The 288,358-nt window shown below is 44.0% G+C and overlaps 2 protein-coding genes across 3 annotated transcripts; one reads left to right on the forward strand and one right to left on the reverse strand.

Moving 5' to 3' along the window:
- Positions 1-44,318: 44,318 nt before the first annotated feature.
- CRHR2 (corticotropin releasing hormone receptor 2) lies at positions 44,319-193,598 on the forward strand. 2 transcript variants are annotated; one of them, XM_063175490.1, is made up of 13 exons: positions 44,319-44,414; positions 60,139-60,232; positions 89,755-89,874; positions 126,635-126,720; positions 133,953-134,059; positions 150,865-150,982; positions 153,341-153,494; positions 156,123-156,183; positions 160,888-160,960; positions 173,699-173,784; positions 176,366-176,501; positions 178,940-178,981; positions 191,850-193,598. In XM_063175490.1, the coding sequence occupies exons 1-13, from the start codon at positions 44,349-44,351 to the stop codon at positions 191,988-191,990; spliced, it is 1,284 nt and encodes a 427-aa protein (XP_063031560.1). In that variant the 5' UTR covers positions 44,319-44,348; the 3' UTR covers positions 191,991-193,598. The 2 variants fall into 2 exon arrangements, with proteins under 2 accessions (XP_063031560.1, XP_063031643.1); XM_063175573.1 differs by lacking the exons at positions 44,319-44,414; positions 60,139-60,232 and adding an exon at positions 89,146-89,614.
- A 59,072-nt stretch (positions 193,599-252,670) lies between these two features.
- On the reverse strand, positions 252,671-279,774 carry GARS1 (glycyl-tRNA synthetase 1). The gene is made up of 17 exons (XM_063175692.1): positions 279,669-279,774; positions 276,240-276,341; positions 273,067-273,169; positions 271,912-272,053; positions 271,199-271,287; positions 269,809-269,885; positions 268,330-268,475; positions 267,685-267,834; positions 265,382-265,544; positions 264,255-264,419; positions 261,916-262,023; positions 261,455-261,600; positions 259,614-259,699; positions 259,044-259,153; positions 257,281-257,374; positions 255,810-256,000; positions 252,671-253,017 (listed from the first exon to the last, which is right to left on the reverse strand). The coding sequence occupies exons 1-17, from the start codon at positions 279,726-279,728 to the stop codon at positions 252,892-252,894; spliced, it is 2,058 nt and encodes a 685-aa protein (XP_063031762.1). The 5' UTR covers positions 279,729-279,774; the 3' UTR covers positions 252,671-252,891.
- Positions 279,775-288,358: the final 8,584 nt, after the last annotated feature.

A 288,358-nucleotide genomic window follows, 5' to 3' on the forward strand; every position in this document is an offset into this window, starting at 1 on the left:
AAAGACAGAGATAAGGCAAACTGCCCACTTGACAAAGGTGATCTGCCATACAGATGGTAATGGAAAACATCTTGCATTGCAATCTTCAACAGACTGACAGCTGGATTTTGAACCTCAAGGAGCCATTTCAGGCTCCTGTGACCTCAGTGAGTCTGCTCAGCATCCCAGTGGCTCCTCTGGGTTCTGTGAGACTACACAGCAGCCCTGCCAGAGGAGCCCCAGAATTGCAGGGAGTCCCAAGAGCTCCTTGGATTTCTGGAGGAACTTTTGCTTTTGCCCAGCTCTTGGCACCACAAATGTGAGTATGGAAAGGATGGGGCAAGCTCTGCCTTGGGTAGCCCAGGGTCACAGGCAAGGGAATTTGGGGAATTGAGTAGTCTGGGCTGTGAGATGGGATCCCAGGGACAGAATCCTCTTCCAAGCATCATCACCACTTGTCTTGCGAGCAGGGTCCAGAGCTTGTCCCGGGATGTCAGATAATGCCCACATCCTCATTACCCCAACATCTAAATTGCTGTATCAGCTTAAAAAAAGATGCAATAGTTGTCATACTCCAGGGTGTGCCTCCCTAAATCTTCCTTTATTCCTGCCCTGTGTCTCCTGTTGCAACTGATTTCCTGCACCCACATGTTCACCAAATGGAAAATAGGTCCTTTCTGGCACCTTCAAATGTGTCATCTTGGTTATGATGAATTCAACCCCTCCCCTCTTGTAAACCCCAAAACTGGAGGAGGATCCTGTGGCCCTGCCTGGATGGGACCATGCTGATCCTGGAAAGCAGCTCTGTTTCTTGTGTGGGGATTTTTGTTCTGCCAAAGTGGATCACACAGCTGTTACTGTCATATTTTCTGGAAAAATCTCTTTGCCCAGGATTTCTCTCCTGGGAAGCTGAGAAGCTTCAGAGAAAAAGGAAAACAATATTCTCTCATTTGCTTTTCCTGTGTTTTGCTGCTTTGGAATGTGTTTGGAGATTGTTTATCCAGCAGGTGGTTGTTTGATTGGTTTCATGTGAATTGTTTTGACTTAATGACCAATCAGGTCCAAGCTGTGTTGGGACTCTAAAAGAAGTCATGAGTTTTTCATTATCATCTTTGTAGCCTTCTGTAAGTATCCTTTCTGTAGTCTTTAATATAGTTTAGTATGGTATTCTTTAATACAATAAAATAATAAATTAGCCTTCTAAAAACATGGAGTCAGATTCATCATTCCTTTCTTCATCTGGGAACCCTGCAAATACAACACAGAGCCCTCCTGTGAGGGCAGCAGTGGGTGGGTGGAAGTTTGTAGGTCAGGAACAGAGAACGGACCCATCCATGTGGGAGATGCTGCTTAGGAAGCTCCCCAGAAACTCCCCCACTGTCCCATTACATCCTGTATATTTTCTTTGTTATATGCTGAACCCAAATAACAAAATTCTTCAGCTCCATCTACACAAGAAACCCTGGGGGAAAGACTGGGCTATTCCTCTGAGGAGTAATTAAGGTGGGATCCAGTCTAGGACAACAAGCAAACCATCCTGGCTGACCTTTTGAAGTTTTTCCAAGGTCATTGTGGAGTTTTCAAATTGGTATAATTAATTTCTCTTTTTTTTTTTCTCCCTCCATAATTACTGGGAAACGATTTGTAGTGTGGCCTCAGAGACAGGGAGCACTGGGAGAGCTTTGCAACTTATTATTCAGTGTGAGAGGCTTTCAAAGGAATTTTGAATGTATAATGAACTGTGAACATGGAGAGGGATTTCTCCCCCTCTCACCTTTTTCTCTGAATTTCCAGCACGATGTGGATGAAATGTGAAATATCAGGTCAAGACAAATGTGGCTGCTAAACTGTGCAGGGAATAACTGTGTTCCCTTATTATAAAGGCCTCATTTCCCAACTGCATCTGTTTAGCAAAAATGACTCCTGCAGCAGGGTGTTCTTTCATGCAAGCTTTGGAATTCGGTATTTTCTTAAATTTCTTTCTTTTCTTCCTTGTATTGGCTCCTTAGGTTAACATGTGTCCTGAAACTAAAAGGCAGGAGAACAGGCCTTTTAAAAAACAAAAACAAAAAACCCCCACAAAAACCAAACACAAAATAACCAAAAATGACAAAAACAAAACCAAACAAACAAAACAAAACCAAAACAAAACAACAACAACAAAAAAGAAAACCACAAAAAAAAAAAAAAAAAAAAAAAAAAAAAAAAAAAGAGAAGAAAACGAAAAAACCCCCAAACATCCAAAACACCCCAGACCAAAACAAAAGAAAACAGGAGTAAGAGAAAGTCTAAAAAGTCTAAACATGAGGGAATTTGAGGGAAGTGGTCTGAGTGGTAACTCCTGCACCAAGAGTGTGAGGCATATGCTGGCCTCACTCCACATCAGAGGAGGTTTTGTTTCAAAAATTAAAATTAATCTTTTTAGCCCCCTAATCTTAAGCCTCCATCCATAGTGAAAGAAGATTATTGGCTGTTGGAGGAGAAGGAAGGGAAGATTTACAATAAACTCTTGAAGCCCAGCAGCTCTCTGCAGGAGGGAATTTACAGATCTCTGGAAAAATGCTTTCTGTGAGATCTGAACAGCTCACCTGTGTGAAGGGGAAAGGGTTTGGTAATCTCAGTTCCAGCCCTAAAAAACAACCACTGGACTAAAAATGCTCAGCTCAGCTCAACCCTCATTTTCTCAAGTTCAAACTTAAAACTCCACCATTCACAGAATCAAAGCATTGGAGAAGCCTCTAGGATCACCAGTTCCAACCATTGACCCAGCACTGCCAAGTCTGAATCATGTCCCCAGGTGCTAAACTTACACAATTTTTAAACATTTCCAGGGTTGCTGATTCCATCATTTCCCTGTTGCAATCCCTGACCACCCTTTCAGTAAAGAAGATTTTTCCTAATATCCAATCTGGACCTCCCCTGGCACAATTTGAGGCCATTTCCTCTTGTCTTCCACCCCATTCCTTTTAAAAAACACTGGAATGCAGCTAATTAGACAAACTTCAACATTGAGGCTAAAATCTGCTTTAAAAAAAACCACATCTCCACTTAGAGGTTGAGATGATTTATTAAGTACAAACAGCTTGGTGATTAGCCAACGTTCTGTGATCTGGAAGTAAATTTCAATAAAAAAGATGTTAGACTGCAAGTAAACATGCAAATTAAGGAAGGAGGAATGCACAGCTGATTTTAGCGCTTGCAAAGTGAAGCTGAAAAACAGGAATCTCCCATAATAAAATATATCTGTATGCACAGACATCTACTTAATGCACAGCTATCCCATATATTTTAAACTTCAAGTGGTGAATGTAACTCAGAATAGTAAAGGAGATGTTAATTTGACTGTGTTACAGACACAGAAAGGCAAAATAGAGGAGTGTAAAGTACAGGCTTTGTGTTTCAATGGAGAAAAGCAACTCACCTTAGGCTGGTGTCCATCTGCAGCTCAATGAAGCTGTAAGAATGTGCACACTTTGCCAACATCTGCAATATATCTGCAGATATATTATGATTTATCTCTGGTTTTATTGCATCTACAGCAGAAAAAGCCCTGCTGTTTCCTAGATTGTTCCTTTCCCTGCTTCATGACTTCTCCCAGGCTTCATCCTCAGGTTTCGTGTGTCAGCAATGCAAGGAGACAAACCTCATAAATTATGGAGCTTTAAGACAGGTTTTAATTAAACTCAGTGGTCCAACAAAAATGAAAGGGTGCAGTGTAGTGGTGGGGGAGGTTGATGTGCTCCCCTGTGAGTGGTGTCAGCTCTCACTGTCAGGCCAAGGTCTTTCAAACCTGGCTGAGACACTTCCCTAGAACCCACACATTGAATAATTTAATGAGTGCACAGCTCATGCAGACTCTCTTGGCAATCCCAAACTCAGAGCATCTGTGGTCCCATGGAAAACGAGCAGCACTCACATTTCCCTCTGAAGAAGCAGCAGCACAAATATCCCATCCAAACCCTCCTCTGTTGCAAGGAAAAACCCAAAATTACTTTTTCTTCCTGACCTGTGTGATGTCATCCCCAAAGGAGATAAATGACCCGAGGAAAATGGTGAGGAGAATATCTGCATCCTTAGGCCACCAGTCATGGTGTAGAAAACATATTTTGTGCCCTACAAAAGCTCCTTATCAGGATGATGGTCCCATGTGGGGCTTAAATGCAGTGAGAGATGTGTCCCATCTCACAGGGCTGTGATCAGCCCTGATAAGGGGAAGCTGATAAAGGAAAGCTGAGAGATCTGCCAAGCCCTCACAGAAAGTCTTATCCAAGTATTACAGGACTGATCAAGCACAGCAGGAAACAGAAAAAAATCTAAGATTGAGTACAAAGAATCCATAAACAGCAAACTAATAATATTGTGGCATTATTTAAGCAAAGCAGTGGAGGCACAGGCTGAGCCCAGGTGGGTTTCAGTGCTGGTCTGGTGTTACTGCTGTATTTCCCCAAAAAATACCACAGTCTGGTACTTTTTAGAAGGAATAAATTCCAACCACGTTTGCATTAGTCTGACATGGGGTCAACACCAGAGTGGAGAGGGAGAGAAGTGCAGAGAGGAGGCAAATCAATGGCAATGGGGATCTGTATACTGAAAATTCCTGGCTATTAAATATACTACTAAATCCTGGCCATTTGCATCCTCTGGAATTAGAGACATTTGGGGTTTGGTTGCATTTGATGGGCAATAAGTAGGAATCAGGTGAAAAAAGGTTCAAAAGTTTAAGCAGATTCACTAAAAGTCCTACCAGTCAGTTCATTTTTATTTATTACTCCCCTTGATATAAAGACAACCCAGGATTTACACCCAGGTTCATCTCTTTGGTACCTGGGGGGGGACTGTGGAGCTGTGGGTAACCAGCAGGAGGAAAGGTTTTACATCAAATCCTCTCAAAACACTCCAAACCACCTGAGATGCCTCGTTTCAATTATCAATTTAAAAATAGAATTGGTTTTTGTTCCCTGATCCACTGATTCCTGCTTGGGTGATGTTAGAATTTCATTGAGGCCCAGGGGCAGCAAGCATTTAATGAGGATTTAGCTAAATGGGTGATTATTTGGCTGTGTCTCTTTTCTTCTTGAAAGGCTACATGTTATCCTACACTGGTTGAACTTTTAAAATACATCACCGGATTCCAGTCTGCAGGTTAAACTTTTTAAAAATTAAAAAACCCCAAATTTATAACAGATAAAAGTACTTAAAACTTGGTTAGGTTACTCTGCCCAAAGGTAATACTCAGTCGTAAATCCTGCTGGAGATTTTTTCAAGTTTTGGGGGTTTTTTTTTGGTTTTGGGCTTGGGGGTTTTTTGGTTGGTTGGTTGGTTTGGTTTGGTTTTTTTGTTTGCTTGTTGGTTTTTTGGTTTGGTTTGATTTTGGTTTGATTTTTGGTTTGTTTTTGATTTTGGGGTTTTTGGGTTTTTTTTTTTTGTTCGTTTGTTTGCCTTGGGGTTTTTTTTGTGTGTGTTTGGGGGTTTTTTTGTGGTTTTTGTGGTTTTTTTGTTGGTTTTTTTTTGTTTGTTTGTTTCATTATTTTCAAAAAAAAAAAAAATATTTTATTAGAACAGCTACAGCATTTCAGGAGGAAAGATCCAAGGATTTCCTTGGACATTTGACCTCAGTTGTGCCTTAGGCCCCCTGTCCATGACCATCCCCAGCCACTCTTCTGCACGTGGTCTCAGTCCCCCACTTTATTTGCTTGTGCCACAGTCTGACTCCACCAGAGAGGACTGTGGGCAGCAACAACACCATCTTGGTTTCTGTGTGAGATGTGGGATGTGAGATTAATCATACATTCCCCAGCTCCTTCCCACTGGCAGCAGCATGTGCAAGAACAAGTGGGCATTTAGGGCCAAGGGGGATGCGAGTTTTGGGCTGATGAAATCTAAAAAGGTTTCCTAAAAAGGAATCACTATGATGGCAAGCAGGAGATGTCTGTTTCTCCAGGGAGAGACTGGGGTGGGGGGGGATTTCTGATGCATGAGAAAGGCAAGTCAATAAATAAGCATTTGCTGGAGGATAAAATAATTTATAGCCTCATCAGGAAAGCAGCTTTCTCTAAACACGGATGGCAACGTGAAGGGATTGAACATCTGTGTGGTGCTTGTCTGCAGAGCAGGGAGAATATTTTAAAAATAATAATGTTTGTGAGAGCAGGAGGTCTGGGGTATTGGGTTTTTTAGGGGGTGGTTTCGGTTTCTGAAGCAGCTTTCAGGCAATTTGCCCAGAGAAGTCTGCAATACAGATATCTCAAAGATCCAAGCCCTCGTGTGAAATTGAACTGGGCTTAATGTGTGTTTCTCTGGCAGTCAATAAAATGGGAGGGAGAGACACAGAGAAATTTCATTGTTGGAAAAACCCCCACAGATCTGAAGAGCCAGGAGTGTCCTTTGAAGTAACTGAGGGCACACAGGGACACAATTGATTTTAGGGAGACTTTTTAGGTCCTGTGGTTAAAGGCTTTTACCCTGCACACAGAGGAGCACAGAGAAACATTGTGGGAGGTGACAGACCCCAAAACCTACAGAGCAGCAATCCCAGGGTTGGGATTGAAAGCACTTGAGATGGTATTTCTTGTTGGGACTCAGATGTTTATTAGTTCTTATCAATGTCACACTCTCACAAACCCTGAGTTCTGCAACACTTCACTCTAAAATACTACAGAATGGCCCCATCTCTCTCTCTGGTCCTTTAAGGATAAACTGTCCAATTAAGAAATGACACTTTAATTATTTTTACTTTTAACCCAGTAACCAACCACCCATGGCCCACAATGTGGACTTTTTTATCCAATTACACAAAACCACCCAAACCCATGCAGAAGAAGGTGAAGAAGGACCAGCCTCCACTCCAAAACCTCCACCTTGCTTTATATCCATTACTATATTCTAAACCCTTAAACTCTGAGTTTCCCACCCTGTGATATCACACACTTCTATCCAAACTCCACACCCACAATCCCAGTTCTGTCATTCCATTTTGGAAGCTTCTCCACGGCCTCAGGTCGGTGCAGTGTTCTCTTGGGGGTCAGTGCCTGGCAGCACAGAAATCTGAAATTCTCAGCAAACAGGGTTCCAACACTGATGTGTCTGTGCATGAGGCAACTGGAGAGAGGAGAGGATCCAAGATCAGCTTCTGGGTGGGCAGGGTCCAAGGCCACTTCCTGGAGGGATCTATATTTTATTTATTGCTGAAGGAATCATCTTGCCCTTGGAATTCCATTTCACACACCAGAGTGATTGCTCTTTGTAGGAAATAGTAAAGGTAAGAAGATTTGTAGAAAGATTTTTAGATTTTCTTCCTGCTTTGCTTTTCTGCTGTCACATTCTCCAATTGTCATCACCCAACGTTGTACTTTTGGATTAAAATCAATTTTCAGTTCCCTAAAACCATTTCAACAACATTTCCTTGTCTCCAGCTGCTGATCCCCACCCTGCAGGGAGAATCCACTCAGAAATGTCACACAAGTGATCCAGGTATCACTGGGTTATTTCCTCATCCTCCAAAAACTGTTTGCCACAGCTTGTTTGATCCAGAGGAAGGTCTAAACAATAATGTGACATAACTCCCCACCACCTGAGACAAAAATTGCTTTTTCTGAACCCTGAAAATGCATCTGCAATTTTTAAGGGTCATTTTGAGATCTGGAGTCAGACATGGCTCAGGAAGGAACTATACAGGCAGATATTTATCTGGCTGTCTCTGCCTAATTTCATTCCTGAAAACTACTGCTCTTTGCTGGGAATGGATCTTTTAAATGAAGAATTTATTATCACTATGGTTTGCTTTCTTTTCCACTATTTTTTATGAAGCAAAACCATTTATAATTTCACATCACATCACTGAGATTTTCTGTCATATCTTTCAAATTCTTATCATAAAATAAGCTTAACTGACTGGTGGGTAAGTCCAAACTCCACACAATGAGCCAGGATCCATTTCTTTATTCCACAAGTGTGGGCAGACTATTTTATCTATTATTTCAGGTTTCTGTTTCTGATTAAACACAGGTTTAAGCTCTTCTTTAAGTGCCTTAATATGTTGGATTTGGCATTTTTATAGGGGAAATCTTTCTATAGCATCTTTTATATGGGAAATGCTGTCTGGAGATTGGGACAGCAACCCGAGAGTCAAAAATACTAAATGGGATTTCTGAGGCTATGGGCAGCTTCTGGTAGATTAATTTTGTCTTTTGGTTCCTGTTGTGGAAACAGGGAAGGAAATGGAAATTCTTTCCAAGGAGAGCCATGGCTGGTTAGACAGCAATCTAACAGTGGGTCCAAATTTTCCTTGAAAACTGAATGATAATTATATTGCAGTGAATTCACAAAATTCCCAGAATGACCAGGTTGGAAGAGACCTTCAAGGCCATCGAGTCCAACCCAGCCCCAACTCCTCAACCAAACCCTGGCACCCAGTGCCACATCCAGGCCTTGTTAAACACACCCAGGGATGGGGACTGCACCGCCTCCCCGGGCAGCCATTCCAGAACTTTATCACCCTTTCTGTGAAAAACTTTTCCCTGCTATCCAACCTGTATTTCCCTTGGTGCAGCTCGAGGCTGTGTGCTCTGGGTGTGTCAGTGCTGCTGCAGACAGAGCCCAGCCCCAGCTGAGCACAGGCACCTTTCAGGAGCTGCACAGAGTGATGGGGGCAGCCCTGAGTCTCCTTTTCTCCAGGCTAAACTACCTGGAGAAATCTGTGTTTACAGCCTGCGTATCAGTGGAGGGTTTGGAGACCTTTAGAGAAGAAAATGTAAGAGAAGCTCAATAACCTTCAGGGGCATGAACTGTTCCAGCTCTGAGACCAAGGCTTGTCCACACCTGAGTGCCCAAAGTTTCTGCTGCCTGGGTCAAACGTGGCATTGGTAAATCCCTGCCCTGGAAATCAGGAGTATCAGGCACCTGCTGGGAGGAAGAGGAGCCAGCTGGAAATGAAACAGGAAAATCACCATCCTTGGAGGTACTCAAAACTCAGCTATGTGACAGTGGTCACAGGGGTCTTAGGATGAGGGAAGAGACGAGAATGTTGACTCCATGTTCAGAAGGCTGATTTATTATTTTATGATATATATTACATTAAAACTATGCTAAAAAGAATAGAAGGAAAAGTTTCATCTCAGAAGGCTAGCTAAGAATAGAATAAGAAGGAATGATAACAAAGGCAGTTGCCTCAGACTCTCTGTCCGAGCCAGCTGACTGTGATTGGCCATTAATTAGAAACAACCACATGAGACCAATCCCAGATGCACCTGTTGCATTCCACAGCAGCAGATAATCAATGTTTACATTTTGTTCCTGAGGCCTCCCAGCTTCTCGGGAAGAAAAAATCTTAAGGAAAGATTTTTAATGAAAAGATGTCTGCGACACAGCTAGGAAATGTTTTGGGCAATCTCCTCTAACTTTGAACCCAACCTGCTTTCAGTGAGAGGTTGCACTGGAGACATCGGAGGTTCATTTTCAATCTAAATTATTATAAATCATTATGAGTCCCTGGTCAATTTATATTCTATGTTTTATTACATTTTATGACATTTCTGATCTTTTTATGAAGGCTTATAATGAAATCTGGGAAATTTTGTAGCTTTATTAGTCCATTAAACTGAAATACACACAATATTGATCTGTGTATGTGATGGCTAACTCCATCCCAGTCTGACCCAATACATTTGGAAATGGGGGATACATTTCCCTTAATTTATTTTATCTTCTCCTCCTCATTTTCTTGTCTTCCTTCATAAAGAACTGTTTTCCAAAGCTATTTAATTCATTGATTTAATGCACAAGGAAGTGTCAGTCCCTGAGGAATATCCTGTCACTTCATACAGTTTTTCCCAGGTTTTTTAATGGAAATGTGGATGGGTGCTTTAAAATTATCCCTATAACTAGAAGTTGGCAAAAAAAGTCCTATACATATAAATACACATATATATATGTATAGATGTATATATGTATATACATATATACGTATACACGTATACACGTATATATGTATATATGTATATATGTGTGTGTGTATATATGTATACATATATATATATATATATATATATATATATATATATATATATATATATATGGAAATGTAAATAATCACAAACCAAAAATAGCAAAACATTTAATTAAAAGAAAAATGCTACAACAGGAAGCAACAGGAAGTTTCCACAGTGTTAAAGCACCTTTTCTTCCCTGTATTCTTCTGGGAAAAAAAAAAAAAAAAAAAAAAAAAAAAAAAAAAAAAGAAGAAAATTTTGGTAAATCATTCTAGCATTCTCGGGATGTTTCAGATTTTTTCTAATGATGTATTTTCATAGAACACTCATTAATTAAAGCAATATTTGCTCTACTGATGGTGCCTTTCTGAGTGTGACAGGCCCAGCTGTCTTCCAACAGCAAACAGGGCAGATTCAGTTGTTCCTATGCCACAAACTTTGGTGATCTTGGCACCAGGAGAAAATGAAGCTGTTCCTGCCCTCAGGGAGATGTAACCTGTGGCTGCTGCTGGAGATCCCCAGCTGAAAGCACAGCCTGTGCTGGTAAAATCCTATCAAAATGGGTGAGCAAGCACACACCTCTGCAGGGATGATTGCTTTTCCCTTCCCTCTACAAATATCTGCCTTTGCCTGAAGATAAACATGAAAACACTAAAAATGAGAAGAGGGCCAAGGGGCCATTGTCGCAGACATCTTTTATGGAAAATCCTTTCCTTAGGATTTTTCCTCCTGAGAAGCTGTGAGGCCTCAGGAACAAAATTTAAACATTGATTATCTGCTGCTGTGGAATGCAACAGGTGGATCTGGGATTGGCCCATGTTGGATGTTTGTAATTAATGGCCAATCACAGCCCAGCTGGCTCGGACAGAGAGCCAAGCCACAAACCTTTGTTATCATTCTTTGCTATTCTATTCTTAGCCAGCCTTCTGATGAAATCCTTTCTTCTATTCTTTTAGTATAGTTTTAATGTAATATATATCATAAAATAATAAATCAAGCCTTCTGAAACATGGAGTCAGATCCTCGCCTCTTCCCTCAACATAATACCCCTCTGAACACTGTCACAGGTCCATGTCAAGTGGTGGTGCTAGAGGAAAACTGCAGGTATTCAAGAGGCTCATATTCAAGTAGAGGAGCAGAATATAATATTTTACTCACTTAGGAATATTTCCTTACCCCTTCCATGCCTGTTTTGGCTGTCAGAGCTGCCAGCACATGCTGGCCCTCTACACAATCCATGCAGCACTCTTGAGAAGGCTCCAGTGCCTCCTTGGAGCCCTTCAGCCCTCCTGAAGGAGGAATGGCAATGAGGGAAGGAATGCCAGACTCCAGGAAGAAAGTCTTGACTGTAATGCCCCTCTTTATCCTCGGGTTTTGTTTGTAATGCTGTGGATTTAAAGGTTTGAGGGGATTTTGTTTAAAGAATACAGAGAGGTATTTAAGGGCTTGGGCCAGGTAATATTTAAGCAAACTTGTAACTGGTGAGCTCTGGCGTGGGCTCCACCTTGTGACAGTGGTAGGGATGCATGTGGTGTGTGCTGGTGATGCTTTTTTGAGAGTTAAAAATGGACCAGGTTTCCTGCCTCTTTGTTTTACCTGCTCAAAGAAAATATCCATGAAGCCTCTGAATCCCAGATGCAAAAAAGCAACAGATTTGTATTTTTTCTCCTTTCCTACTATTCCTTTAAATGATACTAGTGCGTTTTTCAGTCACAAGCAAAGATGTGAGATTTTAAAGGGCTATTCTTCCTTCACTGAACTTCAGTGCTGAGTTTATTTTGCAGATGGTCTCATTAGGCAGTAAATCCAAGAGTAAAAGATTCTGCCTTCCTAATTTTTCCAGCCAGCGCTTCAAATAGGTGCCAAGGGAGCTCTGCCCATCACCATCAAACTGCACATGAGACTGGAGGTGTTCAGCACTCAGACCCCTCCTGTTCTCATGTGGGCAGTGGCAGGAAAGGCTTTTGCCCAGAGATCTGTTCTTAGAGAGGAGATTTCCCACCCAGCAGCATTTGTGTGACACAGACACCAGGATTCCCCAGCTGACTCTCCTGTCTTCACCAGCATCTGTTCACTGCCCAGCTCCAGAGAACATCTGGCTGCTCTTGGTTATTCCTGGAGCATCTGCTGAGGGCAGGGGCTTCCTCTCCAGCCCTTCATCCCACCAGGGTGTTGTGTCATCAGTCTGCCCTGATTTGGGGGATTCGGTGGATCTGAAATTCTCTGGAGTGCATCGAAGGTGACTGGCCAGCTGGTTTTAACAAGGTGTGGGAGTCAGAACAGCAGGGATGGGACTTGGCAAAGTTCTTCTTTGAGAGACTGCATGGTGCTCATGGAGAGCAAAGCTGAGTGACCTGGGAAAGACTGGTGGAACAATCTACAGAGGAGGAAAATTCCTTTGGGACAGCAACCTTAAGGAGCAATAAACAGATGTTTCATTTTGCTTGCAGAGAGCGAGTGCTTGATTTTCTCTCCCAGCTCCCAAGCAGCACTCCTGCCCCTGGAGAAGGCTAATCAGGACCAAACATCAATTTCTTGTTCACCCACACCCACTCCAGGCCCTCAGGTGGACAGGGAAGCTGGAGCCACAAAGGCTGGTGTTGGCTGCAGGGCTCAGGTGAGTGCAATGAGAACAACTCCAAGGAAACCCTGTCAAAGCCAACAGCTGTCTCTGGTCATCTTTCTCCACCTATGTGTCTTAGAAAATACATGGATTATTCCTAAGCAGGGACATTGTCATTCTTGGCTTGGTGCAGCCAACTTTGCATGGGAATGTCTTTGTGGAAGCTTGTGGGAGTGGGTTCGGTTTCCCACTGCTGAGAGTGCTGTTGAAAAATTAATAGCTGCTGGGTTGAAAATCTGATTTTTCAGGAAGGTTTCCATGAGATCATATGGGTATAACAGGGTACAAAAGAAAAACAAACCAAAAAACAAAGAACTGACTCCAGAAAAGTCCATTATCGAGTGTCCACATGGTTTTTCATTTTCAGCGAAAATTTCAGTTGGTAATTACTGAGTAACCTGTTATATCAGCAGAGGGCATTTTGTGAATCTAATGGCATCTCACCTCCTTGTTCCTGGCAGGTGTCCCTGTCTTAAAAAGAAATTAGGTGATAAGAAGCAGAGAGGGACATAAATCCTGCAAAGTAGAACAGCAGGGACTCCAGTGAGGTGGATGTGATCAGCACATGAAATCCCATTTTCTTTGGACCCATTAGGCTTTAATAGAGTAAATCTGGAGAGGAGGATGCACAAGTGTAGGGAGGTTCCATCAGGAGACTGAAAAATATTGTGGGAGTGAGCCCAGGGCTTAAAGACAGATCATTTGATGGGATGTAGAGAACACATAGTGCAAGTCAAGGAAATTTAAGTTGTAGTTGGGATATTCCTGCAAGAACAGAGTAGGATGTGGATATTGAGTTACATCAGTTCTCACAATTGGAGGTGACCTTTGGTAAAGGTTACTTGAAATTGCAAGAATAAGGAGAAAAATAGCACTGACAGAGTTTTTTTTAAAGGTCTGGTATTTAAATTAATTAATAGTTTTCTTCTCAAAGTTTAAATTGGGAACTTGACCTGGTCTCTTGCTGAAGGGTTATTCCAGCTCCTGCAAAGCAAGTCCAAGTCATCCTCAAAATGCAGTTTCTTAGACCAACAGGGCTTTGTCCAGCTGACAACTTAAACCTTTTTAATTGCTTATAAATATAAATTTCAATATTTTGTATTTAATATTTGTTAATAATCCACATTAGGTTTTCAGTTGGCACAGGATCACTCCCCTCAGCAGTATCACATCCTCCAGATATCCCTGGTGGAGGAGTGTGGAAGGAACTTGAGATGCTGTGGCTGGCAGCAAAAATGAAATTAGGAGGAGAGCTCTGACACTGAAAATGAGATATGAGAGGCAAATTCTTCCCACCGCTGGCAATGGAGACAACAAAGGGCAATAATCACAAGTTGCAGCTTGGGAAGCTCAGGATGGACACAGAGTGTGAGGTTTCCATCAGCAGGGGAGGGAGCAGAGGAATTGGTTGCTCAGAGGGTTTTGGTTTGAAAAGACAGGTGTCTGCTAAGGAAGGCAGGAGCCTCCCTTGAAATGGAAAATGTGAACCCCCCTCCCTATGAATTATTATAATTTTGAAATTAAGGGGCTCTCAGGCGAAGATATGGGAATAGAAATAACAGGTCTTTAATAGGAAAATTAAAAAATACAATAGTACAATGTACAAAAAATGCAATAGTACAAAAAAACCACTGCCAGAGTCAGAGCAGTCCCTGCCCCCTGTGTGTCAGGGGGTGTCCCAGCCCCATCCCAGGGGGGCTCAGCCCTCCTGCAGTGCCAGCTGTGGCTCTGCTGCAGCAGGGATCCTGCACAAGGGGGGAGTTTTCCTCTGCAGCTCCAGGGCTGCTGCAGATGGGCCTGGGCTCCCTCTGGCCATGCAGGGCAGCAGAAAGCTGCTCCTCTGGCAATGCAGGGGGCAAAGGCTGCTGTGCTGGGCCAGGCTCAGATTGGATCCAGGCAGGAATGCTTGGCTCCTCCCCTGGGCGGAGCATCTCCCCATGGGATGCTGGGATTGGATCAGCCCTGCAGGGACACTCAGTGGCCATGGACAGCAGAGATCTCCTGGAGGGAGGGTTGGCTGGGGGAGAGAGAAAGGAAAAACTGCCCCATGAACAGAGATAACTGCCCCAGCTCTGACAGATGGAAATAGAACACACACCTTTATTTCTAACTTAAGACACAGGGAATCTGTCAGATTTCCATCCCTGGCCCAGCATCCAAGACTCACCACCCCTGAATCAATCCAATGTTTATGGTTTGCTTGCTTCAAGCAGGAGGTCAGGCTGGAGGCATGGAGAGGCTCATTCCAGGCAGGGAGGAGAGAATCAAAGCAGCAGAAGTTCATGACATTTTATAAACCTATCTTCCACTCAACAATCACTGCAAAATTCACTGAATCTTTCCTCTCCTTTGTTTATTGCTTAAATTTTAGTTTGCACACTACACGTGGTGAGATATTCCTAGGAAAACGGTGTTCAGCACCTCAAGATTCGTACAAGAAATTCCTGGGAAACCTCACAATGTATTTTCCTGACAGCCTGGAGGTCAGAACAGAACCATTACCTGGTTGCTCATGCCTCCTGTCCAACAAACACCTTCTGTGAAGGAGCCCAGCTCTCAGCTCACATAGCACCTTTACAGCCCACAGAGCTGTTGCTATAACTGCTTTTTATCTCCAGTACACATTAACATATCTCCTTAGTCAGGAGTTATCAGGAGAGGATGTTGTTATTTTCTGGAGAAAGGCCAAATATGTTTTTCAGTTGGTGTGTGATTTGGGGCAAGGAATAACAGCTGCAAAAGTGTTCTTTTATCTTGCTGGTTGACACTGTACTTTTGTTCCCCACAGCTCAGACAGCCTTGTTGAACAGAACACAGAACACAAGACCTTTCCTCATATTCCTCTCTTATGACTGCCCTGAGGACTTAAAAATGCCATCAAGTTGTTGAGGCTTAATAGGTTATCAGAGTCATCTGAGATGTCTGTGCATTTGTTCTTTTCCTAGGGCAAATGGCAGGGCATACAAATTATTCCAGACTCCCTTCATTGACAGCCACACACCAAAATAAACGAGCTCCTCCAGCCCAGGGGCTGTAAGCACACACTGTAACCACACAGCTAAAATGGGCAAGGCTGTGGATGCCCACAGCTGAGAACATTACCTGGTGCTTCATCTGTCATTGCAGAGAAATGGGAGTTCTTAGGGCACCAGGCACCTGTCAGGTTTGAAAAGTCTATTTAGGGCAAGATGAATAATGCCCAGCAAGCACCCATTCCTTCCCATTATCTCTGCAGAGAAACCAGGCAAAAAGCTCAAATGGCACTCTGGTCATCTGGCCTGATGAATCTCACCCACTGCCACTTTTTAAATCATCTTAATTGAGTGTCTGACATTTAAACTTGCAAACAAAGAGGAGAAAAAGAGGTGTCACACACTGCCTGTGCTAAGAGTTAATACACCAGCAAGGACTGGGTAGACAGTCTTGATGGTTTCTCTATCAGGTTACTGCTCCAAGTTTGGTTTATAAATACAGCCATGTGGTATAATCAACAGATTTCAGGGCCCTAAGTGGATTCTAAGTGACATTCTGATTGGAAAAAGTACCTAAGGGACACATAGAACAAATGAAGAACAAGTTAAATGTCACAGCTTGGAAATGTCTGTCAGTAAAGGATTGCAGTTACATAGGATATTTTTGAACTTTTCAGGAATTGGTGCTGGTCCTGGTGCTATTGAAGATTTCCTGCCACTTTTTGGGTATAGATAAAATGATGTGTGACAATGAGGACAGATGAAGGCAGGACAGCAGTGCCCAGACTTTTGATGCTTGTAACAGAAAATCATCTCCCTTTCCATGCCCAGGCCTGTGGTATATACATTAATCACATTCCACATCTGAGATGAGGACATGGAGAGGATATTTGGCTCATTTCCTTCAGTTTTTCCCAATGCCAGAAATGCAGTCCAAGCGCTTCCCAGAGTGGCACAGAGTGCAGGCTGATTCCCTGATGGGAACAGCCAATATCTGGTTGAGCAGTGCTGGCTTCTTTTGTAAAAAGAGACAATTTTGCATAATGGACAGAAAATATATCTGGGGCCTTCTCCTCCACTGTTCCTCTCAAGGGAAGAATCTGGTCAATTCAGTGTGCCATTAAACTGTTTTGTGGCATTCACATTTTCTGAAAAAATTCCTTCACCCAGGATTTTTCTCCTGGGAAGCTGAGAAGCCTCAGAGAAAAGGAAAACAATTCTTATCTCATTTGCTTCTCCTGTGTTGTGCTCATGTGGAATGTGTTTGGAGATTGTTTACCCACAGTTGATTGTTTCATTGGATTCTGCTGTGAGTTGTTTTCACTCTTTGGCCAATCAGGGCCAAGCTGTGTCAGGGCTCTGAAAAGAGTCAGGAATTTTCATTATTATCTTTTTAGCATTTATTAAGTATCCTTTCTGTATTCTTTAGTATAGTATGGTATAGTATTCTTTAATATAATATAGTATAATAAAGTAATAAATTAGATTTTTGAGAACATGGAGTCAGATTCATCATTTCTGCCTTCATCAGGGCATTCCCTGCAAATACAATGCTGTTTCTTTGGTGATAAATGTTAATTAAATTTTAGTACCCAAACTATATTGTCCTCTGAGGAACCCTCTCACCTTGTCCATCCTATTGCCCGGTGTTCACAAACCTTAGAAAATGATGAGATTTAGGTCAATTCTTCAAAACTTGTCTCTATGCCTGACCTAGAGCCCCCTTGGGAATTTGAAATCTTCCAAAGGATCTTGCTGGTCCCTCTGGCAATGAGTGGAGAAGTCTCCCAATGGCAACTTTTGAAATTCAGTCCAGTTCTATCTATTTTTGCCAGGTGAAGTTGATTTAAATATCCAATTTGCCATAGTGGCAGTGCTGTACAGAGGGCAAGAGAAGCTGTGATTAAATCTGGTTTGAAGCACAGAGTGCCTGGCGAGCAGGAGATCCAACTTGAAGTTTGTGGCAATTTTTCTTTGTGGGATAAATTGCAATTTGATTGATCTGAACAGTCTGAATGACTAACCTGGAATATTTTTATAGCGTTTTCCATGTTCTATAGTGTCTGTCTGTGTCAGATGCCATGTAATGAACCATTTCTTGTTTCTATAGCTGTCTGCTGTGAGGAGGTGGTGAGGTAACATAGAGTAGCTGTGAAAAAGGAGGGGCTAATTGGACAGTCCAATGTCAAAGGGAAAAAATAAAATCATCTGCTGTGCTTGTGGGAACAAAACAATTTGGGTTAGTGCTCAAGTGTGTTTGCAGAGAGCATATTTGAAATGTGTAAACAGAATTATTCCCTGAGGAAAAGACATGCTAAAAGCTCTGTTCCCTGTGCAAGGAACCAAAATGCAGAGCAGCTCCCCAAGACATCCTGAACTCTGCTGCCTGTGTTCAAACCTATGGAAAAAATGCTTGTACAGAAAGTGCAGGCTTAGAATCTCTCACAGATGTGATCTGACAAATATATTCATTCTCTGGACTGTTTGCACAAAGCAAACATGGCAGGAATATCAGGATAAACCAGGGTTTATTTAAAACCAGGAGTAAATATTTGCTGAACATCTCTTGTATTTTTGTAGATAAAAGGATCAAAAATAAAAACCATATGTACTTGATCTGCTCTGCTGTTTAAGGATTCTCCTTATTAATAAGTCTACTTATTTTTAGTATTGCTAAAAACCTGATTTCCATGTTCTCTGTGCACCCTGAATTAAAATGTTCTAACCTTTAGCTTATGCATCATTCCTGCAGGGGAATAAAGGTTTTTCTCAGCATAACAATCTCAACTTTTTCACCATTCCTGAAGCACTTCACAATTTAGGCTTGTCAACTGTTGACACTGAGGCAGCAAAATGCTACTGTTGTGGGTGGGTGAGGAATCTGAGCCAGCTGTCTCCCACATCCACTTTTTAAAGTGAGGAACAGGGAGGAAAACAACCCTTTGAGCAGTGCAGCTCAGTGGCACAAGGTGATGTCCTCTCAGGCCACAGGCCATGGCTGCACGCACAGAAGTTGCAGGAATTCCAGCTTCTCCCTCATTAGGTGTATTTTAGTATTCAGATTTTTTAGAATTTAACATTTTTTAGTATTTAGATTTTATTTTGATTGTTCCGTATGGGCTCTGGTGTATTTTTGTTTGGGTGAGTAAATGCCTTTGGGTTTGTTGGCAGGGATCACCCCTCACGCCAGGATGGTGCTGTCCCATCAGCCTCATGAACTGTGGAGTCATTTGGGTGGAAATGCCTCTAATATCACTGAGTCCAACCTTTAACCATGCTCACCACTAAACCACATCTTCACGTGCCACATCCACACCTCTTTTGAACATTATCATTTGAACATTGCTGATGACTCCATCACTTCTCTGGGCAGCCTCTTCCAGTTCTTGACAACCCTTTTGGTGAAGAAATTTCTCCTTAGATCCTGAACCTCTCATGGTACAATTTGAGGCTGTTTCCTCTCATCCTTTCCTGATTATCTGGGTGAAGAGACCTCCTGTCAGGGAGTTTTAGAGAACTACAATGTCTCTCCTGAGCCTCCTTTTCTCCAGGATGAGCCCTCCCAGTTCCCTCATCTGCTCTTCATCAGATTTGTGCTCCTTTGACCACTTTAAAACTGTTTTATTTCATTCTTTTCTGTCTGGATTCCATGGTGTCCCAGAAGTTTTGTTAACCTGTAAGAAGTTCAATGAGGAGAGAGTGATGAATTGTCCCTTATTACCTCTCAACTGCAGGAAAGAAGCCATTTCAGGTGCATTTACATATCTATTTGCAGGGCTCTGGGTTGTGCTGCAGCTTTGATAATATTTATATACGAGAAATCATATCAGAACCCTTCTTATTTGGTAAACAAGACCAGAAAATAAATTAGATTGAGAAATGGCTGTGGAAGTGATTGCTCTGAAAGAGACTAATGTGATCCTAAGCAGGTTTGATAAAAAAAATCCCTGGCAATTTAATTTTTCCCTTCAGAACTATCAGTGTTTTATGGAAATGAGCACAGTTTTATGGAAATTTCAACAGGGCTGTAATGTCTGGTCAAGTAAGGGTCTGAGTGAAGGAGCAATAGTTCACTGTTCATCCCAGGAGCTTTGGGACTGCAATTCAAATCACTGTCCTGTCAGATTTAGGCCAGGGACTTGTACTCACACTCCTGTGTCACCAAGCCATGCTGGTGCTGATTTATCCTTTAATCAGTAAACACCATCTAAGAACACTTTAGTAAAATAATTCTTTTTTTCTGCCATCCACTCACTGTCCTGCAGGCTCTTCCTGCTTTAGCTTTCTGCTTATTTTCAGCCACAGTTTTCATGTTAGCTGAATAACAATAATAAAACAATTATCACAGCTAAAAGAACAGCTGTACCACTGCCCAGGAGAGAGGATGGTGTGGGGATGTGTGTGTGAGAACAGGCAGCAGAAATAGAGAAATGACAGCTCTTCTCCCAGTCAGTCACAGCTCTTGGAAATACAAAGGCTCAATACCCAGGAAACAACATTGTGGTTTCATAAACACATTCACAACAGGGAAAAGCTCTCTGGGAGGAGGCAAAATGAGGCTGCCACAGGCACTCACACATGGGCTGGCTGCTGTTGTTGGTATTATCACTGCAGGACCCTGCCAGCACCCTGGGGGGAAATTTGTCAGGAGATCTGCTGCAATAATCCTGCACCAGGCTCAGGTTTGATTAGCAGCCACTCTGGCCTGTCCAACGAGGCCAAGAACTGCCAACTCTTTAAACTGTATGACATTCCTGCCTTTCTGAGGGCAGGGAAAGCACAGCAGGGTGGGAGCTGGGAGCTGCCCCTTCTCTGGGACTGCCGTGAGCATTCAGCCTCCACAAAAGTGTGTGGGGCAGGACAAGGAGTGGCTACAGCAGAGCAAAATCTCCTGTCTGGGGTTGGCTTGGGGTCACTGCTGGTCCAAATTCTTCACCCAGTGCTGGTCAGAAACCATGGGGAACTCTGGATGCTGCAGTGTCTTGGTTTGAAAAGACAGGTGTGTGCTAAGGAAGGAGGGAGCCTCCCTTGAAATGGAAAATGTGAAGCCCCTCCCTCTGAATTATTATAATTTTGAAATTAAGGGGCTCTCAGGCAAAGATATGGGAGTAGAAATAACAGGTTTTTAATTGAAAAATTAAAAAATACAAATGCAATAGTACAAAAAAACCACTGCCAGAGTGAGAGCAGTCCCTGCCCCCTGTGTGTCAGGGGGTGTCCCAGCCCCATCCCAGGGGGGCTCAGCCCTCCTGCAGTGCCAGCTGTGGCTCTGCTGCAGCAGGGATCCTGCACAAGGGGGGAGTTTTCCTCTGCAGCTCCAGGGCTGCTGCAGATGGGCCTGGGCTCCCTCTGGCCATGCAGGGCAGCAGAAAGCTGCTCCTCTGGCAGTGCAGGGGGCAAAGGCTGCTGTGCTGGGCCAGGCCCAGATTGGATCCAGGCAGGAATGCTTGGCTCCTCCCCTGGGCGGAGCATCTCCCCATGGGATGCTGGGATTGGATCAGCCCTGCAGGGACACTCAGTGGCCACGGACAGCAGAGATCTCCTGGAGGGAGGGTTGGCTGGGGGAGAGAGAAAGAAAAAACTGCCCCATGGACTGCAGAGAACTGCCGCACCTCTGACAGATGGCAAATAGAATATACAAACGCAGCCACATCTTTTAACCTAAGGCATACAGCAAGTGTGGAGGCCACCACAGACACAACACTGCTTATGGAACCCAGTGCTACAGGGGATTATCTACGGGTGCCTGAGCCGGGCTATATTTTTTCCCCACTGATGCCTGGAGCAGTGTCAATAACTAAAAAAGTGTTGGGCAACTCATTTTTAATGAATATTGCAAAACAACCCTGACCAAAAAAAGGAACTGTCCTGATTTTCCTGCCCATGGCAGAGGGGCTGGAACTGACTGATCTTTTATGTTTAGACATCCTTATACAGGCAGCAAATGTAAGAAGTCAGTCAAACCCTTCCAGCTCAAAGCATTCTGTGATTCTGGGATTATTAAGGGCCAAGCAAACCCAGCACCTCCCACAATAAATGACAGAAAACATCACACACAAGAATACCTCCCTCTCCAGCAGGCTCTGCTGGCTAGGAGCAGAAAACAACTGCTTGTTCCTCAATTAAGCCTGGTTCTTCGGAGCATAAAAGCTCCTTACTTAGAAAAGACTATTTACTGCTAATTGCTCCTTTCAACTTGTAAACATGGCTCTTTGCAATCCAAGGATAACTCATCTGAAGAGTCATTCTCTTCCAAGGGGGACACAGAAACCTGCCACAGCCTCTCAGAGCAGGCTGGTTCCTCCATGTCACACATTACATTCTGGCACAAACTGCTGGGGTGCAGGTAGAAGGCTGGGCATTACTCTCTGAAGTGTTTTGGTAGGAATTTTGGGGAGGTGGAAAGGGGAGAAGAGAAATGAGAAATAACTGGACAGTTTACAAAGAGAATGTGGAGAATAAATCACTCATCTAAAGGTATTTGTTCACTGTTGATGAATGTGTTACAATTCCCTTCATGCTCTCTTTCCCCCTATTGCCCTGATCAAGTTATGCTTGACCTTCTTTGTCTTTTTCAACACGACATTGACTGTTTCTATTTTTATTGATCCACATAATCCCTTCATGGACTTGGTGACATTAATATCCTCAGGGGTCTGTCTGGGTTCCAAGTCACTGAGCTGTTTTGCTTTCCCTTTCCCATCTGTGCAGGGCAATGGCATTGCTCCTGACAATTAATTCAATAATCCACTGGATTGAGGAACGCCTTTCCAAGAATCTTGTGTGAAGTGTCTTGTAAAAACATCAGGCTTGATTAGACTTTCAAACTGAGCATTCTGAGCTGACAGTGAGCTTTGTGGTTTAGCAAGTACAAACAAATATCCTGATTTGATCTGCCTAGTTTAGAGCTGAAGGACTGTTATGAAACTATGAAAGAAACTAGAAAGATATCATACATTTTTTTAATCCACAGGATTGGGAAGGATGTTTAGTTTAAAAGATCAGCCTACTGGTACGGGGCATAGTTTAGTGATAAAGGGACAGATCCAAAGTTGGGATAAGTGTTGGGACATTGAGATTATTCAAACCAGGCACCATTTTCTGACCAATAGGAAATGCTGAGGAGAAGAACATGCCAGAAACGCTTTCTTCTCTTGATTCAAGCACTTTTGGGTAGTAATTAAATACTGCCACAAAAATAGGGTTCAGAACCCAGAGCATCCCTGGGGTGGATGTCTGAATCTCACATGGCAAGGGGAGGCAGAGGAATATTCCCCTTGGGTTGTTTCTAGAATTTGCATTAAATACCCAGGAGGGTAAAAAATTCCCCTGACTTCAAGGTCTATTAAGATTTCCACTTCAAGCTTTGCACAGTGCTTGGCTTGTAAGGTAATTGGAGCAACATCTGGGGCACAGCTGTGTGCTTGAACCATCCTGGCTGTTCTCAGCTTTGCTTCAGCTCCTCAGAGAGCTCACTCCTTGTGTTGGGGCACTCTCCTGAAAACAGCCTGACTTCACTCCTGGTGAAACCAATGCAAAAGGTGTCATTTTTATTTTATCAGTTTTATTTTGTGCTACAGTCGCCACAGTGGCGAGACATCCTCTGCATAAAATCAGCAGGAAAAGCAATATCTGAGCTGGGAAGGAGCTGAGACGCCTGGACCTGCTGCTGCACACCCTGGTTTAGAATCTCCAGCTTCCTTTACTTCGCAGAATTTACCTCGAGCTGCTCCTGGGCAAAGGAGGACAGATTTAGACTGTTCAGAGCTGCCTTTCCAAAAATAACCCGACTGAAGCACTCGCCATGAGGGTCCTGCAGCTGCTGGGATTTCAAGGAAGAATTTGAAAGTTTGGCTCCAGCTTCAGGGTCAAAAAGCCTCGTGCTGACACAATGGGAAACGCAGTGGTGAGGGAGGATCCTGTGGCAGGGACGGGCAGGCAGCGTTCCCAAACGCACACTGCTATTTTTAAAGGAGAGCTGTTCTTATGAAACAGATGACTTGGCGCTGCAGTCTCTAACAGGAAGCGTGAATGTGTGTTCTGCTAGCTGGGCGAGCGGGAAGATTGCATTAATCATTATTTTTGAGAGTGGAGAGACAGTGGGCACAGGGCTCCAGGCTGGAAAGGGTTGTTAGGATAGAAGAGCAGCGTCAAGTCAAGGCATGAATATCCTGGATTAAAAAAAAAAAAAACCACAAAAAACAATCCCTAAATCTCCTCAAATTTTCATGGCTATTATGTTTCCATTACAAACTCTGAAAACCTGATCAAATAAGCTTTCTGCTTCTCCCTGGCTGGCCCACTGTAGGAAACCATCAGTGGCTCATAATTTATTACTGAAATTCTCTGGTTGCTACCCACCCCTGTGGAAGAGGGGTATGAATTTCATGAAGTCAGACATGAATTTCATGCCATACCACAATTCAGTGCTGTCAACTCACACCATGCACTAGCCCAGCTAGTTCACACTTCACTTGTTTCTCCAGATTCTGTAACAAAACCACTGGAAAGCAAATTAGTGAAGAAAACCTTCAGAGGCCTCCAATTTTACTTTTTCTTTTTTTTTCCTTTTTTTTTTTTTAACTCTGATTAATTATGGAAAGAATTCTGAACACTTGGTGCAAGAAAAACAGAAATTCCCTATAAATACATGGAGAAGATTGTAAATAAGCATCTTCAAACCTTGCCATTTGAAAGACTTTTCATGATTTTGAAAACTTTAGCGCTGGCAAGATCAACTTTAAAAATCTCTTCTGATCTTCTGGGTATTTACCAGAAACTGCCAAAGAAAGAGAAAATGTTAAAGCACAGGGCTGGTTTAGCTTGCTGTGCCCAATAACAATAAAAATTATAATAATAATAATTGTTCTTGGATAACTTTTCATCAGATCTTAATAATTAGAGTCAAGATTAGCTTAGCCTAATGAATGAGACTTGACAGTGGAGGGTTTTGAGGTTTTTTGGGTTGGTTTGGTTTTTTATTTGTTTGTTATTTTTAAAGTCTTTTACAAAGCCTTTTAAAGGCTCTCCAGCAATGAATACAAAGCCCGATTTATGATGCACAATGGAAGAAGAAAGAAAAAACAAAATCTACCTTTTCTTTTTCTATTTCTTTCTTTCTTTTTTTTTTTTTTTTTTTTTTTTTTTTGAGTTGTTTCCTTACCTGCTGGGTCCTCAGTAACTCTCATTGTGGTCAGTACTTCAGAGGTGTGACAGTTTCATCTGAGCAGAAGTCCTGGTTCCATATGGCATTTTCTGCAGAAGCAAAGATGCTTTTTTGCTCCCTCACTTTTTCTCTTCCTCATATCAGCTCAGTTGCACCCTCATGGAGCTGTTACAACTCAACAAACCAGATCCCTAAATCAGCTGGGGTGGGAAAAAAACAACCAACGCAGGTAAACATTTTTTCTGCCTGTTTCTGCCACTTTACATGTCCAAAACATCAGCAAAATCTCCTCAGGTGCACTGCTTTCAGGAGGCTGATGTAAATGGATTTTTTGACCATAGACTTGAAATGTTTTGGGATTTAATCTGGAAAACACTACTTGCTGCTGTGGTTCAGGCTGATTTGGCAAATATTCTTTGGCCTTATCATCAGCTTGGCATTTAAAGGAAAAAAAAACAAATTAGAGACCATAATCTCTTCTTCCAGTAAGTGCCAAGAAATTCAAGTTTCATTCATCTTGTTACAGAACTAGACAACTGTTTCTTGGAATAAAGGAATTATGGTCCCCTCTCAAACTGACTTCTTGCATTTGCTGCCTGTTTAAGGATATCCAAATGTGATCAGCCTGAGTTTATTCAGGTAATGTCTCCTGGCTGAAGCAAGAGAGGGGGGAAAATATCTGCTAATAATAGCTATGTGTTTAACTCCTAATTTAACCTACTGGTAGAGTAATGTCTGGCTTAAAGATCAAAAGTTTATCAGTGAGATTTATAAAAGTACTCCAGAGGGGAAGTTCTAATCAGTTATTGAATTTATGCTCCTCTCCAAACTGTTCCACAATTTTGTCATCTCTGCTACCCAGTAGCACAAGATAGGCACTTATCATAAATGAATGGAAATAAAAACTTTCTCTCCCCACAGATGAGGTTTTGGCTGGTGGGATTGCTCACCTCAGGGATTTGGAGCTATGAGATGCTGTTTAAGCCAGATCCCAAGTAATGAAAAATTGCTCCCCATTTTAAGTGGATTTGGCAGTTTTTGTGATTTTCCTTGCCTGGTGCAGTTGCAGGTCGTAGCAGACAGCTCTGAAATACCACAGCAGGAAGCAGCTGCTTCCCAAGGCAGAGGGACCAAGGAGCTGAGGGTGATAAACCAGACAGGAGCCCCTAGCCCTGATCCTGCCCTGCAGCACCCCAAAGAGAAGCTTTAACCACAGCTCTCTCCATAGAGAGCAGGCAGGCACCACTTCCCAAGGACATTTCCTGGAAATCACAGCAAGGAACCTCAGGGAAAGAGAAAACAATTCTTATCTCGATTCTCTACTCCTGTTGTTTGTGCGCATGTGGAATGTGTTAGGAAGATTGTTTACCTGAAGGGAGTTCTTAATTGGATTCTGGTGATGGTTGTTTATATTAATTGGCCTATTAAGTCCAAGCTATGTCAACTGTTGGGGACAGTCACCAGTCACGGGTTTTTCTTTGGTATTTTTTCAATCTCTTTATTGTAGTAGTATTAGAATAGAATATATATAATATAATATATCTTATATATTGTTAAGATATAATATAGTATAAATAATATATTTATAATATTTATTTATATATAAATATATAAATAAATATAAGTATATAAATATATAAATAATATAATATAATATAATATAATATAATATAATATAATATAATATAATATAATATAATATAATATAATATAATATAATATAATATAATATAATATAATATATCATTTTAATAAAGCGATTTTTCAGCATTCTGAATCAATGGAGTCGGATACCAATCATTCCAAGGTGTCAGGAGCGCCCTAAATTCAATAGTAGGTGAGTCCAGGGATGTCACTGAGCTTCAGCCAAAAGTCCCAAATCCTCAGGCAAGCTCACGGTGACGAGGCAAGTGCAAGGTCAAGGCAGGATGAGCTCTGGATAACCCTGTCCCTGCCATGCTGGCCCGTGGTGACAAGGCAGGTCCCAGGTGAAGCTGGGAGCTGTCCAGATCAGAGGTGTCCCTGTCCCTGTCCAAACACAGCTGGCAATGGCAAAAGGCAGATATTGACCCAGCATGACTCAGGCCAAGGCTGGAGGAACAGGACTGGACACAAATGCAGGTGGTGTCCACAGGAGGTGTTGGTAAAGCCCCTCAGTGCCCTCAGGACTCTGTTTCTGTCCCCTTTTCCCATAAAGGGAACAGATGTTAGCGTTCAGGAACACAATCACAGAATGATTATGTGCAGGTGCTTGTATTGAGAGCTCTGGGTGTCGGGGTAGACAAACCCAAATCTGACTCCAACACGGGTTTGGGATGAACATGTTTCTATCTTCTATCGTATATAACTTACATATTAATTATTAAACTTACATTGTTCTATTGTATACATTTGTTTCGTTCAAGCATAGGTCTCTCATGATCCCCCTCAAACTCCTAACATAGTTTCTCATGATTCTTTAAACATTAATTACATATCTAACAATTATATCATTTATCAAATACTGACTTCACAGGTGCAGTTTCTCATGATCTAGCAAATACAAGGTCTAACATTTCCCAGGGCCTACTAAGCCTAACTTTCTTTCTAGCTCCCTGAATTTTGTGATTTTAATTTTGTGATTATCACAGAGACAAGCTCAGACACCTGCAGCTCATCAGATGAATCTCCCATCAAATCTAACACCCATGTTTTCCTGGGTCTGCCTTGGTTCATAGCCTAAAATGAAATTCTGCTTCAAAGAAAACCTTTCACTTCAATTAGAAGCAGGACCCTTTTGGAAACTGGAATACCAGTTATTCATTACTATTTCGTTTCCATAGGAGGGATATAGACTGCTTTCACAGAAAGGAATAACTGAATTAGACAATCCCTCCTCAGGATCTTTCAAGATCTGCCTGCTCTTGTGGTGCAGGGCAGGCAGCAAGTTGAAATCAGTGAAATCCAACCTGATGCTGCCGAAATGCAGTAACCAAATAGGATAACTAGAATTTGTATCCCTAAACCATTATTTAGGAAGGTGGCGTGAAGCCTTCATGAATAGTTTGACTCCTAAATCTTGGAAAATCCAGATTTTCTTATCGTGTAATGCATCTGATGATGCATTTATCTCCTTCAGGCTGTGCTATGGTGACTCTCTCACAGTCACCTGGACAGCAGCTATAAAGAACATGACTGTTTGTGTCCCCAGTATTTCCCAAACCAAGCTATATCAAATCCCAGGATAAATTCCTGTGTGCCACCCATCTCCTTCTGTGGGACAATCTACTCAAGAAGCTCCAGCACCTCCGTTCCCTGGTTTTCTTACTGAAAGATTCCAGCCCCTCAATCTTGGAGGAGATCTCTTCCATTTTGAATTTCTCCCACACTTTCTCTCAGCACCACAAAACAAAACAACTGAGCCAAAAAGCAGCGTAGCCTTAAATACACTCTGAATCTGGGCAGGAGAAATGCCAGAGAATCTGTGGAATACTGCTGTTGCTCCTGATCCTATATGGAAAGCAATAACATATTTTTGTGATAGCTGACAGCAGACAGATTATGGATCTGTCTCCTGGGAAATATCTACGTTCTGCCAAGGCTGAGATATTCAGTCTAGTCTCAACCAAGCTAATTCTGGACATGGAAACAATACAGTTGTGTTAGTAGGATGTTCCACTCAGATTAATTAGCCTTTGCAGCTGACCCATCCCTGCTCCCATTGAGAGGGACGTGGCCTGGGACGCAATGAATTTCCATGACTGTCATCCACAGCTTCCCACAGAAAGGAGGGCTCACACCAGGACACAAGGATGGGCCAAGCAAACCACTCTCAGATGTAAAACAGGCCAAACTGCACAAGGATTAAATCCTGTGTTGTTGCTTCATTGCTAAAATCAACCTGATTTTTTTGCTGGTTATCCCACTGGAGTAGCCCTGGTAGCAGCTCATGTCTGGTACAGTGAAGGTGTTTGTGTCCATGGAGATTTTTGTGCAGTCACCCGGAACCCCAAGGTCAGCTGGTATTTACATGTCTTTGCATCTTAAAACCCTTCACTAATTTTTTATTCTAAGAATTTGCCCTTGCTACTGCAATACTTACTCTGATTTTCCTCATTAAATCTAAATATTTCTGTGTTTTCTACATTTTCCTTTCTCTTTCTGAGAGTGCCTAATTATGGTGAAAAATACACATTTTTTCTGTTCTCCCCAGCTTAACGGTGAAGGAGAATTTGAATCATCTTCCCCTTTTCTTAAATTAGGATATCTTGCCACAGCTACACACTGAGTCCTCAGCACCTCCCACCATGCACTTTAACCATTCCACTTCTGATTTGGGAAATACATGTTTTAATTAAAACCTGAGAGGGAAATAGATTTTCTTTTTCACTTGAAATTCTGAACGGGGGAAAAACAAATTTGATTTTTCAGTGGGTACTGGACAAAAAAAATTCCCCATATAATTAAGTCAATGATTGCAATGGATGTTATTTTTTGGGGGGGGACATTAAAAATGTTTAATTATGATTGTCCCATCCCTGGAAGTGTTCAGGGCCAGGCTGGATGTGGCTCTGGGTAACCTGGAATAGTGAAAGCTATCCCTCCCTATATTTAAGGTCCCTTCCAACCCAAGCCATCCCAAAATTCCATGACCTATATTTCTATGATTTCTGCTCTCTTTTTGTGTTTTTCATGGCAAATAAAGTAAAAATAAAAGCTAGTTTAAAATGGAAATCACACCCTGCTGCCCCTGAAAGACTGACAGGAGAATATTTCTATGGAAGTGTTCTATTCTGATTTTTCAACACAGTGTTTTATCAACTTGACATATTTCCATGATACAATTTTCTTTTGACAGGTTGACATTTCCTCGTGGGAAATTCCATAGGAATGTTTCTGATGGGTTCTTTCAGATGATCTGCAGTTCTAAAAGTGAAGGCACCACTTGTGGGATGCTGAAAAGAGTTATAATAATTCTGGGGGGGGAGTTGGGAGCAGACTGATCAGTGCATTTTGTGTTCTGTCTTAATGAATGCATAAACAAATTACAGGGCTTAAAGGAGCAGCTGACCTGGTGCCTCTCTATCATGAGGGCACAGATGCTGTACAAAATCCTTAATGTGACACTTAATGCCTTGGCCCTTGATGAGCATTCCCTCATTAATTGCTTAAGTCTCCAGATTTAAGCTCAGACATTGAGAAGGCAGAATTTACTATCAGTGTAAAATACTGATAGTAAGTACTGATAGTAAATTCTGATAGAGGCATTTATTCCTTGAAAACAAATGAGCAGGGATGAGACTCAGCTTTAAAGCAGAGCCTCCCCACTGAGGCTGATGAGAATTCCTGCTTTTTTGCAGGCAGTGAGGGCCAGATCTGGCTCAGTATTTGAGCATTTCAAAAGTCTGAAGCCATATTCTCACTGGCTACGAAAGCAGAATAATTCCAGCAAAGCTGGCTTGCTTCAGCAATAGCACATTATCTCTCTTCTGCTCTAGATGATAACACAAAGACCTGCATTTTTGTCATTATTTAAAATTTAAAAAAACTAACTTGTGTGCTTTTATGTCCTCTACAAAATGACTGTTTGTGCTATTGCTGTTACTCACAACCAGTCTTCAGCCATTGAACTTTTAACTCAGATGCATGAACCTGGCAGTCATTATGTCCTCAATTCTGAGACAACCAGAATTATTGATCTTGGACCTTGAACTATGAGAGAAGGACAGGACAGCCTGTTAGCCAGTGGACTAAAAAAGGGCATGGCAAATACAAAACCAAGGGGATATTTGCTAGGTTACCCTGTTTTCATTTCACATTCTGTGAATTTAAAATGGATTAAAGTGGCTTTAAAATGGACTATAGTGCAAACATAGTGGTGTCTGGAAGATTTGGAGCCTGAAGCATTTGGAGAAGGTGGTCAGGGAACATTTGTTTACTGTTTTCTTGCCTTTAAGAAGTAAGAATTGTAAAAGAAAACTACCAAGGGTCACTGCCTTGAGCTGTGAAACTTCTGTGCTCACACAGACCTGTCAGGAATCAGTGACATCTGCATTTTGTGCTCATTGCAGACAATTTGGTTTCATAACCATTTATTTCTTCCAGCTGAGCAGCCAGGTACATAATTTCAGATTTCAGGGAGGATGTTTGCCAGGGGGGTTTGTGCTGCTGAGATGAGCAGAGCAGATCTGCTCAGAGGATGAATTTGAGATACAAACCTTTACTGAACACATCCACCCTGATCGATTTTCCATGGCTGTGTTTCCTCAAGCTCCTGGAAAGTTTATCACCATGTTTGCCATTGAAGTTTCCACTAACTTAAACCACCACTGCCTGTTGCTACATGAAATTAATCCAGGCCTATTCACCTGACTGCAGACCTATTAATAACATTCTTTGCATGCTTCAGTAATCACAGACAAGCCATACACCTAAAAAGTGCTTTGGAACTACTGTCAAGCTCCTTTTTAAACCTCATTAAGATTGGATTACTTGGTTACATTAATCCTGGTATGGATTATGTATGGCCTTATGCCAGTGGTCCTGACTCACAGTGGTTATTGTAACACGTTGGCTGTAAGAATACAGGAAATAGCAAATTCAAAGGTGAGACTGAAAGAAAAAGAATCACAGAATAGTTTGGGTTGGAAGTGACTTTTTAAAGGTCATCTGGTACAACCCCCCTGCAATAAGAAGGAGGATCTTCAACCACATCAAGCTGCTCAGTGTCCAGTCCAACCTGACATTGAATAATGCTGTGGATGGATCATTTGTGCCACTGTTTGCCACTCTCATGAAAGAGTTCTTTCTTATATTTAATTTAAATCAACCCTTCTTCAGTTTAAAGCTGCTACCCCTTGCCCTATCACTCCATACCATTGTAAAAAGTCCTTCTCCAGCCCTCTTGCAGCCTTTTTAGGTACTGGAAAGTGCTGTCACATCTCCCATGAGCTGTCTCTTTTCCACGCTGAAAGAAAAGCAGGAATTGGTCCCCATGGTCCTTTTAGTGTCACAGTGTTGTCCACAGGTCAGATGAAGTGAGGAGCCAGCATCCTGTGCTTTCAGGATTCAGTTATGGTGTAGCTGAGGCACACAGAGCTGCCTTTAGTTCACCTCCAATAAATTCAGTACCTGGTGCTCCCACCGTGCAGTGGAAGGGAGCTTCCTGCCTGACATCCAAGCACAAAAATGTTGTTTATGGGTATAAACACCACACCTTCCATGCTTTGCAAACTGATGCTAAATTTCATGGTAACAACAGAAGCATTTTGGCTCTTTCCATGTTTATAAGTAGGGAAAGAAAAGAAGAAAGACTTAGCTTAAAACACAACGTGTCAGCAGTGGAATGTGTGAGATTTGGATTTCTGGATCTCTTGTGCCCTTGACATTAACCCAAGGTGGTCTTTCCTTCATTTTATGTTTTGGGTTGGTTTTTTATCTGAATCCAAGAACCAAGATACCTGCTCCTTTTTTAGTTTCTGATTATTATGGGAACTGCATGTTCTAGAAAGTCTCATAGTTAAAGAGACCCATTTTATGGAAAGAGAGAGGTGAGGGGAGGATCAATGGGCTTCCTGCACAGAGAGACTGACATAGTGTCAAAATGCAGAGTATTATATCCTAATCTCTGGAAAATTTTATATAATCTAGCACTTGCATTTTGAAAATCACCTATCAGAACCATAGAATCGTTTAAATGAGAAAAGACCTCTAAGAACATGAAGTTCAACCATTAATCCAGCACTGCCAAGTCATAGGCTTAGAAACGAAGGGAGGAGAAATGGGAGGAGAAACATTTCTAAATATTCCTCTGAGTCCCCTTGGATGTCAGTGAGGAGAAATTCTGTACGAAATGAGCCCTTTTTGAAGGCAGCACCACAGGGGTGGAGGCACTGCTGGGAGGGCTCCTCTGCTGCACTCACCACCACAGTGGCCGGTGTCAGGTGTATCTAAATTTGCCTTTTCTTGGCTTTAAGCTTTACTTGTGTATCCTACAGTCTTGTTCTGTAAAGGGTTTCCCCACTGGACTCACAAGGATAAAGCCTGCTGCCTGTTTTAATCCTGATTGCTGCTTGAAGTAGAGAACATGATTCCCCTGGACAGGGGGATCAAGGGATCAGCTGGGGTTTTTTTTGTTAGAATAAGTTAGAAGGCAGGCATGGTTCCATGCCAGAAAAGGGGACGAATCCTCCAAAGCAGGCAGTGTTTTCTGGAGACTCGGCTCTGGGAAAGCCCCTGTGTCATAAATGCCTTTTTCTGTCTTTCAATACAAGTATTTTTGTCTGTGTTTCACTCTGTGACTCTGTGAGCTCTGTCTTCTCCCTAATTTTAATCAGGTAAAATTTTAAAAATCACTCTGCTTTCCCTGGCTCCATTTGATTGACACCATCCTTGGGAGGGAGATGTGTGGAAAGCAAATCCAAGTGTCTGGGGAAGCAGGATATCAAACCCATCTATGCTACACCTGGCTCCTGGTGTAAATCACACAGGTAGAGTTACATTAAATTAGCATGATCTGAAAAAGGACCACAATCTACTGCTGATAATCACACTTAACTTTTTGCCCCATCAGGATTTCTACAAAGACTTTTTCCAAAGGAAAAAATGTAAAATAAATTGCAATGAAATACAAAATCATAGATAAACCTGGGTTGGAAGAAACCTCTGGAGATGTCGACTCTCATTGCTGCTCAAAGCAGGGCTCAGGGATTTTTCCAATGAGGTACAGAAAATCCCCAAACTTAGTTTTGAAACACATTACTTCCCTGTGGCACTGATAGGAACTCTTTGAATGTCTTTTCCTTAAATAATGTAAAATAGATTGGAGCTCTTCCCAATTTGGATCAGAAGAGATGTGCAAGCATGGTAAGAGACAACCTTGGTTTCATTCATTACTGCTGGTTCTTTCTGCCTCCATGCAGGGGAATTTCAAGATTTATACCTTTTATGGAATACTGAAAGACATGGAATTCTTGTGGAGAAGCTGCACAAATTTTAATTTTAAAAATATCCAAATATCCAAATTTTAACTCAAGCCCTATAAGGATGATGTGGTTTTGCAGCCTAGCTGAATTTTGTGCTTACACCTGTCAGAGATTCCCAGGCTGGTGTGCAGAGCCACTGTTCTCAGGGCACAAGTTGTATCTGTACATCTCAGCAGCATCCTGAATTTTTCATGTGGCTGGAAAGAAAGGTCTGTGGGGTCTGTCTGCCATTCACCACTAATTCTGACAGCTGCAGCTATCTGGGGAATATTTTTCTGTCCATGCTCACATGGATTATCCAGCAGTTTTAAAGATTTCAAATGACAGTAAAATAAATCCTTTGTTAAGTCTGTCAAACACCTTCTGTACCTGTTCTTGGGGCCAAAAGTAAGTTGAACCATTTTAGACATAAAATTTCGGTCCTATACAGACTAGAACTTGTTTTGTTGTGGGTTTGGTTTTTTTTCTGGGATGAAACTCAAGATTCAGTCAAGTGCTCCTACCAGTTTATCTGGAAAGAGAGTGTCTGGCTTGCTTTCCACCTAAAAAAAGAACACAAGACAAAAATTACACACCCTGAAGCATTTCAACAGCAGGTGTCTTTAGCTTAATGTCTCTACCTCTGTTTTCATTAGAGGGTAAATTGCCTCAGCACTGACAATAATCTCTTCCTCTCCTTTTCATGCCTCAGGATGTAAAGCAGCATTTATTGACAAACAAGAAATACCCAGAAAACTCCATTTCTGAGCAAAAGGAAATTCTTTATTACCATATCTCTGATAAATAAACATGAAATGATTCATCTCCTTCCTGCTACCATAACTCACAAAAATGCTGCTTGCAAAGGGTGCTGACACAGCAGCTCAGCACAGACTGGACCAGGAAAAAAAAAGGAGAGTAGATGGATGAAAAGATGGTTTAAAAATGCAAAGTGGTGAGCAAGCAGCATAAAAATCTTTTCCTTTAAGGTCTGGAAGGAAATTTCTCTAAGTGCTTTGGTAGCTTCAGCTCTACTAAGATGAATAAGTTGTGGAATTTTAGAGGAGTGTCTTTATATTTTTATGAGATGTTTTCCTGGTTAATCCACAGGCTGAGTCCACCCACTTTGCCACCTTCTCTGCAGTGTCCATGGAAACACTGGGGTAAAGCTAGAAATGAATTTTGTGGGCCCAAACAGCCAAATTGTTTTTATTGGCAGTGGGGGATCCCAACGCTAATTTCATCCGATCCTTCAGGTGAGAGAGGTTCCAATCCTCACACAGAATTCAGGTAAAATTCAGCCTGGAAAAGGCTGAGCCATCCTAATCTAAGGCAGTGTTATTATTTCTACCTAAAAGAAGTTGTGAGCTGAAGAAATCTGATGCAGAGAGCTGCTCTGGAAAGGGATTTTGACTGATGGTCAGCCAGGCCAGAGGAAGTAAGACAAGCAATCCTGGCTGAGGCACAGCAGGCCCACCAGCATGTGTTTTAATTAGGTACTGCCCGAGAGAAGCATTGTTCTGTAAAATCTCAGACCTCTGGAAACTGCTGAGGCTGATAGCTGCGATATTTAGAGGAGTTTTAACACGAGTGACTAGCAGGTCCTCCAGCTCTCCTGCCTGGAAGAGCTCTCGTGTAAAACAAGGCGGCACAAACAGCTTTGATTCACAGATGTTCATCGCAGGCAAGTGTTGCCAAAGGTGGCACTAATTAATTGCTGTGAACAAGACAGGCTTCAGAAATCAAATGCTCTCATGCCTGAAGCTGGTGCCTCTCAGCGAGGATTTAAAGGTGTGGGGCCAGAGGATCAGTCACTGTGAACTCTCCTGATCCTGTGGCAAAAGGAACAGCAAGGTGTATGGCAAGTTGTAACATTGGCAGGGTGGTTTCTTCTGTAGCTAAAGATTGGGTGGATTCGTGGGATTCACCTAATTTCAGTTATCTTCAATTCCCATCTGAGCTCACTGTTTTCAGCTTCTTTCACAGACAAGGGAAGGAGACAAAAGTGGGATGTGAGTGCTGAGATGGGTCACAGACACTGAGTTTGGGGTGTTGTGGAGTGAAGCTGGGCTGCTCTGTGTTGCTGAGACTGCAAACGGGAAATGGAGAACACCCTATAAGACTCCCTATAAATAATGTCTTTTTTCAGCCCAGTCCTACCTATGATGGTAATTTGTTAAGCCATAAGATGTCTTAAGAACTGCCATCTCATTTCCTATGTCCTTGTTAAAAGTTTAGGGTCCCATACTGGACATCTTGTGAACATCTTATGCAGAGACTGAAGTGCTAACAGGAACCTGTGCTTAGTATTCAGTCTGTGTGCTTGCATTTATTTCTATTTATCAACATCATTTCCAGACCCACTGTTTACCACACGGAGCTTTGTGCTGCTGCTGGCTCCAGTGACTCTCAACACTGAGACAGCTGAAGGGCAAGAAGTAAAAAGAAAAAAAAAAAATCATGAGGAGCAAGTCCCTTGTTTCTCCTTTCTGCCAGAAGATAAATAAGTTATTTGTTTATTCATCAGTGTCTTGGCAGCAAGATTTTTGCAAGCAGTTGGTACACCAATGGAAAATTGGAAAAGCAAACTTTATGGTCACATTCAGGATAAGTGTTGTGTCCAACCTGAGAGTCTTAACTCACAGGGATGCCTAATTCTCATCTTTTTAGAAGGTGTTGCACTGCCACAGGTTGCCCAGAGAAGCTGCTCCACCTCTGGAAGTGTCCAAGGCCAGGTTGGATGGTTTGGTTTAGTGGAAGTTGTCCCTGCCCATGGCATGGGATGGGATGAGATGAGCTTTAAGGTCCCTTCAAACTCAAACCATTCTGAGATTCTGTCATATTTAGTTTTAAGTAACACAAACGCATTTGCCTCCATGCTTTGAGTCATTTCAGCCACTCAGAATAGAAAAAAAAACCTGCAATAGAAAAAAACCCAGCAAGCACGATCCAAAATAGAAGGCAGCTATTCCTGGGAAGAGTGATGCTTTTCTTCAGGGATGACACAGCACCATTAGGCTAGAGATAAAGAGACATAAATTATGTTGACAGCTGAATTCTAGACAAGTGGATGGAGAAAATCCCCATTTCATGCATTCCCCCACTTGCTAAGCCTGGTTCTTCTCCTGTGTGTACCTCCAGTGTGGATTCACTGAAACTCACATGGCTACGGAGTGTAAAATTGGATTATTATTGCTGTGACTGACAAGTGGATATTTGTAAAACTGCTTCTGATTCATTCACCTGCCAACTGCTGAGTCAAATTTCCAGTCCTATCCACTAACACTGACAGTGTCAGGAAAGAATGGCAAGAAATATCCCGAACCTTTTTGTTTGTTTTTTGGTTCATTAAAGTTCTTGCTATTCTTGCCTTGTGCTGTGAGCTTCCAGAGAGCCTGAAAACAGTTTTTGGGGGGAAAAAGGAGAAAAAAAAAAAAAGTGATTTTCAAACTTTTCACTAGAAAAAGTAAGTGAGCCGCATTGCCAGATGATGGAAAGAAATAAAACAAACATTAAATTTTTCCAAAGAAATTCCTGACATGCTGAGTGATAACCCCACACAAGGAAATCCTGAAGTGACTTGGCAGATCTGGCTGGGGACAGAAATTGCTGATAGCTCAGCTGCTAAAATAATTGAGAGCTCAAGGAATTCAGAGCAGCCTGTCAAGGGAAGGATCCTCCCAAAACTTTGTCTGGTGAAGCTGCACTTCAGCAGGCAAGTTTCTTAGGCAATGATAAAGCTTGTCAGAAATGAGAGTGAGCCCCAAGAGACATCTTTATCTGGCAGAAAAGCACTTTTTTGGTTTCATTGGGTACCCTAGATCTCCATTGATTACAATATAGGCTCAGCATTAAAATATTGAGGCACCTACAGTTATTGATCTCAGTCCACAAGAGAAATCCTGTCCGTAGTAATATTTAAATTGCAGGACTACATTGGATGTCTGAGCTTCAAGACAGAATGAAAGCTGCTCTAGCATGTAAGGGGACATGGCAAGCTGAAGATTAAAAACTTATTTGAGCCCAAAAATCCAGACATAATATTGAACCAGAGAGATTCAGAGAGGAAGGGAAATGGAAGAGGACAGAAACAAGTTCTATGAATTTCTTTGCAAAGCAGTAAATCTTCCAGTTTTGCTTTATGTTCCCAAAAGTATTGTAATCAAAGTTCTTTTTGTTGAGGCCTCAACACTAAGCTATAAATGATTTTAAGCAAAAAGGACTGGGGGTTTAGCCCTTAAGTTGTGCCATTTAATTTGAGACTGCTGATATAAAAAAATCACCCCTTGAAGAGTGAGCATTGTATGAAGACATTGCCTGTCAAGGGGGAAAACAAATACAAAATTTAGGAAAGAATCCTAAAAAATACATCCTGAAGAAAGAACTTCAGCAGAAAATACATGAGTCAGATTTTAGTGTAATCACAGTGGATTAAAGCTGGAGGCAGGAATTGTCTCAGTCTTCATTTGATTGTTTAGTGCCATATCTCCTTCAGTGTGGTAAAATACAGGTGAGCACTGCAATCTAAATGCAAAATGCAGAAGATATTTCTGATGAAAGAGTGAAAGAGAGAGGCTGAATCACACATTTCTCTCTGCTATTTGGAAATCCAAGATTTATTTCCACAGAAGTAACTTGGAAGTTATTTGGAAATAATCAAGTTGTACCAAGAATCCACCAAAATGTCGTATCTACTTAGAGATGTGTTTCTACTTATTCAGTGTGGCTTGAAATTCTTGAACCCAAATTAGGTGATTCCTCTCATGACACATTTCCCCCCTCTCCCATTTTTAAGGTGAAACATCTCTTAATAACACTTTTCACCATATTTTTTAAATTTTATTTCTGAAACTGCTTTGGCAGGGAGTTTTGAACAGTGTCCATGTTGCCAGTTGTCCTTCCCAGCCTGGATCAAGGCACCTGAAAGCCCCAAGCAGCCAGATCAGCATCCCCAGATGTGGCAGCTTCGCTGTCCCACAGCTGGCTGGGCAAAGGGGAGCACCTGGCAGGGCCTGCAGCCACCAGAAGAATTCTCCCAGCCCATTTTGGGCTCGGTGCTCCCTGAGGTTTGTGGTGCCCTTGGGAAGTGAAGAGCCAATTGCATCTCCTTGGCAATAGGATGTGCCAAACACTGAGCACCAGGAAATGCCCTGGGTTGTTCCATGAGAATGCAGTGGCCACATGAGTTCCACAGTAAAGAAAGCCAGAAAATCTATTTTACGCTGAAGGGGGTGATGCTTTCAGCTAATTTTCCTTCTTTCTCCCCACTCCCAAGGTTTCCATTACACCCCAGAGACTGCACTATTAGGAACCATTTCAGACAATGGAACTTTCTTTAAATATCACAATTTTTTCCTCCATCGTACTTAGATCCCTCCTTCCAGTACCATTGCAAGTACTGACCTACTGAAGAGGAAGAAGCTCTGTGCCTTTGCTTTGTCAGAGCTTTCCTGTTTTCCTGAGCCATGCTCGTTACCAGCTCTGACCCACCATTATTTCAGGAAACCATCACATTCATAATTAATAAGAACCCTCCAGCTAACTTTGCTCCCTTGCAGAAATTATTCTGGTTTCAAATGTCATCATGGCATTCACTCATTCTGCAAGAATGAGGGGGGATCTCCTCCCATTCCTTCTCCCAGCTTGGCCTTTTCCAGGTCTGGCACACCCAGATCAATTCCCCTGCCACTCTGAAACAGAGCTGAGATGCAGTCAGGAGGGAACAGGGCAGCACAACACTTCAGAGAATTGTGGCTGTTCTGAGCTGTCACATCTCTGAAAGGGCTCTAACTTTATTCTTTTAGGGGATGAATAAAACATCTGATACATAGTTAAAATTGGATTTACTCAGATCTTGCACAAGAGGCCTAAACCTATTCAAGTTCCAAAGGGGACCCAATTTGTCCCCAAGTGGGGACACATAGAAGAAGGCTCTGGAAGTCACCTGGAGGGATGTATTTGGTATTATCTGATGTTTCCTTTTAACTGAAAGACATCTCATCACCCTGAGAGGTCCTCCAGTGTTTCAGAGAGATAAAGCAGGCACCTGATTCAGCCCCATTTCACCCTTTTGTTATTGATGTCTTGTGTGATGCTTGTTGTTATTATTAGAACTGCTTTTCAAGTTATTTAATTGTATTGTAGAAATTCCTCAGGGCTATGGACACAGCAAGGACCTTGCTGTGTTAGATGTGACACCAAGAGCTGCCCATGCCCTTCCTCCAGTGAGGATTCTTTCTGTACAGTTTCACCACTGAGAGCAGTGGGGATACTGAGACTTTAAAGGTTCTTTCAGGAGCTTTAAAGAGGAATAAAAATCACCACCAAACAAGCAAAAAGGGGTTATCCTTGTATGGGCATGACTGCAAGCCATGTCTGAAAGTCATCTGGGCAAGGACTGAGCAACTGGATCCTTGCCATGATCCCATGTGGAGACTCACTCCATCTCTGAGTATTGATCTCAGGGGTGCCCTGGAAGAGCAAGGTTTACATTTCTCATGCCATTTCCACACATGGCTGTGAGGGCAGGGAGGGCAGGGAGTGATAACTCTGCTAGACACAGGAACTGGGCTCCAACAGGGTCAGTCATCCAAAGCTGTAAGATTCCAGTTCCCTGATCATCAACATCCACCCCAGAGCAACCAGAGGGCCAGAAGATCCTTGGGCAAGTCAGCAGGAAGATGGGGGGTGACCTTGCTCTGCCTTTCCTTACACAGAGGTCCAGCCTGGCAAATATCTGTAGTTAAGAGCAGAACAAATGCCTTTTGTTTCAGAAACCATGGCTGTGTGGATATCTGTGTCTGTACATCTCTGTTTCCATGTTAACCTTGACCAACCTCCCCCATAAATCCAGCCAGTAGGATTCATGATCCTACAAGTTTTAGAGAAGGACATGACTGGGAGAAAAGTCCCCAGAATGAAGGAAAAGCTACAATATGAGCTCTACCCTAAAAGAATATCCAAAGGGGAGTGACCTTATATGCAACCCAGACAACAAAAACCTTTGGTTGGACTTTGCAACCCAGCTGCAAGGGAAAAAGCCTCGGGCATGAGACTGTGGGAATGATTTGTTTAGTCCTTAGATAGTCACAGTTTTGGGGTTGTTTTGCTCTGTTTCAATACAACTTTAAAGATTACGAGGCTCTGGACAGCACGATAAACACAGATAAATCAAAGGAGAAAGTAATGGAAAACCTTCCTGGTTCCAGGGCACTTGATGTCTGTGCTCAGGCAGCTCCAGGCCTCTCTTGCCCATTCCCATGAGTTCATGGAATCCTGTCACGTGTGAGTTTCCAGTCCCGGAGCTGGATGTTTAAATGCAATAAAAAATTGGGCTGGATTTATTCCTCCCTTTTGCATTTTCATGAACGAACTCATCTTAATCGGAAGCATGCAACTTTGGGATATGGCTTTGTTTTCTTTTAATAATGAAAGGAAACAAATGCTGGTGTGCAACAGGCAGAAAAGGGAAAATTAGGCAAGCTTAAATATTTACATGTATTCAAACTGTTGAATAACCAGGGGAAAAGGGAAAATAATGCTGCTTTTTGAGAACTTTTGCCAGTGTCTTAGGAGGATTCCAAGTTTTCTTGTGTATATGTGTCCATCTCCTTGCTGTGATGTTTGTGCTGTCCTAAATGGGATTCCTGGAGGAAATTAGGAATGTAAGTCTTGTTGTAGGTGTTTTAGAGAAGGTCAGAGGCTGTTTTATGCCTTTCTGAGCAAATGACAAAAAGCAAAAAAATTCAGCAAGGCGTTAAAGGAAGATGCCCAGGTATTTCTGCATCTGAGTAAGGCTTGCTAAGCTTTTGCAAACCCTGAGAATTTGCTGGAATTCTTTCCTCTGTGCCACTATGGCCTTTATGCCAGTTGATTTTGATTTAAAAAACCCCAACAAACAACAAGGAGGGTTGTTTGGGAAAGGCACTTTCTTGGGGGAGAATTTAGAAAAGGCACCATCTGCTTGAAGGAAACAGCTGGCGACAGGTGACTGCCCAGGCAGGGTATGGCACTGCTCCCTGAGGAAATCCAGCTGGGCTGGGAGGGAGCTGCTCCTGTCTGCTCTGCCCCAGAACTGTGACTGGGAGCTGTGTGCCTCAGGACACAGCTGGCCTTTTGGGGACAGTCCCAGCTGCAGCTGGGGGAAGGTTCGGACTGTGATTCACGCACAGCTGGCTGTCCTCTGGGCAGATGGGCTGGAGCAGAGGGGAAAATAATTTTATTAGGCCCATTGCTGGCACTGGGAAGCCCAGGGCTTGGCCTGATGCCCACGCCCAACAATGCCACAGACACATCCATTGTATGGAGAGGCCAACTGGACATGGAGGGCAGGGAGTGATAACTCTGCCAGACCCAGGAACTGGGCTCCAACAGGGCCAGGGTCATCCAAATCTGTAAGATTCCAATTCCCTGATCATCAACATCCACCCCAGAGCAACCAGAGGGCCAGAAGCTCCTTGGGCAAGTCAGCAGGACGATGAGGGGTGACCTGTTCTTGGGATCTCTCGCTGGTCAGAGTAACCCCAAGAAAAGTTAGAAAGTCTCTTTTCCCAGCCCAGTGGTCGAAGAAGGAGTCAGAACTCTTCAATTCTCAGTCTCAAGGTTGTTTATTGTTCCTTATCTATAAAATATTTTCTCCTGTCCATCTGAGGTCCGTCCATCAGGACAGTTCCAGGCACTCTGCCTGCCCCCAGGGTGGTATAACATATTAAGACATAACCTCTTAATACTAAAAATCACGTATACAATGTTTACAATTACTGTCCAATACCCATCACCTGTGTTAGACAGTGAGCTTCTACGCTAAACCAATCTGTAAATGCCAACATCACAGCAGAAGATGGAGGCCAAGAAGAAGAAGGAGAAGGGCTGGACAGGCTCAGATTTCTCCATCTTGCCTCCTGAACCCCCATTCTAAAAACCCCAAAATCTATTTTTCCACCCCGTGATAACTTCACTATCATTCTACTTAAACTGTCGTGGCTTGCAGATCTTCATCTAAGGTTGGTAACTTGCTCAATGGGTCATAGTCAAACCCACAGGTGTTTTGAGCTCTGTGCCAGAGTCTCTGAGCCCCCTGGCAGGAGTCTTGGAAATCCAGGATAGCTGGAGGGATGTCCTGAATTCTGACAATCTTGCTCTGCCTCTCTTTGCACAGGAGTCTAGCCTGGCAAATATGTGTATTTAAGGGCGGGACAAATATCTTTTGTTTCAGAAACCAAGTGCTCAAGAGTCAGCCAAACAGGCAGGTTTGGGGTTCCCTGGATAGAAGAGTGTACATGCATCGGGGAGTCCTAAAAGGCTTGGGGGAAAAGGGGTTTCTCATGGCAGCTGGGAATAGCAGAGGAGGTGCCCCACAGCCTTTAGGAAAGGTGTGCTGATGAATTTGGTCCCCCACACCTTGGGAAAGGTGTGCTGATGAATTTGGTGACCAATAAGCCAGAACCTTTTTGCCCTGGGGTACAGAGGGAAGTGGGAGATTTGCTTCTCAGTATCTTTGAGGTGGATATCCTCATCACACCTGGTAATGTTGCACGGTGGGCTTGAGGGATGTCCTGTTACTCTTGGAGGACAGGCAGGTGGTTCAGTGCACAAGGTCAGAGAGGATTCTTCCTTTCCTTCCCAGGCTCGTAAGGGGCCACAGAATCATAGAAAGACTTGGGTTGGAAGAGACCTTAAAGATCCTCCTGTTTCACCCATCCTGCCAAGGGCAGAGACACCTTCCACTATCCCAGGTTGTTCCAAGCCCTGTCCAACCTGGCCTTGGACACTTCCAGGGATGGGGCAGCCACAGCTTCTCTGGGCAACCTGTGCCAGGGCCTCACCATCCTCACAGGGAAGGATTTCTTCCTAGCATCTAATCTAAACTTCTGGCTGAAAAAGCATCCTATTGCTGTGTGCTCAAGCAAAGAGTTACTCTCCCTCTTTTTATAAAACACCTCTGCACACTGTGCACACAATGCAGTTTGCACCTGGGCACTGGGGGAAGCCTGTTGCTCCTGAAAGTTTTCAGGCAGTGGAGTTAACATTTTACCTAATGCCAAGCAGAATGGGGTGATGGTAAAGGGGTTATTAATGTTCCTGCGGGGCTGTATGGGGTGTATCCAACGCACCTAATTTTGGAAAAGATCCCCACTGCACCCAGAGCCTGGGCAGGGAGAATCCTCTTGCTCCCGGCCACTTTGGAGGCAGTGGAATTTCCAGCGCACGGGAGGGTGGAGGAGGCTCCCCGTTATTCCTGGAAGCTGGTGTGGAAGGCGTCCCCATCGCTGGGGGAAGAGGGATCTCCATCACCCGGCGCTCGGCGAGGGGGCTCCCCACGGCTCCGCCCGAGTGCGGCCCCGCTTCCATCCAGCGCCCCATGGACGGGGGAGCCCCTGTGGCGCTCGGAGCCGGGGCACAGCACGCTCCCCCCGGCTGCTGGAGCCTGTGAGGGTCGCGCTCCCCCGGGGGCCCCCCGCCGCCTCCATCCCCGAGGAATCCTGGGCGGAGGGCGGGCTCGGCTCCCCCTTCTCCTTCCCTCCCTCCCTGCCAGCCGGGGGTTTGCTCTGGGACGCGGCGGCAGCGCCGGGCTCGGCTCCGGGACGGCGGGCAGGGGTCGAGGGCAGCAGGCGGGGGGCGATGCCGGCGCCGGGGCAGCGCCGAGGGTCCGGCTGAGCCCCGGGCACCCCCCGAGCCCTCATGGCGGGGCGAGCGCCTCAGCGCAGCCTCCCCGCGGCAGCGGCCGCCGCGCTCCTGCTCCTGCCCGTAAGTGCCGGGGACGGGAACGGGAAAGGGACGGGGGGTGCGGGACAGGGACCGGGAGCGGGACAGGCACGGGGAGGGAGCGGGGGGACGCCCCAGGGCCGCGGGAAAGCAGCGGGGCAGCCGCGGGCGCTCGGGGCTCCGTGCGGGGACCGTGCCCCGCTGCCCCGCAGGTGCGTCCCCGGCTCTGGGGCACCGCGGGCGGGCACCGCTCCCTGCCAGCTGCCGCCCGGGGATCCGTCCGTGCCCGTGGCCCTTTCCGGCTCCATCACAGGTGCTCTCAGAGACACCCTCTGCCCGCTCACCTCTGCAGCGAGTCCCTGCGCCCTTTTAGTGCCCCCTGCCCTGTGACACCGCCAGCTTTGCTCGCCAGAGGAGGTCCCAGCACAGGGACCCCGCTGGGGTGGCAGCTCCTTGCCCCAGCGGGGTTTTCCCTCGGATTTCCTCGCTCCGTGGCGGTGCCCGGTGCCCCGGCCTGTGTCCCGGTGTCTGTCCTGGCACCATGTGCTCCAGCAGCCATCGGTGGCAGGGGTGGCGATGGGCAGGGCTCAGCCCACGCACCCAGCCAAGCTCTCGCTCCGAGTTTCTCCCGAGTGAAACCCGCACGAAGCTTTTCCGCCTGGTCCTTCTCCATCACCAGCATCCCCCCCCACCCCGGGAGATGCTGGCACGAGGTGGAAATAAGGTTGGCCTCTGTCGGAGCGGGCTTCAAAAGCTTTCCCGACTTGTTTGTTTTGAGCGATGGTTTTAAGTGTGGCTAAGCCAGACTTGGAAAGAAAACGTGAGAGGTTAAGCAGCTTTGAACCTGTGCAGAATTTGTAAAGGCTGTTCCCACAGCTTTAAAAAAGTGGCAGTGACCCTTCTGGACCGCAGTGTAATTGGTCTATCTTTAATGTTTCCTTAGATAAAGAAAGAAAATCTGTTCTGTTTCCCTAAGTTCTGTCTATTTTGGTTTGGTTTGGGTTTTGTTTGTTTGTGGGGTTTTGTTTGTTTATTTTGGGGGTTTGTTTGGTTTTTTTCTCCCCTCTCTAATTTAAAAGGAAAAAGAAAAGCCAGGTCAACAACAGGCTTCAGAGGCAAGCAACAATTTAATTTCATTTTATTTTTCACAGTAGCTTTCTTAGAAGTGAGAGAATACTTTCTCACCTCCGCCAGTGTCGGGTTTTTTTTATCCCCAAAAGAAGGAAGAGATCAGTGCACATGGGCTCACAGTGGCATGGGTTTACACACTTGCTGTTTTCAACCCAAACCACTTCTTTCTGATCTCTGTTTCTTAGTCTTTTTTCTCTCCTAGTCTGTATTTTCTCTTAGTGATTTATTTTGGTGCATAAAAATATCTCAGTTTGCCTTGAGAGTGTGGGACTTGTCAGTGAGGTTAACAAAAGTACTCAGGTGCTGAGTATTTAGCCAGACTAATCCATTCTCAGTCAATCAAGAAATGTTATGTATTTCCTCTGTGGATACAATCTTTGGATTTTCCAGGTTTCCAGTTCTGCAACTTTGCATTTGAATTATTTCTGCTAATTTTGGTAGTTGTGTCACTGCTTTAAAAACAAAACTGTCTCAAAAGAAAGAGAGAAGATAGATTAAGGATCTAAAAGTGAAGTTTCCATAAAATTATTTAGCCCAAGAAATGTGAACTCTGAGTGTATTCTGTGGTTTTATAGAGGAGCTTGTTTGGGTGGAACATGCTGGTGTCTGACAGGGGCTCGTGTATACCTGTGTGGGAAATAGCATTTGGAATCTTCAGCTCTGGTTGCTCCAGCTGTAGCAGAAGGTTTTGCTGCTCCTTTGGGGAGTGTTTTAATCCCTGAATGTTGTCAATAAATCTGGATCTCTGCTTTCCAGCTGCAGGGAACTTTGCACCAAGAAGCTTAAGAGCAGTGTTTTAAAACTGTGGCTCAAAGCCAAAGCTCTTAAATTCTTGTTTAACTTGAAAACACTCGAAAGTGGACTCAAAGTCAGTGCCTTTATCCACATTTGTGGATTTGAGGAAAATAGCTGCTTGTGAGAGCAGGCCCTTACCCAATTAAGGGAGTTTAAGTTTTCACAGCAGCCAAGCAATTGTGTTTTATGGGAGCTGCAGGTTTGCAACGCCCACGAGATGAGGCAACTTTGTGGGACAGAATTAGACCTGCCACATGAAAATGCTGGTGCAAATGACCTGACAGATTTCACAGGGCCGGTCAGCAAAAGGGTGAAGACTTGAACTGAGATTTATGTTCTCTTGAAGGAGTTCTGGACGTAGGATGCACTTGAAAACACATTTAACTGGATGTGGGAAACAAAAAACAAACCATAAAACGAAGGCAAATGAGTCTTATGACATTTTTATATAAAGTCCTTGCTAAGTTCACGTAATTTGGAGAGGGGGGAATTATTCATCAAAACCAAAAGCAAAGCTTGCTGTCATTTATTTGTTCTCCTGGAGCTGTTAAAAGAGCCGGGGCAGTGTGAGTGTATCAGGCAGCGATGACAAGTTAAATAGTATTCCTGGTCTGAGGCTGCCAAAATTCAGCCCCATTGTGAATTAATGCAGCATAAACATCTCATCAGGAGAAGCCTTTCCTGGGGCAGTGCTCTGTCGGGGTTTAGTTTGTAACCATCCCATGGCAATGACTGGGTGTCGGAGGGAGGTGGCTGTGTGCTGGCGTTGGCTGGCTGTAGTTTTGCCGTAAAACATTTCAGTGATGATGCTCATCCCTGCCCTTAGCCAGCAAGAAGGCAGCTTTAGCTTTTGTGCATATAAGGCATCTGCTTACATATTATTATCCTGTCAAGAGCTGAGGAAAAGTCATGATCAAGTCCTCTAAACTCTGTGACCTTCATATTCCAAACCAGAGCGTGATTGTGGAGAAGAGGAGAGCTGGGATCTCTTTGCAGCCTGTGCTTTAGCAGGTGCAGAATTTCAATTTCAGCCTCACAGGTTCTAACTCCACTGCTACATCAATATCTCCAGGAAAGCTCTCCAGCCTTCAGAAAAAAAATGCCAGGGAGTGACTTGTGCTGATGTGATTGAGCTCCTTCAGCATTTAAACCAGGGAGATGCTGCACAGACAGTGCACAGAGCTGGTCCGTGGTGCTCCCAGGTCATTCCCAGGAACTGTGTGAGATCCCAGCAGATTGCTTGGGGCAGCAATGTGGCCAGCAGCCATTCTAAAAATTGAACAAAGTGATTCAGGACTTAGAACAGACCTTTGCCCTGCTTGATTTATTGGCTCAGATGGAGAGTGCTGTGCTGCCATCACTCTGGGCTCGCCCCAGGGAGGGTTTTCCTCCAAGGCCAACTCTTCATTGCTTTGAATTTGGTGACCAGCTCTCTTTGTGTCAGGGATTCCCAAGTTCCTGCTGCTGATGTGCTGAACTGAGAGATTCCCCACGAGAAAAATGGGGTCGTGGATGATACAGACTTGTTAAGGATGCGTTTTCCTGTTTTCTTTTTATTTTCATTTTGCCCTATATATTAGTAAACCAAATATTTTAAAAATATTGTATTAGAACAAACATTTGCACATTTCTAGGTTCTTTTAATAGTTCTGCAGATCTTATTTTTTGGGGAGAGGGGGAGGTGAGGAAATGTGGGTGGCAACAACAAGCTGCACATGCTGCTGAATCTGTTCCTTTGTAGTTTATATCACTTTCAGGTTTTGCAGCACTGCAAACCCAAAAAGGAGATTTAGGGAAAAACTGATTTACTCTAGATTAAAAGTTTATCCAGCAGATGACTTTTTGCAGGAATTTTCTTTTCCACGCCATGTCTATAAATTGCAACAGATCGTGTCCATGTCCTTATTTCTTGGATTTTACACCACTTTTAGTCCCAAATATAGTCTGCTCTTCCTTAAAGTGCAAACAATAATTATTGGATGTAAAGCTGGAGCTGTCCAGCGAGCCCCTCTCACCTCCCTGCCTCATGTGGATACTCAATGGCCTGTGTTAAGGCATTGCATAAACTTTGTCTTTTTCTCCTTATCTTTCTGTTCATGACAGAACTAAACTCTTTGTGATGCTTTGCTCTATCAAAGTATTTCTTTATACAGAATTGCTTTCTTTTACTGCAAATAATTCTTTTAATCTTAACAGCTTTGAAGGTAGCTGTATTTGATTTAAGTGTTGGGTAGAGTATTTTAATTTTCTTCTCTGAGAAGTTGTATAAATTTGGCTGCGGTCCTTGCTACAAGAGAAGACAAATAGAAAGCAGATCAGTCAACAGACAGGGCTGTCCTTCAGGTGACTGTCTGCTTGAATCTCGTCAGTCACATCCAAATACATGAAAATTTCATTTCCAGTTTGTGATGCCACTGTGGGGATGTTTGTGGGATGCTCCCTGCACTGCTCTTTGACAAGGAGCATTTTCTGTGGTAAGCACTGCTCAGCTCCCTGGCCCTGGCCTCATCTGTGTTGGCTCTCACAAGCAGATGTTCTGTGGATCTTCTCAAAGGCTGGTCCATGTGGCTGTGGAAGGGAGAGAGAAAAGCACCTCACAGAGGTGAATTCCAATGTCCTGTCCTGACCTCTGATTCCCAAATCCATCCTTCCTGTGCAGAGAAGGCAGTGTTGAGAGCCAGGTGCTGGGGGTGTGCTGCTCCTTCCCCAGCTCTGGGGTGGAAAACTTGGAATCTGCCTCTCCGCCTCTCCAGACATCCCTTAAGCCTCATGTGCCTGCACAGAAACTCAGCATGTTTTCACTAAATCAGAAAGAAAATCCATTGGATAATTCAAGGGCTGAAAAGTACTTCTTCCACAGAGCTGTAAGAAAATGAAGCTAATTAAATGAAGCCAATTAAAGCTCTATAAACTTTTTCATAATGCTGGCTGAGTTAACTGTCCACTCTGGGCTGGCTATGCCGGGAAAGTAAATAGTGAGTAATGCAGATGGAGATTAAAATACACGAGCTGTCCTCACTGCAATGCTGAACCCTTGCCCTGGTAATAGTAGCTGGAGTGCCAGAGGGCTGCAGAGGAGCTGCTGCTTCCCAGGGCTGGGGTAATCCCTGCTGCTTTCCCCAGGTCCCTCAGAGAACAGCTCAGCGCTGATCTCTCTGCTCCGCCATGCTGTGGGGAGTGCTGTGCCCTGGCAGGGGTGGCTTTTCCGGCTCAAAGGAAGGAGGAAAGGAGGCAAAAGGGGAGGGAAGGAAGTGTGCTGACAGGCCTGGACAGGTTTCCTGTGGGGCTGCCAGCCAGGCTCTGCTCGCTGAGGTATCCATTGCCTTTGAGTGGCAGGAGCAGATCCCAGGCCTGGCCATGGCTTGGGTTTCAGGGGGCTCAGGCCAGCAGAGGCTCCTGAGCCACCCAAGGCTGTGCTGGGCCCTGTGGCCATCACAGCTCTTCCCTTGCTATCCCAGGCCTGGCCATGGCTTGGGTTTCAGGGGGCTCAGGCCAGCAGAGGCTCCTGAGCCACCCAGGGCTGTGTGGGCACTGTGGCCATCACAGCTCTTCCCTTGCTTGCTTTGTGAACAAACATCCCTGCCAGGGGCCAGGCTGCTCCTTCTGCTACCAACTGGCTCTTTCAAAGCTGAGAGGAATCACAGAATCACAAAACTTCTAGGTTGGAAGAGACCTTTAAGATCATCGAGTCCAACCCATGTTCTAACACCTCAACTAGATCATGGCAGCAAGTGCCACATCCAGTCTTTTTTTAAACACATCGAGGGATGGTGACTCCACCACCTCCCTGGGTAGATGATTCCTGTATTTGACCCCTCTTTCTGTGAAAAACTTCCTCTTTAATTCCAGCCTGAAAGCCCAGGGTGTCCCTTGGCTGCTGAGAGTGGTGTCTCAGAGCTCAGGAAAGCCTTTTGACCAGGTGTGCTTCCAGTCAGATGCACTGAGCATCTTTCCTCATCCTGCCTCAAAACTCGCCTGCTGGGACTTCAGCTGCTCAGTCTAGCTTGAACTTGAGACACCTTCCAAAGTGTAAGAATCCCCTACTGTATCAAAAGTATTTTCATGATGATTTTGAAGTCTTGTCAGACTTGCAGTATTTCTTTCCTTCACAAAGGAAAAAAAAAAACTGATTAAAAGAAAATTTTATCTTTAAATACAGTAATATTTAAAAAATGTCTTTTCATAGTATTTGGAATAATTTTTCAATTATAATTATGTGAAAAGAGTAAAAAATCTTAGAAACATGAGTGAGAGAAACCTCAAAGCCTCTGGATTGCTGATTATTGTTCAAGATACAGTCTATAAGCTGTTTACTGCATGGCCCATTGAAAGGTTTGGGGAGTAATTGTTATCTGTGATTCTTTTCACTGTAGGGACTATAAATCATACAGAATCAAGGAATGAAAAAATACTTTGTGCTGGAAGGGATTGCCAGAAGTGCAGTCACCATCTCAAGGCAGGGTTAATTCCAAAACCAAATCATTCTCATCTTCATTTCAGCTGTGAAAATCTGCAAAGATGGAGCTCTCACAACATCTCTGAAATGTCTTTTTACAACATCTCTGTTCTGATGCTGTCGTTGTCATGGTGCATAATTTTTTCTCTATGTTCTGTGAGATTTCCCTTCAGTTTGTGAATGATGCCTGTCTTGATGCTGTGCTGTCAGCTCCTGAGATGAATCTGATTCCCAGAGAAGAGTCTGTGATTCCCCTTCAGGTAGTGAGAGATAATTCCAGACCTGGAGTTAAATTTCGTGTGATACTTGCTTTTCAAATCCAGGAGTGAGCTCCAGCCCAAGAATTAGCATTTCAAGGAAGGATGGAGAGAAAGTTCACTGCTGATACCCAGTGCCACTTTTAAATCCCTGTCAGGAAATCTTGGGTCTGAGGAACATTTTGTGGAGGATGCAGAGGTACCACTGTTGGCATTCCATGGGAAGCTGAGCAGATATCTTCAGCTGATAAAGTCTTGATCCAGATGAGTTTTTTTATCATTTTCAGGTGGCAGAGACCTGAAAAACAAAGATGAGGAGCTCAGATTTGTTGAGCTGAAGCTGGGAGAGCCTGTGAGGGTTGGCTTTGGAAGTGTAGTGGCAGTGGTGACAACGGATGGGTGAATGATCCTTGCAGAGACTCTGCATGTAGGTCAGAGTTAGATGAGGGAGGAATTGGCATTCACTTGGGTAAATATGACTTTTAAACTTGAGCTGCTCTGGATTCCCTGAGTGTTTTGTCTCCAGAGCATGATTATCTCACCCTGGAGTCCATGTTTAAAGTGATGGATTGTTCCTTGACAGTGGTTCCTTCTTCCACTGAGCACTGGGGAGCCTGAAGCAAAGGCTGCTGGAATAGGGGGTGGGTGAGGTGAATCACATTGGAGCTGCTGAGAGGATTCACAGGAATGGGAATTGGGTGGGAAAAAATTACTCACAGACCTAAGGAGAGGGCAGACATGAAGGCAGGAGTGCCCTGAGGGGCGTGCTCCCCTTCCAGGCTCTGAATATGGTACCCACAGGTGTGGGGAATGACCAACAAAACTCTTGAAGGATGTGAAATTGAAAAGTCTTTCCATTAAACAATTTTATTTCAGGAGAGCTGCAGGTTGTGATTCAAATCCAGTTATGCTTATTTTTAACATCTCAGGTTGCTTTGGAAGGGCTTGGAGACCTGGTTGGGCAAGTCCAGCCCGTGGGTGGCCTTAACCAGGTTTGGTTTGTATCTCATGATTCAGAAAATGCCTCAGCACTTCCGTGGCTTCCAGAGGATGAAGAACCTCCCCTCTAAAAGCTGCTTCAGCAGAGCATGTGGGCAGTGCTCACTGAAGGCAAATCTCCAAGTTTCAAAGACAACAATGAAGTTAAGTGGTGGGTTCAGTGTAGCAGGTGCTCGAGGGTTTTTTTTTAATTTATTTTTGTATAAAGACTGATTTCATTTCATGCCTTAAAAGTGAGCATGTGTTTAGTTGCTTTATTAAACTGGGGTCCTAATTCCCATTCCATGCAGACTTTTGGTCTCTTTTTCCAGACTTCCTGGAAGAGCTGCAGAATACATCTGGCCTCTCAGATCATGGAGCAGTGTCTCCTGGAGCATTCAGTGTTCTCTAACAAGTAGCAATGTTTTATGTGGCCACTTGGATTAACTCAGAGGGAGTTTAAAGAGCTGAAGGATGGTTTGAAAAGGAGCCTATTTTTCTTGAGCTGTGCTCAGAGTCTTTCCCTTTACTGTAACCTTAGCTGGCTCAGGTTTCAGGTTGCAGGCTCCTGTGAAAACTTGTATTTAGACTTTCTATCCCAAATGGAAATTATTTTTCTGGTGAAGCCAAGCCAAACAATTGTACACTGCCAAGTGCTGCTGCACAAGCGATTTTAAGTCACTGTGTTGAGAAAGGCCAAAAACATCTTCATGCAGAGGGCTGACCTTTGTGGTTCTCCAAAAAACAAAGTATTTCCAACACAATGTTCCCCTGACTGCTGTTCTTTGATAAGCATCTCTTTCAGATGCATCTTGTGGATGAAGTAACCCCATGGCAGTGGATGTAAATCCATCCTGGCCACTGTGAAGATGACTTTCCCCTGCTCTCCTGTGCTAATCTCTGGTTTTGTCCTGAAGTAACAGCTTTCACTTTTCTGATTGTGCATATTCCTTCACGTGATTAGTGAATTAGCAAATATTCCAGCTCTCCTCATTCTCTCCCATGTGTTGCCCTCTCTTAGAAGGAAAGAGCTGCTCAGACGGACACTGGCATTTTTAATAAGAACATTCCAAGGAATATCTGGTGGTTTTTTTCCCCAAAGCATCTGTTTCCCCACACCAGTGATGTAGAACTTGCCAGATGCCCACCTGCCCTGGAAACTGTTCAAAAAGAGGATGGATTTTGTCAAGGAAGTTTGATTTTGCTGAGTTGAGCTCTTTCGCTAATTACATTTTCATTGCGAAGTTAGATGCCTGTGTTTCCCTAAAATGAGCTTCTGTGCACACAAACTAAATTTTTGCTTTTAATTGAGCCACTGTTCTGAGCATGTCCATCCCAGAAGTTGGGGTGAGAACTCAGTCTCATTGTGCAGATGGAGTGAATTTATTTGCATTGCCTAATTGAATAACTAAAATTTAAGTGCAGGTTTCCCTTTTCTCTCACACTTTTTTTTTTTCCTTTTTTTTCCCTGAGTTCTGGGGCAAAGCTGCTAAGCAGCAGCTTTTCTGTGTGCTGAAGAGAGTTTTGCTGCAATTTTGATGTTGAAACGAGGTAGTATTTGCAGCCTCAGATATTTCAAAGAAACACATGGGAAAAGCTGGAGTCTTGAGAGCAGTGGAGGTTCCCAGAGATGAAGGGCAGGAAGAAGCATCCTCCTGACCTGATCCGTGCCACTGCCAGAGGTTGTTTCTCAGGAGTGGAAAATGCTTTGGCTTTATAGAGAGCACAGTGGATAGTGCAGGGTGAGACTTTGTGTGGCAAAGAGGGCATGAGATGGACCCTTCTCCTGTCAGCTGTGGGCTGAGCACATTTTGTGTTAATAACTCCACAGGAAGGTCACTCCATCTTGGTCAGTAAAAGAAGGAGCACAGATGATTAAATAAGATGATGACGGGCTTGTGTCTTCTGCAGTCGTCATCTCTAGGAATGTTTTGACCTCTCCTTTTGTTTGCAGTGTCTAAAGAAAATTTAGGAAGGATACATCTAAGTGACTCTGTCCCTATAGTGCAGAAGACCCAGTCAGGCAAGGTCATTCCAATTAAAAGATTTAAGATGCTGTAGATGAACTGCATCTGGACAATTCCTGCTTCTCTTCCTGAATTCCAAAGGAATCCCTGTGTGATCAGCTCAGCTGCTGCTCTCTCTGTTTTGAAGTCTAAGCTATTCAATACAAATCCCACTGCTTTTCTGGGAGTGGCTTTCTGCTGAGATGCTGTTGTACTTCCGTGGGATGGATTTCTCTGGGACCTCGGGAGTACTAGAAACTACATTTTTATAAAAAAGAGTTTTTGCTCTGCTGCTTTGAGGCTGTGTCAGATGTCAGCACCGCTCAGCATGTCACCAGCAGATGTTTGACAGGGAGGCCTAAAAACTGGCTTTTATTAGAGCACTGCAGAATGGCATCTGGGAATTCTTGTGTGAGGATGGGAAAAGAAGGGGAGCGTGAGCATCTGTCCATGTGTGGCAGCACCCACTGCTCCAAATTCACCTCCCCCTTGGCAATGGGGGTTCCACTGTTGTGGGTCATCCTTTTCCCCTTCAGCCCTTCCCTTCAGCTTCCATTCCTGCTGACTTCACCCACTCTGCTGCTGTCTACTGTGAGATATTTGAATTTAGCAGATGCTCCATTGTGTCTTGTGGTATTTGTGAGCGTCCCCAGGACGAGGTGAGAGATGAGAATTTGACTCCATGATCTCAGAAGGCTAATATAATATAATGTAATATAATATAATATAATATAATATAATATAATATAATATAATATAATATAATATAATATAATGTAATGTAATGTAATGTAATGTAATGTAATGTAATATAATATAATGTAATGTAATATAATGTAATGTAATGTAATGGTATATAATATAATATAATATAATATAATATAATATAATATAATATAATATAATATAATATAATATAATATAATATAATATAAATGTTATATATTATATAAAACATATTATATTAATATATAACATTTATATTATATTATATTATATTATATTATATTATATTATATTATATTATATTATATTATATTATATTATATTATATTATATTATATTATATTGAAATTATATACTAAAACTATAAAATTATATACTAAACTATAGAGAAAGGAAACATCAGAAGGCTTCTCAAGAATGAATAATAAAAACCCATGACCTGACTCAGAGAGTCTGACACAGCTGGCTGTGATTGGTCATTAATTAAAAACAATTCACATGGAACCAATCAAACATTCACCTGTTGGTAAACAATGTTCAGGCCATATTCCAAAGCAGCAAACACAGTAGCAGCAATCAGATAATTATTGTTTTCATTCCTCTCTGAGGCTTCTCAGCTTCCCAGGAGAAAATCCTGGGCAAAGAGGATTTTTCAGAAAATATCATGGTGACAGTGTCTCTGTGGATTGTGTGGACATTTTTGGATCCTGTCCATAGCTTTGGGGCTGGTTTATCTTCCAAAGCCATTCCTTTATATTCCCGTAGCCATTTCTTCCATGTATGAGAGCAGAAAACAACCTCTCCCCTGCAAGGTGAATTTTAACAGCACTGGTGTTCATTTGGTTTTACATTTCTATATTGCTCCATAGTGGAACTCAGTATTTCAAACCAGGAGTCTTTGTTAATTCTTCTCAAAATTAAGTTACAGATCCTCTCTAAGCTGGATGAAATAACCACAAATGCTGGGGGGAACTGTGAGTAGGCACCTCTTGTGTCTCATAGTTTATGTCCTCTGACAGAGATAAAGGTCTTTCCTGAATTAATGAAGAGCAGTGACCATGTCCAAGGGGAAAGGCCCAATAAAATGCCCATTAGAGAGGCAGACAGTGACACCAGAGCAATTCATCCTTTTCCCAAAGTCCTCTCAGATGTAAATGGGAAGTTGACCAAAGGCTCTGTAATTTTTTATTTTTTTTTTTTGGAAGACTCAGAGCTGGCCTGCTCTTAGTTGGTGTCCCTGCTTTGGAAAGTAAAAGATTGATTTCTACCTCAATCTTTGGCTCAGCACATTAGTTTCATTTGTTCATAAATGCTCACAGTGGCTCAGAGGAATTAAGTTGGACATTTCTGTGCATGATTTAGGTAAATTTTCAGGACAAAAAAGAAACTGCTTTGGCGGGCAGAGGTTATGAAATAGCTGTTTTAAGAGAAATGCAGTTTAAGTAAAGTCGTGCATTAGTGACCCAAAGCCATTATTTCAGTACTTCAAAATATAATTTCTGTGCAGTCATGGGCCCAATTATTTATCTTTAAAATTCTACATTACTGAAATGTTTCTCTTTCTTTGTTTGTTTTGCTGTTTTTTATTATTGTAAGAGTGTTTTATCGACCTAGACCTAGAACAGAGGCTGGGCAGAGCTAAAGAATAAAGCAGGGATTTATTAAAAGGCCTCCATGGCTGCACCTTGGGCAGCACCAGAGCCCAGCCAGGGCTGCACCCAAGATGAACCAAAATGGCCCCAAAATGCACGAGCGCTGCCGGGGTCTCTCCCTGGGATCAGTTCTGCTCCATTTGCACCTTGCAGTTCATTGTCCCATTCCAGCTTTAGCCCAGGCAGTCCCACCCTGCTTGTTTTTCTCTCTCCAGCCCACGGGGTTTGTGCTCTTGGGCTGAGATTTGGATCATTTGTCCTTGGTGCCCAGCTGGAGCAGGAATTGTTTTGTCTCCCTGCTCTGTGCACAGAGCTCACCATGCCCTGATGTGAAGCTCAGAACTACACACTGAAGCAGTACAGAGCCTGAAAAAACATAAAAACTAAAGCCTGAGGCATAATTTGGGTTTGCCTTCTTAAAATACAATGTTTTTTAAAAAAAGTTCCGCACATAGCAAGTCCGTTGACTGTGGTTAGCAGAGAGAAAATGAAACCAAAAGTAACATAATCTGTGGAAGGCACTTTTCCCTACCCAGCCAAATTAACCTGAGCTGACCCTAAGGCAGATGTGACATTTAACCTTTCCTATTCCTGCCCAAGCTGTGCTCAGTTTGACCTCTGTGTGTTCTTCCCCACCGTCCTGGGGAGGGCACAGCTGAACACGCGGCCTGTTTACAGTACACGGGGATGGCTTGAGTTTCTTCTTTGAGGTGAGGCAGTGCTTTTGGCCTGGGAGGTGGCAGAGGGGTGAGGGATGGAGGGGCAGAAATGCCTCTGCTGTGTCAGCTCACGTGCCTGGGTCTGACATGAAGTGCGGCCACTGCAGAGTCTGGGTTTTGGGAGCTGTACCTGCCTTTATCTCCCTTGACCTGACCATGCATGGAGGGTTTGCTGTGGGAGGCAGGAGTTTAGAGCCTCCCTGGATGTTGGAATTTTAGATGCAGGGAGCTGTCAGAACTTTGGGCCTGTAACCCAATGTTTAGAATTAAATCTGTTTTTCCCCACCGTCCTGGGGAGGGCACAGCTGGACACGCGGCCTATTTACAGTACACGGGGATGGCTTGAGTTTCTTCTTTGAAGTGAGGCAGTGCTCTTGGCCTGGGAGGTGGCAGAGGGGTGAGGGATGGAGGGGCAGAAATGCCTCTGCTGTGTCAGCTCACGTGCCTGGGTCTGACATGAAATGCAGAGTCTGGGTTTTGGGAGCTCCGTGCCTCGGGAGGTGGAAGCTGTACCTGGTTTCATCTCCCTTGACCTGACCATGCATGGAGGGTTTGCTATGGGAGGCAGGAGTTTAGAGCCTCCCTGGATGCTGGAATTTGAAATGCAGGGAGCTCTCAGAACTTTGGGCCTGTAAGCCAAAGTTTAGGATTGAACACAAGGTTTGATCTGAGACTTTAGAAAAAGCTTCCAAACTTAGGTGAAAGTGAAAATGTAGATTTGTAGTTTAAAGCAGAGATCTTTTAAGTATGTGAAAAATGCATGCATTTTATGATTGGCTTTTTGCAAATATTAAAGTGGATATTATATGTGTTATATTAGAAAGTAATGCTATATTAATTCTCTTAAGTAGTGTGCTAAATATAGTTTTAGGTTATAACAAAATGTTAAAATAGAAACTATGCTATGTAAGAGACTTTTTAAAGAAAGGACTCGCAGTGAGACAGCAGCCACAGGACACCTGAAGCTTTCAGAGAAAGAGAATTTATTGCTCAATTATCAGGAGAAACCAACTTCTTCCTGCCTCGCTCGAGCAGGATGATGCTCTCAGGATTAAGGGGAAGAAGCTGACACTGACCAGACAGAATCCTGTGTTTGAATGGAATTTATGCATCATGTATGAGATGTATGAATATGCAACAGGTTATTGTTTTTAAGGGTTAATCCTCTGTTAACCTGGGTCCTTTTTCAGGCTTGTGCTGCCCAGAAAAGATACCCAGACGTCCATAACTCTTTGTTTCTGTTGTCTCATATTGTCCTAATTCAAATTGTCCAAAATATTATTATTACTCTAATTGTATTCCTATTTTATAAGCATTTTATTACAATTAAACTTCTAAAATTTTAAAAACAAGTGACCATAGAAGAAAGTTTAAAGTTTTAGAGTACAGTACTGTAAGTTTGTGTTATAACATGATTAATTTGAAAATGCTTACACTGTGGTATGACTCTATAAAACAAAATATTTAAGAATTAGGTCAAAAATACAAATATCCTTTTTAGTAGTGTTTTATTAGTTAATAAATCTTTAAAAGATCATGTAACTAGAAGTCTTGGGACTTTTTGAGTTATGTGGTGAAGATGTGAGCTGAACTCACCTTTCCTACCTATGTAAAAGATAAGAAAAATAAATCACATTATCTGAAACAACTTAGAAGTCCCTTCTCTAGCTCATTCAAAATTCTTCACACATCCTCACACCTGGAGGAGAAAACATCCCCTTTACGGATTTTTTTTTGAGAAGAATGAAGTCTGGGAAAGGCTTTCTGTTTGTACCTCAACACTTCCTATTTTATAAAATAACAGCAAAGTGAGAAATCGGTAGAAAAAGGTGCTGTACAAAGAACAGTTGTTCTTTAAACACCAACATTGCTGATGGATTCTATTGTCATGAGTATTTACCCTCCTTTTTATTAAGCTACAGAGAATTCAGTGACATAAAATGGGTTCCTCAATCACTTCACACACCTTAGAGCATTGAAATAAAATATCAACCTTCAAGGAGTATGGTTGTTTCTCTGAGTAAAAGCTGCCTCAATTTTGTTGGAGACATTCTGTGTAAACAGAAAAGCAAAGGCATTTCATGTGTTACCATGGCTTTATATCCCCCTCAGAAAGATTTTTCAGCCAGTTTCATGGATGGAAAATGGAATTTTCTGTCATTGATTTGCGACTCCTGAATTTTCCTGACACGTTTCGTTCTGCCTTTCTTAGAGGGCTTTCCAAGAGCTTCTTTTGCTCCAAGCAGGATCCCAACTTGGCTCTGTATTTTGGTGTGGGCTTCTCTCCTCTGTCTGCACTGGGAGCTTCATTTTGAGTGTGAAAATTAAGATACCCCCATTCATTTTCAACTCTGTTTCCTAAATTTTACTTGGGATTGTACTGTTACCTTGTACTGAACCTGCAGCTTTCTCAAAGTGCCCATGTTGGCATTACTGCTCTTTCTCACTGTTACTTGCCCTCAGTAGAAGATTCAGCCTTAAATGCTGAGGGTCAGAATCTGGTGTGTCTTCCATTGACTGAAAAGAGCCACAGGATGCCTTACAGTGATGCCCAATTATCCTATGTATTCCATGGGAACACCTTCTTCAAGTCTTCTGAACTGCCCTTTGCCAATTGCTGCATCTCTTGAATGTGCAAGGTATTTTTGGCACACATATACCAATTAAAAGTTCACTGAAAAAACTCAACGCACAGATCGTTAATGGGATGTGATTCAGCTCTGCTATTTCAGGTGTCTCCTTTCAGGTGAGAGAGACACAGTGGATCCTGAGCTTTGTTAAAGGCATTGAGCAGCTCCCACAAGGAGAGATCCAGATTAGGTGGGTGATTTGCAGTTTCCTGCATTAATCAGCTGAATTCCATGTGATTCCCTGGAGCTGAGGAAGTACAACCACAACCCTTCTACGTCAGGAGGTTTCTGCACCTGAGTAAATCCTGAATGGGAACAGCTCTGAGACTGCTGTGGGTTTGTTGTACTCATGAATGAGAAAATCTGTTTGTTCTGGGCTGCTGCTTTACCTGCTTGGTTTCTCTCTGTTTCTCCAGATAGTTCTCCACTGTGAATCCTCTGTGAACCTGCCCTTGTCTGTGCTGCTGGAAAAGTACTGCGAAGCTTTGTCAGCCCGCACCAACGTCACAGGTATTTATTCCTCCATCTCTTGGTGGCTTCTTGTTACTGGAGGATCCATTTTCAAAGTGTCCTTGCTCCAGGGAACATCTTTTCCTGCTGAGATAAACACACTGTCTCCAGCCTTGCTTTTTCCTTGGTGACAATGTGCAGTGTGGTGTGACAAGGAAGGAGAACTTGGAATTTTACACACCTGGAGAATTCTACACACCTGGAGTAATTCCCTTCAGGGGAACTATTGACAGCTCTTTCTCATAGTTTAACCTATTGAATTAACTATACTTACTGACTGATGTTATAGTTGAAAATTAGTATATTTGAACTGTCTACTCCATTTATCCCGACCAGTTTTTAGAAGCAGGGCAAAGCACTTGTCTCTTGGCTAAAATACATGAGCACAGAAATGATGCTGTAAGAGATGTGAAACTGGATCCAGCTTTGTTTCAGAAGTGGGAGAAGCACACTCAGAACCACTCCCCTGCAGCATGACTTGGGGATGTGTGCTGCAAGGATCTGGGGGAAAAACTACATTTGTTCCCTTCCTCTTCACTTTCTTTTTCCCCTTGGTGAATATTTGTGGAGGGAGGAGCTTAAAATATAATGTAGGTATTATGATTCAGCCAGTTCTCCATCCCTGGAGAAATGGCAAAGGAAACAAGGCTCAGGGAATTTACAACCTTTCTGTAAAATATGTTGGATCAGTGGTGTTTTATTCTGACTTAATCTATTCCTTAAGGACAATAGGCTGATCTAGATATCAGACTGAAGTGTGAAAGTTGTGGTGCCTTCACTGCCTCTCAATTTGCATATAAATGGGTGTGTTGACCTGTATTATGAACCTGCCCCAAGCTCTGCCCCTTGCTGCCATTGTGTTCTAGGGAGCAGCTCTGCCTCGTGTAGCAGGTTTGTTTATATCAGTTTAATGACCATCTACTCCATTCCTTACCTGGAAACAAAGGGAAGATAAATGAGGTTCTATATTTGGACCTTTCTTTTAGGTGTTCTTTGCCTTTTGAATGTGTTTGTAAATATTATCATAAAACTTGCCATCTATTCATGAAGTGTTTTTCCTTGTGCAGAGCTTCTATTTTGGAAAAAAAAACCAGAAATTTTCAAGCCAGGCTGTCTTCGAAGTGAGCAAACAATTTATTTTTCAGTTGTTGACAAAATATAATTTTCTGGGCTGTTTATGTGATGCATGAACATACAGCATATTCTCCAGTGGAGTGTGGCTACTGGAACAGAATTTTAATGGGAAAAGAGAAGGGAGAAGCTGCAGAAGCCTTTCTTCAACTATCTTTGTGAGGTATCACTGATCAGAGGTACAGTAATGGAAGTTGATTTTTATAGTTAGTGCAACCTGTGGCTTTTTTTAGAACAAACTTTCTATGATACTTTAAAATCCTGAGAACCTGTACTGTGCTTTGAGAGTGGGTTTATACACATAATAAACCCCAAATACAGTAAACCCCAAATCTGATCCATGGTCAGCCTCAGGTACAAGCATGAGGCTTTGAGACGCCCTAGGGACAAAAATTCACTCTTTTGCTTAGCATGGACCAATGATCTTGTGGAGGGTCATCAACAAGAACATGGTGGTTGCCACGACCTGTTGGTTTTGTGCTCCATGAAAACTGGATCTTCCAAACAGTCTGGGCTGTTCAGCTGTGAGTATTCTCATTAAAAATGGAGGTCTGCGATATGATCACCACCTCTTCATGGTCAGTAGAGCTCTATTGGTACAGTTAAAGACCAAAGCACAATTTAATCCTAAATTAAAACCTAAAATGGAGCAGAAACAAAATGCTTTTTCTTTATTGGGGTCCAAGCACAATGAGCTTCTGGAACTAAGTCTGCTGTAATATTTCAGTGTCCAAAATGAGGTGAGCTGTGTTACAGCCCTTATTCTGAAGTTGATCATGACCAGGATGTGTCACCCAGGAATATTGGTGAGCTCCATTCAGCAGCGTGGATGGAGAGAACCAGACCACAGAGCTTGCAGTGTCTGAGTCTTTTCTCTGGCTCCTGTTCTTTGACATAGTGCAGATATATTCTAGAAGGGAAGAAAAAATCAAGAAAAGAAACCCAGGGAGAGCCATATTGAACAATCTTTATTTAGCTGGGAGAACAGTAAACATTAAGCTTTGTAATTCGTTATCTTCCCTGTTTCTTTTCCAGAAGATGCTGTTAATTAGTCCAATATGTTAATTTCCTCCTCTTATAATTACTAATTTCACCCCCAAATATGTTCACACTAAGTATCCCAAACAGATGGCATAAAATGCTTTTGAGAATGTAATGCATGGGTAATTTCACAGAATGGCTGAGAGAATGACATTGTAAATTCATTCTGAAACAATTTACACCAAGAAATACTTTTTCAGAGTTGGAAAGCAATATAACTCATTTTCTCTTTTGGGCATTTTTTCCTTGAAAAATCCCTAGATGGCACCTTCAGGATTGCTTGGATTCAGCTCCTGAGCGTGATGGTGTTGTCAATGAGGGGTTTAGGTCATTACAGAATCACCATCAAAGCCATTAGCAGAAGTATGTTTAGCATGAATTTGTGAAAGTGTGAGTTAGCAAAGTTCAGTGTCAAGGTCCACTCTATCACTTTTTACATGGATGAATCACAGGGAGGAAAATCAAGTTAGAATTTGATATAGAATGATTTACACAGAGATGAAAAATGCAAAACGGCAAAAGGGACCCTTCTGTTGAGTCATGAGGGTCAGAGTAGACCTCCCTTGATTATTAAACTCATTACAGAGCTTTGGTGAAGCTCAGTCCAATCTTAGTCCCAGATCTGGTCAGTGGTTTATATCTAAAGGATTACACATGTAATTCATTAGCATCACCTAAAGCACCACCATGAAATGTATCCCAGCAAAAGGTGATCTTAATGGGATGTCGTAAAAACAACAATTCACCACGGATGGAATTTTTACACAGCTTCTGAACCAGCAGCAGTCTGGGTTTTGTTCACAGTTTTTAGGTGGATTGTTGGAACCCTGGCTGCTGAGAATTTCAGACTTTCTGTTGTAACAGGCACTGACCCCCAAGAGAACACTGCATGGACCTGAGGCTGTGGAGAAGGCTTCCAAAACTGAATGATAAAACTAAGATTATGAGTGTGTCATTTGACTGGAAGTGTGTAATATCACATAGTGGAAAACTTAGAGTTTAAAGTTTTAGAATACAGTAATATATGTGAAGCAAGATAGAAGTTTTAAGGCAGTAGCTGGTCCTTTTTCACCTTCTTCTTCATGGATTTGGGTGGTATTTTGTAATTAGAAAAGTTGCATTGCGGCACATGAATAAAAAGTAAAAATAATTTAAGTGTTGTTTCTTAATTGGATAGTTTAGCCTAAAAAGACCTTGTAAGGAAAAATAGTTGGCCATTTTGTAACTTGTTAGTGAAATACTGCAAAATTCATGCCTTGTAGGACTGTAATATAGATAAGAAATAATCAACATCTAAGTCTAAACACAAAGTATCGTCTCGAGAGCTTCAATCCCAGCCTTACCAGAGGCAGAAAAAACAGCAAAACCCAACAGTGGATTACAAGATTTTTAGCAGTTCCTAATCACTGACTAATTTAACATTTGCAGAGGCTGTTTCAGAGGAATTTATTACAACTACAACAGTCAGTCTCAGAGCTAAGGTGGCAACATTCATACTACACTTTCTGTAGGTATCTAAATTTCCATCCTGGCCAAAATCTGGGCAAGTAATGACTGGAATTCTTAAAATTCCGGTAGCAGTGGAAGGTCAGGAATGTTCCAAGGCTGTCAGGGAATGACTGAATATTCCCACTGTCACTCCCCACCCAGCATGGTCTTGGTATGGGGTCAGGGACACTTCACCAAACTCATTTCACAAAGACCATGGCCTAGCAGGAATTCCTGGGATCACAGAAAAATCCAGAAGAGATCTGAGTAATGGGGGAAATGCACCACACCAGATGGGAAATGGCTCTGTGTTTGTGTATCTGAAGAAAAAAATTGTATTTAATTATTACTTCACTTTCATATATAAGAGGAATTGGTTGAAATAGCGGATTTTTTTTTTGTTTATAGGACTCAGCTTGGGATGTTTCTAAAGTTGTAATTTCCTGGTCTGGTTTGACTAGAATTACAGTGATATCCAGGATGAGCAGGTGGCTATAATTCTATATTTGTGTGTGATACAGGCACTGAGTTACAGCTTGAATTTTTGTAGGAACTTAGAGAACAGAGGTCCTCAGTTCACACTGATGTTCCATGCATTGTGGAGGGGTTTTGCATTATTCCCCTCACATCCCTTGCCTTTCCCATCTAACATGTTTCCACAGGAGACTGCAAGTCTCAGCTTGCATCTGATCCTACTTGATTTTGATCTTCATGGAAATCTTTTGATCCCCCTATTTGTTCCATTGACACATTTGACCTCACAATCTTTAAGACCTTGTCAAAAGATAATTCATCTGAAAACAGAAATCTTTTGAAAAAATAAAAAATCAACCAGCATGTGGATGGCCAATGCTCCTGTGCCTTATCAGTGTACAAATCATACTCTCTGTTTTTCTTCTCTTTCTTCACTTCCAGTCAGTTTGAAGGTTGCAGTTTGCATTTGTGGTGTTTAGGTGTGTTCAGACAACTCAGTAAAGGAGAGGCAGAAAATCAGATGTCGTGCACTTCATTTCAAGAAGTCCTGGGATGCACTGAAAGGAAAAATGATTTGTTCCTCCTGGTGACTGGATCCTCTTGACCTGGGGGCTGGTTCCTTGCCCTCACTCTGGTCACTTTGTAGTGAAAGGCTGTTGTCTCCCAGAAATGGTGGAAACACCCTGATTCTGAGTGGTGCAGGATTCCACCTGGACAAATCCAGGCTTACACTGCTCCTGTGTTGTTTCCTGTGTTTTCCAAGTCTCTGGGGAAGCTGTGGTTTAATGAAAGTGTTGGTGGATGTGGGAGGAATGTATCCATGGATGGATCCACAGCTCATCAAAGATGCTCATCAAGTCTCCAGCTAACCTGACATCACTTGGAGTTTGCCATCATTTTCCCAGTTGCTGGGACAGTGTTTTATTCTAGAGGCTCCTCACAGAACTGGGAATGTATGAATAGTGTTGTTCTTGGCTGGCTTGTTGGTTTTAAATAATCAATTTCCATCATTCTTGAATCAATGATCCTTTTAGTAGATGAAAGTTTTATGACACACAAGCATGTTCAATAATTTCCTTTCCATCCCCAGCTGCGAAGGTGAGCCCCTCTCTGCTCCAGGGGTAATTTATTTCTGTACATCACACCATCCTGTTTCCTGGAAACAGAAGATTTGCCATCATTACACCCCTAAATATCCCTCCAGAGTAATGGTATGGCAGCAATTCTCTCTGCTTCCCTCCTGATTTTCCCAGCAGGCCACATCAATGAGCAGCCCCATTTGGAACCAGCCTTGGATGGGCGATTTATTTTCACAAATGCTTTCACTCCCTCGGCGTCATCCTGCTGGCTGCAGCTCCCCACGCTGCTCCTGCAGCTGCCTGGGGGCCAGGTCACATCCACAGCGCCCAGCCACTGCTCCCAGGCAGAAAGATAACCTCAGACATCAGTGTTTGCACCATCACCACTCCAGCTGGGCACCAGCAGCCTTCCCAGCGCTTCCTATTTTCAGATGTTGCAACAGCACTATTTAAATCGAGGTGATGATGTTGGTTTACTTTCCCACTGCCCCAAATGACATACCAGGCAGTCCAGCTCTGCTTGCTTGTGCTTCCCAAAATAAAGTTGACAATGCTGGGTGTTGTTGAACAATTTGTATTCCTGCCCTTATAATTTAAAAAAATTTGCATTTTTTTTTTAGTCTGGTGCTGTTCCAAACTGAAGGTATGGAAATCCTTTGTGTATTAGGAAACTGTAGACAGTCTAACAAGTTTTGTGGTCCACTAGAGAGAATTATTTAGAGTAATAGAAAAATTTCATAATGCCAAGGTTGTGGGTTTGATCCGTGTATGACCCATTCACTTAAAAGTTGGATTGATACTCCTTGTGAGTCCCTTCCAAATCAAATTATTCTGTGATTTAGGTTGGAAAAGGCCCTTAGGATCATCCAGTCCAACCACTAATACAACACTACCAGGCCCACCACCAAACTATGTCCCTAAGCACCACATCTAATTTGTACATTTGCTGTAGACACAAAATATTTATATGGTGTGACCGTTTTCACAGAGGTCTCAGGTTGAGGGAAGAGACAAGGATCTGACTCCATGTTTCAGAAGGCTGATTTATTATTTTATGATATATATTATATTAAAAGTATACTGAAAGAATAGAAGAAAGGATTTCATCAGAAGGCTGGTTAAGAATAGAAAAAGGAAGAATGATAACAAAGGCTTGTGTCTCAGACTTTCTGTCCAAGCCAGCTGACTGTGATTGGCCATTAATTACAAACATCCAAAATGGGCCAATCACAGATGCACCTGTTGCATTCCACAGCAGCAGATAATCAACGTTTACATTTTGTTCCTGAGGCCTCTCAGATTTTCAGGAGGAAAAATCCTAAGGAAAGGATTTTTCATAAAAGATGTCTGTGACAATATGGGGATTGGGGTTTTATTTTTTGGGTAAATGATTTATGGATGAGATAGGTAAACACATCTAATGGTTCCCACTTGTATCCCAGGTGTCCAGAGGCTCATGAGTTCTTCCAAATCTACAACAACAAATCTCTGAGCTGTGTAAAGGAGGCTGTAAAATCTCAACATGGAACATGTTTCAGTAAAAAGCTGCCCCAGTGTCTTGTCCCCATGGAAAATGCTTTTGCAGAACTTCAGTAAAGCATCAAAGGAAGTAATCTGCCCCCTGATTTTACATTACACAGAAATGTAAGGACTCTGGGAAGAGACATTGAGGTTTTTTTTCATATTTCAGAAGTTTTTTTCATATTTCACCTCGTTCCTGTTTCTGTCACCTCACTCTGGTGCATTCCCAGCATCCCCTCAGTAGTGACTGTTACAATGTCCCACTCTATCAAATATATAAAATATTTGAATTTATACAGTTGGTACAGTAAACACCATTTGCTGAAAGTGGTTTCTAAATTAGACAGCATTTTTTTCACACCTGATAGATAATAATACACACTGTAGCAATTCTCATTTTGTCGAGTTCCACAGAACAGATCGAGTGCCTTTTCTGTTCACACAGAATCATCTCAGTGTGTCTCCTCCTAAATGAAAACACCCCCAGTCCTTTAAATCAGCATTTCTCTCTGGGTTTGGGGGATGATGAGCCCTTCAGGGGTTAAAATAACACTGTGGCAAATCTAAGAGTGAACCCACCAGAGCGGTACTAGAGGGAACTGTTCTGAAGGATGGGTGGTTCAGAGAGTGTCCAACATCTGCAGAGCTGCAGGATCACTATTATTAGGAAATGGGAGAGATTCGGTGGAACAGGCAATTTTTTTGTTGTTTCTGATTTCAGTTTAGTGCCCAAATGTAGGAAATGGATTTATAGAAAATTCTCCAAGCCTGACAGAATGCTTACACAGCGTGTGCATCTGTATGCAAACCTTGAGATAAGAAATGCTGACTTGGAAATGCCATGGAATAGGACAGATATTGTTAAGAGAGAAATGGAACCAGAAATAAATTTCAAAGGGTGGCCTTGCAAATAAGACTGGATACCTTGGAGAAATAGAACTAGGAAAGATGCATTGTAATAGGATCCATGAGGGGTAATTTTAGATGATTGGCTTTAAAGCATTTACAGCATGATGGGCAAAAGCTCATAGAAACACTTATAGTGTACTGTAATTAGGAAATAGTTGGCTTCTGATGTGATTGTGGTGTTCTGGGTCAGAAAAGAGCTTAGTCCAACACCCATGGACCCGTGACTGAGTTAACTCTCCAGGTTAGCAGTGAGCCTCTAGATGTGCTCTTGCTGACACACAGTTGTGGCCTCACCTTTGTCTCCCTGCTTTGGACAAAGCCAGTATTTCCATGCTTCTTTTGGAGGGGTGTCCTGACCACACTCAGAGCCAGATTCAGCACAAAGCCAGACCAAGGTGAGGCTGAGCTCCATCCATTTCCCTGTGAGGGTAAACTCTGTGTGTATAAAACCATGCCTGCTGGTGCTGCCTTCCTTCACCCTCCGTTCTTGGTGTGTTCAAGACGTGCCCAAAGCTGTTTGAGGATCCAGTGGCTGCTGTGAGGAAGAGGAAAGGAAAGGATACTTCATACTTGCACATGCTGTTCTGGCTTACCCTGGACTAGAATTTGAACACAGAAAATGCATCAGAGATTCAGTTTGAAGAAATCACTTGCTGTAAAGTTGTAGCTGGCAGCTCCTTGTTTAACTCTTGAGTTGTATCACTTGGTTGAACTTTGATGAATAAACTCTGTTAATGCAGGGAATTGGCAGCCTTGGCCAGCCTTGAGAGAAGAACATTTTATTGTATAGTCATAGAACCACAGAACAACAGAATTGTCTGAGACCTTTAAAATCACTGACTCCAGCCCTCAACCCAGCAGTGCCCAGTCCACCATTAAACCCTGTCCCCAAGTGCCAGATCTACACCTTTTAAATACCTCCAGGCTGGTGACTCAGCCACGTCCCTGGGTAGCCCACTGTCCCATGTACATAGAAATAATAGTAAGCACTAAAGCTTGTCAAAGTGCAAAGAAACCTATAAAGCTCCAGCTCTACATTGCTCAGCTTTCTTATTCCATTACCAAATAAGAACTAGAAGGGTTATTTTTTTCCCCTCCAGGCATTCATCTTACTTGTTAAACTGTCAGAGGGTGGACACTGGCTGTATAAGAAAGAGATAATGGAAAATGTTAATATGGTTTATGTAAGCCACTTGGACTTGAACTGTTCAACACTTCATGCCCTGTGCATCTTTTTTTGTAGCAGATTCATTCTCTTTGTCGTGCTACTGCTGTGCATAAATGGTCAGACAAAAAGGTTGTTTATGGATGCAGATATTTCAAGTTGCACATACCAGTAGCTAAGAGGTGACACAAATGAGAAACAGATTGCTAAGGGTGTAAAATGCTGGGTGGTCTCAGCTGCACTGATGTAGAACAGGAGCCTGATTTCAAGGCTCCCTGCTCACCCTCTGGACTCTCCACCTTTTGCAGATATCCCCAAGCATTTAGAAGCTGATCTCTTGCCTGCTGTCACTGTGAAATACACGGGGAGTCATTACCATGCCAGAGAAACCTGGTCCTGTATCAGGAAATCCTCTGGGATGAACATGGGAGCTGGGAGAGTGTTCAATTATCTCCTGTCTCCGTGTCGTTCCCTAAATATCCACTGCTGGAGCCTGGAAGATGTAGTAGGCAGACCCTCAGGCAGAACCAAAAGGGTTGGCCTGGTATTTTTGAACAAGCCTGGGGTTTTTTTTATTTATTGAGTTTAAAGGCAGCCTGAGGCCTGCTCAGCTGCAGATGCCTACTTTGCAATATCCAGAGTTACAGGAAATTAATCATTCCCCTAAGAACCTGCTCTTTCTTTGAAAGTATCCCTGAGGTAATTCCACAGCAGGTGGGAGACTATTACTCACAGCCTCCTGTGTAAATAAAGGGGAAAGAGTTAATATCAGAAGTGAGATGTATTTGCAATTTTGCTGTTAATCTGTTCAGGGAGAGTGCTGCTGAGTTCATCCCTGTGGACGTGGGTGTGAAATCTTTAAATGAATCCTCAGTGTGGAGCCATACCTCAGTGAGCATCAGCTCTTTGAAATTTGTATCAGCTAAAGACAAGATTTCTGACTAAGATGGGGAACTTCTTATCTGAGAAATTCATTGAGAGTTATTAAATATACCTATAAATGTATAAAAATGTACACATATATGTATCAGTATCTGATTATTTTAGAAAACAAAACTCTCATTATGCTGAAACTGTCCTTCCAGTAACCACTGGGTAAACTGAGTGCTAGGATTTAGGAGTGTGATCAGTATTTTTTGCTGTCTTCTCTCCAGAAAAATGTATCTATTCTCTTGTTTGAGTTAATTTAAAACTTTGCACAGATCTCTATTTTCTTCATGGATAAATAAACTCAATTTACACATTTATTTATGCAGGATGCTCACCAATTTTTTTTCCCTTGTTACACCTAGAGGTTTTAAAAGTCTTTATTTTCAGAGGAGGGAAATGCTATTTCAGTGCCACTGTTGCCACCTAAAATGCTTGTCACTTCTGCTTGGGTGAGTGCCCAGTTCACTCAGATGTGGCTGCTGCTCTCTCACATTGTTTTGATGGATTACTGGTCTTCTTTTATTTAATTTCTTATGAAACCTTCTCAGATCCAAATGTAAAAAGCAGAAAAAATACAGGTTTTTTAGGTTGCTGTAAAATAGCTTGTTGTGCTACAAATCTCTGATGTAAATAATACAGAAATTCTACCACTAGATCTACTTTTTAAAAAAGGAATTATTTTTTACATGATGACAGTGAAAATTAATGTAGCCATCCATAATATTAAATTTTGGGCTGTTATTTCCCCTACCTGGAGGATAAAATTTTATGACCATTTTCAACAGGGAGACAGAGAGCTCAGGGGCAGCAGTTGAAACTTGTATAGTAAAAATTATTATGTCTTCTATTTTTCTGTTAAAATCATCAGAATTTTATCAACATCCATAAGACAATGAAATAAACATGTCTGTTTGATTGGGGAAAGCACACAGTAAAGGAAAAAATCTATGCAGCATTATGTGGTAACCTTGTTTTTCTGCAGTCCCATAGTCCACAGATGGAACAAGCAAAGAATACTTGATTTTTGATCTGCATTGCAGATTTCAGAGCACTTTGTCACTTTTTATCTCATTCCAGGAGGCCTGTGGTGCATTATGTGAAGTCCACAATTCTGCAGTTACTTCTTCCTTCCAGTGTTACAATAAACAGAAATACTTTGTTCTGGTTAACTTTGTATAGATTAAAACTTTAAAAACTCATCAAAAGCAGAATCTGTGGAAGATGAGGGGTGGATATTTTTACCTCTGTTCTATGTATGGTGAAAGATGACATGTAATTATTTGCCAAGAATTCAAAGGAATATCAGAACTTGAGGCATTCTCACTCTGCTGGCTGCCTGCAGTACTTGGTTGGGCCTGAACCCAGAGCAATTAAAAGCAAGCAGCTGACATTTTTGCATTGCAAAAGTTTTAAATATTCTGTGGTAGCCTGGCAAGCCCACACACAACCTGAGAGCTTTCTAATTGATTGGTGCAACTGCTCTTGCTTTTAGCTGAGTCTCTCAAGTGTTGATATCTTCATTTGATCTTCCTCAGAGGTGAAGCTCATCGTTACAGTCCATGCTGAGAGAATGGATTCCATTTGAATTTTTGTGGCTGTTGGGAAGTTCCAGGGAACAGAGGTAATTACTCTGGAGAAGGGAGTGAGGTGCTCACAGTGAATAATGCAGTGACTGCTGAAAGCTCAAGGAAGGACAGTGGAGCTAACTTGTCCAGAATTAGCCGGACCTGGGTTTGAAACTCCTCTCCCTGCACCACTCTCTTCCTGTATGAAATATCCCACTTAACATATTTTGATGTGGAGAAAATAGGATATAAATGTTAAGACACTGACAGTGGCGTGTTTTGTGCTGCAGAAACACCTTTATGCCCTAGAAAAGATGGTATTTAAAAGGTTTTATAGAAGGTGATCAGCATTATAAAAACATTTGTCCTCTTCATCTGTGCCACGGATACAGCTGGTTATTGATAGGGAAATGTTAATGGGGGATGCTGTGGGTGTGTTTATAGGGTCAATATATTTGCTTAATTAATTAATAGGCAAAGTGGGCAAGGCTGTCATGGGAGAGGATGAGGATGTGGGCAAGGCAAAATCCTTACCTGATCATGTCCAGCCTTTGTGTGATCTGAGCAGTAGCTAGAAAGTCTCAAACATGGGATCAAACCTGACAAGGAAATTGAAACACAGTCCAAGTGAGTTAAAGCAAGCTCTTGAGTCACTTTGGTCCTGGCAGACCTCACTGAATATTGCAGAATATTCTGGCACAACACCTAGGAGGGGTCAGCTGTGGGATTTACCTCAAAGAGAATTTGCCCAAACACCTCAGCACACACAGTTACAGGGTTTAAGGTGTGACAGAAGTGCTGCTAACCTTGTTACCATGACAGCCTTTGGTCTATCCAGCGCTTCTCTTCCTTCTCTTCTCAGGCTGTCCATGAATAAGCAGCAGAAGTGCTGCATTCCAAAACTCTTTTTTAATTTCTCTTCATGTCAGTGCTGTCTGAGTCAGTGTTTTCCTTCACCTTCTATACTCTGTTCCTGAGACAGTAAAGATTCAGTGCTCATTTGGGAATTTCACTGGATGAGGAGGGGCTGAGACACTGGGGCACAGATGATGCCTTCTGTACTCTCTTCCCTCTTCCTTCCTGCTCCTTCCCAAGTTCCTGAGATGTAAGACATCCATCTCTCACTCCAGCTTCCTCTCTGGACCATCAGATCCTCCTCTACATCTTGCTGCAGATTTCTAGGTGTCCCCACCAATCCTTATTCACCTTACAGAGCCTGATGGGCTGTTGGGAAGATGGAGGTGGTGGAGATGAGGTGGAGCAGGATCTAGAGCTAGACTTTGCTCTGAAAATCAGGGTATCTGGGACTTTGCAGGGTTTTCTTCTCCTGCTGCCATTTCTGCACAAGCTCAGTGGTCCAAGACTTAATGGAGAAGCAGCTGCCACAGGATATTCCAAGAAAAATTTTCTTTCAGTTCCCCTGATGTACTGAGGGATTCCCAAGGAGAAAATACAATTACAGCCAGAGTGTTTGCTGTTCCTTTCTGGTTAGGAATTTCCAACACGATGGCAATGATAATATAAAATTTCCCATAGGTAAAAGCAAACTTTAAAATGTCTGCTTAAAAGCTTAATACTTCTGCTTGCTAGTCATTGCCTAAGTGAGAGTAAACTGAATTTTACCTTTAGGAAACTCCAAATCATGCAGATTTAGGAATGTGTTTCATTTTCAACAATTACTGCTAGAGATTAAAAAAGAAAAATCTTGATTTCCATAACTGTAAATATTTTCCTTTAACAGGGGAAAAAATTTTACAAGCTTGGAAAATCCATTTATTTAAAAATAATATTAAATCCATAAATGAAAAAATGTCCTGAAAATAAATTTCTTTCCATTATGTCTAATCAGAAAATTATTAGAAAGTTAGAGGCTTGTCTGAGTAAATGCAGAGATTTCCACACTTTAAAATAATGAAGATAAAACTCACTCTCCACTGTTGATGCCTAAAATTAGGAGAGAATAATTTCACCCCTCATTTTTTATCCTCCTATTCTCTGCTTACATTCATTTTAGTGCAATTAAGGTATCATCAACATTTTGCAGCCTTGGGCATGCATTTTTGTCTGTTTCTCCAATAAACTGAATAGTAAATATCCAAGGAAATTGCTGTTCTGAACAACAGGGGTTCAATCAGGAAAAGCAGTAAGTTCATTTTGAAGAATGATCCTAGAATTACTGGAATCATTTGTGTGGAAAAGACCTTTAAAACCATCAAGTCTGGCTATAAATCCAGCACTGTCAAGCCCAGCGCCCAACAATGTCCCCAAGTGCCACATCTACAGAGTGACTCCACCCTTCCCTGAGCCTGGCTCAATGCCTCCAGCCCTTTTGATGAGGAATTTTTTCCCTAATATCCAATTTAAACCTCCCCTGGTGCAGCTGGAGGCCATTTCCTCTTGTCCTATCACTTGCTGTTAGCCATATCACATTTGCTTTCCATTGCTGTGGGCTTCTGCTTCCACAATTTGTGTGCCACTGAAGACCAGTTTTGGTGATTCATAATGAAGGAATCTACTTTAATGCTGAAATACCAGCATTTCTTGTGTCATCAGCACACTTTGGTGTAGATAATGTAGTTCAGAAACATAAAAGAAGAGGCTGTTCAGACTTTTAGCTCCTTAGAACTGGAGTGGTTGGTAAAGTGTGTTGTCATTATAGTGCAAGAGTTCTATTGTCCTTACACTGCAAGGGTTCCATATTGCCAGAGTTTTGCACCTCCTTGATGTTTCTTGTAGGCATCTCCTCTAGCACTGACTCTTCCTTGTCCTCACAGCAGCCAACTCCAGTTCCACCAATCCACTCTTTTATAACACTCTTCTGACTGGCTACAGCTGTGGCCTGTTAACATCAGGCCTGCTCCTAATCCTTAATAATTGGCTCAGCTGAAACTCCTTAGGGGGTAAGATTACTTTCTATACTGCCTTTATTTACTTATGTTCTATCCCCCTACAATTCCCCCTTTTTCTTTTAATTACAAAGTTGCAGCATTTCTAGAAGCACATGTTCAAATAAATTAACATTATGACACATTCATATATTTCATTCAGAACCAATAGATATTAAAATGTTCAAACAACATATTATAGTACAAATATATATATTTCTAAATGTTCAGTTTTATAGCTTTTCTCAGTTTACAAAGTACTTATGTTCCAAATCTTTTATACTCACATTTAACAAACATTAACAGCTGCAATTGATATATTTTACCAATAGTTTAGTATTCAAGTCCTTTTTCCTGAATCCACAGGGTGATATAGTTTAGTATTTGAGTCCATTTTCTCCCGAATCACATCAGATCCTTTAACCCAGATCACATCGGGGTCACCATTTGTTGTCATTATATTGCAAGAGCTCTATTGTCAATACATTGCAGGGGTTCCATATTGCCAGAGTTTCATACCTCCTTGATGTTTCTTGTACACAGCTACTCTTGGCACAGATTTCTCTATGTCTTCACAGCACCCAACTGACTCCAGTTCTTCTTAGCCAACCAACCCACTCTTTTATAACACTCTTCTTTATTCACTACAGCTGTGGCCTGTTAAAATCAGGCCTGCTCCTCATCCTTAATAATTGGCTCAGCTTCAACTCTTTAGGGGTGAGATTACTTTTTATACTACCTTTACGTACTTATGGTCTATTCCCCTACATTAGTGCAGGCAGAATGATTTGAAAACTTTTCAAGAAACATTTTGTCAGTAGCAAGAGGGACAATTGGAGTCAGGTGATAAAGGCAAGGCGGGCTGGTTTTGTTGCTGCAGCTGGGAGAGGAGAACATATGTCCAAAGGCAAGGGAACAAGGATAAAAAAGATGCAGAGTCTATTTCTAGCCTGTTCATGCTTCAACCTCAATATTTTGTCCTCCTGGAGGGGACCAGGTCACCCAAGTGTCTGCCTGTCTCTGAACCAGCCATTGGTCTTTGCTGATTTACAGTCAGTGAGCAGAAAGGGGCATTTCCAGAGGGATGGCTCCTGCTAGGAGCAAATCACAGGATAAAACAAATTGATTCATGAAGGCATTTGTATTCCTTGCTGGAAGGTTACCAGCTCTTCTTGGATAACTTCATTTTCTATACCTGGTTCTTTGCAAATCCATGTAAACTCTGCATTCATAGATTCCCAGCTGCTTTCTATTTTAATAGTTTTTCCTTTGTTTTTACTGCTTCAGCCCATTAATGAAAGCTTTTAGGAGACCAATGAGTTCTCATTTTCTGGGGCACTTCTAATCTCAGAGATGGAAACTCCAAATCTGTCTCATGGTTATAAATCATACTTTTATTGTTAGGATTCATTTTCTCATTAGGGTAGGATCTAGAGGCTAAACCAGATCAGCATGTCTCTTGGGATAAACACTGCAGATCTCAACATAATCAGAATGGAGGAGAATTTTATTCTTTAAACAGTAAGAGTTTATAGTTGCTTGTTTGCCTCCGTCCTTCCCTTTTTATTTATTCTGGAAAGGATGTGCTTCAATGAAATTTTTCTTCTCTTAACTGCTGCTCTTAAAATTACATCAGTCCCAAACTGATGGGCTGTATTAAAAGTACAAGTGTAAATGCTGAAAAATTAAAATCTCTTTGTTATGCAAATGGAAGACACTCAGCAGAAAATCCCCCAAATCAGCACTTTGCAGTAGCTGGGTATTTTTTGAGTGCTTTGCAGGAATGTGGCAATGTTGAGTTCTTGGTCCTGAGCAGTTCAACTCCTACTGGGTCCAGAAAATGGGGCAAAATGGGTTGGTTTAGTGCTGTAGCTTAGCTGGTGGTTTGTTACATCCTCCCCCATGCTTCAACACACACCATGGATTTGTGAAGTCAGCAGATGCAGTTACAGGATACAGCTCATTATTTCTAATTATTGCCATTCCCCCTTGTCCTGCCACTCCAGGCCCTTGTAAAGATTCTCTCTCCATCTTTCTTGTTGGCTCCTTCAGGCATTTGAAGGATCACCCCAACAACTGGGTCACCCCAAAGCTTCTCCTCTCCAGGCTGAACAAACACAATTCTCCCAGCAGAGCTGCTCCATCCCTCTGATCACCCTGGTGCCTCCTCTGCTCTCATTCCAGCAGCTCCTTGTCCTTCCTGTGCTGGGGACACCAAGCTGGACACAGGACATCCAGGTTAGGAACAGGATTGCTGCATAGCCAAATTGAAATCATCGCAGGAAATTGTACAAAAGCAAAAGCCAAAGCAAAGCCTCAGTGGAAGTGTTCGACTCTGCACAAAGTGAGGCTGTTTTTACAGGGAAGTTCTTCCAGGCCTGATTTCAGATGGAATTCCTGTCCCTCAGTCTGGACGTTTGTAGCACAGACATGTCCCAGGGAGCAGGTCAGCCCAGGTTGTTTTGTTTTTATTGCTAATTGAGAACGGGACACTTTTAGAGGACAATTTATCTGATCCAATTTAAGTGTCTCCTTTATGGTGACAGAAATCATCGCAGAGAATCCACCACTGACTTCACAGAGTGGATCCCTCTTGACTTTTAAGGGAACCTGGAAACTTCTCTGCCCTGACAGCTCCTCTGCAGACCATAAACTGAGACAAATGATCCCAGCCACATCAGCTGCAGCTCACAGGAGGGCTGCCACGAGCAGTGCCCATCCATCAATTTTTTATGGACGGCTTAGTTTATATTTTCTGCAGGTTTTGCCTCCAGCAAAGACTTTTAGGGAACATAACCCATAAAAAACAGTATAATTCTGCTGAAGAGGGGTGGTGTTTTCTTCTAAAATACATAAATTGCTTATTCATATATAAGAAGTTTCTTATAAGGAGGTGATGCTGTTTGTTTTTTTTATAATCTGAAGAAGGTAAATTGGGCTGTTCTTTTTTCTCCATAAAGCAATTTTAAATCCATGGCTTTCTTAGTGTGGGGAAACATTCAGCTATTGATTTCTGTGGAGAGTGGAATTTTAATGTTAAACTCACAGGACTGTGTTGGACAAATAACTTTTGCTCATAATCATAGAAGGGGTTGCAAGGGACTTTAAAGTTCATTTTGTTCCAATGCCATAATAATCACAATAGTAATAATAACAATAGTAATAGTAATAGTAGTAATAATAATAATAATAATAATGAATATAAATAAATCAAAATATCTAAAAAAATAGAGGTGGAGAAAGATTTAAAAAGTTTAATATACATAATGTAGAAAAAGTTTAATATACATAATGTAGACAACCACAGTTAAGTCAGACACCTCAGACTCCACTTCTAGGAAATTGCAAGTGTTGGAAGAGGTCTCCAACAGGTCCATCCTGGCCTTGAACACTTACCAACATCTAAAATTTAAGGATCCAACCCATTTATTTCATTTGGGAAGCTGCAGATTACAAAAAAATCTAGGAAACTGATGTAAATTCCTGCTCAAAATCTTACACCTTTGTTCTTCTGTCTACATTTTCTGTCACCTGGCAAGCTAAAAACTCAGTACAATTCAGACTAAATAATTAAGGTGTAATTTAAATGACCCCTAGGATGTTTCAGCCCAACTCCAGCTAATTTTATATTCAAAGACAGAAGCAAAGGCCAAGAAAATCCATTTGTCCATTATCACTGGCATTTTTTTCTATCTGTGTTAGACTGTCTCAAAGGATTTGGGATAAAATGACCACAGCCAGGGCTCTTTATTCAAAGCTACTTCTAATTCATGGAAAATAAAGTATTTTCTGCCATGCCTGATGGACTGGCTGGCTTGTGTCTCAGTTAGAATTAAAAATATTCAAGCTAACTCGGAGAAGTCATACCAGGACAATGTTAAAATCCCATCCCTCCCTGGCTGGTGGGGAAAAAATTCATTTTGATTCAGGATATACCCAAGAGTTTGGGTGAGTAATGAGTGACAGAGGTGTAGGGCAAAGTTCATCCCAAATTATTATTCTGAGGTGATCAAAGCTACCTATCTTTTATTCTGGTACTCAATATGGCTTTAAAAAAAGATAGAAAAGATTGTTCTGTTTCCACAAAACAATTTAGGTTTGACTAACTCAGCCCTTGTGATCCAAAAGAAGCAGGGGAAAAGAAACAATCAGAAATTTTCACTTGGCAGTGGTCTGATGTTTGATGATTGATCCATCAAGAGCAAAATGAACCAGCCTGGGAAATTGGTATTGGGGTGGGAAATAAGTTGGAAATGAGCAGGCAGAAGGCTGAAATCGCACTTAGCTGGAAAAGGAATTGAGTTGTGATTTCAGAGTGTAGCGATGCAGCGTGGGGAGGAATGGGTGATGAAGGCAAGCACTGCTGGCCACCTCAAACCCATCACCTCTGTGCAGCTCATAAACCTGGGTGGAAAAGGAAGTTTTCAGGGAATTTCATCTCTTACTGTAACAACGCTTTTTGCTGCCAAAGGCAGGACAGTAAAATGCTTCTTCTTCCACATGTGGATCTCTGGATGAAGCAGTAAACTCTTCCTGTTTTGATAGCTTTTTGGTAAATTTTGATTTTGCGCTCCGGTAACTCCAAGCAGGAATTTTTTTGCAGTGTTTCTGTCCTTCAATCAGACTTTTCCTTTGCAGTAATGAAGAATTAGGAGAGCCCTCCAGTGGCCAAGGGAAAAGGATGAGCTCTGGCAGAGAGCCAGACCAGCCTGGAAACCAGGGGCAGAAATATCTGCAGCATATTTCAGAGCTAGGAACTTCTGTCAGGGATGGCTCATACCCCACTTACATTAGTCCTTTGATGCAGAGGAATCCCACAGCACCTGAAAAACTCTGTAAGTGAAATAATATGTGGGCATTCCTTCATTATTTCTTTCTAAAAAAGGACTATTTGCGTGAAGGGGATAAACTTTAGGGATAAACTGATAGCTTTTATACTTAATAACTTTACAGGGATTGAAAATAAAAAGAAATTGGTGCTCACAAAGGTAATTCTTAGTATCCAGAATGCAATAACTGCCAAAAAAATCTCTTCAAAAGAAAATTAATAATTATTATTCCTTCATTTTGTAGCCCCCAAAGGTAAAGCTGTGATGAGCAGGTCCTTGTTGCCTGAAACATTGCTGTAAGTGATGATTCTGATGATCTTATTAACTGGGAAAGGGAAGAAATGCTGGAAAATAATTTTTTCCAGTCATCAATCACAGATTCTGACATCTGCTTATGATAACTGGCAGTTAGCAACATCATGGATGGGCACTCTGGGGGGTGGTGGGACATTTGGAAGGTTAACAAGGGGATTTGATGAGTTCAGAAGAGGATCATCCCTTGCTTAGCAATGAGATGTTGTTATCTTGCCTTTGCAGTTGAGTGTGAGAGCATGTGAGTGACAAAATGTTTAATCAGAGTGTTCCATGTTTTCCCCAAACTCATTCTTTAATATTCATTGGGGTGAGACGTGCAGTTTTCCAAATAAAAACCACATTAACACATCCTGGGGAAAGAAACCCAGCTGTGCTGTCAAGCAGACTGGGAGTGCCACACTTCCCAGGATTAATTTGTTGCTGCACCTGTTATTAAAATCTCTATCCCACTATCAGCTAGTTGATGACATTTACCCATGTTTTACATCTATGCTGAAATAAATCTGTTTCAATGTTGATGCTTATTTCAGTTTTCAGGTTTTTTTAATTTCAGTTTTGCTTTGAATTCTTGTGGATTGATCCATGGCTTTTGTAAAAATGGAACCAGTTACAGATTGAGAGCTGCATATCCAATGCCTTGATACGAACAGAAAAAACTTGGATTTTTGAGGCTTTAATCTGTTTTTCAAGGTTTGTACTTATTGTGAAAGTTCTTAACCATAAAATGGGCACAGACAATTTACAGGTGGCTCAAATTGTATGATTTAAAATAACAGGATTCTATAAGTTTTATACAAGATCATTAAAATTCAAATAAAAACACAGCATTTTAACAAATATGTGTGCGTTTCAAAGCAGCAGGAAGTCCTAGGTTTCAATTTCTGTCAGACATGTAAGTAAAACTCCAAAACCCATCTCAGATATGTGATGTGTTAGCAGTTGACAGCTCTTTCCAAAGTACAAACATATCTTGGGGTGAGTAACATCCTTCTAAGCAAAATATCTGAGAGTTGTAAATTTGAAGATATTTGTCTCCAAATTAAATGAATCATCATTCTCTGAAAGTGTCCATTTCCCTGGAGACTGTCAGAGAACTTGATTTAGTCTAGACACCCAAATTTTAGGTGGAATTAGGTAAGATGAATCCTTCTGCCTCTATGAACCTCTCAAATACCCTAAACCATGCAAGCCCTGAAGTTCCCTGAACTGCAGAATCAGAAATACTGGCCCTCGTGGTGAAAACATCAAGGGGTAGTGAGCCAAGCTAGGGAGGAGATCTGCAGAGGGATTTTTTATCCCAGGAGGTGTCCAAAATTATGTGAGGTCACTGATTCCAGACACAGGCACAAGCTATTGCAGCAGAATTAATGTTCTGACATCCTCCCTGTTCTTCTGGGGCTGCAAACTTGTGCAGCAGCAGTTTAAAAATCACAGATCAGGCAATTATTACATTCTTCTTCCTCAGTTATCATGGCCATAATAATATTATGATAATCCATTTTCATGCCTAATCGTTCCAGCTGGGGTCTGGTGTGACTGGACCCTCCTCACTGTCTGGTGAAAATGATGTGTTTGAGAACCCCTGTCTGAATTCTCAAAGTCAGTGTTCTGCTCATGATTCCTGCCACTTCATTTCCAGGCTTTTTCTCTGGTGTTTGCTGAGTGGTGGCTGGCAGAGAGATGCAAATCTATTACACAGTGTTTGTGTTGTATTGATTTCCTCTGGTAAATAATTCCATTTAATCTAAGACATGGAATCTCTGAAGATAATGCTGCTGGCATTGTGATAGTCCTGTCCTAACAGGACATTTTTCTTCTCATATTTATTCCTGATGTGTTTAATTTCAAATAGTTTTGCTTGCTCTCCTATGAAATGATACGCCCAAAGTTACGGGATTACAGCTGCCAAACCCTCCAGGAAGATGAGGTGGGCCAGTGGGGAAAAGCTCAGCAAACAATTTGATCTTTGTTCAGGGCATCTGGAATGGGATTAATCTGATTAATACAGACATTTACATCAATCCAAGCTGGTTCCTCTTATAGACAGCAAAGATCTACTCAGGGTAATGGTTAGAGCTGAGGACAAAATCAATCTCATCAGGTGAATCTCATTGCAAAAGTTCTTATTTTTTTCTGTTGGTTGCACACCTCAGTTAACTGGAATCTCTGGAAACATTTGCACTGGGGACACCATAAAGGAAGTGTCCAAAATTTGTTTCCTCTCTGGGATGTGTTGTAAACATAACAGTTCAACCAAAGGGAGAAAACTGTCAGGAAAATTTCAGTTGCTCTACAAGGCTTGTGCTACTGTTTGTGTTTTAGGAGCTTTGCCACATTTATGAATGATTTAAATTAACTCAATGAATAAAAATCTACTACATAGAGTAAAGCCTATGTAAAAACAGTGAAAGCCTCCCTGTGCCATGCTGCTGATGGGATTCTTCCCTGTTATGACAGGCCCAGGTTTTGCCCACTCTGATATCTCCAGGTGTCCCAGAACACTTGAGATGCCTGAGGACAAAATGTTTGAACTGTGGCTGCTGCTTCAGAAGGGATGGATCTTCCCAAGGCCCTGAGTTTCTCTGCCAGCCTCATGTGGCTGTTCCACACATGCTGGAGTACCTCAGATCTTGCAGGGCACACACTTCTGGGCAGTGCAATCAGAGTCTAGATCCTTCTTGCCTATAAATGGCAGCTTTGCTAACTCATGGAAAGCAGAGGGTCAGAGCAATCTTGAGAGCTGGCAACTCTACAGTGATTCAATCTGTTACAAGTCCTTGATTTTCCACCTGGTTTGGGCCCAAAGGAGCACAGAAGCCACTGGCCCAGGGTCCCAAAGACATAATGGTGGTCATCAAAGAAAACCCAAACAAATATGAATTCGATGGTTTAAAACTGGGAGTCACGACATTGTAGCTACCATGTGTGCTGGGCCATGAAGGCAGGGCCCACACCCCAAAGGGTTAATTCTCTTACTTCTTCTGTTAAAGCTGCTTAGGAAGCCCTGTTGATTAGATCATGGCAATTTGGAGCAGGCTGGTTTTGTTGGTTTGTCTTGGTTTGAAAAGACAGGTGTCTGCTAAGGAAGGCAGGAGCTTCTCTTGAAATGGAAAATGTAAACCCCCTCCTTCCGAATTATTATAATTTGAAATTAAGGGACTCTCAGGTAAAGATATGGGAATAGGAGTAACAGTTTTTTTAATAGGAAAATTAAAAATACAAATGCAATAGTACAAAAAAACGTAAAACCACTGCCAGAGTCAGGCCATGCCCTGTCCCCCTGTGTGCCAGGGGGTGTCCCAGCCCCATCCCAGGGGGGCTCAGCCCTCCTGCAGTGCCAGCTGTGGCTCTGCTGCAGCAGGGATCCTGCACAAGGGGGGAGTTTTCCTCTGCAGCTCCAGGGCTGCTGCAGATGGGCCTGGGCTCCCTCTGGCCATGCAGGGCAGCAGAAAGCTGCTCCTCTGGCAGTGCAGGGGGCAAAGGCTGCTGTGCTGGGCCAGGCTCAGATTGGATCCAGGCAGGAATGCTTGGCTCCTCCCCTGGGCGGAGCATCTCCCCACGGGATGCTGGGATTGGATCAGCCCTGCAGGGACACTCAGTGGCCATGGACAGCAGAGATCTCCTGCAGGGAGGGTTGGCTGGGGGAGATAAAGAAAAAACTGCCGCATGAACAGAGATAACTGCCCCAGCTCTGACAGATGGTGATAGAATACACACCCCCTGCCACATCTTGCATTTCCAGCCTAAGACATCGTAGCATCTGATTTGGGCCATTTTTAGAGCTGGGATACTGAGCAGCAGGACTATGTGTTATTTGTCTCTCTTTGTGCTTTCTGAGCTCCCTGCTGTTTCAAAATCAGGCACTGTGCAGTGCCTGTGTGTTTCCAGAGGAAATGAGGGATTGACTTCTGGACATTTTGATGTCTTTTCTTTCTGTACATACTCTCAGTTTATGCTACATGGGAAGACTACTCAGATCTTCCCAGCATGCACTGAAAGGCAGCACAAACCAGAGTGGGAGGCAGGGAGAGCAAAAGTTTGGCATATCCTGAATTAAGCCCCGAGGAATTTTGTGGCTGATGTGTTCTGAGGAGGAGAACAGGACAAGACCCCTGAATCTTTACATCCTTTCTGGCTGTGCTCCCATTGTATATGACAGAAAGAGTGGGACTAATGGCACACATCTTCATGGTCATAATTCGTTCAGATGGGACTTAACCTTCTTTATTTTTGCTATCTTTTGTGCTTATGCTGTAAACAGAACACCAGGCCATTGCCAGGCATAGATAATTATATCAGATGGGTTCCTTTGTGTTTTTGTGTGTCTGTGAAGCGCTGACTCTGAATTTGACCCTGTGTAAATTCAGAGTTATTCTGGAATGCTGCTGTGCTCTTATGCAGTGGTTGATGTTCTGTACATTCATCTAAAGCAGCTCACTTCAAGAAAAATAGCTCTGGCAGTTCATTAGTGTGTCAAGGTTGGTTCTTTTGTGTGTTTTGTGTTCTTGTAATCTCCCTGCAGTGTCTCATCGTTTGTCTCATGTAACATGATTCACTCACACAGGTTTTATAGCTATAGAGAATGACAAGTGTATTAATGTGCCAAAAGAAATATATTGATATTGTATTGAAATGGCTACAAGCCATTTATTATTTACACTGTTGGATCTTTTTACACCCCCAGTAAATATTTTCTAGCATCAATGGAGCTGCAAAGATTCACCACCACAGACCTGCATTTATTAATTTTATCTTTGCTCAGTGGAGTCATACTTCATTTCTAGCAATAAAGAATGTCTCCTGTTTCTAACAAATGAGTCTATCAGCTGAAACAAAGATCTCTATGTATCTATGTCTAATCTTCCTCTCCACATACAACAATTTTCAACTCTGAACTTTCAGTGGAGGTCTCAAGTAGATGCAGAAGAGACCAGATTTTGATTAAAAGTGTAGTCTTCAGTTTGAGAAGGGGTTTTCTTGAGCAGTCTACTCCTGTAGCAGAGTGGAATTCATTGTGAGGAGCCAGGGTGTGGTGTGGCAGAGAAGTCAACCATATGTGACATATCCATGGCAGTTCTGAAGCTGTCTGTGGAAATCCTTAAGCTGTCCTCAATCTCTTGCTGTTTAAATTACCTTGTTCCCTATGGTCTAAACGTGCTCCCACTCTTAAAATTTCATTTACACACCTGGAATGGGAAGATAAATATTCTACCAGCTCATGGCCGTGTTGTCACTGCGTTTGAGGTGTGCAGTGAGAGCAGTTTTACAGTGCAGCTTGAGAAGGAGGGCCTTGAGTTTTGTGGCCCAGAAGCCACTTGGGTGAATTTACACCTTCCTCAAGGTCTGCATTCCTTACCAAGCTGAAAAGTCCCAGTAACTTGAAAGGTTGATGCTGGAATGTCAGTGCAACAACACAGGATTACTGGGGGACACTTTTCAGAGAGGAAAAGGAGATGAGAAGAAAAATTATTGTGCCAGTTGAAACTCTCCAGCCTCATATTTAGAAGTGACAGCTCCACGAGTGAGTTAACAGAGCAGTTTATACATGAGATGAAGAGTCTGGGTGTGGACATACAGACCTAGGTTAGGGGAAGAGAGCTGAAGAACCAACACTGGGACTGTGACTCAGTGTGATACCTCCACACTGGTGAGGTGAAATTCCTGAAAGCCAAATGTCGCTGAGGTACAAGGACACTGGTGTCACCAGATGGACAGATGATGTGCATTGCCTGCCCTGAGCCTTGCTACAAAGCAGAGCACAGGGTGACTGCTGTGCCTGGAGAGCAGGAGCTCTTCACATTGACAGACAGAGAACAAGAGTGATGAAACTGTCACTGTGGTGGGAGGCTGAAAACAGAGGCTTTTCTTTCTCTGAAGAGGGGAAATGAGGAGACAACTTGTGTTCTGTTTTTTTTTTTTTTTTTTTTCCTATTTGGTTTTTTTTTTTGGCTTTTTTTTCCCTTCCTCTCAGTTATCATCCTGATTCTTGAAATACACCAAGGAATTTCTTGGTTTTGTGTAGGTTGAGGAGAACTCAGGTGGTTCTGGAGCTCCTTCCACCCTCTCCAAACACTTCCAGTGACTGCCTGAGTCTGCACAGAGCTGAGTTCGGATGTTTTTGGGTAATCACATCTCATCCTTGCTCCTCACTGTTAGTGGGGCAAAGGAAAAGCTGTGCTCTGGCTAATTCCATCAGCTGTGGCTTGGAGTGGGTTGGAGATGAAGAAAGCAGCTGTGTAGCAGTGGTGGGAGGGCTGACAGACGGAGGTTTCCGTTGCCATTTATGAGCAGAGCTCGTTCCTTTCCCAGAAGAACTGCAGGTGAACTTTTAACAAGTCCTCTTTAAAGGGTCTTGCTGAGCTCAGTAAGACACTTTGTCTGTCTGTCTCTTCCAGAGCCTTGCACATGCACCCAAACCAACCAGTGAATAACAGCATTTTGGAATGAGCCCACTTGGAAGCTGGCAAAGTTTTCCTGGCTGCCAGGAACCAAATCCCAGCTTTCCTGGGATGCTGAGGAATTTCTAAGGCAGATCTCTGCTGCCTGGCAAGGTTTGATTTTTCTCATGTGCACCGTGGCATCGGCAGGGAAGCAGAAGTGTCAGCAGCTGCAGGATTTCTGTCAGTCTTTCATACCATTGAGTTTGCTTCTTGCATAAAGAACAAGATTTTCACATCAAATGAGTCCAACTGACAGAGTCAGGATGTCACCACATCCACTCAGAGGGAAACTTTGGTGAAGTGGTTAATTGTACCCAGGGATAGCTGCAAAAGTAGTTTTTTCATCAAGAGGTTACAGTAGAACTGGGATTATTAAAGAATGGTGCTGATTTGTGGACTGAGAAACAATAAATTATTTTCTTCATTCAGACTTAATCCTCAACATTCATCCCCTCTATATTTATTTTTGCAGTGGGTTTTTTTTTATTATTATTAAATATATGGAACACAGCAGGATTGATTGTACAATACATAATGCTTCTAAGATTTTCTAAAATTTGAACTGAAAAGATGAAAATCAGTTTAGATTGAAGATTTTCTAGCTCTTGTCACTTAAATGAAGAAATCATTCTCCTGATCCTGGAAAAATATTTAGTTTAATTCAGGGCTATTGTTTCAGGTGCTAACCACTATAAAGAACAGAATTGAAATAAAATCCAGCTTAGTGTTTGACTTTGTAATATTTGAACCATTTGAAAAATCTTCAAGAGTTTATTCTGGAAAACACAGGGCAGAAATAGGAACATAAAACATTTACCAAATTTAAAAGTAGTTACTTTTTTTGAAACTGTCATTCTTTTTCTGTAATTTATTGAGTGATGCATTCCTCAAAAAATTCAGGAAACTCCAGTGCCCAAAGCCTCCGAGCAGGATTTTGATTCCAGAGTGCTGAACAAACAGCATGAAAAAATAGAAGGGCAGTCAGTAGGTGAGAAATGAAGACTTTTGGCCAGGCTGTGTGATTTTTCTCCTGCAGAGAGGCAGCAGAAGCAGGAAGAAAAATAAACTTACAACATCCTGGACCAGTGTCCTGCTGACTGCTCAGTCCTGCCTGTGTGGGAGCAGCCACAGGTACATTCAGGTGCTGTCCTGTGAGAAGGTCCCAAAGCCACCCCTGAGGACCAAAAGGAATTTTATGAGCTCAAATGAACTGTCAGGAAAGAGAAAATGAGGGTTTAGAGCACCCTTTGTCCCTCACTCTTGGAAGCTGAAGAAAAAGGTTTTTCTCCTCAAAGCACTGTTCAAAGCCAGCCAGTAGGTTGGTCGTGGTCATGTTACATGACTGATGCTAAAAAAATTTTCTCACCTGCCTTTTGGGGTTAGAGGTGCATGGGACAAAGAGATCTGTTGGTGTTGAGAAGGGTTGATTTGTTGCAATTGAGATTTCTCCAGAGGGGCTGCAGTTTTGGGAACATTCACTTGGGAAGGAGATCAAGGCTCCAGAGAGGGAAGCAGAGAGATGCATTCACTTCCTCAGACTATCCCAGTGCCTAGAGAGTTTGTACACTTGTTATTCTCATGGGGTTTTACATATTTCAAATAAAAATACTTATCCCAAAACCACAGTGGCACTCCTCCCCTCCCTGCCACTGCAGTCTGAAAATGTTAAAAAATCTCCAGATTCCCAGATGGCAAAATAACATCCTGGCTGGTTCTCTCCTCAGTGCATGTTGTTAATTTATTTGTTGTTCTAACCCAGTTATTTTTTCTTTTTTCTCTGTCTGGATGCCACAATTCTTTTAGTCCTTCAAAAGTGAAGAATAAAGCACTTCAGTCTTAAGTATGAATAAAAGGAAGGTCCAGGCCTTTGCAGGGGGGGGGATAAATGTTATAGGAAGTGCTGTACCACTGCTTTGAGCTCAGTGTAAGCACCTTGTCCTATCTAAAACTGTGAACAGACTGGAAATGTTTCATTTTGCTGTCTTTGCCTTCGTTTTCTGCATTGCTCTCTGCCACTTCCATATCTACTGATCTTGGTCTACTCCCTTACAAGGTCAGTTTTTTGTTTGCTTCCCAAAATCCTTCTGAATCTGTAATCATAAATTATCCTCAGCAACACTTTTTTTTTTTAAGAATTTCCTCATAGCTTGGTATAGCAAGTCAGAAAGGCTGGTCAGGTCTGAGCAGCATGTCCCAGAGCGCAGCCCTTCACCCAGTTCCCACTGTGCTGAGTTTTGGTTTCCCAAATACTGCCAGCCTTCTGGGCAGCTCCTTCCCAACTTCTCCTCCTTCCCTTCTCCTCCTGTCCCACACTGACCTCAGTTTGCCAAGCCCTTTGCTCTTCCCTCTCTCCCCACACCAGGATTTTCTTGTTTAAGGGTTCCTCCTCTTGCTCCTGGTCAGTGTGGGTGCTCATCCTTTCTGAAAACCTTGCCCTCTCCTACCACTGGAAAGTCAGAGGGGCATTTATTTTCTTCCTGTTCCCCTGAATGATCCATCCTTTGATTCAGAGCTCTCTTTGCCTTGCCCTGCTCTGCTGTCCACCCCATCCCATCCCATCCATGTGAGGGGCTAAAAGATGTGTTCCCTTGGTGCCTGCAGCCTACTGTGCCTCTTCTGAGGCTCATCATTCCAGATTTCTTTACTCCAGACCAGGCTGGATGGGGCTTGAAGCAACCTGGTCTATTGAAAGGTATTGGAATGAGATGATCTTTAATGTCTCTTCCAACTCCAGCCTTCTGTGATTCTGTGATTACTCCAGATTCCTTTATCCCAATACCTCTCTTCTGTCAGATCATCTCCTTTATTATTTCTTTTCTTTCTCAAGGCCTGCACAGCAGCTCCTGGGCCAGGTCACTCTTTCCCCCCCTGCCCCAGCATCCCTGCTCATCCTCAGTTCCGCACAGCAAAGGCAGGAATTGCTTCGCTCCACACAAAACCCGGGCAGTTCTCCTGCTCTGATAGCTTTTCCTGTTCTCCCTGGCTTTAATTTGCAGCGAGTATTTTTATTTTTTTTTTTTTTTCCTTTGCCACAGCTCTCATCCCCGGAGCTAACAATAAAACCGTGCCTGAGCGTGTCAGAGGGAGGGAGGGAGAGGCGGCAAAGCAGAGAGAGGGAAGGAGGGAGGGGATGCAGCAGCGCAGCGCTGCTCTGGCACGGTGAGGCGGCATCTGCGAGCCCGGGGACGCCGAGCAGAGAGAGCAGAGAGAGCAGAGCCCCTCTCTCCGGGCTCAGCCCCATGCCATTGGCTCCCGAGCCGCTGGATTGAAAGGCAGGAGCAGCTCGGAGCGCTGAGCCGCACAGGCAGCCGCAGCCCCAGCCAAGTTGTGCGAGCAGCAGAGGCTCGAACGCACCAGGCTGCGGGGTGCCCGCGCCTTGATGCTCCTCTTGCTCCAGAAAGGGGAAAAAAAAAAAAACTAAAGAAGACCAAAAAACAGCAGCCAGAAAGGGGTGAAGGAGCCTGATCCAGTCCAGCAGTCCCGGAGGGAATAATGGATGTGACCGTCTCTCAGTTCATCCTGGAAGAATTTGATGTGAACTGCAGCCTCCTGGATCGTTTGCATGAGACTTTTTTAGAGAGTTCCTCTCTGCCTTTCCTGGGCTTTGATGGTAGGGATTGTTACCTGGTGCGGAGCTGGGGAAAAGCTTTAGAAGTGCTGAGATTAGGGTTGTTTTGTGATGCAGAGTGCTTTTGTGCTTTCTGAACCGCTTCTTTTTTGCCTTTCTGTCCCGTTTTTTCCTAACCCCAGGTCCGTACTGCAATGCCACCACGGACCAGATCGGGACCTGCTGGCCCAGAACGTCTGCGGGGGAACTCGTGGAGAGACCCTGCCCCGAGTTCTTCAATGGGATCAAGTACAACACCACCAGTAAGTACAAACTCCTTTCTTCTCCCTCCCGCAGATCTCGTGTTCAGAAGGCGCCTGGGGACGCCCCAAAATCCATTTCCATTAAAGAAAAAAAAAAAATTAGCAATAAAAGAAAAAAAAAAAAGTTTGTTTGGGAATCAACATTTCCTCCACATTCCAGCCTGTATATTCAAAATTTTTGCCTGGAATGGTGCAGATTTCTCAAAAGCGCAGACTTGTGGACGCTGTTTCCTCTTTGCTGGAGTACATTTAGGGAGATCCAGGCAGAAAATATCCTCTGCAGTCTGGGGAGGGTTTGTTGTGCTTTGTGTGTTTGTGCATGTGTAGCTGCCTACAGCTCAGAGTGTTCGTAGCACTGCTTCACCCACCTGGATAATTAGACAACCTTTGGCTCATGAAATACCTAATCCCACCACCTAAACTGCGTTTTCAAAGGACAGACAGTGCCTCTTCCAGGCTGTGTGAGCAGGAGTTCAGACCCTGCTGGGAGCTGGATGTCTCAGACAGAAAGAAGGCTGAGGGCTGCAATCTGTTTTAGCAACTTCATCAGGGACTGGCTGCTGAGGCTGGAGCTGCATCAGCCCTGCACGGGAGACAGGAGAGGAAATCAGGAGGCAGATGATATTCAAAGCAAGGGAGCACGGGGGCTCCTTAGAAATCTCCTGGATGCTTTATTCTTCGAGGTAAACAATCATCATGATGACTCACTACAAATTTATTATTCAGCCTGTGGGACCCAGGCACTCATTTCCTTTTGCTTATCTGTCAATACCCTTTGGACCTTTCATTAAGAGTTTTTAAACATATTAATTCCAAATATGTGCACTCACTTGTTTCTCACTCATTTTTTTCAGTGTGGTTTTGATAGGAATAATTTCATTCCACGTAGGGGTAATTTCATTCCCTGTTTCTCTCTGAACTTTTGCTTGGCTGTTGGTGATCTGACTTGTAGGTAATGTTAATTTTGTGGAGCCAGCATCCCATAAAAGAGTGACCCTGACATATCTTATTTGTTGATACCCTTTGGACCTTTCTTTTAGAGTTTCTAAACACATTAATTCCAAATATGTGCACTCACTTGTTTGTCACTCACTTTTTCAGTGTGGTTTTGAATAATTTCATTCCATGTAGGGATCATTTCATTCCATGTTTCACTCTAAACTTTTGCTAGGATGTTGGTGATTTCACTTGCAGGTAGTGTTAATTTTGTGGGGCCAGCATCCCGTAAAAGAGTGACCCTGACATTGTAGATCTTATTTTTAAACTTGTAGAAAGTGAATTTATTCCTTCCCCAGCTCTGGGTATCATGGTCAGGTAACTGGCCAGAAGTTTGGTGCGTCGGCTCTGTGAAACAAAGTCCCCTGCCAGGTTTGTTGTCAGGGACAGGCTTTGAGCAGAGTAAAAGTTGCTTCAGAGAACTGCAAAATCATCCTAAAGCCCCCTAATCTCAGACCTGGGTCTTTGCAATAGAACAGGAGGGAGCCTGGAATGGGCTGGGTGATCCTGGCTTTGGCTACAGCAGGTGCTCCACTGCTTGTTTAAGTCTCAGCTGAGACCAGAAGAAAATTTCTGAGAATTAAGGGCAGTGCAGAACACGGTGGAAAGAATTTAAATGTTTTTCTTGTATATGAAAGAAAAAAAAAATTGAATACTCCAGTTTGGTTTTTATAAACTCTGTTTTATAAATTCTGCTTGCACTAGTTCATCAATGACCTGATTTAAAGTTCTTCACTGCTGTTCTCCTTCTCAGTGGTGGCTGATGCTTGTATTCCACTGCTAATAAGTTTTCTTAAATTTTTTGCTCTTAGAACAATGGCATGTTAATTGAATTGAAGACTAATAGAAATATGTTATTGAAATGCTGAAGCATTATTATTTGAGGAAATGGATATTTTTCTCCTTTCAACTTAAAATGTGAGCAGCTGCCTCCTGTTGATCTTATACACTTCCATGTATGTCATCCCTCCAAGATGTAGTGCAGAAAACAGAGGGAAGGACTATATCAAAATTTGGTCAAATTTTGGAATCAGTAGCTCCTTGGGAAATAGCAGTTAAGGGATTAAAGCTTGGAAAGCACTAGGAGAGCAGGTTGAGGTGTCAGTACACAGGTGCAATCCCTTTTGGCATTTGAAAAATAAAATTTCTGCATGCAGAACATGTCCAGAATTTGGGAAAACTAAATAATAACACAGTCTGACCACTTGCATGATTTCCCCAAGTTGGTTTGTGGGCTGCCTCATTTGTGATGAGGCTGATTGTGCTGAAAACCTCAGCTGTGTTCCCCGTGCAGATGATAAAATGAGCACAGACAACTGATTAAAGAATGGGAAATGGATCTTGAAAATCTCAGAGGTGAACAATACAGCTCAAAATGAGGGTCTGATAGGAGATGTCTTGAATCAACATAAGATTTCTGCCTAGGACATGTAGTTTTGTTCTATTTTTTGTTCTATTTTGTTTTGCATTTTGATGAGGCAGAGGAAGAAATGATGGTTTGTTATATTATACTGATTTTTTTTTTTGAGAGCAAAATCAGACCAATTTAGAAAAACCACCTTGCATTGCCTTTCTTCTACTGAGAGCTTATCCAGCTCCAGGTTGTAACTCAGCATTTATTATACTGTCAGGTATCCCATGTTCATGAGCTGCCACCTTTTAGGAACTACTACTTTTATTTGGCATTGATTTTGTACATCTGTGAGCATATTTTAGATATCTGTGAGTAAATTTTATATATCTGTCAACATATTTCTCATTTGAAAGCCTGTAAAAATTTTGGATCATTTTCCAGTGATTTCTTTTTCAGTTTTAGAAACCAGGCTCTCAAAGATTCCAATTTCCCACCAATTTCCTGAAAGCAGCTCATCAGCTGCAGGGAATGAGCCCAGCAGCATTCCCTGTCAGGGAAAGCTTTTGAATTGTAGACACTGGGCAAATGCAGGCTGGGAAGTGCCCAAACTGTGGGAAAAGCTTTTGGAAAACTCAGAGAAGCACAAGACACTGATCCATGGCCAGGTTTGGGTACTCATGGGGCTGTTTCTGCACCTCAGTGTAGTGTCTGTGCATGCAGGGGATGGAATTCAATATAAAAAGTGACAGGTCCTGAATTCAAGACAAAAGCTGACAGGTAGGTTCCTGCACAGATCAGCTCATCAGAGGCTTTGGCTGCACCTCCCCTGCGTTGTGTCCATCCTGTCACCTCTAACTTGGATGGGGAATGCTATCAAACCCTGCCAGTGCCAGCAAATTCAATTCTAAAAACTCCTTAAGAAAAAGAACTTCTGCTTCAAAATCTCCCCTCCTGTTTGCCACACCAGAATAAACTGTTTGTGTAAAATATTTCCATCCTAACTGCAAGAAATTCCCGTGGTGGTTTCTGTGCCTGGGTCTGTGTTTCTCTGTGTCTCCTGGGAGCTGCTGAGTGACTCAGATAAGTTTCAGCTGCATTCATAAAACAAAGTCTGTCAGTCTGTGAGGATTTTTTATCCCTGACATTTTGTTATTTTGGTGATGTGTTGGGGGTTTTTCCTCCCTCTTTAAAGTCATGTTGACAGATCACACTGATTTACCCTGCAGGGTGAATGTGGGCAAGATGCTTTTTGACCAAGGATCTGAAAATTATGCCATCCACTTACAACTTTGCAATTTTTATGTATTATTCTCAAAGGGGGAAAAATTAAAAGAAACAGGGGGAAAAAAAGTCTGTGTTGGTGCCGTGTGTGACTGTGCACTTGTCTCTGCTCAGGTTCTATATTTAGTGGGAAATGACAATATCATTGCTGCCCTCTAGATGTGTTTATGCTTTGACAGTGTGAAGCTTTTAGTCTTGTTTTAGGAAACAGATTAATTCACTTATTAGGATATCCTGAAGCTTGATTAATTCAGCAAATGGCCCATAATGAGCCTGGTTTTGCTGCTTGCTAAGAAGCAGCTGTTCAAGCACATACTTAGAGTGTGTTACAGGCTAAAGTATGTCTCCATTAACACTTCCCCTACAGATTTCCCTGTGCAAAGGGAAAACAAACCAGGGTTAAATGTTCATCTGATGGACAAAAAGTGTTGACTTTTGTGGCCTCAACTGAACTGAGTTTGTCTCAATCACCTGATATGGCAGGGGGTGTTCTGTGATGACATCCATCCCTCGTGGGTGCTCACTTTGCTCTGGGCTGCAGGCAGGAGCTGCAGGCATTCAGAAGATATTTCAGATTAAAACCCACAAAGCCAGGTATTTCCAGGTAGTATCAACAGCTAATTTAAGTACTGAAGCTCTAAAACAAGTCAGAGCTCTAATTGACAGAAGGAGTGAAGCCTGGGGAGTTACTGAGCTCAGCCTAAATGAGCAGCTCAGCTCAGCTCAGCTCAGCTCAGCAGCCCCTGCAGGAGTGACAGTGCTGTTAGATAATGCTGTGGGGTATTTTGGTGCTGTTTCAGCCTTGTTGCAGGTTTGTATTTCATCTCCCAGGCCACGCAGGTGTTGCAGATGCTCAGTGACAAACGATCCAATGCATTTGTTCAGGCAGCTGAATTCATCCCTGGGCGTGTGTTGCGCTGAAGCGATCCCACTCCGGGGGATTGAGATCAAACTGCTTTTGTGATCCACAGCAACACAAGGCCTCTGTAGCTCCAGCTCCCTGCCTTCAAATCCACCTCTCTCTCTCTCTCAGTGTAGGAAAGCTCTTTGGCTGTAACAGCCACTTCTCAGGAGTGTTTTGGATATCACACAAAGCATCCTCCTCACAGGAGTGTTTTGGATATCACACAGAGCATCCTCCTCACCTTCTCCAGGGACTGTGCAGCTGAGAACAGGCACACGACCACTGCTAACCTTGCCCTGATGGGGACTTTGTTCCTCCTTGTTCCGAGGGTGTGCACCACCTTTTCCTTGGCCCTACAACCAGCTGCCTGCTGAGACAGCTTTGGAGAGGGTTGGCTCCTTCCCCCATATTCCTGTGTATGGGCATGGGGGAAAGAGCCCCTGGCACAGGGATCACACCTGTACCTGTTTGCTGGGCTTGCTCCACACTCAGAGAACTCCTGCAGTTCATGGCTGTCTCATCTTGAGCACAGAGAAATAATCTTTTGTGTGCTGAGAGAAGGGTGAAGAAGTGAATTAATAGCTCTTCTGTTATGCATTTCCCCTCTTTGGAAAGGGTTTAAAGGGATGAGTCAATTTTTAAAAGAGCTAATTTTTGTAGGTTAAAATCCTGCTTTTTTATGGAGATCTAACCTTTGCTGCTTTTCCTTCTGATTAATTCTTGCTCAGAGTTTTCAAGATGTGGCTCCAGCCTGCATACAGAACATGAGCCTTGCTAGGAAATCAAGTCTCAGGGTCTTGTTCATGTTTTGTGGGCAAGCCCTGTCCTGATAATTACAGAAATGTGCACTTTTAGACGTGGCTGGCCCAGAGGCTCAATTAACATTTTCATTTATGTTTTATCTCATGTATTTTAGTGTCTTGACCACTTCTGTTGATCACATTCACATGACTTACTTGTTCCCCAGAGGTTTTTTCTGGCTTGGTTTCTAAAGGCTGTGTTTTTGAAAGCAAAGTCCTGCTGTAAATGACAGAGAGCCCTGAAGTTCTGATGGCTTTTCATCATTATTGGAGAGAAATAAAATGTCCATCATGGGCATGCATGTGTGTTTCCACATTCAAAAAAAATTACTATGAATCCCCAAAACTACTCTCACCTCATCTGTCTTCTGTAACCTTGTTAGATGTCCAGAAGGCTTTTATCCCACTGTTTAATGACAGGGGATTTGGGATAAAAATAAATGTTTTGTAGCCAATTTTAGTTATAGAGTCACTAGAAAAAGACTCTTTTTTTGTTAAAAAAGTCTGCAGCCTTGCAGTAGCCTTGTATCAGCCATCCTGGGGCGTAAAACACAGTATTTTCTGCTAGGAAGTCAAGACTACATGAAAGTTAAAGGAAGGAGACTGATGAGAAATGCAACAAACTCGACAGTGGAAAAAAAAGAAGTCCGGAATTGGAATTCTGGGGGAGGAAATAAAACATCATTTTTAAGCTCGTAAAGGTTCTCTCTGAGGAGATCAGATCTGCAGCTGATTAGGTCAGCTTGTCTCCAATAGCTCTGTGTCCAGATTAAGATTTCAATCATTTTTGTTCATTTTCTCTTGCTGCTTTTGCACAGAAACACAAATACACACATCTTCCACAAATACAGTGGGAGGCTCTGGATTTCAGTCTTGCACAGATGGGAGAGGCTTCGCTTGCTCCCCCCCAAATTTTTCTTCTTTTTTTTTTTCTTTCCTTTGTGAAGCATAATTTGTGGTATGAGATGGCTCTGATTTTGCAGTCTGGAAGAAAAGTGTTGGAAAAAATATTTACGAGGAGGAATGAAAAGAATCCATTTTTCTTGCTCCCACTACTATCATCATATAAAACATGTGATTTCTTCATTGAGCCCAGGACACAAGTTAATTGCTGTAGTAAAATAAGGAGATTGTTAATGTTCCTTCAGTCAACATTAAAGGACCTTTTCTCCAGCCAATTAAACATGGATTTGTACTTTTGTTCTTTGCTAATAACTTGAGATGGCTTTGCTGTGGTCCTGTTGCACCTGATTTGGGTTCTCTTTGGTTTAGGCTTGGCTTTGGGGCAAAATTCACCCAGAATGCACCAAAACTGGAACTGTAGCTGCCATTAATCACCAAAGTCAGTCAGACCTGAGCAGTGGCACATCTTGGAGAGGGCTTTAAACCCTGGGCCAATGGGAGGATCAGCGAACAAAGTTGCCCTCATTATTTTGGAGGTTTCTTCATGATTCTTTCTTTCCCTAAGGCAGCTGCCCCATTCATCTCTCTGGAACTTGCTGCTGTCTAAGCTGGCAGTGACTTCCAGCTGGCAAACAGATGGACTGAAGCCCATTTCTTTCCACAAGTTTGGCATTGGATGACACTTGCAAAAACGTGTGCTTCTGGAGCATGAGGAGGAATAGGGAATGGCTCAGGAACAGATGGGGAAGGGAAAGAATTAAATATATCACAAATCCTCACCACAGCATAACAAAATGAAAGGAAAAATCCCACCCAGCTGCGTGCAGTGTGGACGTGGGATTTCTTTGTTCCTTGTGGATTTTGTGGTGCTTTATGACCCATTTTCCACCCCGACAAGCTGTGGGAGGCCGAGGTGGAACCGTGAAGGTGGAATGGGGCTGTGTGTCCCCTCTTCTGTGGGGTGTTGCCTCTTTCAGCTAGGTGCTGAACACCTGAGACTCTCTGGGACTCACCTGAGACTTTCTGTGACTCACTTGAGACTCTCTAGGGCTCACCTGAGACTTTCTGGGAGTCCCTGAGACTCTCTGTGACTCACCTGAGATTTCCTGTGAGTCACCTGAGACACTCTAGGGCTCACCTGAGACTCTCTGGGGCTCACCTGAGACTTTCTGGGACTTCCTGAGACTCTCTGGGACACACTTGAGACTCTGTGGGACTCACCTGAGACTCTCTGGGGCTCACCTGAGACTCTCAGTGATTCACCTGAGACACTCTGGGACTCAACCTGAGACTTTCTTTGACTCACCTGAGGCTCTAGGGCTCACCTGAGACACTCTGGGACTCACTTGAGACTCTCAGTGACTCACTTGGGACTCTCGGGGACTCCCTGAGACACTCTGGGACTCCCTGAGACTCTCTGTGAGTCACCTGAGACACTCTGGGCTCACCTGAGACTCCCTGAGATTCACCTGAGACTCCCTGAGATTCACCTGAGACACTCTGGGCTCACCTGAGACTCCCTGAGATTCACCTGAGACTCTTTGGGACTCACCTGAGACACTCTGGGCTCACCTGAGACTCTCTGTGAGTCACCTGAGACTCTTTGGGACTCACCTGGGACACTCTAGGGCTCACCTGAGAGACTCTGGAACTCACCTGAGACTCGCTGGGACTCAACTGAGACACTCTGGGACTCACCTGAGACTCTCAGTGACTCACTTGGGACTCTGGGGCTCACCTGAGACACTCTGGGGCTCACGTGAGACCCTGGCACTCACCTGAGGCTCTCGGTGCCTCGGGGGGTTCAGCCTGTGTTTGCTGTCACCAAAGCTGTGGGACAGTGTCCCTGGGGACACGGCCACCCGCCATTCCGCCCGCCAGCCACAGGGTGTCACTTAGAGTGCAGGCAAAGCCAGTGTCCCCTGCAGGGTGACCCTGCGCTGGGACAGAGCTGCTGCCATCGTGCTGCACGGCTGAAGAGCCTCGCTGAGGTGGGCAGGGACAAGGACACCGTGGGAGCGACACTCTGGGAGGGATCCTGTGTCCCCTCTCCTGTGGGGTGCTGCTCTGGAGAGCTGCAGGAGGGGCAGTGCTGGGCTTTGTTCCCAGGTGGGTGTTGGGACAGAGGATGGGGAGCTGTACAAAGCCCAGTGCAGCCGTTCAGGGGTGAAACAAAGCTCTCAGAGGAGCCTGAGCAGGTAACAAAAACCTGCCCTTGGATGATGCAGGGATTGCTCATGGCTGGACACGCTGTTTTCACCATGGCATTGCTGCCCTTTGCATCCATCTGATGTCTCATTGCTGTCCCCTTGCAGCTGCTGTTGATTGTCCCTCAGTGCCTGCCAGATGTTCCAGGTGCTCCCAGTGACCAGCAATAACTCACAGGTGTGTTACTGTGGGAACCCAGAGCATCCCTCTGGCTGTCCTGGATTGTCAGGACCCCTGCCAGGGGGCTCAGAGACCCTGGCACAGAGCCCAAGATGCCCCTGTGGGTTTGATTATGGCCCATGGAGCAAATTACCAACCTTGTATGAAGATCAGCAAGCCACAACAGTTTAGGTAGAATAACAGTGAAGTTATCACAGGGTGAAAAAGTAGATTTTGGGGTTTTTGGTATGGGGGTTCAGGAGGCAAGATGGAGGGAACTGGGTGTGTCCAGCCTTTCTCCTTCTTCTTGGCCTCCATCTTCTGCTGTGATGGTGGCACTTACAGATTTGTTTTAAGTAGAAGCTCACTGTCTAACACAGGTGATGGGTATTGGAAAGTAATTGTAAACATTGTACACGTAGTTTTTAGCATAAAGACATAACAGTGCCCTGGAGGGCAGGCAGAGTGCCTGGAACTGTCCTGCTGGATGGACCTCGGCTGGCTAGGAGAAAGAATTTTATAGATAAGATACAATAAACAACCTTGAGACCGAGAACTGAAGAGCTCTGACTCCTTCTTCGACCACCAGGCTGGGAAAAGAGACTTTCTAACACATCTTGGGGTCACTGTGACCAGCAGAGATCCCAATATGTTACCTGAGGTGAGGCAGTTCCACCTCAGCTCTGACCTGCCTGTTTTGCAGAACAATTAAATCAATAAATTAGGCAGATTCAAGTTCTTTATGTTTCCCTCTATGCTTTGCCATGACACAGAAGTATCTTTGCTGTTCATATAATGGCAAATCTTTGCAATTTCTGTGGCTTGGAAGAACAGACCTTCAAGCTGCATCCTTGTCCAAATGAAATTCTCAGGCTCTGACAGTCATTCAAGGCTTTGCCCAAGGTTTGCTGTCCTGGGAAAGGGAACTTCCTGCTCAGTTTTGGACCCCAACATCCAGACTTGACTTGATTGGAATAGCCATTCTTAGCAGCTTGAGAAGTTGATGAGAAATAAGGTTTCCCATGGAAATTGAAGGGGAATGGATTTTTAGTAGATATTTTCTTTTTGAGTTTTTTTTCGGTGTGGTTTTCATTCCCCTCAGATGTTATTCTTGGAGTTCATAATTGGTAGCTCTTGGGACAAATTCATAAAATCAATAAAACTAGGATTGCTTTATGCTGACTTCTTTCTCTGCAGTGCTGGGAATAACAGAGGAGCAGATACTGCTCCATATGAGACTTGTGCTGGGAGAAGCAATAGTTTGAAACAAATTATAGGAACAGAAATTCAGTATTTTTTTAAAGAAAGAAAATACTCTCTAGTCTCATGAAGAGCTTTCCCTGGGAAACCAAAATGAGGAAAAACCTTTCCCAGTTTGGTTTTATTGTCCCAAACCCCTGGTGACTGGAATGCCCTGACCATGCTGTGAGAGAGGAATTAATGCAGAGGAGCTGCATCCTCCTCAGTCAGCCAGGGAGTAAACAGAGCTTTGGAAAACAGAAAATGTGTTATGGAAATGAGAGAAACACAGAAAATGGGAAATTAGTTTGCTAGTGCAGAAAATAGGAAATTAGTTTGCTAGTGCATCATCACCATTTTAACTAAACTTAGACGTGACTTCCTAGGGATTCTGTTTCTCATTTCTAAGAATTTTTATCTAACTTAGGAATTGCTGAATTATGCCAGTAATCCCTGAAACATCAGCATTTGTGTATTTCAGAGTACATCATGAGCAGTCAGGATTGTTGCAGGATCTCCAGGCTCCACACTGATTCCTGCTCTGCAGCTGGAGCAGCAGCTGGAAGCAGAAGGATTTCAAAGATTGTTAGTTCTGGGCTGATCTTAACACACCTGAACAACTGAAAACTCTCATCTCTGTGTGGGAACCAGTGTGGAAAATGGGAGTTTGGGTGCTGGAAATGGATTTGTAGGATTCACAAGAGGGGGACACCCTATTCCTTTGCAGGACAGCAGAGCAAAAGGCTGGGGATGAAGGGGAAAGGGAGAAGCAAGATCAGAGAGATTCCCCAGTGTTGGCCTTCCACAGAGAAAGCTTCTCACAGGTTCCTTCCTAGGGGGAATTTTCTGTTCCAGGAGCTCTGGGATGGGGGACAAAGAGACTTCTGATTTGGAAAGTCTTTTTGAGAAGTCCTTTTCATCAAGGGCTTATCTTTCCTTTCGGGATGTGGATGGTGATATCCTGGGTGGGATTGCAGGGGTCTGGACAGGGCTGCACCCTAACAATACCTTTGAAGACAGAACCTCTTTCATTCTTCATGGGGAACACTTTATGTTAAAGTTTCTACAGGATCCCATGGGTTCACATTTCGGTTAATTTTGGCCTTCTAATCCAAATTTCTGAATTTCCCACTCTACAAAACTATCCTGTATAAACTCACCCACTTGCCCCCATGTCATTAATTACCAAATTAATGTCTGAAAATTCACATTTCCACCAGAGCTGCCTGTGACTCAGGAAGTCTCCTCAGCAGCCCAAAAATCAGAAGGCTTTTCTTGGGTGTGAAAGTGAGGGAACAAATCCCCACTTGCTGCTTTCTGTTTCCAGGCCTGTCTCAGAAGGGACACGGATAAATCCAAGTGCAGTTGTGGTGGTTCACTGCATACCCAGTTCTAGGAGTGGCTGTAGCAGTGGGAATTCTGGGATTTGCTGCTTCTTATTGCTTTTTGTGAAGAACTAAAGGATCCTCACAAAGATCTTTTCACACAGTTAAGTCATCCTTGTCCACCTACAAACCCATTCTCAGTCTGGATTTTTTTTTTTTGCCTTAATCTGTTTTTAATCCCTTCATCTCTCCTGTGTTCACAGCATGTTTCTCCTGGGAAAAAAAAAATCCAACAGTAATAACAGCAGTTTTATTTTCCATGAGCACTTTGCTTTATTCCTTCAGTGAATGCTGAGGGGGATAGAAGGATCTCTGAGCTGGCCCAGTGAGGTGAGTGTGTCAGAAGAGCACAGACATCAGAGCAGTGTGATTCAGTTTATCCTGGGAGTATGTAAAAATAGAATATGTAAAAATAGAAATATGCTAATCAGTAGTTGGATTTTTCAGCAAACACGGGCAAAGTCTTTCATATTTTACTGATTCTCTGTTAGATCTCAGCTGCAAATCTGTGGCTGAGTTCCTGAGATTACAGAAGACCACACTCACAGCAATTACAGGGCTTTGAGAGAATCTGGGGGGTTATTTTTTCATCACCTCTTTGAGTGGTCAGATACCTGCCTGTCTCCTGGCTGAATTCAGTGCATTATCCCTCCTGGGCCCTTCATCCAGCCCCATTCTCATTTTCCCAGGCCCTGAGCAGACACAGAGAGAGGCATGAATGGTTGGATGTGAATGAGTCACTGATGCTCTGGGACCAGCTGAAAATCAACTGTGTGTGCACTGAGCTTCTGGTGCACCTGAGCTAAAATTCACCTCCTGAAACCTCAGGGAAAGAAATTGATTGCTCAGTGGTAGCTCAGTTATGTGTGTGTGAGCCTTTAGGCTCCTGAGTAGCTTTGAAAACTTCACTGGGATTTTATTTCATTTCCTTCATGAAACGAAGCACTTCTGTGAATTTGGAGCATGGAGCTGAAGAAGCTCTGGCTTTGCTTGGTGAAAATAAGCCTGGTGTGGCAATAGGACATTGTGGTTGGATCAGATGTGTAGGGGGGTGAAGTATGGGTAAATGAAGGTGGTATAGAATGTAATCTTAGCCCCTAAAGAGTTGCAGCTGGGTTGATTATTAAGGATGAGGAGCAGGCCTGATGTTAACAGGCCACAGCTGTAGCCCATAATAAGAAGAGTGTTATAGAAGAGTGGATTGGTGGGGACTGGAGTCAGTTGGCTGCTGTGAGGATGAGGAAGAGTCAGTGGTTAGAGGGGATGCCCACAAGAAACATCAAGGAGGTGTGAAACTCTGGCAATATGGAACCCTTGTAATGTAATGGCAGTAGGACTCTTGCACTGTATATATGACGACACAGATGAACTCTGCAGGCATTTCTGTGGTTCTTTGATGTCCCTGCACATCTCAGATATATCCTTTAGTGGCCCCTATCACCAACTGTTTGTTTTTCATGGACATCTGTGACTTAGTGATGATGGTTTTTCTATGAAGAACTTGTGCTGCCCGGTGTGCATCAGAGTGCGAGTGATCTCAAGCTCTTGCTTTGCTTCCATTTGCCTATTGATGCATAATATGTGATTTTCCTGCACCATTAAAATGGTTTAATTCATCCTTTGCTTGCTTTTAGGGGAATTGAGTGATACTTATGGGGCACTGACCTTTGTCTAGTTGCCATGTTACCTCAGTGAAAATCAGCTGGAAAAGGCAGGGCTAATTGCTTTGATTTAATCCTGAAATGTCAATGACTCAGTGATGGTTCAGTCATGGAAGTTATCTGCTTGAGGTGGAAAGACTGGATAAAAATAAAAATAGCTTCTTTGGGATGAACTTTAGGTGCTGGAAGTTTCAAATCATAGCATCAGAGAATGGTTTGAGTTGAAAGGGGCCTTAAAGATCACCTAAATCTGACATCTCTGCCATGAGAAGGGCCAAAGGGATGGGGCAAACCTATGGGAAGCATGCAGAAAGCATTTGTGGGGAGGAACTGCAGTGCCTCACTGCCAGCTGTGGCACAGCAGGCAGAAATCTGAGTTGCCATCTCAAAGAACAGCAGGTGAGAGAAGGGAATTGTGGGTTAAATACCAGATGTAAAGAGTAATGATACTGTCCTACATTCAAGGCATAATGTACACAATTCCTGACTGCAGGGCCCCCAGAGCCTCTGAGCAAACCAAAATTCAGCAGAAGAAAATGTCAGACCCAAAGTATTTGTCTTGTAAGTGAAAAGGGGACATGCAGATTGATTTTGAGTGTGTTTGGCCCAAGTACCTTCTCCCTTCCCTTGACTCAACAGGAAAGAGATGTCCATAAATTGGTTTTCTTCTTTATTTTTCCTTCTTGTCTCTCAGAGGATGTTCCTGTCCCCTGATTTGGTAGGCAGGCACATGGCAGGACCACAGCCTCCCATCAGAGCCACTCTGGTTCTGTCTTTGTTGCCTCCAGAGTGAATTCCAGGACTTCCCTGGCCCCAGCTGGCAGGGATCCATCTGGGTGGGTTTTCCTGGAGCCCTGCTGCAGCCCAGAGGCAGCTTTGTGTCCAGCTCTGGGCCCCTCAGTTTGGAAAGCATGCTGAGATGCTTAAGCTCATCCAGAGGAGGCAACAAGGCTGGAGAGGGGCTGGGAACACAAACCCTGGGAGGAACGTGTGAAGGAGCTGGGGCTGTTGAGCCTGGCGGAGGCTCAGGGCTGACCTTATTGCTCTCTACAACTCCTGAAGGGAGGCTGCAGACAGGTGGGGTTGGTCTCTGACAGAACCAGAGGACACAGTCTCAAGCTACATCAGGAAAGGGATAGGTTCGATATTAGGAAAAGAATTTTCACTGAAAGAATAATAAAGTACTGGAATGCTCTTTCCAGGGAGGTGGTAGAATCACCAGTTTAAAAAAAGACTGGACATTGTAGGGGGATAGAACATAAGTAAATAAAGGTGGTATAGAAAGTAATCATCTTACCCCTAGAGAGTTGCAGCTGGATTGATTATTAAGGATGAGGAGCAGGCCTGATGTTAACAGGCCACAGCTGTAGCCAATAAAATGAGTGTTATAGAAGAGTGGATTGGTGGGGACTGGAGTCAGTTGGCTGCTGTGAGGACAAGGAAGAGTCAGTGCCTGGAGGAGCTGCCTACAAGAAACATCAAGGAGGTACAAAACTCTGGCAGTGTGGAGCATTTGTGATATAATGATATGGAACCCTTGAACTATAATGACAATAGAACCTTTGTAATATAATAACAGGATGTGGCACTTGGTGCTACAGTCTAGCTGAGGTGTTAGGGCATGGGTTGGACTTGATGATCTCAGAGGTCTCTTCCAACCTCATTGTTCTGTGATTTGTGGCTGTGCCAGTGTGAAGGGAAGGGATGGAGGCAGGTTCCAGCTTGTTTCTGTCAGAACAGGCAGCAAATGGCACCTGTTCATACCTTGCAGCTGGTGCCTGCTCAGGCTCCCATCCTTCAGCCCTGCCCTTTGTAAATTAACTCCAATATTTCAGCCACTCTGAAGCTTTCCAACTCTGGAAAGACTTCTTGCCTCCTTTTTTTTTTTTGTTTAGAGTACAAGAAGTTCCCTGCTAACATGTCACCTTTATTCCACAGTGTCATTAATTTCTTTGGGGCTAAGTCTCTGCAAGCCAGGAGAGTTTTGAGGGGATAATCTGTGTTTTGCAGTAATTTTTAAGAGTTTCCATACAAAGACTTTTGGATGTACAAAGTGCTAAGCAGGCAGCTGGATTTCAGTGTCTTAATAATGTTCTCTCCAGGTCTCTTTTTCAGTAGTAAAATTCTTCTGTTCTCAGTAAGGAGATGTGAACTGAATGGAAAGCATCCCTTTGTGTGGTCTGGGAAAACCAGAGATACTTTCATTAATACCTTCAGAACTGCAGTAATATCCATGAGCTTGGACATGTAATTTGTGTAAGTGCTGGGTGCAGTCACTAATGGCTAAACACACAAATATATGATTTCACAGCTCTGTGGCATTCACATTTTCTGAAAGATCCCTTCACCCAGGATTTTTCTCCTGGGAAGCCTCAGAGAAAAGGAAAACAATTCTTATCTCATTTGCTTCTCCTGTGTTGTGCTCACATGTGGAATGTGTTTGGAGATTGTTTACCCACAGGTGATTGTTCCATTGGATTCATGTGAATTGTTTTGACTCATTGGCCAATCAGAGCCAAGCTGAGTCAGGAGTTTTCATTATTATCTTTTTAACCATCTGTAAGTATCCTTTCCGTATTGTTTAGTATACATTAGCATAGCATTCTTTACTATAATTTGGTGTCATAAAATAATAAATTAGCCTTCTGAGAACATGGGGTCAGATTCATCATTCCTCCCTGCCATGGGGGTCCCTGCAAAGTTCTGTATCTCTGTTTTCATGCCCTGCTGTCTTGGTACAGGCCTGCTGGTCTGTGCCAGATGAAGTGCTCAGTTATCACAATCACATTTATGCAGCTATTTGCTGCTCTTCTCTGCAATGCAGAGTTGTTTCCTAGGCTACATTTCCTAGTATAATACATATCCTGTTGTCAGATCCCTTCCAGTGGATTTGGCTTCATTCCTTGATCCGATGAAGATAAATTGGTGAACTGTCCTGCTTTAGCAGTGGAGATGGGCTTTGTTTTCCATAACCTGAGTTTTATTTTTTCCTGAAAACACACTTCAAATACATCAGGCAACTTTGTACCATGGATGAAGAGGAATTTGAAACTCTCAGGCAAAACGATGTGAGACGAGGAGAGGAGGAAGCAGCTTTTCATCAGGCTTGCATTGCTTTTTTCCAAAGTGCTAAAAGCTAAATAAAATGCAAAAACCTAAATAACAATGTATTGATTCCCTGAAGGCTTCCTGGTGTCACCCCTTGGGTGCAGGGGACACTTTGGGTGTGATGAGCAGTGCAGGGGGGGACAGGGCCAGCAGCCCACAATGCAAGAAATGCAGCAATAGTGAAACCAGCTGCTTAATTCTGGGTCCAAAATGTGGGAAATGGATTTAGAGAGAATTCTCCAGGCCTGACAGAAGGCTCACACAGTGTGTGCATCTGTATGCAAACCTTGAGATGAGAAATGCTGACTTAGAAATGCTGTGGAATAGCACAGACATTGCTGAGAGAGAAATGGAACTAGAAACAAGTTTCAAAGGGTGGCCTTACAAATAAGACTGGATACTTTGGAGAAATAGAACTAGGAAAGATGTGTTGTAATAGGACCCATGAGGGGTAATTTTAGATAATTAGCTTTAAGGCATTTACAACGTGCTGTGGCTGATAGACCAAGAAATGCTTATAGTGTATTTTAATTAGGAAATAGTTGGGTTCTGATTGTGATGGTGTGAATTATAACATCTGTATTGTCTCACCCCTCTCATGAGACTGAAAAAATAAAAGTTTTTAAAACACCTCTCAGTTGCCCCAGCTCTGGGTCAGAAAAGGGAATAATCCAACACAAAAAAGTGCAGAATCAGTGTTTGTACTTAATAAGTAATAGAAGGAGAAACAAAGCTACTGCCAGGAAAAGGAAGGAAAGAAAATAGGAAAGTGTGAGGGTCCCTTTTGTGGGTTTCTCTGGGTCTGGATTGAAGGCACTTGAGACAGTAATTCATGTTCACACTCAGGTGTTTATTGTTTCTTATCAGTAAAACAGTCTCACTGCTGGGAGTTCTGCAGCTTTGCATTAGAAGGCACAAAATGGCCAACAATCTCTTGTTCCAAGGGCTTTTCAGACTAAACTATCCCATTAAGAACTGACACCTGGATTATTTTCCCTTTTAACCCAATAACTGATCCCACAGAGCTGCAATGGGGTCTTTTCTGCCCAATTACAAAATGCCACCCAAACCCATGGAGAAGGAGGAAGAAGCAGCATGGAGAAGAAACCCAGGATGACACCCTGTGCCCTCCATCTTGCTGCCATCCACAACACACTAAAAACCCCAAACCCTCAATTTCTCACCCAGTGACACACCTACACAGCTCTCTATAATCTATTGCACACTTTGGTGGATTCTGGTTTATCTTGGAGTTTAGGAGACTTTCTCCATGGGTGAGGGTCAGAGTCAGTGCTGCCCTGAGGGTCAGGGCACCCCAGAGCAGACACAGAAATATTCCCAGTGCCCTGGGTTTCTGCAGAAAGGAGAGGGTTCAGCTTTTCCTGTGCCCTGTGGGGTTTGATGTCAGTGAGTCTGCCAGGCTGACTCTGGAGCTTTCTGTGTCTGCTCAGCCCAGCTCTCACACACCCACCTGAAGGAGCCACAGCAGCACTTGCAATAAATCAGCATTTTTTGAGTGCTCTGGGCAGTGCTGATCCCAGCTGTGTTCGGGGGCAGGCAGTTTTCCAGGTGCAATCCTTATTCCTGAGTGGTGTCATTAGCTCTCCCCTCTGCCCAACCTTCACAGCTGCTTTCCCTGCCAGCAGTCGCTGTGATGAGCTAATTACACGGATTATGCAATTTTGCTGCACATAATACATGTAATTTTGTAATGAAGGAGTGCTGCTATGTAATAACAGTTCACACAAACCTGCCTTTGACACGAGGCTCTGGCAGGAAGATCAGCAGGAGAAACTTTGCATAAAAGAGTTAAATAAGACCATCAGGTCATTGATAGGGAAAAAGATCTCCAGACGTTTCTGTGTTCTTTTGGAATTGCTAATATATCCACAGAGACTTATTTGTTAATAAGTAGATTTCAGCTGCAGTAGTAGCAGTGTCCTGAATGCTCAGATGAATTTCATGAATACAAGCAAATAAATGATTCACAGAAGACTTGATTTCATCTGTTATTTGCATGATCAGGCAAAGGATTATTTTTGTTTGTTGCAGCTCTGTGGCTTGTTGCTGTGCTGTTGTTGCAGTCTTCTCTTCACAAAATAATGGGTGAAATTAAGGGTGAAAAAGACCTCTAAGATCAAGTCCAACCATTAAACCAGCACTTCTTATTTGCTTCTTTCTGTGTGGACAAGATTATTGATGGTAAAATTAGCTTCATTTTGCTGGCACTGCTGTGGGGCTTAAGGACCAGATTTATTTTTTAATAAGCTCTAAACAAACTCTGGAAAATATTTTCCCCAGGCAACTACTGGGAAGGGAGTCCAGAGAGGAAAGGGAGGAGCTGTGCTGGGTTAATGTGGCAAAGGTTTGGTAGCAGAGGAATGCAGGAGTGGTTATTCTGAAAAGAGGTGATCAGGGGCTGTCCCCACGTTTGACAGAGCCAAATTAATTAGCTAAACTGTTAATTACTCACTAAACTGTCTTTTTCTTGTGGTACAAGTTTTCCATCTTATTTTATCCCCTTATTCTGATGAGAAGAGGTGGAGAGCAAGTCTGGTGGGCACCTAGCAGTCAGCCAGGGCCACCCCACCCCAGGGGGATATCAAATTAATGCAGGAAAATTCATCCTGACATATTTTTTACAAAATTCTTCAAGCTTGGGAATGCAGTTAGGAGGGCTGAATGCTGCAGAGCACAGGCTGCTGTCCTAGGGAGAGGCTTCCAGAAGGCAAACTGGGGCATTTGATTGGAATTTTAAATTGGAATATTTATTCAATTTCATCTCTGACTGTGTTTTACACCAGGTGGAAATGCTTTAAATCCAGCCTGTGGTTTGCAGCTAAATGCACTCCCTGGTTTTCAGTCTCGGAGCACAGTCAGGATCCAGATTGCTGACTCAGAGACATTTTTATCTCTCAGTGAAGTCATGAAGAAATTCTCTCTGCCTGTAGCAGATATCCTTTCCCAAAACAGACATACCAGACTGAAGTAATGTTATTTTTACATGAAATTCCAGCTCAGTCGTCTCACTTCAAAGAATATCAAAATTAGTCATTTTTCATTGAAACAAAGGCCTTGATCTGTGGTATCATCATTCCCTAGAAACATTTTTCAGCTTCCCTGAAGTTTCTGATGTCATTTGACATGACTTATCCTGCTTGGCACGGTCCATAAAATCCCAGAGTAATGAGAGGTGAGGATCTCAGGCTCCAGTCTGGTGCCATTGCTGAGGAGCTGTACCATGACACCTCCAAGCTCTCCTCCACTGAATGATCTCCATTCAGCTTCAGGAGCTTCAGTTTCTGCCATTTCAGCAGCATCTGTGAATCAGAATTCCCTCTCTGTTATCACAAGGAGGGTTGGCTGTTAAACTGCTGCTCTCTGGCTGCCCAAACCCTCCTACAGATGTGTTCAGTGTAGCTCAGTGCTTCAGTTCTGAGGCCAGTCACTTCAACAGATCATAAACAGCATTATTTCAGAGTGGGGAAAAGTGTAAGTGGAAAGAAAGTGGTAAAAAAAAAAAAAACAAAGGAGAAAATAGATGTGAAGGAGAGTTTGTAAACTGGCAGTGGTCACTTGTAATCAAGCAGCATTTCCTGCAGTCTGAAGCATCCTGTGAGTGGTTTTCATAAATTATTTCAGTACAAAGGTAACAGAGGCCCTTGGAGTCATTGGCAAATGCATTTTGCACTGTAAATCTGTTTAGAGAGATAATGAGCTGTGTTGTTCTCTCAGACTGAACTAAACCCTAAGTACTTCTCTGAAGTTAAATGTTTCTTCCTGACATATTTGTGATGTGCAGTCATGTAACAGTGATTATAATTACAGTGATTAATTGCATTTCACAGAAGATGACCAGAAGAAACCATTACGAGGTATATTGTATCTCCTTTGTGTTTCAAAAATAACAAGAGCAAATTTTAATTACCTTTGTACTGTCATTAGAATAATCTGCTAGCCTTCTTCTATTGATTAATCCAAAGATAAATTCTTGTGCACAGGAAAGGAAGAGACATTTTCTTCTAAACACTTCATGTGTAATTACTTAAAGAATCTTCTATCTATAGAAAGATTTAGATTCTATTTTAAGAGGAGAAGTGTTTGAGGGTGGTGCATCAAATTATCTCGTTTCACATGATATAATTAAGATCAGACAGCTGAGAAGGAAAAAAAAAAAATCTGGTTAATCATTTAATTTTGAAAGCCATTATTGGGAACTACTCCAGCTACTCCAGGATGTTGTAGCTGCGTGACAGTAAAGTCATCTTTTACTCACTAACATTTCATTCGGGAACTGTTCTGGGGGAAATCTCTCTTTATGAGGCACAGCAGGGGAGATGAGGGTTCAGCTGCGAACTCCCGAATCACTGAATCAGAGAATGCTTTGGGCTGGAAGGGACCTTCAAGATCATCCAGCGCCAACCCCTCTGCCATGGGCAGGGACATTTCCACTACACCAAATTGCTCAGAGCCCCATCCAGCCTGGCCTGGAACACTCCCAGAGATGGGAAATCTCTGCTTTTGTTATGGAGAGGATTTACAGCATCATAGAATCAGAGAACATCCAGAGCTGCAAGGGACCCACAAGGATCATCGTGTCCAGCTCCTGGCCCTGCACAGACACCCCAGCAATCCCACCCTGTGCATCTCTGGGAGCATTGTCCAAACCCTGCTGGAGCTCTGGCAGCCTTGGGGCTGTGCCCATTCCCTGAGAGCCTGCGAGTGTGGTGGTGTTCACAGGGGTCTCAGGTTGAGGGAAGAGATGAGAATTTGACTCTATGTTTCAGAAGGCTGATTTATTATTTTATGATATATATTATATTAAAACTATACTAAAAGAATAAAAGAAAGGATTTCATCAGAAGGCTGGCTAAGAATAGAATAGCAAAGAATGATAACAAAGGTTTGTGGCTTGGCTCTCTGTCCGAGCCAGCTGACTGTGATTGGCCATTAATTAGAAACAACCACATGAGACCAATCCCAGATGCACCTGTTGCATTCCACAGCAGCAGATAATCAATGTTTACATTTTGTTCCTGAGGCCTTTTAGCTTCTCAGGAGGAAAAATCCTAAGGAAAGGATTTTCCATAAATGATGTCTGTGACAGGGCAGTGCCCAGCACCCTCTGTGTAAGAACTTTTCCTGATCTCCAGCCTTAACCTCCCCTGGCTCAGCTTCAGGCCATTCCCTCAGGGCTTATCACCAGAGATTTGAGATCCATGTCTGCCTCTACACTGCCTCTCAGGAGGGTGTTGAAGACCACAGTGAGGTCTCCCCTCAGTGTCCTCTTCTCCGGCTGAACAAGCCAAGTGCCCTCAGCCTCTCCTCATGTGGTTTCCCCTTCACCATCTTCACTGCCTTCCTTTTTATGAGTCAGGAGTGTCAAGTATTAACTTCTTGCCAAGGTTGGGATTAAATGTGCGAGAAGGAATTTCTTGTTCAGATTCAGATCTTCTCCTCCTATCTTGTCTAGAGATAAGGTCTGACCCACCTTTGGAATTTCATTCTTTGAGGGGTGGTAAATGCATCCTGAAGGAGGAACTGCAGGTGTTCCAGAAGGTCTTTGCCATTTGGCTTTGCTCTGGGAATGGGAGGTGACAGAGCAGTTGGACACAGGCTGGGTTTCCCTATTTCACTCTTTTAAAATAAAATTCATTGGGTAAAAAAGGGAGCAAACAGAGCTTAATAGAAAAGCCCTTACCTTCATCCTTTGAGGCACTGGTCCAAAATGAGCATTTCCAGTGGAACTCTTAAGTAATTGCTTGTTTTTCTTAGAGAGGAGGCTTGAGGATTTGGATGCACATTTGTGCAGAGGTTTTATGTTGCACTGCAGATTTTTTCATGTTCTCATTAAATTGAAAATAGGTCTAAACTTTCAAGCTAGCATATTTTTCAGAAATACCATGCAGCTTTTCTATACTCCATTCATGATGTGCACAGGAGGCTTTTCTTGCCATAAAACATAATTCACTGCTCTTCAGATACAATCAATATTTCACTCTACATTTAAAAAAAACGAAGTTACCTTTTAATTCGCCTATCAAAGAAAACAGCTCTAGTATCACTACATCACCTTTCCCACGTTTGATATACAAGTCAGTGGCTCATTATTACTTGGCAGAGGAAGTCTAAAGCTGAATTAATTTGAAATGTGTTAACATTTCAGACATTTTTTCATGCACTTTGGGTTCTTTGAAGTCCAAAGCAGTTCATCTGCCCATTCAAGCATCTTTTTTTCCTGTTGTTTGTAGGATATTTTTTTCTTTTATTTTGTATTCTACACCACAGTTGTTCGTGGCAAGCTTGGGATTTAAGGTTTTGTGGTTTGGTACCAAGGAGAATATCAATTAAGCAGTCCTCACTTGACTACCCAGCAGTTAAATATTGCTCACTCAATTTGCTCTTGGGGAGCTTGTTTTGTAGCTGAAAAGCAAATGGCATTGAGGATAAATCTGCCTCAGTGTAAGAGATGTAATGCATGAGTTTTCAGTAGTTTTTCTTGTCATAAGAGAAGATCTGAGAAAATCTGTTGCCAAAGTCAGTAAATGTCTAAATGGCAGAGTCTCAGCTAAGTGGAAGTGAATTATGAGCACTAAACATTTCTCTGAGGTGAATGAGCACTTCCAAACATATTTTACCTGATCTAATTGCTCTCTTTGTTGAAGGAGATGGTAAATCTTTTTTTAAGAGACCTTTTTTCCCATCTAGTTTCTAAAACTCTTCCTGCCTTGTCACTGTAAACAACCAATCTTAGTGCCCATCTTCCACATCAGCATGACAAGAAACCTTAAATACCACCAGGTATTTAAGGAGGAAGGAAATCCAGCTCTGAATGACAGGAGCTTTCTGCAGCATTCTCCCTTTAGCCCTTCCTGCAGTTACCTATATTAAACTAAATCTGGGAAGTGCTGAAGCATCACCAACTCTTTTGTACTCTTAGGAACACCTGGAACATCTCCTGCACCTCCAGTTCTTGGCTCATGTCCTTGCTGGATGCAGCATTTCTTAAGGGATGGTGTTGGTATAAAAGGACTGCCCAGTTTCCCTCTTTTATTGTTTAATTTCAGTCCAGATCATATTTATTGTGCCATTTCCAAATCCCTGGAGGCAGTGTTTATGTCAGGACAATGTCCCAGTGTCACAGACATCTTTTTATGAAAAATCCTTTCCTCAGGATTTTTCCTCCTGAGAAGCCGAGAGGCCTCAGGAACAAAATGTGAACATTGATTATCTGCTGCTGTGGAATGCAACAGGTGCATCTGGGATTGGTCTCATGTGGTTGTTTCTAATTAATGGCCAATCACAGTCCAGCTGGCTCAGCCTCTCTGCCCGAGCCACAAACCTTTGTTATCATTCCTTTCTATTCTTAGCCAGCCTTCTGATGAAATCCTTTCTTCTATTCTTTTAGTATAGTTTTAATGTAATATATATCATAAAATAATAAATCAGCCTTCTGAAACATGGAGTCACATACTTGTCTCTTTCCCTCATCCAAGAACCCCTGTGAACACGGTCACATCCCAGGAAGGTGGTACATAAATCTGTGGCATGGTTAAACCAGCAGATTTGGGGTTTGGAAACTTCTAGATTTGAAGAGAAGATCTTCATATCAGCTTTAGAAAAAAAGGGGAAAAGTGAAGTATAGGGAAAGAATGTTGGGGAAAACGCTGAGCTGAAACAGTGACAGGTGTCATTTTAGTGCTCTGAAAAGGGGTCTAGAATATTTGGGGGGTGGGGAGAGCTGTTCTGTCCTTTTTTGTACTGTGGGATTTATATGACAAGCCTAGGATTAATGCCCTGCATGTAAAGCTGTGCAAGGTGTGCAGTGTTCAGTGCCAGCATGAGATGATTTATCCTTTCCATCCACATCCTGACCATCATGGAGCTGCATGGAGAGTGAATCCCCCTGTTTCCTGCACTTCCCAGAGCTGTTTGAGTGGTTCAGGCAGCACTGAGATCACAGATATGGGTCTTTAAAAGATGTGTGTGATGATATTGGAGCTGCCACACCACATTTGCCAGGCTGCAGGGAACCCAAAACCACATGGGATGGTTCAGAGGTGGCCCACTTATCATTCCTGCTTGAAATAAGCTCAGGATCTTAAGATTCATCAGGGACTTTAGCCAAAAAATGAAGCTGGTGAAATGCTTTTCTTAGACTGTCACAGCATGTGCTGACAGCATTTTGTGTGCTATAAAATTAGAAGAGGTTTTAAAATTCCCTTTCTCCCTCCCATGGCATTTCAAACCCCCAGAGAGACAATCATTACCAGGTGATAAGAAAGCACCTTCCCACATAACAGCAGGCTTCCCAAATGAGAGATGCATTGTATTAATCAGTTTATAGCAGGGGAACAGCCTCTTCACCTCTCTTCCAGCTGCCTTCTGCAGAAGATTATTCAGAGTCTTCCTGATCACTCAGCTGGTGCTGATCATTCCCCCTTGTGCATGGGGGAATCTCTTGAGGAGGATCATTTGAGTGGGGGCTGAGAGATGTCTTGGGAAGCTGGGCTGAAGCAGAGCACCTAGGAGCAGTGCAGACAGCCCCATCTCACCCTCAGAGAGCCAAAGGCATATCTCTGATCTGCATTTGCTGCTTGATAAGGTGTTGTGGGCATGAAAACAGCCCTCACAGAACAATATGGTCCTTCACAGTTCCCTCTCAAAATTAATCTCGTACTTCTTCACTTCCTTTTTGATATCACACTTGCAAACCAAATTTCCTGGTGTCTGTACAGCACTAGCAAACATTATATGAAATATTATTTCTCTCAGGTTTCTGATCTCACTTAAAGTTTCAATAAATGCTGTCCTGGAGGGAAGGACTGGCACATGATTCATATTCCATGTTGTATTTTGGGAAAGTCTAGAAATGCACCAATGGAAGCAACAATATAAAGTATGGGAAGAGGAGCCTGGGGGGGTTAAGCAGTTACTGAACTTTTAAATCCAAGTATTATCATCAGCCTAGCAATTGCTTATCTACAAACTCAGCTTTCTTCTGCTGCCCTTCTTACCACATAAAGCATCTCTGGACACTGAGTTCCCAATAGCGGTGCTGTGCTGGGTGATAATTCCATAAACTTTTTGGCACCGTTTTAAAGGATGGGAAGAGAAGGACTGAGAGGGAAACAAAACTGGAGCTCAAAAGCCCAGTGCTCCTTATTATAAATTATTTAATGAAAATTTCCTGTTCCTTGTTGTGGCTGTGTAAGAAAGAAGATCTGAGGTAGGTGTTGCTTTTCTCCTGGAAAGAGCTGTTTTTAAACCTTATTCTTCACCCAGTAGGAAAAGGAATTTATGTGGAGGGACAGCCCAGCGAAAATATAACACTATTAGTGTCTGTAAAAGGTTTTTGAGACTTGGAATTATTGTATTTCCCTGTATCTGCAGGGACTTTACTTTCTCATCTCAAACCTAATCTTTGATGGCCTAAAGAAGCTCCACATCTGCAATCTCCACAGTCAAAATTCATCCTCTTGATGTTGCTGAATATTTTGCTCATCCCTTAAAATTGTTTGGTTATGGAAAGGGTTGTATTCAGACACCTTAGGTTCACTTCACAGAAATTGGGAGAACTTTCCCGTTCTCATCCCCTTTTTAAACTTATATTATTGGAAGGGGAAATGTGGTTCAGCAGAATGGCCTCGTATCTGCCAAGAAACATCTGGAATTTCTTATGTTCCTATATTAGGCTTTGCTATGAAAGCTGGCAGGGGCTGCTTTGGCAAGTGGTCGCTGGTGTGATGTTTGCAGGGGTTTTTTTGTCTTGCAGACAGTCTGTTTCTTGCCTCCCTTCTCCTGATGAATATTTAGGCTTGGGGAAGGCACAGGAGCTTCCTGGCAAGCACACAGAGCACGAGCTGACAGCAGCGGATGTTGTTCTTGTCCTGACGTCCCAAGACGTGTAAGTGTCACAGGACCTGTCTGAATCATCCTACAGGGGTTTTTAAAAGGAAAGGATTCTTAGAAAATGCTGGATGTATGATCTGGACAATGGTTTGAAGTAGGGGAAAAAAAAAAACAACCCAAAACCAAGTAAAAAAGAAAATCCCTGTAAGGCCAAGCAACTGTTGTGGTTCCTGTGGTGTAGGCAAACCCCCAGTGCTGACTCAGGGATAATATTCAGGTTTTGCAGATCCTCCTGGCCTTTTAGCCCAAATCATTCCCTGTGTTGTCTGTGATATTTCCTCTCACCTCTTATTTTCTGTCTCTCCTGTGTGCCGCTTTCTTCTCACAGCCTCTGCCGCTGGACCAGAGGTTTCATTGTGAATTCAAATACCAAAAGGTATTTGAACCTTACCAGGCAAATACCACATGACTGGTGCATTTTGGAACCTGCTCTCATCTCTCCTTTCCTCAGCCACCTTTCTCATTATTTTTGCAGAGTTCTGAAAGCAGGTCAGGATTATTCCCAGTGAACACTGATTCTGTGCTCCATCAGGAGACATTCCTGCAGCTGCTCTGCTTTGCTTTTGTGACTGCATAAATTCCTGAATAAATTCCAGGCAGTGGAAGTTCTGTGAGAATAAAATCGCTTTTCCCATTCCCACTTTGCTGAGGCAAGAGCTAAAGTAGAGGGAGGCTGCACACACTCCTTTCTTTCAAGGGGTTGTGCAAATTGTCTTCTCCAGTCATCTGTCCTAAACTCCAGCCTCCAGCTCCTTTCCTCTCCCTCCTGTGCTAATCAGTGTTTCTCAGTCCCACAGTGCTTTACTACAGGTAATAAAGTACACTTACACCTCTCATTAACATTGCATCTCTCTGTGCATTCAGTAATTATGCCAGGTGACTAATTGAATTTTGAATTTCAGCTGAGAAGCAATTACCATAAAGATGGAGCATCATTACCAGGCTGTGCCCTGCCAGCCTTCCAGAAGGGGGTTAGGGAAGGAGTTTGATGGCCCTGTGCTCTCCTGGTGTGTCAGGCTCAGAAACAAACGGAGCTGCAGCCCTGGGTGATGCTTTTCCTCCTCCTGGTGCCATGATACAACAAAGGGAGAATTAATGACCTCTTGGAGTAACCAGCAGGAAGAACATTTTCTTAGACTGCACCTTTCTGGTTTTTAGGGAGCTGTTTGGGTGGAAGTTCCCTCTCTCCATACAGGTGGCAGTGTTCTGGGCTGGGGAATCTTTGCTGGTAATTTCTGCATGATCCATACAAACACAATTTGGAAGATAGCCTCTCCCTTAAAACAACTGCATTACCAGAGTCAAATGAAGAAAGTCTTTAAAATAAACATGAAGTAATTGTTCCACATCAAATTACAGACCCATCTAGGTCAGTGTTTTGTTTACCCCAGCACCTAAATTTAGGAGAGAAGATGCTTCTATTTGCTGTAGGTGATTAAATCCCTCCTGTTGTCAGTGTGGGGTCAGTGGAAGAGCAACTCTGCTCCATAAGGCAAATGGCCATGGATCAGCTGAATCTGATCCATGGGTTGCAATCTTGGGATCAATTAATTAGCTTAAATTTGGGGATTTAGTACAGTTGAATGGCCTGGGTTGAGTAGCTACCATGGACATCATAAATACTGCTGGATGTCTCTGTGGCACCATGGACATTGGAACCTTCACTCCACATCAGCATCTGTGTCAGGACATCAGAGTTTAAATGTCCTAATCTTGAGCTCAACTGTAGAGAGCAATGTAAGACAAGACAAGTAGGACCATCACAATTAAAAACCAACTATTCCCTAATTACAATACATTATAAACATTTCTTAACCTAACAGCTTTTACCACACCATACTGTAAATACTTGAAAACCAATCATCTAAAACTACCCCTCATAAGTGCTACTACAATATATTTTCCATAGTTCTATTTCTCAAAGATACCTAATCTTATTTACAAAACCCTCCTTTAGAACTTATTTCTAATTCAATTTCTCTCTCAACAATATATATCCTATTCCATAACGTTTCTAAGTCAATATTTCTTATCTCAAAGTTTACATACATAGTATGTAAACCTTCTGTCAAACTTTAAAAACTTTTCCATAAATCCATTTCCCACAGACTTTCCTGGGTGTTCTTGTAGTTTCTAGCAATCCAAGTGTCAGTAACTTGCTAAAGTATAAGTGATGTCTGTGCATCTTCTTTTGTGTGACACCTGGCCTGTCAGGAGAGATTAATTTGAGCAACTGGGTGTGGAAATAAGCCCAGCATGAATGCCAGAATTTTATTTTCAACAGGTTTTTGGAGAGTTAAACAATTTCTGATTTCTGTTCAGCTAAAAGTGAAGAGGTTTGGGTTGGGAGTTTGGTTTGACTTTTATATTTTGCTGGGCTTTTTTTTTTTTTGGTTTTTTTTTTTTTTTTCTTGTGCTGAAAACCAGGTGAAGGCAAAATATGACAACCTGAGGAATAACCTGTGCTTTGTAACCTCCCTCTTTTATCTTTCTTCTGAAAGATACATGGAGGTCTGAGCTGTAGATCTTTGTGCTCACCCCTGGGGTTGTGCTGTCTCAGGGATTTACCTGCAGACTGCAGAAAGCCTTGGGAGGCTGCAGGCAGGATTAACCAAGCATGTGTGAAGTGCTGCTGAGCCTCCTCACTGGGTTTTCTCTCCCTGTCTTCTGGGTGTTCCTCAGCTGTTTCTGTAACAGCCCAGCCCTGACATTTCAGAACAAGAGCTTCCTCAATCACAAGCCATGAAATAATTTCTTAAGGAAATTAATGTTAGAATTAATGATATAATTGAATACTAAGTCTTTTATTATTCAGTTATTAATAGGAGGGTTATCACAACAGCTCTAAGCAATTTGGGATGAGGAGGGCAGCTTCCAGGATGATTCCCAAATCATCCTTCTGAGGAGTGATTGTCTTGGGAAAGGGCAGCTTTGGGAATTGCCTGTCAGTGCCCACACCTCAATCCTGAAACAATTCAAAATGAAGCTGTGAAGAAATAGAGTATTTGCTATAAAAAAAGTTGTGTCTTATGGAACAGTTTTTGCTAACCCTGAAGGCATGAGGAGTGAAAGATACTGCAAGAAATTGTGTTTCCTGAGGTGAACCACCTGGGGATCAGCAAGTCGAACAGAATGTGTGGGATTTTTTGTGAGAGGCTTTACATTAGCAGGTATTTCACTGAACAAGGTTGAAAAGAGGCACTTTTCTGCCAGTTCTGACCGATTCAATCTATGGGATATTTCTAATGCCACTGTTTGCTGCCAGGAGCCCCAGCCTGGGCCAAGGAGAGTCCAAGACCAGGCTGGACAGGGCTTGGAGTACCCTGGTCTGATGGAACGTGTCCCTGCCATGGTAGGGAGTGGAACTGCATCATTTTAAAGCCTTTTCCAGCCCAGAATATTCTGTGATGCTCTGTACAAACAGAACTGGGTACCTCAGGTGCCCTCAGTCTCTGTAGGTCCAACAGAGCCTGCCTTGGGCTAGAAACCCACAGAATGTTTTCCTAAACTCTGAAGGAGCCTGGAGCACTTCTAAATTTCTGCAAGGTTCTGTTCCTGCCTTTGCTTTTGACCTGTTCTGTGACCTGGGTGAGCCACTTGAGCTCTTCAGCTGATGGGAAATCAGTGCAGCAAGTGAGCATAATTAGGCTGCTCGAGGTTCTTGCAAACCTTTTTAGGATTTCTTGGCAAAGGAAAACAACAGAAACCTCATCAACATTTCTAATGGGCTTGAAAGCCTGAGGACACATAGAGCTGAGCCAGACAGAGCTGAATTTAGAAATATTTTTCTAGGGGAACATTTCTTGCCTAAATTATGATTTATCTGCCTTCCAAGACTCTCCTATAAGTGCATTATATTTCTGTACAAATTCAAAAAAACCCAGCTGTGACATCCAGAGAAAACCTCTTGGCTTTCAAGCTGATGTTGGCTGATGTACAATGAGCATCAGTTGGATAACTGTTCTTGCCTCTCCTTATTTTTGTCAGAATATCCCTCATTCACAAATAAAATATGTGGAGAGAGATTATTTTTATTTTTTCCAGTCTCCTGGATGCCACAATTCTATGCTGCTGTCACTTACAATTTCTAGAAATAGTAAGCAATTGTCCTGATGCTTTGTGAATTCTACCTGGCTCGAGTTGTCACTGCAACAATCAGAAAAAAAATAAAGCACCAAAGAGGGAGTGTGGCACATGAATAAATAATTTATAGCCCCATGATTCAGTCCCTATTTTTAGAAGCTTGCTATTTTTCTGAGACTTTGAAAAGGGGCTAAGAATAACCTATACATGAAGTGATGTGTGCCTTATGCAACACAGGTTTTTTTCTGTCTCATTTGATCAGACTCCTGTGAAATCTGGGCAGCCAAGCTGAGGAATTTGTATCATGCAGTTCCTGCTGGATTTACTGGGGATCATGGTGGATAAGTACCCAAGAGAAAAAAATTTTTGCCTAATACCAAGCAAAATGTCTTGAACATGAAATGAATACAAATTGTTTGGAGGAGACACTGGGAGAATCTTGCAATGTTCCAGTGATTAGAACTCCTTGGAAAGTAGGAATCCCTTAAACTGGGTTTGAATTCCTCATGAAATCCAGCATTGGAAGAGACAAAAGTTCAGCTCCATGTTGTGAGCAACTCCTAGGCTACAACATTGGGCACTAGGATATTTTAGCCATTTTTGCTGTCCCAAAACTGTGCATTTCAAAATCATCCATTTATTCAGCTCAGAAGATGGCATCCAGCTTTAATCGTGGCACTGAGAAAAATCAGAGTTTCTCCACTGTTTCTTCTGATTTTACAGACCAGCATATCACAGAAACTATTTTAATTTATATCTAAGGGGAAATCTCACTTACTTGGGCTTCTTTTCCATAGGAAAACTTGGGATAAACACCTTCATGTTGGGGGCACCATGGGCTGCTGGGCTGTGCCCTGAAGCCAGAGCAGGAAGAGATTGGTGAGATGTGAACAAGACTGGCTGCAAACTGATATTCTAAAATTATAAATTTGAACTCCACCTGTGGCAAATATGCAGAACTAACCTAGCCTGAAAAGGATGGCAAATTGCTCAGCTAGGTCAGAGGCAAAAATAGTTTAACAGTTGTCTTAGAAAGTGAGGAAAAATGTAGATATAGGAATATCAATGAAAAAGAATCACAGTGGAGAGATTTACCAGACTGTCTGTAATGGTTTTACAAAATAATTACTGAAAATTCCTGAGTCTGTGCCACAGTCACCCCTAACCCCACCTCCCAAAACCCTCTGTGTTCTAGGGAGTGTGTTCAGTGGGATTCTGGTGTTCTGATGGATGGACCCTTCATTTCAGCTCAGCTGACACCTAACAAGGATCAGCAAGCTGCCAAAGCAGCCACGTGCCCTCAGCTCAGGGATTAACAGGCTGTCTTATTTATTTATACATTTTTCTGTTTATTCCCTTCACTCCAGTAGCTGATGAACTTGGCTCAAGATTCCGTGGCCAGTCTGTAGAATCCAGGAGATGAAAGGCACAAATTGCCAGATGAAAGGCACAAATAGCCATATAAGAGGCATCAATGGCCAGATTTCCATTTTAATGATAACTGGAAATGTAAACCTTGCCAGAAATTCATCTACATGAAACATGGCAAGACAAGTAAAATCTCTTTCAAAACCAGCTTAGTTCCAGTTGTCAGGGGCAAGGTCCATGATGGCAGTGCCTGCATGCAGTGTCTGGAATTGTCTTTCACTCACAAATGGCTGGGGGGAGGTGGTGAATTTCCTGCTGAGAGTGACATCCATTTACCTTCACCCAGTGCTCCTGTCTCCTGTTTGTGTCGTGCTTTTAATGGACTTTTACTGACTAAACACCAGCCTGCCACCAGGCCAATCCATACATATTGAGTTACCACTACCTGAAAGGCTTTGTGCTCTTCAATAGGGTCAATAAAAAAATAAAAGTACAAAAATACAAAATACCACTCATCAAACACTTCCCTTTGCATACCCCAATCGGAAATGCAACATCATCTGCAGTTAGAAATGAAATTAAGGGCTAGGAATGCAACATCATCTGCAGTTAGAAATGAAATTAAAGGCTAGGTTTTACCTCATAAACTGGTGTTTTAAAGCTGTTCCAGAGGATAGTTCTATGCAGGTAATCACAGAACCACAGGATTGCTGAGATGCACCTGCAGCCAGTTGCCCAGAGCATGTCTTAAAAGGGTTTTAAGTATCTTCAAAAAGGGAGATTTCAAGACCTCCCTAGGCCTGTTCCAGTGTTCTGTCACCCTCACAGCAAAAATATGTCAGTGGATTCTAAGGAGGAGACAGATCATAGCTGGGATGACAAATACTGGATTTTTCTGCTCCATTTTCTGTTTAGACACACACTGAGGGCTCTTCAGAGGAGTCTCTGGCAGTGTTATCAATAAAGTGTAGTAAGTCAGAGTAGAATTCATTTTACATGAGTTCAGATGTCTAAAAGGCACATTTCTGTTTGGGATAAAGGTCCTTGAGCTGATTTGTGAAAAACTCCTCTCATCCAATGCGAGTTTTCCCAGAATTAATCTGGTAATGGTGGTGCTGAGTCACAGGGATGCTGAGGAGAGTTATGGGAAAACTGGAAACAGAGTTTGGATGTCTCCGCCCTTTATCAAACACCAGTGTGTGAGGAAACCTTCAAATGGGTAAATAAAAGTCTGTGAGTTTCTCTCATGTTCTTCCATGTCAGATGAAAATCACTTTCCATTGTTATTGATGTATGGGCTCAGTTCTGGGTTGATCAGCTTTTTCTTTTATTCTTTTTATTGAAACGACAAATATGCTGGAGTTCCTTAAAAGTCCCGTTTGCCCTGCAAACAGACAGATTTGTGATTATCACAGTCTGATTTTTTTGATAAATGCAATGTTTCTATTTATAAGTATTTTGATAAATACAATGCTTCTATTTTCTATATAAGACTCTATTAAATGTGTAAGAGTTTTTCTTTATTTGACTTTTTGTAGTATGTATTGTGAATCTGTTAAAATTGTGGTGGTTATCTGGAAATCTGTTAAAATCCGTAGTTAGAAGGTACCAGATCATAATTGTAGAAAGTGTTCTTTAATAGTTGTTTGAAGTATCGAGAGTTTAAGTTACTCTCTTTTATTGTTTGTTTTAAGCTTTTTATTATGTTGTGTGTCAGTGGTATTTTTGGGATTTGTTTTTTGTCTGTTACAAAATAGCAGACAATAAAATACTATAAAGCTCTCAACTTACAAAACTATAATATAAATAAGAAATAATAAACATCTAAATCTAAACACAAAATATTATGTCAAACACTTCAACCCCAAGCTTAACAGAAACAAAAAAAAACCCACAAACCCAACAATGGAACACTAATTTTCTTTTTATTCAAGGAACTTTTTCTCTCCACCTTGAATTTCTCACTTGCTCTTAAATGGTTCTACTCCACTAAGAATGAAGTTCAGGCTCTCTGTAGCGTGGGTGTGTGTGTATAAATACATAAAAGTGAGACATTCCTGTGGGTGTTAGGTTGTTTATCTGGATATATTCTGTGAAGAGCCATAAAATAATAGACTGAGCTGGACTTTCCCAAGAGCTGGAGTCGGGGAGAGTTGGGTATCCCAGCTGTGTTCCTGCCAAGGCTTTGCTGTAGCCGTGCTCAGATTTTTTTACCTACCTTTTTGGTGGTGTGGAATGAGGTTTTCCAGGGGTGGAGACCCCTTTTACATCACCTCAGACTCCAGGAGAGCTGTGAATGTTGCTGCTGCTGTTGTGTGCTATCACCATCATATTTTCTGGAAAAATCCCTTTGCCAGGATTTCTTCTCCTGGGGAGCTGTGAAGCCTCAGAGAAGAATGAAAACAAGAATTATCTGATTGCTTCTCCCTTGTTTTGCTGCTTTGGAAAGTGGTCTGGAGGTTGTTTATCCAACAGGTGATTGTTTGATTGGTTCCATGTGAATTGTTTTGACTTAATGACCAATCACGGCCAGCTGTGTCAGGACCCTGGAAGCAGTCATGAGTTTCCATGATCATTCTTTGTAACCTTCTGTCTGTGTCCTTTCTCCATTATTTAGCATAGTGAATGGAATGGAATGGAATGGAATGGAATGGAATGGAATAGAATAGAATAGAATAGAATAGAATAGAATAGAATAGAATAGAATAGAATAGAATAGAATAGAATAGAATAGAATAGAATAGAATAGAAGCCTTCCAAGAACATGGAGTCAGATTCTAAATTAAGCCAAAGAAACCAAGAGCCACAAATCTACAACAAAAGGAAATAAAAATTCTTAAAGTGGAAGAAGAGACAACAGACTGAGGCCCAGGAGTGAATATTGGATGATGTGTCAAGAGCTCTGTGCACAAAGGCTGAGTGCTGCCTGTGCCATCCTGACTCATCTACTGCTCATTATTCATTTGCATGAACATTCATTCTCCTTGTCCAGTTGTGTTACTAAATAACAATATATTATTGTGTCATGCAATAACAATATATTATTGTGTCATACAATATTGTATTATATAATAAACAAGTGCAAGTGCACACAGAGCACAAATAACCCCATGTTATAACCACCAAATCTCTGTTTGGATTATTCCTTCTTGAGAATAAAGTCAGGAAGGAAGGGGAAATTCTAAGAGAAAGTATGCTGAGTTCTTTGGTATGTCATTTGTCTAGGAAAATGAGATTTTACACAATTGTTTTTCAACTAGGAAAAAAATAGTGCTAATAGCTACATTTCTTTATTATTAGCTCTTGTTGCCCTAGAAAGATCATTTAAGTGTTATTTTCTTCTTGGGTGATCATTGTTTGTTTCTACAGTGGAGCTCTCCATTATGATTCTTCCTTTTTTTTTACCTTTTTTTTTTTTCTTTTTTGTGACAATCATTAAGAAAAACTGAACTTAATCCAGTGTCTTTCTGCACACAGTGCATGAGCAAGAGCTGATCCCTCCAGGTGCCTCCAGTGTCGGTCTTACCTCACCCAATAAATGAGATGTTTCTCCTTTAAAGCACTGGCCAAAAGAGCTGCATTTTGTCATTAAAAAAGAGAGAGGGAGGGAAAAAGAGAAAGAGAAAAGGAGAGGGAGAAAGGAACATAGGGAGGGAAGAAAGGAGGAGGGAAAGGAAAGGGGAACAGGAAAAGGAAAGGAGAAAAGGAAAGAGGAGAAAGGAAAGGAGAAAAGGAAAGAGGAGAAAGGAAAGGAGAAAAGGAAAGGGGAACAGGAAAAGGAAAGGAGAAAAGGAAAGAGGAGAAAGGAAAGGAGAAAAGGAAAAGGAAAGAGGAGAAAGGAAAGGAGAAAAGGAAAAGGGAACAGGAAAGAGGAGGAAGGAAAAGGGAAAAGGGAAAAGGAAAGAGGAGAAAGGAAAGGAGAAAAGGAAAGGAAAAAGAAGAAAACCTTTACTGTGGGGTATAAATTAGCAATGGCACCTGGTGTTGAGAAATGACTGATACTGGAGGAGATCCTGGACAAGAGAAATTCAGAGTTTGATTTTCCCCCTGCTGTCCATGCCCTCACCCTGTGGGAGATGTGCTGTGACAGCTCAGAGAGCTGCACTGATGTGGGTTGTGCATCCCCAGTGCCTCTCAGTGTGTGGATTGTGTTTGTGGGATACAACCAGGGAAAATGAAGAGTCAGAATGAGTAAAACAAGGGTTTGAATGAATAAAATAATGGTTTATATGAGCAGTACTCTGGAAGTGGGACTCAGCATCAGCTCATCTGGAGAGTCAGGAGTTTGCTACAGAGGCTCAAAGTCAGCAACAATTCTGCACAGGGAGCTTCAGCACTGGCCAGAGGAGGGGACAAATAAAAGGGCTTTTAGGGATGTAAATCAGATCCTACCACCTGAACCCCACTCAGACTGTTTTGTTTAGTTTGGCCTCATCACTCCAAAAAGGAACAGCGGAAAAGTGCAACTAGACACCAGCAATATGAAATTCAGTGATCTGTGTGGGTACAATGTCACCTGGAGCATCTGCAGGGACTGTTGACTTCCCTTCTCAGTAAGAAAAAGGACCTTTTCAAAAGTCTTTTTTTACCTTTTTCAAAAGCACCTTTTCAAAAGTCTCTTGACCTTTTTCAAAGGCTGGTGTCAGCAGCACATTTAGGACCATTTGATTTTCCTGCACTAAATGACTGTGGCAAAGGCCCAAAAAGAAACTGGGTAAAGGGCTGCAACAACATCATGAGGAGTCCATCAGGAAGTTGCCTGTATTGGTCCTTTGGGGATCTTTCTGGATTTCCTGTTTTATTTTAATTCTCTTGTTTCTAAGAAACAGTTCAAAATAAGAATGGGAAAAACCAAGAGCCTCTTGCTTGGAATTGGATGTGCCTTTGAGGAGTGCAGGAGGGTTTGTACAGGAAAAATGCAGTTTTCTCTTGGAATTCCTTGGGATGAAGAGAGTGCTTGCCAGAAATTGAACTCCCCTCTTTACCCCACTATTGCCACATGGAGTTCCCAGAGCCCTGCAGGGTGATGTTGAATTTGGACATTAAATCTCTGCTTTGGTAATTTGTGATTTCTACTTACAGTCTGTGAGAACTGGCACCTTGGGACAACACCAGTTTCAGTTGCAGTGTTTTCATACCTTTGCTGTCTACTGAATTAATATTCTGTAAAAAAAAAAAACTATTAATAAATACCTTTAAATACTCGTGGTCTGTAGATGTGTTTGTTATTTATTTCTCCTCTTTTGAGTGGGTTGCTCCAGTCATCACAGAGGTGGGATAAGTTGATTTGCCTTGTAAATAATCTGTTCTGTCAGTCTTGTCTTGAACCTGTGAAATGTCTAAGCTGTTCTAAGTCCATCACAGAGTGTTCATCTCTCTTTTATTTTGGTCTGTACCAGGAAATGCCTACAGAGAATGCCTGGGCAATGGGACATGGGCTTCCAAGATAAACTACTCTCAGTGCGAGCCTATTCTGGATGACAAGGTCTGTATTTTTCCCTTCATTCTTCTCAATGAGATTTCTCAGCATAAATGGATGCAAAACTAAACTTAAGGTTAACGTGCTAATTTGGGACCTCTGAGAGAGATTCCATTTCTGTCTCTGCAACAAAACCTCCCCGTGAATTGAGGCAAATCACTTATCCTCTCTCCATATCCCCTGCTCACATGGTTTTTTTAAAAAGGATGCTTTATCTCACTCTGTCCCTGATGATGTGTGTTTATGCAGATTTTTCCTAGCTTTGTTCAGAGCCTACAGCTGCTACAGTAAATGTTAGCAATAAGAACAATAAGACCTAAAGCCTCTTTGGCACTAAAAAATAAGTTCAACCAGCTGATTCCACCCTATATCTGCCCATTCTGAGGCCTCATCAACAACTGACCTTTACAGATCTCAATGTCATTTCTCCTTAAGCAAATATGTAAAGGGGCAGCAACAGAAAAAATACATAAAAAGTAGACTCAGGACCCAGCTGTCTTTAAGAAATTGAACCAGTCTTGCATGATATAAGAATTATCAGATTTAAATTAGCATATGGGATTAAGTTCCTTCAGAAGGGCTGTGAGGAATTATGCAAAGCCCTTTTCTTTTCAGATATCTCAGAGACATCATTGACATTCACCCTCACACATTTTAAGCCTTCAAGCCCTTCATACTCTTCCTCTTCCTCCTGTGTTGAGTGCTGTGGTGGGACACAACACCACAAAGGCTTTGTCTCTGCCAGGAGTGGCTTTTCCCTCAAGGAGCCAGGGTGGAGCCCAGCAGCTCAGGCTGGTTTGTTTTGGAGACTAGATGGAGCTAAAGAATAAAGCAGGGATTTATTAGAAGGCCTCCATGGATGCACCTTGGGCAGCACAAGAGCCCAGCCAGGGCTGCACCCAAGATGAACCAAAATGGCCCCAAAATGCACGAGCGCTCCCGGGGTCTCTCCCTGGGATCAGTTCTGCTCCATTTGCACCTTGCAGTTCATTGTCCCATTCCAGCTTTAGCCCCTGCAGTCCCACCCTGCTTGTTTTTCTCTCTCCAGCCCACGGTGTTTGTGCTCCGGGGCTGAGATTTGGGTCATTTGTCCTTGGTGCCCAGCTGGAGCAGGAATTGTTTTGTCTCCCTGCTCTGTGCACAGAGCTCACCATGCCCTGATATGGAGCTCAGACTATAAAAGCTGAGGCATCATTGGGGATTCATTCAACTCATTGTGTCCTTGTAGTTGTGCCATGCCAGGGACAGAGAGGAGGAAGATGAGACCCCACATTTAGTTCTCAGGGGCTCTCTGTGCTGGTGCTGCACCCCACAGAGCCAGGATGTGCTTTGGCTGTGGTGCAGCATCCATCCTGTAAGGTCCAGTGTGGTCAGTCTGGGTTTTCTCCAGTGAATCACAAATAACAACACACCAGCTGCTGAGGAGGAACCTGTTCCTATCCTCTGGCTAATTTAACCCCCCTCCTTTTCCTAGAGGCTTCTAGGAATTAGGTAAAGTTGTGCCAGTACCTGGCTGCCACCCAGGGGGACACTCAAGGTGTTCTAGCATGGTGCAGAGGCTCCCAAGGCAATTTGGGCCAACATAAGCTGGGACCACCCCAGTGCAGATCCTCATTCCCATTTAAAATGAAAAGCTAACTTGCTGCTGGGCCATTTTTTGGATCAATCAGGTCCCTAAAGCATCTCAGTGCATTGTTGCAGGAGTGCTGGGGCCAGCACAAGCTGGGGCACTGGAGGGACAGACTGACCATGTCCTGAAAGTGAGCAAGAGAGGGGATGTGGAGCAGCCAGGGCTGATTTGGACAATGGGGAGCAGAGCTGGGCCAAGATTTGATATCTCTGGTGGGGTTTAGGTGGTACAGGAAACCTGAGCTGGGAGCTGCAGCCACTCAGGAAAAAGCTGCTGCATTTTAATAACACTCATTATGTGTTTGCATGGCTCCCAACAGTGGCTGTCTGTGCACAGGCAAACACAGAGGGGTTTTATTTGAAAAGGCTGGAGAAGTGTTGTGACTAGAGGACAGGATTATTCCCTTTTCTCTGTTTTTGCTTTTAAAAATTTTGCAGCTATGGTGATAGCTTAAAACTCCTTAAATAGCATGTTTCTTAAACAGATGAAAGTGCAGATGTTCCCCCACCCTTGCTTACAGAGGCTTAAAAACTCATTTATTAGATCTTTAAAGATTTGTGACAAGCTTTGCAAATATTAATATTTGTGAATATTTTTGAAATCTTTCATAATGCTCAGTGTTACAGATGAATACTTTGTGATCTCAAAAAGAATTATAGAAAAAAGTAACAATCCCCACAGATTTGCTCCATTTTGATTAAAGGTGAGATTCAGGCACACAAGTGGGTCTGTTGTTGTTTTCTGAGTTTAGCAGATGCTTAACATCATCTGGGGGGGGGGTAATGCCCTGTGACTTGTACTTATTTTTAATCCAAAAATACAACACTTCTTTTAAGCTTGACCACTCACAGGCAGAGTGCTGAAGAATCACATGATTTTAATTCAGTGATTGATAACAGGGGACAGGAACAGGACTTTTCAACATCAATCCCATGCTTTATGACAGAGTTTTGGTAATGTACGAGTAGAAATTTTATGGTTTTTCCAGCTGTGGGTCACTCTTAGGGGCCATCAGCTGAGGAACACCCTATTACTGGGTTTATTAATGCATCCTTGCTCTGCTTGTGGTTGGGACCTGTGGCAGCAGCTGCTAAAACTCTGCTCTGGGGAGTGATTTGCTGCTAGACTCCCACTCTGAGATCTAGTTCCTTAAATGTAGTTGTGTGGTGTAGTTTAAAATGTCCCTTGGAATGCCTGTGTCCTTCCTGTCCAGAGAAGGGAACAGAGCTGGGGAAGGGTCTGGAGCACCAGGAGGGGCTGAGGGAGCTGGGAAAGGGCTCAGCCTGGAGAGAAGGGGGATCAGAGGGGACCCTGTGGCTCTGCACAGCTCCTGACAGGAGGGGACAGCCAGGGGGATCAGGCTCTGCTCCCAGGGAACAGGGACAGGAGGAGAGGGAACGGCCTCAGGTTGTGTCAGGAGAGGTTTAGACTGGGTATTAGTGAAAATTTCTGCCCTGAAAGGGTTTTCAGACATTGGAACAGCCTGCCAAGGACAGTGGTGGAGTCACTATCCCTGAAAGTATTCAAACTTGTGGATGTGGCAGCTGGGGACAGGTTTAGTGGTGAACGGGATGGTTGGAGTCAATGATCTTAGAGGTCTTTTCCAACCTTAAAAATTCTGATTCAGCCATGGAGGTCCCACCAGGACCAGCTGGGAATCACAGGAGTCCCCAGTGCACCTCAGGGGACACAAGGTGCCTGTGTGTGCACAGCTGCCCCTAACCCTTGCCTTGGGGACACCCAGGTGCTGGTGTCCTCCTGTCAGACTGACCTCACCCTCTGAACAAATAGCTGGCTCTTTCCCCAGGCACAGAAACAGGATATAGAAATAATTTTGGTCCATCTGGCTGTTTGGTGGCACAAATGGAAAGATTCTCCTCAGCCTACAAGCTCCTGTGTTGGAAGGGCCTTCACTGCACACAAATCTCTGCTCTTCTTAGAAGAAAAGTGAGCATCTCAGGCAGCACAAAAAACATCTTAGCCTCCAAAAAGAGCTATAAATCAGGGACTTTGGTGTTGTGGTCTGTGGCAGCTGTATGTGCATTTGCTTCTGCTGATGCTTTGAGGTGGCTTCAAGCTGAGTAGCTGAGTTAGCACCACGCTGGGCTCAGGCTAATGTATCCTGCATGGGAGCACGGTCACTTCAGCCACAGCAGCTCCAGCTGGCTCAGGAACGGAAAGCAGTGAGCTCAGAGTCATCTGGCATGACAAAGACGCTTCCCAGTTGCTTCTGAAAGTCTTTGGAGAGGTGTCCTTAAGCTGTGCTGGTGCTGAGATCATCCTGGCACCGGGAGGAAATTGGAAATGACTGAGTGGCAGTGGCGTGTGCGGCCTCCCAGGGAGACGTGAGCTGTAAACGCTGGCAGGACCTGTCAGTGAGTTCTGCTGGAGGAGGCAAGATCCTTGTCAGATGGTCTGAGAGTGCTCTTATTAGCTGGTTATTGATTCAAATCACTCACCGAATTGTTCAGGGCAGGTTAAGCAGTCCCATTGCAGCTGAAGCAAGAGGAAAAGTGCCCTAGGCAGAATGAGTCTGTCATTAGCCTGGAGGGGAGCCCAGCAGGCCTAAGATGTGCAAAGCCAGTGCAGGTAAAGACATTGTGCTGTCATTCCTCACTTCAGAAGCTCTGGAGACACCTCTGCCAGGCTTTGGAAGCTGTGGAGACACCTCTGCCCTGCCTGGTGTAAAATGATTGTCATGTCTATTGTCATGGAATGGGATTGCAGTGGTGTGACCTGCTGTGGCCAGGGGGTGAAAGCATCCCTAGATTCCCCATCTCTGAATTCCCCATCCCTGGATTCCCCATCTCTGAATTCCCCATCCCTGGATTCCCCATCCATGGATTCCCCATCTCTGGATTCCCCATCTCTGGATTCCCCATCTCTGAATTCCCCATCCATGGATTCCCCATCTCTGGATTCCCCATCCATGGATTCCCCATCCATGGATTCCCCATCTCTGGATTCCCCATCCATGGATTCCCCATCCATGGATTCCCCATCTCTGGATTCCCCATCCATGGATTCCTGATCCATGGAAGTGTTCCAGATCAGATTGGATCAGGTCAGGGGTTCTGAACAACCTGTTCTAGTAGCTGGCACTCCTGACATGGCAGGAATCATCATTAAGGTCCCTTCTGACCCAAACCTTTCCAGGATTCTATGATCTCCTTCTCTAGCTCATTTCTAATTTCTAGCTCATTTCTAGCAACCCTCCTCCTAACCCTGAATAGAATTTAAATCTTTGTTTTAGTGAAGTGAACCTTCCCTGAAACAGAAGGATATTGGGTAACAGGAGAAGGTTGTTGACATTTTAAATGTATTGGTGTCCAAGAGGGCGAGCCAGAAAAGAGCTGTGCAAGTGTTTGACATGAGCTGAGCTTTGGGGAACAAACACATGATTTTCTGGGCACGTGCTTTTCAGCCCTGAAGACGTTGCCTCCCATTCCAGCAGAGATGCAGATTGCATGTAGGCTGGTGGAAAGTGATCTTGCCACCCTGTCAGTTTAGTTTTCCCTAGGCACCCAGGCAGTTCTTGTTTCTGTGATGTTTGAATTTGCCTTCAGGAAACCTTGTTAGCATCAGAAGCAGAAAATACGAAAGTCGTGCCTGTTTTTCCTTCAGCATCAGTGCATCAAACAGGAGTTTCGTACGTTTATTTTTTCAATTAATTTCCTCATGTTTTGAACCACACCTTCTTAAAACTTGAGTGAAGTTGAAATAGTGTTCAGGAGCCAAAGGAAGGTCAGACTTATAGAGCAGGAACCTCGTGCTGGAAAAACACAAGGTTTGCCATCTTCCAGGAGATTTCTAGCCCTAAATGAGCAATTCTGAAAGCAGCTCTTAGTCAGATGGGTTTGGGATTTGATAGTGGTGCGAGAAGCAGTGGATTCAATGATCCTTTGGGATCCCTTGGGATGTTCTGTGATCCTCTGGCTCTGTCAATTAAGCAGGAGAGTCAATGAGCCCTGCAGTTTGCCAGGGCATTGTTAAATAAAACAGCATTGCACAGGTAGGCACAGCAGGTCAAGTGAGTTTCCTTTCCCTTCAGGTGTCCCCTCAACTGAATGATGAATAAAACACACTATGGAATTTGAATTCTGCAGCTTTGTTTTGGTGCTTTTTTTCTTTTCACCTGCAGGCGATTCAGAAAATGGGCCCGTGGATGGGGAAGTTTATTTTAGGGGATTTTATAAAAGACTTCTAAAATACTCTGCGTGGTTGAGTTGTGTCCAGAAACAGCACATTACTCTGTGAGCTGAAGATGCAGGCAGGTTTCAGCACAAAAATGATTCCAAGAGAGCTCCCTGGCTCTCTGGCAAAGTGCTGGGAGATGCTTATCTTCACAGAACAATGGAACAGATGAGCTACAGCTGCTGGTTGTACTTTCAGCCAAACATTCATTCACTGACAAATTCCTTTCACTGGAGTAAAATGTTAAGGGAAATTGTTAGGGAAAAAAATGAAAAAAAAAAAAATCAACCAATTTATTTTTTTAAAATCATACCATTTGTAGGATTTTGCTTTCATGTTTTTATCACCAGAGGAAATGTAGGTGGTTTGGTTTTTAAGAGCCTTGTTCTTCTGAAGGAGGGCAGCATCCCAATGTGGGGAAAGATCTGCTTAACTTGAAAATAAATAAATGTCAAAACTAATAATAAATATATTTTTCAGGGACATTTAGTCTTCCAGTAGCAAACCTCTTTTCAGCCATCTTCAGTATTTATCTAAATAGCGTCATTCTACTTCTCCCTAGCCAGGCAAAGAGGAGATGCCTCTCCTTTCTCCAAAGCCAACTGCAGCCCACCAATAAAGATGTTTCTACAAGGCCAAATTTTGATCACTAAATCCCTAAATTCACTGATTTAGATGGAAGCACTTCTGTACTTAATTTTTTGTTTACAAGATCAAGAACTTGCCAACAATCTCCCCCACATGCAAGGAAATAGAAACAAATAGAGAAAATTTCACTACATATTTGGGTTGCTGCTAAAAACAACAGGATCCCTGGTTTATCAAAACTGAAGGGACACCAATGGGTTCCAGTTTTTATTCTGCTTTGGTTTGAAGGATAAAGATCACAGCCTGCAAGGAATGTCCCTCAGAGGAAAACCTGCCTGTGTGGGAAGGGCTTGTTATTTATTCTTGCTGACATTTTTGTGTGAAAACCAAGCCATTTGAGTAGGAAAATGGCATAACCTGGCTCATTAAGACTGTGTTGTTTCCTAAGAAAATAATGTTTAATAATTTCTGAAATTCTGAGATGTGTCTTTAGGATTGTTGCCTAAAATGACAAAGATTTGAATCCAATAAATCTGAGGAAATGGGAAAAAAATAATAATAAAAAAGGGGAAAGTGGAGACAAGATAATTTGTTTTGCTTATATTTGTAAGAAACTGTGGACAAATCCCAAACTGAAATGACACCAAGCCTGTGTGCCTGGACAATATATTTGCCTTACACAGAGGCATCAGCCCTGGTACTATTATATCATTATAAAGTTGAGAAAAATAAAAGTAATGACTGTTTTCTGAAGTGCTGAACTGTTCCTGGATGGCAGTGCTTGGAGACTGATGCTGATTTAATGCTGTTATCTCTTTACCTCCAGAGGAAGTATGCGCTCCATTACAAGATTGCTCTCATCATAAACTACCTGGGCCACTGTATTTCAGTGGGGGCCCTCATAGTTGCCTTTATGCTTTTCTTGTGCTTGAGGTGAGTAATGTGTTTGCATGTTTCTAACTCAATTTTGTGACACTTTCTGGGTTGTTCCAGCCCTCTTCTGACTCTGTCCAGGTCGTGGATGGTCCTGAAAGTGGTCATGGCTTTTATATTCCTGAGCAGATCTGTGTGGTTTTGCTGACTGATGTGCTGGATGAGCTGCTCCTGAGCGTAGGAGCTGAAGCCTGTTTGGGTCAGGGAAAGAACTGAACATGATTTATTGATGCAGCAAAAAAAATTCAGTGAGCACAGTGTTCTTCATTAGGGGAGACCAAGATCTGAGTGTGTCAAGTTCCAAGTTTTGAGGGCTAGTTTTGTTTTCTCACAAGGCAGACCATGGTAACTGAAACCTGGATCTAAACCAAAGGAGACAGAACGAAATCTTTCTATTTTGCTTTGGGTTAATTTTTGGTCTTTCCTTCATTAAAGGGCTTAGAAGTCTTCTTAATAAAAAGAGGAACATCATTAGTGGAGCTTAATCCCCAGCAGTACTGATGAAATGATGAATGCAAATCAAGGGGACTGCACAGAAACCCTTCTCTGATCTGGTCCAGGGTGCAGAAGGGAGTTTGGGAAATGGAGATGTCAGAGAAAGCAGAGTTAGGGCTGCAGTTAAGAGAAAGGACAGGAGGAAAGGCAGACTGGTGGAAAACAAATAGATGTGCATCAGTCATCACATGTATGTCCACTGCCTGAATCACAGGATATATTTTCATAGGAGTGGCCTGATGGGTTAATTCTATTTTATTTCTTGGATTCCATGCCTGGCATTTCTGTATAATTTGTGCTGTGTTGTCCAGGAGAGTTCAACCTCAAAACCAGCTCCACTGAGTGCTGTGCAATGATAATCCTTAAGAAAAACCTTCTGTTCTAATAGCAGAGGATAAACTGTGGGTGGAGGACATCCTCCCCCTGGCCAGGAGTAGAGCAGCATGATTGGCAGTGATCTCAGTGCAAGAATTACTGTTTTCCTGGAGCAGAGCATCCCCAAAGTCTTTGCTAAGTCTTCTGAGCATCCCTAACAAGGCCTTTTCTAATAACAATAGGCATCTTCTCTCACTCCAGCATCTATAAACAGAATAATCTATGCTAATGGAAACAAAAAAAGCACCTTAAAACATTAAATGGGAACTTTTATGATGCATCAGTTTAAACTTCCATTACGAGCCCTCTACAGTGCATATAAAGCTAATTCCCACAGTGCTTGGAGACCTGAATTAATTTGCACTGAATAAAGAATGCAAATTATTCATTGCAGGAGCTATATTCCCTGCTTTCATGCTCAGCCTTCTATAAATGCTTGAGTAAATAACACAAAAAACAATTAGGTAGGATGATATAAATGTTATCCAGCTTCAAACACAGAGGTGGCTCACCTGCATTCTTCTGAATTGTTCTTCTGTTATTTAAACTTAAGGTTTAAATTCTGCACTCAGCTTCAACATTAGAAACAACAACTGAGTAGTAGCAATTAAGAATTTCCTGTACATGCTATGAATTCAGATAGTCCATCTCTTCAAATTCACATTGCAAAACATGTCCCGTGTGCAGCCAGAGTTAACCAGCACGAGATTCCTCAGGGTCTTTCAATATATCAATTTTCTAAAGTTCTAGAGATGTTCCAGGGAAGGCAACCCAAAATCATGTTTCATTACAGATTGTCCCCACCCAAATTTTGGGCTATGGACATCTTTGTCAAATTTACCTCTATAAAGTGCCCCAAGAACAAATCCATTTTGATAATCAATTTCTATTATTTGGGGCTTTTTTAAATGCTCTTTTATTTTGGATGGAAGAAAATATGATGGAATTGGGTGAAAGGAGTGAATTTAGGTAATTCCTGGCCAAAAAAATACAATCTGACAATTCCTCATCTTGACCTAAAGTAGAAATCTGCCAGTTTTTTATTCCTGCCCTACTCCATCCTTCTACCTCGCTCCATGAGTGCCTGCTGAGAGTGAAAATAGAGGAAGATTCAAGGAGGGTGAATCTTCATTGAGGTCCTCAATAGAGGACTCCCCAGGAAGATTCAAGTTTTACATCTGCTCCAAATTTTTGTGCTTCTTCCCCAGTGTTGCAGTGTGAGCCTATTTCGGAGCACACCTGCTCTGTTGGAGCAGAACTGTGGCAAGACTTTGGGATCTTTAACTCTGGGGTTTTTAGGAGCAGGTGAAATATTTGGCTGGCGTGGCAAAAGGTGTTGCTGTTTTGAATCCAATAAAGGATTTGTTCGACTGGTCAGGAGGGTGTTCTGCTTTTGGAAATGGGCTTCACCATCACTGGTGCTGCCCCAGCCCAGTGGGGCTTAGTCCTCACTTGTGCTGAACTGAGAAAGGGGAACAAACTGGATCTCAACCCTATTTTTCCAAATTTATCCTGTCCCCTTGTACCCAGCTTCATTCTTCCTCCATTCCTTAAGCAACTTCATCCTTTGTTCCCAGCCCACCCTCCGTTTAGCAGATGAGGCCTGCTGCCCTAAACACTGAGCAGTCTCAGTGTTTAAAGGGTCAGGAATCTCAGGTGTAGGGGCAGGTGATGAAATCATCTGCCATTTGCGTCCCCAACACAGCTGGGAGGGGATGAGAGCTCAGCCAGGGCCCCCTTTTCCTGTGAGCACCCATTTCAGCCTTGTTTTCTCCAGTTCTGTCACACCTGAACCTCACAATGACAACCAAGCCAGTAAACATTTCATTTAGCACCTAAATAATAAAAAGTGAAGGAGAGGCCTTGATTGTTGCTGGCACAGTGGCTGAATGCCAGTGAGTCACTGTGGCAGCAAGTCAATATCACTTTCTCAAGGTCTAAATGTTGGTGCTCTTAAAATTGTGAGAGCTGTTCTGTCTGTACCATGCAAAACCAAACAAACTCAGCAACAGAAAGGATTCAGCAAGAAGGAGAAACAATGGATTTGTGCACTAAGTGTGCTGCAGAAGTGGATTGATCTCCAATACAGGCCTTGGGGAGATTTGCTCAGGGTACTTCACTTGGCATTGTTGAATGGATCTGCACTGCTGGGATTCTCAGTCTGTTTGTTCTCATTAATAGTCAAGGTTTGCTCCCTCCCTCCCTCCACTGACTCAGCCTCATCATCCCCCAGAATCACAATCTCACACTGCTGAAGCAGAAATTTTCCATAGGAGGAATTCTGCTATCAGTAATAACAATCAAGCTGAAGAAAAAAAAATAATAATAAAAATTCCAAAGTATTAAAATACTTATTTTGAATCCCATTTTTCCTTTGCTGTTGCTGATAATGCAGAAACTCAAATTGCTTTGTCCTGGATTTTCCTTTGTCAGTGTGCTGTTAGAGCATCCTCTGAGGTAGAATAAGAGCCCTTTGTAAAACTCCTGACTTGTTATTGAACAGTGGCAGTGGCCAGCAGTGACCTGAGTGCATTCCATCAGAAGTTTTATTTGTGCAGTGCTTATCAGAAAAGAAGTAGGGGAAGAAAGGTATTTGTTCTGGGAAGAATCCACGTCCCTGCTGAGTTTTGAATCCAATAAAGGACAGTGCTGACAGGAACACAGGCTGGAGATTTAAAATGATATGTCCTTGCTGGATAAAGGCAGCTCTAAAAACAAACCCAAAAACATTGTCATAACATCTTCTGTCACTGCTATGGTGGCAGTGAAAGCAAACTGAGGTTTTGAGGGAAATTCTGCTTTCTTGTAGCCCTTAAATTTAGCTCTTTCTATTTCCCAGTAAAGCATCTGATATGTTTTTTTCTCACAGGCCTGAGGCAGTGTCCCCATTCTTTTTTATGATTACACACAGATTTCCTAAATCCCACATATTATTTCTCCCCAAAAGACTGCAACTTTTTTTTCTTCAAACAATGTAATCACTTCTTTTTTTTTATTTTCTTCCCCTCAACCATCTCCTATCTCCTTTCCTTTATCCTCTCCTCTTCCAAGCTCCTTTGAATTATCCTGTTACTCTTCAGTCTGCTGCAGGCTTGGCAGGATTGCTGCTGCAGCCCTCTGTTTGTAAGAATGGAAGAGTTTGATGAAATAATTTGTAGAAACCTGTCAGGAGAAATGCAGAGCATCAATAGAGAGCAGGTTTCACAGAGCAGAGTGAAGTGGCACCTCTCAGAACCTGCAGGATATCTCGGGTGGAGAGGAGATGTGCACAATTAGTTTTGGTTTGCCTTTAAAAGGATGAGGTTCCTGATGTGATTAAAGCAGAGCTGGCTCCACATCTAAAGCGCAATCTTTTCTTCTTGTGGAGCAGGAGGAAGGAGCAAGTCCCAGGTGAGGATATCACTGAACAGAGCTCATGTCAGTGCTCCATGTCCCCCCTCACCTCCTGCCTTCCCACCCAGCCCAGCTCAGTCTGTCCATCTGCAACTTCATTCATGATTCAACAAATGCAGTTTTAAACTTCCCCATGAATCCTGGGCTGGGCTGGGGGCAGTGTGGGTTTGAACACAGCTCTGGGCCACCCTGTAACAGTCCACAGTGAAAACCACAGAGAAAGGCAGGTATCTCTGCTAAAAATGAAGGGATGGGGCTATTTTGGGGTTAAGGAGGATTTATTGTTCAGATAAACATCAGTCTCAGAGGCTGTGAGATTTTAGAGGAGCAGGCAGTTGGCCATAGCTCCAGAGTAGTCACAAGCTCTTTGTTACAAGGTAATATAGAACTTTCTAACTTAACAATCAGTTGCTGTAGGGTTTATTTTGCTTTTCTAATCTATCACTTTTACTCACTTCTGCTGCACTTTGAATACTTTTGTTCAATAGGCTTCTGTCTCACATGCACATAAATGCTTCTATTATAATTTTTAAACTCAGCTTGTTCTATACAACTACACTTTTGCATTATAAACCTTTCACTATATTATTAATACAATTTTTCACTTACTTAAGGCATATTCTTACTTACAACTGTAGAAACATAAGTTTGTCATTTTTCTGCTTAATGTCTATGTGCTGCATTTTTACATCAATCTAAGCTTCTAAGGTTGCAGATCAAACCTTTCAGTGTCTGTGGAAGGTTTTGCTTTTCCAATTCCCACAGGCAAGAATGGAAATTATGGAGCTCTGTAAATGAGAACAAACCCAGTGAGGGGGGCATCTTTAAATACAAAACATCTGAAGTGCCTGTACTGCCTGAATCTCTGTGAAGAGTCTCATCTGATGAACTCAGATGAAGGCCAGGAACACTTTTCCTATTGATTAACCCCAGGCCATTGCCTTTGCTTCCCACTGCCTTTACTCGTTCCCTCTTTATTTCACATGTGCAGGACTTGTTCTTCACACTCATTGTGTAGAGCCTACCCCTCACAAAATAAAACCTGAGACAGCAGGGCCCTCATGAGCTCCTGCAACAATACCAGTAATTAAAAGTGTGCCCAGAGAGCTCTGTTCTTAAAATGTGAAAGGTTTCACAAGCTGCACCTGAAATTGTGGTACTGTAACCTAGCACAATGAAAGCCACTGAGGAGTGTTGTTGCTGCCTATAAATACAACACCATGCGATAAACACTGCAAAATGAAGAGCTGCTTATGATCAAGGACAGTGGCAGTGCAAGGAAAAATGGGTATGGGTGCTCTGCAGACACATTTGTGAGTGGATATGAAAGGATGATTTCCAGCCCATAGAGCAGAGGGGTCCCAGAGCAGTGTGGTAGAGGAAAAAAATTGAGTCAAACCAGAGTATCAGGAATTTATTAAATGCTTTTGCTCAGTTCCTCTCTTGGCCTGAGGTTTGGAGGCCACTTTCTATCCTGTGCTAGAAGTTTGTCACTGCTGGTATGTTTCTGTTGCTGCCAAGATTTTGGCTGTGAGTTTTTGGAGATGGACATGAACTTGTTTGAATTCTGATTATAGAACTGCTCTTACAAGATCTAGATCTATGTTGGCTGTCAAGCTAAAACTTGTCTGTGTTCTACTTCTGATGATGATGGAATGGTTTTGGGAACAGTGGAGAAAACATTGCAACTTCTCCAACATTTCAGAGAAATGAGGAAAGCAAAGTTGGGTCTTTATAGTTTATATATGAATCATGCTCAGGAGTGCAATTTGATTTTAAAAAAACATATCCTGAGTCATCTCTGGGAAGGAAAATCAGAGAATATGTTTTCAAATTGATGTTTAGAGTTATGAACTGTAGATACACCTGCAGCTGTGCAAGTGCTAAATGGTTCAGTTTCAGTTTTCACTTATGGGATTGCACATGTGGGTCCCTCACTAACTCCACTGTAGTTGTTCAGCACTCAGGAACCTTCTCTTCTGCCTAATTTAAAAGATAATTTAGGTGCTGGAGCATGTCCAGGAAAGGGAACCGAGCTGGGGAAGGGTCTGGAGCACCAGGAGGGGCTGAGGGAGCTGGGAAAGGACTCAGCCTGATGAAAAGGGGGATCAGAGGGGACCCTGTGGCTCTGCACAGCTCCTGACAGGAAGGGACAGCCAGGGGGATCAGGCTCTGCTCCCAGGGAACAGGGACAGGAAGAAGGGAAATGGGCTCAAGTTCTGTCAGGGGCAGTTTAGGTTGGGTATTAAGGAAAATTTCTTCACTGAAAGAGTGATCTGGCACTGAACAGGCTGCCCAGGGCAGTGGTGGAGTCACCATCCCTGTAAATGCTAAAACAACTTGTGGATGTGGCACTTGGGGACAGAGCTTAGGGGTGCTGGGTCAGTGGTTGCATTTGATGATCTTGGAGGTCTTTTCCAACCTAACCAATTCCGTGGTTCTGTGAATTCTGCTGCTTCATATTGTTCTGTCGGCTAAAACGTGAGAGAGGGGAAAGGTAGACATTTCTGTCACCCCTAAATGGGCCATGGGCACCCCTGGTAATTCTGGGGTGCCTCTGCCTGTTATGGGAGCAGCAGCTTTCCCTGGGGATGAGCCCAGGCTGAGCCACTGGACACGATTCCCAATGTGCAGTGAGCACCACGAGAATGAGGAATTTAGCACAGGAATGATTATCTGGAAGTTTTCCAATCTTTCCTGAATTCCTGGCCAAATGCTCCAAAATAATTAAATATTTCACACCATGTCTTGGTATAAATGAGGCCAAGGAGAGTGTGAACAGCAGCATCAGCAAGTTCAGACTTTCCTCCTTGGTTTATCACCCCAGTATCTGCAAATGTGGATAATGTAATAAACTTTGCTAATTGTGTAACTGTATTAAAAGTTAAAAAAAACCAAACAAACAAACAAAAAAAAAAAACCAAAAACATAACCTTTGAATTCTCTAGATGGTCATTTAAATTAATTTGGTTTCAGATTTTTTTTATTTTTTTTATAATCCCATGAGGGGATTATGAATGAGGACATGCTGTGCACTGTATTTCCCAAACAGCAGCTGTAAGCCAGATCAGCCACTCTGAGCTCTCCCTCTCTGGGTTCTGAAGTCCTGTCTCTGATTTGTGCAATCCCACTGCAGTGGTCACTCTCCATGGAAAACCTTCACCTTTCCACAGTTTGGAGTGATAACTACAACCTGTGCCAGAAAACCTGAGCTGCAAGGTGCTTTCTGCTCAAAAAAGACACTTTGCAGCCCTGTTATCTCTTTGTTCAAAAATTACTGGCATCTGACCACCATTGAGCAGAGCAAATTAGAGCAGAGTCCTACATTTTTTTCTTCAGCCACAAACCCATGCTGCACTAAATAAAGTCATCTGTATTTTAATAATTCTTGTGAAAATTGGGAATTCTCTCCAGTGGATGACGTGATGGCACAGTCAAGGTTGAAGCTGTGTTTGTGGAGTTTGCAGGGGCTGGGTTTCACTTTTCCCTTATTTAAGCAGTGAGCACAGCCAGTCTGGGGCTGCCCTGCCTGTTGAGTGTTGTGTTGGCTGCATCCTTCCCACCCCTGGAACATCAGTGCTGGAAGCCCTTGTGTCCAAAGCAGGCAGGATGCCCCACGTCCTGTGATTGAAAAGTGCCTTGAAAGCAGGAGAGCGAGGCTTTGGAAAAGACAGACACACAGATGCTTCCACAGTGGGTTTATTTTTAGGGTGGAAGCTGCTGCTTCTCTTCTTCACCTGAGCATTTCACTCCTGCCCTCCTGATAAAGCTGTCCCCTCCTTCCAGGCTTCCATTCCTCCCTTGCTTTTCCCGTGGGAATATTTCCATTCCCCCAGGCCACTGCCACCAAGGATCTGATTTTCCCTGCCAGCCTCTCCAGCTGCTGCTCCCATCTGGAAGCATTAGCAGCTCCAGAATATGTCACTGATGGAGCACACAGGGGAAGGGAACCGTGGGGATCTCAGGGGAGGCTTCCATGTGGGTGAAAGCAAATAGGCCCTGACAGGCCCAGAGCCTGGGAAATAACTTGCTGGGAGGTATTCTTCCCACTCTGTGCCATTTATGGCTTGTGGATGTGCTTTGCCTGCCTTAGAAAAGACTAAAGAGGGGAAATAATTTTTTAAGTATTGTCCATGATTCTCCTTCTGGTGTATTCCAGTCGTGGGATGGGAAGAGCTCCAGCAAAGTGCACTCCTGTTTCTCCTGTCAGCTGTTTCCAGAGAGACTTTGGGACAGCAGTCTTAATTGAACATCATTATTAATGGAATACTACATGAATTAATAGAAGGTTTCCAAGCTTCTTTCATTTGCAATTATTTCAATGCAGATAATTCAACTGATTCAGTGAGCTTTCAACCATGCTGGCACATTATTATGATTGTTAATGTTAATTGTTTGTCTCATGCTTTGAATCAGAAAATAGTGGCTCTGTGCATCCCAGAGGAAAAATACCACTGTATGGATAGAGTGAGAAAAAACCCAGTAAATCAACAGAAAATGACTTTGAGTTTTAGCAGGGCTATTTATGGATGTCCATTTCTGAATCAGTGAGGCCACCTTTACAGAAAGGATTGATGTGATTTTCTTTCTGCCTTTCCAGATCTCACAATTTTGCAAGTAAAAGGAATGGGGTTTCTATTTCTCTGCTTTCTCTGTAGAATCAGACAATTAAGGTAATTTGGTGGGATTAATAAGCAGGACATCCTCTCTCTGCCAACAATCAGAAGCTCTTCCTGCCCACCTCTAACCCAGGCTGCAGTCAGCTGCTGGAGAATTTTGATTTTTTTTTCCCCTTTGCTGCTGTTTTCCTTCATGGAAGCTCAGCTCTGACACCTGCACACGAGGCAGTTCAGGATGCTGGTGGCTGGAAATTGAGTCAGGGAACAACATGGTCTGTTCTCAGATCAAATAAAGAGGTTCTTGTGTGCAATTTCTCACAATACACCTGGCTCTTGATTTACTCATTAGGAAGGCCAAGGAGAAGCATGTTGGCTTTCACCTTAATTGCTTCTTCATGTCCAGCCTGCTGCAGAGCTGAGCTGAGTGCTCTGTATGCATGTGTGTGAGAGGGAGGCTCATCCCAAATCCCAGATAATCTCATCTGGTTTGGCCAGCACAGCCAGAGACAGGCTCTGGCACTCTAGATTCACTGGAATGCACACATCTTCCTGTAGATCCATGGAGACTCACTGAAGTTGGGAGTATGTGAGGGTGTTCACAGGGGTTCTTGGATGAGGGAAGACACAAAGATCTGACTCCATGTTTCAGAAGGCTTGATTTATTATTTTGTGATATATATTACATTAAAACTATACTAAAAGAATAGAAGAAAAGGTTTCATCAGAAGGCTGGCTAAGAATAGAACAGCAAAGAATGATAAAGGTTTGTGGCTCGAGCTCTGTTTCCAAGCCAGCTGACTGTGACTGGCCATTAATTACAAACATCCAACATGAGCCAATCACAGATCCAGCTGTTGCATTCCACAGCAGCAGATAATCAATGTTTACATTTTGTTCCTGAGGCCTTTCTGCTTCTCAGGAGGGAAAATCCTAAGGAAAGGATTTTTCATAAAAATGTCTGCGACGTGAGTAGACCTCTAAGATCATTGCCTCCAACCATTACCCCAGCACTGCCAGGCCCACCACTAAACCCTGTCCCCAAGTGCCACATCTGCATGGTTTTTGAGCAGTTCCAGGGATGGTGACTCCACCACTGCTCTGGGCAGGCTGTTCCAATGCCTGACCACTCTTTCAGCACAGAAATTTTTCCTTATACCCAATCTAAACCTTCCCTGGTGCAACTTGAGGCCGTTTCCTCTGGTCCTGTCCCCTGGGAGCAGAGCCTGACCCCCACCTGGCTGCATCCTCCTATCAGGGAGTTCTAGAGAGTGAAAAGATCTCCTTTTCTGCAGACTAAACACCCCCAGCTCCTCAGCTGCTCCTCATAAAACTTGTGCTCCAGATTCTTCCCCAGCTTTGTTTCCTTTCTCTGCACAAGCTCCACTAGAGTTGTCCCCAAATTCCTGCGAATATCAAACAAGGCGCTTCATAACTCAGTCTCCCATGAGTGTGCTGTCACTTGCTGCACTCCTCTACCCAAAACCTCACATCATCAGCCTTTGAAACAGGTTTGGTGTCATGTACACCAACCCATGATGAAAAAAGCCCAAAATTCTCCTGGTGACACCATGCTCAGAGCCAGGTATTGATGATCTGCTGGTTCTTCCTCTTCCTTCCCTCATCATTTCCTCCAAATGGAAGGATAGAGAACGGTATTTGTGCTTCTTATCCCTTAACCAGTTGTCTGGGTCATGAAGACATGAAAACATGAGGATGTGAAGACATCAAAACATAAAAACATGAGATGAAGACATGGGGATGTGAGGAGATGAAAACATGAGGAGATGAAAACATGAGATGAAGACATGAAAACATGGGGAGATGAAAACATGAAGATGTGAAGACATGAAAATATGAGGGCATGAGGAGATAAAGACATGAAAACATGAGATGAAAACATACGAAGATGAAGACATGAAAACATGAAGAGATGATGAGATGAAGACATGAAAACATGAGGATGTGAAGACATGAAAATATGAGAAGATGAAGACATGAGGAGATGAAAACATGAGGATGTGAAGACATGAAAACATGAGGAGATGAGGACACCTCTGCTAAACCCACAGCAGGACTCCTGTGCATCAGGCCCTCATCAGAACCTCCTGCCCTTTCAGGAGGAGGTGTCTGGATACCCTTCAGCAGGGAAAGCACATGATTTTTTAAGAAATCACAAGGAACCAATCAGCCCTTTCATTTACAAAGCCAAGATGCCTCCAGTGGCAATATCTTTGCTCTCCATGTCAGAAATTGTCCGTCCTTTTCTCAAGGAAATCCTTTTCCTTCTGCCTGCTCCTTCACTCAGGGTGACACACACCCCTAGCTTGTGCCTGTCTGACCCTGCTGTATTTCAGGGGGATATTTCCTGCCCCAAATCAGCTCTCAGGCGCAGCCAGAAGTGAGATTGCTGCCTGAACTGTGTGACTGCAGGGTGCAGCACCAGCACTCCTCCCACATGGCTCCCACAGCCCATGGATGAGCAGTTTCTTGCTGTCCAGATCCAGGCTTTTTCTGTTCCTTCACCTTGCAGCTCCCACAGGACAGGAGGGGGTGCATTTGTCAGGAAATGCCTCCTCACCCAGCCCTTGGGAGTGGGCTGACAAGCAGAGAAGAGGAACCCACACAGGCAAAGATGTTCTGCTGTGAATAACAGGTTATGAGCTCTTCAGTCCATCATGTGAGTGGAGTAATCCATGGTCTGACCCCAGTGAACCTAAACCACAAAAGGAGTCCACTGACTCCTGGGAGGAGTTGGGGCCACCAGTGAGGTCATTTAATGCATTTAAATGCAGCTTCTGAATAAGGAATATCTCCTGACTGCCAGGAGCAGGAAGGTAAGAGCAAGGACAGACTTGCAGTTCAACACCCCTGTTTTCAGTGCTCTTTCCCAAATTAATTTTAATGATCCTCACAGGGACTGATTCCCAGCCTAAATGGCACATTGGTCTGGGTGAACATGGAAGTTCTTATGCCTTTATGTTCTGACATCAATCTTTTAAATTTGTGGTCAGTGAATTCCTGCAATTCCTTTATTCCATCCATCCTCAGACCCATGCACCAGTGGAGAGCCAGAAGAAGAGTCCAGCCAAAGCTTCAAACAGTGATTTTTGTCTGGAAAGGATGAGAGTAGGAAGGAAATAATGAACTCCTCCTCAGTGGAAGCCTGTAGCTCAGTCTGTGGTGTCTTGTGATGTGCCAGCCTTCGGGATCTCTGGGGTGGTGATTTGTGCTGCTGTTCTTGCTCCATTCAGCACACATCAGGCCTTGTAAAACAAGTGGAAATGGCATAAGTGATGTTACCTGACATGAAGAGGAATAGGAAGCCTTCCATCATCAGATCCTTTGGGCTGGGGAGCTCTGAATGGCTCTGTAAGTCACAATGCCTTGCCAGCAGTGCTGTAGTTGTGTGTGAAGCAGCAGTTCAGCACCCAGTCCCCTCAGATCCCATTTCTCCCCTCTCCCAGGTGATTCTTTCCCTCTTGAGAGGCAGCTCTCTGCTCTCTGTGCTCTCATTTCCTTCATGTTGCCAGTGCCACCACCCCTAGACTGATATCCCCCTCCTGAGGTAAGAGCAACCCCCAGTTTCTTAGCTTCTGGATTTTGGGGGAATTCATTCATGCCAACCCCCGTGCCTCCAGAAAAGCTCAGTTCATTGACTTCTAACACAGCTTAATGCGTTCTAAATTCCACCTCCTGCCAGTTTCAGAGTTATAGGAATATTCTTTTTCTTTGCTGCCTGTGAGGGCAGTTATTGCTGCTCCTGGAGCACAGGTTTGGTTACTTTAATTAATCAAGGAGAAAGAATTGTGGGGCTCATTGGCATAGAAGACTGATAGGAGTGTTTAAGTTCTCAATATGGGACAGGTCATTTTCATTAATAACAGGGGTATTTACATTTAAATTAAGGCTCATAAATTTAAGCTACCTCCTGTCTACCAAGAGCCAGGAAAAGACCTGTGGAGGATAAATGACTCCTATGAGCATTCTGAGGTTTTTTTTCCTCAGGCTCTGAGATGAATGAGTGTGACAAGGTCAGCTTTGTCCTTTCAGCAAACATTAGCTGTGCTGCAGCTCTCCTGTTGTTCAGCCCTTTTGCTGCCCAGTTTGGGAATTGTCCTCCATTCAGTGCCCACCTCAGGCTCCAGCCTGGCTGCAGAGGTGAATTCTGTGCACGGGGTGAGCTCCTGAGCCCAGCAGAGCAGTCTCACCTGAATAAAGCCTGGAATGGGGAGACCCTTTCCTCAGCACCCCTCCAGATGCTTTACACCTGCTAAATTACAATAAAATTACACTTGCTAAATTACAATAACTGCACCCTCCAGCAGTGCCTGAAAATGAGAGCAGCTTTCTCAGGGGCCTGCCAAGAGATTGTTCCTCTGTTCCAGGGACTGCAGCCCTGCTGTGCCCTGCAGCCTCCACACACTTTGTTATCCTGCAGATTCCTCCTCCCCACTGCAAACCTGACACAGTTATTCCTCAAGCTTTCCCTGCCCTTGGCTGTGAATTGCATTATTGCCACTGATTTCTGTTCTGTTAGAGGAAAGAACAATGGGCTCAGGGCTCATTGTGAGCAATAACAAACTTTCAGTGTCCAGTTGGGACTCATATTAAAAGAAAATAAAAGGGAAAAAAAATAGGGAAAAGATTAAAACCATTCTGTGCTTGGGGTCACATCACTGCCTGTGTTATAAAGTCTGTGACACTTTGAGACATCTCTCAGGTTATCTTTCATGGCTCTGCTAGCCCCAAAGGCAGGAAGCTTTTTAGCAGGTAAAAGGAGCTATTTACCATGCAAGCCACACAGCCAGTGTCTCCAGAAGGGAATGGGGCAGTGGTTTGAGGTTATTCATACCCAAAATGTGGCTTTTGCTCAAGGCAGTGGGACAGGAGATCCAGCTGTCCCTGTTCCATGTGCAAAGCCAAAGGTTCAGGCTTCATTTTGGTCAATTCCAGCTGCTGGCCACATTTATATACTTCATTTTACACCAGGAGCACACCTTCCCTCAACAAACAGGGCTTTTTGAAAACAAAGAGTGTTTTGATGATTACCTCTTAAGATTGGGGGTTTCCAACACAGACCAGAGCCTCTTGCTCTGGGTCCTGCACAGATCACTAAAAGTCTGAAGGGTGCCGAGTGATGGGCAAAGAATAAAAACCAGTAGGAGCCAAGAAGCAGTCAGGAGCACAAAGATCATGTAGGCACTAGATAAAAACATAGAACCATACAATTGCTGAGGTTGGGAAAGAAGAGATCATCAAGCCCACTGAGTTTGTCAAAGAAGACAATGTGGTTTTGATGACTGAGGCAAAATCTCTTTTTTATGATCCAAAAATCTAGAACTCTTTATTTGATCCTGTGTGTCCAGTCCTATGTCTTGCTGTAAATCTTGTGGCAATAAGATTTCCTTAGCCAGATTTAGTGATGTTCCAGCTTATGGAATGATTAAACTAAAATATCTGAATATATCTCTATCTAAATAGATGCCTGCAGCAAGGATTTTTTTTCCCCCACTCCTTTATCTGACCTTTGCCAAGAAACACATTCAAGTGTGCCAAATCTGTTTTGTTGTTAAAGCTCTCAGAACCAATTCACTTCATCTCAATAACTCACAGTTTGACCTGAATTTCCTTAGTTTGGGTCCCCTGCCTCCTTCTCTCCCTAGAAGCAACGTTCCAAACTCATCCTTTCATTTGCTAATCCTGGACCTGGAGGCAGTGAATGAAGCACAGAGGTGAAGGGGAGCTGCAGGACATTTGCGGGCAGGGAGATGCACAGAGGACAGCCCTGAGCAGGATGGTTCAGACCCAGGTGCTCTCCTGGGGCCCAGCACGGGCAGCTTGGTTGCATCATTTCTTTTAAAAGCCAAACCCTGAACCTCAGCCTTTTGTTAAAAGTGAAATTCTCAAAGTGAGGTGGGTCTGACATGGCTGAGAGCAGCGTTTTGGAGGTTGTAGCTTAAATACAAGAGAAAGGGTCTGAGCAGCTGGAGATGTGTTCTCCAGATTAACTCATCATGAGTCACTGAGGCTCTCAAACCAAATACCAATTTCATTCTGGCAGCCTGGCTTGTTAAACTCAGAGGTGATTTAACATTGGCTTGGCAGGGTTATACCTCTGAGTGTCTCTCTGTAAGCATCCCATATGTGGGAGGTCTTCTGTTGGGTTTTTTTTTTGCTGAATTGCTTGAAATCTCTGTGAGATTTGTGAGGCTGAAGGACACCAGAGAATTGCTTCTGGCCCTAAACTGACTCATTTAGTCCTAAGAACAGTACAATGAATGTTTTATAGTAGGAAAATGCTGTTTGTTGTTACGAAGAGTGGCTTGTTTGCCTTGCAAAAGACCTGAGGCAACAAAAAGTTGGTTTCTGGATTGTGCCTCTCTTTTTGTTGTCCCTGGGGTGAGATCAGCCCCTTCCAGCTGAGCAGCTTTGAGCCACTTTCTGTGTTTGTCCCACATTATCTTGGCAGCTTCCCTGGCAAGCAGAGAGCCTGAAATGGCCACTGCCAATCCCAGGAAGTGCTCTGGCTGTTTAACCCCTGTGGAAGTGGTTTTCATAAATGGAGGAGTATTGTATTTGTGGGGTGGCAGAGAGGAATGTTGAATCTGACTCCATGTTCTCACAAGGCTAATTTATTATTTTACTATACTATATTATATTAAAGAATACTAAACTATACTATACTAAAGAATGCAGAAAGGATATTTCCAGAAGGTTAAAAAAGATAATAATGAAAACTCCTGACTCTCTCCAGAGTCCTGACACAGCTTGGCCCTGATTGGCCAATGAGTAAAAACAACTCACAGCAGAATCCAATGGAACAATCACCTGTGGGTAAACAATCTCCACATTCCACATGAGCAAAACACAGGAGAAGCAAATTAGATAAGAATTGTTTTCCTTTTCTCTGAGGCTTCTCAGCTTGCCAGGGGGAAAATCCTGGGTGAAGGGTTTTTTTCAGAAAAGATGAATGACACGGAGGGGTTTGCTTTGAGCTGAGAAAAGATGATTTAATTGAAGATTCTGTTAACTGCAACACTGCAATTTGGCACTTGCCATTCTTTACCAGTTCACAAAGAATCAGAAGTGTTTTGGTCTTAAATGACTGAACCTGTCACAAGTAACTCTGTCTTGCTTCAGTGATGCTTTGTTTTCTGGCAATAGCGTCATGCCCTGGCTGCCTCCTGGAGCCATTTCCAGCTGCAGGTATATTTCAGATGTGCCCTCTTTTGTTTTATGGCACTGTGTCCCAGCTTACTGTAGCTCATATTTTACATTGTGCTCATAATTTACATTGCACCTGAATGGGGGCTGGGAGGGACTGAAACCAGACACAAATATTTCCTGATGAAGGAGGATGTGCAGCTCTGCCTCATTTAAGGTACAAGTTTAAGCCAGCTAAGCCCAGGATTGGAAAGCAGGCAGTTCATGCTCTCCTGTTGAATTAATTCAAACTCACACAGGTGAGCCTGTTCAAGAATTAAACAAATGTAAACTATTCCAGCTTTGCCACTCCAGCACAAATATTTGTCACTAAATCTCCTCCTATGAGCAACTCAGCAGCCTCCAGGGCAGCCAGGTTGTTCAGAGGCTTTTCTATCAATTCCAGTGGCTCTAGAGATGGAGAGAAGGGGAGCAAAACTAATAAGCAAGGATGAAATAACACTTTGAATGTATGATTTTTTGTCTTCCAGCAGATCCAAGCAGTTTCACTTGCTTGACTTGATTCAGTTGTGTTGTCAAGACAAATTGTTGTCCGTGGCTTTGCAAAAGCACAAACCTCCTTTTTCACAGAGTAACAGAGGGATTGCAGGGGGGATAAACTGCAATGAACAGAATTTACCCATTTGTTCTGCATGCTTATTGATGTGTGTGTGGATATATTCATTATATATGTTCACTTCACTGTGTTTCCCTGCTCAGGAGCATCAGATGCCTGAGGAATATTATCCACTGGAACTTGATCACCACGTTCATCCTGAGGAATGTGATGTGGTTTCTGCTTCAAATGATAGATCACAACATCCATGAGAGCAATGAGGTGAGTGCAGGGGGCTGGCAAGGCCCTGCCCTGCAGCTCAGGGTCCTGAGTTTCCTTGTATGGATAGTTCAAGGGACACTTATAACATTTATAAGTTAGAGAGATTTCCATGCTTCCTTTCATTCCAGTGTCAGCTGGGCACTCATAATCCTTGATTAGCTCTTCAAATGGAAGATTTGACATCTGAACTTCAGTCCCATGCTTTGGGAAAACAAACAGAGAAATCATCAGTGCCCACATAAAGAGGATGTCCATGTATAAATCTCTATTATTGCTCATCCACAGCTCCTTGGAGAAAACGTAAATTCTGTTAATTCAGTGTTTGCTCTGTCTGTGCTTCTGGCAGTGTCACACTCCAGAAAATGGAGTTTATGAGTTTTATGGTCAACAGTTCCATGCTGTGTGACTTGCCCTCATGGTTATGCTGCAAATCTTTATTGAAATTTTTACTGTTATTTAGGAAAAATCTGTTGGATACCTCTTAAAATGTGAGCACAAGGTGACAACGAAAATAAAAACCCTGCAAATATAAGAATGGATCATCACATGCCCCAGTTTTCATTAACTCATCTTTTCTCTGCAGCCTTTTTGGGAAAGGTGCTTCATACAAGCTTGGTGATAACTTTGTTATATGATTGTGGGATAAGTCAGTCAAAATAACACCACCACAATGAATGTGAACATCATTTATTCTGGCTATTGATGTGATCTCTTCTGTGCTGATCAGTGGAGATTAAGTAACAGATACAGAACATCAATGTGGAAATATTTTGCATTAAGTTTATAATGCTTGCAAAAAAAAATCAAGAAGGAATTGGTGAAGTTATCTGGAGCCTAATGGTGGGTACATGTGGGGGTCAAGAATCTCCAGTCAAATAAACAGAGAGGTGTGAGCTAAGGAGCTCTGCAATTTTATTCAATTCTGTTCAATTTTAATAAATCCACAAAGGACTTGCTCAAAATTCATTTTATCCTGGTCTCTTATGGAAGTTGTGTAGGGGGAGATCTCACCACCATTATTTGTATTTTTTTGTGCCAGAATCTCCCCAATCCCTCAGCCAGTTCCTCTTAGTTCTGACACAGGAAAAACTGACTTGGATATAAATCTTTGTGGAAAGGAAAGGAAAGGAAAGGAAAGGAAAGGAAAGGAAAGGAAAGGAAAGGAAAGGAAAGGAAAGGAAAGGAAAGGAAAGGAAAGGAAAGGAAAGGAAAGGAAAGGAAAGGAAAGGAAAGGAAAGGAAAGTCGTTTTAAACAAACTTTTGATAACAAAATGTTTCAGCTTCTTCTGAGCTGTTTTGGGCTTTAATCCTATTTTAAGGGTGAAACCAAACTAAATTTTAAATGTTAATGAAATAATACAGAAATTAAACTGTTAACACATCCAAAAGATTTCTTCTTTTTATTTCCATTCAGTATATAGAAGTGATCACAACTTGTGGATAGGCTGTCATTTTGTAACTGTGCTTCTTCCCAGTAAATTCTTAAACCTCAGAATTTTACTGGGCTTGGTGGTGCATCTGTTGCTCTGTTGGCTGCCTGTAGACCATCAGTGTCTCTTGCATATGAAGGCTAAAATAAAATTAACTGAGGGTGAAAATTGGAAATACTTCACTAGAGCTAATTAAAAGGCTGGAGAATGGTGAGACCAAAATCAGTGATAGCAGAGAACCCAGGGAATTAGAGTTATTCTTCAGATATCTGCTTGGTAGGAAGGAAGTTTTGCCAGATTTAGGTGAGCAGCACTGTGGAAATTAACCTCAGTTCCTTGTGATTTATTGCTGGGATGTTCCCATCTGAAGCTAATTGTGCCTCCCACAGCTGTGCTCTCACTGTACAGTCATTCTGGGGAGAAACAACACATTTTCTCACTTTTCACAAAAAATTCCTGTTGAGGTTGTGGCAAATTTCAGAGGTGACATGTGACAGGGTGTGACTTACAGAATGAAGCACCAGTGGCAGGAACAGAGGGCATAAATTGGCTGGTAAAAACATGCTTTTAAAGTATTTTTTTTTTCTTTAAATATCAGTTGTGCTTCTTCCCCTCAGTGGAAACCAAGCAAGACCATGACGTTGGCACAGCTCACCTGTGATGACATGAGCTGCTCCTCTTGGAGGCTTGTTCTGGAACCTGAATTTTCCAGACAGCTTTAGATGCAGCAGATCCTGCATGTTATGGTCAAAGCCAGCCTCAGCAGAAGGTCACAGATGGATCTGTGAGTTCCTGTCAGCACCTAAAATATTGTGATTCAAGGCACAGGATAAATCTGCATCCCATGAGTGAATTCTACCATGGATTTTTTAAATCTTTGAAATTTCTCAGCGTAATTTTAAAATATTCTTTTCTGTTCCCTTTCCAGCCCTGGTGTCGATGTATTACCACTGTCTACAATTACTTTGTGGTGACCAACTTCTTCTGGATGTTTGTGGAAGGCTGCTACTTACACACTGCTATAGTGATGACCTACTCCACTGACAAGCTGAGGAAATGGGTCTTTCTCTTCATAGGATGGTGTAAGTGACCTTTGTGGTTAAAATAGTGCTCTGTGGTGCCTGGCATTAAAGTGTTAAAGACAAAGAGAGGCAAGAATAAATATTATAAATCCCCCCTGAGGTGAAATCTGGACCACTGAGTCTGAGCAGACTTTCCTAAGTGAGGAGCTGATTTGAAAAAGAGCCTCATTATCCACAGCTGCTGAGGGATTTTTTTCCTGGAAAACAGCCTTTAGCAAAGAGTCACACATCATCTTTGGACTGTCCTTGGGGCTGCTCAAAGGCTCAGCTGTGGCAAAGCTGCCTTTGGGATGCTGTGGTCAGTTATGGTTCCTGAGGTCAGAAAGGGATGTGGAAAAAACTGGGGAGATTCTCCAGGTTTGTGAAAATGTGATCAGGGATCTAAAGGACATGAGCTGTGATGTGAGGCTGAAGGAGCTGAGCTGCTTTAATCTGGAAAGAGGAAGATGAGGAAAGATCTGCTTGGTACCAGGAGTGATCTGAAAGATAATTACAAAGATGATGGAGCCAAATTCTGCCTGGTAATAGCAGGTGTTGTAAAAAGGGACAAAATCCATAAACTGCAGACTGAGGGGTTCCAGTTGGATGTTAAGATGTTTAAGATGTTAAACAGAAAATGTACCAGGAGATGGTGGAACACTGAAACATGTCACTTAAAAGCTGTGAAAACTCTGACCTTGGGGTTTTTAAAAATTTAGCCAGGCTATACCCTGGGTGAGTATTGATGGCTCTGTTCAGAGCAGGAAATTGGGGCAAACACCTTCAGAGATCCTTCCTAACCAACATCTCCATGTTTTGAACTCTGCCAGGACAAGCCCCATGCAGGCAGTTTGTTCACTTGAATGAAAATCCAAGGTCAAACAGAACTAGTGAATCTAGCAGTTTTTTTCTGTGGAAGGAAGAAAGGTGGAAAAAAGTCACCAATATTTTCTTCTGTGAAAGCAGAGTGACATTTTGTTCAGAAAGTGCCTCTCCCTCTCTGCAGAAGTAATTGGATTGCAGTTCTGAAGGCAGAAACAGCCTTTGAAACAAAATATGTCATTCAATCCAAAACCAAATGGGAGGAAAGAGGAGTTGTAGTAGAAAGAAAATGTTTATTTGGGGAGTTGATTCAATTTTTTTCCCCAGTAGTTTTCAATTCTCTCAGCAAACTGGAAAATCAGCTGCTTACACAGCTCTCACACACCCACAAACTGCTTCGATCCCTGGTGTTTTCACTCCCTACCTCTGTCAGAATCCTCTGGGTCTCTAATTACTGATGCAGGAGTGCTGTGAGCTGAATAAACCTTTCCAGCCACCTTGTGGGTGCATTCTGGCTCTGCTCTGCCTCCTCATACACATTTTTTGCCAGCCTTACTCTCAAATCTCTATCCTTCACTTAACAAGGAAAAGTAAAACGTTTTGCTGTAGGAGAGAGGACATGGTTCCATTTTCTCTGTCCATTCCTCCAAGAACATGGGGAAATGAGTGCACCAGAGCCTTTGAGTCCATGGTGAGCAGGATGAAACAAAACACAATTCTCTGAAGGGCACAGCGGCCACCAGGGATGATGGGGCAGGAGATCAGAGCTGCTGAGGTTCAGGATGACCCCTCAGCAACTCAGCCCCTCTGTGTTGTGGTTCTCTTTCCATCATTTCAAGGCCTCCATTGCCCACAGAAGGGGCAGCAAGAGGGAGGTTAAAAGGGAGAAATTTGTGTCAGAGACAAATGCACCCCTGCTCCTCCTTGGGGGTCAGAGTCACTGGGGCTCTGTCCATGCACTCACCTCAGTGATTTCAGTGGTTTCAGAGACATCAGCCTGCACGTTGGAATGAGGATGGAGATGGTGAGGCTGGACTTGCTTTGGTTTTCCTGAGGTGAGAAGGTAAAGGGGGAATGGAAAGGGAAAAATCTCCCCTTTGAATTTTGACATCCCTTTGCCACTTCCATTTACTCTTCCTCCTTTCCAGGTGCCTCCTCCAGCAAATCCCCTTCAAACCAGCTGGAATGGAAGGCCTAAACCCTTTATAGAGAGTGCAGTGATGTCTGTAAATTTAAAAATTGTCTGGATCCTTCAGAAAGAGAAAAAAAAAAACCCAAGAATTCTGATACTGCAAGATATCAAGCTATTCTTTCTGACAATCCTGTTTCATAACAAACACTGAACTAAAAAAAAAAAAAAAAAAAGTGGAAAGTTTTGAAATTGTGCTTCATCTAGAGATGCCAGTATGTTTACAAGCTTCTTGGAGCCTGGGAAATAAAAACCTAAACGCTCATTTCCAAGTACTGTCTTTAGAGATTCTGCTGTACCAGGTGCAGGAAAATGAAAAGGGACCAAAGCTGCCTTTAAGTCAGCCAAAATTCTTCTGGTCACTTCTATGGAAGTATAGGTATTTATGTGTGTGTTTGTTAATATTTTTATTAACTTTCCTTACTAAACCTTTGTTGGGATGATCTTTTTTCATTTCTAAATTCAAAGGTCTTAGCAGTTGTGATGTCTCAAGCAGATCAAGACAGAACCACTACTGTTTAGAGTCTCCCATTCATTAACTCAGACTCTCCTCACACAAATCTGAATTTACTTTGGTACCATGGACACATCCATCCATTATTAACTCCTAATTTATTTTTGGTTTTTTGCCCCTGCAGGTATTCCCTGCCCAATCATCATCGCCTGGGCCATTGGCAAGCTGTATTATGAAAATGAGCAGTAAGTGATGTTGATATTTGTGTTTGTGTGGCTGTCTAAACAAATCAGGAAATGAATACACATCCAAACCATATCCCAAGTCATGTATTCCTGCTTCCCCTGGCTGTGCATTTCCTTTTTCCTCAGTTTGAGCAGCTGCTCCTTGCTCAGCCATTCCCAGTCCCTGCCTGTCCTCCCTGATTTCTCACACGTGGCATTGGAGAGCTCTTGTTCCCCAAGAAAAATGTCCCTGTAGAGCTGCCAGGTCTGCTCAGTTCTTGTTCCCTAAGGACAGGTTCCCAGGGGGAATCTCATCCCCTGATTCTCCAAACAGATGGAAGTTCCTCTTCTGAAATGCAGGGTCCTGACTTTGCTCCTTGCCAGAGCTTTTGTCCGTCTGTCCTGGGCACTGGGGGAGTCTTGTGCTGCTCCCAGGAGGTCACACCCAGCCAGATGGACACAGGCAGCACACATGGATTGGCCTGCAGCTTCCTGTGCAAACCCAGGGCACTGGAAATATTTCTGTGTCTGCTCTGGGGTGCCCTGACCCCCAGGGCAGCACTGACTCTGACCCTCATCCGTGGAGAAAGTCTCCTAAACTCCAAGATAAACCAGAATCCACAAAAGTGTGCAACAGATTATGGAGAGCTGTGTAGGTGTGTCACTTGGTGAGAAATTGAGGGTTTGGGGTTTTTAGTGTGTCGTGGATGGCAGCAAGATGGAGGGCACAGGGTGTCATCCTGGGTTTCTTCTCCATGCTGCTTCTTCCTCCTTCTCCATGGGTTTCGGTGCCATTTTGTAATTGGGCAGAAAAGTCCCCACTGCAGCTCTGTGGGATCAGTTATTGGGTTAAAAGGGAAAATAATCCAGGTGTCAGCTCTTAATGGGATAGTTTAGTCTGAAAAGCCCTTGGAACAAGAGATTGTTGGCCATTTTGTGCCTTCTGATGAAAAGCTGCAGAACTCCCAGCAGTGAGACTGTTTTACTGATAAGAAATAATAAACACTTAAGTCGAAACATAAATTACTGTCTCAAGTGCCTTCAATCCAAACCCAAAGAAACCAACAAGTACCCCTGCACTTCCAAGACTGTTTGGAACTGCCCAAAATTCAGGAAAAATGGGAATTTCCTCCTTCTCTGAGTATCCATTTAAGTCATGTGGAGGTTGAGCTGGGGTTCAGGTTGTGTAGCTTATCGTAGTTTAAAACTTCAAAATAGAAAGAATGTTAAGAAAATGCTTCAAGCAAATTCCTGACTTTTTAATCTTTGTAGTTAATAGAGATCTTTAATATTAGAGATCTTAAAGATCTCTATTAAATTAATATTAATAGATATTAGGATTTTAATAGAGATCATTTGCTGCACAGTGAGGCAACTCTAATTGGTACTGTGGCAAATATCCTTCCTGGGGTTTATCACTTCTTTAGCAAAGCATGGCAACTCTGGGAAAAAAAAAAAGTGCTGTTAAATCTCAATTTAAAAAATCACCCACAAATTATTAAAAGCTTTTGCAGTAATTTCATTGATGGGCATTTGTTCAGGGGAAGAACATTAGTGAGGTCTAATTAACAATAGTGATAAAACCAGTGGTGGGTTTGGTTATATAAAGAACTAGCAGAGATCCCTGAAGAATATTAAGTAGTGCTGTTCAGCAGAAATGAGTTTTACAACTCTGAGTCTTATCACAACTGTCTTCTTAAATTGTCCTCTTCAATATTCAGGGGGTGTTTATTTATCTTTCCAGAGGTAAAAAAAAAAGAATAAAAAGTGGTTAAATGGCTTTTATTTCACACAGATGCACTAAGTAATTGTCAGTGATTTAAGTTTTGCTTTTTGCTTTCAAAGAAATTATTTTATTGCAGGAACAATGGCTTGTGTTGGATTTAAAGTGAGTTCAGATGATTGGCAGAACAGTTTGCAATATCTTAGCTAAAAGTCCTAGTTGGAACAGTTAAGACTCTAAATATGAAATATTGCTAATCAGTTGCAGACATTTATAACGTTTCTGGCAAATGACTGTCTCCTCTTGGCGTTACTCACCCGATTTAATTAGAAATATTTAGATTACAGTGTAACAGATCTGGTTTATTACCTAATGAGATGAACCCAGACCTCAAAAAGGTGTTGGATTATTTTTTTTTTCCACTACCTACACAAGGAACCTTGGAGCATCAACACCCCTGGAGAGTCCTGTGTTGCAGAGTCTGTCCTTGGCCACAACCTTGTTTCCTCAGTGTGGAAATAAATCCACATTAATTCTTCACTCTGCACAACCTTGGTCTAATACTGGACTTCAGATAATAAATTTCAGCATTTTGGTCTTCGAGCTAAGCAACATTTAAATTCCAGAGAGCAACAAGAGCAGCCTTTGCCCTGGAACCTCATTTGTGCTCTACCAGCTCAGTTCCAAATTCTTTGCTGCCTTTTTCTAGCCCACTAATTTCTGCCACATGCCTCAGTCTGCTTCATATTAGTCCCACTGCAGGGGCAGCCAGCTTCCCAGGAACTCTTTGCTCCTCTTAGTTCTCTGAGTTTCAGGCAATAAAAAATAGTTCTCCCAAAATACCCTTCAAAATCTGCTTTCAAATGTAGATCTTGCAAGTTCTGGAGAAATTTGTTTCCTGCCCTTGGCATATATTGTAATTTTATTTTTTTTTTCATGTCTTTCCAGCTACATTAAAAAAATATAAATTCAAAAACACAGTTTCATTCATTTAAGGCTGCCCTGGGGATTCTTCTTGGATGATAAGTTGGCTGGAGGAAGTACCTTATTCCAAGTCTTGCTCTCATGCCCGAATTTTGGAGGATGAGTTGCAAAATCATCAATTCACGCACAGTGCACCAGGGAATAGCAGACATCTTTCACATTTCTAAAACATTCAAAGCTCCCTCATTCCTTTGGAACTTAAAGGATGCGGGAATTGAGCCAAGAAAAGGCAAATAATTGTGAGGGACTGAACTGTTCCAGATTCCAGCTGCATACCTCAACACTCTGTCCAGTCAGGGCATCATGCAATGGGCAAGCAGCTCCTCCTGTTTTAGCAAACACCACATTTTGGAGAGGGGCTTTGAGGGTGTGGTGTGATCCACAAGGATCCCATCTGAACCAGAGCTTTCCTGATCCCAGTTCATTTCCCCTGGACTCATGAGGTTGTGTCTTACAGACTCCAACCTCTTTGAGGCAATCCATTACATCTTGCTGCTTGTAAAAGTGCAACTGTGGCTCTGTGGTCTCTGTGGCTCAGGAATTATCCCTGTTTCCATGGATCCAGTGGCACTAAATTATCTGTTTCACAAAGAAAGCATGGGGAAGGCACAACTTTTGCTGTATAGATTTGTTATGGGGTATCCATGACAGGGAAGAAAACTTTCAGACCCTTGAACTCCACAATCTACTTCCTAAGGGATCTGGAGCTCCAGTGATCTCAACCTTAAGGAATTATGAATGCAAAGCTGCCTTAGCTTGGTTGAATCCTGGATGCAGACCCCATGGCTGTATCTGTAAAACTGAATTAGCTGGGCCTGGATTAATTCCTAGGGCTCAACTTCCAAACAGCATGGAATAATTCACACCCCTACAATTAAATCTTCTTGGCCTCCAGAATCAGGGGAGCTGCAGTTTGTGGACTATTGGGAATGTCCTCTGGCTCCTGCTAGCTCCAGATTTGTTCCCCAGGAATAGATTTGGCCTTGGTTAGTTTTTGGCCTGGACCAAATCTACCCCAAGGAAAAGGGATTGGTGTGAGCTCAGACCTGAGCCCAGTCTCTCATTCATTTTACCCACACAAACAGAGCAGATTTATTATTCTCATGGAAGAGGATGAAGTGAGTGTCAGTGTGGGTTGCTGTGAAATCACAGGGTTCTTTTGTTGTGTAACACAGCAGGGAGAAAAACACTTGGGATTAGTGGAAGTCAGGCCAGTGCTGGGGCACGTGTGACACATTCAGGCTCTCTCCTCTGCTCTGGGGCTCACCTGTGATTTCTCTTCACCTGAGTCCATTTCCCAGCCTGTTCTGGGCCATTCCAGACAGTTTGGAAAGGAATGTTGGAGCAGGAATTTGGTGGCTTCAGATGATGGTTCTGCTCTGTCTGCTGGCTTTGGTGGCCATGGAATCATTAGGGTTGGAAAAGGCCTCTCGGATCCTGGAGCCCAGCCACTCACCAACACTGCCAGGTCCTCCACTAAACCCTGTCCCCAGGTGCCACATCTACATGGTTTTTGAGCACTTTCAGAGTCCCCTGTGGTCCCCAGATTCGTTCAAAGCCAATGGGATGACTTCTCATCCATTCAGTGCTTTATTTAGACAGCATTTCCATGCAACTGGAGACATTGCTTTAATTAACAGCCCTTACTTTGTGTAATGTGTCTCTGGGCACTGCAATGCATAACAGGGTTTTTTTCTCTTACACAGAATATTTCTTTAATTCCATTCTCAGGCATCCTTTTTACAGCAGGTTCTCATATTTCTTATAAATATTTACATAGGCAATAGCCAAAACCATAGAGGGAACATGAATGTTCTGATGGAAGGGGAAAGTGGGGCTCAGATCTGTGTCCAACCACAGGTGATCTGCAGCAGAAAATTCCATTACTTGCTGATTATTTTTATATAAACAGTGCAGTGAGCAAAGGGACACCTCTCTATAGTGTCCTTCATACTGCAGTCTAAAAGAAGTGAATGTACCTTTGCAAATTGCTTTCTTATTTGTTTTGTTTTTCACAGGTGCTGGTTTGGAAAAGAGCCGGGGAAATATATTGACTACATCTACCAAGGGCCAGTGATTCTTGTTCTCCTGGTAAGTGTTTGTGTGGGTGGGAGGACACTGCCATCTCCCACTGAGAGAAAATTTAATCTGTCATGTTCCACATCTGCTTTTATGATAAATAAGACACCAACAAGGCCAAACATCTTCAGGTGTTCTCTGAAGTGGCCCCAGCAGATAACACTGCAAGAATTGAAGTGATTTGGTTTTGGCTGTTCCTTTGGGTTTGGGCAATTCTTTCCTCCTCCCTCTGAAGTGCTGTTTGCCTTTGTACAAGGTTTTGAGAGGTAGAAAGGAAAAATGTTCAAAGCCAGGGAGTGCATTAAAATATCTGCTCATCACCTGGGGCTCATGACAGCTACAGCAATTCTGTCACACACATTTAAAAAAATGTAATAATCATGGTCAGGAATTGCATCTTGCAAAATCAGCTCCATTTTCTCCATCACCAACAGTTTGTTTCTGGATTTCCCGTTGTGAAGTTTTCCTCCCAGTGCTGCCCACGCTTACCAGGCTGTTTATCTGTTTACCCAACACTCCGCCTCTTGTGCCAACCAAGATTAGGCAGGGGGAGAAGGAAGCTCATTCATAACCCATTTTGAGCCTTCAGCTGAAGCACAGTGGTGCTTTCCCAGAGACAAACCAAACCTGAGTGGGGATGGAAAATATTAGTTAGCTTTAGTAAGGACAAAGCTGAAAAAAGGATTCTGCTCTTCCAGGCAGATGAACCAACAGTGAATTCCCAGGGCTAAATGGGTTCCCCTTCTTAGGGAACCAAGCTATCTTGGTTTGGAAAGACATGTGTCTGCTAAGGAAGGCAGGAGCCTCCCCTGAAATGGAAAATGTGAACCCTCTCCCTCCAAATTATTATAATCTTGAAATTAAGGGCTCTCAGGCAAAGATATGGGAGTAGGAATAACAGTTCTTTAATAGGAAGATTAAAAATACAAATATAATAGTATAAACAAAAAAACCCCACTGCCAGAGTGAGAGCATGCCCTGCCCCCTGTGTGTCAGGGGGTGTCCCAGCCCCATCCCAGGGGGGCTCAGCCCTCCTGCAGTGCCAGCTGTGGCTCTGCTGCAGCAGGGATCCTGCACAAGGGGGGAGTTTTCCTCTGCAGCTCCAGGGCTGCTGCAGATGGGCCTGGGCTCCCTCTGGCCATGCAGGGCAGCAGAAAGCTGCTCCTCTGGCAGTGCAGGGGGCAAAGGCTGCTGTGCTGGGCCAGGCTCAGATTGGATCCAGGCAGGAATGCTTGGCTCCTCCCCTGGGCGGAGCATCTCCCCATGGGATGCTGGGATTGGCTCAGCCCTGCAGGGACACTCAGTGGCCACGGACAGCAGAGATCTCCTGCAGGGAGGGTTGGCTGGGGGAGAGAGAAAGGAAAAACTGCCCCATGAACAGAGATAACTGCCCCAGCTCTGACAGATGGAAATAGAGCACACACTTATCTTACAACCCAGGACACACGGTTTGCTGTAGCTGTCCCCTATGTCACTCCAGCCCCACAGGGAAGGTGCAAATGTTCCTGAACAGGCACCAGGGGCGGCTTTCTCAGGGCTAAGGAGCTTCATGTTCTCACCTTGTCAGTGCCCTGTTCATGAGATTCAGTGTGAAAAACGTTTCTGTGCTGCCCAGCAGCTGATCTGAGTGTGTGTCCTGAGAGCAGGAGAGTTCATTTCTGTTTAATTGTTAAGATTAACAATCTTAACAATAGAGTATATTTTTATGCTAAAATTCTTTTATTTATGTTCTAAGGAGAGAAATAGGAATGGGTATGTGTGATATACAGAATATAAATTGTGTTGCTGAGGGAGGCATCACAAAACCAGAAAGAGCCTCACAGTAAATTGACCTCATTGATACAGAGATTCCCTCACAAATAAATCCTATTTAGACAACACAGGGTGGGAGATTTGGGATGTTTGGAGCATTTGTGTTTCCCATCATTGCCTGGAAATCTGTGACTCTGAATTTTCAATAACCCCTTTAGTCCACAGGATCTGTAAAATCATTGGGTAGCATCTCTGACAGATACCATAGAGTCATGAAAATGACTTTTTTCTCCCCAGAACAGCACTGTAAGTATTTAAAGACTCCAGAGAGATCCAGAAGATGGAGGTATGGTTGGGGGCTGCCACTTTCTATACTGGTCATTATATCTGCCTCTAATTTGGAACAGCCTTGAGACCCCTCTAAACTGGGCCAGGGTCTGAAGAGCCCAGAGCTGACACTGAACTGAACCTTCCTACCTTGGCCTGCCTGCACTTGAGCCCTAATTAAAGCACTAATGAGGCAAGAGCAGTAATTACACTGTGGGGTGGAAAGGAGCTGATTCAATTTAAGGGCAAGCCCTTCCTCCCCTCACTTTAGGGTTATTCCCCTCAGAGAGCAGGAAAGCATCCCTCTGCAAACAAAATCTAAACTGCAAATCTAAAACCTCCTGTTACAGCACAGTCCTGATTCCTAAAATCTGCTCCCCTGCTTTTTTTACTTTTAATTTGAACTGTCAGTTCATTTTTGGAGTGTTTCTAATTAAAACCCACAACCCCACGGTGTCTTAAAGCCACTTGACATGCTCGCTTGTTTGATCCTGATGTGAATAAATTAAAACTGGAGATAATGACTGAAGCATCACTTGCTGTTATTGGAGTCAGTGACCCTTTCAAGGGTGCTGTGAAAAGTGTTGGATGAAGGGCACTGGAATTTGACATGTGCCATGTACCCAGGGCAGCACAGTCAGACATCACTGCTCTCAGATGGGATTTTACCAAAATCCCGTTTTGACACACAAAGTGCTGCCTTCCTCTTCCATCCAGTGAACAGTGGCCACCACAAGTGCAAAACACAGGGATTTCAAAAAGAGACATCTTTCAGTCACTGCTTGCGAGCTGGAGTTGAATTAATAAGGAATTGAAGTGGAGCTATAGCTCTATTTTGTGAAAGAACAAACGGTACAGGGCACAGGCCTGATGGGAAAAGGGGGAATGGCTTGGAGGTGATGGAGAGCAGATTGAGATGGAATATTGGGAAGAAATTCTCTCCTATGAGGGTGGGAACCTGGCACAGGGTGCCCAGAGAAGCTGTGGCTGCCCCTGGATCCCTGGCAGTGTCCAACGCCGGGCTGGGAAGGGCTTGGAGCAGCCTGGGATGGTGGAAGGTGTCCCTGCCCATGGCAGGGGGAGAAACAGGATGGGCTTTAAGGTCCCTTCCATCCCAAACCATTCTGTGACAACTCTGAGAGACACCTATCCCAGGCCTCTGCTGGAAAAGTAAAGACACATGAATGTTACCAGAAAAAATTAGTGTAATTTCCGAAAGAGGACTAACACTAAAAGCAGAAATTCTAAATACTCCATGAAATTACAGTTCCTGTGCACCTGAGGCAGTTACAATTGCCTTCACCCAGCTGAGTGAAGAGCCAAGAGCTCAGTGTCCAGCTCAGGTGAGCTTTGGTTACCCCTTGGACACATCTTGGTTATTCCAGTAGCATCATTGCGCCAACCAATATGATTGGAGTGCTGAATATTCTTAGAGGGATAAAACTTGCTTCTAAAGATGCAGTTCTGTTTAAATATTATTTTTAAGGATTTTTTTTTCTGTCAGCAATTATTTCCATTTGGTTTTGATTCTTCATTTTCTCACCTCTGTGCATTGAGCTGTTGCAGCACAGGATGGTGTAACACAAAGAACAGGAGCTCTAAGCCTCACTGGGAAATAAAGATTGGCCACAAAAATGCCTTTGATCATGGCAGCAGCCCTAAAGTCCATTTCTAGATCACATTATTGTTGTATCTTGGGTACAAAACCTTGAATGAGGCAGTGGAGTTGTTTCATTGATTGATTGATTGATTGATTTTCTACTTGTCTGTGTACAAGGAGCTCAGAGATTGACTTAAGCTGAAAACAGGGAAACTATTTTAGAGAAAATTTCAGGAAAAAAAAAGGGAAACTGAATATAAGTGCTGATTCTGTACATTGGGAAAGAAACCTGTATTTTTATTGACAAAATATCTGAGGGAGAAAATGTAGGTAATGATATTATTTTTTTGTTTCATTCCTGAATGGGTTTTGACTTTTACATATCCCACAAGAGAATTAATAATTGAGCACATTGGATGCTTTGAAATTTAACTTCTCATAGCACTGGAAAGTCACACTTTATTAGATATTTTCTCTTCAACTGAGCACATTGGGGTTTTTTAATTCTTTTCTCAGAGTCACATAACAGAGTTTTAATCACTGAGGCAAAGGGTTGGAAAAAAAGCCAGGGAATTGAATTCCTTAATAAAATCAGTGATTCCTCTTGATTTTATTAAGGAAAATACATTTCTTGTGTTCACTTTGAGATGTAAAACTGTCAAGGAACTGGTGAACCATAAAAACAGAGCAGGGTCAGAGGAGAAGTCTCAGAGAAGAGGCACCAGAGGCACCTGAGCTGCTTTTTCCTTCAGTGACTTCTGCTGTGAGCTCACCCCAGCCATGAACTGCTCTGCAATATTTCTCAGAGTTAAAACTGTATAATTTTGTAATTTTTCAAACAGGCAGATCAATTTTTTTTTCCCCAAAACCTTTCATTCAGCCTTAATAGATTTTTTTCCCTCTTGTGCTTAAGAACTGAAGAGTTTTGCAGCCTCTGGGGGTTTTTTGTGTCTGGTTGAAACTAATTCACTACAACCAGTTAGCTGCTGTAGTGAGTGGGGGAGGCCCTGGAGTTCACTTCTGTCTCTGCCTTCATCATTCATTTAATTTTGAATAAGGTAGAGTGCTGCTCAAAGCTCAGCTTCCCCAGCTATAAAGCCACTTTAATGATTATCTATTTAAAAATTATCTATTTAAAAACCATCCTCCCTTGCTTTGAGATTCCTGGATGACAAATAGAGGAGTTAAGGGTCCTTATTTCAGTGTGGGATTTTGCTCAGGAGAGAAAACCAGAGATAACCAAGAGGTCTTTATGATGTGCTGCCCATTAAAGATACGGCATTTTTGTGGTGCCAAGTTCAAACCTAACCTCAGTAATCAAGGTGTGACCACACAAAATGGATTTTTACATTTGCATCCCCTTGCCTGGATTTTTATTTCTCAGTAATTCCAGGTGGGTTTTTTGTTTCCTTTCTTCTGCTGGGAGCTGAGATGAGGATTTCAGGCAGCCAATGAGTGTAATTCCAGCATTTCTTTTGTGAATGAAAACTCACAAAGCTCATAACCCTCCCTGTAAAGCTGAGATTGTGTTGTCTCCCCATGGATCAGGTGATTCCCTGTGCCAGATTATTCCCTGATCACTCAGCCCCTGGACAGCTCTTTGCAATCAGTCTTGATTTTTGCTGCTCTGAGCAGTTTGATGCCACTAAAAATCTGTCAGCCTGTTCTTCAATCCCTTTTACAGATCACTGGGATTGGTGTGAAACAGCACAGATCTGCTGCTAGCCCCTTTCCATTGAGAAATCAGAATAATATATGTGTATGTATGTGTGTCTATATATATATATATGTGTGTGTGTATATATGTATATATGTATATATGTATATATGTGTGTGTATACATATGTGTATATATATATGTATATATATATGTGAATATATATATGTATATATATATATATGTATATATATATGTGAATATATATATATGTATATATATATGTATATGTATATATATACACACATATATATACACACATATATATGTATATACATATATATACACACATATACATATATATACATATATATATACATATATATGCACACACACACACGCGTATATAAATATTTATGTGTATGTGTATATATATATATATATATATGTATTCCTGCCCTTTTCCCTTGTGTTCTTATGCTCTTCCCTTCAAGCCTGCAACAGCCAAATTTCTCTGGGACCCTCTGGAGTGTGGAATTTGAATTCCTTTCAGAGGATTGTCCTCTGGATCTCCCTTGTTCTCTAATTGACTCATTCAGAGGACTTCACAAACCACATCACTCTTCCCTTCACACCTTGTTTCTCTTCTGCACAAAGAATTTGTCCAGATCAGCTTTAGGTTATGGGAAATATCAGTATCTCAATGCAGCAACTACTGGCTGATGCTCTGGAAGGCCTTGACAGGAAAAAAATTCAGTAAGTACCTGAGTTAGTTCAGTTTTTCAGAACCAAGGCTGGGAAAGACAGAGTGTTCTTAAAGTTTGTCACATCAGAGAGTGGAGGTGCTTAAGCTTATCAACAAAATCAGCTGATTTATTCGCAAAAATAAATTTTTCATAACTGAGAGTTATCCTTCCACTGTCCCAGGCTGCTCCCAGCCCTGTCCAGCCTGGCCTTGGGCACTGCCAGGGATCCAGGGGCAGCCACAGCTGCTCTGGGCACCTGTGCCAGGGCCTGCCCACTCTCACAGAGAACAATTTCCTCCCAATATCCAATCTAAACCAACCCTATTTCAATTTGAAGCCCTTCCCCCTTGCCCTGTCACTGTCTTCACTTATTTTGATCTGTCAAGCTCCATTCAAACACCACAGTCCAGATTGCTGAAGTTCTTCTGATCTTCAAAAGAATTCAGAGTTTTCTCACTCACTATTTTATGTAAAGAACTATCTCACCTGTGTATGTAGCTCTATACATTTCATTTATGGCTTTTTTTTTCTGAAAAGTATTCTGTAGTCCTGTGTATCATCCTCCTTGCTGATACAATTGCTTCTCTGAATATTTTCTTGGTTTCTACTGACTCTCTTCACACTTCTGTTTCCATTTCTGCATTGTTCTGTTCAGAGACTGAGATTTTATTATTATTATTATTGATATATTTTCTTCATTTCCCCTTCTCCTTCCTATCTGAATGGCTTATGTTTTTTCTCAAACACTGATCAAATTAGTTTTCCTATTGATTTTTAAATTTCTTTTCTCTAAAGATGAGCAGTTCCTCCACTGCTGCAAATTTACAGTTCATGACCTGCTAACATCCCTGAGTTCTTCTTGTAGGACTTTTATCATCATTTCTGGTGTTCTGCATGCAGGTTGTGCTTGCTGCACAGAGCACAAAGATAATGTGCTGGTTTGATTACAGCCCATCCAGAATTTATCTCCAATTTTGCCACCATTGCTATTATTGACTTTCTGCTCTTCATATTATGTAGCTGTGGAGTCAATAAGTGCCCAGCAAGGTGCCCAGTACCATGTACCCTCTACAAATTTTCTGAAATTTCTACTTCTGTCTGTGAAGTGTTCATTCTTCTTAATCACATAAGGATTTCTTCATCAAATAAGGATTTCTTCATCAAATAAGGATTTCAGGAATCCTTATTCCTGATTGTACATAAAAGTGTTTTCCAGCCCTTTGCCCAAAGGACTCATTGTGGTGCCTGTGACCTTTGGAAAGGAAACTTTTGTGATAAAAAGCTCTGTCTGAGGATCAGGTCAGGCCAGCATGGTAGAACAATTAAAAGAAAGCATTAATTAACTGGCAGAGTGCTCATCTGAGGTCAGGGTGGCAGCATCCAGAGCTCTCACTCAAAGGGCTGCTCTGATCCCAATTTGGGTTACTTAACCCTGAGGCGATTTTACAGCACTGCATAAAAATATGAAATCTAAATAGAATAATTTTTATGGTTCCTGGGAGTGAAGAGGAACAAACATTCTAGGAAGCAGAGGAGCACAGGCTTTCTGTGAAGCATGAAATACAAAACCCAGCAGAAAATGAGTAAAATAAAAGCCAGTTGTCCATTAAATGCTCAAAAGAAAGAGCAGAGCTTAATGACCTCCCTTTTAAACTCCTGGGCTTGGGGAAAACTGCAGAGAAGCCCTCAGAGTCAGCACTGCATCTTTTGTGCACTTTGGCTATTTCATCTTGATAATGGGGATAAATTTCCTCGCAAGTGGAGTTTGCTTTGTATGAGAGAAGAGTTCTACCACCAAAATCATTTACTGAGAAGTTTCTTTTGGTTCAGAAGAGTTTCTGGGCTCGTGTGTTCAGGTTATGATAGAACAGTGCCAAAACAGATGGCTCAAATACTTTCTGGATCATTGGCTTGTAACTCCATTTTGGGGGTCTGAATTTTCATCCCAATTTAGAAATGGAAAGACTAAACTTCTGGCAAGAAATGAAAACTTTTTTCTTTCCCATCTGTACTTGGAGAGGGTCTTATTCCAGCAATAACGATATTCTTAGCATGGCATAAATAAAGTAGAAGAAGAAACAATCCATTTTATTCTATATCTTCAAGACTTTGCCTTTGGATTCATTTTATCTACCAGTAAATGTCAAGGTAAAAATCCTTAGTTATGTTTTCCATTAGGAAGCAGAAAACATGGATAAACAGAAATGAATGAAAATAGAAAATGAGCCTAAAGAGAAATAAAAAGGATGCACTGCCTTTTATCATTACCTCTCTTAAATGGCCTTTCCTGGGTCTCCATTGATGGAACTGATGTGTGGGTTTTGTTAGAGCTGCCCAGCCCTGAGGAATTAATCTGTTGACACAGAGCTCTGATATTAACAAAGAAGCCCTTGACAAATAATTGTGTGCTTTGGTTAATACAGCACTTAGGCTCTTTCCTAGGAAAACTCACTTTGCAGTGGGGTGAGATCCTTCTCCCCCTGAAACACTGTGGTCTAGCTGAGGCACAAGGAGCAGAGCCTTCATCTGCTCTGCTGCAAATCAGGCTCAGTCTGGTAGCCACTAGAGCTGCATGGATTCTCTCCAGTGGAGAAAACAGCTCCATTTTCATCTCCCAGCCTTCAGCCCTTGCAGGCTGTGTGCTGCAGCCCCTTCCCTGCTTGGTCCCCAGCTCATGGCCCCTCTCCTGAGCAAACTGCCCCCATCATCCCCAGGAGCTTGGCCCAGCAAGGACAAACAGACAGTTAAAATCCATCTGATTATGCACTGAAAATTGATCTTCAGATCTATTCAGAAGGAGTTAAAACAGTTAAAATAGTTTCTTCAGACCTGAGTGCTGCTAAAAGACCCTACTGAGCCAGTTTCTTTCTGAAATGGAGTTCAGAGTGCCTTTCTGAAAAGGCATCAGAGTGAGTTGTTGGTGGGTTTTTTGGATTTTTTTTTTAATCATTAAAAGTAAGCACACTGAAATGTGCTTCTAGAAGGGAAAACCAAAAATACGTATTTTGCTGTGAACACATCTTCATCTTTTCCCTTGGATCTTTTGCTTGCTAAGATCTGCACTGTAGGGGTGACCCTATCCAAGTCTTAAAGATCTCTCAGAGAAACCTTAATAGATACAAAATGTTGGTGCCTCCAAACATTTTTAAGCTTGTAATATCACAGAACCTCATTGACACAGCCCCATTCACTTCATTGAAGCTCACATGGGATAACCTGAAGATCAGTGGAAGATTTGTGGGGGCAACTGCTTCAAGTCCAAGCCCTATTAGTCCAAAACCACTCATTTAAAATATGTCAAATCAACCACTGTTGAAAAGTTTCCATTTCTTTGCAGTGAGTACAAATAGATCTTGTGATAACCAACTGCTTAATCTGACAAGCAATGATGCCAGCCCAACTCAGTTCCTTATGCTGTTGCTCTTCTAATCCTCACTCTGGGGTGGAATTGATTTATAGCCAAGGCCAAGCCACTTGGCTTTTTTTCTCTTAGGTACTTAATCCAGAATGGGGAAGAATCATTTATTCCTTTTCCTGGAGAAACTGTGGGATGAAGCCAGCAGCAGGAGCTGTGTGTGTAACAGAGCTGCACCCCTGTCCTGTCCTGCTGGGCAGAGAAACTCAGGAGAAAGTGGAAAACTGTAGGGAGATAGAATATAAGAAAATAAAGATAGTGTAGAAAGTAATGTTATCCCTAAGGAGTTGCAGCTGAGCCAATTATCAAAGATTAGGAACAGGCCTGACTTCAACAGGCCACAGGTGTAAGCAATGAGAAGAAGATGCTAAGGTGCTATAAAAGAGTGGGGTGGCCAGTTGAGAAGGAAACTGGAGACATTTGGTTGCTTTGTGAAGAAGAAAGAGTCAGTGCTCTGAGGAGCTGCCCACAAGAAGGTGGAAATTTTTGTGATAAGGAAACAACAGTATGGAGCCCCTGCAATAAGATGACAACAGAAAACCAAGCCTTGAAGGATCTTCATGCATTCTAAAGGAGATTTTAAAGCCAAAAGGAATCGTGAATTATTTTTCTAACCCCCCTTTATGCACTGAAAAGGCCAGAGGATTCTTCTGACTTAATGGTCCCCTGCATCCAAGTCATCACCTCTTGGGCACACACATGAGACCCATTTTTCCAGCACTTCCCTCCAGCTCAGGATACTCTCCTACCACCTGTCCCATTCACCAGCCTTTAAAAAAAAGCCCAATTCTCTGGTTTGCAGATAAAGGCAGACTGGTAAAAGAAGCCTACAACAATGATGGAAGAAGCAGAGGCAAAGTCACTCTGAAGTTCAGATGAGATTGCTCAGGAGGAGGATTCAGTTTGAGTGGCCAGTGCTGCTGTTACCTTCTCATAGAAAATGGACTTAGAAATGATGTCCTGGCAGGGTTTCTCAGACACCTGGGCAGTTTTTTAAAAGTCACTGTGACTGTGTTCACAGGGTCTTAGGATGAGGGAAGAGATGAGGATCTGACTCCATGTTTCAGAAGGCTTGATTTATTATTTTATGATATATATTATATTAAAGCGATACTAAAAGAATAGAAGAAAGGATTTCATCAGAAGGCTAGAATAAGAAAGAATGATAACAAAGGCAGCTGTCTCAAACTCTCTGTCCGAGCCAGCTGACTGTGATTGGCCATTAATTAGAAACAACCACATGAGACCAATCCCAGATGCACCTGTTGCATTCCACATCAGCAGATAATCAATGTTTACATTTTGCATTTTGTTCCTGAGGTCTCTCAGCTTCTCAGGAGAAGGAATCCTAAGGAAAGGATTTTCCATAAAAGATGTCTGTGACAGCACTGAGGAATCTGCCTTCCTGGAGAGAGGTGAGGTCTCTCACCAGCTTTGTGTCACATGTGCCAGTGCCACTCACAGACTTCAGGGGTGCCTCAGGTGCTGCTCTGGGCTTGGGCAGCTGAACTGGGAAAATTCAAACCAGACTTCTATAGAATGAGAGTTTTTCTGGTGAAAGAACTCCCAGAATTTTCAGCTGGCAATTCTTCTGGACTGATGAATCACACCTCTGCAAATGAATTTCACAAAAGGCCAGAATCCCTCATTTTCTGATGCAGGCTGTGGCTATTTGAATTTCCAGTTCAGATGGCAGGATGCTGTCACATTGAAGCAGAATTCTTGAAACTTGAAATTACTTCTTCAGCCCAGTTCATCACTATAATGCCTTGTGATCAGTCCCACTGATATTTGGAGTTTTCTCTTACCTTGGGAGTCTGTAATTCATTCTGGCACTTTCCATTACAATTGCAAAACTGGCACATTTTGGATTGGTGCCTTTTTTGCATCCTTGATAGAAATAACCCAAGCATGGCTCTGAGCTGATGGAGAACCTCAAGATTCAGCAGCAGAATTGCAGAGAGGGAAGTTTTCATTCTCTGGGTGAAGATCACCCCCATTCACCTCCTGAACATCTGCCTGAACATCTCTTTGTGTTACTGAGGAACAGGGCAGGAACCAGTGTGAGGAGTTTAACATTCAACTCAAACCACAGATATGGAGCTGCTTTTGTCTCTGATAAATAAAGCATGAACCAGTATCAAGCTCTTAATATGACAAAAAACAAATCTGAGAAGAACAAACACACAGGCTGCAGTGCTTTGTTTACTCCTTGTACTCCCCAGGGCCCTGCTCTGCTGAGGAAATCATTTCCAAAAACGCCGTGTTAACTCCTAGAACAGCATTTTTGTGTCTCACATAGGGTGTTTACACAATTCCCAGTGCTGCCAGTCTCCCAGAGTCTGCTCAGGTGTTTTATTGCTCCATTTGTTCTGAGCCATGGAGCAGGAGCCACAGGGAGTGCTCCGATGGATGCCAAGATATGTAAACATTGAAATATATCCCATAGCACAGGGGAAAAGGAGCATATTTTGAAAACGCCTTTCAGTTGGAAGCTCTGCTGGAGTGTTTGTGAATATTCAGATGTCAGTCACAGAATTGTTCCATTCAGGGGCTGAAAAATGCCAGGCATTGTGTGTGAGGTAAATATTTTGCCCTGGGATTGTGTGTGAGGTAAATATTTTCTCCCAGGCTGTGCTGGGACCTCAGCAGTTGTGTAGTTCTGACAACTCTGGGACAGACCCATGTCTTGTAAGCTGCCCTGCTTTATGCTCTGGAAGCAGCTCCAAACCTGCTCCTAAGAGCCAAATCCTTCCACTGATCACAGCCTAAAAATCAATCTTCTCTTCACTTTGTTGGGTTTTTTAATCTCCTGTTTGCACTGTGCAAGAAAGTTGCCAGCAGATGCTACAAAATTAATTAGAGCAAATACCAATTCTCAGTGGTGAGGCTGCAGCACAAATAATAATTAGCCAGCTCAGCAGATTGAAAAGGGGAGTGGCAAATCCATCAATCCCACCTGATTGCACCCCAAAAAGGAGAAAAGGCAGTAAAAATAAACTTCTTCTTAGGGCAATATTGATGTACTCCATTTTCACTGCTGTTTTGGAAGCATTAAGAGTGTTGGATGTTTGCTGTATAATCTGGTGTTTCTAGTAAACTTCTGAGTCTGTTGCAATCAGTGGTAAAGCCAAAAGGCTGTTTTCAGTCAGATTGAAACTATAAAATGTGCTTTTTAAGGTGTATCACACTCTGTAAGCCATTATTTTACTGACTGGTTGCATTTTTTTCCTCTCTCTCCCTTCTTTTTCAGATCAATTTTGTATTTCTATTTAACATAGTTAGGATTTTAATGACAAAGCTGAGAGCTTCAACCACTTCAGAAACAATCCAGTACAGGTAAGTCAGCTTGTGATTTCTGGTGCTAACAAAGCTGTGCCTTGACTGTCCTGTCCTTGCCCCATCTTTGTCTTTCCAGGTGCCACTGTTGGTGGAGCTCATAAATCTCATAAATCAGGCCCACAGTATTTGTCTGTGCAGGCTCTCCAGAAAAAGCTTGTCTGCATTTTTTTGTCCACTCCATTTCACTTCAGGCCCCAGCACACACAGAATCCCCTCCTTTCCATGAAATGTGAAGGATTTGGTCTCATCTGAGGACAGATTCACCCATTTCTGTGTGTACACAAGTGTTTATGGAGTAAGTGCTGCATCCAGCTCTGGGCTGCCCAGCACAGGAAGGACCTGGAGCTGCTGGAGCCAGTCCAGAGGAGGCACCAGGATGATCCCAGGGATGGAGCAGTGGGGAGAGGACGGGAGAATTGGGATTGCTCAGCCTGCAAAAGGCTTTGGGGTGACTGAATTTTAGCCTAAAGGGAGCCTGCAGGAGGGTGGGGAGAGACCATGGACAAGGGTCTGGAGTGACAGGACAAGGGGGAATGGCTTCAAACTGACAGAGGCAGGTTTGGATGGATATTGGGAAGAAATTCTCTCCTGTCAAGGTGGTGAGGCCCTGGCACAGGGTGCCCAGAGAAGCTGTGGCTGCCCCTGGATCCCTGGAAGTGCCCAAGGCCAGGCTGGATGGGGCTGGGATCACCCTGGAAGGTGTCCCTGCCATGGCAGGGGCTGGAACTCCAACCCAAACCATCCTGGGGTTCTGTGATTGATGTATGCATACAGGTATTTAATGCTCCATTTAACATGTAGGGGAGGGGAATGAGGGGTTGTCACACACATCTTTTATGGAAAATCCTTTCCCTAGGATTTTTCCTCCTGAGAAGCTGAGAGGCCTCGGGATATTTGAAGAACTTAGGGACTATCAGGTCCTTGCAGTAGGAAATGGCACAGGTTTTGTGCAGTGAGATCAGTCACTCTAACTCATTTCTGGATAAAATGTCAGCATATCAAGCTGAGTTGCATCTCTTGATATCCTCAAATCAGGCTGCACTTTGGAGGCAGTTTTGCTGCACTAATGGGCTTGGTTGTTCTGCCTGATTCCTTCCTTTTGCTCCTGCCAGGATTTTGTTAGTGAAGTCCATGCAGTGGTCTGTAGTTCAGACCCTTCTCTGCACATTTCCTGAGAAATGAAGGGAAAACCACTCCTTTTTCTTGCTCAAACCTGATGCCATAAAACTAAAACTGGCCTGAAAAAGCCCTGATTCAAACCTCAGTACATTTTTATCCCTTCTACAGCTTGCAGGGAAGCATTAGAGACATGAGAGTGAATCAATGTACAGAAGTTCCCATTGTTCCTGAACAGATGATGATCTTATCCTTGCAGGCTCTCTGAGGGAATTGTCTTTTCCAGCCTAAATGGAAACCTTTAGAATTCCAGCAAAGCCTTGATGCTCTAAGGCAGAGCAGTGCAGCCCTTTGCTAAGCAGATATTAAATAGTGTGGCAGTCACTTCATCCTGACACTGGTTTTGTGCTCCCCTGCCTGTTTTTATCTACCTGTTATGGTATTATCCAGGGATTTATACAGACTTAGCCAAATTTCAGCCTTTATGTTCATACAATGACATGCTGCTCTCAGCTGACACCCCAAGATGCTGTTAGAGCCCCAATAATAAGGATTATCCCCTAGTAATTCTGTTAATCATTGATGATTATTGATGATAAATCTTTCACCACCTGCTTTGTGATTTGTGGTTCCTAAGACCGCCCCAAGGAGCTGTTGGATGTTGCAGAAAGTATTTACCATCAAATGATGGGCACAGAGCAGATCTCGGCTGATCTGGGCACTGATCTCATCCCCCTGAGCTATCAGAAATCACTCAGCAAACCCGCAGAGGACCCCAAGGCTTCAAGCTTCACTGATAGGAGAGAAAAGGAAGAACGTGAAAGAGAGGGATAAAAATAAGGTTCCCATTCACCCCCTTGAGTTCAGAGTGTGGGGGAAGCCACAAAGGGAGGGTGGCACTCCTTCCATGCTCCTCCTTTCCATGGTTGTTCTTCCCTGTGTTCATGTGGCATTTTCAGGGTCCCCTGTCGTGGGGAGGAATGATGAATCTGACTCCGTGTTCTTAGAAGGGTAATATATTATATTATATTATATTATATTATATTATATTATATTATATTATATTATATTATATTATATTATATTATATTATATTATATTATATTATATTATATTATATTATATTAATTATACTAAAGAATACAGAAAGGATCCCTACAGAAGGATTAACAAGATAATAATAAAAAACTCGTGACTCCTTCCAGAGTCCTGACACAGCCTGACTGTGATTGGTCCTTGAGTTAAAACAATTCACATGAAACCAATCAACCAGCCACCTGTTGGGTAAGCAATCTCCAACCACATTCCAAAACAGCAAAACACAGGAGAAGCAAATGAAATAATATTGTTTTCCTTTTTCTCTGAGGCTTCTCAGCTTCCCAGGAGAAGAATCCCAGGCAAAGAGGATTTTTCAGAAAATGTGACAGTGACAGTTCACTTGTTTTCTGTTCCCTGCCCACAGGAAGGCAGTCAAGGCCACGTTGGTTCTCCTGCCCCTGCTTGGCATCACCTACATGCTTTTCTTTGTCAACCCTGGCGAGGATGACATTTCCCAGATTGTTTTCATCTATTTCAATTCCTTCCTTCAGTCTTTTCAGGTAAGAGAGCAGGCTTACAGCCCTATCATCTGAAAATTCTATCCTCTATACAGCTCTGTCCTCGCTGCTTTTCAACCATGAAATTTCAGGCAATGAAGTCTGTGATAGAAATTATAGTTGTGAATTGCTGGAAAGGATGAAAGTTTGACAAGAAAGTCTCACAGGTATGTGTGCTTGGCAGAAAGGTTTTTGAATGTAGAATCTGAAGAAGGAATAGAAATGAAAGCAGGTTTTGATACAGAAGAAAAGAATTGCTGAGCCAGTTGTACTGGATAACCAAGGAGGCAAAGACTGTGTTAGTTAGAAGGGGATTTTATGGCTTAGAGAAAAGGATAAACCCACCTCAAACAAGATGATTTTACCAAGCAGAAAGAGAGTACAGGCAAACAAGTCAGCAAATGTGGCAAGTAGAAAAAAGGTCTCAGAATTTTCCACTGCAAGAAAACTGAAAAACAACTTCCAGCTTAAACTGTAATGTACTAACTTTGTGTGATTGGAGAACAGTAACATGAATATGGTAATTACAGTAGTTATGACAGGCTGTAGGTAAAAGTTAAGGTATAGATTGGTTCTTCTGTATTAAGATGCTCAGCAAAGAAAAGTATAGAATGCATTGTAACCAAAACCAAAGGGTCTCCAGGCCTGCCTGCAGCTGGAGCTGACAGCTGTGGGCACAGCTCTGTCACCCACAACCCTGGGCTGCTGTAACACCTTGGATACAATAAACTGCATTTGGAAGAGCAGCCTGGAGTCCTGCATCCCTCAGCAAATAGCTCAGCTTAGTCCACACATGAATAACAGATTTACAAGAGTGTCATGTGGGGTGGGAAATCCTCTCAGGTGTGGACCAGAGGGATTCATCTCCCTTTACTCAGCACTGGCTTCAGCTCCTCACATAAAATCAATAAAGAGAGAAGATGTTTCATTTCACCTGCCTGAGAGAGGATGAGGGGTCCCCTCCCGAGGTGCCTCTCTCTTCCCAGGGCACACACTGGGCTCAGACTTGGACTCAGTGTTGCTAAACCAAAGGGAAACAGCTCCTGCCTGTTGGGCTTGCTGCTCTATTCAGGTTGTAAGATACATGTTTTTGTTTATTTAATCCATCAGTCTCACCTTTAGTTCCTCATTGCACCCAGATAAGGAGAAAAGGGAGTAAAATGAAGGTCCTTGTTAAGGTAATAATGAGGTGCTGTTCTGTGCAGCCAACAGCCCAGTTTTTAATTAATATTTGAAGTTGTGTTATGTGATAATTTTTTAAGGGATGTTAGGAATTTATTTAAACTTTTTTCTCTGATTCAGAAGAAAAAGACATGGTAAGGATAAGTTTAGAACCAATTGGTTAAAAATAAAGGAAGGCAACAAAACATTAACCAGCTGCTTTCAGAGAAATTCCTGATATTTCCTAATATTCAAAGATCATTCATGTTTCAAGGGATGGATCACTAAAGAAACTTTTGGTAGGAGTTTCACTGGGAGGAAAGGGACAGTGTTTCAGACACTTGAGCTGTGTTACCCAGCCTGCTCTGAGCCATCAGCCCCATCTCCTCCCTCCCCTGGATTACCAGGAGCTCTGGCAGGGTGGAAAAGGCAGAATGGAAAGGATGGAAATGGGAATGTGAGCAATTGCCCCAGCTCTGTGAATCTGACACAAACCCAAAAGCAACTGAACACCCTGAAGGATCTTTAGCCACTCCTTTCTGCCCAGGTGTGTCCTACAGCTTTACCTCCTGAACCTGGGGTGGGAATTTGTTTGACATTGATGTTTTTACCTCCTGGTGCAGGAACAAGTGCTCTGATACCCAGGATATCAATATAAACATGCAGCTGGCAAATCTCACTGTGCTTACTGATTGCATCCCACCAGAAATCACAGCTGAATAACCAAAATAAAAAATGTACCTTTCAACCTGTCAAGGCAGGAAGCTCAGCCTTTACCTGTGAAGTAATTGCACACTTTTAATTCCCTAAAATTGACTCTGTTTTTTATCTGCTGTTGCTCAGTGTCTCAAAGAAATGCTGCATTGCTCATTAGTTCTGTGAAGATGTGTATAAGAAAGAAAGCACAGGGAGTCTCTGGTGACTGATTAATGTCTCTGGTGGTTAATGGTGATAATTATTACATTCCTGAAACCAAGATGGGCAGAATTCCACTCTCAGGAATTCCAGCCTTTGCAGTCACTGCTGTCAGCAGATTGCCCAGAGCCTTTCAGCTCAGGTGAATTTAAGCAATCTGATGATGCACTTGCCCTCTTGGGACCCTCTGAAGCCATTTAACACCCCCTGTGAGTGCCTGGGGTGTCCCCCCAGAGCTGTTTGCCATGGGGCAGCTCCTCTGAGGATGCTGGAGAGATGTTTTAGCCCAGCTGCAGGGACAATCCCCTCTGTCATTGAGTGTTGAAATGTTCACCTAATAATTGCCTTCTTTCTCTTCTTTCCAGGGTTTCTTTGTGTCAGTATTTTACTGCTTCTTGAATGGTGAGGTAAGTGATTCACCCCTGGGAGGTGGAATTTGTTTGTTTGGGTGCCTGATTACAGAGACCTGAGATGTTTTTACAGGGGGTCCCAGTCCCATCAATCTCTTGTAGAAGGTTCCTAATGTGCACCTGAATTTCCCAGCCTTTGTCCTCAAAACTTTATCAATTTCAGACTATTACCTGTGAGATCAGGGCAGAGGGAAAGAAGTTTTGGCAGATTATAAATTTTCTGTTCTTCATCTTAAGACCTCTTTGAAGTTACTCATTAATTAAAAATATTATTTCTGGGCATAGCTAATTACTTCTGAGCTGGACTCTGGTTAAGGATATGCTGCAGGTGACCCATTTTTATAGTGCCATGTTGGGCTGAGTGAGTTTGTCCATGTGGGTCACTATCTCTGAGTGATCAGTGCCTATTGCATTCAGAAAAGAGGGTTGAAAACAGATTAAATCAGAATTAATATGAGGTACTGCTACTCAAGCAAGAAATGCTTAACTAATATCCCTGTGTTCGACTTCCACTCCAAAGTGTGAGAGATTTAAATCTTTCCCCTGCTTACATTGTCAATGACTCATTTACCTGCATTAAAATGTGTCATCTTTGTCCAGCTAAAATTTTAGTCTCTGCAGAAATCAATTCCATATTTCATTATTCCTGCTGTATTGGTATAAACTTTGTTTGTGCTGCTTCTTAATTTCATTGTGGGCTATGAGAAAGAATGGGCATGGCTTTAAAGCAGCAGTATTTTATTTAAAATATTTTCATTTTACAAATTTATTTTATTTTCATTATATTTCTTTTGTTCTATTTTACATTAGTTTTCTTTTGTTCTATTTTACATCAGTATCTTTCCCTCTTCCTCATTAATTCTGAGGTGATGCTAACAAGAAGCAGCTCAGTTTTCTGAATTAAGCACATCCCACTTTTATATCCTGGCAGCAGGTTTCTCTGCTCTCTTTCCAACTTTCCTTCCATAAATTGTCACCATTCCATTTGCCTCTTAAAAAAACAGGGAAAACTTCCTCCAAAATACAGGCACCTGAAAAACTGCATTTACCTCAGGCTGTGTCAGGGGAGGTTTGGGTTGGATATCAGGGAGAGGTTTTTCCCCAGAGGGTGCTGGGCACTGCCCAGGCTCCCAGGGAATGGGAACAATCCCAAGGCTGCCAGAGCTGCAGGAGGGTTTGGACAACACTCCCAGGGATTCACAGAATTCCCAGAATGACCAGGTTGGGAGAGACCTTCAAGGCCATCGAGTCCAACCCAGCCCCAATCCCTCAACCAAACCCTGGCACCCAGTGCCACATCCAGGCTTTGTTAAACACACCCAGGGATGGGGACTGCACCACCTCCCCGGGCAGCCATTCCAGAACTTTATCACTCTTTCTGTAAAAACTTTTCCCTGATATCCAGCCTGTGGTGGTTCCAGGTGTGGGTTTCTCTGGGTCTGGATTGAAGGCACTTGAGACATTAGTTCATGTTCACACTCAGGTGTTTATTATTTCTTACCAGTAAAACAGTCTCACTGCTGGGAGTTCTGCAGCTTTTCATTAGAAGGCACAAAATGGCCAACAATCTCTTGTTCCAAGGGCTTTTCAGACTAAACTATCCCATTAAGAACTGACACCTGGATTATTTTCCCTTTTAACCCAATAACTGATCCCACAGAGCTGCAATGGGGACTTTTCTGCCCAATTACAAAATGCCACCCAAACCCATGGAGAAGGAGGAAGAAGCAGCATGGAGAAGAAACCCAGGATGACACCCTGTACCCTCCATCTTGCTGCCATCCACAACACACTAAAAATCCCAAACCCTCAATTTCTCACCAAGTGACACACCTACACTGCTCCCTATAATCTATTGCACACTTTGGTGGATTCCAGTCTGTCTTGAAATCTGGGAAACTTTCTCCATGGATGAGGGTCAGAGTCAGTGCTGCCCTGGGCGTCAGGGCACCCCAGAGCAGACACAGAAATATTCCCAGTGCCCTGGGTTTCCACACCAACCTGTATTTCCCTTGGTGCAGCTCGAGGCTGTGTGCTCTGGGTGTGTCAGTGCTGCTGCAGACAGAGCCCAGCCCCAGCTGAGCACAGGCACCTTTCAGGAGCTGCACAGAGTGATGGGGGCAGCCCTGAGTCTCCTTTTCTCCAGGCTGAGCACCCCCAGCTCCCTCAGGGGCTCCTCACAGGGTTTGTGTTCCCAGCCCCTCTCCAGCCTCGCTGTCCCCTCTGGATGAACACATTCTGGGATTTTTGGGCATCTCTGCAGGAGTTGGACTCAATGATTCTTGTGGGTCCCTTCCAACTTGGCATATTCTGTGATCTACTTGTCATATTCCTCAGGTCTGCACTGTTCAAGCAGAAGGAGACTCTCCCTGCAGATAGCAGGACTTTTTAAAGTCTTTTTTCCTTTTTCCACTGGTGTCCCAGTGACCATCAGGGGCGGGAACCCAGGCCATGTGATCTCACAGCCACTCAGGACTTTCTGTGTCACCCCACTTCCATTTTGTGGCACTCAGACTTGGAGCTGTTGGCTGTTCAGAGCAGGTTTCACTCTTCTGGCTGTTCTGGCATTCTTTCAGCTCTTTTTACTGGGAGAAATATCCAAACTTCCCCTTCCCTACACCAGTCTGAAGCTGTCTGTCCCAAGCCATGAGCCAACATCCCATCTCCTGTAGCTTTGATGAGCTCAGACAGAATCGAGCCTGTCAAAGGAGGATGATTCACCTCATGCACTTCTAGGCCTTGAGAGCAATCTGCTGGGAAATCTGGACTGATTCCAGACCTGATTTTCCAGCTGTATCTCACTGGGAGTAGGTATTTCTGAGGGAGTCTGTCCAAGGCTGAGACACCCAGCTTGGGATGTTGATTCATTTCCCTAAACTCAGATATCTGGTGCTGCTGGGGAGGCTGCAGAGGATCTGAGGCATCCTCATGGCTCTTACCAGCTGATGCAGGATCTGGAGAAGATTCTCATCTATTGCATTTGCAGGAATGATGAATCTGACTCCATGTTCTCAGAATGCTAATTTATTATTTTATGATACTATATTATATTAAAGAATACCATACTATACTAAAGAATACAGAAAAGATACTTAAAGAAGGCAAAAAAGCTAATAATGAAAACTTGTGACTCTTTCCAGAGTTCTGACACAGTTTGGCCCTGATTGGCCAAAGAGTGAAAACAACTCCCAGCAGAACCCAATGGAACAATCACCTGTGGGTAAACAATCTCCAAACACATTCCACATGTGAGCACAACACAGGAGAAGCAAATGAGATAAGAATTGTTTTCCTTTTCTCTGAGGCTTCTCAGCTTCCCAGGGGGAAAATCCTGGGTGAAGGGATTTTTCAGAGAATGTGAATGCCACACTTACCTGACTGGGAAGTGGAAAGCCAGGTGGGATTCAATGAGGCTTCTCAGAGGGCTCTGTGTCAGTAATTCAAGCCAGCCAATACAACCTTTTTCCTTTCTGAGCTTTTCATCAGCTTGGTTTACAGCAGGCACCTCCATCTGCTCACCTGAGCAGCTCCAGCCTGGGCTGGCTCTCCAGTGCATGCCCAGACACCCTGCGGCCATGTGGGCCACAAAACCTGAATTTGGGAGGGAAATCTTCCCTGTAGCGTTTTTTGACATAATGTGCAACTTCCACTTGACTGACTAAACCATGGCAACTCTCTGACTGCTTCTTTGAGGTCAACTATAAGTCCAAACCTCCCAAATATTAAATATTGTCTATTTTAAAACTGTGAAAAAACTTTGGGCTCGTCTTAATGTGCTGTGAGAATGTTGTTTTTGAAATATCATAAAGCTTTTACAGGATAAAATTTCCAGATCTGTTCTAGCCTCAGTGTTGCACAGCACTGAAGGAAGCAGCAAACCCAGTGAATTTTCAGAGCTTTCTGGGTGTGTAATCACATTGTCCAGAACACAAATTTGCATTTCACAGTGCACTATTTTAGAAGCTGAGCTGCTCCCAACCAGGCATTCCTACTAGAAGTGGTGATGAAGGCAATGCCACTCAATCCCCATAAAATACCAGATTTTGCTCAAAAAAGGTAAAAATAACCTGTGAGGAGCAGCCTGAAAGTTTCATAGAAATCACTGAAGCCTTGTTAGTATCTCTTCAGTGAGCCTGATGTTCCTGGCTCTGGTGGATGGGTTGATAACTTGCTGTCTCAGAAGGTTTTAAATAATTCAGGTTTTCCAGTTACAGCAGAGCTGGGTTCCTTAAATGCATGTAAAGGTCTTTATCAGCTTACTCATCTCCCCCAGTGCCAGGCTTGCTCTGAATGATGACACAAGCAAAAAGCCTGGAAAATCCATCAGTTTAAGCTTTAATAATGCTGTGATCTCAGCTCCATCTATCCTGTCCCATATTTGATGCACATCCTGCTGGGCACTTACAAACTGCCAGTAGCTGTCTGTAGTAGAGCTCAAAAATTACGGATTGCCCTCAAAAAAACCCCAAAAGTCCCTTCTTAAGATCTTCAATGAGTGCTTCATGTGTGGGGAGCTTGTCCCTTCACAATTTATGTGTTTCCTTTTGCTGCTGGACTAAAAGCTGCTGGATTTAGTGGGAGACAGAGGAAACACCACGGTGGGTTCCTCGGGTGTGAAAGAATGGCTGTAGGGATGTTCTACTCCCTAGGGAACCACATTAAAAACCCTGATTTGGGTTTTTTCCCTGAGGCTCAGTGTGTGATTTCACTGAGTTTTCTCATCAGGAAGTATTTTTGAGGAAGAAGGAGAATAATAGGAACTAAAAGAACAGAGGTGATGTTGTTTTCAACATCAGCCACTGAGGGACCCCTGCAAAATTCCTTCCCTGTCAGCCTTTGCACAGTTGTGCTGGATTTTAATGTTCTCAGAATAAGGAGAGCCTACAATTAACCCCAGTCCCTTGTGAGGAAAGGAAATTGTGCAATGAATTTACTGCTGGTGTTTTAAAGTGCACGTAGAGATTTTGCAGTGAGATTTAGTAAATGTTGAGAGTATTTCTCAATCTGATGTGAAAATCACTTGGTTTGGGTACAGGGAAAGCATTAACAGCAGTTACTGGAATCTGAGCAAAATGCAGAAATATTACTTAAGGCTGCATTTTGATAGAGCCACAGGAAGTGGAAGCATGTGTCCTGACAAACCTGCATGGACTGAAAAATAAAGAGGAAAATTCTCCTGGCTCTGGTAGCTTTATGCTGTACGTCCAGTCCAGTCCCCACTATATCTGAGCAGCGCAGTCTGTGGAGCTCCAAAACCTCTGTACAAGTAAAACTGGGTTTAAAAATCCAAATCAGCATCTTAAAAACACTCAGGATGTGAGAGGCTGTTCCAGAGAAGAGTTTGCCTACAGAGTTGGCAAGGGCTGGACTTGATGATCCGTATGGATCCCTTCCAAGCTGAGATATCTTGGGATTCAGGGATTCTGTTCTGGGAAGTTTCTGTCCCTTTGTCAGAGTTCTGTCTGTGAAGTTTGGAAAATGAAACAGCTGAGAGTTTTTTCCTCTGTAACTTCTGTTGATTTAAACAAACATACCTCGAGATCTAACCCAAAAATGACACCTTGGTAACCCCTGATGCCACCACAAAATGTCCTGATTTTCAGTGATTTGGTCTCACAAATGTGGCAGCACTGGAGGGAGAAAGTGAAGCTTTAGAATTCAGCCCATGCAAAGAATTTCAAATGGTCTCAAGAATTTCATTTTTGAGTGGACATTTGACCTGGGCATGCAGCCACCTCCCCTGCCCTCATTTCCACAGAACACAGTGCCACACACAGCTCCTGGACTGTGAAGCTGAAATAATTTCAGGCTTTGTTGGCTGCATGAGAGAGGCTGTCAGGCCCCTCAGCTGAAGATTAAAAAATCAGTAAATCAAAGAACCAATCTGAGATAATCAAGTTCAGCCATTCACTTCACGCTGCCAAGCCCCCACCAAAGCATGTCCCCATCCACAGCTTTTGAACACTTCCAGGGATGGGGATTCCACCACTTTGTCAGCCCTTTTCAATGCCTGACCCCCCTTTCAGTGAAGAAATTATTCCAAATATCCAATCTCAACCTCCCCTGCTGCAATTTGAGGCCGTTTCCTCTTGTCCTGTTGTTCCTGACTTGGGGGCAGAGCCCAAAATCCCCCGTGGCTGTCCCCTCCTGTCAGGAGCTGTGCAGAGCCACAAGGTCCCCCCTGAGCCTCCTTTTCTCCAGCTGAGCCCCTTTCCCAGCTCATTCTCATCACATTTGTGCTCCAGACCCTTCCCCAGCTCCGTTCCCTCTTTGCAAGACTTTATAGACAAATTATTGCAGTGAATCTGTGGAGGAGAAGCAGTTTAGATTAAAAGTTTGCAGCTTTTTATGTCTTATAGCTTCTGAAAAGGTCTGAAGCTGTTTTAAATGGTGTGTGCCATGGGTGGGCACAAGGGGCCCTTGGCACTTGACTCATTAATTTGTTTAGAGATTTTATGGGAAAAAAAAGTTACATTTTTTGGACAGAGAGAAACACTAGAGGGCAAAAATATGCAAATTGCATTTAATCCAGATGGAAAAGAGCATCTCTGGACTTCCAAGAAAATTGACAATGAGAGGTTTCTGAGAAGTCGAGGTGTTATGAAAATTGGCATAATGAAAAATCTGTATGCATTTGTGTTGAATGCCACTTCAGAGGAGGGAATGCAGCTTGTGAACTTCTCTTTCAATGACTGCAAAAAAACAAGATGCTCCTCACGTTTTTTTCAGTCAACTCACAGATCACAAGACTGAATTTCATTTCAGGTAACACTGGATTTAAAAAAATAAAAGCGTTTAGAACAGAGATTTTTTGGAGCAAAGATAGACTTTACAAGAGCATGTAGTGACAGGAGAAGGGGGAATGGCTTCAAACTGAAAGAAGGCAGGTTTAGATGGGATATTAGGATGATTGGCTAATTAAGGAAACACCCTTTGGTGAACATCTTAGGAGAAAACAGCCGTTCAAAGCACCAGCTGCAAGATTGTTTTAATTCTTTCTCTCAGCCTTCTTAAAACTCCCCAGAACAATTCCTGGGAAAGTTTTTCTGTTTCTCTCTCTGACCAAACTGTCAGTATCCACAGGGGAAGATGGGCACAGCACTCCCAGCATTTCTCTTCTCCCTTTGGCTCATTCCAGACAAAGTTTCTTTAAAGGAAGATGGATCCTCCATCCAGTTCCCTTACTGGTGTCATGTCTACCTTTTGGCCACACTTTAACAGTGATGGTTTTCTCCTGAGATAAATTAAAGTATTTCAAGGGAGACAAAGAGTGCATTTAAAGTGTTTCATATTCCAAATAGGGCTGGAATATTAAACACTTTATTTCCTTTTATACACTTTATTTCCTTTCCATTTTACACACCACTCCTGCTACCTCAGCAGTGATTATGGCAACCAGAGGAGTAACAGAGGAGTAGCAATCCCTGCTCCAGAGATCACTTCCCCTTGTTATCAGGTGCTTCATGCCATTTCCAGTTACCACCAGGTCCTTCAGGGATCCTTGCAAACCTTTCCAGCCATGATGGGAGAGCCCAGCACAGCCATCCCAGAGAAGAAGCTTGGGAATGGGAATGGGAATGGGAATTCAGTGATCCTTGTAAACCTTTCCAGCCATGATGGGAGAGCCCAGCACAGCCATCCCAGAGCAGGAGCTCGGGAATGGGAATGGGAATTCAGTGATCCTTGCAAACCTTTCCAGACATGATGGGAGAGGCCAGCACAGCCATCCCAGAGCAGGAGGTTGGGAATGGAGGTGACAGGCTTTGAGACCAACCTACATCTGCAAAGGGATGGTGCTTGAGGAGGGGCTGCTCGAGGAAGAGCAAGCTCCACTCTGAAGCTGAATGAAGGGAACAAGGCAAATCCTGATTAAAAAGGGAAGAAAAATACAAGAGTGAAGATGTTTAAGCCCTGGAAGAGAGGCTCAAAGGTGTTTTGAGATCCCTGTCCTTGTTTGTGATCAAAATTACTTGCTAAGACCCTGACATCATTTCAAGACTGGATAAAACCACTGTGCTGGATCTGCTCTGATCATGGCACAGGACCAGAGGCCTTCTGATGTCCCTTAATTATTCTATAATTATAATAGAATAATTAAGGGACATCCTAATTATTTATTCTATAAATAATTATTCTATAATTATTCTGTAATCCATGAGTTATAGAATAATTATAGAATACTTTAATTATTCTGTAATTCATGAGTTCTGTGTCCATAATAAGGTGCCTGTCCTTCATTTCTATCCATGTCCTGGATGGATACATAACCAGCCAGACCTGAGTCTGAAAATATCCTTTCAGAGCCTGAATTCTTAGCTCAGGACTCACTCAGTTTTATCTGACCAATATCAATAATCATCCATGACTTGACATTTAAAATGCAATTAGCTGGTTTGGAGAGAAAACATCATCAGAGAGGAATAGATCAGATGCCACTGTAAATTATTCTCACAACAAGGTGCAAGGCAAAGATAAATATGTTTAATTTTTTTTTCTGTTGACCCTTTAGCCAAGCATCATCTGCCTTTCAAAACCTATTAAGCTCAAAGTGTCTTCCTTTGATCTGATCATCTTGGGAGGCTGTCCATTAGAGCTGCCAGCTCTGAGTCAGCCCTGAGATGGTTTCTCATCCCCTGCCCATCAGCCCAGGCAGGCTCCACATTATTCATCCCAAGCCCAAAGGATGTGTGTTAAGCATTCCTTAAAATCTCTCAATGAATACAAATATGGAGGTGGACCGGAGGGCTGAAGTTTAATTCCCTTTGCCCTGAGGGTCCTCCCCCATCCCATTTTCCCCCTCATTAGACGGCTGCAGATGTGAGGGTGACTCCAGAGCACCCCACAACCAAACCAGAGGGATTGGGGTGGGCTGGGTGCACCCCTGGCCTCCCTCTGCTCTGGGCAGTTCTGGGCCTTTGTGGCCCAGAAGAAAGGAGCAGCATTTGTTTCCACACAAAAACGTGTGGCAAATCTTTATGACTAGTCAGAATTATTGCAGCTTCTTGGACTGTTATTTATGATACCGAAATTGCACTGCTGTGGCCTTACAAATAAACTTTGACATCCCAGGCTGGCAGGTGCTGTGAAAATATCCCCAGGTTGTAAAGAATTGCTGCCAAAGACCCTGAGGAAAAAAAAAAAAAAAAAAAAGGGATTGCAGACCAATCCAATTAAGCAGGATAATTTTTTAGGCAGGAAAAAAAGCATAACAAAGTTATATAAATAGTGGTGTGAGGTAGGGTACCTGTTGAAACAAAACCCAACATTGTGCCCAAGCTTTGTTTTTGTTTCCTTTGAGCCTTGCTGGTTGTTTTGACAACATCCCTTCCTGACCTCAGGAGGATTCAATCCTGATAATGGCATCTTCATGGGGGCGTTCAGTTCAATATTTTGTGTGATGGTAACATGAGCACCCTTGGCCTGAGGGGCTGGGCCTGTGGGAGCCTTGCACAGGTGCAGTGATAAATTTGATTTATAAAACATGGATAAAGACAGTCCTGTCTCTCTGGGAGCATCAGAACTCCTCACCTGGAGATCTCAGGTGTGTCAGCCCTGGGGTCTCTGTGCTGAGGCCACTCTGCTTCTTTGCTTCAAATCATTTTGTGCTAAATCCTTCCAAGGACCTGGAGAGGTTTGATCAGCACAACATTTTCTATTAAATACAGCATTTGCCATCCCTCCTCCCTGAAGAGCTGTCACAGACATATTTTATGAAAAATCCTTTTGCCAGGATTTTTTCTCCTGAGAAGCTGAGAGGCCTCAGAAACAAAATGTAAACATTGATTATCTGCTGCTGTGGAATGCAACAGGTGCATCTTTGATTGGTCTCATGTGGTTGTTTCTAATTAATGACCAGTCACAGGTCCAGCTCTGTCGGGACTCTGAGCAGTCACAAGATTTTAATATCATTCCTTTCTTTGGTAGCCTTCTGAGGTCTCCTTTCTCTTTCTTTTAGTATATTTTTATTATATAATTTTCTTTTAATATAATATATATCATAAAATAATAAATCAGCCATCTGAAACATGGAATCAAGATTCTCATCTCTTCCCTCATCCTGGGGACCGTGCAAACACCAGCACAAGGAACACCCTGAACATCTGGAAAACTTTCAAAGTACCATTTGAGGCATCACCTTACATTACTTTCAGTTCTGTTAAGTAATGGATGGGATTTTCCCACCCCTCAAATCTTAAACACCCAATACATGCACATAACCAGCTGAGCTTCTCACCTTCAGCTTCATTTATGGGCAGTGATTCACACAAATGAGACCTGTTTTAATTGTCTCTTTTTGATGAGGTGTTGCCAATACCTTAGGCCTTACTGAGTCTCTACAGGGAGAGGTCAGGACTTCAAAAATCTCATGAAAATTAATTTCACTGCAGAGTCAGGCACAGTGAGACCAGTGCCGTGAAATTTAAAGATCCATTTTGCTGGTCTGGACATTGCTTGAAAGTCCCTCTTGTTCATCTGTAGCTTGCAAAAAGATCCATTCAAAATTCATCACAATTCCTTCCATAATTTGCAGAAAGTCTAAAGTTATTCTCCAGTCACCTCCAACTGCAGCACAAGGATCTGGAACACAGCAAAAAAGGTGCTTAAATGTAGGTGGAAGTTTTTGAATTCACCACTGCAACCTGTTTTCAGAGAAAAAAAAAATCATTCTTTTTTAAAGCCCTTCAAGATCTGTGTAAACCTTACTCATTTAATTAATTGGCCTTCTTATCAGGATTTCTGGGAATAAAAAGTGGCATTTGAGCTGAGCGAGAGCCTAATCAGTCACATTACTGAACAGCATAAATATATAGATGAGATGTGAGGAAGAAATTCTTCACTGTGAGGATGGGCAGGCCCTGGCACAGGGTGCCCAGAGAAGCTGTGGCTGTAACTTTTCTGTAACTTTTCTACAGACAGAGAGTGTTGATATAGATATAGATATAGATATAGATATAGATATATAGATACAGATTTTTTTGTGTGTTAATGTTGGGATTAAATGTGTGAGATAGTATTTTTTGTTTGGATTTATTAGTTTTATTTATATTATAGTTTTATAAGCTGTGAGTTCTATAGCACTAATAAATTAAAAATGGAGTTGCATCTTTTTTAATAACATTTTTTTTAAGATAAATTGTTTAGGAAATAATATTTAAATGGTTTTTATTTTTAACCTAATAATTCATTACTCATGATTTGTAATGGGGAATTTTTTATTTAATTATATAATACTACTAAAACTCATAAAGAAGAAGGTGAAAAAGAAGGATTAGTTTACGTTTTAAAACTTTTATTTTGTTTCATATATATATAATCATGTTTTAAAATTTTAAACTTTAAGTTTTTTATTATGTGATATTATATACTTTTATTTAAAGTACACACTTATCTTTTTAGTTTTATTATGTAATTTTGGAAATTTTCTCTATGGCTTTAGATTAAATGTAGTGTTCTTTTGGGGGGTTAGTGTTTGTTAGTACATAAAGGTTAAAATTTTCAGCAGTTAGGGTTCTAACAAGGGAGGACTTCTGTCCTTCTGGCCCTCACTTGTTGACACTTCCAGGTGAGGGATGTCCCCTGGGGACAGAGGGTGGTGACATCCCAATAGACTTAATTCCAGCTTCTATTGCTCTGGCAGCTCATTAATTCCTACTCTTCTTACCAGACACCTACAGAACTATTATATTTTAGTATATTATTATATATAAGAAATTATATATATATAGATATCTCTCTCTCTCTCTCTCTCTCTCTCTATATATATATATATATATATATAAAATATATACTATTACATATATTTATTATATAGTAAATAATATATAATATATATTATATTTTTATATATATTATATATATATTCTATTTTAGTATGTTTTAGTATTATTACATCCAAAAGCTCCAGGTGAATCGTCCCCTTTGTTCTGTGTAAGTGGATCAAAACTTCTTCCTCTCTCCTAATGATACCTGACATTTCTTCCAAAATCTTATTTTTAATGTTACTCAAGACTCTTTCCTCAGTTCAATTCTAGTTGAAATGCAGTTTCTTGCAAATGCAATTTCTTGCATTTTATGGCTGCAAGAAGTTAGCCAGCAGCCGGTATCTAGCACAGGTAATAGAGCACAAAGTTGCTATCTGTTTTGTCAACAGAAAACCTTCTCTAAATGTTTTCATCCTTCTCTCCATCTCTTTCATTTATTTTGTTATTCTGCTGTGGAGGAGGGGGAAAAAGAGGTTTTTAAACAGTACTTTTTATTTAATTTCTAAAAGTTTGACAAGTCCCTGGTTAGGTGATCCAGTCAGAAGAGAAAAAGTCCCCCACTGATTTCCTTTCATCCCATTATCCAAATCCTTTTTCTTGACTCTTCCAAAGCAGTGCCCACACTCTGTAGGCACAAATAATATTGGCAAACCTGATTTGACCACAGCTTAGAAACTGGGATTATTGACTTTACACATAGCAGAAAGAGCTGAAAAGAATAATTCTGAAAAAGGGCCTGCTTGCAAGAAAAAGACCAAGGGTCAACACAGGCACCCAGCTCTGTGCTCAGAGCAGGGGAAATTTTGGTCCTCTCAAGCAACTAAAGTTTCACAGAGGTGAGGCTGATAATTTGTGTTCCCAGGGCTCCTTGTGGAGCTCTAACCACTGATGACAGCCCAGAGCATCCCTGGGCAATTTCAGCTCATAAATGTGCTAATGCTGATTCTGGGACATGGTCTTGACTCTAGAAATGCTTAATAAATAGAGGAGGCTGCTCTTACAGAGATTAACAGCCATGTTTGATAGTTGATATTTTGCATTCTCTTTTTCTTTTACTCTTCCACTGTGCTATAGCTTTTTTTGTCCCCTGTGTTGCTCCCCAGGTGCGTTCTGCTGCCAGGAAGAGGTGGCACCGCTGGCAGGACCACCACTCGCTGCGGGTGCGCGTGGCGCGGGCCATGTCCATCCCCACGTCGCCCACGCGCATCAGCTTCCACAGCATCAAACAGACCGCGGCCGTCTGACCTCCCACCACCACCACCACCACCACCACCACCACCCCGTGGCCTTCAGAGCTCTCCTGTCTCCACCCCAGAGCCCTTCCTGCAAACTAAACTCTGCTCCTTTGGCCCCACTGATCTCTTCCCAGTGAGGGGCCCGTCCTCTTTCGTCCGCGATGCTGCTTGGAGGCAACCAGGGAAAAGCCTCTTGGAGCTGGTGGTGGTAAAACAGATTCAAAGAAGGAACAGGTTCGACCCTGACTGCATCCTGTGGAAGTTCACAATGCAAAGTCTAGAACAGCACACTGGCAGGAATAATCAAAATTTTTTTCACCTTCCTTTCATATTTTTTTTGTTTTTATTCCCCCTTTCGTATTGCGGTGAACAAACTGTTTTGAACACACTGCCCATCTCACCCTGTACATTGGTTCCCAATGATTTCAACAGTTTTGGTGTATAATAGCCCATCCCTTTCTTGTTTTCTTTGTAAAAAAGTTTCTTCTGTGCAAAACTTCATTTGAGAACTTGTAGCAGCAAGAAAAAGAGCGTCTGAAAGGTGAAAAGGTGTGAAAAGCCTGAATTTATCTGCCTTCCCCATTTCTCTCGTGGAGACAGACTGGGAATTGTCAGGGCATCACTGGACTGTTCCGCACAGGGCACTTTGCCTGGTGAGCACCATGCCCTGCTCTCACACAGATTTTCAAAGGACAGGAGTAGCTCTGAGTAGCTCTAGAAAATACTCTCATTCCTCTTAGCCCCACGCTTCCAAGCACAGCATAAGTGGAAAGCCTTTGGAAACTGGTTTGTTTTCAGCTCAGAGCATTAGGGTGGGGAAGGACAGCTCTTCTGGGTTTAAAAAAACACAAAAGGGAAGCACTGTAAAGATAATAAGGATGAGAAGAGGATGTTTGTGTTCCGAGGATAATGCTACGTGCTGCACAAAAGTATCTATTGAGCATTTTGAACTAGAGCAGTTGTATCTACCAGGCTTTTTATGTGATGTTCAAGAAAACTGTATATTTTCAATAATAAACACTACTCTGGGTTGGTTTCAATAAAACCAGGCATCGTTTTCTTTAACTCTGGAAAAGAAGAGGACATCTGTCTTGAGAGTGGTTTTGCAGCTAAAATCAGGGAAGGAAATCCTGTTTGATATAGTGAGCCAAGAAGAAGAACAACCTCGTGATAAAATCCTGACATGGGGGCATTTAAATGCAAGAAGAATTGCCTCCCTTCTCAGCTCATGGTTTTGTACTGGATCCCTGTCCCTCTGCACTCTCTCCACTGGGCTTTGCCACAGCAGTAAGAAAAATGTTGTGTTATACCTTCTCCATCACCTGCATCTCAACAGAGCTGGAGTAATTCGCTGTTTCCACTTTTATCAAGCTTACTCTGAATTTTCTTCAGATGTTTTATAGGACTTTTCAGCACGAGCTTGATTTAAACCTCCAGATTTATGGTTGCTCTAGTTTTCAGAGGCTGGAAAATCTCTTGGAAAACATTGTTATAAATCCCCTGCTTACGGGGGGTTGGGGAGGGAGGGGGTTGTCTGTCCTATAAGCTCAGTCATATTCAACTTTGAGCTTGCTGGCAATGAACAGCAAATTTAAATAAACAACATTTTGTAACTTTTCCTTCTCCTAACTCATTTGGATTCATGTGCTTCAAAGAGATAACAGAGGGAAGGAGGGAAGAGGGAAGGAGATTCGAGTGCCTGATGAGAGAGGACCTGTTGTATTTTCTGAGACCTCTGATGAAAGGAGGAATATTGAATCTGACTCCGTGTTCTTAGAAGGCTAATTTATTATTTTATGATCTATATTATATAAAAGAATACTAAATTATATATTATACTAAAGAATACAGAAAGGATAGAGACAGAAGTCTAAAAAGATAATAATGAAAACTTGTGACTCCTTCCAGAGTTCCAACACAGCTTGGTATTGATTGGCCAATAAGTGAAAACAATTCACATGAAACTAATCAATCACCTGTGGGTAAACAATCTCCAAACACATTCCAAAGCAGCAAAACACAGGAGAAGCAAATGAGATAAGAATTGTTTTCCTTTTTCTCTGAGGCTTCTCACCTTCCCAGGAGAGAAATCCTGGCAAAGGGATTTTTCCAGAAAATGTGATGGTGACAAGGACTGGGTCAGTGCTTTTATTTCTCACAGCAGCAATGCACAGCCCCTGGCATCTTGTGTTTGAAGGGAGGGACACATGCACAGGTTAGAAATATATACAGTGAGTATCTCTGTGTCTGCTCTGGCTCTGGGCCCTGCTGGGATGAAAAAGGGATTTGCAGTGCAGCAGATTCTGTCAGAAACTGCAGGTTGTTGGTGCTGGCAGGAGTGTAGCAGACATGGAGCAGGTCTGAGTAGAGAAGAAATTTGGCAGCTGAAGCAAATTAACCATTAGTTAACTCTGGGGTCCTTTGGAGTTTACCTCAGTGAGCCACTGGAATATATCAGTGCCAGGGCACCCACTTTGTGCTGGTGTTCTGGGCTATTGCTGCAGTGCCCCTAGTTTCACTTACAATAATATTCCCTGAACATTTAAGACAGTAAATAGGTGAAGACAGTTAAATTTGGTTTGTGTCTCAGTAAGTCAGGTGGCTGATCTCCCACTGCACTTGGTACCTACCCAAGGAAATTGTGCAGCTTGAAGAAAATTAAAATAACCTTTCCAGCTCTGCAAGCTCTCAACCTCAGAACTTTGGAAGAAGTTCACAGTTCACTCTCCTGACAGCAGTGGAGTGGTGCTGCTCGTGTCTCTTTGCTGCATGTCTGGTCCCAGAGGTGGACAGCTAACATCTGTCACCAACAGCATTTGGCACATCCAAGCTGGATGACAAAAAATGCTCACCTTTCCTGGGAACAATAACCAAAGTAGCTGCTGATGCCATCCCAAGGCATGGGCTGCTCAGAAATTGATTAATTTGAATTTAGCTCTTTGGAAATCAGCCCAGGAGAAAACACCTGGGAGCAAAACAGATAAGCAAGAACTTCCAGTTTCCCTGGGTAGCCCTTCATAAAAATGCTGGAGGTGATCCACACACCCTCATGCCAAGAAAACAAATAAACATTTCTGAATTTGCACTGAGTGATGTTGATCTTGCCTTTCAACAGTGAATTAAAGGTTCTGTGATCATCCAGGATACCTGTGAGCAGAGCTGCTGAGATGTTCCCCAGATGTCTTGGGCAGCAAAGGGGAGTTCCTTGGCCAGGTGAGGACTTGGCTGAGGAGCAGCAGTGTGGAAAAGCACCCAGGGAGCTCATGGGTGCTGAAATCAACCCAAACCAGGCCTGTGACCTGGCAGCAAAGCTCTGGGGTGTTTTGAAGGAAATTATTATTCCACTTTGCACTCCTTAGCCCACAGCCAGATGCTGTGCCCAGACTGGTGACCCCAGTACAGGAGATACTCATAAACTAAAGCAAGATCAGCCACAGGAACACCAAGATGCTCAGGTGTGGAGCACTCTCCATATGCAGAGATGCAAAAGGAGCTGATTCAAAATGAGGAAAGGATTTTGGGTGGAGCTACCAACAGCCTGCCAGTACCTCAAGGTTGCTGACAGACCCAAGCCCTTCACGGTGGTTTGAGGCAGGAGGAACAAGCAAACTGTAACAAAAAAGGGCCAGATAAGATGGAGAAAGGAGAAAGTTTTTCCTCATAAAGACAGTTAAGCAGTGGCAGAGGTTTCCCAGTGAGGGTGAGATTCTTTGAGGATTTTCCAAGACCCAAATGGATAAAGCCCTGAGCAACATTCTGAACCTGCTGTGAGTAGGGGATTTGGACTGGAGACTCCTGAGGTGCCTTACAACCTGGATTTTTATGCCATCCTCCAAGTACTGGTACTGTCAGCCATGCCTCTGAGACAAGAGAAGAATGAACATGATCAAGGTCTGGCTGCTGCCCTTTTTTCCCTGTGCACCTCAGAGGCTTTGGAAACATGCTCATCTCTCCTCTCTTCAAAAGAAGCTTCTTCCTTTGCTGTCTCCTGGCAGGAAGGCAAAGATGAATAAAGTCACTCTCTTTAGGGAAAACTCTCCTCTTCACTTTGTGATGCCTTTTAAAGCCGTGTGTGTCCCTTTCAACAAAACAATCATTTGTGGCACAACTCTGGGGTGATTCAGATGTAGCTCTTGGATCAGCAGGAACAGTCTCAGCTCAGCAGTGCCAGGAAAGTGGTGGTGGGTCTGTTGCACTGGCAGCATCTGTGCACGTGTGTGTCTGTGTGTGTGCCCGTGCACACGTGTGTCCACGGCCCCCTGTGCATTTGGAGAAAGCGGATCAAATTTCTCTGGATTTATAACTTACTGTGCAGGAGGAAAACAAAGTTGCTCGTGTTCGGTGAAGTCATTATGGAAATGAACAACTACGAGCACTCAAGTGCTTGAAACAAGAGTCTCCAAAGCTCTTCCAGGAAAATGTTTGCAGTGCTGAGCACCGCAGATCGTGTGTGTGCCAACTGGCTGGGGCACAAGTGCAAGCTGACTTTGGAGCTGGGCTAATTGCTTCCCTCTGACACTATTTAAATCTTTTTTTTTCCCCCTCCTCCTTTGCAGTAAATGCCCAGTTCCAGCTTGCAGTGGAGCCAGCTGTGCTGCAGTTACTGGGATTTGCAGAATTTAGGGTTGGGTTTGGGTTCCATCACTGAACATGTGCAGGACAGCCAGGGATTGGACTGTGGTTGTGGTGTTCACAGGGGCCCCAGGATGAGGGAAGAGATGATGATCTGATTCCATGTTTCGGAAGGCTGATTTATTATTTTATTATATATATTACATTAAAACTATACTAAAAGAATAGAAGAAAGGTTCTCATCAGAAGGCTGGCTAAGAATAGAAAAAGAAAGAATGATAACAAAGGCTTGTGTCTCGGACTTTCTGTCTGAGCCAGCTGACTGTGATTGGCCATTAATTACAAACAACACATGAGACCAATCCCAGATGCACCTGTTGCATTCCACAGCAGCAGATAATCAATGTTTACATTTTGTTCTTGAGGCCTTTCAGCTTCTCAGGAGGAAAAATCCTAAAGAAAGGATTTTTCATAAAAGATGTCTGCGACACTGGGGCCTGAGCAGGGGGTGTGGAATCCACAGCTCCAGCTTCCAGCACAGCATCACACCCCAGGGATGTGCTCTGCAGTGAGACAGGGTCGTGTTTCCACCCCAAATGGCTCTGGGGTGGAAAATGGGTTTAGAATGCAGAGATGGAGTCACTCAGGACAGCGTGGGGCAGGAGGCTGGGCAGAGAGGAGTTGTGAAGGGACAGGCCATGCTCTGACCACCCTCAGACTCATGGTTTCATTGGTACCTACTCCTGCAGACAGCCACCAGAAGGCTCTTCCCTTAGTCCATGGGGAGAAAAAAAAAGCAATTTTGGGATGACAGTCCTCTGAGTACTGAGTATCCCTAAATGGAAAGGATATTGTAGGTTCATGAGTGTGAAGGTTCCACATAAATCCTTCAAATTTTCACAGATTAATTCACTTCATTCCTTTTCTCATATATGTCTTCTAAAAAGCTGGAAGATGCATCTCAGGAGAAACTTTTGGAAAAGAGATAATATAGCTTTTGGAAAAGAGAAAACACATAATTAAACCAAAAACCTGGATCACCTGGACAACCCTGTTGGGTTCTACCTTGGTTTCTTAAGTTTCTCCACTTGCTAATTAGTGCAGGAGAAAGCAAATCCTGGTTGGGGTAATTACCACAGAGCAGTGCTGTAGTGACCTTGTGCTCTGTGGGGCCAAAGCTTTGAAGGAGAAAACTCCCCCAGCTTTAATGAGTTTCCCAGCTGCTAACGAGGCCGCCAGCCTCCAGGAGGGCTGTGTGTGCTCAGCCCTGTGCACAGGCTGTGAAATGACCCTCCTGCCTCATCTCCCCTCTGCACTCCCCTCTGCAGGGGCTCATCTCAGAGGCTGAGCCCATTCATTGCACTCTGCTGATTGACACGTGTCAAACGAGCGCTGCAGCCTGCCCAGGGGGCAGAATGACAAACTGCAGGGCGCTGCTGGTGAGGGCACAGGGAGCGGAAGGGCTGTGTTCATCACTGGCACGCTGCTGATGAGCTGGGGTCAGTGGTTAACCTGGCTCATCCCAGCCCAGAAGTGCATTTCCACAGCAGAAACCCCGCGTGTCCTGCCTGGGGTTTGGTGGCTGACTCACTCTGGCCTTTGCTGGTTGCTGATTTCAGCCCAGCAGTTCAGCCAGAGGCCAAGGAGCAGCAGCAGCAGGGGCAGCCCAGGGATGCTGGCTCAGCAGGGATCCCCTGCACGAGGGAAAATGGGATTGCTGCTGCCTGGCAGGACAGGAAAGCTGGATCTGAGGGCAGCCCAGCTCCTCTGGGGGAGATCTGAGGCTGCCATGGTGCAGTGGTGTTCACAGGGGTCTTAGGATGAGGGAAGAGATGAGAATGTTGACTCCATGTTTCAGAAGGCTTGGTTTATTATTTTATGATATTTAGTATATTAAAACTATACTAAAAGAATAGAAGAAAGGATTTCATCAGAAGGCTAGCTAAGAATAGGAAAGGAATGATAACAAAGTCTTGTGACTGACTGAGACAGTCTGAGCCAGCTGACTGTGATTGGCCATTAATTAGAAACAACCTCATGAGACCAATCCCAGATGCACCTGTTGCATTCCACAGCAGCAGATAATCATTGTTTACATTTTGTTCCTGAGGCCTCTCAGCTTCTCAGGAGAAGAAATCCTAAGGAAAGGATTTTTCAGAAAATATCATGGCTACAGTCATGGTTCTGTGTGTCCCTGTGCAGCAGCCAGGCAGGGACTGCCTCAGCTCTGTGAAATTATCCACAGGATCATTTGGAATGGAAGGGACCTTTAGAGATGTCTGGTCCAACCCCCTGCACTGAGCAGGGACACCTTCAGCCAGGGCAGGTTGGTCAGAGCCCTGAGCAGGCACCTGTGCGCAGGCACTTCAGAAAGATCATCGAGTTTAAAGATCAAAGAATCCTTCTCTTAAACAAAAGGATTGTGTTCAGGATACAGAAAGAGGCATTTAAAAGATAATTTATTGCAAAATCAGACTCAAGGAAGGGTGAGCCTGTAAGGTTGTTCCATCGAAAGCCATCACATCAGAAGCCTTCATAATTCCAGTTAAAATGTTTTTAATAAATTTCTTATCCAATCAGCTGCTTCCATAAAGCTCACTATCTTGGTTATCTTCATAACCAATTAATTGCTACATTTTACACAATTTACTGCAGCATGTCTTTTTCTATCAAATCATAACTCTACAGAAACTTATTGATGTATTTTTTATTTTTCACCAACTCTACAAGTTCTGTAGTTAGACTTTAATTGTCTGTTCATGGGGCAGTTTTTTCTTTCTCTCTCCCACAGCCAACCCTCCCTGCAGGAGATCTCTGCTGTCCATGGCCACTGAGTGTCCCTGCAGGGCTGATCCAATCCCAGCATCCCATGGGGAGATGCTCCGCCCAGGGGAGGAGCCAATAGAACTATACACAGTTCTATAGTTCTGTAGAAGTATAATTAATAGTTATAATTAATTACTAATTGATTTATAGTTCTATACAAGTATAATTAAATACTATCTTGCTTAACCTGTTTATTTTCTTAAATGAGGCATATTTCTACTTGCTTAAAACATGTTTCCCCTTAAACTACCAGTCTTTATTCTTCACGTTTGTTTCACTATTCTATTCTAAAGCTCCAAGCCTTCCCCAAGGTCTTAGGTCAAACACTGTATCTCTGCCTATCCCTATCTCCATCTCCATCTCTGAGTTTGTATGTTCAGGGCCCTGGGAGCTCTCTGTGCTCGCATTTCCCACAGGACTGGATGAGCTTTTGGAGAAAGAAATCCAAACACAAATCACAGAATCACAGAATTCCCCCTTTGGGGTACCCACATCCCTCAGTGCCTGTCCACAGAGCAGCTCACACAGTGTGGGCTCTTCTTGCAACGTGCAACACCAAAATGCAGAAAACCCCACAAAAAACTGACAGGTTTGCACAACTCAATGCACATCTGAAACCTGCTGTACCTGTGGATTTCTGTTGAAAATATGTCAGACTCAACTGACTTTATAAATACCCTCAAACATTCCTGTGTGTTTTTCAGTGTATATGAATTTCTTTGACATATTTCTGACAGATCTTCTGCAAAAATCACAGATCCACTGAAGCACAGAATGGTGTGGGTTGGAATGGACCTTACAGGTCATCTCATTCCAGCCCCTGCCATGGGCAGGACACCTTCCACCAGAAGGAAAATACTCAGTCCTGGGTTTGGTGTAGGAGAGTGATGATTTCACTGCTCCTGAGCTGCCTCCTGTGAATGAAGGTGCATTGTCTGCACAAAGTAATGAAGGTTCATTGTCTGCACAAAGCAGCTCAACACAAGCATCCACTAAGTTTGCTTGAGGGTTTTGTTTCAGCCTTGCTGATGGGCATTTTCCCTTTTTAATAAAATCACTCCTTTTGCATGTTTTACACACTCCCTGAGAAAAATCTGCTCCCAGCAATATTCCTCCATATTTGTGCTGTGCTCCAGGCTCACCTTCACCTGTTTGCAGCAGCTGCCTCTCTCATCCTCATGGTTTTCCCCTTCTTGGTGTGCACAGCCTTTCAATGTGTGCACATACTTGCTTTGCTCAGCACTGACAAGCATTGGGAAGTTGCTTGCAAAGCAAAAAAAAAGAAAAAGAGAAAAAGTTGCATAAAAACATTTTCTCAAAGCTGCCAACATCATAAATCTTCAGGAACCACACAGTTCCCTCTCCTGCTGAACTCGTAAAGGCAGGGATGTAAAAAACCAAACAGCTCCAATCTGCAGCCTCTCCAGCTCACTGTGCTCCCAGGGGTTGGGAGGAAAGCCTTGAGCCTGTGCAGCCCCACAGCTCCTTCCATAAATCAGATTTCTCACAGGTTCTGCAGTGACAGGAGCTCCCAGCCACGAGATGTTTGTGGTTCACGTGGGACAGGCTCCTTGTGAAATGATTGCAGCAGCCCCAGCTGAAATGCTGGGCAGCCAGAGCCAATTAAAAACCAAACCCAACAGACTCCTGGTGTAGCCATGATATTTTCTGAAAAATCCTTTCCTTAGGATCTTTCCTCATGAGAAGCTGGGAGGCCTCAAAAACAAAATGCAAACATTGATTATCTGCTGCTGTGGAATGCAGCAGGTGCATCTGTGATTGGTCTCATGTGTTGTTTGTAATTAATGGCCAATCACAGTCAGCTGGCTCAGACTCTGTCTGAGACAGAAGCCTTTGTTATTCATTCTTTCATTTTCTATTCTTAGCTAGCCTTCTGATGAAATCCTTTATTCTATTCTTTTAGTATAGTTTTAATATATAATAAAATAATAAATCAGCCTTCTGAAACATGGAGGCAGATCCTCGTCTCTTCCCTCATCATAAGACCCCTGTGAACACTCCTGGTCGCTAGTTCAGCAAGGGTCCCATGGGTCACATTACTTTTCCCTGTCACTCACACATCAGCATCTTTTTGGGTGGTGTTATTTAGCAGTCCTTCATAAATGAATCAACAACCTGAACAATCAAACTCAGCTTGGTTATTTTGCTGCTCACAGTTTTATTGGCAAAGCAGTGTGTGTACTACTGCAGCAGGCACATATATCCCATCTGTGGCACTGCTGAAATGAGGACATTTTGTTTGCCAGGAAGAGACTAACATCTGCATCCAGAATCAGGTGGAAAAATGTTTTAGGTTGAAAGATGTGGCAGGGGGTGTGTATTCTATTTCCATCTGTCAGAGCTGGGGCAGTTACCTCTGTTCATGGGGCAGTTTTTCCTTTCTCTCTCCCCCAGCCAACCCTCCCTGCAGGAGATCTCTGCTGTCCATGGCCACTGAGTGTCCCTGCAGGGCTGATCCAATCCCAGCATCCCATGGGGAGATGCTCCGCCCAGGGGAGGAGCCAAGCATTCCTGCCTGGATCCAATCTGGGCCTGGCCCAGCACAGCAGCCTTTGCCCCCTGCACTGCCAGAGGAGCAGCTTTCTGCTGCCCTGCATGGCCAGAGGGAGCCCAGGCCCATCTGCAGCAGCCCTGGAGCTGCAGAGGAAAACTCCCCCCTTGTGCAGGATCCCTGCTGCAGCAGAGCCACAGAACTGTTTTTCCTATTTCCATCTCTTTTCCTGAGAGCCTTTTAATTTCAAAATCCTAATAATTCAGAGGGAGGGGGTTTACATTTTCCATTTCAAGGGAGGCTCCTGCCTTCCTTAGGACACACCTGTCTTTTCAAACCAAGACAAGGACTCACCTCAAACCCTGCAGAGAAAATGCCAAATGTGCAGCTGTTGCGACACAGGGAGCATTTGGTGTGTGGGATTCAAAACAGGCTTTCAAAATGTGGGAGTTTCCCAAATGTCTTTTTGCTTTATGACAACTCCACAGGATGCCTGGCTCACCTCTGTGCCCAGCTAAGGAAAAATCTCAAATCTGCTGCAGGAAAAGGTACCAACACCTTAATTCCTGCCTCTCTTCAAGGGTAGGTGAAGCTCCCACCTCTCCATCAGGATTCATCTCACTGAGAAGGACAAGCAGCATGAGGTAACCCCTTGTGTGTTTTCTACTTCCCCTGTTTTCTGGTAGGATTAAACTGAGAAGGGTAAAAAAAACAAATTAGAGACAGCAAAAGCTATGAAATAATTGTAACTCTCACAAAGTGCCAAGGAAAACATTCCCAAGTCACAGAGGAGTTTTTCGCAGCACAACTGCTGGTCTTGGCTGGAAAGCTGAAGGAAGAAGAGCTCATCAAAAGCAATTCTGAGGCTTTCCTGACTCAGCTCTGGGACTGGGCTGTGCCATAACCCCTGGGGCAGGCACGTGGCTGCTGGGCAGCTGGGAGGAAGCCCCTGGTGTGGAGATGGAGATGGAGATGGAGATGGGAGCAGCCAGTGCTTCCATCCTCAGCAGCCCTGGGAGCAGCCTGTGGGTGGGGATGGCTCCTGTTTGCCCAGCCAGGGTCACCAGCAGAGCCTGCACACAGGGAAATCCTCTCCTGTGAGCAAAGGTGTAGGAGTGACAGGGGTAGGACGGTGGGGACGGATGGAGATGAGAGATCTCTGCAGCCAGGTCGTGGAACTTGTGGGTTTATTGCAAAGGGCCTGGGTGCAGGGCCCTGCTGGGAGCTGCCAGCCACAGCTCAGAGCAGGCTGAGAGAAGAGAGGGGGAGACAGGATGAGAGGGTAAGAGGGTAAGGGAGTAAAAAAGGTAAGAGAGAGAGGTTCCTGTTACAATACAAAAAATCTTCTGTGTTGAATATTCTAATTCTCACTAACCAATCTAGTACAAGATACAAATCCTATAGCATTCCCATACAGCCTATAAGAATCATTACATTACCATACAGTGTTACATTTTAAACCCTAAAAACTCCTCTTTGGGCCCCTTCTGCCAAGCTAGTAGGGTCTGCTCTGACCCTTGGAGCTGTCTGCAAGCAGAGGGTAAAGTTTTATCAAAAGGGGATCACCTTCAGCTGGCCACACCATTGTTTTCCAGTTGTTCAGTAACTGAGGTATCTCAAAGCTTGCTTTCATTTCAATCTCGCTTATAGTTTCTATATTCTCAAAATCTTTTGCCAGACAATCATATTTATAAGGCTTTCCTGTTTCATCTTCCCCAGCACAAAGGGTGGGAGAATTGCTCAGCCTGGAGAGGAGAAGTCTCTGGAGAGACCCCACTGCAGCTTTTCAGCACCTAAAGGGGTTACAGGAATCCCAGAGAGGGACTTCTGGCAGGGGAGGGAATGGCTTCAAACTGGCAGAGGGGAGGGTTAGGTGGGATATTGGGAAGAAATTCTTCCCTGTGAGGGTGGGCAGACCCTGGCACAGGGTGCCCAGAGAAGCTGTGGCTGCCCCTGGATCCCTGGAAGTGTCCGAGGCCAGGTTGGATGGGGCTTGGAGCAGCCGGGGATGGTGGAAGGTGTCCCTGCCCATGCCTGGAAGTGTTTTCAATACTCTTTTTTAATACTCTTTAATAATGCCTTTTACATATGAGATCCCCTGGCTCACCAGGGAATTTTTACCATTTCTCCACATGTTGCAGAAGATAAAACTCCATCATCCCATGGGGAGATGCTCCACCCAGGGGAGGAGCCAAGCATTCCTACCTGGATACAATCTGAGCCTGGAACAGCACAGCAGCCTTTGCCCACTGCATTGTTGCAGAAGAGATCTTGCAGTTTTCAGTGAATTTAATTGCCTCCTTCATGAACAAGAAGGTAAACAAAGCAGGGTTTCACATGGGGCCAAACATGATTTATCTCCGGTCTTCTGTTGTGGTTTATTAGCTAATTCATACACAGCTTGGATCAAGAGTCATTATGAGCTCGTGTTTTTCCAGCATAAATTCACTGTAAGTAAAGAAAAATTAGCTGCTCACATTAGTGCTCAGCATAAAATTAAGAGGGAATTACTCAAGGTTTGGCATGAATTAGTAAATGCACAGGCAGCAGCATTTTAGAGTCAGACATGGGAAAGTTAAAAGCCTCTCTTCTGCCTTTTTCACAGATGCAGGTTTTATTTGTAGTGTTTTGGAGAAATCAGTGAGTTTAACTGATTCCTGGCCATTTCATATTTGTGCAATTTCACAACAACAGTCAGGAGATTTCAGCAGGTGCCCAAGTCTGAGATGGAAAAGATCTAGGATCCTCACATCCCAGCTTTTCCCAGATTTTTTTCCTTTCTTTACTGATCAGGACTAAATGATTAAATCTCTCTATATAATCAATCTATCAACAGGTTTTTCAGACTCTAATACCCACAGAAGCTCAAGGCCAGGTTGGACAGGGCTTGGAGCACCCTGGGATAATGAAAGGTGTCTCTGCCCATGACAGGGGGGTGGAACTGGATGAGCTTTGAGGTCCCTCCCCAACCCAAACCATTCCAGGATTCTGTGACAGTGATGAAAGAGGCATTAATTGAAATAACATTTTCCACACTTGTTTTCTTTGTGCTGTTCCTGGCAAAGGGGGTGTGCAGGCCTGCAGCTGATTTTTGAGCAGCCTCAAAGCTCTTCCATATTCCCAAGGCCGGGAGCAGCCTGGGTGAGAATTCCTGAATTCTTGCAGGAAGTTCATGCCAGGGTTTTAACAAGCTCTCAGCAATGTTTGGTTTTCCAGAAAACTGTACCCTTATCATGGAAAGTTCTCCTTTGGCAAAAGTTAACCCCTGGATGAGATCTCAGACATTTTCCTCCAGCCCTTGTTCTCAGCACATGGGAGAGATCAGAAATGTGGACACTTTGAGATAAAAACTGTGAATCTTCTCAAGCAGCTTTTATTCAGGTATTTCCACTCTCAGGCACCACTTTGTGGCTGAACCAGGCCAAACCCAAATAATTCCAGGGTGATGGCAGAATCATTCCTGCTCTCACAAAGGGTGGATTTCACTCTCAGAAAGCAAAACCTATAATCCTTTCCCTCCCCATGGTTACAGCAACTCTGTCTGTCAGGAGTTTGCTCCTGACAATATGATTGTCTGGAAATCTGTCATTGCATCATAGCACAAGTGAACTTCACCAGGACCATCTCAAAGGGAGGGGAAAAATAAAAAAAAAAACTTTTGTAAAATGGTAATGAACTTGTTGGAAAAAGAAATTTCTTTTTATGTTATCCTTCTAAACTTTTATCACTTTTATCTTCAAAACCTTTATCAGTTTTATTATTTTTAATGAATATTAATCCAGAGTTTGGAACCAAGAATGATTTTCAAGATGAAAGCAAACATAAAACCCCGCAAAAATGGGCAATGTCAGGAATGTTATGACAAATTATTTTTTGGCATTCAGAGCTTTTATCCCTTGAGAGTTTACAAAACTAATGAGTTCCATTAGTCAGCTCTTCTTTCAAGTGCTTGCTACTTTCTAGAGTTTGGTCAGAAAATTCAAGGTCACCTTTTTAATCCATGGTTACTCTGTAATTTAGCCCTGTCATAATTTAAACCTTGGCCAAAGGAATGTGGTTAAGGTTGAAAAAATACCTTAAATAAATTTGAAGTGCAGATCTTGCTGTCTTCATTCAAAAAGTCTTAATGCCACCCACCAACTGCCTTGATTTCCTCTTTTTTTTTTTTTTGTCCTTTATGGCTAGAATAAACTAAAATCAGTCACTTTACCCCATTTTGTGTTATTTTTGGACATGGCCTTGCCCTGTAGATGAGAAACTCCAACAGCTGCTCAAGGTACAGTGAGGACACATCCTCTGGTGATGGATGAAAGGATCCATCCCAGCTCATGTGGGATGTCCAGGATGTGGGAATGAGCCTTTGAGCTCTTCACTCAGTAAAAGGGAGAGGAACAGGCACAGGTGAGATAAATCCCCCTTTTATCCCCCTTTTATTCCCCTTTCATTATATATATATATATATATATAAAATTATTATATTTAATTATTTAATATTAATTACTATTTAATATGTATATTATATATATATATTTATATAATTCCCTCAGCACAGATATTATCCGCATTCTGAACCTGCTTAAATTCCCCTGGATTGTTTCACTGGGGCTTCACTTTTATTTTGGTCTGATGTGATGATGAATCACATCCATTGTTTTCCATGGAGCTCCTTTTGGATCCAGAGTGGTGGAAGTGGGAGGAGAAAACTGCTAATGATATCATTATCATCCTTTTAGGGAAAATCGGGTCCTGAGTCAGACTGTCACTACAAAATTCATTTTGCCAGCTTGAACATTGAAATATGTATTTATGCAGAAATTCTATGTGGGGAAAAGTACAGAGAGGAAAAAAATATATATTTTAAAAATCTGTTCTCAATGGAAACAATAGGGGTAAAGCAACCACTACCTAAAAAGAGAGGAGAAATCCCTTCTTCTGGAGGGATAGATGATATGAAATGAATTAGATAGAACAGAAATGAAAATACTCAAAATCTTCATTATCTGTAGGTTCTTTTTCATTCACTTTCAAAGGAAGCAGCCAAGGAAAACTCAGGAGATCCTAAAGGAAGGAGATGCCTGAGTGCTGCTGAGGGAATGAGGCCCCTGGACAGTGCCTGGGACCATTCCCAGTGTGAAATGAGCCTTTCCAGACTGTGACAGGAGCTGGAAGTCCCCACCAGAGGCAAATGTCACTCTCATAATTACTCTTCACTTCAGCAGTTTTACTCCATTAAAACCCCAGTGAGTCCTGCTGCTCTGATTTATATCAGCACTCACCAAAACATTCCCTGAACACCCACTGCATTTATTAGATATTTAGGTATTAGACATTAGATATTTATTTCTAAATATCTCTGGTGTGAACCACGGGGGAATTTGGTTCTGGAATCAGCTCTAATTTAAAGAACACAGAGGACCAGAGTGAGATCTGAGCAAAAAATGCTCACTCCGTCCTTTTTTTTGTACTTCTACCCCATGCTCCAGTAAAATAAAGCAATTTGGTGCTTTTTTGGGGCTGCCTCATCCCTTATCTACAAATCCATCTACCTGAGGCACCAAAGAAACACAGAGCACACAGGTCTCCCTTACAGGGATAAGAAAATTCCAGGTTGGACAGGGCTTGGAGCAGCCTGGGACAGTGGAAGGTGTCCCTGCCCACGGCAGGATGTTCTTTAAGGTCTCTTCCAACCCAAACCATTCTGGAATTCAAGGATTTTAAATGTGAGGCCATCAAGATGGAGGTATCACTGCAGGAATTCCTCTGTGCACAGTCCCTTCTCCTGGGCCAGGAGAGACAAAGCATAGCACAAGTGAGCACCACAGAAACTCAGCACCTCTTATTTTTTAATATTTATCATTTTTTTATTTGTAAGAAAGAAGCAACAGAGTGTGGAGTGAAGCCAAATTAAAGAAGAAGAAGTCAGGACAAGGAGGTGACCTTGTGTTACATCTCTGATTAATGCAGGTTATTTATTGTGCATAGCACCACTAGAGATTGTACCTTGTGCTTGAGGCACTTTCCTGTCTATAAATAGAGAGTTCTCAAGGCTGTTTGAAAATAATATGTAAAAAATGAAGAAATAATACATCCCAAGAGATCCTGTTTTGGACAGATTAATCCAAGGGCAGCTTCTACTGGAACTGAGGTCATAGAAGAGAAAGTACACTGAGATTTGGAGGTGTGTCCTGCCTCATCCCAGCATTCTGAGATCTCTGGTGTCTTGCTGGAGAAAAGCAGTGTCTGTGGAGAGATCTGAGATGATCTCTGTATTGAGGGTGACTTATCCTGAGCTGAATTCCCTCCTGGAACTGGGGACTCATTGGAGCTGAAATTCCACAGGGTACTGGAGACCTCTCCATGGAGCTGGGACAGGTAAAACCAGCTGGGATAACCCAGGTGGGGCATAGAATCATCAAACTGGAGAATAACTGAGGTTCAAGAAACCCATCAGTGTCAGTTCCACTGCTAAACCATGTCTTTAAACACCTCCAATGGCAGGAGATGCTGTCTGGGCACTGAATCAAGACTTCAGTGTTATGTACTAAATGCTCTCAGTCTCCTCCACATGGTGTTTTCTTTCCCTCTTAGCCCCAAAGAGCCAAAATCTGGTAGGATCTGTGATTTAGGTGATTTGTCCTTGTCCCCAAGCAACTCACCACCTCTAACATGGTTCTCCAAGGAGAGGGAGCTGTGCTGGTTTTTTTAGCTCAGTGAATTTCAGGGATCTGTTTCTGTCTGGATGAGGCACTCCCAGCTTTGGACTGTCACAGGCACTCACTCTGAAAAGTGAATTAAGTGCATTCCCTGGGAATGGAGGGCATTTGGTGTGGAAACACTGAAATACAGAGCCTGAGCAAGGCTGAACTTCTGCAGAGTCACTTCTCCCCACTTCCTCCACAGCAGTTTTGCCCATGCAATGTTAAACCATTGCAATTTGAGAGTTTCTGCTGCTCTGCAACCACTCCACTTCCCAGCCCCTGCTCTCACAGAGAGAAATTATTTCTGTGTGAGAAGGAGGTAGAGGAGGTGAGGTCACATTAAGGTGTTCATTATCTGGAGATAATGAACATGGTGTTTTCTCCAGATAATGGTGTTTTCTCCCAGAGTGTTACCTAGGAAAAGCCCAGAAAAAAAAAAAAAAAAAAAAACAGAAGTAAATAAATGAAGAAGAAGAAGAAGAAGAAGAGGAAGAAGAAGAGGAAGAAGAAGAGGAAGAAGAGGAAGAAGGAGGAGGAGGAGGAGAAGGAGAAGAAAGAGGAGGAGGAGGAGGGGAGGGAGGAGGAGGAGAAGGAGAACAACAACAAGAACAAGAAAATCCAGTTCTAGAGACAAGGCACACCAAGCCATGGGATGCTGGCCTGGTCAGAGCCAGGTTTTGCCTTGCAGGTGAGATGGGTTGAGGGAAGGAGCACAGGGCTGCCATCCATCAGCTGAACCCTGCTGCTGCAGCACCACGTGCAGCCCTGACAGGCAGGGAAAGGCCTGGAGCTGCCTGAATCAGCAGCAACAAAACTTCTTTTTTCATGATCAAGTGTCTTGGTTTGAAAAGAAAGGTGTGTGCTAAGGAAGGCAGGAGCCTCCCTTGAAGTGGAAAATGTAAACCTCCTCCCTCCAAATTGTTGTAATTTTGAAAATAAAAGGCTCTCAGGCAAAGATATGGGAGTAGGAGTAACAGTTCTTTAACAGGAAAATTAAAAAGACAAATGCAATAGTAAAAAAAAAAAAAAAAAAACCAAACACTGCCAGAGTCAGAGCCTGCCCTGCCCCCTGTGTGTCAGGGGGTGTCCCAGCCCCATCCCAGGGGGGCTCAGCCCTCCTGCAGTGCCAGCTGTGGCTCTGCTGCAGCAGGGATCCTGCACAAGGGGGGAGTTTTCCTCTGCAGCTCCAGGGCTGCTGCAGATGGGCCTGGGCTCCCTCTGGCCATGCAGGGCAGCAGAAAGCTGCTCCTCTGGCAGTGCAGGGGGCAAAGGCTGCTGTGCTGTGCCAGGCTCAGATTGGATCCAGGCAGGAATGCTTGGCTCCTCCCCTGGGCGGAGCATCTCCCCATGGGATGCTGGGATTGGATCAGCCCTGCAGGGACACTCAGTGGCCATGGACAGCAGAGATCTCCTGGAGGGAGGGTTGGCTGGGGGAGAGAGAAAGAAAAAACTGCCCATGAACAGAGATAACTGCCCCACCTCTGACAGATGGCAATAACACACACCCAGCTACACCCTGCAACCTGAGCCATCAAGCTTGAATGGTTTAACTGGAAAAGCTGCCTCTGTCAAAAGTCAGTCATTTCTACCAGTCTGGACACAAATTATGTGTCCAGTTTGGCAGTGAAATCCTGCAGAAACATCCACAGCATCCATCTGCTGGCACTGACCTCGGGTAGAGAAGTGTCTTCTATTTGATTGCCCTGTGTTCCTTTTGTGGTCCACAGAGAGCCAGTTAACAGCATCAGGAGGCCAGACATGAGATAATCATCTAAAAGAGGAAATTGAAAGAGATTTTTAGGCCTCTGTATGTGTCTGTTTCTCTCTGATGGTAATAAGTGAGCTGAGGGGAACTTGTCTGGGTTTAGACAGAGACCCATTGAATCATAGAATAATTGGAGATGGAGGAGAACTTTAAAGGTCACAGAGTCCAATGAGCAGGGACAGCTTCAATGAGATCAGGTTATTCCAGCCCCATCTAGCCTGGCCTTGAATGATGGGGCAGCCACAGCTTCCCTGGTCAACTGTGCCAAGGCCTCACCACTCTGATTGTAAAAATCTTCTTTCTGACACCTACTCAAACCTACCCTCCGTTGTTGTGGTTTTTTAAGTTTTTCTAAGCCTTATGATGTTTACAATGATTTTTGTGACAAACTTTCTCACTTGCTTTATGTAAATAACTTATTGTTTTGCATTCTTTTACAGAAGAAGAGAACTTTAATAGACTGTTGGTTTGTCCAGTGTCATTGGAGAGGTGGCACTGTCACCCTCCAATCCACTGTCACTTTTAGAAATCTACAAATGTTGGAGTCAGAAATTAAAAATTAATTAAAAATTCTCTTTTTTACCTGGGAGAGCTGCATGTCCGTGTAGTTTTTTTTTTCGTGTCCTATAGGGACAGCCCCCTTTCAGTTTGAAGCCATTGTCCTTGTCCTGTCCCTCCATGCCTTGTCCCCAGTCCCTCTAAATCTCTCCTGGAGCCCCTTTAGGCCCTGGAAGGGGCTCTGAGGTTTCCCTGGAGCCTCCTCCTCTCCAGCTGAACATTCCCAGCCCTCCCAGCCTGGCTCCTGAGGCTTTCAGATGGATATTTCCTGGTCTGTTTTTCCCCAGCCCACAGGACCTGCTCCAAACCCAGCTGAGCATCCCAGGCACTTATTGAGGACAATTCTGTGGTAAAAGCAGCAGCCACCACCACAGCACGGCCTGGTCTGAAACAGCCCAGCTGTTACACACAGGCAGCCCGAAAACCCTAAATAACAGCAATTTTCTTGTGTCAAAATGTTTTGCTGACTTCAGGCTACAGTTAAAGGAGGGAAAATAATCTTGAAGGCTCCTTTTTGCCAGTTCAAGGTGATGCCTTAAGTTTTAGCTATCATATTTTCCAGCTTCTGTACTGCATTGATGTATAACTGAATTTTATATGAAGTGGTAGCAAGTTCTCCTCACAGTTCAGTCACACAAACCACTCCTTTTCCAGCCCCAGAACCAAGGACACCGTTGCAGCTTCAGGCCCAAAAAGTGTAAAAACAGCAAATTGAGGAGAGCAAACTGGGAGGGTGGGACTGCATAACCTGGAGCTGTAATTGGACAATTAACCCCAACATGGAAATGGACCAAAACTTATAAAAGTGTGAAAACTCATGACATGGAGTCCATCCTGGGTAGAGCCATGGCCAGGCTCTTGTACTGCCCAAAGTGTATCCTTTGAAGGCCTTTTTGATAAATATCTACTTTATTCCTTTAACACTCTCTAGCCTCTGTTCTAGGTAGCCTCTCTAAGCATCAAAGGTCCTGTTAAATATCTCCAGTTCATGAGTTCTTTGATGCAGCTGAGAAACTGCTCCCAAAAACACATTTTCCCTGGAGCATCAACACACTGTGATCTAAAGAAAGAGGGCAAGAGTTCTCAGCAAAAATCCCAGCCTCTTTAGGTCTGACAGTGTGTGCGATTTTAAACCCATTATCCACCAATCTGCCAGCCGTGCTTCTCCCACCACTTTTTCCAACAAAAGTATTATATCAGAGGCTGATAGCTGTCATAAGGCTTTGATCCATCTTCAAATTGCCATTCTGGATTTAATATGACATTGTTAGCTGAGTCAAAGCAAGAGACATTTCTCTAATTCCAGCATTTAGCAGCCTTTCTGTCTCCTCAGCCATGGGAAAAGGGGAATGTTCTATCTTGGATCTGTGTTCCTGCGCTCTGAGATAGGCACTGGCCTAATCTTTGTGTTTCAGGCACAAAAGTAAACCCACAACACAAGCCCACCCCACCCTCTGAGGCTGTTCCATGACTCATTTTTTTAAAAAGCAGGAGATAAACAGCTTTGACAAGAGAATCTATTCACTGCAAGGGAAGGAGCTGCTGGAGACAGAGCCTGAAATAACCCCCAACACCCAGATCAGGGAGATCCACAGAGCAGTGGCACCGTTGCACCTCCCAACAGTGATGGATGTCTGCATTTTCCATGGCATTTTCCCTGTGGAGGAGGAATCAGGAGCCCAGAATTAGCTCTGTGCAAGCTCTGGTTCAGTATAACTCACGTGCACACCCACAGTTTGCAGGGCAAGCCCTTGGCAATCCCAGCAGAAACATTCGGGATTCAACAAGTGGCTCTTGACTGGAGCTTTCCAAAATTATCCAACTCACTCCCCACCCACAGGGGCCATCCCTGCCCGAGCTGTGAGAGCTTTTTTGGAGTAAAGTAGTATTTTGTGTGGCTTGTGTAGCTCCAACACAGCATGGAAAATGCTGCTTGTTCAAGCACTTTGTTCTGATGTGTAAAAAATAGACAGGGTGTGTGTTATCCTTTCATGTGAATGGGAACGGGGTGGGAAACAGGGACCATGGAAGGAAATTATGGAGGAGTTGGGCTGTGCTTTAGTCCTTTGAACAGCCTGGGCTGGGACACCAGCTGGAGCCACAGCAGGTATGTGGACATCTCCTGCAAATCTGATGGGAAAAATGGGTCAAGGTTATGATTTTCTGCAAATCTGATGGGAAGAATGGGTCAAGGTTGTGATTTCCCAACCCTCATCTCCCCTTTTAGCCTTTCCAAAAAGACACCTGCAAGTCCTCCTTAAGGATAATCTTAGTTGGCATCTTCTTCAAAGACCTTGAAAAACTCATGAAGAGACCCCAGATCCCCAAGAAAGCACCAAAGACAAAATTACACAGCTCTGGGTGTAAGAGCTGTAATGAGGGATGTGGGACTCCAGGCAGCTCTGCAAAATGCAGTTTATTCCAACCCAGATGTTACAGCAGCCCAGGGTTGTGGGTGACAGAGCTGTGCCCACAGCTGTCAGCTCCAGCTGCAGGCAGCCCTGGACACCCTTTGGTTTTGGTTACAGTGCATTCTAGACTTTCCTTTGCTGAGCATCTTCATACAGAAGAACCAATCTATACCTTAACTTTTACCTATAGCCTGTCATAACTACTGTAATTACCATATTCATGTTACTGTTCTCCAATCACTAAAAGTTAGTACATTACAGTTTAAGCTAGAAGTTGTTTTTCAGTTTTCTTGCAGTGGAAAATTCTGAGACCTTTTTTCTACTTGCAACATTTGCTGACTTGTTTGCCTGTGCTCTCTTTCTGCTTGGTAAAAACATCTTCTTGTTTGAGGTGGGTTTATCCTTTGCTCTAAGTGCTAAAAACCCCTTCTAACTAACATACCCTTTGCCTCCTTGATTATCCAGTAAGACTGACTCAGCAATTGTCACTTTATACATCTATTATTCTTTTATATCAAAACTTGCATCCATCTCTATTCCTTCTTCAGATTCTACATTCAAAAATCTTTCTGCCAAGCACACATATCTGTGAGACTTTCTTGTCAAACTTTCATCCTTCCCAACATCTGGGGACAGTTTTCCTCTCCCTGAGCCACCCGCTGCTCTCCTTGGGGGTTGGTGTTACCCACGAAGCAGCCCAGGGAAATTTCCTGTGTGGGTTGGAAACTGCCACTGCTGGTTCTGGGCAGGGTCAGTCTGTCTGTCCTGCCCCTCAAAGTGCCTCTCTGATGTACACCAGCATGGCTGTGATGTCCCTGCTCCTGCACCCCTGACATCTCCTCTGGCTTTCCAAGCCCTCTGCTAACCCAAACTCCCCTGCAGGTCATGCTGGCTGCAGCTTTTCCCCTTTCTGGAGAGCTGTTTCCTTCTCCACGTCCTCCCAGGCCTGCAGAGGAGCTCTCCAAGGAGTTTGCAATGTCAGAGCCCCCTCGTAAATCAGATTTCTGCAGCTTTCCCAAGAAGGAGCGTTCCGGCGCCGCCGCGTCCCTCGGAGCCATTTCCCACCATTTCCCACCCTTCCCTCCCGGAGCATCCAAGCTGCTCCCTGCATTCTCAGCCCCCAAAAATTCCTCCAGTGTTTTTTCTCACTGCGTTTCAGGGAGCACGAGTAGGTGTTTGCAAACAAGCCCAGCCAAACACGGAGCCCCACGCTCCCCCATCCTGACTCAATTGAGGCATCAGGGGGGATTTGACAAGCTGTGCAATGCATTATCTCATCCCTGCTGCAGCTTTCACCCACGCCCTGTCCAATCAGGAGCCAGCTAGCCCACTAAAAATGTCAAACCGGCTCAAAAAAAGATGCTCAAAAATACCTCATTGCTTTACAGAACCTTATGCTGTTCATAACTCTTTTCTGCAAGGTTGTTTTGGTTTGGGGTTTTTTTTTTTTTTTAATTGTTGTTTCAGCAAATTGGCAGCTCACCCAGCCTGTGACATTGGACAATCAGCTGGGTACTCAGCAGCAGTGAAGGAACACTTCTAAAGTTGCCATCCCAGCCTTCGGGGCCTGATGGCTGCTGGTAGCAAAGTGATTCCTCACAGTGACACAGCTGAAATCCACTAATAAGCTCCTGCTGAGATATTGCTTTCTCACCCATCCAGCAGCAGAGCTGCCGAGAAACTCCCTGCCAAAACAAATGCCACTGAGAACTCCACCTGGACTTTTCAGCTCAGAGTGCCTTGAACAACAACAACAACAAAAAGTGGTATCAGGGGAGGAAGAGTCTGACATAAAGCCCATCTCTGACCTTATGATTGCCATGAGTCTTTTATAATACACAGGAAAGCCAAGTGACTCTGGAGAAGACAAGGAGGGAAGGGGGACCATATGTCTCACCTCCGTGGCTGTCAGCACATTTCTGACTTGTTAGAAAACCTGGTCCTCAGCCAAATGCTCTGTTGTCACTTTCCTGAGCAGGGCCTGGAGGGCACATCCTTGCACTGGCAGCTCTTGGCTGTGTGTGAGATCCGTGCTGACTACACAGCAGCAAAATGCCCTCAAGAAGTGCAGCCAAAAGAGTGATGTGGTTTGGGGTTGCTTTGATGGGAGTAACCCACTGAAAACCCCAAACCCTGCAGTCTGCAGGTGGTGCTCTCAAACAGAATTCTCGGAAATCTCAGCAGTGTCTTTGTACCCATCCCTCTGTGCTCTAAATGCATCTCAGACTTTAGCACAGCACCAGCACGAAGGATGCCTGACACAGAATATGTGTCCCCCTGTGTTTTCATTCTAGAAAAATGTACCCATGTTTGAGGCAGGGTGTTGGATTGTGGCTGGTCTGTCACCCAGGTCCCCAGTCCCTTCCAAATGTGTCCCAGGGAGAAGCAAACCCCCTCACCTCTAGATGGTCAAAGGCATCCCCAGCATGCCCTGTCTGGTGCCTGGGGGTAATTCCTACCATCCAGCTGTGTCAGAGGGGCTCCTAAAGCTTTCCATGAGATAACCCAACCCCAGAACCCTCAGGGACAGGTAGAATTTGGTGCACCTGCCATGGCAGAACGCCTCCATACCCCAATATTTGGGACAGCAGCTTTGCTTTCCCTCACTGGAGCTGCACAGCTTGGTGCCAAATATCTGTCAAATATCAATATCTACCACCCCCCTGGCCCTGCTCTTCATGCAGTGTCCATCCTTCTGTCCTCCTACCTTCCCATCTGAATTGTTGAAAATCTTGGAGTGTGACCATGTTCACAGGGGTTCTTGGATGAGGAAAGAGATGAGGATCTGACTCCATGTTTCAGAAGGCTGATTTATTATTTTATGATATATATTACATTAAAACTATACTAAAAGAATAGAGGAAAAGGTTTCATCAGAAGGCTGGCTAAGAATAGAATAGCAAAGAATGATAACAAACATTTGTGGCTTGGCTCTCTGTCCCAGCCAGCTGGCTGTGATTGGCCATTAATTAGAAACATCCAACATGGGCCAATCCCAGATGCACCTGTTGCATTCCACAGCAGCAGATAATCAATGTTTACATTTTGTTCCTGAGGCCCCTCAGCTTCTCAGGAGGAAAAATCCTAAGGAAAGGATTTTTCATAAAAGATGTCTGTGACACTGGAGTCTCCAGAACCCCCAGGGATTTTCCCATTACCAGACCACAACTAAATCCCATCCTGGAGCCCTTTCCATCTTGCTCACCACATCAGCTGATAAACCCCATCAAATTCCTCCCTCTTTCACCTCCTTCTGCTTTTCCTTCCCCTCTATCCACCAAATTACACAAACCTGCTCCAGCCACAGGTTCACATCTGGTTCATGGGATCAGTGCACAAATCTTGAGCAAAATCCAAGAGGTAAAGCCAAACATCTGTTTTTTTTATCTTTATGGCAGATCCAGGAGCCATAGCTGCCCTTTAGCCAGGGAGAATATCAAGGAATAAATCTCTGGCCAAAACAGCTTTTTCAACCTGAGCTGAGCTAAGGTGTCACATTGCCTGGACTGTGAGCTGTGGCTTTACCCTGTTAGGACAGGTGAAGAGCTTCCCCCAACCCCAAACTGGCACTGAGACATCATAAAGGGGTCCCTGGCCTAGGCTGACCCTGTGTTAGCACAGCCAGTCCTTCCTAGGAAAACACTGACTAAAATTAGCAGTGGGAAACACAGAAAGCCTGTCATGAATAAGGTTCATAGGCCAAAAAAAAAGAGCTGGAAGTAGAAATAACTTTGATTTAATTAGCTGGTGGGTCTATAGAAAGTAAACAAACTGTTGGGTGCACAGGATGTTTCCTCCAGGAGCAAATTTTCCTCCAAGCTGCTACTCAGGCTTCAAAACCCAACGTGATTTTGAGCAATCACACAGATTTGCAACCAGTTGCTAAATCTGGCAGGAAAACAAGGTTTCCTTGTTGTCCCAAGTGCATATGGAGTTCAGGATGCTTGCCAGGGAAGGGAGGATGCATGTCTGGGAGTGTGATGTGTTTGAGTGATGGGGAGAAGGCAAAATGCTTCGTGTTTATTTTTGTCTGGGGTCAGCGTTGACTCAGAAGGAAGAAGGCAACAGAAATTTGGGCAAACAAACAAAGAATAACCAGGTTTTCTGATGGCTGGAGCTGCTCTTGCCTGCAGGTGCTGAGGGAAGCTGCAGGTGCTGAGGGAAGCTGGTTTCATGAGTCATTTGGAGGTGTGAAGACCCAAAGCCCTTTCTTTTATTTCTCTGCCAACCAGCCTGGGGCTGGGAAACTCACAGGGAGAGTTCATTGAAACCTGGATTAAATACTCCATCCAGAAGATATTTTTAGACTGAAGTTTGTTTTGCTGTAGAATCTCCCACAAGCTCTTCTTAACGTGATCCTTCCATCAGCTTGGACAGCACCAAAGGAGAAAAGACACAGCAAAAGTTCCCTGCAGGTCCCTAAGGCAGCCCTGCACAAGGCTGAACGGCTTAGACATACCCAGGACAAGGGTGAAAGAGCAAAGGAATCCACAACTGGGCAGCTCATCCCAACCCAGACATCACAGAATCACCAAACTCCAGGTTGGAGGACACCTCAAGGATCATCTGGTCCAATATTGCTTGGGAAAAGCCCAATCCAGATAGGACAGCCCAGCACCGTGTCCAAAAGAATCACAAAAAGTGTCCAGTGTTGGGAATCCACCACTTTCCTGAGAGATATTATTCCAGTGGCCACAGTTCCCATTATTCCAGATAGTTCCCATTGAGAAAAAAATTTCCTCTTGTGTCCAACTGGGATCTCCCCAGTGTTGGAACCCAGGAAATTCCTCTGGCTGCCCTGGAGGGCTTGAGACTCTGCCAGGGGGCTCAGAGACCTTGGCACAGAGCCCAAGACACCTGTGCCTTTGATTTGGCCCTTGGAAAAAACAATTACCAACCTTTATATGAAGAATTACAAGTCAAAAGAGTTTAGGTAGAATAAAAGTGAATTTATCACAGGGTGAAAAATAGATTTTTGGGGTTTTTAGAATGAGGGCTCAGGGTCCCAAGATGGAGGAATTTGGGGGTGCCTTTTTCTTCTTCTTGGCCTCCATCTTCTGCTGTGATGTTGGCACTTTTGGATTGGTTTAGAGTAGAAGCTCACTGTCTAACACAGGTGATAGGTATTGGGAAGTTATTGTAAATATTGTACAGGTAGTTTTTAGTATAAAAAGATAACACTGCCCTGGGGGTAGGCAGAGTGCCCTGAACTGTCCTGCTGGATGGACCTGGGCAGGCCAGGAGAAAGAATTTTATAGATAAGAAACTATAAACAACCTTGACACCAAGAAATTAAGAGCTCTGACTCCTTCTTCAACTGCTGGGCTGGAAAAAGAGAATTTCTAACACATCTCGGGGTCACTGTAACCAGCAGAGATCCCAAGAGCCCAGGAGTAATTTGTACCCATCACCCCTCATCTTCTTCATGTGGCTCCCTATAAAAAGTGAATCTCCATCTCTGCAGCCACTCTTTAAATACTTTGAAACACCAAGAAGATCTTGATCCATTACACTGAGATCCGTGGAAATGGACACAGTCCTGTGCTCCAAAATATCCATGTCCCTGAGCTCCAGACCCAGAAAGTCAGAATTGTGAAGGAAAATCAATCGGCCTGGGAAAAGCTGAGCCCATCTTGCCCCTGGGACCTGAGCCTCAGACCTACAGGGTCCCTGTCTTTTCTCCTCTGGAGACACAAAGTTTTCAGGTGTTCTGCCACCTTCCAGACTGCAACAGAGAAAAAGAAATCCATGCTCACCTGCTTTTACAGGTCCTGGAGGCATCTTTGTGGCAGGCAAGAACAAGTCTGAGGGTAAAATTTTATCCCTAATGTAAAATGTAATCCCTATTCTTCAATTAATCACTTCACCTGCAATTAGGCTAAAGCAGGCGTATCAGATGTCTGGGTCAGACCTCCCAGTTCCACCTCCATCTACCAGGCTTCACCTTAATCAGACACAGAGAGTGATAAGGGCTGGTCTCCAGGGAAGGTCACTCGTTTCTCTGGGGTAATTAGTGATCCCTGCTGTAAAAATGCTGTTGTGCTTCCCCTCACAAGCTCGGTGCTTCAAGTGGCAGTACTCCAGCCACCCAAACAAAACCCAGGCTGTTCTTGAGCTCACAGGGTGGATTGTCAGAGCTGTGGCTGTGCATGAGGCTTTTCTGTCTCACATTTGCATTGTAAATACACATTTTCTGGGGGGAAAACGTGAGAGCAGCACACATGGCACAGGGCCACAGGGCTGCAGAGGGCTCCACGTGGTGCCATGGATGGATTTATTTATTTGTTCCTCTTGTACCTTGTGCTGTGCTAAGGAAGCATCATGCAGGAATGAGGAGAGCCCAGAAAGAAGGAAAACTACAAGACAGACAAATTGCAAGTGGGTAAATGAGGTGAAATGGGAAAATTATAGACACAGAGTGCTTGACTATATAAAACTTCTCCAGGAATAAAAAAAGAGTGTTGCAGTAGCAATGTCACCAGTGCCTCTCAGAGCATCACACCATCAGGGCTTTGGGGCTGGGATCCAAAGGATCCAAAGGCTGGATCTTTTGGGAAAATTGCTGGTAGACTCTCAGCAGAACTTATCATTCCACATTTCCAGAGCTGCTTTAGAGAATTGGAGGGAATGTCACCTTGTTAGGAGGAAGATTGCCGGGGACACTTCCAGGCTCCTCATGCAAAGCGTTTGCCCAGTGTCCCTGTCTGTGTATTGGGAGGACAGGCTCAGGAGCAGAGCAGAGCAGGTGAGGGGTGCTCCTTGCACAGATTGTCCCCTCTTGGGAGCAGAGGGATCAGGGCACTGGAGCTGCTGGGCAGCCACACTCCTGGATAAAACAGAGGGTATCTAAAATAGATAAAAGACAGAATACTGACTCCTGGATAAAATAGAAGGTTCTACTCATGAACCCTCCCATTGGGAACAGAAATCTTGGAAGGCTTTGCCTAAATCATTGATGATAACTGGGAAGGAGAAGACAAAATGTTGTTTTCATACAGCTGGAGAAAATCACTCATAAGAACAGTCCAAATTCTGGCTGCAAAGGGCAGGGGACTCAGAGGAGAAGACAGCAGGTCCTGTGTGCATCACTCATCCCAGATGAGGGATATAATGAGGTGTTCATCATTTCTGGTTGTTTTATGGATGTGCTGGTGACAATTTGTCTCTAGTTTTTATTTACCACATATAGTCTGTTACATACATTCAAAACACACAAAAAGATTTATATTTTATGGGGGTGTTTTTATACTAAATCCCAGAATAATGAGGTTGGAAGAGACCTACAAGATCATCAAGTCCAACCCATGCCCTAACACCTCAACTAGACTATAGCACCAAGTGCCATGTCTAGTTTGTTTATTTATTTTTTTTTTTTTTACACTCAGAAAACCTAAATATCAGCTCAGCCCAAATAAACCCTGATCCCAGGACCCACTGTGCCATCACTGGCACTGGCAGAGGTGACAAGCACCTTGCTTGCTTGCTTGGCAATTGCAGTTTCCAGCTGTCTGCTGAGTCTCCTACATCTCTGAGTCATCTCATAGAATATTAATGGCACACAAATTACTCTTTGAAATGCTCTTCATAGGCTGTCCAAGCCAAAACCAAGGGTGAATCCAACAATGTCACTGTTTAGGATGGGTTGGAAGGGGAGACAGGATGTCCCAGCTCTAGGGCTGCTCTCCTGCTGTTCCAATTAAATTCATGTGAAAAGGCAGTTTTAAAAAATTAACCAAGTGGAGTAGATTGCCAAGAGCATGACAGTGCAGGTGGAAATATTTCAATGGCAATATCCCCTGCAGAACTGGCCAAGCGCATTTGGGTAAATCACAACGAGCTCAAACGAAACCACTCACAACTCGTGAGAGTCTTTGCTGAGAAGCAGCTGGGAACACATCAGAGGAGTGAAATCTGGGGTGAAAAATCCTGGAAAACTCCAAGTTACAATTCCCCATGAGTCAGGTCAGCTTGCCCTTTCCCACACAATTCCCAGACAACATTTGGAATTCAGCAGGAGGTAGAACATGCCCATCCACATCATGCCTATGAACGGGCTGCACCAAGATGATGTTCATCCCTTTTTTCAGAGACAGGGAAGATCTGGGTGTCAGGAAAGAGTTAAATTAGAAGCTTGTTGCTTTTTTCAACATATCTGTATCTCTTAAACACAAAGGATAATACCTGCAATCACGCAGCACAATAGATGTTTTCTGCTAGTTAGGATTTAGCACAATAAGACTTCTTTGTTTGGGAAGGAAAAAATTATTCTCTGCTTTAGGAAAAAGAAAGGGAGGAAAAAAATCATATATCTTCCATTTAGGCGGCTATTGAGAGAGATTATAATGAAAAAAACCCCTAATTTTAAATACAATAATTTCATTCAGCTCATTTTAACTATTATGAATTGACACTAACAAGTGAAGAACGTGGCTCCTTTTTCATCCCTTTCTTCCTGTGCTTTTATACTTTTGTCAAGGTCAGAGCAATTAAGCTTTACCCTTTCCACATGATCAGCTGGTCAGAAGCCCAGGAGAGGAACAGGCTGACCAGGCAGAATGTGATTCCAAAGGCAGGATGGAGAGGACAGAGAGAAGAGAAGAAACACTCGGGTGCCATTTCTCCAGATGAAATGTTATGCTGGGAGGCATTCAGCCCTTGCTCACTGCAGAAATGTGTGTGAAACCTGGTGATTTTTGTGTTTATTTCTTATTTTTAATGAGCAAGATTCTGATCAGCCAGCAATGACCTCCAGCTCACTGGAGCATTTATGGTGCCTTCTCTGGAACACTCAAGTTGAAGATTGTGATAGTCTGCAGAATAAAGTGACGGAGTGGCTCATGACCAACATGGATTTATCTCACCTGAGTGCAGTGGTCAGGCCCATGGTTCACCTTCCCAGCCCATGGAAACCTTGGGGTGATCTCTCTAACCTTATTTTTGGGTGTTAAATGAGACAATTTAGAGCATCCTCCTTGGCTGCTGATCCAGGAGGTCACAGCAGACACCATTAGAAATCTCTGCAGCTCTCATTAAGCTGACTGAATCAAGCCCCTGCACTCCAGGGAATGGCACTTGGACACCTAATTAATGAATAAAGTGAGTTTGGACTTTGAAATGTCTTTGCCTCCCCCACAAGTTGTCCTGTCAGCTCCAAAGGCAGCCACCTCCACTCACCACCTGAGTCAGGCACCTCCAGGCCCATTTGGGGTCATCAGAGAGAAACTGGCTCTTCTAGATCACAAATTACCTACCCTGGGTTTGGATGAGTGAGATCTCCTTACAAATTTCTAATACAGAAAATATAAACTTAGGAATTATTGTCTCCAGCTCCATGAAAACAACATTTTATCTTCTCCTTCCCAGTTATAATCAATGATTTAGGCAAAGCTTTCCAAGATTTCTGTTCCCAATGGGAGAGTTCATGAGTAGAACCCCTTCTATTTTATCCAGGAGTCAGTATTCTGTCTTTTATCTATTTTAGATATCCTCTGTTTTATCCAGGTGTCAGCAGAACCCTCCCTTTTATCCAGGAGTCAGTATTCTCTATTTTATCTAGTTTAGATATCCTCTGTTTTATTCAGTAGTCAGTAGAACCCTCCCTTTTAATGAGGATTCAGTATTCCTTGGCTCAGGAGACCTGTAGGTCACAAGACAGGATTTCCAACCCATTCTGTTCCCACATGGAATAGGTGGCTCAGAGGTGACCAGAGATAAGCCAGCACCAGGTCAGGGTTGTGGGAAAAGGGATTTAATAGGATTGTTTAGAAAGAATTCTGAGCTCCCCGCCATAAAATGGAGGTATGAGGGAAGCAGAACATTTCAGCCAGGAGATAGAGCTCCCCTTCTGTCCCTTGATGGCCTTCAGCATTGTATTGGTGAGCTCTTCTCAGCATTGTATTGGTGAGCTCTTCTCTTCTCTTCTCTTCTCTTCTCTTCTCTTCTCTTCTCTTCTCTTCTCTTCTCTTCTCTTCTCTTCTCTTCTCTTCTCTTCTCTTCTCTTCTCTTCTCTTCTCTTCTCTTCTCTTCTCTTCTCTTCTCTTCTCTTCTTTCTCTTCCTCTCCCCATGTGAGCTGTCCTTCCTGGAAGGAATTGTTTCCCACCCAGATCCGCCTTCCTTCCTGTGGCACGTGTCATAAACTACAAATAATGAAAATACACTACAAAGGCACAGAACTCTAACACACCATTTCATCACACAGACTCCTCAAAGGATAGCAAAAGAACCTTCCCCGAGCAATTCCACCCCCTCTCCTCATCTCCCTCACTTCTTAATATCTCCATTTTTCATCAAAACATCCCATTTGTCCAAAACCACAGATCTCTCATCTGGGTAAATCCTGTAGCAGTGGATCTCATTTGTATGTAAAAAAAGAGTTCAAAAGAGGCACCAGTGTTTTTAAAGAAGCTGACTGTGTTTTCATCCTAGCAATTTTCCCCTCCTACTGTCAGGGAGCTGTTTCTGTCACTCATTTCAGGCAAGGATAAGAAGTGGTGATAAAAGGAAGAAAGCTTGTGAAGTGGCACCCTGCCAAAACAGCAAAACTTGTATTTTCCCCTTTCCTCCAAAACCATTTGAAACTCAATGGTTTCTCACAAAGAGGGATCTACAAACTGAGAGGGTTGCAGAGACATAAATAATAACACCAGGGCAGCAAAGGAATAGAGGCCAAGGAGAAGGAAACCCCAGGGACAAGGGTGAGAAGGAAAAGGGCTCCTCAAAACAACCTGGGCTGGCCTGGGAGCCACTGATCACCAGGAACCACAGGCAAAGTGTGTCTGCAGCATTTTCCTTTTTGTTCAATTGACTTCTTCATTTCTGCCAAAAAAATTTCTCAGTGATCTGTGGTATTTTCAGAGAACCCTGCTGACGGGAGGAATGATGAATCTGACTCCATTCGTAGAAGGCTAATTTATTATTTCATTATCTATATTATATAAAAGAATGCTATACTAAACTATACTAAAGAATAGAGAAAGGATACAGACAGAAGGCTAAAAGATAATAATGAAAACTCCTGACTCTTTCCAGAGTCCCGACACAGCTTGGCCTTGATTGGTCATTGAGTTAAAACAATTCACATGGAACCAATCAAACAATGACCTGTTGGATAAAACATCTCCAAACACATTCCAAAGCAGCAAAACACAGGAGAAGCAAATGAGATAATATTGTTTTCCTTTTTGTCTGAGGCTTCTCAGCTTCCCAGGAGAGAAATCCTGGGCAAGGGGATTTTTCAGAAAATATGATGGTGACAGTGATCCATCTCCTGAAAGGTGAATGATCTCTGAAGGCAAAATATTACAATTTTTCTCTGAAAGCAGCTGGTTAAAGTTTTGGTGTCCTCTTATGGGAGCATTTGTATCAACTTTCCCTTTAAGCAATTACACTCCCCATGTCTTTTTTTTCTGAATCAGAGAAAATAGAAATACATCCCTATCATCCTTAAAGAAAACACACATTAAATAATAGCCTCTAATATTAATTATAAATTGGGCTGTTGGCTGCAGAGAACAGCACATAAAGTTTGGCTGGTGATTCTTACAACCTGCATCCAACTGCAAACATCCCTAAAATACAATCTTTCAACTTTCTAATGCGTTCACTTTTTCAACTCTTTTCTTTTCCAACTCCTTCTGTGTGTCTGGGAGCTGGAATGATTGACCCTCTCTGCAAACATCACAGCCAAGGCAGACACAACCTGCTGAAGTTGTCAATTGGCTCCTGTTGTGTTCTCTGTCTGGGGATTTCACAGGCAAAACCTGCCAAAATGAGCAGTTTTCTGTCTTTTCTCAGCTCCACAAGAGTTTTGCAAAAGGAAAAGTGGGTTTTCCATGCTTTCCCATTTTTATGTGGGATAACTAACACATGTTTGGGGAGCTCAGCTCATCCTGTGGAAAGTTTGGACTTTGGCAGTGGTAAAAATCAAGTAAATGGTGATTTCCTGATGATAATTAATCACAAAGGCATCTGTTAAAATTACAGGTTGTTAAATTTGAGCATCACTTTTAGGCATTTTAAAGGGTTCATTCTGAAGCAAGATTTTGTCAAGCCTTTGCATGAAATCTCAAGACTGAACCCGCAAAACCCCATGGATGGCTGAAAAAAAGGATAAAAAACTGATGATGTGTGTTTGATTTTTGCAGGAGAGGGGCTGAATCTGATGTCATTCTCCGTTTATTCCACTGCCTTGAGCCATGGCAAGGCAGAAGGCTTGACTGATTTCTAGAATGAAAGAATGTACAGCTTGACAAAGAGCTGACTGATTAAAGGCACTTCTCAGCTAATGACCGTCAATTAATGCTAATTTCCAAGGAGCAGCAGAGAAAAGAATGGATTCCTGCTGGCTACACCGAGCTGTCTGCAGAGATCAAATAACTCCCTTCTCTGCATGGCTGCATAAAACAAGGAGTGGAAAGTCTCAGAGCACAATTGGGCTGGACTGGATGATCCGGAAGGTCTCTCCCAACCTGGTCGTTCTGTGAATTCCAGTGTGAAGGATCTGGAGCATCCTGACTGTGTTTACACTGTGCAAATCTGCTTTGGATTTTAGGACCCAACATTCCTGTCTGCCCACACTGCTGAAAGATGTATCTTGGTGATGCCTTCTCCCCTGCATCCTGAACCACAGAGCTGACTATTGTTGCAATAGGACACAAAATGAATGACATGGAGGCTGAAACTTCGAAGGTAAAAAGAAGGAAGTTTATTTATTGACTTCGAAATATATAGAATTTTCAAAGTCACTCTGGATTAGAGGATGAAATTGCTGCTTTTATAATGACACTGGTTAAACTAACATCCTAACAAATTTTTTCTTTTTCCAGAAAGGAATGCAAAAACAATTATAATTTACATAAAAGTGCACAAGAACTCTATTACAAAAATGTAAACATCAGAAGGCTTAGAAGAACTTAGAAGAGCAGACAGACTATGGCACTGGCGTCTCCTGGGCTGGTGGACTTCAGATTTTCTCTGGAACAATTCTGACTTTCCTCAGTGAGTCTCAGACTCTCATCAGACACTGCAAACACCTTCCTACCATCCAGAGGATAGCTCTGACACAAAACAGCTCTCAGCTACACAAAAGAACAGGGATTAAGCTGTTTCATGGCTCCTCTTCATCCCCTCCTGAACACAGACAAACCTTCAGGTAGGGCCAGGGCAGGACCCTTCAGAGAAGGGGACACAACTCTGTCACTACCTGGCACCAGGCACACAGGGCTGGCACTGCTGGGACACTCCAAGAGTGGTTCCAGAGGCTCCCAAGAGGCCCTAAAACTGGATACTGGCAGGAGATTCCAATGTCCAACCTGCAATCCCCAGTGCTGGGGAACAGATTGAGGCTGCACAAGTTGCTCTGCCCAGCTGGAGTTACTGTGGCCTTGCTTCACACACTGCCTGGGCTTTAGGAAGGGAAGAGGGGAGGAAATGAGAGCTTGGCAGGTGGATGGGAATGGGAATGGGAAATGGTGGGATTACCACCCCTGGAAATGCTCATAAGGTGTACCAATGTGGCTCTTAGTTTGGAAATGGGGGTGTGTATTTTATTTCCCATTTGTCAGAGCTGGGGCAGTTCTCTGCTGTTCATGGGGCAGTTTTTTCTTTCTCTCTCCCCCAGCCAACCCTCCCTGCAGGAGATCTCTGCTGTCCATGGCCACTGAGTGTCCCTGCAGGGCTGAGCCAATCCCAGCATCCCATGGGGAGATGCTCCGCCCAGGGGAGGAGCCAAGCATTCCTGCCTGGATCCAATCTGAGCCTGGCACAGCACAGCAGCCTTTGCCCCTGCATTGCCAGAGGAGCAGCTTTCTGCTGCCCTGCATGGCCAGAGGGAGCCCAGGCCCATCTGCAGCAGCCCTGGAGCTGCAGAGGAAAACTCCCCCCTTGTGCAGGATCCCTGCTGCAGCAGAGCCACAGCTGGCACTGCAGGAGGGCTGGGCCACCATGGGATGGGGCTGGGACACCCCTGACACACAGGGGGCAGGGCATGTTCTTGTAATGGTGTTCACAGGGGTCTGAGGATGAGGGAAGAGATGAGGATCTGACTCCACGTTTCAGAAGGCTGATTTATTATTTTATGATATATATTATATTAAAATGATACTAAAAGAATAGAAGAAAGGATTTCCTCAGAAGGCTCGCTAGAATAGAAAAGGAATGAATGATAGCAAAGGCTTGTGTCTTGGACAGAGAGTCCGAGCTAGTTGGGCTGTGATTGGCCATTAATTAGAAACAACCACATGAGACCAATCACAGATGCACCTGTTGCATTCCACAGCAGCAGATAATCAATGTTTACATTTTGTTCCTGAGGCCTCACAGCTTCTCAGGAGAAAAAACTCCTAAGGAAAGGATTTTTCAGAAAATATCATGGCTACATGTTCTGATTCTGGCAGTGGTGTTCTGTATTGCTGCATTTTTATTTTTCTTTCTTTGTTTTACACCCTAGTAAAGAACTGTTATTCCTGCTCCCATATCTTTGCCTGAGAGCCCCTTAATTCCAAAATTATAACAGTTTGGACGGAGGGGGTTTACATTTTTCATTTCAGAGGAGGCTCCTGCCTTCCTCAGCACACACCTGTCTGTTCAAACCAAGACAGGCACTCGGGCACTTGGTTTAGTGATGGACTCAGCAATGCTAGCTTAATGGACTCAATCTTATAGGACTTTTCCAACCTTAATAATTCTACATTTTCACTAAAAAGCTTCCCCTCTCAGCAGAAATGTTGTCACCAGCACTGACAATTTTTCTCGGATATTTATGGAGGAGCCTCTGGAGGGATTGTTCCTCATGGGTTCTGTTGTGTTGAGCGTGTCAGCTGCCATCATCACCTCTTTGGGGTATGGATCATGAACCCACCAAGTTTCACAGGCAGCCTTTTTTCCCCTCACAAACTGCCTGGCATATGCTGCTCGAAATGAGAAGGAGGAATCTGGGTAGGGATCTTTCTGGGAGAGCCTTAGGTGTGTGAAGGGGGCCAGATGGAATGAGATAACCCAGAAGAGCTGAGATGTCACGTGTTTGGGAGCTTCTTAATGTTTTGAGTGCCATGGAAATGAATTTTGCACTGCCCTTTGCTACAAAAGCCCCCTTGTTGATCACACATCCCCCAGAGAAAAGAATGGAGAAAAGCTTCACATTTCTTGATCACCACCAAATACAGATAACCTGAATTTTCCTCAGGAAAGATCAGCACAGCACTGTCCTCCCTGCATTTCCAGCCATCATTTTCAAATTACCACTTTCAAATTTTCAAATTCCCATCATTTTCCTCCCTGTCAGTTTACAAACACATCCATTACCATGGGACACGACTTTTGCTTTGTTAGCACGTGAATGAAGGGATCCCAAGACAAGGCAGAAGTTAAAGTTGGCAATATTCTCCTTCCACATTCCTGTAATCACTGTGAATCAAATAAAAAACAAGGAGGAAAACAAGAATCATGCAAATATGATTAACTGGGACCTGCAAAGACATGATGGGCTTCTGTGCAAAATGTCCAATGCAGAAAGGCTGGGAGAGCTGGAGGGAGGAATATTCACTCAGAAATAAATACCTGGGCAGTAAATACCTGTCAAATTCAGTCAAAAGTAAACACCTGGGCTCCATCTGAGTTAACCCCTTCAGACCTCCTGAAACCAGCAGAGATCTGATCAGGCTGGGGAGGGCACAGCTCAGACACGAGCCAGAACACCCCAGATAAACCATGATGTGAAGGAAATTATTTTCTCTTTTACAGCAAGGGACTCTACAGTGATTAACTCAGCTGCCTGCTTTGTGAGGAAGGACAGTTACTTTGGATATATTGGCTTTATTTTACTGGAGCCTTGATTTTTCTCACTCTCTGGACACTCAGTTCCTCTGTGCAGAGAGACTAAACACTTCTGATATTCCTGAAAACCTCAGTTATTCTGTTTCACTCACTGCTGCGCTGCTTGAAATCACATTATTACAGAGAATCTCCAGTTCCAAAAGATTTTTTTTTTTCAAAAGCTAAATTCAGAGCAAACTTTTTTTTCCCTCTTATCCTCAAATCCTTTTTAACAGATTTCATTATTTTAGAAAGAGTTTCAACTCAAGGGTTTCAACTTTGGCATGTTCAAGCAGCATCTCTAAGGAGCAGCTGACATGAGCTCCAATCTGACTGATTTCACAGGTCCTGTTATCTTTGCTCTGGAGAAAAAAAAAAATTCTCCATCTACTGATAAAAATATACTGAGAATTCTAAATCCTGACAAGTCTCTTTATTTCTGACTGATGTTTTTCCTCAAAAAAGAGGTCAAAGCCTGCAAGTTATTGGAAGAAACAGCTTTCCAGCACAAATGTCCTCCCTTGGGTGAGGAAAATTCTCTTTTCTGCATCTCCCCTGGTGAGCAGAGTGGGCTCCTGAGTGGAAATATCCATCTGTGAGGACATTTGGATCACACAGAATTGGCCTGGTTTTGTAAAGTGTGAGTTCACCTGCTCTAATGTGGAAGAATATTCCAATTAGATGCTGAAATGTATTTTTTAATTGCCTTTGCACAGCCTTGATACCCACAGAGGGAAGACAGCCATGAGACAGAGCCTTTAGAGACTTGTGCTCCCTTGGGATAAAAGCTGGGAGATGCTGGGGCAGAGCATCTCAGAAGTCAGGAAATATTTATGTTTAATGCACTGAGCCAAATCCACATTGTCTTTCCAAACCAACCTCACAGATATCAAGGAGACTCTCTGGAGACCAAGCAGAGGATTTATCTCCCCTCCTTTTGGTGGCCTGGGTGTCCAGCCTAAGGCAGATGTCCAGAGAAATAAAATTCCCTAGAGGGCAACTTCACCCCTTTTTCTTGGGGTGGGCTAAATCCTGTCATTTATTGACAGCAGAGGGAGTGCAATGAGCAAAACTGCCTCAAATGTCTGAACTCAGATGAGATGACTCCCAATGAGATTAATCCCTCAGCATGGGTGAGATTTTGGGATCTGCTCCATAGCAGGATGCAGCAGAGCTGGGAGGGGTTTGGGATCTGATCCACAGCAAGATGCAGCAGAATAGGGGGGTTTTGGATTTTTTTTCCACATCAGGATGCAGCAGAATATGGGGGTTTTGGGGTCTGTTCCACAGTAGGATGCAGTAGAGCTGGTAGGGGTTTGGGATCTGCAGGATGCAGCAGAGCTTGGAGGGTTTGGGGTTCTTCTCCACAGCAGGATGCAGTAGACTTGGGAGGTTTTGGGATCTGCTCCACAGCAGGATGTAGCAGAGCTGGGGGAGGTTTTGGATCTGCAAGATGCAGCAGAGCTGGGAGGATTTTGGGATCTGCCCCACAGAAGGATGCAGCAGAGCTGGGAATGGTTTGGGATCTGCTCCACAACAAGATGCAGCAGAATAGGGGGGTTTTGGAGTTTTCTCCACAGCAGGATGCAGCAGAAAAGGAAGGTTTTGGGATCTGCTCCACAGCAAGATGCAGCAGGGTTGGGAGGGGTTTAGGATCTGCTCCACAGCAAGATACAGCAGACTTGGGGGATTTGGGATCTGCTCCACAGCAGGATGCAGCAGAACTGGGGGAGTTTTTGGATCTGCTGCATGGCAAGATGCAGCAGAATGGAAGTGTTTTGGAATTTGCTCCACAGCAAGATGCAGCAGGGCTGGGGGATTTTGAAATCTGCTCCACAACAAGATTAAGCAGACTTGGGGGATTTTGGGATCTGCTCCACAGCAGAATAGGAAGGTTTTGGCATCTGCTCCACAGCAGGATGCAGCAGAGCTGGGATGGTTCGGGATCTGCTCCACAACAAGGTGCAGCAGACTTGGGAGATTTTGGGATCTGCAAGATGCAGCAGACTTGGAAGGTTTTGGGATCTGCTCCATGGAAAGATGCAGCAGAGCTGGGAGGGTTTGGGATCTGCTCCACAGCAGGATGAAGCAGGGCTTGGGGAGTTTTGAGATCTGCTCCACAGCAAGATGCGGTAGAATGAAAATGTTTTGGAATTTGCTCCACAGCAGGATGCAGCAGAACAGGAGGGTTTGGGGTCTGCTCCACAGCAGGATGCAGCAGGCTTGGAGAGTTTTGGGGATCTGCTCCATGACAAGATGAAGCAGGGCTGGGAGGGGTTTGGGATCTGCAAGATGCAGCAGACTTGGAAGGTTTTGGGATCTGCTCCACAGCAGGATGAAGCTGGGCTGGGAGGGGTTTGGGATCTGATCTACAGCAAGATGCAGCAGAACTGGGATGGTTTTGGGATCTGCTCCACAGCAGGATGCAGAACACTTGGGAGATTTTGGGATCTGCAGGATGCAGCAGAGCTGGGAGGAGGAGCCAAGGCAACGGGCAGGAGAAATATGGAGCCGAAACTTGGAAATGTTCTCCAAGCACAGGGCTGGGATTGTGCCACCTCTGTGGATTGCTGTTGGATAAACAGCCCCATTTGTTTCAGACACGCCACGTTTGCACTCTGCAAAGCTGAAACACACTCTACTAAATAGACACAATCCAGCAGCCCCTCAAAGGGAAATGTCAGGAGCTCATTACCCAGCATTAGAAGGACTGTGGCATAAATTCTGCTTCCTTCTGGAATGAACACTGGGATTTATTGACTGAGAAGACTGGAGCTTCTTCATCCCTGGAGGTTTCCAAGCAGGTGTCAGACATCCCTGGATAATGTGAACACTTCATTTCATAGAAGGAGGATTTGAAGTTTGGCTCATTTGGATAAAGCTTTCTTCATGCAGGCAGAAGAAATGCAGTGGCACTGCTTTCTAAGCAGGATTGTGCCAAAGGAACACAAAAGAGAGGGATGCTTCCAGCCAGGATGAGTCACTGATTTCAGTTTAGCTCTTCAGGTAGAGCTGGTCACTAACAACAATAAAAAACTCATTTAAAATCATTCCAAGAGGGAATTAAAGCACTGCAGCCTAGATGTCCTGTCCTCCCTTGTGGGATTCAGGTTCTCTGAACCTGAGAGAAGCAGAGAGGAGATTGATCAAAACAATTCTCATCTCATTTGCTGCTCTTGTGTTTGTGCACAAGTAGAATGCATTGTGGAAGATTATTTACCTGAAGGGGTTTGATAATTGGATTCTGGTGTGGGTGTTTTGTTTTCTTGACCTATCTCTGCAAGCTGTGTCCTGAGGGTCAGTCAGGAGATTTTGTTCAGTTGAGTTCTTGTTCAGTTTCAGCTTAGATGTAGTGCAATATGGTGTAATATAGTACTGAATAATACAGTATAATAACCAAAATGGCCCCAAAATGCACGAGCGCTCCCGGGGTCTCTCCCTGGGATCAGTTCTGCTCCATTTGCACCTTGCAGTTCATTGTCCCATTCCAGCTTTAGCCCAGGCAGTCCCACCCTGCTTGTTTTTCTCTCTCCAGCCCACGGTGTTTGTGCTCTGGGGCTGAGATTTGGATCATTTGTCCTTGGTGCCCAGCTGGAGCAGGAATTGTTTTGTCTCCCTGCTCTGTGCAGAGAGTTTACCCTCTCCTAATATGAAGTGCACAGAGATCACCATCCCCTCATTTGAAGCTCAGACCCACACACTAAAGCAGCACAGAATCTGAAAATATAAAAGCTAAAACCTTCAAAATATGAAAGCTAAAAGCATCAGGTTCCACTCATGCTGTGCTGACTCCAGGCCATAGAACTATAAAATCACAGAATGGTTTGGGTGGAAGGGGCCTTAAAGATCATCCTCTTCCATGGGCAGGGACACCTTCCACTGGACCAGGTAGCTCCAGGTCCCATCCATCCTGGCCTGGAGCACTCCCAGGGCAGGAAGAGAAGCTCCTGCCTTTCTGGGTCTGGAGGCTGAGCAGGTTCTTGCCAGGAGGATCCTCCATGCCCTGGGCCAGGACCTGTTGGAGCTCAGTGCACCCCTCTGGGTGTCCAGAGTTACCAGGTCCTCGTCAGGGGGCTCAGAGACCCTGGCATGCAGCCCAGAACACCTGGGGACTTGATTTTGACCCCTGGAGCAAGTTACCAGCTTTGTATGCAGACGTGAAAGTCACACAGGTTTGAATGGTGTAATAACAAAATGATCACAGGGTGAAAATGTAGATTTTAGGATTTTGGTATGGGGGTTATGGGGACAAGATGAAGGAATCTGAGCGTGTCCAGCCTTCCTTCTTCTTCTTCTTGTTCTCCATTTTCTGCAGTGATGTCGGCACTAAGGGATTGGTTTAGAGTAGAAGTTCACTGTCTAACATAGGTGATGGGTGTTGAGAATTAAGTGTAAATATGTTATATGTAGTTTGTAGTATAAAAGGACAACACAAGAGTGCCTGTGGCTGCCCTGCTGAGCAGATCTCAGCTGGGCAGAAAGAAAATTTTATAGATAAGAATCAATAAACAACCTCAAGACCGAAAAGTGAAGAGCCCAGACTCGTTCTGCAGTTGCGTGGGCCGAAGCAGAGACATCCTGCACATCTCAGGGCAGCAATGATCAACAGCAACCCAAGAAGGACCCAGCACAGAGCAGGGCAGACACTGGTGCTAACCTGAAACACAGCACAGACACCCCACAAAACAGAGCAGACAAACTCTGACCCAAAATCTGGGGGACTGGAAGAGCAGACTCAGAACAGAGAGAGCCTGGTTCCACTCCAGCAGGAGCTCATATTAAAGTTCCATTGACTCCAACGGCAGAACAAAGCCCTGGCACATCAAAGGTTTCTTTTATGGTGCTTTTGCCATTAATAACCATCATCTGCTCCTTTCAACAGGAGAGCCATCCCTTTGTTTGCTCCCAGCACTTGGCTGTGTTTGTATAACCAGGGATGGGCAGAGAGGGGTCTGACAGCTTCCCAAAGCACAGGAGCAGCTCTGGGTGACAGCAATGGGGCATTTGGCTCCCAGCAAGGGCATTGTGCCTGCCTGGAGAGTCCTCCTGTTCCCAGTTCTGCAGCACAAACCACCAACTCAGCCCACTGAGCAGGAGATGAGTGCTTGGGCTCAGGTAAAATGACTTATTGCCACAAAATTAGCATTTGTATCAGGGAGCTGCAGCAGCTCTTTCTGGAGTCCACAATACAATGGAATTTTCTTTTAAGATGGGAAAGCTCTGGGAGTGTAAAAGCAAAATTTTTTGGACTAAAAATTGCAGAAATTGGAGGTATTCAAAAGTCAGCTGGACATGGTCTTGGGCAAACAGCTCTAGGTGGCCCTGCTTGACAGGAGGATGGGCCAGGTGACATCCAGAGGTCCCTTCCAGCCTCAGCCAGTCTGTGATTCTCTTTAAATACAGGAATAATCCATCTGCTGGGCTTCATGCAGTTTTCCTAGAGAACAATTTGATGCCACCATGGACAGCCCAGGGTGGACACCCAAAGTAAATCTCTGTATAGACTAAGAAAGAAAGGAGAGAAGAGATAGGAAAAGAAGCATTGTTGTGAATTTCTGCTCTAACCCAGTGGTGCCAGCACGTGGGGCAGGGTGAGTAGGGCACAGAGGGTGTAAGAGCCATAATGAGGGATGCAGGACTCCAGGCTGCTCTTCCAAATGCAGTTTATTGAATTCAAGATGTTACAGCAGCCCATGGGTGGTGGGTGACAGAGCTGTGCCCACAGCTGTCAGCTCCAGCTGCAGGCAGGCCTGGAGATCCTTTGGTTTTGGTTACAATGCATTATAGACTTTCCTTTGCTGAGCATTTTAATACAGAAGAACCAATCTATGCCTTAACTTTTACCTACAGCCTGTCATAACTACTGTAATTACCATGTTCATGTTACTGTTCTCCAATCACTAAAAGTTAGTACATTACAGTTTAGGCTAGAAGTTGTTTTTCAGTTTTCTTGCAGTGGAAAATTCTGAGACCTTTTTTCTACTTGCCACATTTGCTGTCTTATTTGCCTGTGCTCTCTTTCTGCTTGGTAAAAACATCTTCTTGTTTGAGGGGGGTTTATCCTTTGCTCTAAGCCATAAAACCCCTTCTAACTAACACACCATTTGCCTCCTTGATTATCCAGTAAAACTGGCTCAGCAATTCTTTTCTTCTATATCAAAACTTGCTTCCATCTCTATTCCTTCTTCAGATTTTACATTCAAAAGTCTTTCTGCCAAGCATACATGTTTGTGAGACTTTCTTGTCAAACTTTCATCCTTCCCAAGGATGGGGTTTCTGATTTGGAGGCATCACAGCCACAATCCTTCCTTCTCCCTCCTGACAGAGCAGGACAGAGTGACCAGGAGCTCTCCCCAAGAAAACAAAACCAATTTCAGTTTCAAGAAGCCCATTGACTGTAGGAAGCAGATAAGTCACTGTGATCTGGCCTGGCTTGAAATCAGCACTTGGGCCATTTGTACTTACACCAGTTTTTCATTTTGAGCTCTTATCAGATGAATATGATGGATATGGAAGCAACCACAGACATTGTGGTTGTTTTCTTTGTGGCAGGAGAGGAAACTGTGGGCTTGGGCTGCACAATGAAGCTCTAAGAGATGCAGGCCAAAAAAAGAAAATATTTCCTTGCTAATCAGATGCTCAAAAGCAATTAAAGAAAAGCAGAGGGTTGGAATAGCATAGAAAATTAGTTGTAATTTTGAACACTTTATTCTGTTGTATCACATTTGCCTTGCTGTGAGAGCTGTTTCCTAAATTAACACAAACAATCCCTAGTGCAGCAAGGCAGCGAGGGGCTGCCTCAGCCTCAGCTGGCACCTCTCATGTTTGCAAATCTCAGGAGCAATCACAGCCTCACCTGAACAAATAACTGGGCTCCCTGCTGCCTTATCTGCCCACACCCAATTGTCCATCCCTCCTGCATTGTGTGTACCCAGCACAACGTCCCACCTCTTGCTCTGAAGCCTCCTGGTGTGATTAATTCTGGCATCTTTAATAAAACCTGTGGCAATATTTCCTTCTAAATAGGAAAAAGTGAAAATTTCCTTCACCCATCCTCCGTCATTTTGCCAAATTTCAATTTTATTCCACTGTATAATTAATCAGGCAGTGGTGCATATGACAGCTTGGCTCAAATTTAATTATCACTTTCCCCTATGTGGCCTTGTCAGACACAGCTGGCAGGTCAAACACGGGGTTGGGGTTGTCTGAAAAAGCAGAAATTTCCAGCCTGGATCAGATCTTTTCTCCACCAAGTTCAGCATCTTGTCTCCAATGGCAACCAGCTCCAGGCCCTCCTGAGAGCGAGGGGTGCACGGGTGCTGGAGCAGAAGGATGCACCAACACCCAACCTGCCCAAAGGTGCTCCTGAGCTGCCATCAGAGGGTGGCAGGACACATTCCCACATCCTCCTCAGCCTGCTGTGGCATTCACATTCCCTGAAAAGTCCCTTCACCCAGAGTTTTTCTCCTGGGAAGCTGAGAAGCCTCAGAGAAAAGGAAAACAATTCTTATCTCATTTGCTTCTCCTGTGTTGTGCTCATGTGGAATGTGTTTGGAGATTGTTTACCCACAGGTGATTGTTCCATTGGATTCTGCTGTGAGTTGTTTTGACTCAATGGCCAAGCTATGTTGAGACTCTGGAAAGAGTCACGAGTTTTCATTATTATCTTCTTAGCATTAAGAATTTTTTCTGTATTCTATAGTATAGTATATTATATTATAGCATAGTACAGTACAGTACAGTATAGTACAGTATTCTTTAATACAATATAGTATTATAAAATAATAAAATTAGCCTTCTGAGAACATGGACTCAGATTCATCATTCCTGCCTGCATTGGGGCATTCCCTGCAAATACAATACCCTGGCTGGCTGCTGATCCTTGTTCCCTCTGAGTGCCCATGGGACAGTCCAAGCACTCAGAGCTTGGTGGCTGCTCAAGGGTTCAGACCTGTGGAAATGTCAGGGGGTAAAATGGGAGAGATAATTATGTTGTATATCATTAAAAATTATTTTCTTCAAAGTGCAGAACTCCAGGCACTGTAAGGCAGAATGTGAGAGCATTTCAGTCCTATAGCTGATCTCTGCACCAGGGAAGTGCAGCACAGAAGTTGCAGGTACACAGGGCTGTGAGATTTACTCTTTACCCTTTCTCCATGTAGGGTTTCTCTCCTAGTTTCATTCATTTCACCTTCCCACCAAACACAGAACACCTGCAGGCTGGGATAGGCACCACTGCAATAATATCCTTCTACTCTTTGATCCCTTCCCAGCTCTGTGCAGATCTGTTCTAACAGGTTATTATTCCCACAGATGGGCAAGCTGGACCTGTGTCTTGCCTTTTGCTGACCTGATATGAGGAATGATCTCCCAAAGGAGGACGGGGCTTGGACATGCCATGCCAGCACCTCTGTGTTTCCAGGAATGAATCAGGATATCAAATCATGATGCAGTGGAGAGAGGATTTGGCAGGTGAAAATCTTGGAGGATTGGGGTGGTTTATGAGAAAAGGAGCTTGGGGATGAGATCTTGGTCTGGGAAGACACTGGGAAATAATTCTCATTTAAACAAGAGCAAACAAAGGCAAATTTATAATATATTTGGGAAACAGAGAGAGAAATGGAGAGAGAAACAGAGAGGATGTGAGCAAAACACATTCACACATTTATTTATGAAAGAGACTTTATTAGACCAAAAGTGAAGCATTACCTTAACAAACAAAATAAAACAAACAGGGAAAAAAAAAAAACCCACAAAAAAACCACTAAATCCCCACAATATAACAGCAAATTGTCCCAAGTGTGAGATTTCTAAGTGGGAGAACCATGCAGGGCTTTCACTGGCATCTAGTGGTGGATTGCAGAGGCAGCCGATGGCACAGCTTCACTTCCAAAGTGGATTTCCCAGGGATAGTGGAGACACTTCAGGCTGGGGCATCACCACTTCCAAACTGGGTTTAAAGAGATGCTTTTGGACCCATCCTGACTCTGGCAAACTGTGACAGTTTTTCTGTGTGAAACACTTTGTGCATGAACATAAAACGCTTGGAGTCTGGATTTCACCACACGAACAAAACCTTGGGATCACACCAAGGAATATTTCATCACTCTTCCCTTGGATTTTGGGGCTTTGCATGAGTCTGAGGGGGCATCAGGCAGATCTGGTCTGTTTGGAGGAGAGGCTGAGCTGGGGCTGGGGGAATGCAGGGGTCAGTGGAGAGGAGCAGGAGCTCTGAGGGTGCAAGTCCTCTGCCCTAGAGGAGGTGTCCGCTTTGGAATAAGCTGAACTGTGTCCCAGTGGACAAATGGACACAGCTGGGATGGCACAATCCTGGCCTCCAGAACCTTCTGGAAGTCAAAGAGGTCACACAGAGAGTCTCCATCCCTCCAGCTGCTCACTCTGTTCCTACAGCATCCATTCCAGCACTCTTTAGTGTGTGTGTCCTGGTGGATTTTGCATCCCCGCAAAATGGCTCTGTTGTACCCACCTGGCAGCCACTGAGAATGTGTCATGAGGGACATGGTTAGGGTGAGGGTTAGGGTGTGAGGAGAGCAGGAAATCCTTCAGCAAGAAGGAGAACCTGAGGTGGCACCAGGAGATCCACAGTGTGGTGGTGTTCAGAGGGGTTCCAGGATGAGGGAATAGATGAGAATCTTGACTCCATGTTTCAGAAGGCTGATGTATTATTTTATTATATACATTATATTAAAAGAAAATTATATATTAAAACTATGCTAAAAGAATAGAAGAGAGGATTTCATAAGAAGGCTAGCAAGGAATAGAAAGGAATGGGATAATAATAAAATCTTGTGACTGACCAGAGAGTCCAGACAGCTGACTGTGATTGGCCATTAATTAAAAACAACCACATGAGACCAATCACAGATGCACCTGTTGCATTCCACAGCAGCAGATAATCATTGCTTATATTTCATTTCTGAGGCCTCTCAGCTTCTCAGGAGGAAAAATCCTAACAAAAAGATTTTTCATAAAATATATTTGTGACACCACAGGGGAGCAGAGGAGCTCTTGCCTTGTGGGGTTTCACCTGGGACCAGCTGGCCACCCCCAGAGCATCCACACAGGGGAGAGACCCTTCCCCCTGGGGATCTGCCCAGCAGAGGACTCACACCAGGGTGGGATCTGCCAGGATGTCTCCAGGATCTCCCCCAGTGCTCTCAAACACACACCCCTGGTGAGGGGAGCACCTTGGCCTGCGCCCAGTGCCAGAAGAGCTTTGTGAAAAATTCTCAGGTTTTGTGTTGCTGAAATGGTTCCCAAGGTATTAAAAGTCTTTTTTCCCAGCCCCATGCTCGAGGAAGAAGTTGAGATTGCTCAGCTCTGGTTCTCAAGGCTGTTTATTTTCTCTTATCTATGACATTCTTTCTCTGACCTGCTGAGATCTGTCCAGCAGGTCAGGTTGTGGCACACTGACCGCCCTTGGGGTGGTGTTGGCTTTTTATACTAAAAACTACCTGTACTTTATTTACAATAATTTTCCAATACCTATCACCTATGTTAGACAGTCTGTCTCTACTCTAAACCCATCCAGAGGTGTCACCATCACAGAAGAAGAAGAAGGACGAAGAAGAAAGAAGAAAGAAGAGGAAGGAGAAGGAGAAGGAGAAGGAGAAGGAGAAGGAGAAGGAGAAGGAGAAGGAGAAGGAGAAGGAGAAGGAGAAAAAGAAGGAGAAGGAGAAGAGGAGGAGACAGGACATGCCCAGATTCCTCTATCTTGCCTCTTGAACCCCCATTCTAAATCCCCAAAATTCTACTTTTTCACCCTGTGACAAATTCACTATCATTCTACTCAAACCCTTGTGGCTTGTAACTCCTCACACAAAGTTGGGAATTGTTTCCATGGGTTAAAATCAAAGGCACAGGTGTTTGTGACTCTGTGCCAAGGGCTCTGAGCCCCCTGCCAGGGTCTCAAGCTATCCAGGGCAGCCAGAGGAATGTCCTGGGTTCTGACAGAGAAGGACACCCTCACAGGGAGGTGCACAGGCAGGAGAAGCTCTCCAAGTGTCCCCAGTGCAGCAGGGGCTTTGGGCAGAGGGTCACACTGCTGGCTCACCAGAAGGTGCACCACTGTAATTTCTCCCCAGTAAATAAGTATTTAGGGGAAAGAAGGAAAACTGAGCCTCTTTTCTGGTTTCTGGGGTGGTTTTATCACAAGCATCACTGAGAGAACCGCGCTGTGTTCTCCCCACACTGCAACAGGTGAGCAGTGCCAGAGCCAGGTGTGCACCTGTGGCGACCAAATGGGTTTAACTGGGGATTATCACAGAATCACAGAATGGTTTGTGTTGGAAGGGACCTTAAAGATCATCCGTGCCATGGGCAGGGATATCAGGATTGAACAAAGCAAAATCTTCTCTGTAGCAAAACAGCCTTCATCCTTTTCTTTCTAAAGCCATTAAAAGGGCTCTCAGATAATAACAAAATAATTAAAATCTAAATCATTGCCCCATTTTGCACTGCATAGGTGTAACAAAAACCCACCTTTGTAAGCATTCCCTGAGCAGTCTCTGTCTCCAAGGAAAAGGATGCCCACAAGTGAATTGAACAGGTAAAACTGAAACCAATGGAGTTCTACCTAAGTAAAAGTCGTGTTAATGAAGAGACATCCAAGCTCTGATGACTTTTAAAAAGAAATCTGGTTTTGCACTGTAGTAAGGCTTGTCTCGAGACAAGCTAGGCACACTTTTTCCACGGAATTCAGGAGGAATTTCGCCGAGGACTGTAGCCATGATATTTTCTGAAAAATACTTTCCTTAGGATTTTTTCTCCTGAGAAGCCTCAGGAACAAAATGTAAACATTGATTACCTGCTGCTGTGGAATGCAACAGGTGGATCTGTGATTGGTCTCATGTGGTTGTTTTTAATTAATGGCCAATCACAGTCAGCTGGCTCAGACTGTCTTGGTCAGACACAAACCTTTGTTATCATTCCTTTTCTATTCTTAGCCAGCCTTCTGATGAAATCCTTTCTTCTATTCTTTTAGTATAGTTTTAATGTAATATATTTCACAAAATAATAAATCAGCCTTCTGAAACATTGAGTCAACATTCTCATCTCTTCCCTCATCCTAAGACCCCTGCGAACGCCACCACAGAGGATCACCTCACTGACCATCTGTGGGTATAATTTCAGCATCAGTTCTGTCTCCAGCCTTCAGCAGAGCCTGTCTGGATGGAGATGGAGCTGGGCCCAGGCTGTGCTGGGCAGTGCTGGAGCAGGAGGGCTCCTCTCGTGCTCAGTGGGACACGGTTGGTGCTCGGCGTGTCCTCTGCGGTGGGAACCAGAGGGTCCTTGGCTCCAGAGCAAACATTGCTCCAGCAGAAGTGCCTTGGGATGTTTACTTGTCCTTTGAGAGCAGGACAGTTCCCATGAGAACTGCTTGGAGAATCCCAGGCTGTGGAGAGCCTGATGTCCCCAGAGATGGGGCGTGAGGGGAGGAGAGAGAGCAGGGTGAAAGCAGGGTGAGCAGCAGGGCCCTGAGTATCCCACACTTCCAAAGGAGCTTTACCTGCTCAGATTTCACTCTGGGGAATGAGTATTTGCCAGCCACCACCCCCCTGGCTGCCTCTCATTCCATCCAGAGCCAAGGGGAAGCACCACGCGGGGCCAGGTGGGCTCAAGGCGTGCTTGGAGCCACCTCCTCCATCTCCTGATCCAAATCCCTCCCGTCAGAGGGATTTCTTGTGCTGGAACAAAGCCAAGGGGAGAAATCTCCATCAGAGCTCCAAAACTTCTGGTTTGTCATCCCCCTGCAGATCTTCTGAGGGGATGAGGCCCTCAGGAGGCCCTTGTGAAACCACAGAAAAATTTTCAATGGCCCTTGTGAGACCATAGAAAAATCTGTGACCTCTGCCAGGTTTAAGGTCCCTTCCAACACAAACCATTCCACAATTCTGGGATTTCATCCCCAGGAAATATATCTGGTGTAGCAGCACAAGGTCATAGATGTCAGGGGAACTGTTCCCTTCTCCTCTGCCTCCCTTCTCCTACCTTGTTCTTCAATAAACCAACGGTTTCTAATGTCACCTCACATCCTTAACCAAAAACTGACAGAAGCAACCAAAACAGAAAGAGAATGTGAAAATATCATCCTGACAGGGCATGATCCAGAGTGAAAAATGGAAAATTGGAGCTGTGTTTCCCAAGATTTCAAATATAATGGCATTTCCTTCCCCTGAGTATACTAAATTTCTGTAAAAAACAGTTTTTCAGCCTGATTTTGGAAAGGGAGAAACTAAGGGAAATATTGGATCTCAGCAAAATCCCAAAAGGATATGTCAGAGGCACACCCTCATCCTTCTGTTCCCCCATCCCATGCTTTGAAGCAGTTGTGGGCTCATTTAATCCGAATAATGACAATCAGGAGAATTAGGTTTGACTTCTAAGTGACACACATGTGAAATCAGAAAGCACAAACTGCACAAAATATGCAGTGCCCAACACAGACTGAACTCCTTTTTTACAGTACTACTGGAGAACCTTTGTGTGATGGTGTTCACAGGCGTCCCAGGACGAGGGAAGAGATGAGGATCTGACTCCATGTTTCAGAAGGCTGATTTATTATTTTATGATATATATTATATTAAAACTATACTAAAAGATTAGGAGAAAGGATTTCATCAGAAGGCTGGCTAAGAATAGAAAAATAATGATAACAAAGGTTTGTGGCTCAGCTCTCTGTCCAAGCCAGCTGACTGTGATTAATTATCAACATCCAACCCAGGATATCCCATGAATTCTGTGATTCTCTCCTTGCCCAGCTCTGAGGGGCTCAGCCACAGAACAGAGTGAGAGCATCCACATGGACAACACGAGGTGCCTGCTGGGCTTTTATAATGCAAAGCAGCTCAGTTTAGCTGCCTAAAAACAGCAATTTAAAAAGACAGCTATTGTAAATAAAAAGCCATTTCCAGCCTGCTGCAGCATGGGCACTGCATCTCCCTAAAACAACACCAAATTTTTATTTTTTGACAGATTCCATATGCTGCATCCCCTCACTTCATTCTCTCCCAGTAGATCTGTTTGATTTCGAAGATTCCCTCCAGCATTTCTGTCCTTTCAATTGGCCTTTTCCCCCCCTACATTTGTTTCACTGGTGGTAAATCCATCAGCCCTAAACAGGCAGAGTGATAACAGACCGTGATAACAGGAACACACACCAAACCACCACCACGTGAAAAGCTGGGAATGAATCCATTCACTGGGAAACAGGCCGTGGTGGAGGACTGCTGCTTCCTGAAGGCTTTGTAGCCTTTTTTTTTTTTTCGTTTTGTTTTGTTTTGTGCAAGATGTTCTTGCTCCAGTAATCTTTGCGCAGCTCTGCCCTATTTCTGCAAGCTGCAGACACAGCAAGGCTGGCTCAGCCCTTGCAGCTCCTCTCCCCTGGCTCAGGGATTTTCTTTCAGGAATGAAATGAAAGTGGGGAATAAATTACCCAGCACCCCTTTTCTCACTTGTTGGGAAGGATGAAAGTTTGACAAAGAGAGTTTTACAGATATGTATGCTTAACAGAAAGATTTCTGAATGTAGAGTTTGATGGAGAATAGAGATGGAGGCAGGTTTTGGTATAGAAGGAAAGAATTGCTGAGTTTTAGTTATCTAGTTTTACTAGATAACTAAAGAGGTAAAGAGTATGATAGTTAGAAGGGGTTTTATGGCTTAGAGCAAAGGATAAACCCACCTCAAACAAGATGTTTTTACCAAGCAGAAAGAGAGCACAGACAAACAGGTCTGCCAATGCTGCAAGTAGAAAAAAGGTCTCAGAATTTTCCACTGCAAGAAAACTGAAAAACAGCTTCTAGCTTAAACTGTAATGTACTAACTTTTAGAGATTGGAGAACAGTAACATGAATATGGTAATTACAGCAGTTATGATAGGCTATAGGTAAAAGTTAAGGTATAGATTGGTTCTTCTGCATTAAGATGCTCAGCAAAGGAAAGTCTATAATGCATTGTAACCAAAACCAAAGGGTGTCCAGGCCTGCCTGCAGCTGGAGCTGACAGCTGTGGGCACAGCTCTGTCACCCACCACCCTGGACTGCTGTAACATCTTGGATATAATAAACTGCATTTTGCAGAGCTGCCTGGAGTCCCACATCCCTCATTACAGCTCTTACACTCACTAATTTCTTTTGCCTGTGTTATGTAGTGCTAATTATCCCTCTGCACACAAACAGGGGCTGGGATGGTGGAGAGGCAGCCACAGACATCACAAAATCGTGGCAAAACTCCTGCCCTGATGAGGTGACAGCTTTTCCAGCCAGGGGACTGTGAGTGATGAGTGCCAGACCATGTTCCTGGAGCAGGGATACAAGGGGAAAAGGCTTTGCCTCAGCATCTTCCAAACGAGACCCTGGAGGACAATTAGAGAGTGAGCAGGGCCTGGCTGGACTCAGCTTTGGAAGAGAGCAGCAGCTCTGTGTTCCTGGGATGTGCCTGGGGCTTTCTAGAAAAGTCTGACAGCTGTGGGGTGAATGGAGATAAATTCTCATAACCAAGCCTCTCACCTGCAAATCTTCCCAGTTTGAGTGAGGAAATCAAGAAAGTTTGGAACAATTGTGCTTTTCCCTGCCTCAGTGGTTGTAGGTTCACTGGGTGAGATGTTTGGGGGTGATTGTGCAGGGATAGGAGTTGGACTCAATGATTTTGTGAATTCAAGGTATTTTGTGATTCTGTGATTCCATTTTGAGTTGGATTCAATGATTTTGTGAACTCAGGGTGTTTTATGGTTCTGATTCCATACTTAATCTCACCTGATCCTCCTGATGTGAACACCTGAGCTGGCCACTGTTTATTCAAAACCAAAGGAGAGAAACAAAGAGATGGGGAAAGTGATTTTCCTGCTCCATTTCCATTATGACTCTGGGATCAGACCCCAGGACTCTTTCTGGCTGTGTCTCCATGAGCAGCGGAGGGGAGCCAGGCTTGGAGTGAGACATCCCTGTCAGTCCATGGTGCTTTTAGCCTGCAGAATAATTTTATAAATTATTTGATTTATAATTTATAAAATTATTTGGGAAGAACAGTGAGGAGTTTTTAGTTATTAGACACAGTTGGTGCACAGGGTAAGCACTGCAGATACCTGTGGTGCAAAACCCCCTCTGGCAGAGCTGGCTGTGCTGGTGGAGCTCTGCCTGCAGCATCTCTGAGAGAGGCTTCTGCTGCAGCCAGGAGGGTGGAGAGACTGATATAACCCCCAGAATTTCCCTGTTATATTTTTTATTAATTTATTTTCCATTCAGTGGTAGGCAGAAGGTAGCTGGGCAGGACATGGAGTAACTAGCAGGAGTGAAATATTAATATATGATCCAGTGCTGTTTGATGTTCATGGAACAAAATAAATTGAATTTTGTACTTATCCTTCATTTTAACATCACATCCCACCATGCTTTTGCTGTGTAGGATCCTCCAGCTATGAGACTCACTCTTCCCCCTAGATTTTTTCTGTATGTGCTCTGATTTGCAAGTAATTTGCTGTAAAAAAAAAAAGAAAAAGAAAAAAAAAAAGAAATAATATATATTCTCTAAATATATAAATATTAAATTATATAAGTATATAAATATGTATCATTATATAACTAAATATGAAAATGTGTTTATATATATATATGAAATTATAACATATGTAGAGATATATAAATAAATATGTAAATATTTGGAAATATAACTATATAATTTATAAATACTAAAACATATAAATATATAAATTTATAGATATATAGATATATAAATGTATAAATATGTAAATATAGAGATATATAGATATAGAGATATAGAGATACATAGATATATAGATATATAGATATATAGATATATAAATATAAATAAAAGCTGTACTAGAGAAATATGTTCATCAGTGCTGTCAGATTCAAGTCATCCTGAATGTGGGGGGAAGTGAGAGCTCAGGATGGAAGCATCCACTTGGGACCATCACCCTCATCTCGATTCACCTGAGGGGAGGATGGTGTGAGGCTGAGGTTTTCCTGCAGGAATCACTGAGAATGAGCTCAGCTTTCCAAGTCTCTCTTTAAACATCTTGCAAAAGCTCAGGGTCCTCACTCATGTTGGTGTAAATCAGTCTGGAAAAATCTGTCACAAACTGAGGTACCTGGGATGCTCCTCTGGGGACATCTCTGAGCCAGACATCAGCTGGTGACCCACTGGGATGCTTCAGGCCAGCTTGCATGGGTTTTGGGGCAGCCTGGTCTGGTGGGAGGTGTCCCTGGACATGGCAGGGGGTTGGAACTGGATGAGCTTTCAGGTCCCTTCCAACCCAAACCCTTCCATGACTCTGTGATTTTTTCCTTAACCGTTTTCTGTCACTGTCATGTTTTCTGAAAAATCCCTTTGCCAGGATTTTTTCTCCTGGGAAGCTGAGAAGCCTCAGAGAAAAATGAAAACAAGAATTATCTGATTGTTTCTCCTGTGTTTTGCTGCTTTGGAATGTGGTATGGAGCTTGTTTATCCAACATGTGAATTGTTTTTACTGAATGACCAATCATGGTCCAGCTGTGTTGGGACTCTGAAGAGTCAGTCACGAATTTTCATTATCATTCTTTGTAACCTTCTGTCTCTTTTCTCTATTCTTAAGTATAGTTTAGTATAGCATTCTGTAATATAACATAAGTACATAAAATAATAAATTAGCCTTCTAAGAACATGGGGTCAGATTCTCAATTCCTCCTTTGTCATGGGGACCCCAAAAATATCACAATTTCCCAACAACTCTTCACTGAACAGGTGAATTTCTGGATTCTCCAGCCTCCATCAAATCCCCATTTCCATTTGCTGGTTGAGGGAGCAGCTCTGCCCCTTCTCCCCCACAGAGGACATTTGTTATTCAGAACAAAAATATTACATTGCTGTGTTGATTTAATCAAGTCAAAATTCATAGGCAGCATCTGTGCAGAAGATAAAATGTTCTGGGACAGTTTAGTCCTTTTCTTATCTGAGTGATTAGGGTTATGTAAAGTCTTTTCTCTCAAACACAGAGATGGAGTTTCATAAGCAATGGACCAAAATAGTGCCAAGTATCCAACCACCTCCCCTTGATCACACAGGATTAGTACAATTAATCTGTGGGCATTAGTGACCAGCAGGGTTTTGCTTGGAGGATATAATATATATTTATTATTTCATATCTGATTTCCCCCCAGGAGCAGAAAATTCACCTGTGGGCTTTGCTCTTCATCGTTATATTTTATTTTGCAAATGGCTCTGTGGGATTTGGAAAATTATTGCTCAGAGGAAAATAAAGCTCAGGGATATTGATGAGATGGGAGGTGATTGTCTCCCTGTATTTCACTCTCATGTAGAGCTGTGCCTTGCTTTGGGGTGCCCAGCATAAAAAGGACTTGGATCTGCTGGAGTGAGTCCAGAGGAGGCCATAAAGATGCTCCAAAAGATGCATCCTTTGGAGTATCTTTATGGCTCCAGGCTGGGAGAGCTGGGAGTGCTCACCTGGAAAGGAGAAGGCTCCAAGGAGACCTTGGAGCCCCTTGCAGGGCCTCCAGAAGGGCTGGAGAGGGACTGGGGATAAGGATGTGCAATGATGAGACAAGGGCCAGAGCAGCCAATGGCCACCAGAAAATGCAAAGCAGAGGAAGAACAGCCTAAACACAAATCTTTTCTCCCTCCTTCTTTTCAAAGCTGTCACCTAGTAATTCTATAAATTATTCACCATTTCCTGTATTAGAAGAGAAAATGAACTTTTCTATTTTATTCCTCTTCAAACACTTCCTAAAAGTAGGGGGGATCCTAAACTGTCTGAATCCACAGCTGATCCAAGGGATGCAAGGGGAGACACTGGGGGGCTGAAGTGTGTCCAGGGAAAGGAACAGACCTGGGGAAGGGTCTGGAGCACCAGGAGAGGCTCAGGTGTGGGATCTCAGCACCTCAGGACTGATGTGCAGAGTGGCCGAGAACACCCTTGGGGGGCTCGGGAGTCCTGGAATATTGCCAGAAGTGTCTGGTGGCTGGACTTTGATCCTGCACGGGAGACAACACCTGTATGAGGATGGGAGGATTTCACTGGGATAAATGGTGAAGGGATGGGTTAATTAGAGTGTGAACACAGGGTTTAAGATTTCTGTACAGGGGGGTCTAGAGAAGTAAGATGGAGGAATTGGGGCGTGTCTTGTGCTTCTTCTTCTTCTTCTTGGCCTCCATCTTCTGTGGTGATGGTGGCACTTTGGGATTGGTTATTACTAAAAGTGCACTGGTCAATAAGGGTAAAAGGTATTGGGGAAAATAGGTAAATATTGTATACGTAATTTTGAGTATAAAGATAGGTGACCTCCCCGGGGGCTCTCAGTGTGCTCATGGCTGGCTGCTGTGCAGACCTCTGTCGGGCTGAGAGAAAATCTTTTAGATAAAAAACTAATAAACACTGAAGACCAAGAAAAAACCTGAAGCCTCTTCTCGTCCTTTGGAGCGCGGGCTGCCCAAGGCCACCCCGGGCCTTCCCGGGTCATTAAAACAGCTGAGAAACCGACACTCAGGGAGCTGGGAATGGGCTCAGCCTGGAGAAAAGGGGGCTCAGGAGGAACCTTGTGGCTCTGCACAACTCCTGACAGGAGGGGTCAATATCTTGTCCCAGGTAACAAGAGATAGGATAAAAGACAACAGCCTCAAGTTGAGACAGGTGAGGTTTAGATTGGATATTAGAAACAATTTCTCCACCAAAAGTTGAGTGGTGGGCTTGGCAGTGCCAGGGGAACAGTTGGACCTGATCAGCTCAGTGCTTTTTTCCAACCTAAGGGATCCTATAGCAACTTAGAAAAAACCAGTGGGGTTTGCCAGCACTTTTCATCTTTCTGAGCTTTATGAGATGAATGGGCAGTGTCCTCCTGTCCCAAAGCAGGGAGATGGCTGCAGATTGCAGAGGTGTTACATGATCAGCCTGGATGGGAACATGGAAATGAGGGTGGCAGAGCCATGGACTTACCCTGGGGCTCAGCAGCGTCTGCTTATAAATACTGAACTCTGCCTGTGTGGCACAGAGGGTGAATTGCAGGTCACAGCAAAGATAGGAATCAAAAAGGTTTAAGCTGAGCCTCCAAAGTACATCTGTTGGAGCCATCTTTGTTAGGACAAGCCTGTCACCTTCAGCTGGTTTTATTTTTTTATCAGGGTGATTTTTGCAACACACCAGCGAGGTAAAGTTCATGTTTTTAACTTCAGACTCCTTCCCACAGCATCCCATTCCAGCAGCAGAGCAAAACCAGAGGTTCCATGACACCTGTTTGCAAAACCTGCTTGAGATTGAGCCAAATTGCATCCTGGGCTCTGCCAGCCACAGAGCCTGCACTGCAGCCATCCACACTTGGGCTGGTTGGATGGGGCTTGGAGCACCCTGGGCTAGTGGGAAGGGTCCCTGCCCATGGCAGGGGGCTGGAACAAGAAGGTTTTAATCTCCCTTCCAAAACAAGATGGTTTTAATCTCCTTTCCAACTTGAACTGTTCCATTATTCATTCCAGGCACAGTTCTGTGCGCCTCCCTGAGGATGAACTACCACGAGCTACATTTCTCAGCCTCTCACAGGTTTGTTGTCCCACCTGCATTAAAATCCATGCTGCAGCACCGTTTTCAGCCATTGAATTAACAAAGAGCATTAGAGCCAGGCAGTGCTGGAGGCTCAGGGCTGCAGCACAACGAGACACCCAGGAGAGTTAAAAATAAACAATTTCAGTGCCTAAACACCATCTTTCCACTGCTATTTTCTGCCTGACAGCTCCCTCTCCTGGGAAGGAGTTGCTGTGCTGGCTGAAGGGGTTCCCTGCTCAGCTCCCATCAGTGCAGAGCAGCAGCAGGACAAGGACAGAGCCTCACAGGATGAGTTCAGGCAGAAAGGCATCAGGCAGCCCCTTCCGAGCCATTTCCTGCAGCTGCCTTTGGAGGAAGTTGGAGATTTCTTCATGACTGTGGCTGGTCAGCCACAGCACCCAGGTATGGGGTACCCACAGGGGATGGGAGCAGCTCCCAGCACTGGCAAACTGCTGCTTGGGGGTGCTGGAGATAAATCTGCACTGTCCTGCCAAAGATTGCTCTAAATTTCTGTCCTCAGATATGTCCCAGCCCTCTCATTTGTTTGAAACACAGGTGAGCCATCAATTTTTTGGAAATCGTGTGAGTTTTAGAACAGTTGTGTTCAGCTGGGTACATCTCCCAGGCTGTGAAATAAAAAGGAGCTTAGGGATGCTGGGCAGGGCTGGGGCACCACCATCAGCATCCATCCATCCATCCATCCATCCATCTGGGGTCCAGGTCCCACCTCCTCCAAAATCCTCCTCCTTTGCCCTCTGCAACAGCAGGAGAACCTCACTTGTGCCTGGCATTGGCCTGGTCCCCACTTGAATTAAATAAACATCGTGCAGCTGGCTCAATAAATTGTTTTATATTTTAAATAACACGGTTTTAACTACAAACCACACACAGGGTGACCTGCATCCTGGGCTAAATCTCCCCTTTGAAGCCCAAGCAGTGAAGTTATGACAATTTGCTGTCTAATTAGTTCCCTGGCAATGGTTTTTCACTCCCTGTGAACTTTCCCAGTCAATGCAAAGTTTTCTGTGGTTTTCCATGAAGGATATAGCCCTGCTGCATCTGCTGGGATGTTTAATTACCTTTATCAACCATGGATAGCAGCAGGGGATGGGAGATAGATGGTGAGGAGTTGTCCTGACCCTTTAGCCACTGCTGAAAGCTGGACACAGGGAGTGTCTGGCAGTGAGCACGTCTGACACCTCCTTTGAGGCAGAAAGGTCTTTCAAGACAGCTCAAAACCCACATCATTTCAGGGATTCCTCAAAAGCAGGGACACCCCAAAGCACTGATGGCTTTGGAAAGCCCTTCTCCAATGCCCCTGGTCCATCTGCTTCTGGAGAAGCTTAGCTAAAACTGCAGGAATCACTCAGAAACATTCCCTAATTGCTGTTTGACTGCCAGGCTGGAGAAGGCATCAGCTGCCTGTGCAGAGAGAGCTCCCAGTCACATGAATCCCATTGATGGTCTCAAGCATCCTCTCCTGCATCCTTTTTTTAAAGCCTTTCCTTGCTGAGTGTCAGAGCTAATGCTTCCCAAAAGAGGATCAGTGCCCCTACAGCTGGCAGAGCCAAATCCTGCTTTGGGATGCAGAAATCCAAATCCTGCTTTGGGATGCAGAGAGGTTGGGATCAGTCCTGATTCAGCTCCCACAGGCTGCCAGGTGGGGCAGGCAGGTAAATTACAGAGGGGAAAGTGTCCTGGGCTGCATCAAAGGCAGAGCAAGGAGGGGGATCCTGCCCCTCTGCTCTGCCCTTGTGAGACCCCTCCTGCAGTGCTGTGCCCAGCCCTGGGGCTCCCAGCACGGGAAGCACCTGGAGTGAGTCCAGAGGAGGCTGCAAAAGTGCTCTGAGGGCTGGAGCCCCTTTACTATGGAGAAAAACTGAAAGAGCTGGGAGAAGAAAAAGCTCTGGGGTTACCTGAGAGTCCCTTCCAGTGCCTAAAGGGGCTCCAGGAGAGCTGGAGAGGGACTTGGGACAAGAGCCTGAGTGACACGACAATGGGGAATGGTTCAGAGTGCAGGTTTAGATGAGGTGTTAGGAGGAAATTCTTCCCTGTGAGGATGGTCAGGCCCTGGCACAGGTCCCCAGAGAAGCTGTGGCTGCCTCTGGATCCCTGGAAGTGCCCAAGGCCAGGCTGGATGGGGCTTGGAGCAGCTTGAGACAGTGAAACATGCCCTGCCAATGGCAGGTTGAAACTGGATGATCCCTTCACACCCCAACCATCCCAGGATTTGTGTTTTCTGATTTCTCTTTAAATGAGTGTTTAAACCCAAGCAAAAACTTGTTGAACACTTCCCAACCCTCTAAAGGGAAGGTTTCTAGCCCAGGGGTTTCTCAGTGGGATGAGAGCCTGCAAGACAAGGTGTGAGGCCTCTCCTACCTGGCCCAGGTCAGGAGGGTTTAAGGCTCCCCAAAACTAACAGCACAGGGATTTGAGCTCCTCCAGTGCCCAGGGAGGTGAAAGGGTGCCTGGATCTTCTCCCACCTGCTCAGGGCAGTCTCTGGTTTCAGCCCTTGCTGCCAGAAGACACTGAATGAAAAAACCAACCCTGCCAGCTCTTTGCTGCTCGCTCCCTCAGCCAAGGAAACCAACCGTGTCCAGCAGCAGCAAGAACTGGAACAGGATTTTCCAGCCCTGCTCTGTTCTTCTCTGTGCAAGTGCTCCCAATTCTGCCCAAATACAGGTATTAAACACCTGCAGCCAAAAAAACAGCACTGAACCCATCTCTTGAGGTGGCTGCTTGAACCACAGTGGAGAAAAGAGGACTGGAAATGGGATTATGCCTTCACAAACACAGCCCTTGCACCTGGGACCACCTTCCACCAGAGCCCAGGGTGATCCAAACCCAGATGAAATCCTGTGCATGAACCTGTAACACCCAACAGCCCTGAGCAGGAGGGCAAAAATAAGAGAAAAAAGGGGCATTTTTTCTAAAGAAAGCACAAGGCTGCAGGAACAGAGAGGCAGGCATATACAATGGTGGTTTTATTTGTAACACCAGTTCAGGCTGCAATTATTTCAGTTTTTAAAGTTAAATCTGATCAGCAATTGAGGAAAAGAAAAATATACCCAAATAGTCCCTGTGTGCACAAATAATGCAGCTCTGAATAATACATGGTAAGTTTATTTCATATTAACATGAACAGTAAAAAGTGGACATTTTGACAGGATTTTTCTTCAGGTCCTTTTCTTTATTCCTCTATTGTGTCCTTTTTGCCAGTCTCTTGTCCCTCAAATTGTGGATACTTTGCCTCAACATCAGCCCAGGTGAGATAACCATTGGCCAGGTCTCGGATGATGCCAGGAAGTTCAGAGATCTGCAGGAAAAGCCACAAAGACATCAGAAACACAAAGTCACCAAAATCAAGCTGGATATTGGGCAATTTTTACATCAGCAATAGAACAGGTACAAAGTATCTCCTGGAAGATCATTTTTGGGGAGAAAAACATTAATTAAGACACCTTAGATCAAACTGTTCTTAGGGTGATCCAGGAGGGAAATGGTCAACCAAGGCAAGGTAATGTTGTGCTACAGTTTGGGAAGGAAAAAAACCCCAAAAGTTTTTTTTTACACACATCCAAAAGATGCTGTAGGCCAGGATTCAGCTAGGCCCTATCTACTCTAAGACCAGCACCAAAGAAGCTGCAAGTTGCCTTTTCTTTGCTCCTCACAGCACACTGTCATGGTGCAAAGGGTCAGCCAGAAAACTGAAAATTTACAGAAATTGAAGGACAGCAAAGTCTCATCTCTGCTGGTTGGCAGTGAGAGGTCACCCAGGAGAGACAGAAGGGTGCCCTGAGGAACTGGCACTGCCAGCCAAACCCCAGCCAGCTCAGCAGCCCCAGGCACTGCAGGTGCTTCTGTGGAGCTACAACTCAGCCTCACAGGTGAGCACCATCTCCTCCTGTGCCTGGGGTGAAGGCCAGGGAGAAAAGAACATCAGGGAGAAAAGAAAAACCTAAAAACCTCTCAAGACTGCAGATCCACAGCTCTGAGCAGAGGCAGAGCCCACCACAGGGAGGATTTTGCTATTCCAGTCTGCACTGCAGCCACACTGGCAAAGTGTGCTTAGGGCACAGCTTTGGGGCAGTGGTTCATCAGCTCCTGTGGTGCTGCACAGGCAACAGCAGCTGCAAGGCAAACCCGTGTTCTGCTTCTTGGTGCCTGTGGATTACAGGGAGATCAGCCTCTGAAAGCCAGACACAACCCAAAAGTTGTGTCAATGCTTTAAAGTCAATGCTTTAACTCAGCAGCCTGCTCTTGGAAAGAGCCACTCTGAAGAGCAGTGCAGTCAGCACAAGGCACGGCTTCCAGGTAAGATCAACACCTCTGCATGCAAGAACAACAAAAACTTCTGCTCACTTTATCAGCTGGGCCAGCACCTTCTGTCTGACCCAGATCTGCTCCTGGGGATTTCTACAACAGCTTAATTGTTACAGAGCTGAGGCAGCTCCCACAAGGATTAGTGACAGATCAGAATCAGCAGGGGATGTTGTCCCCAAGGCCAAGAGGAGCATCCTTGGCTGTGCCAGCCCCCAAGCCCTGTGTGCTGTACTCAGCACTGCTGGGGTCACACCTCGAGTGCTGTGCCCAGCTCTGGCCCCTCAGCTTGGGAAGGACCTGGGGACACTGAGCACATCCAGAGGGGACAGCGAGGCTGGAGAGGGGCTGGGAACACAAACCCTGTGAGGAGCCCCTGAGGGAGCTGGGGGTGCTCAGCCTGGAGAAAAGGAGACTCAGGGGTGCCCTCATCACTCTGCACAGCTCCTGAAAGGTGCCTGTGCTCAGCTGGGGCTGGGCTCTGTCTGCAGCAGCACTGACACACCCAGAGCACACAGCCTCGAGCTGCACCAAGGGAAATACAGGTTGGATAGCAGGGAAAAGTTTTTTACAGAAAGAGTGATAAAGTTCTGGGATGGCTGCCCGGGGAGGTGGTGCAGTCCCCATCCCTGGGTGTGTTTAACAAAGCCTGGATGTGGCACTGGGTGCCAGGGTTTAGTTGGGGCTGGGTTGGACTTGATGATCTTGAGGGCCTCTTTGAACCCAGTTATTCTGTGAGTTGTGTGAGCTGTGTGAGTTCTGTGAATTCTGTGAGCAGTGTGAGCTCTGTGAGCTCTCTGAGTACTGTGAGCTGTATGAGCTGTGAGCTGAGTGAGCTGTGAGAGCTCTATGAGCCCTCTGAGTTCTGTGAGATGTGTGAGCTCTGTGAGCTGTGTGAGCTCTGTCAGCAGTGTGATCTCTGTGAGCTCTGTGAGCTTTGTGTGACCTCTGTGAGCCCTGTGAGCTGTGCAAGTTCTGTGAACAGTGTGAACTCTGTGAGCTGTGTGTGAGCTCTGTCAGCCATGTGAGCTTTGTGAGTTGTATGAGCTGTGAACGGTGTGAGCTCTGTGAGCCCTGTGAGCTGTGTGTGATCTCTGTGAGCCCTGTGAGCTGTGTGAGCTCTGTGTGAGCTGTGTGTGAGCTCTGTGTGAGCTGTGTGTGATCTCTGTGATCCCTGTGATCCCTGTGAGCTGTGTGTGATCTCTGTGATCCCTGTGAGCCGTGTGAGCTCTGTGTGATCTCTGTGATCCCTGTGATCCCTGTGAGCCGTGTGAGCTCTGTGTGAGCCCTGTGATCTCTGTGAGCTGTGTGTGATCTCTGTGATCCCTGTGAGCCGTGTGAGCTCTGTGTGATCTCTGTGATCCCTGTGATCCCTGTGAGCCGTGTGAGCTCTGTGTGAGCCCTGTGATCTCTGTGATCCCTGTGAGCCGTGTGTGATCTCTGTGTGATCTCTGTGAGCTCTGTGTGATCTCTGTGATCTCTGTGAGCTGTGTGTGATCTCTGTGATCCCTGTGAGCCGTGTGAGCTGTGTGATCTCTGTGATCCCTGTGATCTCTGTGAGCCGTGTGAGCTCTGTGAGCTGTGTGTGATCTCTGTGATCCCTGTGAGCCGTGTGTGATCTCTGTGATCTCTGTGAGCTGTGTGTGATCTCTGTGATCCCTGTGATCTCTGTGAGCCGTGTGAGCTCTGTGTGATCTCTGTGAGCTCTGTGTGAGCTGTGTGTGATCTCTGTGAGCCATGTGAGCTCTGTGTGATCTCCGTGACCCCTGTGAGCCGCGCCCCGCTCACCTCGGCGCGGATCTGGCGCATGGAGTCGCGGTCGCGCAGCGTGGCCGTGTGCGGGGTGCGGTTCACGGTGTCGAAGTCGATGGTGATGCCGAAGGCCACGCCGATCTCGTCCGTGCGGGCGTAGCGCCGGCCGATGGACCCTGCTGCGTCATCCACCTTGTGGGAGATCCCCGTCCTGGTCAGTGCTTCAGCTGCAGGGAGCAGAGCAGGGATGGTTACGCAGCCCCAGAACAGGCTCCCCGTACCCCTGATGTCTCAAGTTTTAGCTTTTGTATTTTCCTGTACTGCCTTAGGGTGTGACTCTGAACTTCATATAGAGTGTTAGCAAGTTCTCCTCACAGTTCAGTCACACAAAACACTCCTTTTCCAGCCCCAGAACCAAGGACACCGTTGCAGCTTCAGGCACAAAAAGTGTGAAAACGGCAAATTGAGGAGAGCAAACTGGGAGGGTGGGACTGCATAACCTGGAGCTGTAATTGGACAATTAACCCCAATATGGAACCCCAATATGGAAATGGACCAAAACTTATAAAAGTGTGAAAACCCAGCATCCATCTTGAGTCCATTCTGGGTAGAGCCACAGCCAGGCTCTTGTACTGCCCAAAGTGTATCCTTTGAAGGCTTTTTAATAAATCCCTACTTTATTCCTTTAACACTCTCTAGCCTCTGTTCCAGGTCAGCCTCTCTAGGCATCACCCCATGAGGCACCGCCTGTCCCAGGTGCAAGCAGCATCTCAGAGCCCCAGTTTCACCCTGACAGAACATCCAGTGTTCCATTCTTTGTAGGACCACAGGGTCAAACCCACGCTGCTCTCCCAGCTCTCCACATTGCACTACAACTCTCACTCCAAGAGCAAAGTCACCGAGTTTTTCCCCTTGCCATCAGTGCCATGACTCTGCTTCAACACCAACCCCCAGCCTCAGTGTGCAGGGCACATCCAGAGCAGGGAGACCAAGTCCCAGCAGAACTGGTGCTGACAGCAAAAGGCACTGTCTGACATGCAAGCCCTGTTCCCACCCTTCCTCTGCTCAGTTTTATGGCCCCTGTATTTGCCCATGATGCCCATTATCAGTGGGCAGTTTGACAGAATTGGTTGCAGACTCAGCAGCTCTGAGACAGACTCAATAAATGAGGTGGCCAATAAAAACAAAGCAAACTTTAACAACAAAACAAAAACCCCCACTGCTCCAGCTTCTCTTAAGCAGTGGGAAAGATTTATTTTTGAAACAGAAGGAAAAAAAGCAATGTCTTTTACACTCCAAACCAACACAGAGACAAAGATGGTGGTGGTTTTTTTGAGCATAGCTGAAGAGTTTGATGGATACCCAAAGCTTGTGGACACTCAGCTGGTTCAGGTCAACAACTCTCCCTGTGCACTTTGGAGAGCCACATGATCCCAGTGCTATTTTGAGAGCCCTCTCTTCCCAATCAGCACAGCCCCATCAGCCCCAAAGTGCTTAACACACTTACATAATTCCTTGACAAAAGGCATGAATTCCTGATTCTGGCTCAGAGGAAGAACGGAGCACTTGAACGGTGCTACAACAGCTGGGAAGCTGAAGTACTGTGGAGAAAAGGAAAAGCACAAGTCAGTAAATACCAGTTTAGTGGTCAGATCAGATTCTTAGAGGTGAGAATACGCTCTGACTGAGGCAGGGGAAGTGTTCCAGGGGAGTCTCTGGCCTACTCCAGGGCACCAGCAGTGACATCTCTCACCACTGGAGCAGGACTGGTTTTCTCCAGCCTCCATTGCCCCTTATGTCCTGACAGCTAAATGTTACCTCCCACCAGAATAAGTCTATTAGAGCCCTCCCAAAGAACTGTAACCTCATCTGAATTACAGAAAAATTAAGGGTGGAGGTGTCTTTCCAGGAAATTTAGTCTTAGCCACAGTCTAAACCAAACTTCCTGTTTGAGACTCCACATACATGGAGCATGTGCAGCAAGAAGATTTTTAGAACCCTTCAGACACCCTCAGAAAATAAAAATGTGCCAGAAGTGAGGGAAAAATAATAAAATCTTTCCTGGCAAGGTATAAAAGGGACAGAAGCAATGCATGTGAGATGTACCATAATATAAAGGAGTCCAGGCTACATGGAAAGTAAATGGGTACTAGAAGGAAGGTAAATCCAATATTTTATACTTCAGGAGCAGTCTGGGATTCCAAATCAGCTGTGTCCTAACTGAATTCCTGAAACTTGTTCCTCCAGTCATAAATGTACCACATCCTGTGGCACCCAGAGACACAAAAAAGCACTTTTTTTAATGTAATGTTTCTTTTTTATGAACACAGTCCAGGAGCCAGGAAAACAAGCAGGAGGCAGCACAAAGTTTCCAGCCAGCTTCTCATGTACCACCAGCAATGGCACAGAGCACCACACCTGGGCACTGGCTGGAGGAAGCTCTGTTTGAAACACACACTTCCCTCAGGCCCCTGCTACAACAAAGCTTCAGGCCAAGGTTTTAGGGGTGTCCAGAACCAGAGAAGGCTGAATTTCACAGGGGACTGAGCAAACAGTACATTGTCCATCCTGCTGCACAGAAGATTCCAGAAAAGGCAGCAGAAAGAAAGGAAATTAAACACTGAAGATAAGCCTTTCTTTGAGCAATGGAACACTCAAGTGTGGATGCAGAAGGAGGAATTTCTCACCCCCTTGCCAGGAATCCAGCAGGAGCCTCAGGCACACATGAGCAGAATACTCTGAGGTAAAAATGAAAAGTACTCTGGTATCACCGTGATATTTATGAAAAATCCCTTCACCAGGATTTCTTCTCCTGGCAAGATGAGAAGCCTCAGCTTCTCCATGTTTTGCTGCTTTGGAATGTGATTTGGAGAATTGTTTACCTAGGATTGTTGGGTAAATTTGGGTGGTTGTTTTTAACTAATGGCCAATCACAGCCAGCTGTGTCACACTCTGAGTCTGTCATGGGTTTTCATTATCACTTTTTTCTAGCCTTCTGTCTGTATCCTTTCTCCATAGTTTAGTATAGTTTTAGCATATAATACAACATCATATCATATCATAGAATAACAAATCAGCCTTCAGAGAACTCGGAGTCAAATTCTCATCTCTCACCTTGTCCTGAGGACCTTCACAACACCAACACTGGCAAATCCAGCAATGCCACAGCCCAGCTGGCTCTCCCCTCTCTGCTGGGCGCTGTGCAGTGCTGTTTCAGCCCTTTCCCTGGATGTCAGGCAGGGCAGGTGCCTGCAGCTGCCCAGCACTCACCGTTCTCTGCTCGTCTCCTTCCCGGATGCGGAATGTGTGCTCGAACACTGTGTACATGATCCTTCCAATGCCAAACGAGGGCTCAATGACATTGGGGATGATTTCTTCCACTGAAACACACAGTAACACACAACACCATTAAAAATGTGTTTAGACAAGAAAAAGATGCAGTTGGTGATGTTCTCCTTTTGCTCAGTACATGGAATAAAAGATTAAACATTTCTGCTCTAAATTCAAATACCTGAAATAGAGATTTGGACTTAGCTCATGTACAGGACATATTTAGGCTGTAGAAAACAACTCAGGGCCCTTTCTCTGGCTTCTCTGAGGAACTAAATCCACGCATTTTGGAAAAAGTTTCCTTCTAGTCCCCTTTCCTGTATCAGGACTTATCTCTGTGGAGATGCAGTCACTGACTTTCCAAAAGCCTTCCCACTCTTAAATTCCAAGGAAATTACATTTGGCATTTTTCCTATGCTGTGTTACAATATTAACAGGACAATGCTACCAATAAAGTTCATACTCAAAGTGTATCCTGATGATGACCAAACAACAAAGAATTAAATTTACCATGTAATGTTTTCTGAAATCTCTTCACAGTAACCATGTCCTTTGTTAATAGAAAAGTTTTCCCTTCAGTTTCAACAGTGAATTCCCTGCAAAGGAAAAAGAAGTCATTTAAAAGCTACAGCAATAAACAAACAAGTTTTATTTCCTTAATTGCATCACTTGATTGACTCTGAGAGTGGGATGACAGAAGCCAGGGAAAACCCCAGAGATGAAAGAAACACGTAGCATACCCATTAAAAGAAATTTGCATTAATAATAAAATTACTACATGTACATTAAAAGCAATCATTTTCATAATCACAGTGAACTTTGCTGTGGTTAACAGCCTGAAGCAAAGTCAATTGGGAAATTCTCAGGATGAAGCCTACACACCAAAGAGATAAAGGGAGGCACACAAAGCAGGCACTGCACTATCAATAAAAGCAGGGATATTGCTTCTAACTCATCTACTGAAGCACATCAGGGAGATTCTGGATGGACTAAGTTTCTTCTCTGCAATAACTTCTCTGCTCATTTTGAGTGCAACTGTTTTTTCCTACACTCTCACATTCATAGAGATGTGAAAGAAATGAATTTTAGCTCAGGGGAAGAAAGAAAGAAAGATAAAAGTATTACCATTCTGTAATATTTTCATTTATCCTACACCTTGTACCATTTCAAGCAGGAAATAAAGTTTATTTTTTTGTTATTGCACCATTAGCTTTCCCCTAACACAGACAGCTGTTGGCCTGCTTCAGCCAAATCTGACAACTGTAAAATTTCTCATATTTTCAGTTGTTAGGAAGGCAGGTCAAAGAAAATCCCAAATCATACAAATCCCTGCCACAGTAAATTAAAGGCTGTAAACAGGTCCTAAAGCAGCTCACTAAACACTGAGGATACTCAGGCAAGTTTTACTTCTCATTAAACTATTTTGTTCCATCAGTCACAGGATTATGTTATTAATGTTTTAAATCAGTCCTGGTCCACTCTCAAACCAGAGTGGGGAAGCTGGTAAACAATTCCCATTTTACTGAACTCCTTCTCTTCTGGGATGATCCTACTAAAGCCAGCAGCTCATTCCCACACAGACAAACAAATATTTATGTGCATATACCCAGAAATATGTTATGGGTGACCAGCAATGCCTGGCGAGAGCACTCAAACATCTCAGATAGCCAACACAGCCAGCTCTTGTTGCAGTGTGTTGTAAACTTCCTTCCCCAGGTGTGCCTGTACCTCTCTCCCTTCCCCCTTGCCCCCATGCTGAGTGAGTCCTGTCAATCAGGCTGAACATTCCAGCAAGGCGTCGTGTGGTTGGTCAAGTTCAAAGGATGCCCCTCAGCCCAGGGGTCATTGGCCTGTCTGGTGTCACCTTCCCCTGAGACCCTGCCCCTCTCACCTGGTTGGTGCTCACCTGAACCTCCCCTCCCCCTGTCCCTGAGCTTAAAAGGTGATCAGAGCATGCGGCCGTGTTCTGTTGGAGCAGTTGCTCACGTTCAGACCTCTGGAACCATGGAATAAACCTCTGGACATTAAACCCTCCAGCAGAATCCTCTCCTTTTTCTCTTCACCATCGCCTGAAGCCATTCCTCCTGAGGTACACGGGGTTCCTACCAAGCCTGGACTTGTTCAGTGCCCAGCTGCAATCTCCAGCAAGCCAAGGTATCTCTGGGGTGACACACCACAGCTGCTGCCTTTGGCCCAGCAGCGAGGGTCAGACTGGCCCAGGCACAATCTAACTGGGAATACTGGGAGCATTATTCCAATAAGCTCTCACAAGGAAACTGGTTTCAACTGGCTCAAATAATGCAGCAGCCCTTTGGGGTGTCAGAGGAAGGCACCACACACAGAGAGCTCACCCTTTCTCGTTGAGCAGCTGCTCCATCTCGTTGATGTAGCACTCATCACACATGGAAAGGTATTCCATCACCACCTTGGCATCCTTCTTGTAAGCTTTGCCAATGGCTCCCTTATTTGCCTCAAACTGAACAATGTTGACTGTTCTGTGCAAGGCTGTTAAGGAGCTTGTGAGGACAGAAAGCAGGGCCTGGTTCCTTCATTATGTCTAAGTTAATTGCTACACAACACAAAGGCATCTCCTCCGCTACTGGATGAAGGAATTTCCCTCCAAGAGAGGAAAGGAGTAACAAATGCTCAATTCTTTCCAGGTCACTTCCCAAAGTCATGCTGGCCTGTAGTTATAGGTTTCCCTGTTAAATAAACAGATGTAACTTGAAATAGAGCTGTGCAGATCTCCAAGCCATCTCCCTGCCCAATCCCTGTCCCCTTGAGGAGAAGCTGCTTTATTCTGAAAGGATATAGGTTCCTTGAGATGCTTCTCAGCTATGAGAGGAACTTTGGTGGCACGGGCATGGCAGGAAAGGTCATAGCAGGAACGATCAGCACAGCCAACGATCTCAATCCAACCCTGAAAAAACAAAACTGGAAGCTTTCACCAACTCCACTTTTTTGTCCACTTAACCATCAAATATGTTTATTCACCCTTAAGCCCTCCCTGCTCCCATGGCTGTTTTTTCTACATAATTAGCTCTGTTACAATAAGCAGCCCTCCCTCACCAGTTGCTCCCTCATTTGAGTGATTCCATTTGTTTCCAGAGGAAACAATCAGTCATCTGCCCAGCGCCTGTGTTCAGGGCCAGCTTTTCCACATGGCTTGGCAGAGCACAGCCCTGTGCCAAGAGCTCAGGCTGGGGCCAGAGCACACAGCCCTATCACTCACATGCCACAGGCACACAGGGCATCATGTCCCCATGGGACACACAGCAGGGAATCAACCACACTGGAATGGCCAAAAGCCTGGCTTAGGAGCTGCTACAACAAAGATCACATGCAAGGGAAGCTCTTAATTCAGTATTTCAGCATGTATGGCAAGGAGGAATCTCAGAACACTGGTCACACTGGATTGGTGAAGCAGCAAATCCAACCTCCCTCTGGATTTCCTAACAGACAATCCCACGTAAGACAAGGCTCAGCAGGTGCCTCCCACTCACTGTCACATCAGTGTGGGATGTACAGACTGTACAGACAGCCAGATGTTGTGTGGTTTTCCAAGCTTGAGTGATATAGCAGGGTGTCAGAAAAGGTGTGTCAACAGGAAAAATCCCTGTGCTTGACAATTGTGGTGTTTCAGGGTGTTCTGGAGGATTTTTGCAGAAATTTGGCTATTAGGGTAAAAAAACAGTAGCAATTAGCTACTTCTCAGAAAACACAGAATACAAGTTCATGTGGTTGTTCAACCTGCAGAAGAGAAGGCTCTTCCAGTACCTAAAGGGACTCCAGGAACTGGACAGGGACTTTGGACCAGGACATGGAGTGACAGCACAAGGGGGAATGGCCCTAAATTGAAAGATGGCAGGTTTAGATTAGACATTAATAAGAAACTCTTCTCTGGGAGGGTGGGGAGGCCCTGGCACAGGTGTCCAGAGAAGCTGTGGCTGCTCCTGAATCCCTGAAAGTTCAAGGCAAGGTTGGATGGGGCTTGGAGCAACGTGGGATAGTGGAAGGTGTCCCTGCCCATGGGAGGTGGGTTGGATCTTTAAATCCCTTAACCCACACCATTGTGTGCAGTAAATTTATAGAATGGGTTTTAAGCTACTCAGACCACTTCCCTTCTTACAACTGAGTGCTGCAAATATTTTTAATCAGACTTAAGCAACAAACCAAAGCATGGTCCAGCTCCCAAGGTTCTCCTTTCACACCCCTGGGATTGCTGTGCTCACTCCTGGGTTGGGCTGTTTGACACCCTGCTCTGTGAGCATTGTCCTGATCATCATGACAAGGTTTGCAAAGTTGAATAATCTTATTTACATGGTGTGGCTCACACCATGTCCAGTTTTGGGCTGGCTGGAAAGATAAGCTGTGAACTTGTGGAGGACAGTTGTGGACATTCAGAGGAAGCCATTCCTTCAGGTCTTTTCTATATGAAGACAAATCACTCATCTGAGCTGCAGGAGGTTTGGTTTTTTCCTAAACAAATCTTCAGTTTGGCAGAATTTTACTGGCTGCTATTCCTCTGATGTGCTGTAATGAAACATCACTAGTGATGAGTCTAAATCCAACCAACAATACATGGGGGGGAAAAAGGCACTCAACAAGGCTTGAATGAAAAAGCTCTTAATGACTCAGCAGGAAGATAACAAATCCTTGAGGAATTTGAGGAATTTTCCTTCCAGTACCAGCTGTCTGAACTGGCAGGAGCGAACTCATTTCTCACAGCATGGAAGAGGGAAAGGAAGTGCAAGCATTCAAGCAGTAAGCAATGTGCCTTGGAATAACACCTCCAGCAAAACAAATCCTTCCCCACTGCTGTTACAGAGGTTACAGTGTTTGGAAAGCACCAGGACTCAGTTCCCTTTAACTCCAGATGAGATTTGACCAGTGAAGTGTCCCCAGGCTACTTCAGGCTCCAGCAAAGGAGCCTGGACCTACCAAAGCAGCATGAACAGTTCAGAAACTTTGTGCAGGGAGCTGAGCTGCCCCTTGGTCCTGGATTCAGAATATTTCAACTGCATTATGTGTGTTTAGACCAACACGAAGCCAGAGAGATGCATCACACCCACAGCCCTAACTTAAAAAAAAGTCAGAAATAAACCAGATCTGACAGGGCTTCCCCTTGCTGTTTGCACTTTGCCCACTCACATAGGAGGTTTTGGACTCTGCATCCCAGCAGTCACAGGCATAATGAGCCATCTCATTCTCCATGTGCTGTCGGAAGCGCAGCTTCTCCGGGGACACGCCGACCTTGGTGAGGAAGAGGTAGATTCTGCCGATGAAGTAACCCAGGACAGAGTTATTGATCACACCCTGCAGGGGGGAAAAGCAGGAAGAAAACACCCACGTGAATTCCTAAGGAGGCAAAGTCATGACTTGTTGAACTTCTGCAGGCAACCTGACATGTTACAGATAGAACTTGTGGTTAAGTTCTGTCTCTCCTGAAGCTGTTCCATCTCTTCAAATTCACCGGGTGGCACTGGCAGCGTCTCCATCTGATCAAACAGGGAGTTACTGTCACTCCAGGACTCATCACCCACTGGCTCTGAGCATCACCTACTTGTAAATACCCCACTGTATGCAGAGTGCAGTCACTGGCATTACAACAGCTGCACCCTGCAGTTCACAGCTGCAATACAACAGAGGGGTGGTGCTCTTTTTGGGTTTTTTTGGCTCTTGTTTTTGGGACTTCTTGCTTTGTTTGTTTTTTAAAGGCTGTGTTTTGGTGGCTTTTGGGTTTTTTTTCATTTGGGTGTCATTTTTTCATTTGGGAGGAAATGAGGAGGAGGAGGTTGGTAAATCAACTCATTCATAATTAGATTAATCAGGTAGTGATTCACCTAATTATGCAAGCCATGTACTCATGGGGATCGGCAGCTGAATATGAGATTCTAGATACTGCTTGTATTAATATTGCTTACTGCCCTTCTTCACTAGCTAAGTGTGAAGTTTAGCTTCCAACCCCTATCCCAGCATCACCTACACTCTTCTAGGGCCAGGCCTAGATCTCAGTCTCACTGATTCACTGAAGAGAAACTACTCATAAATCAGGGAGCAAACCCCAGCTGGCACCAACACAACACAAACTTTGTGCAGGCCCAGTGATCCGTGTCCTGAATTCAGAATATTCCAACTGTATTACATGAGTTCAGACCAACACAGGACTGGACAGACCCATCAGTCAGAGCCTTAATTTTAAAAATCCAGTTAGTAACTTATCCCTGAGAGCAATACTGCAAGGAGCAAGCTGGGTGAGCCTGCAGGGGGAGGGTTACCTGCTGGACAGCGTCTCCCAGGCGCATGACGTGCGCTGACTGCCCGCTGACCTGCGCCTTGGCCGAGTACAGGAGGATGTTCAGATCTGCCACGTTCTGAAACTTGGGGTGGTTCTTCTCACTGGGGTCCACAAAGTGCTCAATTTCTGCCATGGTGAATTCCCTAGTGAAAACAAACACACACACATGTGGGATCTCAGCACCTCAGGACTGAGGTGCAGAGAGACCAAGATCACCCTTGGGGGGCTCGGGAGTCCTGGAATGTTGCCAGAAGTGTCTGGTGGCTGGACTTTGATCCTACACGGGAGACAACACCTGTATGAGGATGGGAGGATTTCACTGGGTGAATGGTGAAGGGATAAGTTAATTAGAGTGTAAGACACAGGGTTTAGGATTTCTGTACAGGGGGGTCTAAAGAAGTAAGATGGAGGAATTGGGGCGTGTCCTGTCCTTCTTCTTCTTGGCCTCCATCTTCTGTGGTGATGTTGGCACTTTGGGATTGGTTATTACTAAAAGTGCACTGGTTAATAAGGGTAAAAGGTATTGGGGAAAATTGATAAATATTGTATACGTAGTTTTGGGTATAAAGATAGGTGACCGCCCCGGGGGCTCTCAGTGTGCTCATGGCTGGCTGCTGTGCAGACCTCTGTCGGGCCAAGAGAAAATCTTGTAGATAAACAATTAATAAACACCGAGACCGAGAAAAGATCAGAAGCCTCTTCTCGTCCTTTGGAGCGCGGGCTGTCCAAGGCCACCCTGGGCCTTTCCAGGCCACCTAAACAGCCGAGAAACCGACACACACATGAAATATTTTATGCATTAAACCCTAATAAACCATTGTGCTTCAGCCTCTCACAGAAAGCCAGTAATTTAAAATCCTATGCAGGACACGGACCAGTCTCATCACTGGATTTAGTTTCACCTTCAAAATCCTAACAAAACTTTCTACAGATTCATCTAGAGCTCTCCAGGCTGTGGTTGACCCCACTGTGAATCACACCAGAGAACATCACCTTTGGAAATACTTCCAGAAGTTCTCTAGAGTTTTTCCAGACTGCTTTGATGCCCATATTAGAAGCAGTTGTTCCTCACAGGGTCTGCTGATTAAATCAGTAGCTTTAACTCATGTCAGAGGTGCCAAAAATAACCAGGTGAGGTGGTAATTTCCTGAAGATAATGATACTGCTGCATGCAGCAATGGCATGAATTCTGTTTTAAGAACTTGTCTTTAATATATCTTTACTCAGAGATTGATTCTGAGCTTTCTTGCTTGAAATCACTTTCCACTGAATTAGCTCGTTATCAACAACCTTTAAAAAAGCTCTAGGTAATCATTAACTGTAAATCACAGCCATCAGGGTGTAATTTGCTGTGATTGCATAATAACAGTCTCCAATAAATGTGCCACAAGCATATCATTTATATTTGACTGAAGATGATTTCAATGAGAGAAGTTCTCATTTCCAGATGAGCAAAACAGAACAGGAGGACTGAGGAAATTCCTGAGTTCCCTCTGTGCTAAGGATGTCACGGCCTCTCAGTGACATTTATGGCACCACAAAATCATCAATTACCAAGTTTACAACATGCACTGCCTGTGCATGGGAGCCCTTGTTCCAAATTATATTGAAGAGATTTCCAATTAGGATAGATCAGTTTAAATACAGAGATTATCCCTAGTGAAAGGCAATAATTAATCACTTTTATCCAGAGACAGAACTGCTGTCAGAAGTAATTCCCAATAACCCTGAGCTTTCCAGCTTGACTGATCTTGCAACACCAACCCTGGTCCTGAGTCAGGTTATCTCCCAGCTTCCTCTCTGCAGCAAGCTATAGAGCTGCAGGATCTGCAGGACTGAGACAAGGAAATATTGCTGCAAGGTCAAGCACGTTTAGATTTCAGTTTCAAAGGAAATTGCACATAAGCAATTGTGCAATTTCCAAATTGCACATAAACAAATTGCACTTTGCAAATAAGCAAAGCCCTGTAGAGAACACAGCTACCTTGGACATGATTCTTTTAGACTATGATGGAAGCCAAATTCTGCCCGTGAAACTGAGTCTATCTCTAATACAACAACCATTTCAGAGATTCTGCTTCTCACAAGCCAATCTTAGAATTCTATACTTCAAACCTAAACTGTGAATTCATCTGTAGAGCCTGAGGCTCACCAGCCACAAAACCAGGATTCCTCTGGGAGAAAGCACTAAAGTGAAACAATGCTGCACAAACCCTGGAAACCAAGGAAGATGCTCCCTGCTCCCAGGTGCCCTCCTGCCCTGGAAGAGGAAGTTGGCAGTACCTCACTCTGATAAGGCCGGAGCGGGGTGAGATTTCATTCCTGAAGGAATTTCCAATCTGGGCAGCAGCAAAAGGCAATTTGCCTTGGTTAAACTCCAGCAGACGTTTGAAGTTGAGGAATATTCCCTGTGCAGTTTCTGGCCTCAGATAGCTGAAAAGAGATGGGGGAAAGGAAAAATCAGGAAGTTTTAAGGGTGGGGAAAGCAGGGAGAAAGCCACAGTTGTTATAAAACTCACAAGTGAAAGTTTTTCTCTTCAGACTTTTAATTCCAGACAAAAAAACCAATTAAGCAATAGACTGAAGGGGAAAAAACTTCACCTCCTTCCTCAAACAGATATCCTGAAGTAGGTTCTCCACAGCCATGAAGTCAGTGACAATTGGAGACCAGCATTAACTGGCTTTATGAAAACTACTCCAACCAGCAAGGGCACAGCTGGGATCAGTATTTTGGGTGCTTTTAAGTATTTTCATGGTTCTCCAACAGCCCCTTGTTTCTCCTGCCTTTCCCCAAGACTCCAGGGAATGCTAACCTGCTACAGGAGGCTGGGAGTGAGAGGCAGGGGAGGGCTAGTCCAGAGATTTCATTTTTATTCCAAATCATCTCTAAAGCAAGGAGAGTGTGAGCAGAATGAAATTAGCACCTACCCAGGCATATTTCCTCCAGGCCCAATGGAGGTCTTGAACATCAGATTGAAAGAAACAGGAGGGGACAGGTCATTCCCAGTGACAGGGGACTTCACATTGTAGTTCACAAAGAGATCTGCAAGCTCTTGCTGGCCATAATTGTCCAACTAATACCAAAACACAAGAGAATTATTTTAATTACTAGACAAGATAACAGGAATGAGTGTCCTCTTTATCTTTTACTGAGCATGATCTACAGCTCTGAATCACCTGCCCAAAATATTCCCTTCTAACCTAAATTTTCAAGCAAGCTGAAGTTTGAACCAGTGATAGAAGACTACACTTTGCACATTTGCAAACCCATTTTAGTAATAGGTCTGGGACTAGTCATACCACAGGAGGTCTGAACTTCAGAGTGGGTGTAAAGCACAAGGAAAGTCATTGGGACTGCACCACCACCCACCAGAACAGACTCCTTTGAACAGATTCAGCTAAAACATGGGGAGATCTGTGCTGGGAGCAAAAAAATACAGCAATGAGAGAGAAGAAAGCTAAAATTTCTGCAGGGCTTGGTCTGCATTCACTCCTTTTTCTTCTGCTGCTTGAAACACAATACTCAAGCTATGCATTAGATGCCCTTTCAGAGCTGTTCTGCATTTCTAGTTGTCATGATCTTTCATATATCCGGAAAATAAATCCAAACACAGGATATAAAAATACTCTATTATTAATAGAGAGATTTCCCTAAAGGATGGTAAAAGTTCAGTGTTGTAGTGTGGAGAACCTAATGACAGCTGCTCGGTGATGCAAAACACTGACAAATAGTTTCTGTTTCTGGAAGGAAACATTCATTCAATGCATGGCTTTGGAAGCATTTATCCTAGAAGTCATGAGAACAAATATTAAAAAAAAAGAAAACAAAAAAATAAAGGCAAATATTTGTACAGTGGCTCAGGAATGTCAGACTGAACACCAACTATTCTCATGGTAAACACAGGAAAAATCTTTGTGGGGTGCCAGAGACAGAGGAACAAATCTCCAGCGCTTCAAAGCACTGAGACAATTTCAGAACAAAGCAAATCAGTGCTGAGCTGACTCAAAGAAACCCTGACAAAACTTATGATCCATCTCTGTTCCTCTGTATGACAATCCCACAGAAGGGACTGACAAATGTAAAAGGTTTTTGCCAGGGTATGAAGTGAAACAGAGCAAACCAACTCCAGCCCTACCAACCCAATACTCAAAAGATTCATTTACAGTAGAAACTCTCCAAAAGAGTGAGGGAGATGAGATTCATGAGCAAGCTCAAAGTATTTATTAACAATTCAACTGTCTGTATTTGAGAGGATCTCTGGGGTAAAGACTTCTGAGCATCCTCAGGAACAGAAATGGCCACTGCCTCTGGACTGTCACACACCCCTGTCCCTGAAGCAGCCACCTCCCTGTGCAGCACCCACCTGTGTTAGAACATTTTCCATTTCCTCCCTGTGCAGCACTCACCTGTGTTAGAACATTTTCCATTTCTGCCTTTTTCTCTGCTGTGCACTTCTTGTCAGACATCAGTTTCTGCAGGTGAGCTGGAAGAGAAGTTGGCCATGAGTTTAGACTGCAGCTCCATCACTGACCCCAGCATAAAACAGCTCAGGAGGATCCCCCAGCATGAGTTAAGTGATGGCCACAACTTGTCCTGACAGGGTAACTCCAGTCATGTCCTCAGGGCAGTGGTGACCTACAGTTCACTGTACTGGAGAGCCACAAGGAAAACAACACATTCTTATCCAGTTCCTTTCCAATATTATTTCTCTAAAACAAATCAGTCCTTTGTAGTCCTCTTCTTGCTTTCTGTTTTACAGACTAGAAATTAAATCTAGTTTGATCCCAAGCAGCAAGGCTGGTTTTGTTCTCAGAGGCAGGTACAGGGGGGCTGGACTGCATTCCATGTTACAGCACAACATCCTCCCTGACACACAAAGGCACACAGTGAGGCCAAGGCTTCCCACTCTTGTTTGAAAAAAGCAATTTGACTTTTTAGTCAGTAACAGCTCAGTTTGGCAGTAACAGCAGGTGGCTGTTCACAGGGAGGGGCTGCACAACAGGGACACACTTGTTTGGTGAGGCTGCTCAGCAAAGGAGGCAGAGGTTGGATGGGCTTCTTTTGAGGGTTTTTTTGACCAAAAGAAATTCTTAATATCATGGAAACTACTTTAATGCCAATATAGATTGTTCTGCATACTTGAATTTAAAGGAAAAGGCTCAAAAACCAGAGAGCACCACTCATTTAGGCAGAGTGGAACAATCCTTCCATTCACAGTGGAGCTGTACCTGAGAAAGTTTTCAAACAGGCTTCTTATTTCTGTGACATTCTTGGTTTGTTTTTCCAAACAAATTTTAATAACCAGGAAGAAGTGTGAGGACTTTGCAAATTAAAGAAATGCCTGAAGTCTATTTCTAAGGTACACATGAAAGCACTGCCATGTAACTGACCTCTCACAGGTAAAACACACTCTGACCCCTCACAGCATCAATAAATTGTTTTTCAGTACTTAAAAAAGCAAATTAAATTCAAGAAAACTAAGGCCAAAATGCACTGGAGTACAAAAATCTTGTTATATGGGAATCTTTGGCTTAGACAACACAGTAATCTTTCACAGCCTGATGACACTGGGTTTTATAAAAAGGGACACAACTGTGTTTTCACCAGAGATCCTGAACCTCATTTAAGACACAAACAGAACCTATGGGATTTTTGGTATGGTATGATTAATTACTACAATCACAAGTATCAAAGACTGGCCACACCAGCAGGCTTTCCTTGAGAAAGATTCTATTTCCAGTGCTTGTACCCCTGCAAGAAATCCCCAGGCCCACCCAGCTTGGAACAAAACCAAACCTTTCAAGAGATGATCAGCACGAAAACATTCCCCGTTTTTCACATCTTTCACCATGAAGTCAGCAAACTTGTCCACGTGGCCAGAAGTCCTAGAAGAGATGACACAAAACAAGGAATGTGACAGCTGCCACCAGACAGCCCCAGGTCTGTGTGATCCCAGTGGACAGACCTTTATCAAAGTGAAATCCTTCAAAAACTGCTTCAGATTACACAGTCAGGTTAAACAGCATCACCCCTCAGAAAATATGATCTGTGGGAAGTATCAATAATCTCAATCTTAAAATGTGTCACAAAGATTACACTTTAATGCCTTCAGGACCTGCATCATGATCAAAACTCAACAGACCTGCAGTAGTGAGGAGTAACCAGTAATTCAGGTGGAGATATTCCCCGTATTTTATATCTCAGCTGAATGGAAGCTTCTGCCCTTTCCTTGTCATCTTAATCTTTTAGAAAAAGGAATAATGACAATTTCTTACCTAATGGGACTTCTAGGAAGCTTTGAACTCTCAAATGTGAATGCCACTGCTTTCCCTGATTTACAACAGCAGCTTATCACACTGACCTGTGCACTGGAACCTAATTATGGTGTGAAACTGGGTAACCCAGACTCAAGATCCCTGTGGATTTTACACAACACTGTAAAAAGCACCTGAGACCAGAAATTACATGCTGCAGGTGAAAAAATAAAAAAAAAAAAGACCCATATTTACTTTAGAACTGGCTCAGGTGTGAGCATGGTGCAGTCAATCTCCAGAATTTGCTCTTCCTGAATAAAGTGATGTCTCCATGCTTGGATGATGTTGTTCTTCAAAGCACACCCAACAGGCCCAAAGTCATACAGACCACTGACTCCTGCAAAGAGGAACAGGTAAAAAAAGAAGTGTGAGATTGTACAAAGCTGCACTGTTTGGAAGAGATGTCTTTTTCCTTCTCAGCATTTCCATCAGCTGGTTTCATTTATGAGCATGAAGCACAGTTCAGCTGCAGAGCACTGAGGCATCAGGTAGTGACAGAATTTAGAACTGATAAACTCCTGCAACCAACAACTCTAAAAACCACATTCCCTCCACCAATGGATTCTGTTTTGTGGAAAGTTTTGTGGGAGCAATAATCTGTGTGAAGGAGGAATCTGAATATAGAAGATTCAGTAATAAATAACACATATCTGCAAATCACCAGTGTGGCTGCAAAGATTTAAAGAAAGCCAATAAAACAACTCAGAGTGTTTAATTTGGTATCTAAGGTGAAAGAGCAGTAACCACAGAGGAACTGTGCTGCTTTCTGAGATGCTCATATCAGCCATCTGCAGAGATTTACAGCCACATTTATTCTGCCATAAAGTTCATTGGCAAAGTTCACTGAGGGAACAGGTTCTAAAGCTCACAGTGGATTTGAGCATTTTTGGTCTCCTTTTGGGTCATTTACTTAAAAGTTGAACTCCATGATCCTTGTGGGTCCCTTCCAGCTCAGAATATTCTGTGATTAATTTGCCAAGAGAAGTTCAGGTAGAGATGAATGATTATAAATAAGTTGATGATCTCCTTAAGCCCCAAGCACCCTACCCTCAGCAAAGAAGCCATCTTCTGCCAATGTATTCCTCAGGACATGCATACTAAAGTCCACTCATTTCTATTCAGAGAGCACAAAACAAACTTGAGCCCTATCTTAACCCAAACACTTCAGGAAGGAGGAATTTTTGAAAGATTTACAGACTCAAGCAGGAAAGTTTAAAGCAAACTTTAAAAAAAAAAAATCTTGTATGCCACATTAATATAGCATTGCTAAGAGTGCAGAATTTCACCCAGCTAGAAAAACCAGAAAAATAGCCTAAAGGGATTCAAATGCACATTTCTTCAAAGCCATACCTCCATAAATAGAAAAGGCTTGGTCATAGAAAAACCTCCTTTTGAGAGTGTCTTCCATCTTAACTCTGTCCACGATGTCATCTTTGGGCTGTAAGGCCAGCTCCTGTAAGTCAGGCAAAACAAAACCAGTTCACAGCTCCTGATTCTGGCAGGAGGGGAGATCCTCTTCACTCACCACTGAGAGTCAAAAGTCTGCAAAGACCACTCTGAAGAAAAGGTATCCTGTCAACATCCTCATTTTCCAAAGAGGAATCTTCCCACTGAGATTCAAGTGCTCAATGATGAACATCCTTGTCTGAATGCAGCATCATTTCAGACACTTGAGGTGGACTCATGACCTAACTTTCCCTGAGTGAGTTATCCTCAGCTTTCTTCACAATCATTGCAAAAAATGCCAATTTCCAAAGCAATTCTGACCTTCTTCCCTCTCCTGACTGTGAAAAGAGCTTTAAGTGACCATCTCAGACTGCACACATCCAACTCTTGGCATACATAAACCTTTCAGTAAAGTGCTCCTCACATGAAAGAGTTCTGACTATGAAGATTACAAGCACCATCATCCTCATGCTCTGCCAAAGGGATGATTTTAGGTATTTGTGCATGGAAAATCTATTTGTAAAATTTTTTTCAGCACTCAGAAAACTTGGGAGTGTCTTAATTCCCTGACAAGATACTGTGACAATGTTAAAGAGCAGACTCACTGCTTTATCTGAAAACCTGTGATTTTTGCAATCTAATCCATTAGTGAGGTCAACAGACTTCAAAGTTTTCTTTCAAGGCAGCTGTTTTGATCATTAAGGCAGTTAAACCCAGAAGTGCAATAAATTCAGATCCTCCTAAGTGTCTCACACTATCACTTGGAAAAGTCTTTGGGTAACAGAAAGTATTGTGTGTCCATGTATTTTCCCCTTTCTATCATATATAATGACAAATAAATGTGGTCTAATTTTAAAAGCACTGTACTCTGTGTACTCAGCTGCTCCACCCTGATCAAAGCTTCGAATTCAGACCTGCTCTGGCATCTTCAAGTAGGAACCCCAGGGCTTGAAAACCTCCCCCAAAGGTGGAAGGGACTGTGATCCTTGCTGGGAACACCATCAGGACTGACACTCCCAGTACTGGAGTGCTGCACTCCCAAGGGCAGATGCTGCATGTGCAAGGTCAGCCCTGCACTGACAGCCCACACAAATTGTGTAAGTGCTCAGAAACCTCCCCACTGCATCCTACAGGCACCCTGCAACACAGAGCTGGGGCTCACAGGGACACCAGAACTGCAAACCTGAATTCTGACTTTCATAGGGACACCAGAACCCTTCACCTGCCTGCTGACATCCACAGGGATACCAGAACTGCAAACCTGAATTCTGACTTTCATAGGGACACCAGAACCCTTCACCTGCCTGCTGACATCCACAGGGACACCAGAACTGCAAACCTGCCTGGTGACATCCACAGGGACCCCTCACCTGCCTGGTGACATCCCCAGGGACTCCAGGATCCCTCACCTGCCTGTGACATCCACAGGGACTCCAGGACTCCAGACCTGCCTGGTGACATCCATAGGGACACCAGGACCCTCCCACCTGCCTGGTGACATCCACAGGGACATCAGGACTCCAAACCTGCCTGCTGACATCCACAGGGACCCCTCACCTGCCTGGTGACATCCCCAGGGACTCCAGGATCCCTCACCTGCCTGCTGACATCCACAGGGACACCAGAACTCCAAACCTGCCTGGTGACATCCACAGGGACCCCTCATCTCCCTGCTGACATCCACAGGGATCCCTCACCTCCCTGCTGACATCCACAGGGACACCAGGACCCTCCCACCTGCCTGGTGACATCCACAGGGACCCCTCACCTGCCTGGTGACATCCACAGGGACACCAGAACTCCAAACCTGCCTGGTGACATCCACAGGGACACTGGGACCCCTCACCTGCCTGCTGACATCCCCAGGGACTGCAGGATCCCTCACCTGCCTGGTGATATCCAGAGGGACACCAGGACTCCAAACCTGCCTGGTGACATCCACAGGGAAACCAGGACCCCTCACCTGCCTGGTGACATCCACAGGGACTCCAGGATCCCTCACCTGCCTGGTGACATCTCCCCAAGCTCCTGAGAGTTGGTACACAAACTGGGAGAACACCTAGGCAGTATTTCCTGCAGGATGACCTAGTTATCAATGCAGGTGTCATGCAATGGTTCCAAAGCCCAGTCCCTATGCTGAACACTCAGTAAAAATGACATTTTCTTGGGTTCAGTGGATGTAAACAGGCAGCCACAAGGCCAGAGCTGGCAGAGAGCAGCACCTGTTCATCCCATGTGACCCTGCAGGACAAACAGGGTCAATGGGTTTCAGTTCAGGTGAACTCACACTCTCACAGTCAGGCAGCTCTAAAAGTGCTGGATTTACTCATTAATTCATTTATTTTTAAGAGTATGACCCAGGCACAACTACAATCATGTTTAGATGAAATAGAAATTAGAAAGAACATGGGTGAATCTGCACAAGTGACTGGTTTTAAGCTTCAAGAGTTTCTTTTTGTTGTTTCAGTCTGGGAAGGGGAAGCTCACAGGATAAGAATATTTTACTTCTTTATGGATCTAAAAACAGCAAACTTCAAGTTTCATCCTTTAATTTGCACAAAGACTTCAGAGCTTGGCTGTATTTAAAAAAGGGGATACAATTTCACCTCTAAGGTTGAGAATAACTGCAGGTTATTTGAAACATCTACAGAAACTTTGTTACTGTAGCAAAATGGGTGGTTTCTAAAGAAACATATTCAATGACAGGGAATTTCAATGTACAAAGAATCTGAAAATGACCACAGTGAACAGCATGTGCTCTCACTCTGCACACAAAAAATCTATATAGCAAACAAAGATTAGTGAATATATACTCAATTTCAGCTTTGATTACAACCTGAACTCGTATGTATTTGTTTCCACACTGATTTAATGCTAACAGAAATTAGTGTAACAGGTAAAGAATGAAATTGCCACTAGCTGGAAACCTGTAAAAACTATTTCAGAAGTGATTCAGTCTAGGACTGAATCTAGGACTGAATTTGAACTGTTTAGACCAAACCTGCAATAAAGAATTAAGAAATTTCAAGGCTTTTCAGACAAAACTGTGGAGCTCAGAATTTATTTTCCAGACTCACCTTTGCTTCTAGAACTCTCTTCCGAGCTTTGAGCTCTGCTACAGCTCTGTCTATGTCCACCTGGGGAGCTTTCTCTTCCTTCAGCTTCCTCACCAGCTCTCCCTAGGGCAAAAAGAACATTACAGATTCATTCTTTGCCACAGATGAGATCTCTCTTTCTTCCAGCTCCCCTGGCAATCCAAAAGGAGATTTCTGTCCAGCCTGCACACAGGTCTCCAGAGGCTGCAAGTGAAAAACACACTTTTAAGTTAGCAGAGTCTTTTAAACACTTTTAAGAGTTAGGAGAGTAGAGTTCATTAGGGAAATCCAACCACCCCACAGAGCTGATAAATCACAGACCTGCTATTCAATCTCCATGTGGGACTACATTCCTCTATGCACATCACAAATTCCTGTTTCTGTCTTTGAGGATACCCTAAGTGGATTCTCAGATGGTGAACCCAGGCTTTGTGCTCTCCATCTCCTTCCAGGAGGTTTCTCTTCCTTCCACCCCCTCCTTTTTCTTCCTATGACCATTTCAGACTTCTTTTCCTCTGTTCTACCTGATCAAAACTGGCCAGTAAGGACACAAATGTTCAGAAGAAAGTCTCACAGAAGACAGATATTTGCAGCTCAATGTCTAAGCAAAGAAAACGTTGCATTTTGAGTAAAAATTGCTGTAACTTTAAAAACCTGTTCTGTAATTTAGAGATACAACAAAGTCAACAGCAAAATAAAAATACCCTTTAAAAAATCCCCAAAATTTAAATATTTCAGAGCAGCAAAATCCTGCAGTGGGCTTACAGGAGGTCTTGACTGAGTGAAACCACCACCCCCTTGTTACAATTCCACAGAGGTGTCTCTGCCCTGTGGGGAGATTCTCCCTTTCAGCCCAGGGAAATCTCAATCCCTACACACCCAAAAGGGCTCTTTTATGAACACGATCCTCAGCTGTCAAGGCCAGCTTGCTCCTGGAGATAAATGAACTAAAAGTCTTCCTTTGAGTCCACTCTTCTTCACCAAAACCAAGATCTAGCTTGAATTACTGAGAAGGACAAAGGTGCTGGAGGAAAAAGCACAGAAATGTCAAAGCTGCCCCAAGTGGGATGTTCTAAAGATGGGATAATCCAAGTTCAGCATTTTTCTTGCACCTTGCATATCTTGAGAAAAAAAAAAAAAAAAAAAAGAAAAAAACCACAATCCACAGAGATTACAACATTTCCACAATACCAATTTTTTCCCTAATTTCTGAACTTTCCTGACAAAAACATTACAGGTAACTGAGAAAGCAAAGAGAAGAGAATAAACAGATTGCTATTCTGTAATCAGATTAGAAAAGATAAAAGTGCTCCAGAGACTGAGGGGTTCAAAAGTGCATTTTATTAATAAAAGGATGTCTCCAAGGACTGCATTAAAACACACACAACGAGAAGAAGGAAAAATAAGAATCCTGTCAGGATTAACCCCATCAGCTACAAATCTGCTGTTTCCTTCCTGTTAACTACTTAAACAAAAACGTGAAAGTTTCACTCTGGGGCTGAGGAGTGCAACTGCCATTCCAGGGTAACGTGGCAGAGGGAGGGATCTGATCTTGGTGTTTTTCTCTTTTAAAAGTAGCGAGTCCAAATTGCCTTTGTTGAGCCAGGGGGGTCGGCAGTGGAAAAACATCAAGGCAGCAGCAAAGCAGCTCCTGCTGACTCAACAGAGCCCTCACCCTGCTCAGTGCTGAGCATCCAAAAGCAGCACACAGCGACTCTTTGTCTTGACCTATAAGTAAGAGTGCTCAGACATACGCGAGAAAAAAAAAAAAAAAAAAAAAAAAAAAAAAAAAAAAAAAAAAAAACAAACAGCAAACACAACTGAAGCAAATAATTATCCCTGCTGACAGGACTCAATCTAATTAAAGCTCCGATCTCCAGCCCTGCCCAAGAGGAGGAGTGCACAGCAGCACTCGATGTGGCAAATTTTGCTGCAGCTTTGTCCCACAGAGCAGCAAAGCAGGGAGGGATCCACCCCTGGATCACGGCAGCTTATTGCATCAGGCACTGCTGCAGGAAGATAGGCTGCTCCCTCTCCATAGGCTGAGTCCCTTAGGTTTAATTAAACCACTTCTCCTGGAGCTGCCAGACACAGACTCCTGCATCCAGAGGCATCAACCACCCCGATCTTTGTTATCCCCTCCCTCTCCTCCTGTGCAAACATCCCCGGGAATTACTACAGCCAGTTGTACAGCACAGTATGTGTGGCCCCAGCTGGACTATTGTTTATTTTTCCCTTGGTGCCCCACACCACAGTCTCAACCCCTGAAAAGAAGGGGTGCCCTGGTATTCACAGGCAAATGACAGCACCCAGGATTTTAAACGAAATAAATTGGCTGGTTCTAAAGATCATTGCTTTATTTACAAGCAGCTCTCTTGCCAAGGCATTATGCTGTACAGTGATTCATAATAAAAACTCACTGAAGTGCTGGCATAATTAGAGGGCCATAAATCCACTCGTTTAATGGGGAAACACACGCACAAATCTGCAAATACAAGGGACACACGCATAGCTCTGTGTGAGAATAATATGGATTCAGCCACTTAAGGGAGACACATGGGGGACACACAGACACAGGTCTGGCAGGTGGTGAAGAGAGGAGAAGGAACTCCACAAGGTCCATTACAATACACAGCCAGAGTGACAATATTTATTTAGGAAACTAAAAGACAACCAAATCCTTCTCAGGTAAGAAGGATAATAAAGATAAAAGGAGGGAGACGGGAAGACAACGCGATGCAGCCCCAGCTAAAAGGACACATCACCCACCTAGATTAATCAGGATGATGAAATGGAAAACATGCAAAGGAACTACCATCCCTTACTGCATCAGGCAAATATGCGACTCCAAATGAACGTCATTTACCTCCGAGACCCAGCACAAACTCAGCTCTAAGGGGACATCACGGCGTGACCCCGAAGGGACGAGGGGGCTGCTTAACACGGGGGACACGAGCAGGGCCTAAGGCAGGGCACAGCCAGGGCCAACCCGGGCACAGCCAGCCCGGGAGGGGACACCCAGGTAGGCTGAGGCACAGACCCAGCCCTGCCAGGCAGCCCTGGCACCGCGGCGAGGGCACAGAGCCATGAGGGGAAGCCCACACGCGGCACCCTCCCTGTGCCCGCGGGACCATCCCGCACCCGCCGAGCACCCCTGGGTGTCCCTAGAGGTGTCCCTATGGGTGTCCCCATGGGTGTCCCCATAGCTGTCCCCATGGGTGTCCCCGGGGTCCCCTCCAGGCCGCGCAGTGCCGGAGCCGGAGCCGCCGCAGCGCCCGGGGAGGATGCGCCAAGACCCCTCCGCAGGGCGGGCAACCCCCGGGAGGGGCCGGGGTCACCTCCCACAGCCCGCCCGACCCCCGGGAGACACCGCCGAGCCCCTCGGGCGGGGCGCGGGCCGGGCCGCGTTACCTGCTGCCGCACCGCGTTCCGGAGCGGCGCCAGCAGCGCCTCGGCCTGCGGGCCGTCCATGGCGGGGGGGGCGGCGGCGGAGCGGAGCGGGCGGGCGAGGAGGCGCAGCAGGGCGGGCAGGACGCTACGGGGAAGCGGCATGGGGAGGAGGAGGAGGAGGAGAAGGAGGGGGAGCGGGCGGAGCAGCGCCCGCCCCCCGCATGATGAAATCGCGGCCCGGGGTAAAGCGCGGCGCGGGTGGAGCGCGGCACTTTCCGCACTGGGGCAGCGCCCGCAGATTCGGCACGGGGGGGAACGGGGGGGCGCGCGCGGCCGGCAGGGGGCGCGCGCACGCCGCGCCGCCGGTGCGCGCTCCCGCGCACCCGCCGTGAGGGGAGCGGCGCGCCCCCGCGCGGCGGGAGCGGGGAAAGGCGGGACCTGGCGCCGCCCTGAGGGGACACAGGGCGCCCCCAAAGTGCGGCTGTCCCCAGGGTGAGGGGACACTCCTGGGCAGCCCCTCCGGCCCGCATGAGAGTTTGTATATGGCGAGAAGTGCTACACCATCCTGAGTGGTCTGCCCCGCTCCCCCAGGTGACACATGGCACCCCAAAAGTGGGGCTGTCCTTGGGGATGGGGGCACCCCATCGTCCTTGAATCCACACTAGGGCTCATGCTGTTTGTGAGGCAGGGTGGTTCCTGTCCCCACCCTGGTGACATGTGGCTGTCCTTGGGGTTGGGGACACCCCATTGTCCTTGAGTACCCCCATGGCCCCACACCAAGGCTCATGCTGTGTCCCCCTGCAGTTTGTGAAGCAGGGTAATTCCTGTCCCCACACAGTGACAAGTCACCCCCAGAAGTAGGGCTGTGCTTGGGGCTGGGGACACCGCATTGTCCCTGAGCATCCCCAGGCCCACATAAGAGCTCATGCTGTGTCCCCTGCAGTGTGTATAAGGCAGGGTAATTCCTGTCCCCACCCAGGTGACATGTCACTCCAAGAAGTATGGCTGTCCTTGGGGTTGTGGACACCCCATTGTCCCTGAAATCCTCACAGCCCCACACCAGGACTCTGCACCAGCCACCCCCAGCCCTCTGCTCAGTGTCCCCTTGTCCCAGAGTCACATCCCGGCCGTGGGGCAGGGGACAAAGGGGATGGCGGGGGCTGAGGGCGCTGTGATGTTGTTTTTCCGATCAGCTGCAGTACTTGAGCTCCAAAGGCTTTGTAGCTTTTGGGCCGGGTGCTGTTTTGCTTTGCGCTGATCCAGGGCCGTGCCTGCCTGCCCGGGGGCTCTGCAGGGTGGGTTTAGGGCCAAGCCCTTCTCTCCCCAGTCTGGGGGGGTCTTCCCTGGGAGCCAGGCCAAGCAAGCCCATGGCAGAGCAATGAGGGGCACAGTGCCACAGCAGAACTTCCCATCCTCAGGAGTTAAACCCTCTGTGGAAGAGAATCCAAACACTGGTTACATAAAACAAAATTTAAGGCAAATTTAAAATATATATATATTTCCCACACATGCTTTCCCCACTGCCCTCCTCCTCCTCACCCTCTCCCCTTCTCCCCCTCCCACTCCAAGAGCCGGGAGCATCGGCACTGATGCAATGTTGGCGTAATTGGAGTATTCAGGCTGCTATTTTGTACCTGTCTGTTTATTTGAGAGACAGCCTCAACCTCCTAATGAACGCGTCTGAATATTTATCTGCTGCTCCTGAATGGTGCATTTGTGTTTCAAATGCTTAACTGTTATTTTTATTTAGCTGCAAATTGCTGTTTTTATTTCGCTGGCGTACCTGCTTGGAAATTGCTCTAGCATGAGGTTAATGCCGAGCTGTTTTCTATTTCTGAATTCTTTTTTAATTAATCCTGTGCTGATAAAAGTGTAAGGACTGGCTCTGCAGTCCCCTTCTAGCTTGTCATGGAGCTAAGATGTGAAGATTGTGGAATCAGCCTTGGAAGGAACTGGCTCATGAAGAGGAATGAGGAATCCCAGCCAGCTGAGATGGTAGAGAAAATATGGGCAGAACCCTGGGAGATGGGAAACCCCAGAGATCAGGGGCAGCTCTGTTCTGCTATGCTACACTTGAAGGTACCTGTACCAAGTAGCAACATTCCTCAGAAATCTCTTTTTTTCCTCCTCTTAGAAGGTTTCCTCCCCTCCTCAGTGGCACAGGCTTGGTCCCCCGGGCAGCACACTGCAGGATGGAGATGGGCCAGACTGGTGCCTTAAGCCTTTTCCCCTGGATAAAATCCTGCCTTGCTGACCTCTCCTTGGAAAAACAAACATGCCTGGGACCAGTTCCCAGCACTGCCACCAGCTGGTGAGGGGCAACCTCAACACAAGGGCCAAAAAGATCTCCTGCCTGCCCATTCCCGACTAACCGTGGGTGCAGCACTTCACACAAAGGACTTCAAGAAGCATCTGGCTGAGAGCACCTATGGAACAAGACCTGTCCTGGTGAATAAATCCTTCATGGTGTATTTGGCTACTCAGACTCTGGGCTAGCACAAGTTTGGGCTGTACAGTCAACTTGAACTTTTAAAGTTGTGTTGAGTTTTTTTTTTAGATAAAAGAACAAAGCAATAAAAGAAGAAAAAACAGAAGGAAAAGGAGGGTGAACACATTTTTGGAGCAAGGTTAGAGGCAGGTGAGTGGGGAGAACACAAGGAAACCCCAAATGTCCCTTTTGTGATGGGACTGCTGAAGATGGAGAATGCTGATTTGGAGTCCTCGGATCCAAGGCACACTACTGGATCCATATTAGGTTGTGCAGGATGGCAGGAAAATCAGGCAGGGGTTTCACCCAGCCATAGCTGCCATGAGAGACCATGAGCAAACTGGACCCCCAGAACTGGGTCACATCTGGGGTGGGTTGGTTGGACCTCACCTCCAAGCTGATTTCAGTGGGAAGGGCTTTGTGCATCCTCTGCCAATGGAGGGGCTGTGGGCACAGACACAGTGTCCCTGTGCCATCTTCCCATGCTCTTGGGTTCTGGGGTGCTGCCAGGCTGCTCTGACTCACTCCATCAGAGATGATCTGTGTGCCTGGTGCTGCTTTGCCAGGAGCACCCATTGCTGCACCATCTTTGACTCCTGGGCACACCATGGCCACTGGCTGACATCTCCCAACTGCGCAGGGCCCAGCTTTCCCTCTCCTTTTAAATCTGATCCCAGCTCTGCACCTCTTGGCACCTGATAAGCATCCTGCTGGGGGCTGTGAGAACGTGTCCACGTTAGAATATGTCCATGTCAGTTTTCTGCTCTGTACCCCTCAAAACGACCCCAAGAGGCAGGATGGGATTTAGGAAGTGCATTACTCCATCCCCTTTGAAAAGCCATCTCCATTTCCTTCCCTGGGTATGAAATGGAGCACTGTCACCCTCAAAGTAAAGGGGAGCTCCCAGCAAACCGGGGAGATTTAGTGCATGATGGAATTTGCAGGAAGGGGAGGTTCAGGTCCCCCCTTTCAGCTCCCAAACTTCTGGCTGCAGAAACAGAGAGGTGTCAGCATTCCTGAAAGATCTGGGGATGTTAAAGACACACGAGAAGGAAGAGAAGAAAAGCGGCTGTGTCTCCCCCGCCGCTCTCCATGGGGACGAGCAGCAGAGGGGGAGCAACGAGACCACAAATGGGAGGCAGGAGGGAGCCTGCAGTGAATGTGAAGGGATGGAGGGGAGGGCAGAGCCCTGCTCTTGCCCGGGGTATTTCTTTTCATGGAGGGAAAGGAGGAGAAGCCCTTCGCAGAGGCGTAAGGAGAGGGGGGAAAGGTGCACGAAGGGAATGGGGAGAGAGCCCCAGGCAGGAGTCCATGGCTGCTGGACCGGCGCGGCTCCTCGGTTCGCAGACACATTCACGCTCCGCCGCATTGCCAGGCGCGTTTTCCATGCAGATGCTCCAGCCCCGCTGGCAGAACCCCCTCGGAACCCCCGAACCCGAAGGCGATTCCCGCGCACGCAGAGGGATGGCGGGGGGTGCGGAGGGCTCTGGGCTGTGTCCGAGGTTCCCTCGGCCGGGGCAGGGAGGGGACCGGCTCCCGGTGCCGCTAGATGGCAGGCGGCCCCGCTCCGAGCCCGCTCCGCTGCCGCCGCATGCCGGCCCCGGCGCGGGGCCCCCCGGCTCCCCGGCATCCCCGCTGCGCTCTGCGAGCAGCGCCCGGGACAGGCGTTCCGTGCCGGCATCCCTTGGAAAACCGAGGGGCTCCCGAGCCAAAGGCTCTTTCGCAATGCGAGGCGACGGCGGGGACAGTCCTCAGAGGCTCCGACGCCTTCCCGAGACAAAATCCTGCCTTTCCCTTCCCTCCCGCCTGCGCTTTGGGTTTCCTTCTGTTTTTCTTTCCTTTTTTATTTTCCCCTATCCCTCTCCAAAGGGCTGCCTGCGTTTCCCCAGCTCATTTCAAGCGTCAGGGTTGCAACATCAGACAGATGCACCCTCCAAACGCAGGCTGAGCTGCAGCGACGTGCACGCAAGGTCCAGGCTGATTTCCCAGCACTGGGGGATTTTTAGGCTGACAGTAAACTAGGCAGGGCCTGAGGCAGTCTAATAAATAGCTTCACCTGGCTTTCCTCTACAGGATTGCATTTTTTCAGCCTTTGAAACAGTGTGGCTGCATCCAGCCTGCTCCTAGGGCACAGCCCCCAGCTCCTGCCTTCCCCCAAGGAGAAATAGTGAGAGAAATACCTGGCCCTCATCCAAACCCATGCCACAGAGCATGCAGATAAATCTCTAGGCCCTGTTATCATCTCCCGGGGTCAAGCTGGCTGCAACAATCACCTCTGCTCCTTTCAGTGTGTCTCTCCTCCTGTGAGCCATTGCAAGGGTGATGCTGCTCTGTCCCTGGGCTACCTGCAGGGAAGGATGTTCTGAGGGTCCGTCTGCATGTGGAGTTTCCATGTGCTTTACTGCCATCACCCCTGTGCTGGATACAAAGAATTGGAATATTTGGCGTGCATGTGTGGGAGACGCTCTGGATGTTACTGAAACTCACCCCCTCCTGGGACAGGGCTTTTTTTAGACTGAAATAGGAAGCACAAACCTCACCCTGAGCTTCCTCTAGGGTTTGGTTCTTCCTAGAGGTTTGTCCTTACTGGAAATTTCTTTTCTGCATCTCTGGCCCGGATCCAGCCAAATGCTTAAGCACAGGCTTAGCTTCAAACCTGCATTACCACAGTGTCTTCTTGGATGGGTTGGATTCTTTTAGTCCTCCTCACCTTGGGAAAGCCTGTGCCTCTCCATGCTCCTGCTGTGAGATGATGGCAGTGGGAACAGGAGTTTCAGCTTGCTTTGCTTGTGCACCAACCACAAAACTAACCCTGCAGGTGTGCAGGAAGAGAGTTATCAAATCTGTGAGGGCATGGGAATGCTGCCTGTGAAGACTTGGGGTCCCCAAGAAGGAGCACCTGCTGCATCACCCCTGATGTGCACAGCTCAGCCCATCCTCATCCTCTCTGCTGTTCTCACCAGGGAATGCTTCAACTGCCAGTAGTGCCAGTGAATATTTGATACTGGCTGAAATGGCCAAGGAAAATCACAGCTGCTGTCACCAACAGGGACTCAAAAATTTGCTTCCATATCAATAACAAGCCACAACACCCGTTCTCCATGGACTGGGACCACCAAAAAAGTCTGATCTATTTGGTCACACCCCCTCAACAGCTTGGACCCTGCTGATCTCCCAGGTCTGGCTGTGTAAGAGCTCTGATGGAAATTCATTATGATTTCTCAACCCTTCCCCTGCCATGAATTTAAATTCCTCAAACCCTAATGCAAGGAATTGAAGTGCATATTGATTAAGGGCCTTTTATGGATGTCTTGCAGAGCATATTAAAAATTATTTAAAACTTGCATTCCAGTATTAATGACTCTTGTCTCCAGCATTTTGTAGCAATTCAGTCTTGACTTTTAATTGAAAATCTTTAGTCAAGACAAATTCTTACAGCCAGGGAAGATGAAGTGCTCATCCAGGTATGTGCCATGGAGGGACTTTCAACCTCAAGGTTCCCAAGTGGCAGTGAAATTCTAGAGAGAAGTCTCTGTCCTTCAGGTGGGTGGGTGTGGGTTGTTCTTGGAGGAACCAGATCTTTGGGCTTCCTCTCTAGGTGCTGCAGAGCAGGTCTGTCACTGCTCCATCTCTCAAAGCAATGACATGGCAAAGATTAATAACCTCCTTCCAAAGGGCAGTCACTGCATCCATGTGCAGAAAAATGTGGCACCTCAGGGCTGGTGGTGCTCTCACATCCCACCTCCAACACCACCCAGGAATATCCATGAGCCAGTTACTGCTGTCACCAGGTCAAACACCTCGTGTCTCCTTAGTCATGTTTCCTTCTGCCTCTGCAGTTGATCCCAGGAGGCTTCTTCCCAGCCAAGAAGTTGGGGTCTGAAAGGGCACCTTAGCCTGAAAACACCCCCAGAGAGGATGTGGCATTTTGTAGAAGGAGCAGTGTGGCATTCACACTCTCTGAACAGAGAAAGACATCATTTTCTCTGCCTGGATTTTTCCTGGAGAAGCACAGAGAGAAGAAGAGAAAACAATTCTTATCTCTACTTGCTGCTCCTGTTGTTTTTGCACATGTGGAATGTGTTAGGAAGACTGTTTACCTGAAGGGATTTGACAATTGGATTCTGCTGAGGATTGTTTTGTTTCCTTGGCCAATTGGGTCAATGCTGTGTCCTGGCTGGCTCAGACAGTCACGAGTTTTTCTTTAGTATCTTTTGTATAGGATCCTTTTAGTATAGTATCTCTTTAATATAGTATAGTATAATGTAATATAATATAGTTTAATAAAGCAATTGTTCACCACTCTGAATCATGGAGTCAGATGTCAATCATTGCCTGCAATGGGGGCACCCTGAATTTGATAGAGCAGCAAGAAATGTCACCTTGGGACTGTCAGCACCTTGGTGGAGACAGCGCTTAATTTAATGTTTGCTGGCTCAATGTTGCTTGACAAAGGAGCCGGGAGTCTGTATTGTGGTCTGGTGTAGGGAAACCAAGATCTTGCATGTTATAGAGCCTTGTGTTATCAGTGTTATCTTCCTGCTCCATTCCTAGAGCCTTCAGCATGACAGGGAAAGGGGCTTTTTCTTTGCATTCCCTTTGCCTCCAAGGAGAAACAAGCCCTCCATAAAAGCATCTCTGAACGTGCCTCCTCTGAAAGGAAATCAATATTTTCCATCCAGTCTCTGGTGGGACAGGATGTTGAGCAGCAATCAGTGCCTTCACCCCCCTGCATGGGCCTGGAGCCAGGGGAACACCAAGACCACAGGGGTTTCCAGGTCACATCAGCACAGGATAGGAGAGTCCCCCCGTGCATCAGAGGGGACCTCTGACCGTGACAGCAAGGAATGAATCAGTGCTGGCCACAACCTGCTGTGACTCTGGTTTAAAAAACCCTTCCTCCATCCTCTTATTGCATGCTAAATGGTTGTTTGATTTTTTTTTTTAATGACTGCATGTAAAACATGAACCAGCTGGGACCCTAAGTGCTTCTCTCCCCCATGAGTGGCTTTCCTGTAAGCCTCATCAAAGCCACCCGTCACCAGACACTACCCCAGGGACTGAGCTGTCCATTCAGCCCATCACATGTGCAGTACAGCTGCTCTTCTTATGCATGGGGGAGTTGGAACTGGATGATCTTTATGGTCCCTCCCAACCCAAACCAGCCTGTGACTCTGTGATTTACATCCTGAGAGGAGTCACAACCACCAGTGCCATCCAGGTGGTGAATACCCATTACCCCGAGGAAGGATATAAAAAGAAAATATTTTGCCAGATCCTGCAATTTTTTTTTTCCTAAATATTCAATCTGTTCCTTCTCTGGTTTTAGTTTTTTGGTGCCATCCTTGTCCCATCTTCTCCTGAAGAGACAGAAATAAGCAGTTTTACTTTCACATCCAAAGAAGGTCCATGCCTCCTTTCCTCCCAGGTGGTAAAAGTGCTGCTCCATAACTGACTGTGCCATTGTGGTGTTTCACAGGGTAATGGAGTCCACTCATGTTTCCAAGGATTTTTTATTGTTCTTGTTGGTGATTTTTCCCGGTGAGTCACACAATTATTGGCTTGATTCTCTGGGTCAAGTGCTTGGCTGGAAACCATGGAGTTCATCAGACTGCAAGCAAACCAAGCAATTACCCCTGTAATGTCCAGGAGTTAAAAATCATGAGCTAAACCTTGAAAAACCAGAGCTGAGGCATCCTCCAGGCCCAATGCCCACATATTGGCCTAATTTTTCCAGACTTTTAACCAACAATTAGAGTAATAAACTCCAAGTGTAGGCAGGAGTGCATCACCTATGCCTTGACTATCTTAAGGTGTGTGTTTAGTGCTGTAGTTGGGTGTATGAAGAGGACCTTGCCAAAGACCACCCAGACTTTCCAAATTATGGACATGGAGAGAACTGAACCCAGTCCTCCTGAAAGAGTCCATCACATAACCAAACATCCGTTTCCTCCTCAGATTCCAGTGCCCACAGAAGGCATTACCAAAGGACTTCCAGCAGGCAGTGAGTTATGATTAAAACCTTGGTTATCTATAATAAACAGAGCATTCAGATGGAAAACTCTTCTAATTGTGCCCCGAGGTGGCTGCAAGCTCAGGGACACCCTCCCCTTGCTGTTGTACCACAGCACTGTACATCATCTTCCAAAATCATGATGAAGTGACTTTGGTTTTGCTTTGAGACATGGGTTTTGTTGTTCAAGGAGAAAGCAAGACCCCAGCC

The sequence above is a fragment of the Melospiza melodia genome, chromosome 1, assembly GCF_035770615.1.
Source record: "Melospiza melodia melodia isolate bMelMel2 chromosome 1, bMelMel2.pri, whole genome shotgun sequence".
NCBI lineage: Eukaryota > Metazoa > Chordata > Aves > Passeriformes > Passerellidae > Melospiza > Melospiza melodia.

Bases quoted from the DNA above. Each gene is read 5' to 3' on its own strand.
- CRHR2 (XM_063175490.1), top strand. From the start codon at position 44,349: ATGGCGGGGCGAGCGCCTCAGCGCAGCCTCCCCGCGGCAGCGGCCGCC. The intron at 134,060-150,864 runs GTGAGTAATGTG...TTCCCTGCTCAG, and splicing joins ATGCTTTTCTTGTGCTTGAG to GAGCATCAGATGCCTGAGGA. The intron at 176,502-178,939 runs GTAAGAGAGCAG...TCTTCTTTCCAG, and splicing joins CCTTCCTTCAGTCTTTTCAG to GGTTTCTTTGTGTCAGTATT.
- GARS1 (XM_063175692.1), bottom strand. From the start codon at position 279,728: ATGGACGGCCCGCAGGCCGAGGCGCTGCTGGCGCCGCTCCGGAACGCG. The intron at 271,288-271,911 runs GTAAATATGGGT...CATCTCTTCTAG, and splicing joins ACACCTGAGCCAGTTCTAAA to GACTTCTGGCCACGTGGACA. The intron at 268,476-269,808 runs GTGAGTGCTGCA...TTTTGGTATTAG, and splicing joins TGGAAAATGTTCTAACACAG to TTGGACAATTATGGCCAGCA.